Source organism: Trachypithecus francoisi, unplaced genomic scaffold (assembly GCF_009764315.1).
Source record: "Trachypithecus francoisi isolate TF-2019V2 unplaced genomic scaffold, Tfra_2.0 Lachesis_group1, whole genome shotgun sequence".
Classification (NCBI taxonomy): Eukaryota; Metazoa; Chordata; class Mammalia; order Primates; family Cercopithecidae; genus Trachypithecus; species Trachypithecus francoisi.
The window spans coordinates 38956300-39195745 of NW_022681454.1; the positions used below are offsets into that span (position 1 = coordinate 38956300).

The following is a 239446-nucleotide window of genomic DNA, read 5'->3' on the forward strand; positions in this document are numbered from 1 at the left end:
AAAGTGGATGCCACAGGGGAAAGATGAAATGGGATTTGGAGAAATATCCAGAAGATATTGTCGAATGAGAAAGGTAAGATCCAAAAAAAAAATGCGTATACATTACCATTTGTTCAACAGTGCCAGAAAACACATGTATATGTGTTTATATGTGTGTATTACATATATGGATACACACACATAAACACATATACATGTGTGTGCCACATTAATGATTTATGATCATGGAGGAAAAGTATGACAGAATTCATATTAAGTTGCTAACATGTATTGTCTTCTTGTGGGGAGGGGGAAAGAGTTTATGAGGAGGAAGAAAGGAGGGGAAGAAATGTTGGAAAAAAAGGAAGGAAAAAAGCTACACTAAAAATCATTACACTCTTTCTAGTAAATCTAACTGCTACCCCTATTTTCCCTTCTGCCGACCAAGGTGGTCCACCACATTTCATAAGAAACATGAAACAGGCCGGGCGTGGTGGCTCAAGCCTGTAATCCCAGCACTTTGGGAGGCCGAGACGGGCGGATCACGAGGTCAGGAGATCGAGACCATCCTGGCTAACACGGTGAAACCCCGTCTCTACTAAAAATACAAAAAAAAACTAGCCGGGCCAGGTGGCGGGCGCCTGTAGTCCCAGCTACTTGGGAGGCTGAGGCAGGAGAATGGCGTAAACCCGGGAGGCGGAGCTTGCAGTGAGCTGAGATCCGGCCACTGCACTCCAGCCTGGGCGACAGAGCGAGACTCTGTCTCAATAAAAAAAAAAAAAAAAAAAAAAAAGAAACATGAAACAAACTACACTAAAAATAAGTGCTGCAAAAGCACTAAGCAACTGGAAAAAAATATACAGGTTAAAGAATAGTTAATTCTTATATGAAAAGAGCAAAATTATATCAATTCTTTCCTTTTTTAGCTAGCTAAGAAGTTTCTTACATCAATAAGTATCTTATTGATGGCCAATTCCTAGGTAATAAATGCCATCAATTCATATTAAAACATAAACTGAGTGTTTATTCTGTGTAAGGCACTACTCAAGGTACTGTAGAAAACACAAATCAAGGTCCCCCACTTTCCTTTCTGTTTTAACATGTGGAAGACTGGAAGACTTCCATCCTCATATCTTCCAGTCTGCTCAAAGCACTACAGAAAATTCTAAATGCAAAAAATAGCATCCTCTTTTTCACAAGAATGGGAAATGTCATTCAGTGTAGAGCTCCCATTAGTTACGACTAGTTCTGAAGGTATTCAGCATCTTTCATATTGTAGCACTGCCTGTGTTCTTCCAGTCAAGATAAATTGTCCTCAGCTCCTTTGGTGTCTCTCCTTGAAAAGATTTTTCCTGTGTGCTCCTTGAAGCTACCCCATGAAACTTAACCACCCACCTTCCCCTGGCTAAGGGTCTTTTCTCATTCAAACACCTCCTATACTCTATCCGAGCTTCAGTGAATTCAGTTTCACTTCCTATTGCTATTCAGTTCTGTTACAAGCCTTCCATCAAACATTTAAGAAGAGGAAAAAATAAAGACAAAAACCAACCCCCAACCCCCAAATCAAACCAAGTAAAACACACTTTTCTTCTTTTTATTGCCCTCTGGGGAAAAACATTACTCACCCTCATGGCTTTAACTGCCAGTGACTATATGCCAATGACAACATGTCTAGCTGTGACCCCTTGTAAGGCCCACTTCCAAGTTAGATATCTCCAACTTGATAGCCCATGAGTCCCTCACGATTTAATATACTCCAAACCAAACTGATAGTCCCCAAATCTCATCTATCTGTATATCTTAGCTACTTATTTGGGTGCAGAAGTCAGAACCCTGAGTCCTGCTTGATTTATAGTTTTATTTTGTTTTATTGTTTATTATCTGTACAACTATGTAGCTTCTTGAAGACTGATTGAGTCTTTGATCTCTGTAACTGGCATGATACTGTATCTGGCGCATAAAAGTTGAACAGGTCAGGCATGGTGGCTCACACCTGCAATCTCAGCACAAGGGCAACAAACTGAGACCTCCACCTCTATAAATAAATACATAAGTCAGCCAGATGCAGTGGCATGTGCCTGTAGTCCTAGTTACTCAGGAGGCGGAGGTAGGAGGATTACTTGAACCCAGGAGTTTGAGACCAGCCTGGGCAACATAGCGAGACCTTGTCTCTGCTAAAAATCAAATAAACTAGCCAGGCATAGTGGTGCATATTTGTTGTCCCAGCTACTCAGGAGGCTGAAGCTGGAGGATTGCTTGAGCCCAGGAGATCAGGGCTGCAGGGAGCTATGATTGTACCAGTGTACTCCAGCCTGGGCAACAGAGCAGAGGCCCTGTTTCAAAAACAAAAAAAAAGTGCATTATGAAAAATGCATATATGGATTACAAGATTATTTTGCACCAAAATAAACTTGTACTAGCTTGTTATAACATGTCTGAACAAGATCTAGTTTGAGGCAGTAAAAAGAATAAGACATCAGTTTTAAAAAGATCCCTATCAGAGCAACATGCTACTGAAATTGAAGCAGAAACAAACATCAACTTTATGGTGAGGCATGGGTGATGGTGAAATCACTGATGCTTTACAGGAAGTTTATGAAGACAATGCCCCAAGGAAATCAGCAGTTTACAAATGGATCAATCCTTTTAGGAAGGAACAAGACAAGTTGAAGATGAAACCCACAGCAGCAGACCACTCACATCAATTTTTTAGAAAAAAATTATAAAAATTTTTGCAGTGGTTCACACCTATAATCCCGGCACTTTGGGAGGCCAAGGCAGGTAGATCACAAGGTCAGGAGATCAAGATCAGCCTGGACAACATGGTGAAACCCCATCTCTACTAAAAATACAAAAATCAGCCAGGCATGGTGGCGTATGCTTATAGTCCCAGCTACTCAGGAGGCTGAGGCAGGAGAATTGCTTGAACCTGGGAAGCGGAGGTTGCAGTGAGCCAAGATTGTGCTGCTGCACTTCAGTTTGGGCAACAGAGAAAAAAAAAAAAAGTGGATCAAGATCCTGAAGTATTGCTTTGAAGAACTATAATGGGAAGTAAAATATGACTTTACCAGTACAATCCAAAAGGCAAAGCACAATCAAAGCAATGGCTACTAAGAGATGGAAGTAGTCCAGCCAAAGCAAAAGCAGACCAGTCAAGAGCAAAGGTCATGGCAAAAATGTTCAGGGATGCTCAAGGCATATCGCTTGTTGACTGTCTGAAGGGCCAAAGAACAATTAGATCTGCTTATTACGAATGTTTTAAGAAAGTGAGTCAAAGCTTTAGTTTAAAAAGAAAATGCCTGGAAAAGCTTCACCAGAGTCCTTCTCTACCATGACAATGTTACTGCTCATTCCTCTCATCAAACAGGGGCAATTTTGCAGAAGTTTCAATGGGAAATCACTAGGTTTTTGCCTTACAGTCCTGATTTTGCCCCTTCTGACTTCCTTTTGTTTTCTAATCCTAAAAAATCTTGAAAAGGCACCTATTTTCCTTCAGTTAATTATGTAAAAAAGATTGCATTGACTTGGTCAAATTTACAGGATTCTCAGTTCTTCAGGGGTGGACTAAGTGGCTATCATGGCTTACAAAACTGTCTTGAGCATGATGGAGTTATTTTGAGAACTACATTTACATTTTTAATTTTTAATCTTTTAATTCCATCTTTCAAACACTTTTTGAAGTCCCCTTGCATAGTACACTGGATTCTTGACATTAGTGACCTCAGAGAACTTTTTCTTTTTTTCCTGAGACAGAGGCTTGCTCTGTCACCCAGGCTGGGGCGCAGTAGTGTGATCTCACCTCACTGCATCCACTACCTCCCAGATTCAAGCGATTCTCCTGCCTCAGCCTCCCAAGTAGCTGGGATAACAGGTGCATGCCACCACGCCCAACTAATTTTTGTATTTTTAGTAGAGACAGGGTTTCACCATGTTGAACCACTCATATTCATGAGTATGTCAACATTTGTACAGGCTTCTGGCTTTCTACTGTCAGAATTTGGCTCTGTATTTTTTTCCTCTTGAGAATTATTTACCACAAAGAAACAAATTTATTAATACTTATTAATAAAAATAACATGTAGAATAAAACAAATACCAAAAAGTTGCAAATGCCAGATAGAAAATTAAGCTCACCCACTAGATAAGTGATCTGATGGCACTACACATCAGCCTCAAAGCTTGTAATTCAAATACTCCATGATTTTCACAGCGATTTGCAAGCAGCTGGAACTGCAAATGTTAGATCTGTAATTGTTAATGGAGTCTGTTTTTACATGTTAAAAGAAAACAAATGTACTATGCACAATAATGTCATTGATTTTTTAAAATTCTTTGTTGAAAGAAAATCAATATTTTATACTGTTTATGTTTAAATATAATACTTCTCAGGTCTTTCCACATAGTAATTTCACTATTTGTTTTTAATGAAGCTTTCAAAGAAAAATTTTGGTCTCAAACTTTAAAATGGGTGAATTGCAGTTTTGAATCTTTGCAGTTTGAGAAAAATTACTGGTAATTATTTGTTTAAAATTAGAACTGGTTGCATTGTGCTTTCCTTCTGATTTCTGTTGGCGCTTGTGATAGTTTTTAAATGACCATAAATTCTTTGTGATTATTTGCATTGAGAGGTGGAATATTTTTCCCCTCCTCTTATCTCTGGGCTCAATCTGTGAATTGGTTAACCAAAAGAATGTGGCAGATGTGGGCATCATGCCAGTTGACAGCTTCCGATTTTACCTCTTCAAGTTTATTCTTAGGATGCTTTCTCTCAGAATCCAGCCACCATGTTCTGAGAAGCCCAAGCCACATAGAGAGGCCACATATTAAGTAGCCACATGTAAGTAAGCTTTGGCTAATAGCTCCAGGTGGGCTCCCAGCCAATAGCCAGCAGCCAGTAGCAAATATCAAATGTCAGCCATCTGAGTGAGCCATCTTGGACATTCCAAACTAATCAAGCCCACAAATGACAGGGGCCTATGCCAACATCACACAGAGGAGAAAAAAACCATTGTGAAGAGCCCAGTCAACCACAGAATTGTGAAATAATAAAGTGGTTATTAGACTATTAAATTTTGCTGTTGTGCAACAACAGATTGATTGATTGATTGATTGATTGATTTCATCTGAGACAGAGTCTCACACTGTCACCCGGGCTGGAGTGCAGTGATGCAATCTCAGCTCACTGCAACCTCTGCCTCCCAGGTTCAAGCGATCCTCCTGCCTCAGCCTCCCAAGTAGCAAGGATTACAGGCGCCCGCCACCATGCCCAGCTAATTTTTTGTATTTTTAGTAGAGACGGAGTTTCACTGTGTTGGCCAGGCTGGTCTCAATCTCCTGACCTCGTGATCTGCCCACCTCGGCCTTCCAAAGTGCTGGGATTACAAGTGTGAACCACCACGCCCGGCCAGATTTTTTAAAAATGCTATTGCATGCTTTCATATCAGTTGGCCCTATTGAACACTACCATTGGGGGATGACAGTTTGTTGTTCCTATGGTCCACAAATATAGGCTTAAAACTTGCTTCTTAAATGCGCTATTTTAATTCTTCTGATAGCACACACACCATCTCAGACTGTACTGCTACCGACTTCTTTCATAACAACTGATGTGGATACATTTGCATGACCTTGTGAAATGAAACCACATTCTTTCATACTTAAAAAAAAAAAAAAAAAAAAAACTTGCTTGTTACGTAAGCACTTAGTTTCCCTACTCTAGTACCTCTCTGATCGTAGGCACTTCTCACACCCTCTCCGATCCTACGCGCTTCTCTACCCTCTCTGATCGTAGGCGCTTCTCATACCCTCTCCGATCTTAGGCGCTTCTCTACCCTCTCCGATCATAGGCGCTTCTCATACCCTCTCTGATCATAGGTGTATCTCATACTCTGCCTGATCATATGTGCTTCTCATACCCTCTCTGTTCATACACTTTTCATACCCTTTGATCTTCCTTGGAGAAATGGCTATTCAAATCATTTTCCCGTTTTCAATGGGTTCTTTGTCTTTGTTTTAGGGTTGTAAGATTTCTTTATCTATTTTGGATATAAATAATTTATCAGGTATATGATTTGCAATTATTTTCTTTCAATTTATGGGTTATCTTTTTACTTTCACGATGTTGTCTTTTGAAGCATAAAACTTTTTAATTTTGATGAAGTACAAATTGTCTATTTTTTTCTTCTGTCACTTGCGATTTTGGTGTTAGATCCAACAAATAATTGTCTAAACCAAGGTCAGGAATTCTTTGGCTTTTTCTAAAAATTTTATAGTTTTAGCTCTTACATTTAGGACTTTGATCCATTTGAGTTAATTTTTGTATATTCTGGGAGATAGGGGTGCAATTTCATTTTTTGCATGTTCCAGCACCAATTGTTGAAAAAATCTATTCTTTCACCCACTGAATTGTCTTGACAATCATTGAAAATCAATTGGCCTCAGATGTATGGTTTTATTTCTGGACTCTCAATTCTGTTCCATTGATCTATATATAGTATCCTATGCCAATACCACACTATTTTAGTTGCTTCAGCTTTATAGTAAGTTTTGAAAATGTGAGTTCTCCAACTTTATTCTTTTGTTTTGGGTATTCTGGTCCCTTAAAATTCCATTTTAACCATAGTGATACATTGGTTGTACGGTTGATGAATTATTTTTGTCATCTGAAGTCCATAGTTTACATTGGGGTTCACTCTTGAGGTTGTGCAGTCTATGGGTTTTGACAAATGTATAATGATATGTATTCACCATAGTAATACAGTATTGTATAGAATAGTGACACTGCCCTAAAAATCCTCTGTGCTCTGCCTGTTTCTCCCGCCCTCCCTCCTGGCAACCACTGACAGTTATATCCATAGTTTTGCCTTTTCCAAAATGTCATATAGTTAGAATCATACGGTATGTGGCCTTTTCAGAATGGCTTCTTTCACTCAGCAATTTGCTGCTAAGGTTCCTACATATATTTTTATGGCTTTATAGTTCACTTCTTTTTAGTGTTGAATAATATTCCATAGTCTGGATATACCATAGCTTGTTTATCCATTCACTTACTAACAAACATCTTGATAATCTTGATTGCCTCCAACTTTTAGCAATTATGAATAAAGCTGCTATAAACATTTTTGTACAGATTTTTGTGTGGACATAGTTTTCAATTCATTTAAATAAATTCTAAGAAACATGACTGCTGGACTGTATGTTAACAGTATGTTTAGTTTTGTAAGAAACTGCCAAACAATCTTCCAAAGTAGCTGAACCATTTTGGATTCTCACCAGCAATGAGTGAGAGTTCCTGTTGTGCCACACCCTCACTTGCATTTATTGTTGTCAGTGTTCTAGATTTTGGTCATTCTAATGGGTGTGTAATAGTTGTGGTTTTAATTTACAATTCCCTAATGACACATGATTTTGAACATTTCTTTATCTTTACTTGCCATCGGTATACTGGTTTGATGAGGTGTTTGGGTCTTTTACATATTTTAAAATCATGTTGTTCATTTTCTATTGCTGGGTTTTAAGAATTCTTTGTATATTCTGGGTAACAATCCTTTATCAAATGTGTTTTTTGCAAATATTTTCTCCCAGTTTGTGGCTTGTCTTATTCTCTTTACAGTTGTCTTTTGCAAAGCAGAAATTTCAAATTTTAATGAAGTCCAGCTTATCAATTATTTCTTTCAGGGACCATGCTCTTAGGTGGTATCTAAAAAGTCATCATCATACCCAAGTTCGTCTTAGATTTTCTCCTATATTCTAGAAGCTTTATAGTTCCACATTTTCCATTTAGGTTTATGATCCACTTTGAGTTAATTTTCGAAAAGGCTCTGTGTCTACATTCATTTCTTGCTTGTGGATGTCCAGTTGTTCCACCACAACTTGTTGAAAAGACTACTTTTGCTCCATTGTATTGCCATTACTCATTTGTCAAAGATCAGGCACGGCACAGTGGCTCACGCCTGTAATTCCAGCACTTTGGGAGGCTGAGATGGGTGGATCACCTGAGGTCAGGAGTTTGAGACCAGCTGACCAACATGATGAAACTCCATCTCTACTAAAAATACAAAAATTGGCTGGCCGTGGTGGTGTGCGACTGTAGTCCCAGCTACTCAGGAGACTGAGACAGGAGAATCACTTGAACCCAGGAGGCAGAGGTTGCAGCGAGCCGAGATTGTGCCACTGTACTCCAGTCTGGGCGACAGAGTGAGACTCCATGTCAAAAAAACAAACAAAAAAAATCAGTTGACTAAATTTATGTGGGTCTTTTCTATGCTTTCTATTCTGTTTTATTGATCTATTCATCTATTCTTTCATCAGTATCATGTTCTCTGATTACTGTGGCATAAGTCTTTTTTTTTTTTTTTTTTGAGACGGAGTCTCACTCTGTGGCCCAGGCTGGAGTGCAGTGGCCGGATCTAAGCTCACTGCAAGCTCCGCCTCCTGGGTTTACGCCATTCTCCTGCCTCAGCCTCCCGAGTAGCTGGGATTACAGGCGCCCGCCACCTCGCCCGGCTAGTTTTTTGTATTTTCTTAGTAGAGACGGGGTTTCACCATGTTAGCCAGGATGGTCTCGATCTCCTGACCTCGTGATCCGCCCGTCTCGGCCTCCCAAAGTGCTGGGATTACAGGCTTGAGCCACCGCGCCCGGCCGGCATAAGTCTTAAAGTCAGGTAGTATCAGTCTTCCAATTTTGTTCTTCTTCAAAACTGAGTTGGGTCTTTTGCCTCTCCATATAAGCTTTAGAATCAGTTTGTCAACAGCCACAAAATAATTTGCTGGGATTCTGATTGCATTCAATCTGTAGATTAAGTTGGGAAAAACTGACATCTTAACAATTCTGAGTTTTCCCATCTATGAACATGAACTATCTCTCCAACAAAGTTTTGTAGTTTTCTTCACATAGATCTTGTATATATTTTGTTAGATTTATAGCTATGTATTTCATTTTGGGGATGCTGGTGTAAATGGTATTGTGTTTTTAAATTCATGTTCTACTTGTTTGTTGCTGGTATAGGGGAAAGCGATTGACTTTTATGTATCTTGCAAACTTACTATAATCACTTGTTAGTTCCAAGAGGGCTTTTTTGTCCATTCCTTCAGATTTTCTACATAGACAATCACATCATGTGCAAACAAAGACAGTTTTTTCCCCCTCCCTTCCCAATTAGTATACCCTTCATTTTCTTTCTGGTCTAATTGCATTAGCTACAACTCTCAGTATGATGCTCAAAAGGAGTGGTAAGAAGGGGACATCCTTGCCTTGTTCTTGATCTTAGTAGGAAAATCCTCAAGTTTCTCACCAGCAAGTATGATGCTAGCTGTAGGTTTTTTTGTAGACATTCTTTATCAAGTTGGGAAGTTTTCCTCTATTCCTAGTTTGTTGAGAGTTTTTATCATGAATCAATGTTAGAATTTGTCACATGCTTTTTTCTCATCTATTGGTCTACAAACATACCTTTTCTTCTTTAGCCTGATGATGTGATGGATTATATTAATTGTTTTTCCAGTGTGGAATCAGCATTGTATGCCTAGAATAAATCCCACTTGGTTATGGTGTATAATTCTTTCTATATGTTGCTGGATTTGATTTGCTAACATTTTGTTGAGAATTTTTGCATCTATGGTCATGAGAGATATTGGTCTGTAGTTTTCTTTTCTTGTAATGTATTTGTCTTGGTTTGGTATTGGTGTAATGCTGGCCTTATAGAATAAGTGATGAAGTATTCCCTCAGGTTTTATTTTCTGAAAGAGACTATAGATAATTGGTATAATTTCTTCCTTAAATGTTTGGCAGAATTCACCAGTGAACCCGTTAGAACCTGGTGCTTTCTCTTTCAGAAAGTTATTATTATTTTATTTACTTATTTATTCTGAGACCAAATCTCACTCTTGCCCCCCAGGCTAGAGTGCAGTGGCATGATCTTGGCTCACTGCAACCTCCACCTCACAAGTTCAAGCAATTCTCCTGTCTCAGCCTCCCGAATAGCTGTGATTACAGGCGCCTACCACCACGCACAGCTAATTTTTGTATTTTTAGTAGAGACAGGGTTTCACCATGTTAGCCAGATGGTCTCTAACTCCTGACCTCAGGTGATCCACCCGCCTCAGCCTCCCAAAGTGCTGGGATAACAAGCATTAGCCACTGCATCCGGCCTAGAAAATTATTAATTACTGGTCTGATGTTTTAAATAGATACAGGCTATTCATTAGTAATTCATTAGAACAGCTGACATTAGTAATTTTTGAGTCTTCTCTCTTTTCTTCTTAGTCTAGCTAGAGGCTAGTCAATTGTATTGCTCTTTTCAAATAACCAACTTTTGGTCTTCTTTCTCTATTGATTTCCTATTTTCAATTTTATTGATTTCTGCTCTAATTCTTACTATATCTTTTATTCTTTTCACTTTTAATTTAAATTTTCTTTTTCTAGCTTCCTAAAGTGGAAGCTTAGATTATTTATTTTTAGAGCTTTCTTCTTTTCTAAAATATGCATTCTATGCTATAAGTTTCTATCTTTGCTAGGCATGGTGGCTCATGCCTGTAATCCCAGCACGTTGGGAGACCAAGGTGGGAGCATAGCATGAAGCCAGCAGTCTGAGGCTGCAGTGAGGTATAATTATGCCACTGCATCCCCACTCCAGCCCGGGATTCAGAGCAAGACCACAACTCAAAAAAAAAAAAAAAAAAAAAAAAACTAAGCAAAAACAAACAAAACAATCACTGCTTTCACCGCATCCCACAAATTTTAACAAGTGTATTTTCACTTTATTAGTTCAAACTATTTTAAATTTCTCTTGAGATTTCTTCTTTGATCCGTGTGTTATCTAGAAGTGTGTTGTTTAATCTCCAAGTATTTGGGGATTTTCCAGCAATTTTTCTGTTATTGATTTCTAGTTTAAGTGCCTAAGGCTTGAGATCAGACATTGTATGGTTTCATTTCCATTTGTTCCTCGTTCTTATTTTTGTCTTCTACTTTTTTTTTACCTGACTTTTGTGGTTTTAACTGAGCATTTTATATTATTCCATTTTCTCTCCTTTCTTAGCATATCAATTACGCTTTTCTAAAACCTTTTTTTAGTAGTTGCCCTATATTTAGCAATATACATTTACCAAGTCCACTGTCAAATAACACTTTATCATCTCACAGGTAACGTAAGTACTCTATAATAAATTATTTCTATATCTTCCCTCCCATTCCTTAAATCATTGTTATCATTAATTCCCTTATATATAAGCATATATTTATATATAAGCATATGCCATTGAATACATTGTTGCTATTCTTATTCAGAACAAACTGTTACCTGTTAAATCAATTAAGTATTAGAAAAAATATTTAATTATACCTTCATTTATTCTTTTCCCAATGCTCTTTCTTTCTTTATGGATATTTGAGTTTCTGACATATCATTTTCTTTCTCTCTAAAAAAAAAAAACTTCTTTTAACATTTCTTGTTCAAGGCAGGTCTACTGGCAACAAATTCCCTCAATTTTTTTTTTTTTTTTTTTTTTGTCTAAGAAAGTCTTTACTTCTTCACTTCTTTAAATCTTTGATTTTAATTTAAAAATTAGCTTAATGATAAGTATATGTAATACCATGTGTACATTTACATGAACACTGTATGTTTACCTTGGTTTTATATCAAAGTTTTTACTTAAATCTTTCCCAAGAGAAGAATCACCATCTGTTAGTGACATACTGCAATTAAACTATGAAATGATTCTGAAATTTTTTTTCTATTTTGAAGATACTTTTATTTTTAAGGAGGAATTAGTTTCTCTTCAGATGTTCATTTTTGACTCTGAAAATTTTATTTATTTTTTTTTTTGGTCTAGACTGGTTTGAAACAGTGACATTATTTTGTGTACTAGGATGTCCTCTTGTTTAGACAGATTTATAGTACTAATTAGAAAGCTGCTAACACCCTTATTTCAACTCATCGAGATAATTTAGATTCTTAAAACATAAGGAGAGATAACTTGTTGGAAACATTTTTATAACTTCAGTTAAAAACGGTATAAAAAACATAAAACACTTTTTTTTTTTTTTTTTGAAACAGGGTTTCACTCTGTCGCCCAGGCTGGAGTGCAGTGGCGTGATCATAGTTCACTGCAGCCTTGAACTCATGCTCAAAGGATTCTCCTGCCTTAGCCTCCCAAGTAGTTGGCACTGTAGGCACATGCCACCATGCCTGGCTAATTTTTATTTTTTAATTTTTTTGTAGCAAAGGGGTCTTGTTTTGTTGCCCAGACTATTCTCAAATTCCTGGGCTCAAGTGAACCTCCCACCTCTGGCCTCCCAAAGTGCTGGGATTATGGGCTTGAGCTGCTACTCCTGGCCATGAAACACAATGAAAAAAATTTTAAGTCTACATGAAACAATTGTACCTCCTTCATAGTACAGAATCAACTTCCTCACACAAAAATATTTCTCAACTCCATTTACTGATATTCAGGGATTTGAATCCTCATATAGTGTTTCTGCACAAATGTGTGTGTGTGTTTTACATTAAAGCATAAATTAGCGGTATTGTTTGAGTAACCCCCAAATAATGTTTACATAAAATACTTTTTTTTTCCAAGTCTTGATCTGATTACTGACCACTACATCCTTGTAGTATCAAAACACTTAGAACTAAAGCAGCTTTACTGTTGAGTCAGGAGGAAAATGCATGGAAAGTAGTTCCAGTTTGAAAAAAGCAGGTCAAGATCCTTTCACCAAAGTTAGCCACTTTGTGTTTGGCATCTAATCAATGAGGAGTGGACTCCTTCACTGGTGAAGGATAATTTTACAGGATACAGAATTCTAGGTTTGTGGGTTTTTAAAAAATTCTCAACACTTTAAATATTTTATTCCACTCTCTTCTTCATGGTTTCTGAGAATTCAATGTAATTCTTATCTTAGCTCCCCTATATGTAAAATCCCCCCTCCCCTCAGCTTCTTTCATGATTTTTAAAAAATATTTTATTTTTCAGAGTTTAAATATGATATGCCTAGGTGTGATTTCTTGAGCATTTATCTTGTTTGGAGTTCTCTGAGCTTCTACGATGTGTGATTTGTTGTCAGACATGAACTTGGGGGAAATTAATCATGAGCATTCTTCATTTCTGTTAGTGTTTTTGATCTCTAGCATTTCTTTTTGAGTCTTTATTAGAATTTCTATCTCTGTGTTTATATTTTCCATGTGCTCTTGCATGTTGTCTACTTTTCCATTACCTCCAGTAGCACATTCATCTTAGTTTTTTTTGTTTGTTTGTTTTGTTTTTTGTTTTTTTTTTTTAGTAGAGACGGGGTTTCACTGTGTTAGCCAGGATGGTCTCGATCTCCTGACCTCGTGATCCGCCCATAAAGTCCTGGTCTCATAATTCCAACACTCCTGCTCTATATGACTCTAGTTCTCCTGCTTGTTTAGTCTCTTCAAACAGTGTTTTTTGCCTTTTAGTATGCCTTATAATTTTTTGGTGAAATCTGGAATGGTGTGAATGTCCCCTATAAAGCTCATGTTGAAACTTAATCACCAATGTGGCAATATTGAAAGGTGGGCCCTTTAAGAGGCAAACGGATCCTCTGTGCCCTACTTTCATGAATGGATTCATTCATTCACAGATCCACAGATTCATGGATTAATGGGTTAATGAAGTAGTGGCTCATGATGGGAGTGAAACTGGTGGCTTTATAAGGAGACCTTAGCTAGAAAGTTAGCACACTCAGCCTCCTACCATGTGATATCCTGTGCTGCCTCAGGACTCTTCAGAGAGTCCACACCAGCAAGAAGGATCTCACCAGATACACTCCCTTGACCTTGGACTTCTCAGCCTCCGTAACTATAAGAAATGAGTTCCTTTTCTTTATAAATTACCCAGTTTTATGTATTCTGTCATAAACAATAGAAAACAACACCAGACAGGATGTACTAGACAAAAGGAGTGCTGGTAAGTAGGCTTTTAGTAGTGTGTGGTAAGGTACAGGATAGGGCAAGTGTTCTGCAGTCCTATGATTAGGCCTCAGCCTTTAGTGAGCCTGTGTGGATGGTGAATCTGTGTGGATGGTGAATGTCACCAGTACTTCCTTTTTTTTATTTTTATTTTTATTTTTTGAGATGGAGTCTAGCCCTGTCACCAGGCTGGAGTGCACTGGCACAATCTCGGCTCATTGCAACCTTTGCCTCCTAGGTTCAAGCAATTCTCATGCCTCAGCCTTCTGAGCAGCTGGGATTATAGGCATGTGCCACCACACCAGGATAATTTTTTTTTTTTTTTTTGAGACGGAGTCTTGCTCTGTCGCCAGGCTGGAGGGCAGTGGTGCGATCTCAGCTCACTGCAATCTCCCCTTCCTGGGTTCAAGTGATTCCCCTGCCTCAGCCTCCCGAGCAGCTAGGACTACAGGCATGCACCACCGCGCGGGGCTAATTTTTTGTATTTTAGTAGAAACGGGTTTTCACCATGTTAGCCAAGGTTTCACCATGTTGGCCAAGCTGGTCTTGAACTCCTGACCTCAAGTGATCCCCCCACCTCGATCTCCCCAAGTGCTGGGATTACAGGCGTGAGCCACTGAGCCTAGCCACCAATACTTCTTAATCTCCCACACTTAAGTGGAACAGGATGGTTTATGGAGGCTGGAGTTGTGTATTTCCCTTCTCCCAAGTAGTTTAGGCTCTGATAAAACCCCAGCAGACTAGGCTTTGGTAAAATACTTTCTCCCGAGGGCAGGTCTTGTTAAGAACTGATTGCTCTGGTATATTTCTAAATGCTTACCTTTTCAGCAGAGGAATCTTTCAGAAAAAATTTAAGTAATTGACCTAACTGTCAAGAGGCATTTGAACCAGAGCGACTCCATTTTGAGTGAGGGCTAGGAAAATGAGGCTGAGACTTGGTGGGCTGCATTTTCAGAAGTTAGGCATCCCTTGCCTCTAGATGTTTACAATTAAGGGAACAAATTAATAATGTTTACTAAAACAGACCCAGACTTGGGAGTGTCCAGATATCCCAATATCTGGAGAACAAAGGCATTCCTAATTTTGCTTTAAAGATATCTATTCTTGCAAAATAATCAAGAAAATTAATCCTTGATCAAAACTCTTGTAGCAGAGCACGTCTCCCCATATATACAAGCATTGTAACGAGGGTGGATGCGTCCCTCCTCTTACTTTCAGGAATGTCCTGCTCTGTCTATGGAGTAGCTGTCCTTTCACCACTTTACTTTCTTAATAAACTTGCTTTTATTCTGCACTGAGAACTCGCCCTGCTTTCCTGCGCGCGATCCAAGAACCCTCTCTTGGGGTCTGGATCCGGACCCCTGTCTTGTAACATAATTGAAAACCCCAGTGCAAAGGCATAGCACCCTACTTAGGAATTTGCAAACATTCATCATTAATTATTTCAAATCACTGATTAACTTTCTCTAAGCCGATTCCTACCTGATGTCGAAAAGAAAAGCAAAAGGTAGACTGTTTCAACACTTTCAGACGCTTGGGCAAAAAATGCACTTTCATGCTATAAATAACGCAGCACAAATACTATACGACAGGGCTTTATACTTGGGGTAAGCTGCCAGGTCCAAACTATAAAGGAAAATGATTGGAGCTCATTTTTCCTGCCCACGTTACCTAGCACATTTTGTTGAAACTGAAAAAAAAAAAAAGATTTTGGTGAAACAAACAAAAAAAAGCACCAACAACCCTATCTTGAAACAAACTACTGTACCTCTTACGCCTCATCCCTTATACCCCAGAATCCTGGAAGAAAAAAAGATATACCCGAGCTCGTCCAACCCCTCTTTGCGTGGACTGTGTAGGGGTATTTGGCCCATCCTGCCTCCTTTAATCCAACATTCTGCGTCTTTTTTTCTTCAGCTTCCCGGCGCCCCCTTTGGCCACCACTGACATCTTAGTTATGGCGGTCCAAAATATACGCACGCGCCTTTGAGGGCTCGCAGAGCCCGTCTCTCCCGGACAAATCTCATCCAATCAGAGCCAGCCAGGAAGCCGAGGCCCAGCAAGGCCTTGCGACGCCCAACTTCCTGGGGTTAGCGACTGTCAGGTGATTCCATCCTCCGCCTCTCGCCCACCCTCGCAGAGGGCGGTGCACTTTACCCGGCCCCGCGAGGCACCGCCTTTCAGTTAGCTCTCGCTGATTGGTCGCTGCTCGCGCGGTCTCCTGGGTAACGGGAACGCGGTAGCCTGCTTGGTGGAGACCGGGTGCGCCTGCGTACTTCATAGTTCGCGTAGCAGCTCGAGCCTGGAGATGAAGGTAAATAACTCACAAATCCCCGGGCGGGGGGCGGGAAAACGCGACTACTGACCCTCGCTCGCTTTCAAAAGAGGATGTCTGTCCCTCTCCCTCCTTCCGAGTTCGTTGGAAATGAGGGAGAGAGGTGACCAGAGAGGGAGGGGGCAAAGTTGAACGGACGAGGGAAAGGAAAGAAAATATGAGAGGAGAGGGCGGAGAGAGAGGCCTCTCGTTTTGGGGACTGCAGACGCTGTAGAAGCAGTGCAGAAAGTAGGAACCCCTCCCTGGCGGAAATGAGCGGACTGAATCTAAAGATACCCCAGCTTCGCACGCGGAAAGAAGGGGTCGAGTAAACGCGTTTGGAGGGTCGCAGTAAAGTTGACTGGGTCCGATATCACGAGCTACCTCATTTCTTGGGGCTACACCTCTGGCGCAGCTGCCCAGCGCCTTAAAAAGAATGAAAAGACTCCTAAAGAATAACCTCAAATTGTATTACCTGTGACCAGTTCAATCACCTGCTAGCGAGTGTACATTATTGAGGTCTCACGTTCATGTGCCTCATCCTCTGCACGCACGGTTTCTAGGCTTGGGCTTCTTGCCCACCCCACTTTCTGATTTATCAGAGCAGTCTCCCCCTTGCTCTGCTCTGGCAAAGAAATGGAAGGCTCTTTTTTTTTTTCTTTTGAGATAGAGTCTCGCTCTGTTGCCCAGGCTGGAGTGCAGTGGCTCAATCTATGCTCCCTGCAACCTCCACCTCCAGGGTTCAAGTGATTCTCCTGCCTCAGCCTCCCGAGTAGCTGGGACTGCAGGCGCGTGCCACAACGCCCAGCTAATTTTTTGTATTTTTAGTAGAGTTGGGGTTTCACCGTGTTAGCCAGAATGGTGTCACTCTCCTGACCTCGTGATCCGCCGACCTCGGGCTCCCAAAGTGCTGGGATTACAGGCGTGAGCCACCGCACCCGGCCCGAAGGCTCAATTTTAAAATTATTTTAGATGTCCTCATGCTTCTTCGTGGCTATTAGTGTGGTAATTGGAATTGACGGACCAGTAACCATAACTCCCATTTTTATTTCTAAAGCTCTTTACAATTTATGAAATATTAGTAGTGAAAAGATATTATTCATGATTTACAGTTGAGAATTTTTTGCTGAAGGCAATTTAAGCGACTTACTTAAAGCCCTACAGCTAATAAGCGACCAACAAAATTTAAATCTTCGTTTTTTGGTTGTGAAACTAGCACTTTTTCCTCTGCACGGTATATGGAGCATCTATAGAGCTCCACTGAAGAAAAATAAATATGAGATCACAGAGGCAAGTCAGCCATAGAAGGTAATGAAATTCCAGTTTAAGGACTTGTCACTTGCATGAAGGAGTTCCAGGGTGAAATGGTCACAAAATTGCAAAAGTAAGATGCTTTTAGGTATTCTTTCTTCATGAGTTTCTTTATGCTCTACAAAACTTTTATGTCCCATGATCATAGCCCACTTCTACTTTCAATAGAGGTTAATTTCTTTAGCATGTAAAATGCTCGTTGGGACAGGGCGTGGTGGCTCACGCCTGTAATCCCAGCACTTTAGAATGCCGAGGCAGGGGGATCACTTGAGGTCAGGAGTTCTGCACCAGCCTGGCCAACGTGGGGAAACCCCGTCTTTACCAAAAATATTTTAAAAATTAGCCGGGCATGGTGGCATGTGCTTGTAATCCCAGCTATTCGGGAGGCTGAGGCAGCAGAATTGTTTGAACCCAGGAGGTGGAGGTTGCAGTGAGCCAAGATCGCCCCACTGCACTCCAGAGCCTCAACAGAGCAAGACGCCGTCTAAAAAAATAAAAAATAAAAAACCTCATTGCTTTGTGTTTGGTTGGTTATTTATTTATTTTGAGATGGAGTCTCGCCCTATCACCCAGGCTGGAGTACAGTGGCGCCATCTCGGCTCACTTCAACTTCTGCCTCCTGGGTTCAAGGGATTCTCGTGCCTCAGCCTCCCAGGTAGCTAGGATTACAGGCGCGCACCACTATGCCCAGCTAATTTTTTTATTTTTAGTAGAGACGAGGTTTCGCCATGTTGGCCAGGCTGTGTTTGGAATTTTGAGGATTGTAAGAGTTTTGTGTTGCTGCACAGACTAAGTCCCCTGTAATAATATCTAAACTTCATATGCCTAGATATGGGCATCATTGTTTAATATATAATTTAACCTAATATCGAAATCCAAATTTTTTCACCCAAACTCATATTCCTAAATGTTCTAGATCAACACTGTCTAATATAAATGTAATTTGAGCCAATGTAATTTCATATTTTTATTGACCATTAAAAATTTTTTAAGAAAACAGGTAAGATTTATTTTAATAATATATTTTATCTTACCTAGTATATCAAAAAATGTTATTTCAACGTGTAATCAATATAAAAATTAACAATGAGATAGTTTATATTCTTTTTTCAGTTGTTGAAATCTGATATACGTTTTATATTTACAGCACAGCTAGGTTGGGATTACTTATATTCCAGGTCCTCAATAGCTACATGTGGTTTGTAGCCTCCATCTTGGACATCATGTTTCTAGATTGTTTCAAGGAAAAGAAAGAGTTTTCAGTTGATAACACTATTCACCCAGTAGCCAAGTTAAACACTTAATGATGATGTAAATATAACCAATGAAACTAATAGAAGAAAATAATGTTGAAAGGAGTAAAGACATTCTGTATTTTTATGATGTTTAAGATAGCAATTTTTGTGTTTAATCACCAGGAATCCGTGCCACAGATAATTAACTGAATTCAGGCTTCACTTATTTTAATCTTTAACATCTATAAAACACTAAAATTACACATTTTTATAAAATTAACATTCAGAAGCATTAAAAAGCTAAAAAATTTTATAATAAAAGCTCTCCTATATCTTAAGATCTGTAATTTACCACGTAGTTGTGTATGTTTGGTTGGTTGATTTTGTTTTGTTTGTTTTGTTGTTAACTTGTAGATAAGCTCTAAAATAATCCTCACCATCCTGAATCCTATTGTTTTCATGACCATGTTTTGATATTTTTCTGATCAACACTTGATTGTATGTTTTGAAAATATTAAAAATTGTGTTTATTTTTTAGCGTATTTTCTCACTGCTAGAAAAGACTTGGCTTGGCGCACCAATACAGTTTGCCTGGCAAAAAACGTCCGGAAACTACCTTGCAGTAACAGGGTAAGAAACCAATGAATGTTTTAAGCAGTGGTTGTATGCCCATGTAGCCATACCATCTACTCAGTAGAAGTTTTTTTTGTTTTTGTTTTTTAGACGGAGTCTAGCTTTGTTGCCCAGGATGGAGTGCAGCAGCATGATCTCAGCTTGCTGCAACCTCCGCCTCCCAGGTTCAAGTGAACCTGGCCTCAGTAAAAGTTTTTGTGTAACAGTTGTATGGTAGGAAAAGGAATATATTTATCTCCATTAACATCAGAGTTCATAGAACCTTTTCCCTGGTAATAACTTTTTATATACAAATTATTAAACTATCGGGAGAAAACACTGAAATCACTTGGATGGCAGCTATATATATATATATATATATACACACACACACACACACATACATACACACATACACATACATAGATAAATAAAAGAAACATTTAGGCCGGGTGCAGTGGCTCATGCCTATAATCCCAACAATTTGGGAGGCCAAGGCAGGCGGATCACTTGACCAGGAGTTTGAGACCAGCCTGGCCAACACGGTGAAATGCCATCTCTACAAAAATACAAAAATTAGCCCAGTGTGGTGGCAGGCATCTGTAATCCCAGCTACTTGGCAGGCCGAGGCAGGAGAATTGCTTGAACCTGGAAGGTGGAGGTTGCAGTGAGCCGAGATCGCACAACTGCACTCCAGCCTGGGCAACAGAGGGAGACTCTGTCTCAAAAAAAAAAAAAAAAAAAAAAAAGTTTATCATATCTTTATGTTCTCATTGCTTTCAGAGCTGACTATATTGTGAAAATCTTTGATCGCCATGGTCAAAAAAGAAGTGAAATTAACTTACCTGGGTAAGTCCAGAAGTAGATTTAAAAAAACCTGTCAAGCTTTGTTACCTAAAACATTAAAAAAATACTGCCTTAAAATTATAATCAAATAGAATCTTTCTTTTCTTCTGTTTGCAAAGGGATTTGTTTTTTTAGCCGTAAGTAGTTATGAAATATGTAGAGATATATGAATTAGAGTTTCTATATATAAACACCCATATACTCACAGAGAAGCCTTAAGACAGGATCATAAATCAGACCATGTGAAAGAACTGAGTCCACACGAAAGAATTCTTTTAAATTACAAACAAGTCTTAGTGTATGTATAGGCAGATAAGATAAACCTATGTCTACTTTAGTTTTCCACTCTAATAAACTGTTGGAAAATACTTACTTTCCACATAACTTTGTAAAGGATAAAGGCTTTATCCATTTTCAGGAAATCATTCTACATTATACTAAGCATAATTGAAGCATTTTTAATGATTCAGTGTGATCACTACCTGTATTAGTCATTCTGCTGATAGTCTCAGTGGTTATTAAGATGTATAAAGGCTCTGTGCGGTGGCTTATGCCTGTAATCCCAGCACTTTGGGAGGCCGAGGCAGGTGGATCATGAGGTCAGGAAATCAAGACCATCCTAGCTAACACGGTGAAACCCCACCTCTACTAAAAATACAAAAAAGTAGTTGGGCGTAGTGGCATGCGCCTGTAGTCCCAGCTACTTTGGAGGCTAAGGCAGGAGAATTGCTTGAACCCGGGAGGTGGAGGTTGCAGTGAGCCAAGATTGCACTACTGCACTTCAGCCTGGGTGACAGAATGAGACTCTGTCTCAAAAAAAAAAAAAAATATGTATAGAGTCCCTCACCTAAACTGACTTATGGTGCTGTGCTTTTAAAATTCATGTTTCTTTCTGTAGTTTATTGACCATTTTTGAAAATCAGATTTTACTTTTCTCGGTCTCTAATAGCCTTTCCGGAACCTCTTGCCCTGCCCCACCCACCTAATGCCATCATTTTGGCATTTTCCGTTAACTCTCTTAATTGTAACTTCTGGTTTCTATATTCCTGGAAGCAGGTCAAAGAAGCTATAATTATATGTGAAATAAAAGAAGGCTCAGTAAAAGTTGTCTTTGAGTAAATTGTGTGAGCTTTATTGTGTGATCTCTGTGACATCTATTTCTGTTACATGATGGCCTCATTTCTTCTGGATTGTTTTGCTGTATTCATAATAGTGGAAATTGACTGACAGAGGATCCCCAGATAAGGAAAATGCTGTTAAATACATAATCTTTAATTAGTAGATGATTTTGTCAATAATTGGAATAATAGACCATTTCCTATTTATAACTATGTTGTTACCTTAATCAAATTACTCTGCTTATTTTCTATCAAGATATAAAATGAAAATAATGACCAGGCACAGGGGCTCATACCTGTAATCCCAGTATTTTGGGAGACTGAGGCAGAGGATCACTTAAGCTCTGGAATTTGAGGTTATCATGAACTATAATCACTTGAGCCCAGGAGTGTGAGGTTATAGCCAAGTATAATCGCACCACTGCACTCCAGCCTGGGCAACAGAGCCAGACCTTGTCTCAAAAAAAAAAAAAAGGAAAATAACATTTCTTATTCACCACTTTAGAATCAATCTTTCCCTTTTTTACAATCCTATATCTACCCAATCACTCAGTTTAGCTATAATTTTGCTGCTTTTCTTTTTTTGAAACAGGGTCTCACTGTATCTCCCAAGCTGGAGTGCAGTGGCACAAACATGGCTCACTGCAGCCTTGACCTCCCGGGCTCAAGTAATCCTCCCACTTCAGCCTCCTGAGTAGCTGAGTAGCATGTGCATGCCACCATGCCCAGCCCCCCTTTTTTTCTCTTTCTTTTGGTAGAGATAGGAACTTACCATGGTGCTCAGGCTGGAGTGCAGTGGCACCATCTTGGCCCACTGCAACCTCTGCCTCCCGGGTTCAAGCGATTCTCCTGCCTCAGCCTCCCAAGTAGCTGGTATTACAGGCATGCACCACCATGCCCAGCTAATTTTTGTATTTTTTAATAGAGATGGGGTTTCTCCATGTTGGTCAGGCTGGTCTCGAACTCCTGACCTCAGATGATCCGCCTGCCTCAGCCTCCCAAAGTGCTGGGATTACAAGCGTGAGCCACTGTGCCCAGCCACTTTGTTTCTTATCAATACCTTCTTTTCTTCTCTGTCAATCTAAAATGATCTTTTAAAAGTTGATCATACAAATTATGTCTCAATTCCAGATGTGATTCATTTGTAAAGGTGCTTGATGAGTTTGTTTTATCAAAAGGCAGGGTTCTTTATAGGATTTAAGAAAATCTGCTAACTTAAGTATGATTATATTTAATGTAGTGTATGAAAATGGTATTAAAAGTAAAATTTTGAATTTTACCATCCCCTCAACCACAGCAAAAAATTGAAGTTAATATCACCCATGCAGTGAATAGTGAGTTGTATTTCTCACTTTAGAGAGTTTATTATCTGTTCAAAATAGATTGAATAATCTTGTTATAGACAAAAATCACAGTGATTTTACTTTAAAAAAATGTATAGTGATATTTTGCTCTCTTTTTAAAAAGTAACTGTGTTGCCATGGATTGGGATAAAGATGGAGATGTCCTAGCAGTGATTGCTGAGAAATCTAGCTGCATTTATCTTTGGGATGCCAACACAAATAAGACTAGCCAGTTAGATAATGGCATGAGGTAAGATAACTTTTTTATTTTTTAAAGCTTCACTTAGAAACATGAATATTTGTAGCTTTGGTGCTAACAATTCTTTTCTACTTTCATTTTAAAGATTCCTCAATGAGTTATTTTCTTAGAAAATGATTATTTTATTATTGTTACCCAATTAGAATGAAATTGTTATAACTGTGAAATATAAATAGCTTCTTAAAAAGTTACTTTCAGTGGAACAGACTAAGAAGTGCAGAGATGAGACAAAATATATATGGGAAAATCCAGAGATGGGCTTGACCATAGGCATGGCTGGATCTAGGAGTTATAAAGGTGCAATCAAGACTTTTTCTCCATCTCTCAGCTCCTCTTTTCTCTGTATTGACTTCATTCTAAATCAGATTCTCACCCACGACTACTGGTAGCTATCAGTGTGTATCATTCTTCATAGCAAGCCATGCCAGAAAAAAGAGCATGTGCCTTGACATCACCAGAGCCCATTCAGTTCCTCAAAAGGTCTCTGAATGGAGTAGGCAGGGCCATGGATTGGTACTCCCACCAAGTGAAAGGAAGGGTGAAGGGCAGGGCAGTTCCCAAATGGAAAAACACCTTGGGCAGACAGAATAAATGACAGATATCTGCTAAAATAGAAATCAGTTTCCGATATGGAAAAGAAAAACTTGTATTTCCAGCTAAAACTTTGCCATTTTGACCTTGGACAAGTTGCTTAACCTCTCTCCAAGCCTCAGTTTCTTCATCTGTATGACGTGGGTAAAGCATGTTTCATGGCTTCATGTACCCCTCAGGTGGGGAGGAAGAGATCATATACATGCTATGAGACCAGACTATAAGTTTTCAAGTTATTTACTAAGGAATAACCGAACCCAGAGGAAGCAAGGCAGTCATGTAGAGCAGCATCAGCTATAACCTAGGGAGTGCAGTCCCATTGACCCTCCAGAGTGAGTGTTGAGGCAAGTAGCTGCAGAAGATACTGTCTACCAATGTCAAGTCTTTCTGAGTCTAAGAACCTTCAGTTCTTACTCTGTCCTCTTACACTTTGGGTTTAAATCACTTTTCAGAAAGATTTTATATACACTCTCTGTGCTTTCATTCAAGGGAATGTTTAATAAACTTCAAGTACTGGTTCTGAGCCAAATTCTCACTCAGAGAAAAGTGCATAATTAATCCCCTGATGTTTCTAACTGGTCTATCTCTGCCTTCAGCTCTCTATCTTCCCAGAGTGTCTTTCTCCACTTCATCTTAGGATTGTTGTGGTGTTTAAATGTATGTCATGGCAAGGCATAAAATTAAGACCCAAGTAAATGGTAGATGTTATCGTAATTATCATTAAAATAAAATTAAGGTTGCTTTACTGTTGATGCTTATAATTAAAGTCTAAAGGACTTTTGTATATACAAAAGCATACCCACTATTGTTTGTTCTCTATTCAAAGGCCAATCTGTTATACTAGCTAGTTATTAAACAAAACTTTGAATATCAATTTTTCTTAAGTATTTTTATTTAAGAAGGTCCTGTTGTACATGGCCACCTTGATTCCTCTAGGTTCAGTTATTCCTTAGTAAATAAATGCTTTTAATCAATTTAGGTTCCATTTACAAAATTTATCTGAAGTGAGTCTTTTGAGCACTTCAGACACCTTAAATAGTACCCAAAACCTATCCAAATGTAATTATCACAAAACTTAACCGTGGTGCCACTTAACTAAAAATATTACATTAATTCAATGAGCTGAATTCATTTATTTTTGCTATATATGCTTTTATACTCTTTTAGGATTATAGCAGTATTTACTCTGCTCCTGCCTAGACCTAACAGAAGTAGTCATTTAATTATATGACTGGGATATAGCCATTTCTTTCCACAGAAAACCGTGTATGTAACATCTGCTTCATCAACCCATTCATTCTTGGATGGATCACAGAACATGGTTGCTTCTCCCAAGGCAATTTGGACCTGAGTACTAGGTATCCTACTCAGTGTCTTTTTAAATTGACCTTCAGTTGTCATGTTAGTAAAATTCTTTTAAGCCCATGCCTTATACATAGGTTGCAATTTTTTGTAACCTGTACATTTCCCTAGGATGATATATTCTTTAAATTTTGCTTGGCCAGAGATACATGTGATTGTTATATGTTGTCCTGATCCAATGGCATTATTGGAAATTTACATATGCTTTAGTATCATATTGTAATTTGCAAGACTTTCTACAGGCCTTATCTCCTAAGAGGGATGGAGTCTGTTCAGTTAGCTCTTCTTTTGAGGACATTTGATTACTTGATCTTCTTAGAACACATTATTTAACACTTTCTTTCTAGTTGGTTGTTGTGTAACTGTCAGTGCTGATAAACTATTGAATAGACTAATGTTATATTTATCTTATTATATATGATCACTGTTGCTGATCAGATCTTGTTCTTATTATACAGTTCTTTTCTCTGATACTATTTTTAGCTCATGCAGAATTATTTTTATTCATATTTTCTTTGAAGGAGTCTCTCTAAGACAGGATTAAATGTGTAAGAGATTTCTTACAGGAAATGCCTGTGAGGGAACCTAGAGAGGTTAGGAGAAGAGATTGGAAGAGCTGTCAGACCTCAGTGTATGTCTGACCCTTATAAATGAGAGAGGGAAAGAAGTAAGGTTGGGAAGAAGCATCTTAAATTGTAGCACAGTTTTGGTTTTTTTGGGTTTTTTTTTTTTGTTTTGGATCAGAGTCTCCCTCTGTCACCCAGGCTGGAGTACAGTGGCACGATCTCGGCTCATTGCAACCTCCACCTCCTGGGTCAAAGCAGTTCTCCTGCCTCAGCCTGCAAAGTAGCTGGGACTACAGGTGCCCACGACCACACCCAGCTAATTTTTGTATTTTTAGTAGAGATGGGGTTTCACCATGCTGGCCAGGCTGGTCTCAAACTCCTGACTTCGGATGATCTGCCCACCTCAGCCTCCCAAAGTGCTGGGATTACATGCGTGAGCCGCCGTGCCCAGCCCATTAAATTGTAGTAGAGTTCTAATTAAGAAAGTTCAGCTAGGTCTGTGGGGAGTCTTTGGGCAAAAGTTACCTGTCAAAGGAGTTCTGCCCGGGAATGGGCCCAGCAGTTATCCCTCCCTCACTCAGTCATTGTCTGGGAGCAGCCCATGAGAAAGCACAGCCCAGTTCATTGAGGTGATGGATTCCAAAGCCTAGCAGTTGGGGCTTGTGGCCAGTTACACTTTCTGCAGACAAAGGGAAATCTGAGAGGCACATTATTGTAGCTATGGCACCTACTTAAAACAAGGAAAAAAAGATTAAAATGCATATTTATCTTTTGTAAAAAAGATACTTAATAGAAGAACCTAACAGCCTGGTATGTTACTACTCCCTTACTTGCTAAAATTAATTTTTTTTTCTTTTTTTTTGAGACAGAGTCTCACTCTGTTGCCCAGGCTAGAGTGCAGTGGCACAATCTTGGCTTACTGCAGCCTCTGCCTCCTGGGTTCAAGCGATTCTTCTGCCTAAGCCTACCTAGTAGCTGGAACTACAGGTGCATGCCACCACACCCAGCTAATTTTTGTATTTTTAGTAGAGACAGGTTTCACCACATTGGCCAGGCTGGTCTTGAACTCCTGACCTTGTGATCCGTCCACCTTGGCCTCCCAAAGTGCCGGGATTACAGGCGTAAGTCACCGTGCCCGGCCTAAAATTAATTTTTTAACTAAACATTTTATTATATGCTTCTATTATTACAACTAATTTTTCCACATACCTTAAATTATTTTTTTCTCTTCCAAGTAACATCATGATTTTACGATGTTTCACAAACTCAACTTGTATTAAACAAGTATGTAATGTTTAATCCTCAGGTTCTCCTAATTTTGCCAGAGGAAACCTCTTTAAACTTACTATTTTGTCCTTTTATCACTGCCCTCAACATTCTTGGAAGCAGTGCTGCTTTCTGAAAACCATACCATGGTCTGTCAGCGGTGCTCAAAATTTAGCTGCATCAGAATCCCCTGGAGGGCTTATGAAAACACAGGGAGCTGGGTGCCACTTTCAGAATTCCTCGGTTAGTATGTCTGGGCTGGGATCTGAGAACTGGCATTTCCCACAAGTTCCTAGATGATGCTGCTGGTTCTGATTTCAAATCTTGAGAACCACTGTTCTTGACCCATTGTAATTTCTTTTCTCAATATATGGAACGAGGTACACTCCAAGAAGTTCTGCATCCCCTTAGTAGGGAACTGTATAACACTTCAACCTCGTGAATCCTAGAATGCATGTCAGAACTGGTGGTGGGCAAAAGTGTTTTCTGCCTGCTTTTGAGCTACTCTTAATAGTTACGGAGCTAGAAAAGATATATCCTTTTTAAAGTTATGAACTCCCAATGATTTTTACCATTTAATATATTATGTTATTGGATGCCACTTTTTTTAAAGCATGAGGTTTCACCATCCATTAATATTTTTGTAATTACATTTAGAGCTAAAACTCTTTAATAGACAAATTAATAAATACCTCATCATAGGTCATCTCATGAATTTTGAGGTTTATCATAACAGAATTGAAGTCTACATTCATTATACTTTTGTATTTTGAGTCTAACTGACCCTAAGATCATCCTATAGCATCTCCAAAATGTCTTTAGCATTTAGTCTTTGTTCTGAAGCATTAAGTTGTATTTTGTACTTTGGCTTCTAAGTAGATGTTAAAGTTATCCATGGAGTACTTTTTTAAAGGACTGTTTAGAGGTTATGATCGTGAATTGTTTAGTAATTTATGTCTTAATGTTACAGGGATCAAATGTCTTTCCTTCTTTGGTCAAAAGTTGGAAGTTTCCTGGCTGTCGGAACTGTTAAAGGAAATTTGCTTATTTATAATCGTCAGACATCTCGAAAGATTCCTGTCCTTGGTAGGTGATAGCTGGAAACACTGCTAAATATTTGAGATGTTTTACCTAAATATAAATTCTGCTGCCTTGGGTTTCCCTGATCTTGCAAGGGAAATTTTGCAGTATGAACCCCCTCCCCATGTTCCCCCAAAGTCTTACATTTAGCTAAACATGAAGATCCCTGTTCACTGCTTACTGATAACTTCCCAGGGTACATAGAATAGATTGAGTTAAAGTCAGGCTGTGCCTTTGGCATCAGGACATTAATAACATGGCTTCCATTTGTAACATGGCTTCCATTTGTCCTTTCTCACCCAGACTCTACCTCTGGACAAGGAATAGCTCATATGCATATGAACACATATTGATAATATGTGCTATTTTTGTTAATTTTAGTTAATTTAGTTGCATTATAATATGTGGTAATTTTACTCCACACAGTAGGCAGATTAAAACATTTACTGCTTGGGTCTGGGCATAGTGGCTCACGCCTGTAATCCCAGCACTTTGGGAGGCCAAGGTGTGTGGATCACAAGGCCAGGAGTTCAAGACTAGCCTGGCCAAGGTGGTGAAACCCCGTCTCTACTAAAAATACAAAAAAATTAGCCAGGTGCAGTGGCAGGCACCTGTAGTCCCAGCTACTCAAGAGGCTGAGGCAGGAGAATCACTTGAACTTGGAGAGCGGAGATTGGAGTGAGTCAAGATCACGCCACTGCACTCCAGCCTAGGTGACAGAGTGAGACTTCATCTCAAAAAAAAAAAATTTACTGCTTGGATAGAATATATCAAGATTTCTAATTCTGACCCCTCACCCTCTCCAAATCCTAGTTAAATCTAGATGTGGACTATGAATTCCATTTGCCTCAGGATATGCAGCCGGAGGGTGTTTTTATGTGTTCCTTATTTGACCTTCTTGTTTCAGCTCTTTGATTCCCCCAACCTCTGGCCACTTGGCATCTGCCCTCTGAATACCCAAGAAGAATCATCTATTCTTGTCAATTATTGTAACATCATTGTGATGAATGGTAGAACCTAGTGGGCTTAATTGTATCCAGGTGGCCAGGAAAAGTATAACTTACTGCTAATAAAGGAATTACACTCTGGAGATAGTGGCACCCACAGATACTTGAGAAAGTGCTCTTCATTCAAGATAATCATTTCAAATTATTTTTACATATATGTATCTCTTTAATGTTAACATTAATTTTTGGTGCTACAGCTAAACATTAATGTCATTGAACTATTTGAAAAGTTAAACTAAAAATTTTTAAGTTACAAATATCAACTTTAAATTTGTTTGTCTATTAACTGTTATTATTGGTGTTAAGACTAACTTGATATCTGAGCACTGAAAGCAAAAGGGCTTTGAGGTATATAAGAAGGAGGAGGAAGAAGATACTTTCTTCTCCCTTTCTTGGGTACAGAAAGATATCTTTGGCATCTTCCTACTTGTCTTTGTACAGTCTTTTCCCCTTCCTAATGCCTATTTCTTTGGAGACCCAGTTCCTTTATAACACCCAAGTCCCTTAATCTATGATCTGCAAAATCTCTGTAGCCCCAGTTTCTTCTCTGAATATTTCTTTCACTTTTGTGCTCTGGTCTCCTGATACGAAATACTGTCTATATCCTGAAAACTCCCAAATTTTTATCTTTTCCACACTGTAGACTCATACCTCCAGCTGCTTACTCAACATTTTCAATGAGGTGTCTAAATATACACTTCAAATTTAGTATCTCCAAAACCTTCTTGACTCACAGCTTTTCCTTCCACTATTGTTGACATTTCATTCTTCCAAATCTTTAGGCCAAGATTTAGGGCCACCCTTGACTCTTTTCTTTCTCGTACTCTCCATATCTAATTTGTCAGAAAATCTTATAGACTCAACCTCCAAATATCTCCAGAATCCAGCCTGTCTCACCATCTCTACTGCTGCCACCATGGTGTGGTCTCAAACATTTTCTGCCTTAATTTCTGCAGTCTCCTCTTTACTGGCCTCTCCACTTCAACTCTTGCCCCACTCTAGAATCTTCTCAACCCAGAGGCCAGAATGAGCCCTCTGCTCAGAACTCTTCAATGGTTTCCGTCTCACCCAGAATCAAAGCGAAAGGCCTTAAAATGGCCAGAACAAATTTTCTATAATCTGGCCTTTGCAACCCCTCTGACCTCATCTCATGTTCTTCCTTCGTCATTTGTCTGCTCCAACCACACTGTCCTTCCTGAGCCTCTTTTTTTTTTTTTTTTTTTTTTTTTTTTTTTTTGAGGCGGAGTCTCGCTCTGTTGCCCGGACTGGAGTGCAGTGGCCGGATCTCAGCTCACTGCAAGCTCCGCCTCCCGGGTTTACGCCATTCTCCTGCCTCAGCCTCCTGAGTAGCTGGGACTACAGGCGCCCGCCATCTCGCCCGGCTAGTTTTTGTATTTTTAGTAGAGACGGGGTTTCACCGTGTTAGCCAGGATGGTCTCGATCTCCTGACCTCGTGATCCGCCCGTCTCGGCCTCCCAAAGTGCTGGGATTACAGGCTTGAGCCACCGCGCCCGGCCCTTCCTGAGCCTCTTAACACACCAGGCAAACTCCTGCCTCAGGGTCTACTCACTTAACCTTTCATTTAATACTTGCTTTCTGCATAGGTACTGTATTAGATTCTATGAGGGTATGAAGAATGAAATGAATGTGGTCTCTGCTTTCAGTAACAGCTAAAATAGCTGACACTTTGATAGCATTTCATTTCATATGTGCCTTGCACTTTGGTCAGTGCTTTAATGCAATTGAATCTCAACCCTATGAGAGGTCATATTATTATTCCCAATTTATGAATGAAGTGAGTAAGGAATAGAAAGGTTGGCTAGGCATGGTGGCTCATCCCTGTAATTCCAGCATTTTGGAAGGCCGAGGCAGGTGGGTCACTTGAGGTCAGGAGTTCGAAACCAGCCTGGCCAACATGGTGAAACCCCATCTCTACAAAAAATACAAAAAAAGTAACCAGTTGTGGTAGTGGGCTCCTATAATCCCAGCTACTTGGGAGGCTGAGGCAGGAGAATTGCTTGAACCCAGGAGGCAGAAGCTGCAGTGAGCTAAGAAGATTATACCACTGCACTCCAGCCTGGGAAACACAGCAAGACTCCATCTCAAAAAAAAAAAAAAAAAGGTTAAGTAACTTACCGAAGATTTTTCTAGTAGGTAGTAGAGCTAAGACTCAAAGCTAAGCAGTCTGGCTCCAGAATCTATACACTTAACTGTTCTTCTCATTAGTAGAATTACCTTTGGGACTCTTGAGGATTTATCTATCCCAAGACCTTCAGAAATGCCTATCGTGTCAAGTGTGTGATTTCCCCCCAAAAAAAAAAAATGTAATTTTTGCACTGACTGGAAAGCTCAATGAAAAACCATGATAGTTAGTGGCTATTTGATATTACTCATTAGCTTAGTTACACAGTTCTTAACAGGTACATCAGTGTTATCATATATTATTATATATCTTTTAGCTGTTGCTGTTTTTGTGTTTTTGAGAGGTAAGGTCTTGCTGTGTCACCCAGGCCAGAGGGCAGTGGTGGGATTACGGCTCACTGCAGCCTCAATCTCCTAGGCTCAAGTGATCCTCCCACCTCAGCTTCCCGAGTAGCTGGGACTACAGGCGTGTGCCAGCAGACCTGGCTAATTTTTTTTCTTTAATTTTTGTAGAGATGAAGTCTCACTCTGTTGCCTAGGCTGATCTTGAACTCCTGGGCTCATACAATCCTCCCACCTCAGCTTCCCAAAGCACTGGGATTATAGGCATGAGCCACTGTGCCTGGCCTCTTTTAGTTATATATGAACAGTTAAACTGTGAATATTAAATCTGCTTACGTCAAAGGTATACCACACCATGAAGCTGAGTATGAGTAAAGTTAACTTCACTGCTTTGGAGTTTACGTCTCTTAAGACATTAACTTTGGAGCCAGGCATGGTGGCTCACGCCTGTAATCCCAGCACTCTGGGAGGCCAAGACGGGTGGATCGCTTGAGCTCAGGAGTTGGAGACCAACTTGGGCAACAAAATGAAACCACGTCTTTACAAAAAATACAAAAATGGCCAAGTGTGGTGGCTCATGCCTGTAGTCCCAGCACTTTGGGAGGCCAAGGCAGGCAGATCACCTGAGGTCAGGAGTTCAAGACCAGCTTGGCCAACATGGTGAAACCGTGTCCCTACTGAAAATATAAAAATTAGTCAGGTTTGGTGGCACACCTGTAGTCCCAGCTACTTGACAGGCTGAGGCAGAAGAATTGCTTGAACCTGGGAGGCGAAGGTTTCAATGAGCCAAGATCGCACCACTGTACTCCAGCCTGGGCAAGACAGCAAGACTCCGTCTTAAAATAAAAAAAAAAAAAAGAATGAGCTGGGTGTGGTGGCATGTGCCTATAGTCCCAGCTACTTGGGAGGCTGACTTGGGAGGATGACTTGAACTGGGGAAGCAGAGGTTGCAGTGAGCTGAGATCACACCACTGCACTCTAGGGATGACAGAGCCAGAACCTGTCTCAAAAAAGAAAAAAAGACACTATCTTTGCAGGTTTGGTTATATGATGAGCAAATAAATCTTGTCAAGGAGCAAAATATCTTTTTACATTAGGGCCCCTATGCTTATATCCAGATAAAAATTTGGAAAACAGTAATGCCTTTATATACCATTATTTTGATTGATACCTTGGTAATAAACTATTTTAAATAAGGTTGCTTAGACACTAACTGCTTTGATGAAATTCTAAATTCTTGTCTGTTTAATCTCTTGGTATATTCAGATTGGCATCACAGATTTTTTTCTTTGAGAAATCCACATGTCTGTACAAAAATCATCTCTTTTTCAGGAAAACATACTAAGAGAATCACTTGTGGATGTTGGAATACAGAAAATCTGCTTGCTTTAGGTGGTGAAGATAAAATGATTACAGTCAGTAATCAGGAAGGTGACACAATAAGACAGGTAATACAGTAACATCTCTTTGGTCTGATATATTCAAGCTTTCCCCCCAAATAAATAGTTTGTCTATCAAACTAATCTATACAATTTTTAAAAATCTATATGTGAGGTATGTATATGTGTGTGTGTACACAATAACTTCAAAAACCTTTCTATTTATGTGTCAGAACATTTTTCTTTGATATGAATATGTTCTCCAAATATCCTCCTTTGTATATTTCCCTTTGTTATTAACGTGGATTATGAGCTCTGTAGTTCTAGTCAGTGTATTTGTGAAGTAACTCTTTTTTATATATGTATATTTATAATGCAAATGTTAATAACTGATAGATCTTGAACTCAGAGTCAAATCTGCCTGATTATAAAGCCCATACCCTTAACTGATAAATTGCTTCTAAACTAATGCTAATGAAATTTAATTTTAAGATTAAATTTTTCTACTGTTCACATTTCTCAAGATTGATTAGCTCTTTCAGAGGCTCCCTCCTTATGGGAATTTGTATCGCCAGTAGATACACAATGTAACCAATGGGAAATGTTCACTTTGGACTACTGCTTATGATTTACTATTGCTAGAGTAATATTGACTAACATATTCTTTGAATACCTGCTAGGCACATGGTACTGTGCTATATACTATAGAAAGAATATGAAATATGGCTCTGTATTGGCCAATCTATTGCTGCATAACAAATTAACCTCAAAATGTAGAAGCTTAAAACAACACTTACGATTTCATGGTTTTGTGGATGAGGAATTTAGATGCAGCTTATCTGGGTGTCTCTGCCTCAAAGTCTCTACAAGGCTGCAATCGTGTTGTCAGACAGGGCTGCAGTTTCATGTGAAGGCTCGATAGGGAGAAAATCTGCCTCCAAGCTCACTCACGTGGATGTTGACAGGGTTCAGTTCCTTATAGGTTGTTAGACTCAGTTTCTCTCTAGCTATTCACTGGAAGCCTCCCTCACTTCCTTGCCAGATGGATCTCTCCATAGAGTGCCTCACAACACAGCAGCTGGCGAGAGAGTGAGAGAAGCCATTCAAGACTGAAGCTGCATCTCTTTATAACCTAATCACAGAATCACTTTTGCGATATTTTGTTCTTTAGAAGTGAATTACAAGGTATAGCCCACACTCAGTAGGGCAGGGATGGGGATCACACAGGCATAAAACCAGAAAGTGGGGATCATTGTGGGCCACCTTACAGGTTGCCAATCATAGGGCCCCACTCTTAAGAAGACATTACTAATATAAAACACACATGCTCTTGCTGATTAATTGTCACATTTTGTGGTGCAGCTTACCTGTCCTACAACATTTGGGAGATAGAGAAGATTAATGAAAGTTTGATTGTGACTCTCTCAAAGATAGAAGGCTATCTGAATCAGTCAGGGTATAAACTAAACTGTTGGGACAGAGAGACCTAAAACTTCAGGGGGTGTAAGAATATGATAGTATGGGTTGGGGCAGGGGGTTTCCTCTCTTTCTTTCTCATGTAACAGAGAGACAAGTCACCTACGTACCTCTGCTTCACTAAATTGTACAGAGTCTCAGGTTCCTTCCATCTTATTGCTCTGCCATTTTCTAGAGTATTTTACCCTCATCTGCATGATTGAAGCTAGTGTACCAGGATCACATCTGCATTTTAGCTCCAGGGAAAGGACAAAGAGAAGAAATAGAATGTAAGAAATTTGTAAAGGACTTGATCTGGAAGATGCATTTATTATTTCCCTTCATATCATATGACTAGAACCTAGTCATGTGGCCAAATCTACCTGCTCCCAGGAAAGCTGCAATTTTAGTCCAGCTAGTTGACTATGTGCCTTGCTAAAACTTACTTTAGTAGATAGTGCAGAACATTTACTCATTCAGTACAAGCAGAACAGCAAGGAGAAACTTACTACAGCTTGTTCATGTGTTGTTCAAGCCTGGACTAACTGAAGATACAGGTTTTGATTGGGAATTATTAGAAAATAGGGCTGAAGAAAGTCGATTCCTGTGTCTGTTTTAATCATCCTATTTTCAATGCCCTTAAGAAATAGAATGTTAGGTATAGTACAAATGCTACAACTCCCCTCTCTTGTGTCCATATCAGATATCACCAATAGATAGTGGATTTTTTCCCTCCACTGAATCAAAATATGGCCTTAGAATATTTTTTCCATATAGCATTCCAGGAAGTCACTACAATTCAGCTGTTACTTACGTACAAGATAACTATTTTTCATTTCTAATCCTTAAGAAGTCTGCTTCCAAAATTAGACATCCTACTTAAGCTGTCATGTAGTAAGCAAAATATGCATTGTAAGTGTTGCCTTGTTTGGTGTTTTTTCTTAATTGTTTTAACTTTGGTGTTCTGAAGATCACTATGGTGTTACTTGTATGGATTTATTTTTATTTATCCTGCTCAGGATTTGTCTTGCTTCCTGAATCTGAAGATTGCTATCTTTTGTCAATTCAGGAAAATTCATAATCATTATCTCTTTGAATATTACTTCTTGCCCTTTCTATTCTGTTTTTCGGGAGCATCTGTTAGATAGCTGTTGGACCTTCTTATGTCTCTTAATCTCTCCTTTTCATAGTTTCTAACTTTTTATCACTCTGCAACCTTTTGGATGATTTCCTCATATTAGTTCACATATTCTTTCTTCAAATTTGTCTAATCATCTGTCTATACCATTGAGTTTTTTTATTTTAATGACTCCTTGTTTTTAGAAAGTACTTTGTAGTTCTTTTAAAAATCTGCTTGAAATACATGAATAGACAGTTCACACAAAAATATATAAAAAATGGCTCTCATACATATGAAAAAATTTCAAACTTACTCATAATTAAATAACTACAAATTAAAGCCACACTGAAATACCAGTTTTCATCTATCAGGGTGGCAAAATTATGTAAAATATGACAACATATTCTGTTGGTGAAACTATAGATAAAATAAGTATGTCCTGTCTGGAGGAAAATTTGGAAATAGCTAACAAAACTACATCTTTACTTACTTTTTGATCTAACAATACCATTTCTAGGACTCTACCCTTCAGATACACCTCCTATAATACAAAAGTACATATGCACCCAAAAAAAACTGCCTGAACTTAAAAAATTCTTTTCTGATATTTATGAGTCCTTTTACAGCTTTAGTCATTTTTAAAATATTTATTTTATATTTCTGTCTCTGATAATTCTATTATTTTTATATCTGCTAGCTCCTTCTCTTGATACATTGTTTCTTTATGAGTTTTGTAATTTTGAATTATGAGCTCATCTTTAGCAAGGTTTATGTGTGGAAATTTTTTAAAACCTTGGTAGAGGTTCTGGGTTGGTTTTTTCCGAAACTGCAGGGGTAGTATAAGCCTGGATGCTTCCATATTTTATGTTAATTTCTCATCTTGGGAGCTCCCAAACAACCCAACATATGAATTTGAACCTCAGACTATAGTGAGGATAGGAAGGGAGGAATGGAGATATTTAAATCCTTTTTCCTTCTTTTTTTTTTTTTTGAGACAGGGTCTTGCTCTGGAGTGCAGTGGCATGATCATAGCTCACTGCAGCCTCAAACTCCTGGGCTCAAGCTATCCTCCCACCCCAGCCTCCCAAAGCACTGGGATTACAGATATGAGCCACCGAGCCTATCCTTTAATTAAGTTATTGGAATGAACTTTGTTTTGTCTGACTCAACACTCAGGCCAAGATAAATGGGTTTCCTTATTGTCTCCCATAACTGGCTGCTCTGGATAGCTGCAGCATCAGTTTCTGCACACACTCTGGTTTTAGTTTGATCTTTGCTGATGGTCCCTGTAAATTTCCCTTTTCTTCTTTCAAGCTTATTTATCTATTTAATAAGATATATTTTCTGTTTCATCTAGAATTTCTAGATATTTGTGACAGTAGCATTTTCAGGTTCTTAGTCCAACATTAGTCAGGAATGAAAACAAGTTACCTGTTCTATTAATATTCAGAATGAATTTAAATATTGGGTTTTTCATAGTGATGATGTTTTTACTCCTTTAGACACAAGTGAGATCAGAGCCTAGTAACATACAGTTTTCCTTGATGAAGACAGATGACCGAACCTCTGCTGCTGAAAGCATGGTAAGAATTCTAATCAAATCCATGTGCAAATCATTTGGGTAATTTTGTGGAATATATAATTTCCTTTTCTTGGATGACTAAAATAGTGATAAATAAATTATGTCCATTGACTATATTTTAAGCCAAGGTAGAGCTAGGACTTTTAGTTCCTAAAAGTTGTTGTAGTTGCTACTGACTGCCTGGCATTATAGCAAATGAGGACAGCTTTCTGTTACAATTGGTATTGCTCTTTTCATTCTTGTGGTAGCAAAACATTAGGGGTACCTTGCAGAACAGAAGTATTAATTCGTATATTATTTTTAAAATTTTTACTCTATGAGATGTGGTTAGCAAAGCTCTTGAAGTTGTAGATTTGTGGTTTTTTTTTTTTTTTTTTTTTGAGACAGAGTTTTGCTCTTGTTGTCCAGGCTGGAGTTCAGTGATGTGATCTTGGCTCACCGCAACCTCCACCTCCTAGGTTCGAGCGATTCTCCTGCCTCAGCCTCCCAAATAGCTGGGATTACAAGGATGTGCCACCACACCCAGCTAATTTTGTATTTTTAGTAGAGATGGGGTTTCTCTGTGTTGGTCAGGCTGGTCTCAAACTCCCAACCTCAGGTGATCCGCCCACCTCTGCCTCCCGAAGTGCTGGAATTACAGGCATGAGCCACCGCGCCCGGCCAAAGTTATAGCTTTTGGTTAATACTTAGATGCATTTTCCCTGCCACATCTTAACATTCTGAAATCCAGATGATTTTCACAATCAATATGAATATATTTAATGAAGTAGTAGTTCTTTATTTCTTTTTTTTTTTTTTTTTTGAGACGGAGTCTCGCTCTGTCGCCCAGGCTGGAGTGCAGTGGCCGGATCTCAGCTCACTGCAAGCTCCGCCTCCCGGGTTTACGCCATTCTCCTGCCTCAGCCTCCCAAGTAGCTGGGACTACAGGCGCCCACCACCTCGCCCGGCTAGTTTTTTGTATTTTTTAGTAGAGACGGGGTTTCACCGTGTTAGTCAGGATGGTCTCGATCTCCTGACCTCGTGATCCGCCCGTCTCGGCCTCCCAAAGTGCTGGGATTACAGGCTTGAGCCACCGCACCCGGCCAGTTCTTTATTTCTTAAAACTCTATTATTAAATTGATAGTGACTTACAGTTGAGAGCATCTTATAATCAAGGAAATATATCAATAATAAGCCCAAATAAGTAATGTACTATTTTTTCTCCCAACATAATTACATCCTCCACTGGAATTACACTGAAGAATTTACTTGCATGAGTAGCAGAGAGACACGAGTTTAGCCAACACTGACCTGCAGGTGATGGAACCAGTGATGATATAAAAGCCAAGCTGGATTATCCACAGGAGTATGGACCTGTAATCCCAAATGGCTCAAAAACAGAACAGCCTCTTAGAGTGGAAGAGTCTTTATAATCAAAATATGAATTCATTTGCAGTGGAACTGTCAGATTTACAATCCTGTATTGTGCAGTACTCTAATGAAACGTATAGAAAGTTTAAATGGTTACTCCACAAGGAATTTTAGTATATTTCAAAGGGTATATTGAAGATGTGTAAAACCAAGGACCCTTACCAGACTATATATTAGTAAATGCATTTTTTAGTCAGTCATATTATTGTGCTAGTTACAGCACGTAGCACATCTAAATTGGGCTTATTATTTTCACAAATTAGGTTCAGCTTTTGGATTTGCTTATTGGTCTTTTCATGAAGTACTAAATAACTCATTTCACAATCTCCTAATCTTTTCTGGCAGATAAGTGTGGTGCTTGGCAAGAAAGCTTTGTTTCTTTTTAATCTGAATGAACCAGATAACCCAGCTGATCTTGAATTTCAGCAGGACTTTGGCAACATTGTCTGCTATAATTGGTATGTCTGCTATAACTGGTATGTACAAAAAGCTCATTACAGAAGGACATCTATAGGTTTTTCCTTACTAATTGTATTCAATTTTTGTTTGTAACATTCAATTCTATACATAACATTTTCTGATTCACGGTCTGTGATTTAGTATGCAGAACTATTTAGCATATTATCTGATACAAAGTAGGCCCTTGATAAATTATATTCTGTAATTCCTTAATTTTAAGGTACTTGCTAATTTACCATGTTGCCACTGATAGCTAATCTCCTTGTTTACCATATTGTTGCCTTCGTTGCTATAGGTATGGTGATGGCCGCATCATGATTGGTTTTTCACGTGGACATTTTGTGGTTGTTTCTACTCATACTGGAGAGCTTGGTCAAGAGATATTTCAGGCTCGTAACCATAAAGATAATCTAACTAGCATTGCAGTGTCACAGACTCTTAACAAAGTTGCTACATGTGGAGATAACTGGTAAGTTATTTTCACATATTTTTAGTAAAGTTTGTATAGTAAATACTCAAGTGAATCAGCCAAACTTTGGTAGCTAATATGAATCTGGCAATCATGTTTACAATTTAAGACATCTAAGACTACTTTACTCCTGATTTTAATATTCAGGGCAAAAATATAAAACAAAATATAGTTGAAAATCAGTCTTAAAAATAAAATAGGTAGTTCTGGGTAACATGGAGTAAGCACATTCCACCCCATGTCTCCCGCTGAATAACGTGAGCAGAATGCATGGAGCAGATATTTAAGGACTCTGAAAAGTAAATAGTAGCAGGCAGATTGGAAAAGAAGATGGAATTTGAAGTGCCAGCTAACCAGCAGTGAGTCTCCCATTTGTCCTCTGCTGTCTCACAGCCAGGACTCCAGGAAGTCTGAAACCTAGAACTAGGCACCAGAGCACAGAGAGAGCTTTAAGGAAGCTCTCTGGTTCTGGCTTAAGTTGTGGAAAAGAGAACTTGTAATGCTCAAAGGCAGTTGGGGAAATCCCCTGGTTTTCTTTTTTTCTTTTTTTGTTCTTTGTTCTCTAATGCTCCAGCCACCAAGCAATCTCCCCATGACAGTGGCAGCAGGAACAATGGCACCAAGGACCCACAGGCATCTAAAACTCTGATGGAGGATGATCTTCTCTCCAATTAGAGGCTGTGGTTTCAAGAAGATAGGGCAAACCACTGTTGCCTATTTTTCTCTTTGTCCTCTCTTGGTCACAAGTGCTCATACAGTTGTGGGAATTATGTGGTAGAACAGAGTAACCGGAGATCAAGCATTAATAGAGGACCAAAATTAGGAGCCCTAGGGAACTAGAAAGTACCAGATTGATCACAGAGAGGAAGGAACCCAGGAAAGCAACCCTGTAAACATATTTATGAACTCCTGGGTTCATCCTTAAGCTCATATGTATACACTTATCCTAAACATATACCAAAGACCTTGTGAACTGAACTAAGACATAGATCATAGCCAAGGTCTTATACTAGCCACTGAGTGGGCAGCCACAGAAGTCTCCTTGAAACTTGTGACCTGAACCCAGCGAGGTTGGTGGCCTACTGAAACAAAAATATTAACCTTCTCCGTGAGATTTAGATTAGACACAGTCTCATAATTTCACAATGTCCAGAATATAACCCCCAATTACTTGATATATGAAGAATTAGGAAAATTTTAACTTGCTCAGGAAATAACAGTAAAAAAACACCAATGCCAAGAAGATGCAGATAGCAGATATAGAAATGCTCCAAGAGGTAAGGGCTAATACTCTTGAAACAAATGGAAAGCTATAAAGTCTCAGAAAAGAAATAGAACCAATAAAGAAGAACCAAATGGAAATTTTAGAACTATAAAATGCAATAAATGTGGTGGACTTAATAGCAAATGGAGATAATAAGGAGTCAGTGAACTTGAAGAGAGATCATTAGAAAATATCCAATCTGAACATGGAAGAAAAAATGAAACAAAATTATTTGTCCCAGAGACCTGTTAGACAATAACAAAAGGTCTAGTATTTGTGTCTTCAGAATCCCAAAAATAATGACTGGAAACTTATGGCAAAAGACATAAACCTCCATATTATAGAAGCTCAGCAAGTCCCCAAACGGATAAACGAGAAGAAATCTAGAGCTATTCACATCATAATCAAACTGTTGAAAAATAAAGACAAAGAAAAAATCTTGAAAGCAGCCAGAGAGCAACATTTCGAATGACAGTGGATTTTCTCACCATAAAGCATTGAGGCTAGAAGGAAATGCCACAATATTCTTAAAGTGCTAAAATAAAAGCATTGTCATCCAGTGAAAATGTATGTCAGTAAATGAAAATGAAATAAAAGCATTTTTAGATGAAGGAAAATGAAGAGACCGTCTTGCTCTCTAAAAGTATTGCTGAAGGAAGTTCTTCAGATGGAATAGAACTGAGAACACAAGGAAATTTAGGACATTAAGAATGAAGGAAGAGCAATAGAAATGGTAAATATCCGGGTAAATATAATGGACATTTTTTTCTTTTGAGATCTTTAATGTATATGTGATGGTTTAAAACAAAAATTATAATATTGTTCAGTAGGGTGTTTAATGCATGAAAATGCAATATATAAGACAACTATACCATAAAGGGGAGAGAGGGTAAAAGGTTTTGTATGTGATAAGACTTCTACATTCCACTCGAAATGGTAAAATATTGATTCTAAGTAGACTATGAAAACTTAAATATGTATATTATAATCTAGAGCAACCTATGAGAAAACTATTCAAAGAAATATACAAAAGCAAAATAGAGAAATTAAAATGGGATACTAAAAAATGTTCAAATGGAAAAATGAGAAAATTTTAAAAATCAGCCTGACCAACATGGAGCAACCCTGTCTCTACTAAAAATACAAAACTAGCCGGGTATGGTGGTGCATGCCTATAATCCCAGCTACTCGGGAGGCTGAGGCAGGAGAATCACTTGAACCCAGGAGAGAGAGGTTGCGGTGAGCCGAGTTCACACCATTGCACTCCAGCCTGGGTGACAGGGTGAGACTCCGTCTCCAAAAAAAAAAAAAAAATCAATTAAACAAGAAGCTGGTTCTTTGAAGAAAATAAAATCGATAAGCCTCTAACAAGCCTGACAAAAATGAAAAGAGAATAGACACAACAAATCACCAGTATCAAGAATGAAACAGGAGTATCCCTACAGATCTGAAAGCCATTATGAGAATAATAAAGGAATACTACAAGCAATTTTACACTCAAAATTTGACAACCTAGAAGAAATGGGACAATTCTTTGAAAACCATAAACTACCAAAACTCAACCCAAATGAAACAGATCATCTGGATTAGCCCTATAACTACAATAAAATGGAATTAGTGATTTAAATGCTCCCAAAAAATAAATCTCCAGGCCTGTATGGTTTCATTGAAGAATTCTGCCAAACACTTGAGAAAGGATTAATACCAATTAATACCAAGTTGAAGAACTCTTCAACTTGTTTTATAAGGCTAGTAGTACCTTTATACCAAGACCAAACAAAGACAGTGTATTAAAAAAGAAAAATACAAGTCAGTATTTCTCATAAACTTGAGCATGAAAATTCTCAAGAAAATTTAGCAAACAATGTAGCAGTGTATAAAAGGAATTATACTTCATGACCAAGTGTGATTTATTTCAGATACTGAAAATATCAAATGGTTCAATATTCAAAAATCAGTGTAATCTAGGTCAGGTGCAGTGGTACATGGCTGTAATCCCAGCGCTTTGGGAGGCTGAGCCAGGAGGATCACCTGAGGCTAGGGGTTGGAGACCAGCCTGGGCAGCATAGCAAGACCCCATCTCTAAAACAAAATAGCGAGGCCTGGTGGCATGTGCCTGTATTCCTAGCTACTCAGGAAGCTGAGGTGGGAGGATTGCTGAGCCCAGGAGTTTGAGGTTGCAGTGAGCTGCATTTGCATCACTATACTCTAGCCTGAGCAACAGAGCAAGACCCTGTCTCAAAAAGAAAACAAAAAAAAAAAAAATTGTAATCACTATATCAGAAGCTAAAAAAGACAAGCCATATAATCACATCAATTGACACAGAAAAAACATTGCATAAAGTCCAGCACACCTTCATGATAAAAACTCTCAGCAAGTTAGGAATAGCAAGTAATTACCTCAGTTTGACAAAGAACAATATAGGCCAGGCACAGTGGCTCACTCCTATAATCCCAGCACCTTGGGAGGCCACGGCAGGAGAGTCACTTGAGCCCAAGAGTTCAAGACCAGACTGGGCGATATGGCGAGACCCCATCTCTACAAGTTGCCTGTAGTTCCAGCAACTTGGGAGGTTGAGGTGGGAGGATCACTTGAGCCTGGGAGGTTGAGGCTGCAGTGAGCTGTGGTCGTTGCCTGTAGTCCCAGCAACTTGGGAGTCTGAGGTGGGAGGATCACTTGAGCCTGGGAGGTTGAGGCTGCAGAGAGCTGTGATCATGCCACTGTACTCCAGCCTGGGCAAAAGAGTGAAACCCTGTCTCAAAAAAAAAGAGCTACAAAAAACCTACACTTAATATCATGCTTAATGGTGAAAGATGGAATGCTTGTCCCTTAAGATTAGGAACAAGACAAGAATATCTGTTCTCATTACTCTTATTCAGCCTAGCATTAGAAGTTCTGGCCACTGCAATAGGCAAGAAAAAGAAATACACAGCACTCAGATTAGAAAGGAAGAAGGAAAACTATCTCTATTTGCAGATGTCATGATCATCTTGGGATTTTCTGCATAAAAAATCTTGGAATTTTCTACATAAAAGCAACTCCTAGAACTAAAACTAATAAATGAGTTGAGCAAGATTGTAGGATATAAGATCAACACACAAAAATTAATCACATTTCTATATACTAACAATGAACATTAACAATGAAAACAAAAATGAAAACCAATACCATTTTCAGTCCACTCCAAAGAAACTGAACTGCTTAAGTATACCTCTAACAAAACCTGTACAGTGTCTGTGCTGAAAATTATAAAATTCTGATGAAAGAGATCAAATTAGACCCAAATAAATGGAGAGTTATACTGTGTTCATAGATTGAAAAGCTCAACAAAGTGAAGATGTCGGTTCCTCCAAGTTGATCTATTGTTTAATGAAATTTATATCAAAATCCCAGCACGCTTCTTTGTAGGCATAGACATGCTTATTCTAATATAGATAGATAGAGACAGAGAGATAGAGAGATAGACATAGATCCTAAAATAGCCAACAGCAATCTTAAAAAAGAACAATAAAATGGGAGAAATCATTATTCCCAATATAAAAACTTGTGTAGCTATAATCATCAAGACTATGCATCATTGGCAGAGGAAAAAACATATCAATCAATGGAATAGAATAGAGAAGACAGAAATAAACCCACACAAATATGCACAGTTGGTTTTTGACAAAGGCAAAAAATAATTCAATAAAAGCAAGATGCCCTTTTCAACAAATGGTACTGGAGTAATTAGATATCCAAAAGTGAAAAAAAAAAAAACAAAAAGAAACTTCAACACCAACTTTACACCTTAATAAAAAAATTCACTCATAGACTTAAATATAAAATGTAAAATATAGGAGGGATATCTTTTGGATCTAGGGTTAAGCAAAGAGTTCTTAGACTTGAAACCAAAACTATGATCTATAAAAGGAAAAATTGGTAAAGTAGATTTCATCAAAATTTTAAACTTTTGCTTTGTGAAATACTCTGTTAAAGATGAAAAGATGGCCGGATGCGGTGCCTCATATCTGTAATTCCAGCACTTTGGTAGGCCAAGGCAGGCACATCACCTGAGGTCAGGAGTTTGAGACCAGCCTGGCCAACATGGTGAAACCTTGACTCTGAAAATAAATAAACAAATACAATGAAAAGATAAGCTACAGAATGAGAAAATATTTGTAAACCACATATCCAACAAAGGACTAGTACCTAGTATCTAGAATATGTAAAGGACTCTCAAGACCCAACAGTATGTCATATGTTTGATATCTGTATATATTATCAACCCAACACTATGTTGATACTATTTTTGTTTAAATGTCAATCTATTTATGCAACACAAAAATAATAAACTTACTTATATAGTTACCATTCAACAAAAACCCAACAGTAAAAAACAAGCAAACAACCCTGTTAGAAAATAGGCAAAAGACATAGATTTCACCAAATAATAACAAATACATGAAAATTAGCCATTAGGGAAATGCAAATTAAAACCACAATTAACTCTTACTACCCATCTATTAGAATGGCTAAAATGAAAAATAGTGATAACACCAAATGTGGGTAAGGATGAGGAGAAACTGGATTACTCATACATTGCTGGTGGGAATGATATGGTACAGCTACTCTGGGAAGCAGTTTAGCAGTTTCTTAAAAAACTAAACATGCAATTACTGTATGATCTAGCAGTTTCACATCTGGCCATTTATTCCAGAGAAATGAACACCTACATTCAGATAAAAACCTGTATATGCAGCCAACAGACACATGAAAAAATGCTCATCATCACTCGCCATCAGAGAAATGCAAATCAAAACCACAATGAGATACTATCTCACACCAGTTAGAATGGCAATCATTAAAAAATCAGGAAACAACAGGTGCTGGAGAGGATGTGGAGAAATAGGAGCACTTTTACACTGTTGGTGGGACTGTAAACTAGTTCAACCATTGTGGAAAACAGTGTGGTGATTCCTCCATGATCTAGAACTATAAATACCATTTGACCCAGCCATCCCATTACTGGGAATATACCCAAAGGATTATAAATCATGCTGCTATAAAGACACATGCACACGTGTGTTTATTGCAGCACTATTCACAAAGCAAAGACTTGGATTCAACCCAGATGTCCATCAGTGACAGGCTGGATTAAGAAAATGTGGCACATATACACCATGGAATACTATGCAGCTGTAAAAAAGGATGAGTTTGTGTCCTTTTTAGGGACATGGATGCAGCTGGAAACCATCATTCTCAGCAAACTATCGCAAGAACAGAAAACCACATACTGCATGTCCTCACTCATAGGTGGGAATTGAACAATGAGATCACTTGGACACAGGAAGGGGAACATCACACATTGGGTCCTATTGTGGGGAAGGGGGAAGGGGGAAGGATAGCATTAGGAGATATACCTAATGTAAATGATGAGTTAATGGGTACAGTACACCAACATGGCACATGTATACATATGTAACAAACCTGCACGTTGTGCACATGTACCCTAGAACTTAAAGTATAAAAAAAAATAAGGGCCGGGCGCGGTGGCTCAAGCCTGTAATCCCAGCACTTTGGGAGGCCGAGGCGGGCGGATCACGAGGTCAGGAGATCGAGACCATCCTGGCTAACCCGGTGAAACCCTGTCTCTACTAAAAAATACAAAAAAACTAGCCGGGCGAGGTGGCGGGCGCCTGTAGTCCCAGCTACTGGGGAGGCTGAGGCAGGAGAATGGCGTTAACCCGGGAGTCAGAGCTTGCAATGAGCCAAGATCCGGCCACTGCACTCCAGCCTGGGCGACAGAGCGAGACTCCATCTCAAAAAAAAAAAGATAAAAACTAAATAAATAAATAATAAAATAAAAAAATAAAAAACCTGTATATGAATGTTTATAGCAACTTTATTTGTAATAACCAAAAACTGCAAACAATCCAGATGTCCTTCAGTGGGTGAATGGTTCATCCATGTCATAGAACACTACTCAACAATAAAAAGGACCAACCTATTGATACACCCAACAACTTGAATGAATTTCCAAAGGATTGCGCTGAATGGAAAAAAGCCAGTCTCAACAGGTTGCATACTGTATGATTTCATTTATATAATGTTTTTGAAAAGACAGAATTATAAAAACAAAGAACAGATTAGTGATTGCCAGAGGTTAGGATGGGGCTGGGGTCAGAAGGAAAGAGGTGAGTGTTTATAAAAAGGCAACATGAGAGATCCTCGTGGTCATGGAACTATCTGTATCCTGACTGTGGTTGTGGATCTCATGAATCTCTTGTGTGAGAAAGTTACTAAACACACACACTGAGTACAAGTAAACACACACACCAAGTACAAGTAAACACACACACTGAGTACAAGTAAAACTAGGGGCATCGGAATAAGATTTGTGGTTTCTATCAATGTCGGTATCCTTATTGTGATATTACACTATAGTGTTTCAAGATGTTATTGGGAGAAAAGGGGACATGGAGTCTATCTCTCTATATTGCCTCTTACAACTACCTGTGAATCTAAAATTATCTTAAAAGTTCAATTAAATGAAAATAATGAGGGAAAAAATGTAAGAGGAAAATACTGGAAGGGAAGAGAAAGGAGAAAAGGAGATTAGGAGGAAAGAAATGTTACAACTATTGGGTCTCAACATTGTACTACACAACTTTCATTTACATCAACTTACTTATTCTTGTTACAACACTATGAAATAATATTATGCCCGCATTTTTCAGAGCTTTCAACCTGATCCTTCTGATCCAAATTTAATGTTCTTTCTGTACTATAATTCACTTCCTTTTGTATGAAAGAACTCTGGGCATGGGAGAAAGGGAACACATTGTAAAGAGAAGCGTGTATCATCTTACAATAATTAATATTACTCAGGAGAATATTTTCATACTCAAATTTCTTCAGGACCATTTTAACCTCCTCATTCCTGAAGCCATGGATCAGAAACTAAGCCAGGTACAACCCAGCCCCCATCTCTTCACACAGTAAACAAACAAACAACAACAAATCCCAAAATTTAAAGATATAATGAAGTATAGAAATTCTAATATTTTCTTACTTTAACCGAGTAGATCGTTCTGTACATCACATTTTGGAGACCAATAACCTATTCCATGGTTTATAATTTTTGGTGAAATAAAAGAGTTTTATATAAAGATCATATATATATATTTTAAATACATTTTTGTTTTTCAGCATTAAAATCCAAGACTTGGTTGACTTAAAAGACATGTATGCTATACTCAGCCTGGATGAGGAAAATAAAGGTACTGATTTTTCTGAAGCAGATCAACATTTTATCATTCCAGTTACAGAGAATAAGGTTGTGTTCATTATTGTGTGATTTGCATTTGTTGTAGGAGGATTTTTTTTTTTTTTTTTTTGAGATGGAATCTCATTTTGTAGCCCAGGATGGAATGCAATGGCATGATCTCTGCTCGCTGCAACCTCGACCTCCAAGGCTCAAGCTATTCTCCTGCCTCATCCTCCCAAGTAGCTGGTATTACAGGCATGCACCACCACGCCCAGCTAATTTTTGTATTTTTAGTAGAGACGGGGTTTCACCATGTTGGCCAGGCTGGTCTTGAACTCCTGACCTCAGGTGATCCGCCCGCCTTGGCCTCCCAAAGTGCTGGGATTACAGGCGTGAACCACTGTGCCTCGCCAGAAATAAATTTTAATATTCTTCACTAGAGTTCCCTAAAATAGTCTCCTTATTTTAGTAATTATGTTGTCATACTTTGACTAGAAGGATATGTCTACTTTGATCCAGAGATTTATAGTGAATTTTATCCTAATTCTAATGTAAAGTATAAATTCTTATAGACAGTCATGACCCACATAATGACATTTCAGTCAACAGTGGTCCACATACATGGTCCATATTTACTACTTTTTCTTTTTCTTTTTCTTTTTTTTTTATTTTTTTGAGACAGGGTCTTGTTTTGTTGCTCAGGCTTACTGTACATTTTCTATGTTTAGATATGTTTCAGTGTGCGAATACTGCTGTGTTACAGTTGCACAGTGTTCAGTACAGTAGCATGCCATACAGGCTTATAGCCTAGGAGCAATAGGCTCTACAATATAGCCTAGGTATGTAGTACGCTGTTTCATCTAGGTTTGTGTAAGTACACTCTGATGTTCACACAACAACAAAGTCACCTAATGACAGATTTCTTAGAACATAGTCCTGTTGTTAAGTTACACATAACTGTACTTTCCCTTTGAGCCACAGGGAATGAGCCAATGCCCATATTCTTATGCCAATCCATGGCAAATTTCCTACTCTAAATAAAAACTACTTAAACTGGTAAGGAAAATATTTGAAAATTGTTATGTCTCTGGTAGCTTAAATGAAAATATTTGTTTGCTGCCTGCAACTATATATTGTTTTTGAATGATCATTTATTTTGTCGATTATTTCAGGATTGGGTACCTTGTCCTGGACTGATGATGGCCAGTTGCTAGCACTCTCTACCCAAAGGGGCTCACTTCATGTTTTCCTGACCAAGCTTCCTATACTTGGGAATGCCTGCAGCACAAGGATTGCCTATCTCACCTCCCTCCTTGAAGTCGCCATAGCCAACCCTATTGAAGGAGTATGAAAATGGTGTTATTTTTCTCTTATTTATTAATAAAATAAGTTTAGCAGTTGATTTATTACAATTTTTCTCTATATAGGAGCTACCAATCACAGTTTCTGTTGATGTGGAACCCAACTTTGTGGCAGTAGGTCTTTATCATCTGGCTGTAGGAATGAATAATCGAGCTTGGTTTTATGTCCTTGGAGAGAATGGCAAGTCTAAATCTAGTTGTTTATTCTTATCTAGCATATAATTTCTGTTCTTATTTGGTAAGCACTGGAAGTTTCTTTTAGGACAAAGTCTTTCACTCTTTTGTTCACATATCTCATTCTTAGCTTAAATGGTTTTGTAAGTCTTCTAAAAATTCACATAATTTTTAGAAAGCTTTTATTCTTTACCTGTGTAGTGAAGGCAGCATAGCAGAGTGGGTAGAGTATGAGTTTCAGAATTAGAGAGGCCCTGGATTTAATTTCCCTTTCTGCCTCGTTTAGTTAAGTGACTATAGACAAATCACTTTGCGCTTGTGAGCCTTACTCATCTAGAAAATGAGGATACTTCTACTTTAATGGATCATGAGGAAGATTAAATAAAATAAAACGCGTGATCTCACTTGGCACAGTGACTGTTTTAAGCACTCCTAAACCTAGTGGGTACTTAATAAATATTAGTTCTGTCTCCCCTTTTATGCTTTGAATAATAGCTACTAGCATGTGAGGAAAACCTTGTCTTGTCTTTTCTTCCCCTTCTTCCTCCCCATCAGCTTTCCCCAATTCTAGGTCAGGTAACCCTCAGGAATAGAACAAACCTGAAAATTAACTGGTTAAACAGGAAATACCATTAAGTTTACTGCCACTTAAAGTTTAATTCTTAATTGTTTTGCATGTGATTTTATTTTCTATTACTTTGTTTCATGTAAACCATAATGGAATGCCTGAAGGCAAATTTATATGGCAACTAAGACTAAAATGAAATTTAATCTTTAAGATTCAATTTAATCATTTAATCATTTAAGATTAAAATGAAATTTTAAGTTCAGAATATTTTTGCAAAAGCACACCTTTTAAAATTATTTGCAAGTATGTATGAGATAGTTTTACAAATAATGTGTTGGTTTTTAAAAATTGCTACAGCTGTGAAAAAATTGAAAGATATGGAGTATCTGGGAACAGTAGCCAGTATTTGCCTTCATTCTGACTATGCTGCTGCACTTTTTGAAGGCAAAGTCCAGTTACATTTGGTAAGTATAATTTTGATGTCCTGGAGACATGCTAAGTTAAGTTATGATGAACAGCCTAATGTCTGATTATCAAGAATATTGGTCAGGAAGCAAGGATGTACAGACTAACTAGAAAGCCAGATATGAGTAAAGGACTAACAAAACCCTTCCCCTTCTATATGAGAAGTTCTGTTGACTTTCTAACCCTATTCCCCAAAAACCTTATAAATATCAACAGTGCTACTCACAACATAGCCTTTAGCAAAAATAATAATAATTACCCTGTTGGTAAATTGCAACTAGAAGGAACGATACACGAACCATAAAAACCTGATGGGAATGCCGTATCTTCGGGCTTCCTGGAAGGTGCTAACTCATATTTGGGCAATTTGTGTGTGTGGGTCTTTGAAACCATGCCTGCTGAGTTGTTCAAGAGATGTTGGCACCTGTGAAGAGGGGGCTTCTAAGTCAGGGTATTTCTCACATGTTTCATGGCTCTTCATGGAAGACAAAGAGATTAGCAATTAGATAGCTGCAGAGCCTGCAGTAAAGACTGTTCACACTAAGAGGTACGTCTGCGCTACCTTGCTGGCAAGCTGTGGTTCCTGTCTGATAGCTTTCTGACTAAACTGACCTCTGGTAGTCTTGGGAGTCTAAATGTTCAGTTGAACTTGAGAAAAAGACACCCCTAGATGTTGTATAGCAGGTTTACTCAAATGAATCTGTGAGCCATTATTATTCTTTACATTTCAGATAGAAAGCGAAATCTTGGATGCTCAAGAAGAACGTGAGACTCGGCTTTTCCCAGCAGTGGATGATAAGTGCCGTATCTTATGCCATGCCTTAACTAGTGATTTCCTCATCTATGGTACAGATGTATGTATCACCTTCTTTATTAGAGAACATTGGGAATTTCTAATTTTTACTTTGTGATCTCGGTCATTTCCTTCTCCTACCAGCCTTTTTTCTATATTGAATCCAATACAATTACTGAAGTTATCTGTGATTAATTATATGCATTCATGTGTCTCTTAGCAATGGAGATACATTCTGAGAAACATGTCGTTGGACAAAGTTCGTCATTGTGTGTGTGCTTACAGGAACCTAGATGGTACAGCCCACTACACACCTAGCCTGTGTGCTAGAGCCTATTGCTTCTAGGCTACAAACCAGTACAGCATGTGACTATACTGAATGCTATAGGCAATTGTAACACAATTGTATCTAAACATAGAGAAGGTACTATAAACGTATGATATAAAATATTTAAAACAGCACGCCTGTATAGGGCACTTACCATGACAGGAGCTTGCAGGACTGGACATGGCTCTGGGTGAGTGAGTGAGTGAGTGAGTGGTGAGTGACTATGAAGGCCTGCGGCATTACTGTACACTACCATGGATTTTATCAACACTGTGTACTTAGGGACACTAAATTTATTTAAAATTTTTTTCTTCAATAATTAACCTTATCTTACTATAACTTTTTTACTTTATAAGCTTTTAAATTTTTAAAAACTTTTTGACTCTTTTGTAGTAACACTTAGCTTAAAACACAAACGCATTGTATAGTTACACAAAATATTTTCTTAAAAAATATTATATGCTATTCTATAAGCCTTTCTCTATTTTTCACTTTTTTTTAACTTTTAAACTTTTTATAAAAACTAAGACACAAACACACACATTAGTGCAGGCCACCATAGCATCAAGATCATCAGTATCACTGTCTCCCACCTCCACATCTTGTCCCACTAGAAGGTCTTCAGCGGGAATAACATGCATGGAACTCTCATCTCCTATGATAACAATGCCTTCAGGATACCTCCTGAAGAACCTGGTTGAGCCTGTTTTACAGTTAACTTTTTTTAAATAAATAGGAGTACACTCTAAAATAACAATAAAAAGTATAGTATAATAAATATATAAACCAGTAACAGTCATTTATTATCATTATCAAGTATTATGTGCTACACATAATTATATGCGCTATACTTTTATATAACTGGCAGCACACGAGGTTTGTTTACACCAGCATCACCACAAACTTATGAGTAATGGCTTATGCTTTGACATTATGACATTCACGATGTCACTAGGCAATAAGAATTTTTCACCTCCATCCTGATCTTATGGGACTATCATCATATACACAGTCCATCGCTGACCGAAACCTTATGTGGTGAATAACTGTACGTATATAGAACACGTAGGTGGCATGATTTGTTAATATCAGTGTTTTCGTGATTTTAAGCAATTTTGATGGCCTAGTGAAAAGCTCAGACTTTAGAGCCTAGCAAATCTGGGCTCAAACACCAGTTCTATTACTTGCTAGCTGGTGCTTAACCCCTCCAAGCACCATTTTCCCTATCTGGGTACCTTAAGGATTTAATTTGGTGATTAACATAGACAATTCAACTTCAAATCTCTAATGCCTGCATTTAGTAGGCATTCAGCAAATATTAAAATTAATTGAATATTGAGAATCTGACTTCAATTTCTTCATCCTTTGAACCATAGGCACCCTATATCTCCAAATATTACATTAGCCACATGCACCTAAAACAGTTATAGCATCTTATATTTGTAAACAGTTTTCACAGATTTTTCAAAGTATGTCATACCTGTTACCTTGATCAGTCTGTAAAAGAATTAAGCAAAGTTGGTAGAAAATGCATTATTTTCCACTTTAGCAAAATATTGGCCGGGTGCAGTGGCTCCCACCGAAAATCCCAGCATTTTGGGAGGCCGAGGTGGGTGGATCGCTTGAGCTCAGGAGTTCGAGACCAACCTGAGCAACATGGCGAGACCCCCATCTCTAATAAAAATACAAAAAAATAGCCAGACGTGGTGGTGTGTGTGCCTGTGCTCCCAGCTACTCAGGAGGCTGAGATGGGAAGATCACTTGAGCCCCGGGGGTGGAGGTTGCCAGTGAGCTGAGATCATGCCACTACACTCCGGCCCGGGTAACAGAGCAAGACCCCGTCAGAAAAACAAAAAACAACAACAACAAAGAAAAAGTTATTTACTATTTTAAAAGTTTCCACTTTTTCACATGAAATTATCATTACCATTATTATTTTTTAGAGACAGAGTCTCACTCTGTCACCCAGGCTGGAGTGCAGCAGCACAATCATAGCTTACTACAATTTCGACTTCCTGGGCTCAAGCAATCCTCCTGTCTCATCCTTCTGAGTAGCTGGGACTAAAAGGGCATGCCACCATGCCCTGTTCATTTTTAGTTTTTAATTTTTTTCTTTTTTCTTTTATTTTTTTTTTCAAGAAATGGACCTCCTTGAAAATTTTTTGTTTGTTTGAAGACGGAGTCTCACTCTGTCACCCAGGCTGGAGTGCAGTGGTGCGATCTTGACTCACTCCAACCTCCACCTCCTGGGTTCAAGCAGTACTGTGCCTCGGCCTCTCTAGTAGCTGGGATTATAGGCACCCACCACCATACTCAGCTAATTTTTGTATTTTTAGTAGATACGGTGTTTCACCATCTTGGCCAGGCTGGTCTTGAACTCCTGACCTCATGATCCACCTGCCTCAGCCTCCCAAAGTGCTGGGATTACAGGTGTGAGCCACCGTGCCCAGCCGAAACATTTTTTTATATTTTCTTTTTATTTATTTATTTATTTATTTATTTATTTTAGAAACCTGCTAATTAATTAATTTTTTTTTTTTTTTGGTAGAGACTGGATCTCACTATGTTGCTCAGGCTGGTCTTGAACTCCTAGCCTCAAATGATCCTCCTACCTTGGCCTCCCAAACTACGGGAATTACAGGCATGGGCCACAGGTGCCTGACCTAAATTATTTTTTTGAAAGAACATGTTTTAAACCATGCTTGTTGCCATATGAGAGACTTTTTAAAATTTAAGTTTGACCGAAACTAGTAAGTCTTTGAGATAATATACATCAGTAAGGTAGGTCTCATATATCAGGTAATTTGGTGATATGGAAAAATACACACAGGGAAATTTTCAGGAGGAAGATACTGAAGATTGAGAGGCTAGCAAGTCTATAGCAAACTGGAACTTAAACTAAGATTTCCTGATGGAAAATCTACTCTTTCCACTATGCCACAGTACTTTTGGAATAAGTGTAGTAGTCTGTTCATTAAGCAGCAACTATTCTAGTTTCATTCTTGAGTAATTCAGAAAATATCATGGTTTTTGGCAGCTTTATTGAAGTTTCACTGATATGCAAAAAAATGCACTATTAAAGTGTACAATTTGAACGGGCACGGTGGCTCACGCCTGTAATCCCAGCACTTTGGGAGGCCAAGACAGGCTGATTGCCTGAGCTCAGGAGTTTGAGGCCAGCTTGGACGACATGGTAAAATCCCGTTTGTACTAAAAATACAAAAATTAGCTGGGCTTAATGGCGCATGCCTGTAGTCCCAGCTACTCGGGAGGCTGAGGCAGGAGAATCATTGAGCCTGGGAAGTGGAGGTTGCAGTGAGCTGAGATCGCACCACTGCACACAGCCTAGGTGACAGAACAAGACTTTGTCTCCAAAAAAACAAATAAAATTAAAAAGTGTACAATTTGATAGGTTTTGACATATGTATATACCCATGAAACACCATCACTTCAGTGACAATAGTGAACATGACCAGGTGCTGTGGCTCATGGCTGTAATCCCAACACTTTGGGAGGCCGAGGTGGGCAGATCACTTGAGGTCAGGAGTTCGAGGCCAGGATCACTTGAGGTCAGGAGTTCGAGACCAGCCTGACCAACATGGTGAAACCCCATCTCTATTAAAAATACAAAAATTAACTGGGCATGGTGGCGCATGCCTGTAATCCCAGCTACTCTGGAGGCTGAGGCAGGAGAATCGCTTGAACCAGGGAGGCAGATCCGCCCATTAAAGAGTAGGCTGGGCCGGATGCAGTGGCTCACACCTGTAATCCCAGCACTTTGGGAGGCTGAGGCAGGCGGATCACGAGGTCAGCAGATTGAGACCATCCTGGCTAACACGGTGAAACCCCTCTCAAAGTGTTGGGATTACAGGCGAGAGCCACTGCGCCAACTTTTCCCATTTTATTTATTTTCTTGAGTCTGTACCTTTCACATATACTAAATATTATTCTTAGACGCTTCATCAAAAACATGACATTTTTCTCTTAAAATTAGGACGTATGTTTAATTTAAATGTTGAAAGTTAGTATTTCCTTGACTACCTTTTATATTTTCATGACTGAATTTTTTTTTTTAGACTGGTGTCGTTCAGTATTTCTACATTGAAGACTGGCAGTTCGTTAATGATTATCGACATCCTGTCAGTGTGAAAAAGATTTTTCCTGACCCAAATGGGACCAGATTAGTTTTCATTGATGAAAAAAGTGATGGATTTGTTTACTGTCCAGTAAGTCTAGAACATTTTTAAATGTTTATTTTTTCAAATGCAATATAGGGGGAAAAAAGTGTGTTTAAAATGTATCTCATGTAAAATTTTCTATTAATTAGTGCCAAGTATTGTAGTTCTTCGCTATCATCTTCATATCATGTTTATGATAGATTTCTTATGACTATATCAAGACAACTTTTTCCATTATTCTGTAATTTTTCTTTTTTCTTTTTTTTTTTTTTTTTTTTTTTGAGACAGAGTCTGGCTCTGTCGCCCAGGCTGGAGTGCAGTGGCCGGATCTCAGCTCACTGCAAGCTCTGCCTCCCAGGTTTACGCCATTCTCCTGCCTCAGCCTCCCGAGGAGCTGGGACTACAGGCGCCTGCCACCTCGCCCGGCTAGTTTTTTGTAGTTTTTAGTAGAGACGGGGTTTCACTGTGTTAGCCAGGATGGTCTCGATCTCCTGACCTCGTGATCCGCCCGTCTCGGCCTCCCAAAGTGCTGGGATTACAGGCTTGAGCCACCGCGCCCGGCCTATTCTGTAATTTTTCATAGTGGCCATCCCAGAAAGATTTTTAATGGGAAAAAATAGTTATTATATCCTATACCACTTTCAACCTTATCGTATACTTACTGCACAATACAATAATTACAGTGTATCTTCCTGTACGTGACTTTTCTCTCCCGATAGGCAGTGAGCTTATCTGTCCTTTCTGCCCACCTCAGTTGATTTTCCTTTTTCCTTAAAGATCCTGAGCACAAGGAACAGGTATTTCTGTATTAGATGAATAAAAATGGATGAGCCCATTTTAAAAATCAGCCACTCATATTTTTAAACGTCCTTAACTTTTTTGAAAATAGATTTAGAAAAAAGGAGATGTGCCTTTACATTAGTTACTATAATTGGATTTTTCATTTACTTTTTATATCCTGTTAATAGTTTACTATGTTCTTGGTCAAATTCACATAAACTACAGCTGCTTGTGGACCCATCCTTAATACTGTTTCCAGGTCCCTAGGTCTCACTGTGGTGTCCCCTCAATGTAAACAGCCTGCTCCTCACTGCTACACTTTGCTTGATACAAAGACTTACTTCCTCCCCATGCCCACCCCTTCTTCCTTTCCTTTCCCTTCCCTTCCTCTTCCCTTTCCCTTCCCTTCCTTTCCTTCTCTTCTCTTTCTCTTTTCTTTTCTTTCTTTATTTGACAAATATAATGAATTTCCACGGATGTACCTGGATTATCTATGCCAAATTCCTCATTTGCTAGTTCTTACTCAATGCACTCCTCCCCCAATTGCAAAGCAAATAAGGAAGGATGAATGACATAAATGAAGATAAACCTCGAGTTCCCTCTACTTAATATGGAAATTCCACCTTGTATAGGTTTCCTTTCTGTAACAGGGAACTAATTAGAGCTGCCTTGAATTTCCCCCGTGTGGGTTCACCACAGTTAGAAACTGTGGCTTAGACAGAATATACGAGAGTAGGAGGGTAAATCAGGTGTCTGTCAGGAGTTAAAAGTCAAAAATAGGGTGTGGCTGCTAGGAAAGGGTAAGGAGTAAGGTCAGTCTTAAACAAGGTGATTTCATTCATTTTTACTTTCTCCATTTACAGTTCTCTTTTTCTTGATAATTTCTGTTAACGAGCTCTCACTTTGATTGGATTTCCAGTTTTCCTGTCTGTCTAAGATGGAGACAGTTCTAGTACCTACTTTGTAGGGTTGTTAAATGAAAAGTTAATAGGATGATGCATGTAAGCTTTTAGTACAGTGTTAGCCACATAATAAACACTCAACAAATGGTTACCTTTTTAAAAAAAGTTCAACCACTAGTCCAGTGGCACTGATGTGCTCATCTATACAAAGTGAACATCACTATAACATAGACTAACATGGGTTAGAAGCAGAGACTCAGGAGTCCGACTGCCTGGGTTCAAATACTGGCTCATCAACCTACTAGCTGTGTGACTTTGGGCAGATATCCCTGTACTTCAGTTTCTTCATCTGTAAAATGGGAATAATAATAGTACCTGTCTTTTAGAGTATAAGGTTAGCATGAAATGAAGTAATTAGTACAATATCTTGTAAGTAGCACTGTCCAATGGAAATATAATGTGAACCACATATGTAATTATAAATTTTATATTAGCTACATTTTTTAAAAGATAAAAAACAAACAGGTGAAATTAATTTTAATATATTTAATTAAACCCTTGAGGAATTGCCATACTGTCTTCCACAATGGTTGAACGAATTTACATTCCCACTAACAGTGTAAAAGCATTCCTCTTTCTCCTCAGCCTTGCCAGCATCTATTGTTTCTTGACTTAATAATCGCCATTCTGACTGGTATTCAATGGTATCTCAATATTATCATTTCAATGTGTAATTGAATATAAAAAAAGTAATGAGATATTTTACAATCTTTTTTTCATGCGAATTCTCTGAGTGTGTAGTTTACACTTAAACATATCTCAATTCGGACTTGGCATATTTCAGTGCTTAATAGGTACATCTGGCTACATGTGGATGTTATAATAGCAACTACTATATTAAATAACAGCTTTGTAGTATTACTTATTATTTGCAGGGATTTTATATTTCATTTTTATTTTGAGAGTAGGAGGAGGCAGATATTTTTCAGTTCCCTACTCAGGATATATATAAGCCTATCTGCCTGCGTTCACAGGACTTATATGGACTGATTTTTATAAATAGCTTATTTAGTATAATAGTACAGTCAGCCCACCCTATCTATGGGTTCCTCACCCACGGATTCAACCAACTGTGGATCAAAAATATTCAGAGGAAAAATGGATGGCTTTGTCTACGCTAAACCTGTGCAGAAAATTTTTCTTGTCTATATTCCCAATACAGTATGACAACAATTTACATGAGATTTATGTTGTATTAGGTATTATAAGTAATCTAGAGATGATTTAAAGTATAAGGGAGGGTGTACACAGGTTATACACATATTACACCATTTTATGGGTCAGGGATTTGGGCATCTGTGGGTTTCGCTATCCGTAGGAGATCCTGGAACCAATCCCTCATGGATATTGAGGGATGGTTGTATATTTATATTTGTTGACATGGATTTTAGAGAAGTCTTTTGAAATAAAGCATCCCTAGTGTAATTTACTTCAATCATGTGAATTAATTTGTTTCTTAATACCCAGTATTATCAAATACTCAGTATTATGAAAAATTTCTAAACACAAGTACAAGTGTGTTCGTAGTTTAAATTTCTGTCATCTTGAGCAGCTTTAATTTTTTTTCCTTACGCTGAAGCTTTGTGTCTAGACTCGTGCAATCTCCTATAAATTTGCCAGATTTTAGATCAAACCTTGGATTTTCCAAATAACTATAGTTTTTTCAAGCCAGACCTAGGATAAGAATGGAAGAAGAAACTTTCTTTTCTGTTGTTGTTGGAGTGATGTTAGGTTGAATATGACTTAGTAAGCTAAGCCAGCTAGGGCTGCAAACAGGCTTCTACCACAGCAAATGATAATGATTTAAGTACAGACTTGGGGCAAATCTGTAAATCTTATTTTGTAGGTTAATGACACTACCTGTGAGATTCCAGATTTTTCACCAACCATTAAAGGTATTCTTTGGGAAAACTGGCCAATGGATAAAGGTGTATTTATTGCTTATGATGATGATAAGGTGTACACTTATGTCTTTCACAAGGACACTATACAAGGTACTAAACCCCTTTTGTGTATATTTGCTGACAAATGAATTTCCCCATTGCAGTAAAATTAAAACATGCCTTTCTGATTTTTGTGCTGAGTATTAGCTTTCAGCATTGAGATGTCTGTTTTATAATGTAGGAGCCAAGGTTATTTTGGCTGGTAGCACCAAAGTTCCTTTTGCTCATAAACCTTTACTACTATATAATGGAGAGTTGACCTGCCAAACACAGAGTGGAAAAGTAAACAACATCTACCTTAGCACCTATGGCTTTCTCAGCAACTTCAAAGATACGGGGCCTGATGAACTGAGACCAATGCTGGCACAGAATTTAATGCTAAAAAGGTAGGCTTTCAAAGAGAGAAGTCAAAGAGACTTCTTTTGGAACTTCTCATTTGCTTTTGTGATTTTAAAGGTCAAATCCTATAATTATTTTATCTTATTTTATTGCTTTATTCTTTCTCCTTGCAAGAATATTTTTTATTTTTTGTAAATGTAAAAATATAAGTGCAGTTGTGCTACATGGATATAGTGCGTATGGTGAAGTCTGGGCTTTTAATGTACCCATCACCAGAATAGTGAACACTGTACCCAGTAGATAGTATTTTATCCCTCAACCCCGTCTCACCATCCCACCTTTTGGGGTTTCCAGTGTCTCTTATTCCACCTGTATGTCCATGTGTAACCATTGTTTATCTCCCGCTTCTAAGTGAGAACGTGCAATTTTTGACTTTGGGGCATTTCACTTAGGATAATGACCTCAAATTCCATCCATATTGCTGCAAAAGACATGATTTCATTTTTAATGGCTGAATAGTATTCCATGGTGTGTATATCTATATATACACCCCACGTTTTAAAATCCAGTCATCTGTTGATGGACACTTAGTTGATTCCATGACTTTGCTATTGTGAATAGTGCTGCAGCAAACATATGAGTGCAGGTGTCTTTTTGATAAAATGTCAAATCCTATTCAATAGATGGAGATAACAGTACTTCCCTTGTTCATTTCACAGGGGTATTGTGAGGCTCAGATAAGATAGTAAGCTGTTTTTATTATGAGTACTTTATTATAAGAAAAGCCTGTAAGAACAAAACGGTTTCTAAGCTTCCAAAGAGCCCAGTTATTGTGAAATCCTAATAAACCTAATTATGTCAACAATATCTTGATTTCATCATAATGAAGTTTGACTTTTGCTTTGCTTATAATTTCCTTTTCCTGTTTTTTTCTCTTATCTCCTAGAGCCACCGTGAATTTCCTTTGACGTTCTAATTCTTCTGAGCCTCTCTTAAATGTGCTATTTATTGGGGTCTCATGAGTTTCCTTCTCTTCTTACTCTAATTATTCTTCCTGAGTGAATCTCCTTTGCTTAACATGGCTCAGCATACCACCCATATGAAGTTGACTTTAAAATCTGTGTCTTTATCTTAAACCTGTACTTACAACTACCTTCCAGTCATATGTACTTGGAAGTCCATGAGCTCTTCAAACTTGCCCTTTCTAAAACTGAACTCATCAATTTCCACAGACCCCTATTTTCCCTCACTCTAATCACACATGCACATGCCTTAACACACACATACACCAGCTCCTTTCCTCCTCCTGTGTTCCCTTGTCTTTACCCAGGCCCTCACTTGGAATAATGTGTAATGTAACTCTCCACTTCCTAACTGCTGTGTCTGCGGGTAGCCTTATAACGATCTCATCTGTTCTCCACACACTTTTGAAAATGTGATTTGATCCCCTCGTTTCCCTGTTCAAGATCCTTCAGCGACTTCCTATTGCTTTTACAAACAAATCCAAATTCCTGGGGGACCTCCATGACCTACTAGGTACTTCATGATTTAAGACCAGCTCAGCTGTTTCCACTCAACTCCCTCTCTGTTCCACTGGCTGCTGAAATTGCATATATTTCACGATTCTTCCTGGAACACCCTTTCCCTATCTCTGAATGTAGTAACCCCTCTTTCTTTACCCATCAGAAATTAGTGGAGCCATCTCCTGCTCCAGGAAGCCTTCCCCGACTTCCCCACCACCACAGGCAGTCCTGCTTGGGGTCTTTCTGATGTGTTGCCTCAGAGCCAGGATGCAGTATACACAGTGGTTAAGAGCATGACACCACTTATCTCTGTGTGCCTTGGGCTAATCTTTTAACATCTGTAAGCCTCACTTTCCTAATCTTTAAAGGAGAAATAATAATAATACTTAGTGGGTAGTGTTATTAGGGTAAGGGAATTTATGCAAAAGTCTTAGCACCAAGAGTTACCTATTGTAAGTACTCAGTTACCTCTGTCAAACTGTGTTATAGTCATTTGTTTCCTTATCTGTCTCTTCCACCTTCCCCAATTGTGACTGCCTTAAGGACAGCAACTGTGGTTGATTTTTGTGTCATGTTTCCAAGCACATAAGAGGAGCTCAGTAAATGTGTGTTGGATGGAAAAATGAATAGGTGAATAGATAAATGGATAAATGAAGAGATAGATGAATGTAATATATTCACTCATGTAGAGGTTCCACCAAAAGTTTAATTGGCATTTATGTTCATGTTTTAAACCAGAGGTCTGAAAACCTTTTCTGTTATGGTCCAAATGGTAAATATTTCAAGCTTTAAGGGCCATAGGGTCTCTATCACAGCTACTCAGGCTGGCTGTTGTAGCCGGAAAGTGGCCACAGACAATCCATTAAAGAGTGGGCTGGGCCGGGTGAGGTGGCACACACCTGTAATCCCAGCACTTTGGGAGGCTGAGGCGGGTGGATCACGAGGTCAGCAGATCGAGACCATCCTGCCTAACATGGTGAAACTCCATCTCTACTAAAAATACGAAAAATTAGCTGGCGTGGTGGTGCACGCCTGTAGTCCCAGGTACTCAGGAGGCTGAGGCAGGAGAATAACGAATCGGGGAGGCCGAGGTTGCAGTTAAGTGAGATTGCGCCACTGCACTCCACCCTGAGCAACAGAGCGAGACTCTGTCTTCAAAAAAAAGAAGAGTGGGCTGATGAGTGACTGTTCCACTCAAGCTGTATTTTCAAAATAGCAGCTGACTAGATTTGGCCCATGAGCCATAGTTTGCTGACCCCTGTTTTAAACTTCTAAATTTATAGGAATAGAATACTAATTTTATTAGACTTATGGAGAACAAAAATAATATTCATCTATGTGTGAAATAAAAAGAAATAAATGAACAGAATTAGTTTAGTTGTTAATTGAGTAGGCTGATTACAGAGTAGATTCAGATGAATAAAAGAAATTCAGGGAAAAACATTTATCTGCACAAAAAAGGAAGAAAGCTTAAGTGTCTTTTCATTACTTGCAAACGACAATTACAGGTTAAGAAATGTTTTAGACAGTTTATCTGGGGCACACTATTAGATAACATGTAGTCTGAAAATTGCCTAACGTGGCAAGTGGAGCATTCTGATTAAGCTTATGTACTTACATCCCAGGTTTTCTGATGCTTGGGAAATGTGCAGGATTCTGAATGATGAGGCTGCCTGGAATGAGTTGGCCAGAGCTTGTCTACATCACATGGAAGTAGAGTTTGCAATCCGTGTTTATCGGAGAATTGGAAATGTTGGCATGGTGATGTCCTTGGAACAAATAAAGGTAAACAGCATGTTACAGAATTATCAAGTAAGTTAAGATGTAAATGCTATTTTAAGTTAAATGCAGTCTAAACTTTTTCCATTTAATCTTACCTAACTCTTAAACAAGTGAATCGATAGAATATTACCACTTCCTACTGATCAAAGTCCTTAAAAAAAAAAAAAAAGTTAAACTCTTACATTTTTTTCTCATCAAAATTGCTTTTATTTGTAGGGACTAGAGGACTACAATCTTTTGGCAGGACACCTTGCCATGTTTACCAATGATTATAACCTGGCTCAGGACCTGTACCTTGCATCCAGCTGTCCTATTGCTGCCCTGGAGGTATGGCAGCAATTAAGAATGGAAATTGTGTAAGAGGTATCCAGTGGGGAAATGGGGAAAAAAAAAATGGGGCCTGGCGCAGTGGCTCACGCCTCTAATCCCAGCGTGAGAGGGATTGGGAGGCCAAGGTGGGTGGATCACCTGAGGTCAGAAGTTTGAGACCAGCTGACCAATATGATGAAACCTCATCTCAACTAAAAATACAAAAATTAGCTGGACGTGGTGGCATGTGCCTGTAATCCCAGCTACTCAGGAGAGTGAGACAGGAGAACAGCTTGAACCTGGGAGGTAGAGGTTGCAGTGAGCCTGTAATCCCAGCTACTTGGAGGCTGGGGAAGGAGAATTGCTTGAACCTATGAGGCAGAGGTTGCAGTGAGCCAAGATTGCACCACTGCACTCCAGCCTAGGTGACAGAGGGAGACTCCGTCTCAAAAAAAAAAAAAAAAGGCCGGGCGCGGTGGCTCAAGCCTGTAATCACAGCACTTTGGGAGGCCAAGACGGGTGGATCACGAGGTCAGGAGGAGATCGAGACCATCCTGGTCTACACGGTGAAACCCCGTCTCTACTAAAAAATACAAAAACTAGCTGCTGGAGGTGGCGGGCGCCTGTACTCCCAGCTACTCGGAGGCTGAGGCAGGAGAATGGCGTAAACCCGGGAGGCGGAGCTTGCAGTGAGCCGAGATCGCGCCACTGCACTCCAGCCTGGGCGACAGAGCGAGACTCCGTCTCAAAAAAAAAAAAAAAAAAAACATAAGAGCATGCAAAGGAGGATCACCCCTTCTATATAATTAAAATTTCTCAGCACAGACACTATATGCCTTCCCCCTCCTAAAATTCAAACATGTCAGTTTAAGAACCCCGAGTACTCATTAATTATAATATTTTTCATTAAAATCATAATTCAAAAATATGTTTATTCTGCATTTTGTGGAGGCATAAAATGCATGGTATTACAACATTACTAATTGAAATCTAAATGTGTCCAAAGAGAACAGATTGTGTAAATTACAAAAACATATACAAGGAAAAATATCATCATATATTGAGTGCTTATGTGGGCCAAGCACTTTTCTAAGCACTTGACATGTATTAACTCATTAAACCCTCACAACAATCCTATGAGATACGATTGGTTTTTTCTCTGTTTTCCAGATGGGAAAACCGAGGCACATTTATCCTTATTATGTGAAATTCTGTTGCGTATTAAGAGGTGAGCTAAGGACTAGTGTACCATCACTGGTTTCCCAGAGGTGAGCATTGCAGGAGAGGGCCTACAGCAGGATGAAGGGCCTAGTTAGTTCAAGGGCAGGGAAGAAGGGAACCGTGGCCATATAGACTTGCAGTGAGGAGTGTAGACTTCACGGTTAGACATGTCTGGGTTCAAATTCAGCTCTGTGTAAGCTTGGACATGTTATTTAACCTTTCTGAGCCCTAGATCCTATTTCTTTAAAGTAGGAAGAATAATATCTAGCTCACAGGATATTTGTAAAGATTTAAAAATGAGAACGAAATCTTTTAGCACAGTGCATGATCAATAGTAAAGACATATCATTAGCTTTTGTAATCATTAATATTATTTCACCTAAAACTGGCATTTCTACAACTATGTAAAAGAGGTTGTTTTGGAAGCATTTGTTACTAATTTTACAGCTTTCCTTTTACAAATCATTCTATAGCAAATTTTCATTTTTAAATTTTAAGTGAACTAAATTAACTTTAAGAAAAATGTGGATAATTTTACAGTATTATTTAAGATAATTGGGACACCCTGAGAAGTTTTCAAAACTTGAATTAGTACTCACTGAAATGGGAATATGGCTGCGATGACTGAGGGGAAAGATGTCATCTCAACTCTTCTGCATTTAACTGTGGGCACTTGTCATGTGCTGCTAGACTTGGAAAGAATTTGAGGTAATGGATTGATAATGGAGAAGGGTGATTACTCTTAAACCTCACTTTGAAAGCTGATGAGTTAACCAGGTGAAGAGTTCAGAGGCAGAGCCCTGCTGCCCAGCTCTGTCATGTACCAGCTGTGTAACCTTATGTACAGAGGAGCCTCTCTTTGCCTCAGTTTCTGGATCTCTAACATTGATACAAGAAAGTATTAATACATTGCAAAAGGGTAGTTGTGAAAGATAAATAAGCTAATCCCCTAGAACAGTATCTGGCAGATAATAACACTTGAAAAATGTTAGCTATTATTGTTTGGAAAGTATGAATAAAGTGAGGAATGAACTGTAAAAGATTCCTTAATGATTAGTTTATATTTAGAATTATGTACCAGGCAGAGATAAAAGACCACAGGAACTAGGAAGAAAGATATATTTACATTTTAGTTACATTTGCTATTACTCGTGTTGTGATATAGCTTCAGATTTTCTGAGAAAAACACACCAATTCCTATAGCAAAGTGTTCTCAACTTTTTAAAATCACTACCTTCTAAAAATAAAACTTAACTTTAATTGATTACATTAATTTAATTTGATTACTCCCTGCTGAGAAAAATTAAATACTAAGGACTAAGATTTTGTTAGATAAGATTGAGTTTTGGAGGGCCACAAACCATTGTAATAGCTAAGTTTTTTTGCCCCTCCAAGAATCAGTTTTTGCCTTCTTCAGGGCTCTGTCAACCCTATTGAGAATGCATGCTATAGTAATATATTATCATTGTAAAGATCAAGTTTCATTATTTAAACAAAAAGGTTTTGTAATTAGTTTTATTAAAACTAGCTCTTGGTGGTAACTTTGCAAAATAATTTTGCTCATTTAAAATTAAGGTCTTTCTCTTCTTAACAGATGAGAAGGGATTTACAGCATTGGGACAGTGCTCTACAACTGGCAAAGCATTTGGCCCCAGACCAGATTCCTTTTATATCAAAAGAATATGCTATTCAGCTTGAATTCGCGTAAGTCTTTGTTTTTATACATTTCAGTCAGTAGCCAATGACTGCAAATATCTTTAGTTTGAAACTTCCATTAATGATAAGGCCCTCCATTGATTTAATAATTTTTTTAGAGAAAAAATACTATATTAATTATATATCTGAAAAATGTTTTTTCTAATGATGTCTTATCCGTGAATTATCCACTTTAAGTTTTCAGCATCAAAATCTAAGTCTCAATCTAAGCTGTTTCTGCACTTAGAATCTAAATGTTATTATTATTATTTTATTATTATTTTTAATAGAGACAGGATCTCTCTGTGTTACCCAGGCTGGAGTGCTGTGGTGTGATCATAGTTCACTGCAGCCTCGAACTCCTGTGCTCAAGTGATCCTCCCATCTCAGCCTCCTGAATAGCTGGGACTATAGGCATGCACCACAATGCCTGGCTAATTTTTAAATTTTTTTTAATTTTTAGAGAGACAGGGTCTCACCATCTTGACCGGGCTGGTCTCCTGAGCTCAAGTGATCCTCCCAACTCAGCCTCCCAAAGTGCTAGGATTATAAGCGTGAGCCACTGCGCCCAGCCTAAATATTATTTTTAATCGCATGTGGTCATCAACAACTATGCATAGCATCACACTGCTTTTCCTAACTTACGTCATGGTTCTGACCTCCTTTAACAGTTTAAGGATTTGCTCTGTAATTTCAAACCATAGTGAAAAACACCAAGGTTTGGTCTACATTTTCTATTTGCTTAGAATTATAGTTTTTTCTTACAAAAGTAGACAAATGGGACTTAAACTAAAAAGCTTCTGCACAGTAAAAGAAACAATCAGCAGAGCAAACAGACAACCAACAGAATGGGAAAAAGTGTTTGCAAACTGTGCATCCAACAAGCAGCGAATATCCAGAATCTGCAAGGAACTCAAACAACTCAACAAGAAGAAAACAAATAACCTCATTAAAAAGTGGGCAAAGGACATAAATAGACATTTTTCAAAAGAAGACATATAAGCAACAAATAAAAATATGAAAAAATGGTCAATATCATTAATCATCAGAGAAATGCAAATTAAAACCACAATGAAATACCGTCTTACACCAGTCAGAATAGCTATTATTAAAAAATCTAAAAATAATAGATGTTGGTCAGGATGTGGAGAAAAGGGAATGCTTATATACTGTTCATAGGAATGTAAATTAGTAGAACCTTTATGGTAAACAGTATTGAGATTTCTCAAAGAACTAAAACTAGAACTACCATTCGACCCAGCAATCCCACTACTGAGTGTATACCTAAAGGAAAAGAAATCATTACATCTAAAAGATACCTGCACTCATATGTTTATTGCAACGCTATTCATAATAGCAAGGTAAGGAATCAACCTAAGTGTCCATCAGTAGAGCACTGAAGAAAGGAAATGTGGTGTACACACACACACAGACACACACACACACCACAGAATACTACTCAGCCATAAAAAAAGAATGAATTTTGTCTTTTGCAGCAACATGGATGGAACTGGAGGCCAAAGGGATGTAACTCAGAAAATCAAATACTGCATGTTTTCCCTCATAAGTGGGAGCTCAACCATGGGTACACAAGGACATACAGAGAGGAATAATAGACACTGAAGACTCCAAAAAGTGGGAGGGTGGATGAGGGTTGAAAAATTACCCGCTGGGTGCAGTTTCCCCTATTCAGGTATGGGTACACTAACAGTCCAGACTTCACCACTACCCAATATATGCACACAAAAACCTACACTTGGTATAAGAACCAGGGCCCTCAGCACTATAATCCCCAATGTATTCCTCCACTTCTACCCTTTAATAAATTGATGGCCTTCTAGATTCCCTCAATATATATTCTTGTAAATATTGGGCCTTTGGTTAAAAAAAAAAAAAAAAAAGTGTTCTATGGTCATGTGATTGTCATTTAGTGCCCCAAAGGAAATAATTAACCAAAAATAGCCAATAAAAGTAATGTAGCTTCTTATCAGAAAAAACAGCTAATACATGCTAGGCTTAATACTTAGGTGATGGGTTGATAGGTACAGCAAACCACCATGGCACATGTTTACCTATGTAACAAACCTGCACATCCTGCACATGTACCCTGGAATTTAAAAAGAAAATTAATGTAGCTCCTCAAAATGCCTAGCATACCACACAGTAAGTACCTTACAGTATAGCATAACCCAGCTTAATAATTACTTTTAAAGTAGTAAGATAATGACATACTGCACTTTGAAAGAATGCATCTGTAGTGTTCCACATCTTTTGTGAGCTTAAGCAACTCAATGACAAAGATTATCCTTTAAATCTTGTATTTGTAAATTGGTCTACTACTCCCCAGTGGTGGCTCATGCCTGTAATCCTAGCACTTTGGGAGGCCAAGGTGGTAGATCATTTGAGCCCAGGAGTTCAAGACCAGCCTTGGCAACATAGTGAGACTTTGTCCCTACAAATTTTTTTTTTTTTTTAATTTGCCAGGCATGGTGGCACATGCCTGTAGTCTCAACTACTCAGGAAGCTGAGGCTGGAAGATCACTTAAGCCAGTGAGGTGTCGGGGCTACAGTGAGCTGTGTTTGTGCCACTGCACTCCAGCCTGGGCAACAGTAAGACCCTGTCTCTAAAAAAAAGAAAAAAAAAAAAAGGAAAAAGTATATGTAAATAAAATTCTAAAATAAATATTAAAATTCACTCTTTTTTTTTTCAGGGGTGATTATGTAAATGCTTTGGCTCATTATGAGAAAGGAATAACAGGTGATAATAAGGTAATCTTGGATAAAGATAAGATATGCCTAATAATCTTTGGGTTCATTTTCAGTTTCATTTTTAAAAATCATGGTCTTAGGCCGGGCGCGGTGGCTCAAGCCTGTAATCCCAGCACTTTGGGAGGCCGAGACGGGCGGATCACGAGGTCAGGAGATCGAGACCATCCTGGCTAACACGGTGAAACCCTGTCTCTACTAAAAAATACAAAAAAATTAGCCGGGCGAGGTGGCGGACGCCTGTAGTCCCAGCTACTCGGGAGGCTGAGGCAGGAGAATGGCGTGAACCCGGGAGGCGGAGCTTGCAGTGAGCTGAGATCTGGCCACAGCACTCCAGCCTGGGCGGCAGAGCGAGACTCCGTCTCAAAAAAAAATAAAAAAATAAAAAAAATAAAATAAAAATAAAAATCATGGTCTTATTTGTATTGTATTTCCTATCTAGCAGGTGAGCCTTTTCTTTGGTTTACTAACAACCTTGCAAGGAAATAGTTAAATCATTTTAAAACACTTCAAGCTCTTAAAATCTGATGAAGACAATATTTTTACCAGTCTGATAAGTTTTACATTCTTAATATAAGTCTAAGTAAAGTTGGAAATAAGATTTTTATCCTTTCTTACCTACAGGCTATGATTTTCATAAGATTTTTCCTTTTGCTCTTTTTTAAAAGTTTCAGTAGGCTGGGCGCAGTGGCTCGCACCTGTAATCCCAGCACTTCGGGAGGCCAAGGCGGGCAGATCACGAGGTCAGGAGTTCAAGACCAGCCTGGCCAATATGGGGAAACCCCGTCTACTAAAAAAAAAATACAAAACTTAGCCAGGCATGGTGGCACACACGTGTAGTCCCAGCTACTCGGGAGGCTGAGGCAGAAGAATCGCTTGAACCCGGAAAGTGGAGGTTGCAGTGAGCCAAGATCGTGCCACTACACTACAGCCTGGGTGACAGAGTGAGACTCCATCTCAAAGGAAAAAAAAAAAAAAAAGTTTCAGTAACCATTTTGAAAGTGAATTCCCAATCCATAAAACTTTGTTCTGCTGTTACTGTCTCATACTGTATCTTTTAAGATGACCCTGGAAAGCATGACCCACTATGCTACCTCTTTTTCCCATCCCAGAATTCTAGCTTAAAAAGCTAAGCTTTATAATAATAATTACTGTTTTTAAGTTAGGTGATGTCTTGTGAAGGTTGAAAATCTTTTGACTTTCCGTTTTATATATAGCATTTTTATTACAAAAGTAATGGAACCTCATGATAGCTAATTTGAAAAATCACCAAACTATGTTAACATGAAAAGTGAGTCCAGGCCAGTCTGGCCAATGTGGCAAAACCCCATCTCTACTAAAAATACAAAAATTAGCAGCCATGGTGATGGGCGCCTGTAATCCCAGCTACTCAAGAGGCTGAGGCAGAGAGAATCGCTTGAACCCGGGAGGCGGAGGTTGCAGTGAGCCGAGATCGTGCCATTGCACCCCAACCTGGACAACACAGTGAGACTTTGTCTCAAAAAAAAAAAAAAAAAGTGGGTCCAGGGCCAGGCACAGTGGCTCATGCTGGTAATCCCAGCACTTTGGGAGGCCGAGGCCAGTGGATCACTTTAGATCAGGAGACCAGCCTGGCCAACATGGTTAAACCTTGTGTCTACTAAAAATACAAAATTAGTCAGGTGTGGTGGCACGCACCTGTAATCCCAACTACTCAGGTAACTGAGGCAGGAGAATCACTTGAATCGGGAAGCAGAGGTTGCAGTGAGCTGAGATCGCACCATTGCACTCCAGCCTGGGCAACAAGAGGGAAACTCCGTCTCAAAAAAAAAAGTAGAAAAGTGAGTCTAAGTAATGCTTGACACCAGGAGTTCAAGACCAGCCTAGACTACAAAACAAGACCCCCATATCTACAAATTCATTTGTTTATTTTTCTTTTGGAGACAGTCTTTCACTGGGTCAGCCAGGCTGGAGTGCAGTGGTGCGATCCTGGTTAACTGCAACCTTTACCTCCTGGGTTCAAGCAATTCTCGTACCTCAGCTTCCCGAATAGCTGGGATTACAGGCATGTGCCACCATGATTGACTAATTTTTGTATTTTTGGTAGAGACAGAGTTTTGCCATGTTAGCCAGGCTGGTCTTGAACTCCTGGCCTCAAGTGATCTGCCCACCTCAGCCTCCCAAAGTGCTGGGATAACAGGCTTGAGCCACCGCGCCCAGCCCATCTCTACAAATTTAAAAATAAAAAATTAGCTGGGTATGGTAGCATTGCATCACTGCACTCCAGCCTAGGCAGTAGAATGAGACCCAGTCTCTTTAAAAAAACAACTTTTTTAAATTAAAAAATAAAAATTAAAAAATTAAATTCATTTTTAAAAATCACTACAATGAATATTCTACCTAGTACATGTATCTTTAGCTACCTATGATAGTATTTCTGAAGAATATTTTCCTATAAGTTAGATTTCTAGGTTACAAAGTGTACTTTTCATTTTTGACATGGCTAAATTGCTGTTCAAAAGAAATTGTATGATAGTGAACAGCACTATGATAGTGAACACACACTCCATGTATGATAGTGCCCCCTTCATTCTCAGCAAAACTGAATGTTATCAGTTGTTTTATCTCTACCAATTCTATAAGCAAATAAAGATATTTTATTTTATGTGTATTTGATTATTGGTGAAGTTGAGCATGTTTTTATTTATTGGCCAATTGTATTTTGTTTCCACTTGTATTTTTTAATGAATTATCTGATCATGTCCTTTGCTCATTTATCTCTTAGGTTTTTGACATTTTCTTTGTCTGGCTACATCAATTTTAGTTCATTCTTTATCTACACCATCAAATACAGTAACCACTAGCCACATGTGTCTACTTAAATTATTTAAAGTTAAATAAAATTTAAAATTCAATTCCTCTGTTACACTAGCCGTATTTCAAATGCCCAGTAGCTACCATATTGGATGGGGCAGATATAGAACATTTCTGTCATCACAGAAAATTTTACTAGACATGCTGCTTTAGATAAAATATAATCTGACATTACATCTTACTAGTAGAGATTAGTTATTTGGTGAGTTCTTTAGCTGTCTTTGGTATCTTTAATGAATTTAACAATTACTAAAGAAATGAAGTTTTTATGTTTAATCATGCCTCATAGAGAAATCTGCAATTTGATAAATGGTTTTCTTCTTAATTTTATTCATAGCATTTATGCTATATAGCTAGTATATTACTTCTTATATAAAATTTTATACCAAAAAGACATATGAAGGTGGCCGGGCACGATGGCTCATGCCTGTAATCCCAGCATTTTGGAAGGCTGAGGCAGGCGGATCACGAGGTCAGGAGATCGAGACCATCCTGGCTAACACGGTGAAACCCCGTCTCTACTAAAAATACAAAAAATTAGCCGGGCGTGGTCGTGGGCACCTGTAGTCCCAGCTACTTGGGGGGCTGAGGCAGGAGAATGACTTGAACCCAGGAGGCAGAGCTTGCAGTGAGCAGAGATCACGCCACTGCACTCTAGCCTGGGCAACAGAGCGAGACCCCATCTCAAAAAAAAAGAAAAAGAAAAGAAGGTCAAGACATATGAGAGATAGTAAAAATTTGGTCTTAAGCATGAAGTTGATCTAGGCTTTCACAGAACAAAATATAATTTTGTAATAGCTGGTTTTTAAAAAAAAAAAGACCCAAGTGTTATTTTAAAATCATGAGACTTCCCTGAAAAGATAAAAGTAAACCATAACCTTTGTAATCATTTTAGAGTTAAATTCATTGTTCTTTCTTAAACACATGGTGTTAAGTTAGAATCTGATTTGTTAGTATTTGCCTTGTGATTGCAGGAACATGATGAAGCTTGTCTGGCTGGAGTGGCCCAGATGTCCATAAGAATGGGAGATATACGTCGAGGGGTTAACCAAGCACTCAAGCATCCCAGCAGGGTCCTTAAAAGAGACTGTGGAGCCATATTGGAGAATATGAAGGTCCTCTTTTATCTGCATCAATATTCATATGGTCTTTTATACATAATAACTTAGTATTTTAATAATCCTGTCTTATTTTAGCAATTTTCAGAAGCAGCCCAACTGTATGAAAAGGGTCTCTACTATGACAAAGCAGCATCTGTTTATATCCGCTCTAAGAATTGGTAAGAGCTGCCTGCGGTTTGTTTCTGAACAGGATTGGAAATGAATGTGCCTCTGGGGTCTCCCCACTTGCCTCCTTGCCATGCTTTCTCCCTGTCCATTCTGTTCCCCTATCTAGACCTGCCCTTCATCTCTTTTGTTCTCCTTAGATAAGTTCATGTTAATAGTTCTTTTTCCAAAGAATAGCACATTCTCCTGGTTTGGTGTGAAGAAATCCTTAATCAGATACATTAGTAGGAAAAAACAAAAACCCCCCTTGTCCTAACAGAGTTAATGGACTAACCATTTTCCTACCCTTGGGGGTGGGAGTGGAGTGGGTGTTAGGAGAAACAGCAATTAAATCAGCTTTTACCCATAGGAGCCAAGATTTTCTTTTCTTTTCTTTTCTTTTTTTTTGAGACAGAGTCTCGCTCTGTTGCTCAGGCTGGAGCATAGTGGCACGATCTCAGCTCACTGCAACCTCCACCTCCTGGGTTCTAGCAATTCTCTGCCTCAGCCTCCTGAGTAGCTGGGATCACAGACATGCCGCCACTATGCCTGGCTAATTTTGGTACTTTTTTTTCTAGTAGAGACAGGATTTCACCATGTTGTCCAGGCTGGTCTTGAACCCCTAAACTCAGCCCGCCTCACCCTTCCAAAGTGCTGGGATTACAGGCCACTGCACCCCACCAGGAACCAAGATTTTTGAAAGATAGTAATAACTGTTTTTTGCATCCTAAAACCTAACATTTGGTTATAGCAGGCTACTTTTAGAGTGAACATGGTACTCATATTGTTCTCCTGGACCTAATTTTCCAGGGCAAAAGTTGGTGATCTTCTGCCCCACGTTTCTTCTCCTAAGATCCATTTGCAGTATGCCAAAGCCAAGGAAGCAGATGGAAGGTTTGTACACTTTCTCAAATTTATACCAATTTAAAGTAATATAAGCTTTACAAATTAACCATTGATATTTGCAACCCTGTAAGAAAGGCAAAGTAGAGAAAGACAGAAAACACCTTTATTTAATCCTTTGTTGACCTGAAGTGCCAGACTATTAAAATCCTCCTGTACCTCATATATCTCAGTGTTTCCTTTATATACTCAAATATAGACTAGTATCTCTTTTTATTTGAGGGTTTTATAGTGGAAGTTGAAATTTTGATATAATATGGCATGAAAATAAAGTGATTGTTATTTTATTAAGGAGGATTACTATTTTATAAATCACAGATGCAGGGGGAAAGAAAAGTGAAGAAACATACAGCTGCTTGCTGAAGCCACATAGGGCTGCTTGTTTAAGCTTGTTTAAGCTGCTTAACTATCCATTGCTATATTTTAACTGTATTTAAAAATTTATAACTCTATTGTAATACAGTTAAAATATAGCAATGGATAGTTAATATCCTAAACATACAAAGATCTCCCACTACTTAATACAAGAAACTCAAAGACACTAATAGGAAAATGGGCTAAAGACAAGAACACAAGTGCCAGAGGAGGAAATACAATTATGAAATTGCATTTGATGTAAACATGAAAAGGTTCTACCTCACTAATAGTAATTAAATTAAGGCAACCTGCCATATTTGGAAATATTTATTTTAAACTAATAACCATGTTGTCAAAATGTGCTTATATGTACACAACCAATAGAAATGTAACTTTTGGGCTGGGCATGGTGGCTTACACCTGGAATCCCTGCACTTTGGGAGGCCAAGGCAGGAGGATCACTTGAGGCCAGGAGTTTGAGGACAGCCTGGGCAACAGAGAGAGAGCCCATCTCCACAAGTTTAAAAATAAAAAAAAATTTTTTAAAGAGCTGTAACTTTCTATAGCCTCTGGAAATTAACTTGGAAATATCTACGAAGAAACTTTTAAAGGAGATTTAATACCCTGCACTTTTAGAAAAGTAACCTTAGGAAATAGAGATATATACCGAATGTCTTGTTGAAATGGAGGGAGCTGAGAGCCGGTCAGGAACTGAAGAGGGATCCTGAGCTCTATCTGGAGGTCAACACAAAGGTATGAGCTTTGTGACTGAGGATATGTAAAGGTTTTATATATCACCATGAAGCTGTATCTATAATTGTGAAAAAAAATCGACATTTTCTATGTTTTCTATATTACTATTATAATCTTCCTACTTAAAAGGAAAAAAAAAGCAGTAAAATGTAAAAAAAATATGGCTTTGATTCAAATGGGAAAATACAGTTTAATATTGATATTTTACTGTTCATTTATCAAATTGCTAAAAAGAACATTTTAGTGGGGTGGTTTCTGGTATTTTTCTGTTAAAGGAAAAAGAAGTTCAGGAAAAATAAGCAGTCACCATCAATAACATGAAAAAGTGTCCTAAACACTTATCAACATTTTCTCTCCAGATTGACAGTGTTAAAAAAAGTTTATCTGAGCTATGTTTTTATAGATACAAAGAAGCTGTTGTGGCTTATGAGAATGCAAAACAATGGCAAAGTGTAATCCGCATCTATCTGGATCACCTCAATAATCCTGAAAAAGCTGTCAGTATTGTTAGAGAGACCCAGTCTCCGGATGGAGCCAAAATGGTAGCCAGGTAACATAATACATTAATATTTTTGGACTTTCAAAAACTAACCATAAAAGTAAGCCTCCACCTTCTATCATCAAATATATTAATTCAAAAGGAATATTTAGTCTTTATTTTTTTTATCAGGTCTAAGTATTTAAATTCAAAGGCTGTTGTGGTCAGCAGACAAGAGTATGTCTTTCAAGTGTAAGCATATAATATAGAACTGCATGCTGGGTGTGGTGGCTCACACTTGTAATCCCAGCACTTTGGGAGGCCGAGATGGATGGATCACCTGAGATCAGGAGTTCAAGACCAGCCTGGCCAACATGGTGAAACCCCATCTCTACTGAAAATACAAAAAATTAGCTGGGTGTCGTGGTGCATGCCTGTAGTTCCAGCTACTTGGGAGGCTGAGGCAGGAAAATCCCTTGAACCCAGGAGGCGGAGGCTGCATGAGCCGAGATTGCGCCACTGCACTCCAGCCTGGGTGACAGAGTGAGACTCCATTTCAAAAAAAAAAGAACTGCAATTTATCTAATAAATTTTGATTTTTAAATGGTTTCCCCTGGTTGAAAAATTTTGTAAATCACAAACTCATTTAAGAGTCTAGCTAATTAAAGAAAGTACTTTGCTTCAGGTTTTTTCTACAGCTTGGTGACTATGGGTCTGCCATCCAGTTTCTTGTCATGTCCAAATGTAACAATGAAGCTTTCACACTGGCTCAGCAACACAACAAAATGGAAATCTATGCAGATATTATCGGTAAATATCATTTTTTCCCTGGTTCTCTTCAAGATGTTTATCATAAAAACACTTTGTCGCTTATGATCTAATTATCAGATTGGTATACATACAAGAATGCGCTTGGTGTAAATGTTTATCATTTATACGTAGACACACATGTATCTATGTTATGTGTTGGATTTGAAGATCCCTGCTACTTCAAGGTAAGATGGTATTGTTAAAAAGGATTATTTTAAAAATTAAGGGTCTTTCTGTGTGAATTCCAAGAGAGGCTAGATTTCCCAAATCCTGCTATTTATCAGCCAGTAGTAAATCAAAGATTTCAAAATGAAGGTGATAGAAAATGCAGGATGATTTTTGAAAATGTAAATATTTTCATTAAAAAATCGAGTTACAAATGATGAAGAGTGATATACCCAAGATGTGTTTTTCAAAGATTTGGACAGTCCAAAGGAGAATTTGATATTCTGGGAATGCCTGCTTAGAGGTTTTCTTCTCATGTTTGCAATTATTTTTAGAAACTACTGAAATAATTTTCAAATTTTCATTTCATGGACCATACATAATGTTATGTGTGTTTTGTTTTGTTTTGTTGTGCTAAAATATATATAACATAAAATTTCCATTTAAAAGTGTACAATTTGGTACATTCATTCACGTTGTTATGTGGCCATCACTACTGTCCATCTCTAGAACTTTTTCATCATCCCAGACTTTCTCTGTACCCATTAAATAGTAATTCCCCATTGCCCTCTTTTCCCTAGACCCTGGTAAGCACGATTTTACTTTCTGTATCTATGAATTTGACTATTCATGGTACCTCATATAAGTGGAATCATAAAATATTTGTTATTTTGTGTTATTTTGTTTTTTATAATTCACAAAATGACCATAAGAATTGATGTTAGGATTCACAAGAAAATATTTATTTCAGTCTTCAAGGAAACAAATTAGGTAAAAGCTTCTTGGGATGCTTTGGCTTCCCAAATGACTTCTTGCGAAGTCATTAAGATAATTAGAGAAAATAGAGTTTAAAAAAAAAAAAAAAAAGGAAGTACAGATAAGCAACTTCAGAATTGCCAATGCTTAACTTGACTGATGACATTTCTGTCCTAACATTACCACCACCATTTCACTAAAGCAATTTTTCTAAGTTCTTAAGAACATGATTTGTCTTATATAAGGTGTGTATATTAAGGGTGTGTGTGTATGTGTGTGTGTGCCTCCTCCCACCTTCAAAACACACACATACTTTTCCCCACTTAGCTTTATGCCTTTCTCCTATAAACCCCCTTTTCCTCCAGCTGGAGGCACAGGGTGGTTGTCATACTTTAGTATTCTATTGGGCCTCAACTCCCATAGGTAAATGTAAATGATGAATTGGAATTCCAGCAGCTTTGGGGGTCCTTCTTCCTCTATGCTTAATGTATTTAAGCCCCAAGCCACAGGAAGAACAGTCATATCTTTAACCAGCATCTACTGGCTACTCGAATGTCATCTTCCCTACTTGTCTGACAAATACACAGACTATTGTTTAAACCAGGCATTGCTGAGAGGGATGGATTCCATTTGTATTACTAACAAAAACCTTATAATTTCCTCTCCTGGATCACATTTAGAGTTAAAAAAAAAGATGGAACAGAGTCAGTATTTGGGGTAATTGTGATAAGTATGTTTTGTGACGAAAACAGACATTAATAATTACATTGATGTTTGCTGTTAGGAGTTTTTAATCACCTATTTTTAGATCACTCGTTCTTAGATTTCTCATTAGATTTCTCTTAGATTTCACCTATTTTTAGATCACTCGTTCTTTATTTTCAGGTTAGCAGTAAAAGGTAAACAAATTTTGCTCAGATATTTTACTCAGTAAACTTCTGTTATAGGTTCTGAAGACACTACTAATGAAGACTATCAAAGCATTGCCTTATACTTTGAAGGAGAAAAGAGGTATCTTCAGGCTGGAAAATTCTTCTTGCTGTGTGGCCAATATTCACGAGTTAGTATTTGCCAAGAAAATATACACTGACTACGCAGGAATAATTGTAGGAAATATATGTAAATGCCAGTAACTCCCACTCAGATTTGAAATCTCAGAGCTAACTCTGAAATCTTCCTCTCCCTCCCACACCCAGTCACAACCTTCCTTTCACATCTGTCACTTTCATTCTAACTACCATCAACTCAGTCCAGGCCCACATGACCTTGCTTCTGATTATTGAAGTAGTTTCTTATTTTTCCTGTTTTTAGTTTGTCCGCCTTTAGAGTTTGTCATCCTTCACTTTGTTCCCCAAATAATAGTTGCTTTCATTGTTACAGAGTCCATTGGCCTAAGGCAGGGGTTACAGTGTCCAAAGAAGGGACACGATAAGTGAAGCTACGGAGTAAAGCTGCGCATTGTTCATGTGACAGGGTAGGGACTACTGAATGGCACATATCTTAAGAAGCCAGCTGTTGCTCACCTCCATAAAATTGTTTTTTAGGAATCCAGGCCCTGTAGTGCCAGATCATATGATTTTTTCAAGAGAAATGGAAGCTTGGGGCTGCCAGTTTTGAAATATGTGCCCTGATATTTATAGAATACCTCACTGGCCAAAAAAAACGTGTCTGTGTGTGAATTCAGCCTACAGGCCACCACCAATTTGTTGTTGCTGGCTCTTAGATAAAGTCCAAACTCCTTAGCTGGCACTTAAGAGAATTTCCATAATTTGACCAACCAGCCAGAACTCCCTAATCTGGCACCCAGCTGTTTCCATAGAAGAGTCCCACATTCCTCTAACAGCCAGGACTTCATCCATCCTGTTCTCCATCTGGGTTCCTCTCTGTTCCCTACGCCACCTACCACAAACCTATTCATCCTTCAAATGACACCTTCAGGATCATCTCCATGCCAAACCATCTTTTCTTCCTCAGAGCACCTATAAAAGAAAGAAAAAAAAAAAAACACTGACAATCCAGTCCCTTTGTCTTTTTATAGTTGTAAATTTCTTCCTAAGTGTGGTGTTATGGTGTGCAGGAATTAGACAATTATGACTTAAAATAATTGGTCTCTTATATTATCATCATATCACACAGATCTTCCTGGTAAGATTGTACATAACGCAGAAGAGAGGGGCCATGCCATACCATTCCTGGTATTCTCCACGGGGTCTAGCGAAGTCCCACATTCATAGTAGCAGGTTGTCAGTAACTATTTGTTGAAAGAATAAATGAATGAAAATAATTAAATCTTCCTACTGAAAAGGGCACATTTTGCCTTTTCATTTCATCAGGACTAGATTCTTCAGAGGGTTAACTGGGTCCTTCCATTTTTAAACTATACCCAGCTTTTAAGGATATATTTAAGATCCAACACTATGCGAGCCCCTGGTTGAGATGATGATACTTTCACAGACTGTAATTACTTTGTGTAAAAGCTGTGTGAAAGCTTTGTTTTCCCTAATGTGAAAATATTCTGAAAATTTTTAATTGCTATAATTCTCTTTTCAGGCACTTAAACACTTCCTGAAATGCCCAAGCTCAGAAGACAATGTGGCAATAGAAATGGCAATTGAAACTGTAAGTACACTTTGACTGAAACTTTCAAGAATGCCAATTTTTTAAAAAAATTCTTGAAGAAAATTTTAAATATATGCAGAAGTAGACCAAACGGTATACCAAACCCCTACATACCCATCATGTAGCTTCAACAGCTGTCAATGCATAGACAGCCTCATTTTATTCATGCCCTCACCCTCTTTCCTGGGAGTTTTTTTTTTTTTTTTTTTTTAAGTAAATCGTAGTCACCGTATCATTTCACTTGTAGATACAATATCAGTGTCTAAAAGATAAGAAACGTTGGATTTTCTTTTAGGTGTAACTTGAGTACAGTAAAGTTCACAAATCCTAAGTGTACAACTGGATTAGTTTTTTCCTCTGTGCATACCTGTGTAACCCCCACCCAGATCAAGATATAGAACATTTCCAGACCGAAAGTCTCCCTCATGTCACCGCCCAGTTAATATCCCCCACCAAAGGTAACCACAGTTCTGACTTATATTCTTTTTTTTTTTTTTTTTTTTTTGAGACAGAATTTCGCTCTTTTGCCCAGACAAGAGTGCTGTGGCGTGATCTCGGCTCACTGCAACCTCCACCTTCCAGTTTCAAGCGATTCTCCTGTCTCAGCCTCCCGAGTAGCTGGGATTACAGGTGCCTGCCACCGTGCCCTGCTAGTTTTTGTATTTTTAGTAGAGACAGGGTTTCACCATGTTGGCCAGGCTGGTCTCGAACTCCTGACCTCGTGATCTGCCCACCTCAGCCTCCCAAAGTGCTGGGATTACAGGCATGAGCTGCCGCATCCAGCTCAGCAATAGGTCATTCTTCTTCATTGCTGTGTAGTATTCTACTATATGACTGTACCACAGTTTATTTACCCCTTACTCTGTTAATGGACTTTTGAGTTGTCTCCAGTTTGGGCATATTATGAATAAAGCTGCCATAAAGCTGTTCATGTCTTTTGGTGAACAAAAGCCCTCAGTTTTATTGGGTATATATCCAGGAGTAGAATCATTAGGTCATAGTATTCTAAATACAGGTCTTTTTGCCAGATATATGTTGCAAAAATCTTCAAAGGCATGGCTTACCTTTTTATTCTCTTGATGAGCAGAAATTCTTAACTTTTAATAAAGTTCAACTCATGAATCTTTTATAGTTAGTGCTTTTTGGTCCAATTAAGAAATTTTAAGCTGGGTGCAGTGGATCAGTTGAAGTCAGGAGTTCAAGACCAGCCTGGCCAACACGGTGAAACCCCATCTCTACTAAAAATACAAAAATTAGCTGGGCATAGTGGCGGGCACCTGTAATCCCAGCTACTTTGGAGGCTGAAGCAGGAGAATCACTTGAACCTGGGAGGCAGAGGTTGTAGTGGGCCGAGACTGTGGCATTGCCCTCCAGCCTGGGCAACAAGAACGAAACTTCATCTCAAAAAAAAAAAAAAAGAAAAGAAATCTCTGCCTATCCCATGGTCATGAAAATATTTCCCTTATGTTTTCTTCTAGTAGTTTGTTCTATCTGTCTCATTTAGGCTTATGCCCATCCTGAATTAATTAGGTATATGGTATAAGGTAGGGGTCAAGGATATTTCTTTTCAATGTGGATATCCTGTTGACCAGCACCATTTATCAAAATACCATCCTTTCCACCACTGAATTGCCACAAAGCATTTGTCATAAATGAAATGACATGAAATTACCATGTAGTATGAATCTGGTTTGGGATCCTCTAGTCTTTTCCTTTAGTCTGTCCTTGTACCAATACTCCATTGTCCTGATTACTGTATGTATTGTATATTATAATCTTTCTGTTTCTGTGGATTTGCCTATTCTAGACATTTTATATAAATGGAACCATATAATATGTGGCCTTTTGTGCCTGCTTCTCTCATTTAGCACCATGTTTTCAAGGCTTGTCCATGTTGTAGCATGTGACAAGAATTCATGCCTTCTTATGGCTGGATAATATTCCATTGTATGAATATACCACACATTGTTTATTCATCAGTTATTGGGCATTTGTTGTTTCTTCTTTTTGGCTATTATGAGTAATACTGCTATTAACATTTGTGTGCAAGTTTTCATGTGGACATGTGTTTTCATTTCTCTTAAGTGTATTACTTAGGAGTGGAATTGCTAGGCCATATGTAAACCCTATGTTTAACATTTTGAGAAACTGTCCAACTCTTTCCTGAAGCAGCTGACCACTTATATTCCAACAGGCACTGTGTGAGGGTTCCAGTTTTTCTAATAGCAATTCCTTGATATTGTCAACTATCTAGTTAGGGTTCGAATTTCTTCAGCTCTTGCATAAATGCTTTCATACAGTTGGTTAGTTCACCTTAGTATCAAGACAAGGCTCATGTATTACATTTAGTTTATATGGGCCTTAAGTCTCTTTTAATCTCCCTTCCCCTCACTTCTCTCCTTCTCTCTCTCTCTCTCTCTTCAACTGTATTTATATCTCCTAAACACCGCCCGCACATGCATACTTGCTATTTATGTGTTAAGAAAATGGGTCATTTATCCTGAGGAATTTCTGACATTTTGATTTAGCTAATTATATCCTTGTGGTATAATTACCCTGTATTTCCCACTCACTAGTAGTTCAATCTAGATACTTGATCAGATATAGATGATATTTCTGTAAAAGCAACTTCATAGATGGTACCGTGTACTTCCTATTCTCATCACAGCAGTAGGGCCATATCTTTTTTTTTTTTTTTTCTGTTTTGTTTTTTTTTTTTTTTTTTTTTTGAGACAGAGTCTCACTTTGTCGCCCAAGCTGGAGTTCAGTGGTACATTCTTAGCTCACCGCAACCTCTGCCTCCTGGGTTCAAGTGATTCTCCTGCCTCAGCCTCCCCAATAGCTGAGATTACAGATGTGTGCTACCATACCCAGCTAATTTTTGTGTATTTTTAGTAGAGTCAGGATTTCATCATGTTGGGCAGGCTGGTATCAAAATCCTGACCTCAAATGATCTGCCCACCTTGGCCTCCCAAAGTGCTGGGATTAAAGGCATGAGCCACCACACCCAGCCTAGTAGGGCCATATCTTAAATCAACTTGGGCTGCCATAACAAAATACCATAGTCTGGGTGACTTCTGGAGTTTGAGAAGTCCAGATCAAGGTGCTGGTAATTTGGTTCCTGATGAGGGCTCTCTTCCTGACTTGCAGACAGCAGCCTTCTCACTGTGTCCTCACGTGGCCTTTCCTATACATGTATGCAAGGAGAGAGATTTCTCTCCCTTCCTCTTAAGGCTACAATCTAACCTTAATTACCTCCCAGGGGCTCCATTTCCAAATACCATTACATAAAGGTTGGGGCTTTAACAGATGAATTTGGGGTATGTGGGGGACACAAACACTCAGTTCATAGTAGCCCATATTTTTGTGGTCTTTTTGTTGTTGTTGTTGTTGTTGTTGTGTTGTTGTTGTTGCCCAGGCTGGAGTGCAGTGGCATGATCTTGGTTCACTGTAAACCCCACCTCCTGGGTTCAAGTGATTCTTCTGCCTCAACCTCCTGAGTAGCTGGGACTACAGGTGCCCACCTGGCTCCTATGGTTAAAAAAATTAACCACACCTGGCTAATTTTTTTTTTTTTTCTATTTTTTAGTAGAGATGGATGTTTTACCATGTTGGCCAGGCTGTTCTCAAACTCCTGACCTCCGGTGATCCACCCACCTTGGCCTCTGAAAGTGTTGGGATTACAGGGGAGAGCCACCGCGCCCGGCCTGGTCTCTCTTTTTATGGTGTTAAGATTGATTATTGGGTGTAGGTGTGGTCAACCTAATCAATCTATGATAAGCTTTCCCATCAACTTGTCACCCAATGATTTCAGCAACCGTTGATGATTATTACTTAGATCGGGGTATCCAATCTTTTGACTTCCCTGGGCCACATTGGAAGAAGAAGACTTGCCTTTAATTAATAAGTCCAGAAGGGCTCTGATTTGGGTAGTTCAAGTGTCCATCGCAGGATTAATCAACTGGTGGCCACAGGGATGGAATATCATGCCTGGGCAAATTGGGTAAAATTCCCACCACTAGACAAAGTTCAGTAGCCATGGAGATGGGGTCTCTTAAGACATGGAATTTCCACTGGAACTCCATGGTTGAAGTGAAGCAGAAGCATCTCTCAGAAGAGTTGAAGGAATGAATATTAGACAAAATTGTGGATGTCCCTTGCAGCTGTCAAATTTCTCTCCTTTCATTAGTATTCTGTAATCCCACAATACTTTCTCATTGTTGTATTTCTAATGGATTTTGTTACATTTTATTAAGGTCAAGGACATGTAGTCAGTAAAACCAACATATTTGTACTTATTGCTGGGATTACTTCATTCAGACAAGTCCATTCTGAATTTTACTACTGGATTTTTTTTTCAAGTGCAGCTGCAAATCATTTTATGCTTAAGCTGCAGAACCTCTCGTGGTTCCCCATTGCCTCCACAATTTATTCCCAAATTATCCTTCATGGATCATAAAATCTTAGAAATACCTGGAAGTGAACCAGTCTAACCTCCTTCATTTTACTGATGGGGAAACTGAGATACCAGAAGATGATATGACTAACCTACAGACACCCAAATAGAAAGTAATCGATCTGGGACTAAAACCAATGCTTTCTTTCCTTCCCACTTACCTCTTACACTCCTCTAGGTCAGCAGCCTGTGCTACAACTAAATTGGCCACTCTTTTTTTACCCCCTTTTGAGACAGGGTCTCTCTCTGTTGCCCGGGTGGCATGATCACAGCTCACTGCAGCCTTGACCTCCTGGGTTCAAGCAATTCTCCCACCTTAGCCACCCAAGTAGCTGGGACTACAGACATGCCACCACACCAGGCTAATTTTATATTTTTCGTAGAGATGGGTTTTTGCTGTGTTGTCCTGGCTGGTCTTGAACTCCTAGGCTCAAGTGATCCTCCCACCTTGGCCTCCCAAAGTGCTGTGATTACATGTGTGAGCACAGTGCTCAGTCTTAAACTGCCCTCTTTTCTTTGAATAGTTCAGGGTTCCCCTTCCTTCGTTCCTTCACTCTTGCGCCTTACACCTAAAACACCCCTACCCCTGCACCTCTGCATCTCATACTCCTACCCAGTAAGTCTTTCCTAAACTGTCCTTGAGATGAAATTTCACCCTCCCTAGAATGGTCTAAGTACTTTGAACGTCACTTACTGCTATAGTAACTCCCTTCAGATTTACAAGTTCCTCAAGGTCCAGAACCCATCTCTTTATAGAGTGTTCAGCACATGGCAGTCACTCAATTAATACTTGTTGAATCGAGCACATGTTGGTCCCTAGCTCAGTGAAAACAGGTGATAACAAGTTTCCTTCCCAGTCTTCCATTTCTTTCTTTCTTTCTTGGGGACCTTCCCCTGGGGGGAGAAATATCGCTTTTACTCGTGACTTGCATTTTCTCACAATCTGTGCGCTCTTTCACCTGCTGATTCGCAGCCAGAAGCCACACCCCTGAGTTACTGGGTTCACCGTCAAAATGCTTGTGCTTCACCCACCCCCACCCATCCCCATCCTCGACACCTCAAAGCTTTGAAACACCCCCTTGGTTTATGGAGCGGGAAGGGAAGTATGAGACCCCTCACTGGGAGATGATGGGGAAGGTGGGGCTCACTGGTGTCCCTCAGGTGAGTTGGGAGAGTCCTCCTTACCTCCTTGCACTCAGCTTCTGCCTTCCCCACTCCATGAAGTTGCTTGAAAAGGTCCCCACAGATCTCTCACTTGCTAAATATAGAAGTCTCGTGTCAGTCTTCACCCTACTCCATGTTACAGTAACATTTTACCCTATTATACTATATCTTTCTGGACGTTTTCCCCTCAGAACACTGCATCTTCTGTTCTCCACTTCCTTCTCAGATGGTCCCTTCTCAGCCTCCTTCCCTGGCCCCCCTGCCCCTTCAATGCAAGCGCCCCTCAGCATTCCATCCGCACCCTGCCATGAGTTGCCTTTGCCTGGCCACATCTATTCCCTGCTGGCTCTCCTGTCTGCGTGTCTGTCCTGACACTTCGAGTGTGCTCCACTCTCCCTGGGGACAGCTGCCATTGTTGCTGGTGACAAAAACAATAGGGACAGCCGGGCATGGTGGCTCACAGCTGTAATTCCAGCACTTTGGGAGGCCTAGGTGGGCGGATCACCTGAGGTCGGGAGTTCAAGACCAGCCTGACCAATGTGGAGAAACCCCATCTCTACTAAAAATATAAAATTAGCCGGGAGTAGTGGCATATGCCTGTAATCCCAGCTACTCAGGAGGCTGAGGCAGGAGAATCACTTAAACCCGGGATGCAGAGGTTGTGGTGAGCAGAGATCACACCATTGCACTCCAGCCTAGGCAACAAGAGTGAAACTCCCGTCTAAAAAAAAAAAAAAATAGGGACACCTATCGAGTACTGACCCTGCCAGTGGGGAGGCCACATTTTGCATACGTAATAGTGAAAATTACTCAGTGCTTCTCTGAAATTTAAATTTAACTGGGAATGCTGTATTTTTGTTGTCTGTATTTGACAATCCTGTCTACTTGGCACCTGTTCAAGCCATGTACGTGTATTCACTTATTTAATCCTCACAGCAGTTCTGTGAGTTAGGTGCTATTACTGCCCACGTTGAGGCCCCAAGAGTAACCTGCCCAAGATCACACGGGTCTCAAGTAGTGTCACTCAGTTGACCCCCAGCAGGCTGGCTCCATCCAGAGCCTTTGCTTTAACCATTTCTCTGTCCTGGCTTATTCACCCAAAGCCATCCACAGAAGCCATCAAGAGAACAAGCTCTATCATTTATGTCCCAACATCCCTGCTTTACCGAAGTGGCAAGAGCAGAGGTGACACAGATTGGTGAAAGCCTAGCTTTTTCCCCTGACGGTGACCACAGGTGGGGCAGTGTGCAGAAATCCTGCAGCCTGAGAGCCTCTGCACCTGCAGGTTCAGGGCCATTTCTCTATTACTCAAGTCTACTGATTGTATCCTTCCTCTACCAGACAGATAACTTGCAGACTTGTCCTCATACCTCCCCTGAGGTGTAGCAAGCAAGGCCATGTGTTGCTGAGTCCCTAGTGATCATTTCCTCCATTGTCCGGTGGTTTATCCCATTGTAATGTCGTTACCATGACAAGACTGTTCAGTGTTCCTTCCCCTAAGTTGAGCTCCAGCTATGTTTTTTGCTCACTCCTTTTTAATAGACACAGAATTCTGAAGCCTCCTAATTTTGTCAGTAATTCCCTAGTGCTCCCCCTAAATTCCTGACCTCACACATTCTGTTCGTATTAAACTCATACGTGCCCATCCTGCAATGTGGTACATTATTTTTCTGGTTCAACACCACCCAGTACTTCAATGATTTAACTCACTTTTATGGAGATGAATTTTTTTTCCTCTTTTTTTTTTGAGACAAAGTCTCACGCCGTCGCCCAGGCTAGAGTGCAGGGGCAGGATCTCAGCTCACTGCAACCTTCGCCTCCCAGGCTCAAGCCGATTCTCATGCCTCAGCCTCCCAAGTAGCTGAGATTACAAGCATGCACTACCACACCCAGCCAATTTTTGTATTTTTAGGAGGGACAGGGTCTCATCATGTTGGCCAGACTGGCCTTGAACTCCTGGCCTCAAGTGATCCACCTGCCTCAGCCTCCCACAGTGCTGGGATTACAGGCGTGAGCCACCATGCCAGGCCTGGAGATGACTTTTAAGTAAAGATTTCTAAGCCAGCCTTGTCTCCAGAGCCGTACCCACATTTCAGCTGCTTGCCTTTATCCAGGCTTCTCTGGCTGGGACCCTCACTTCTTTACACTTTCGATGACATGTAGTCGTGCGCAAGACCTTTTCCTCAGGGAGCCGCTGCAGAGGAGGGCACCTGGAATGATATCGTTGTGTCAGCGCTTGTGCTTAAGATGCTGTCCTCAAGGTGTCATAGTCATTTATCTTAAAGTTTTTATTAAAACATCCAAGGGCCGAGCACGGTGGCTCACGCCTGTAATCTCAGCACTTTGGGAGGCTGAGGTGAGCAGATCATGAGGTCAGAAGATCAAGACCATCCTGGCCAACATGGTGAAACCCCCGTCTCTACTAAAAATATAAAAATTAGCTGGGTGTGGTGGCGCACGCTTGTAGTCCCAGCTACACGAGAGGCTGAGGCAGGAGAATCGCTTGAACCCAGGAGGCGGAGATTGCAGTGAGCTGAGATCGTGCCACTGCACTCCATCCTGGCAACAGAGCAAGACTCCGTCTCAAAAAATAGTAATAATAATAATAAATAAATCCAGAAGTACATTCTCTGTGCATGTGAAAGAAAATATGGTATTTTGATACAGCAGCTAAGAAAAGCTATAGCATCTAAGGATGGATTTTTATTAATGGAGAGTCTAGCAACAAATGAAGAAAGATCCTGATCCTATGTCATCTTTCAGGCACTTTATTATAGATACTATTAATGCTTTTTATTCCATCTCCTTAAGCAGAAGATTGTCTTTTTCTCCAGTCTTGCTCGATTTAAGATGGTGAATTTGCTGGGTCTTTCTCTCTCATTAAACAGGTTGGTCAGGCCAAAGATGAACTGCTGACCAATCAGCTGATAGACCACCTCTTGGGGGAAAACGATGGCATGCCTAAGGTACTGAACACGTGGGCTTCGTGTGCGTCCTCAGATCTCAGTTACAGTTTGATTCTGCCTGTTTTACCCATCATGCTTTTACAACATAGACGTGAAAAATTTTCTCCCTGCCAGTAGTGTAGATAAGCTAGACCAGGAGTGTCCAATCTTTTTGCTTCCCTGGGTCACATTGGAAGAAGAAGAATTGTCTTGGGCCACACTTAAAATACACTAACAATAGCCGATGAACTAAAAAAAAAAAAAAATTGCAAAAAAAAACTCGTACTGTTTTTTAAAAGTTTACAAATTTGTGTTGGACTGCATTCAAAGCTGTCCAGGGCCACATGTGGCCTGCAGGCCATGGCTAGAGCAAGCTTGATCTAGATAGACCCTGCGTTTTGGGGGATAACGTATATTTACTCTTTAAAATTGGCTTTGCCAACTGTGAGATAGCCATGCCCCTCTAGATAACAATCCTCACCACATGCAGTTTTTCTCAAATGTTATAATTTTGTTTGTTCTAGGAACTATGAAAAAAGATCACTGACATTGAAACTATGACCTAGCACTCATCTCTAAAACTCAGAGTGTGCTTTGTTTACATTCCCAACATTATGGAAATTAACAAAAATCAGATTAAGCATAAAGGTAGTTCTCTGTAACATAAAATAGAAATAAATTGGCCAGGTGCGGTGGCTCATGCCTGTAATCCCAGCACTTTGGGAGGCAAAGGCGGGTGGATCACTTGAGGTCAGGAGTTGGAGACTAGCCTGGCCAACATGGCGAAACCCCGTCTCTACAAAAAATACAAAAATTAGCCGGGTGTGGTGGCGCGCGCCTGTAGTCCTAGCTACTCAGGAGGCTGAGGCAGGAGAATTGCTTGAACCCAGAAGGCAGAGGTTGCAGTGAGCTGAGAGATTGTGCCACTGCACTCCAGCCTAGGTGACAGAGTGAGACTCCATCTCAAAAAGAAAAAGTAAGAAATAAATCATTACAAGCATATTTTCAAAATATGTGACTCAGTGTGGCTTCCTACAGAATGTCCATCTTCTCCCAGTCCTGGTGAGGAGAGACTCACATACCTTTGAGAATGCCCCAGACCTCCTTCTTCCCCTTTGCTTTATGTTCAAGGACATTTGCTGGTGAAGAACTCAAGTCACTGATTGGAAGCAAGGGCAATAGCATGTCACCGCTGGAGAGGACTGTAGTGGTCCCTGAGTCCATTTTCTGCATCTTACAGATAAAGCCACAGAGATCCAGAGCAGCTCAGTTAACTCATCAAAGGATACAGGCCCTTCAGCTGCTTCAGCCACCTCCCATGGTGTCCACTGACTCTAATAATCTGAAAACCAGCATCAGATCTCGCAGCTGTCTAGAGTTGGAATAGGAATGGAAAATGGCCAAAGGCCAAAGAAAATTTTATAGGTCAGAGAAAACTGATATGCATATAAAAATTATTGAAAGTTTGCAAAATTCACGTGTCATGTAAGAATATAGTTTGTCTCCAAGCACATGAGAAATACTCTGTGGAGTAGGTCAGGAATACAGACTCAGATTCTATGGTTCAAATCCTGGCTGACTCCCTCCTGTTATTTCAGCTTCTCATCTGTGAAATCAGGATAACAATAGTGCCTTATTCTCAGGGTGGGTATGAGGTTTTAAATGCATTAGTATTTCTCAAGTACTTAGAATACCACCTGGCCATATTGAGCTCTGAATAAATGTTTAACAAATAAACTAATTCTGTATTCATTGAGTTTTTTTTTTTTTTTTTTTTTTTTGAGACGGAGTCTCGCTCTGCCGCCCAGGCTGGAGTGCAGTGGCCGGGTCTCAGCTCACTGCAAGCTCCGCCTCCTGGGTTTACGCCATTCTCCTGCCTCAGCCTCCCAAGCAGCTGGGACTACAGGCGCCCGCCATGTCGCCCGGCTAGTTTTTGTATTTTTTAGTAGAGACGGTTTCACCATGTTAGCCAGGATGGTCTCGATCTCCTGACCTCGTGATCCGCCCGTCTCGGCCTCCCAAAGTGCTGGGATTACAGGCTTGAGCCACCGCGCCCGGCCTCATTGAGTTTTTTAAAGCAGTATCAATTCTCAGTTACTGGCAGATGAATGTGATTCTAACTGAAATACAAAATTTAATCTCCCCTTAGCTAATGAAGAAACTAATGTTTCTATAATGGTTTATATGTCAGGATGCCAAGTACCTGTTCCGCTTGTACATGGCTCTGAAGCAATACCGAGAAGCTGCCCAGACTGCCATCATCATTGCCAGAGAAGAGCAGTCTGCAGGTGGGTCCGTGATACATACGTGTTACTCCCCAAACAGGCAGCAGAATCAAGCCCCAGCCCCTTTTCTGTGTAGGAAAGAGTAGCCCCTACATTTCTAACATAGGCTTGCTTTGAACCCAAAAGACTAAAGAGATGACCATTTCTAGGTTTCAGAGGGGTTAAACAATGTACTGTCCTAGGGGACTGTTTAAATGTAAGAGACTAAGACCGTCTCTTGTCAAGTGCTATTTCCTCTCCTCCCCCATAGCCTCAGAGTTTCTGCCTCATGAATGATGTCTCCTCTCACCCCTCCAGCCCACAACCCCCTTCCTACAGACTCATGACATTTTCTTCCATTCCCTGTGTTTGGCCTTAACAATATGAGACATTAGGCGATGGAGGGTAATGATGCGGTGCTGTTATGGACCTAGTTCTTTATAATATGCAGAGACTGTTGATAGACTCTTCAGGATGGTTCTGCTCACATGTGCTCTGTCAGTACTTATTGAGTGACAGAATTAGTCTGATATCTTCATTAATTTTTGTGAGCTGATCTTAAATCTTTATAAATGTGGACACAATTTTGGAAAATATGCAGTCAAATAAATCATTACTTTTTTGAGCTTACATTGATCTAACAACACCTTCTTCCTGTCAGATGCGTGCTAGGAGCTCAGGATACAGAGAGAAGTGAGCCACAGTTCAGCCCTCAAGGTCATAATTTGATGGGAGAGACAGAAAGTAAATTCAGAGTTGTTGGACAGGGTGACAAGTGCCAGACTAGAAAGAGAAATAGGCTGAAAAGGCACAATTAAAATAAGAGCGACTGCTGGGTTACCCACAGCATCCTGAAGGTTGGGGTAGGGAGAGTTGGAGGATGGAGACGAGAGAAGGCAATGAAAGCTTTAGCTGAGTTTTAAAAGGATGGGGGAGCAGGAGACGGGGAGTGGGAGGTGCTAGGAGATAAAGTGCTGGGATATGGGGAAATGGGGGTGTGGGGAAGTGCTGGGATGAGGAAAACTGCTGGCAAGGCTGAGCATTTACATGCCTGGAGAAGGAAGGGAGGGAAAATCAGGCCAGAAAGGAGCGCAGAGGCCAATACTGAAGGGCACGAGTCCTCTGCTCAGGAATTTGCACTTACAGGCGTGAGTGGCGCCATTGGAGGGTTTTATGCAGGGGTGTGACCTTGAGATATCTGAGAGTGGATGAAGGCTTGAGGGTTTTCAAAGCATACTCTGACATCAGATGTGGGCCCAGAGCGATCCTGATGAGCACTACTGCAGAAGGAAATGGTGAGAAGCTTTCACAGTGGGCATGGGAAGGGAGGCTGGAATTGGGAGACTGAGAGACTCAGAACTCCATGGCCTGGTAGACTTCAGGGCCAGGGGGGTGCCCTGAGGAAGAGTAAGACATCAAGGAGGACACCACCATTTTTCACCAGAGGGACTGGCTAGGTGTTCATAACATCAATTAAAATAGGAAATCTGGCTGGATGCATTGGCTCACGCCTGTAATCCTACCACTTTGGGAGGCTGAGGAGGGTGGATTTCTTGAGCCTAGGAATTTGAGACTAGCCTGGGCAACATGGTGAAAACCTTGTCTCTACAAAAAACACAAAAATTAGCCAGGCATGGGAGGATCACTTAAGCTCGGGAGGCAGAGGTTGCAGTGAACAGAGATTGTGCCCCTGCACTCCAGCCTTGGTGACAGAGCGAGACCCTGTGTCTGATAGACAGACAGACAGACAGATAGGAAATCTGCTGAGCTGCTTTGAATAAGACATTATTAAGCGATTACTAATAACAGGATTAACAAAATCCACTTGTAAGATGGGGGTCCATAGAACGTCCTCAGATTTCACCCTTTGCAGTAATGTAGTTTTACCACCTTTTTTTCAAGGCAACTACCGGAATGCACACGATGTTCTTTTCAGTATGTACGCAGAACTGAAATCCCAGAAGATCAGAATTCCCTCCGAGATGGCCACCAACCTCATGATTCTGCACAGCTATATACTAGTGAAGGTGAGGCCCATGGAGTGACTTGGGACATAACCTGCCAGGTGTTTGTCCCCCATTGAGATTTTCTCCAGGCATTCTCCATTGGATTAGAGCGATTGCCTAGATCTCTGTATTGTTAAGTAACAAAACAAGATACAGAACACTTCTACAATACGCTGCCTTGTGTGGAATGAGACACGGGGCAGGAGGCACAGCACCAACTCCAGTGTGGGGACAGGGAGACGAGGGGGACCAGGCTTCCCCATGTGCATCTTCTTATAGTGTGGTGTGTTGTTTTGTCTTGTTTTTGAGATGGAGTCTTGCTCTGTCGCCCAGGCAGTGGCACGGTCTCGGCTTACTGCAACCTCTGCCTCCCAGGTTCAAGCAATTCTCCTGCCTCAGCCTCCCGAGTAGCTGGGATTACAGGCACACACCACCACACCCAGCTAATTTTTTTGTATTTTTAGTAGAGATGGGGTTTCACCATGTTGGCCAAGCTGGTTTCAAACTCCTGACCTCCCAAAGTGCTGGGATTACAGATGTGAACCACCATACCCAGCTTTCTTATATTGTTTTGATTTTGAAACGTATAAATGTATTACCTATGCCAGAAAAATAGATTTATTTAAAACATCTTTGTTTATCCAAAACTTGTTAATTTATTTATTCTGTTAGTGGATTTCATAAAATTCCATTTTTTTAAATATTGTTTAGTCTTCATCCAAATATAAAAATAATACATATTCACTAAGGAAGTGTAAAGAACATCAAAAATAATTTTTTAAAAATTCATCCTTTAAGTCCATCGTCCAGATATAACAATTGTTAACACTGTGTTGTATATATTCTTTGTACTTCTATAAATGCATGTCTTTTACCAAATTGGGATTATGTTTAGTTGTGTATATTGTTTTGAAATCAGTAATTATCAATACAAACAAAAATAGATCCTGCAAACTTCAAGTACTTGTATGTATGATTTACATAAATGAGCCTGGGCATGGTGGCTCACACATGTGATCCCAGTACTTTGGGAGGACGAGGGAGGAGAATCATTTAAGCCCAGGAGTTTGAGGCTGCACTGAGCTACAGTCACACCATGGAACTCCAGCCTGGGCAACAGAGCGAGACCTCAACTCTAGAAAAAGACACAATACAACTTACATAAATGTCACATATATTCATGTGTACATTTATATATATATACATATCTCTGTAAAGATACACGCAGATCCAACTGACATATTTTTTCAAATGTTCATTTATGTCACAGTACATCTTTCCATATTAATGCTAAATTGGTTCTCTGACCTGTCTACAAGAGCAGTCATGTTATGAATGATTTATATCCTAATTATTGTCTATATCAGCACTGGCCAGTAGAACTTTCTACAGTGATAGAACTATTCTATATCTGTACTTCTCAATATGGTAGCCACTAACCTGGCTATGGAGCACTTAAAATACAGCTAGTACAGCTGATAAACTACATTTTTAATTGTATATGGTTTTAATTTTTAAATGTAAGTAGCCATACATGACTAATGACTACCACATGAGACTGTACAGGTCTATAATGCTGATTCTAAGGGAAATGCATCTGAAGTTATAACTTGCAACCTCCAAGAGTACTTTTCCCTTCAGAGAGTCAGGAGGACCCTTCTTCCATAAAGAAGGGGGTTGGAAGGAGGAGAGTCTTTCTCAGCTGCAGACATGAGTGGTGATATCAATGTCCTGGGAGCACAGAATCTGGCAAAATGGAGCCTTTAGGAGTGCAGTGGGGGAGGGGAAACACATTGGTGGGAGATGTGGGGCAAAAATAGGAATTCCTGTAAGAGGCCCTCCTGCAACAGAGCTTTCTAGCACCGTAAGCCACAGGGGTGCTTCTCTCGTCCTTTTCTTTTTCTCTGGCCCCAAGCGTTGGCATCATTTCACTCTCACCCTGCACATTCTCACCAAGTATCAGCAGCCCTGACCCCTTATCTGTCTGCTTCTCTCCTCCCCACTGCCCCACTTTTTGGCCTCCTTATCTCACCCTTGGATGACTGCAGTGGCTTCATGGCCTGGCCCCTGCTGACTCTTGAGGCTCACCCCATCCTAAATGCACCCCTCAATGTGTCACTGACCCTGCTGGTCCTTGCCTAGTCTCAGGCCTTCCGCCCATCATTGCCCTCTTAGCACAGACAGGGCCCCTTTCCTTTAGCAGATCATTCTCTTTCTTTCTGCCTGATTCCTGACTCACTCAGCTTTCAGGTCTTACCACAACTTGGTGAAGTTGGTCCCCCAAGAATGGCCAGTAAGAGATAGACTGGGGATTTGAACCCATATCAAGTGGTCTAGGGCAAAGTCAAAAGCAGAGCATAGAGTAGGTGAGGCCATGGAGCCAGGCAGCAGCTGTTGAAGAGAAAAAAGGGAGGGATCTCCAGTGGCATCAGCCAGGAAAGTCTACAAGGATCCCACAGTGACCCTGGGCCAGAATCAAGGAGTTATTTGGGGGAACAAAGCATGAATTGGGGATAATCAATGACTATGAGAAGAGTAAAATGCGTCATTTGTTTCAGATTCATGTTAAAAATGGAGATCACATGAAAGGGGCTCGCATGCTTATTCGGGTGGCCAACAACATCAGCAAATTTCCATCACGTAAGTACCACTGACCACGCTGCATGCCCCATGCCCCACGCTGGCACGGCACCCCTTGTGCAGGCTCCTCAGGCCGCATGCCCCATGCCCCACGCTGGCACGGCACCCCTTGTGCAGGCTCCCCTCGTCACTAACTCGTTTAATTCTCACAGCAGCTCCATGAAGTGTCATGTCAGGGCCCCAAGACCACTCCCAGGTTTGATGATTCTTCACTGGGAGGATTTACAAGAGTCAACACACGATAGTACCAAAGCTGAGATTTACCACAGCAAAAGGATCTGAGGCAAAATGAGCAGAAGGATTCGCCCAAAGGCGAGCAGGTGCAGGCACGGACCTCCAAGAGTCCCTTTCCAGTGGAACACACAGGACGCAAGTTCAGTAACTCCTCCAAGACTGACTTGTACAACATGGTGAAACGTAGAGTGCCAAGAAGCTCATTAGAGACTCAGCAGCCAGGAGTTTTGTTGGGGTGTGGTCATGTAGGCACCCCCTGCCTGGCATGTACCCAGTTTTCCAGGCTCCCAGAGAGCAGGTGTTCAGCATAAACCACATTGTTTGTACAAAGATTTTAGGCACAGTGAGCCACTCATCAGTTCTGGAAATGGTGGGAACCGTCTCCAAATCTGTGTTCCAGATGCGAGCCAAGGGTTAGCTGTTCAAGCCTTTCCAAGGATGACAGTCTCAGGCCTGCACACACAAGTACTTTTCTGCACAAACTGGGACAAAAGAAAAGAAACAACATTTGCCCAAGATCACGTTGTCAGCTAATAATAGTCTGACTCTGTGTTCATAAGCACAGTAGGATGTTGCCTCTGAAAAGGCCCCGCTATTCTAAAAGCCATGTCATGATAGCGTTCTGAAATAATTAAATCCTGTCACATTGTGACAGGGATCAGCAAACTTTTTCTGTAAAGGGCCAGATGTAAAATATTTTAGACTTCGTGAGACATACGGTCTCTGTCACAGCTGCTCAGCTCTGCCATCTTCTCATGAATAATACATAAACGAATGGGCATGACTATGTTTCAGTAGAGCTTTATTTTTGGACACAAATGTTAACCACATACACTTTTAACATGTCACAAAAATATTTTTCTTTTGATGTTTTTTCAACCATTTAAAAATGTGGCCGGGCGCGGTGGCTCAAGCCTGTAATCCCAGCACTTTGGGAGGCCGAGACGGGTGGATCACGAGGTCAGGAGATCAAGACCATCCTGGCTAACACGGTGAAACCCTGTCTCTACTAAAAATACAAAAACTAGCCGGGCGAGGTGGCGGGCGCCTGTAGTCCCAGCTACTCAGGAGGCTGAGGCAGGAGAATGGCGTAAACCCGGGAGGCGGAGCTTGCAGTGAGCTGAGATCCGGCCACTGCACTCCAGCCTGGGCGACAGAGCGAGACTCCGCCTCAAAAAATAAATAAATAAATATAAAAATGTAAAAATCATTCTTTGCTCATGGGCCATATAAAAAGTCAGAGGGCTAGATTTGGTCCATGGGTCATAATTGGCCAACCCATATTCTCTAAGTGTATTTTTGTTGTCGTCGTTACATGAAAGTCTACCATGCGGGCAAAGTGTTGGATAGGACAAGCACTCTCATGACTGCTGGAGGGAATGGAGATTGGTATGGCATTTCCAGAAAGCAGTTCGGCAATTTGTGGTAAGAGTATTTTTTAAAAGGTCCTGTTTTTGAGCCAGTAATTCTGGGTATCTGTCCTGAAGAAAGAATTTGATGCCTGCAGAGAGATTAGTGCCTAAAGTCATTAATCCCCCTAATGCTTTTATCAGCAGTCCTGTCAGATGCAAAAAAGTATATCTAAGAGGTGTGAAAGGAAACTCATGGAAGTGTTGCCTCAAAGGATGCAGGTCCCAGTGTTACAAGGCAGACATGGTGTAATCAAAGGAAAAGCAATTGATGGGCAGTTAGCCTGATCCCATGGCTACGTACTTTCCTCATTAAACAGATCATATCTGGTTCTTTGCAGAAAAAGCAAAGTTCAGAGGCTGTGACCCTGTTTTCCTACAGAACCAGGGTGGAGTCCCGCCTGTATCACTGAGGACAGGAGACACTGTGCCCTTACTGCTCTCCCATTTTCTCTTGCAGACATTGTACCAATCCTGACGTCAACTGTGATTGAGTGTCACAGGGCAGGCCTGAAGAACTCTGCTTTCAGCTTCGCAGCTATGTTGATGAGGCCTGAATACCGCAGCAAAATAGATGCCAAATACAAAAAGAAGATCGAGGGAATGGTCAGGTAGGCAGAGACAGCTATTTCTGCTATCTAATCACATTTCCCAAAGGTATTTCCCAAAATGTAGCTGCCAATGTGCAGGTTCGATAAGAAAACAGCGGGGGGCCAGGTGCAGTGGCTCATGCCTATAATCCCAACACTTTGGGAGGCTGAGGCGGACAAGTCATTTGAGGTCAGGAGTTCAAGACCAGCCTGGCCAATATGATGAAACCCCATCTCTACTAAAAATACAAAAGTTGGCTGGGCCTGGTAGCGCACACCTGTAGTCCCAGCTACTCAGGAGGCTGGGGCAGGAGAATCGCTTGAACCTTGGAGGCGGAGGTTGCAGTGAGCCGAGATTGTGCCATTGCACTCCAGCCTGGGCAACAGCGTGAGACTCCATGTCAAAAAAAAAAAAAAAAAAGGTGGGCATAGCAATTAGGATTGTATTCAGCTCCAAGCAGCAGAAAACCTAACAGCAGCTTGACCAAGTCAGTATTTATTTGACTCATACACAAGGCATCACAGTCCAGGGCTGGTGTCACTGTGCCTTGATGCCACCAGACCCAGATCCTCCTGTCTTCCAGCTTTGCCATCCATAGCATAGAGGTTTCCTCCTCATGGTGGCAAGACATCTGCCACACCCCCAGACACCATGTCTTCGTTCCAGGCAGGAAGAAGGAGGGAAATGAGAAGTCAAAGGGATCTTCTCCTTTTTGCTCAGGAAGGCACCATCCTCAGGACCTTCAGTTTTCACCTCCGTGGCCAGTACTCTGCCTCACAGCACTTAAGGCTGCTAAGTGGAAACAAAGTTCTGCTGGCAAGGAGATGGAGAGAAGCAGCGAACTCCGTCTGCCAAAGAGGGATAGAAAATCGTGGGCATTCTCTGTGGGAACTTCCTACTCACAGGGCCCACTGCCAGCAGAGACCCCATTTCCAAATCCTATGCAGCCCCAAAAGCCCTTAGGCATGTCCTCGCTTCAGAAAGCGTCAGTAGCCTGCTTTTTCTAAAGGAAAACTAGGAAAAAGTAGCCCTTGCATTTGGAAAAGAAAAAAGTCATTGCAGTCATGGAGTAATTCTAAACAACCACTTATTCAGAGGAGTGATGACATTTGGGGTTCCTGTTCATTACATTATGATGAGACCCAGGTCCCTGAGTCTTGACCCAGACCTTAGCCCAGGGAGATGACTAAGATTGGTAATGACAAATGGAAGCAAATGACACTTCACTGGTAGCTGGACTTGGGAGCCACCCTCATGGCAGAGAGCTCTAAGGTGGATAGGAGTACGTGGAATACTCCTTTTTTTAAGCCTACGTAGCTTCAGACCAAATCACTCTGACCCAGAATACCTGCTAGCATGGAGAATGGGGTGGGGAGAAGGTAACTAGAAAATGCAAGATCATATTTACCCCCGCAGCATAGAATCACGCTAGCTGAGGCTCTGGCTGGGAGGAGATGCTAGTCATTCTCTCCCCATGCACAAATGGTTTATAGCTATGTGGTCCAGTATGGTATCTGCTAGCCATATGTGGCTATTTAAATTTAATTAAAATGGAATAAAAGTTAAAACTTAGTTCTTCACACTACCCGTATTTCAAGTGTTCAAATGTGGCTCATGGCTACCATATTAGACAGCACAGAATCCGAACATTTCCATTGTCACAGACAGTTCTATTGGACAGTGCTGGTATAGCTTTTACCACTTCTGTTACACAAAAGAGAGAGACAGAGGATAAATACCAGGCTCACCACTCCAGTAGCACAGGAAGAGAGAAGACCACAAGACCTACCCATGCTTTCTGCCGTTGAATGTGCTATGAACTCCGGTTCCCAAAGGTGGCCCATGTAACACCCTAGAACCTAACCAATCCTAAGTACTCTTCCTCCTCCCTGGAGTGGATCAAGGGCTAGTGTGAGCTTGTAAGTATCTCTCTAAGCCCAGAGTCTGACTATGAAGTGGGTGTGTCACGTGCCCCTGGTTTTCCAAATATGCTTTCTCTTTGCCCTCCCCGGTACATGAATAAAACGGTATTTTTAATTGACATGATTCTTCCTCACAGGAGACCCGATACATCTGAGATAGAAGAGGCCATGACTCCATGTCCATTCTGCAAATTTCTTCTCCCAGAGTGTGAACTCCTCTGTCCTGGATGTAAAAACAGTATCCCATATTGCATTGCAACAGTGAGTTCCTTTATAGTAATTTCCCTTTCTTTGCATATATATTTGTAACCCATTTGAATATGTCAATATTTTCTTCACTTTTAAAATAATCTTATCCCTCAAATTTCCTGCAACATCTGGCATTTTATTTCGTGGTCAATACAGTTAAAGGTGATATTCAAAGCAAATAATAATAGTGGAGGCACTATCACTGCAGGGCTCAATAGCGCAGACTCGGGGATCAGACTGTCCCAGGCTCAATCCTCTGCAGCAACACCAACCACAGACTGATGAGCTAACATGTGAAGCCTTGGTGGCATCCTGGCAGGCTGCAGGACTTAATAAGCAGTAGTTTTCGCCGGGCGCAGTGGGTCAAGCCTGTAATCCCAGCACTTTGGGAGGCCGAGACGGGCGGATCACGAGGTCAGGAGATCGAGACCATCCTGGCTAACACGGCGAAACCCCGTCTCTACTAAAAAATACAAAAAACTAGCCGGGCGAGGTGGCAGGCGCCTGTAGTCCCAGCTACTCGGGAGGCTGAGGCAGGAGAATGGCGTAAACCCAGGAGGCGGGGCTTGCCGTAAGCTGAGATCCAGCCACTGCACTCCAGCCCGGGCGACACAGCGAGACTCCGTCTCAAAAAAAAAAAAAAAGCAGTAGTTTTCATTATTATAATATTGAGATCTAGTGTCAGAGAACTTTAACATATCAGTTTATTTGTAATTCACTGAACTAATTTAAGCTTTATTTTAAAGAAAACTAAATTCAGGTAATGATATCACAAAATTGAAGATGATTCTTCCTTTAAACATGAATCTGATAAGCAAAAACCTAGCTTTAGTCCTTTTAATGCCATCTGTTACCCACCTGTGTGAAATAGCAATGATTTTATAATTTAGAGGTCTGACTTATAACTGGAGTTCAATTATTATAATTGAATAACAGGCAGGGAGCAGTGGCTCACACCTGTAATCCTAACACTTTGGGAGGCCGAGGCGGGTGGATCACTTGAGGTCAAGAGTTCAAGACCAGCCTGGCCAACATGGTAAAACCCCGTCTCTACTAAAAACACGAAAATTAGCTGGGCGTGGTGGCATGCGCCTGTAGTCCCAGCTGCTTGGGAGTCTGAGGCAGAAGAATCGCTTGAATCCAGGAGGTGGAGGTTGCAGTGAGCTGAGATTGCACCACTGCACTCCAGCCTGGTCAACAAAGCAAGATTCCGTCTCAAAAAAAAAAAAAAAATTGAATAACAGTGGGAGTTTTTAAAACAAAGATGAATTTAACTCTTAAACATACCGTTTCCAGGGTCGACACATGTTGAAAGATGACTGGACAGTGTGTCCACATTGTGACTTCCCTGCTCTGTACTCCGAATTGAAGATGTAAGTGTGCATCATGTCACCCAGTCTGACAGATTTGTCCAGACACAGGCCTTTCATTCTACTTCTTTTGTTCTGAAGCATCCTTCTGTTTATTTGTGTTCCTAAGGATCTCTAAAGACTCAAATTGTCTTTAAGAATATTATCCTTAAAGAGGATCTCGCATGAGACTGAATAGTTCTGATTCTCAAATTGCATGGTGGACATGTATTAGGAGGTGTAGACAGAAAGTAGTTGTCTTTCTCATTAGAGTAACCCAAAGCTAAAGGAATGTTATATATTTAATTTACTCTGTCTTTCCCTCCCCTAATCAGCATGCTAAACACTGAAAGCACATGTCCTATGTGTTCAGAAAGATTAAACGCTGCTCAACTGAAAAAGATTTCAGACTGTACCCAGTACCTGCGAACGGAGGAGGAACTGTGAGCGGCATGTGCAGGTGAGTGGCAGAGCACCCATGTGCCTTCTGGGCGCAAGGGTCCACAGTGTGCATGCAGCTTTTTTTTTTTTTTTTTGAGACGGAGTCTCACTCTGTCGCCAAGGCTGGAGTGTATTGGCCAGATCTCGGCTCACTGCAAGCTCCACCTCCCGGGTTTACGCCATTCTCCTGCCTCAGCCTCCCAAGTAACTGGGACTACAGGCACCCGCCACCTCGCCTGGCTAGTTTTTTAATATTTTTTAGTAGAGATGGGGTTTCACCATGTTAGCCAGGATGGTCTCAATCTCCTGACCTCGTGATCCACCTGTCTCGGCCTCCCAAAGTGCTGGGATTACAGGCTTGAGCCACCGCGCCTGGTCGCATGCAGCTTTTCACTGTGTATCAGTATCAACTCCTTTTAGTGCATCATGGAACTTGCCAGATTTGAACAATCTGACAACCACCTTTTGATGTGTTTTTTTTTAATGCTAAAACGCAAGCATTATTGTCTCCATACAAAGGTTATTTGGCCAAGCAGCATCATTCCGACTAGACCAGATTGTTTCAAATCTCACAGGGGTCTTTTTAATCGCACCATTAAAACTAGAGTCAGCTAATAAAAGGTTTTTTTTTGTTTGTTTGTTTTTGTTTTTGTTTTTTAGGGTCTGTGATATAATTCAGGAGAATATATTGTAAAAATGTTGGCTTCCAGAGATTTGGAAATAATCTCCATTTCTTTTTCTTTCCAAGTCCCATTTTTGTCACATGGAAGCTGCACATATTCCTTCTACTTCATTCCATTGGAAGCACTTACTCATGGCCATATATACTGCAGAGGAAGACAGAGAAATGTAATCTTTAATTGAGAAGCCAAAAGCCCTGCCAAAACTCAGGATATTCTTTTACCAAAGGGAGAAGTGAAAGTAATTCATCTCTGACACGGCATCTCACACTTAGCCTGGTTAAACAGAAGTCGAGATTCCCCCCACAACCTCTCTGTTTTCCCTTCCTCAGGAAGCGGCAGCTCCATCCAACCAGTTGGACAGGACAGAAACCCTACATGTTATCTAGATTCCTCCCACCCTTAGCCCCCATGAGCAAGGGCTTTCAGGCTATCTCCAGTATATCTGGTTCATGGTTCTCTTGGCTTTTGATTGCACCTGCAGAAACAAAGAGCCTCCAAAGCTGCCCATGAACAGGCCCAACCTCCTCCTCCTGCCTCAGGTCTGATTACTCACCATGTTGCAGCCCCACCGGCCTTCTCGCCCTTCCCTGACCGCTCCAAAATGTTTTCCACAGCAATTGCACCCTCTTACATTCCTACCAGCTGCACACAAGCGTTCGTCTCTCCACTCCACATCCCTGCCAACAGCTGTTGTCTGCCTTTTTTTTTTTTTTAGACAGAGTCTTGCTCTGTTGCCCAGGCTAGAGTGCAGTGGCATGATCTCGGCTCACTGCAACCTCCGCCTCCCAGATTCTGGTGATTCTCATGCCTTAGCCCCTGAGTAGCTAGGACTACAGGCATGTGCCACCACGCTCGGCTAACTTTTGTATTTTTAGTAGAGACGGGTGGGTTTCACCATGTTGGCCAGGCTGGTCTCGAACTCCTGACTTCATGTGATTTGCCAGCCTCAACCTCCCAAAGTGCTGGGATTACAGGCATGAGCCACTGCACCCAGCTGGGTGTTTGTCTTTTTATTGTTCAGTTCTAAGAGTTCTTTATGTGTTCTAGATATAAGTTCTGTATCATATATATGATTTGGAAATATTTTCTTGTGGGTTTTTTTTTCCCCTTTCTTGATCCTTTTTGTTTTTTAATAGAGGCAGGGCCTTGCCACATTGCGCAGGTTGGTCTCGAACTCCTGGGCTCAAACAATCCTACCTCGGCCTCCCAAAGTGCTGGGACTACAGGCATGAGCCACCATGCTCGACCCTGATAGCATTGTTTCATGCACAAGGATTTTATTTTGATGAAGTCCAGTTCATCTGTTTGGTTCCCCCTGCCCTTTGGTTGCTTATGCTTTTGGTATTGTATCAAAAACCATTGCCAGGCTGGGCACAGTGGCTCATGCTTATAATCCCATGAGCCAGATGGGAGGCCAGAGTGGTAGGATCACTTGAGCTCAGAAGTTCGAGACCAGCCTGGGCAACACAGTGAGACAGTGTCCCTACAAAAATAAAATAAAATAATTAGCCAGGTATGGTGGCATACACCTGTAGTCCCCGTTGCTTGGGAGGTTGAGGCAGGAGATCACTTGAGCCCAGGAGGCTGAGGCTGAAGTGAGCTATGATCAAGCCACTGTACTCCAGCCTGGGCAACAGACTGAGCGAGCCCCTTTGTCTCAAAAAACTAACCAGCCAATCAACTATTGTGCAAACTGGACACAGTGGCATGCACCTGTTATCCCAGATACTCAGGAGGCTGAGTCAGGATTGCTTGAGTCCAGGAGTTCAAGACCAGCCTAGGCAACATAGCAAGACCCCATCTCCAAAGTCATGAAGATTTGCACCTGTTTCCTTCTAGGAGTTTTGTGGTTGTTACTCTTACATTTAGGTCTTTGATCCACTTAGTTTTTGTGTCTGGTGTGAGATAGGGATCCAGCTTCCTTCTTTTGCATGTAGATATCCAGCTGACCTGGCAGAATTTGCCAAAAAGACAAATTTTCCTCATTGACACTGGATTATTGTCTATTTGAGTTCTAAGTTTTTTATGTATGTATTCTTTGTCACATATATTTTGCAAATATCACACGCTGTGGCTTCCCATTTATTTTTCTGAATGGTGTCTTTTGATGAGCAGGTTTTGATTTTGATGAATTATAATTCATTAATTTTTAAATTTGAAATTTTATGGTTGTTGCCTTCTTTGTCCTAAATATATGTGTGTATTTATATATATATTGCCTACTAACAAGTCAGAAACATTTTCCTGTTTTCTTCTAGAAGCTCTAGATCTGCAATTTATCTTGAAATAATTTTTGTTTCCAGTGTGAGGAAGGGTTGGATTTTCTTCCCCTCAAATAGATATAAAATGTGGGCCTATTTCTGGACCGTCTCTTCTTTGGCATTGATGTGCTTCTCCCTTATTTTAATACTACACTATTTTGATTACTGTGGCTTTATAGAATCTCTTAAAGTCAGGTATTGTGGATCCTCCAATTTGTCATTTTTTTTTTTAAGATTGTTTTGGCCGTTATTCTTTTTATCTTTGTAGACAATTTTAAAATCAGTTTCTCAAATTCTGTTTAAGAAACCTGCTCAAATTATGATTGGGACTTGTATTAATTTTGTTGCTATATAACAAATTATCACAAATTTAGCATCTTAAAACAACACACATTTATTATCTCACAATTTCTATGGTTATGGGTCAGTAGTCTAGGTATGGCTTAGCTGAGTCTTCTCTTCAGGGTCTCACAAGGCTATAATCATAGTGTTGGTTGGAGCTGCAATCTTATCTGAAGTCTTTTTCTAGTCTGTTGGGTTTTGTTTTCTTTGGGGACGGTGGGGGAAGATTCTGATCTTTATGGTCAGAGGACTGAAGCCCTTAGCTCCTACAGGCAGTTTCCTGACATGTGACCCTCCCCACAACATGAAACTGCTTCAAGTCCAGTGTAAGGTCATCTCTCATATTTACAATCTCTCCCTTCAGGGAAAGTCTGGACCCTATTATAAAGGGTTCACCTGATTAGTGAAGCCCACGACAAACTCTCTTTTGATAATTCAGAGTCCATTGATTGGGACCTTAACTACATCTGCAAATTCCTTTATCTCTATCATATAATTGAACCTAATATGGTTATTATCACATCATATCACAAGCCCTGCCCACACTCAAGAGGAAGGTATTACACAGGATAAGTATCACTGGGTATGGGAAATTTAGGGACCATCCTAGAATCTGCCTATTACAACAGTTACATTGATTCTGTAGATCATTTTGAGAACTGACATCTTTAACAACAGTCTGCCAGTCTATGAATATGGTATATCTCTACATTTATTTAGATCTTTTTCAATTACTCATCACTATTTTGCAGGGTTTTTTGTTTGTTTTTGAGATGGAGTTTCAACTCTTGTCACCCAGGCCAGAGTGCAATGGTGCAATCTCGGCTCACTGCAACCTCTGCCTTCCAGGTTCAAGCCATTCTCCTGCCTCAGCCCCTCGAGTAGCTAGGATTACAGGCGCCCACCACCATGTCCAGCTAATTTTTGTATTTTTAGTAGAGACGGGGTTTCACCACGTTGGCCAGGCTGGTCTGGGACTCCTGACTTCAGGTGATCCACCTGCCTCAGCCTCCCAAAGTGCTGGGATTACAGGTGTGAGCCACCGTGCCCGGTCTATTTTGCAGTTTTGAATAAAGAAGTCTTTCGTTAAATTTATTTCTAAATAATTTGGGGAGATTTTAATACTAAATGAAATTTATTTTTTTTCATTTCCTAATTGTTTACATAGGAAAGTGCAGTTAATTTTTATATATTGACCTTGCATCCTGTAACCTTTCTAAATTGACTTATGTCTAGTAGTTGTACTGTAGAATCCTTCAGATTTTCTGTGTAGTCATTTACAAATAAAAAAAAATGTACTCATCTTTCCAATCTTTATAACTTTCATTTTTCTTCTTATATGCACTTGCTAGGACCTCCTCTACAATGTTGTATAATAGTACAGTCGCCGGGCGCGGTGGCTCAAGCCTGTAATCCCAGCACTTTGGGAGGCCGAGACGGGCGGATCACGAGGTCAGGAGATCGAGACCATCCTGGCTAACACGGTGAAACCCCGTCTCTACTAAAAAAATACAAAAAACTAGCCGGGCGAGGTGGCAGGCGCCTGTAGTCCCAGCTACTCGGGAGGCTGAGGCAGGAGAATGGCGTAAACCCGGGAGGCGGAGCTTGCAGTGAGCTGAGGTCCAGCCACTGCACTCCAGCCCAGGCGACAGAGCAAGACTCCGTCTCCAAAAAATAAATAAATAAATAAAATTAAAATAATAGTACAGTCAACATCCTTGTCTTGTTCTCAGTGTTGGAGGAAGGCATTTAGTATTTCACTATCGTGATGTAAGGTTTTTCAGAGTCTCCTAACAAATTGTGGAAGTTTCTTTCTAGTTTACTAGGTGACAGATTTTGTCAAATGCTTTTTTTCTATCAATTGAGATGATATGGCTTTTCCCCTTTAATCCATTTATATGGTAAGTTATATTGATTTTCAAGTGTGAAAGCCAACTTTTATTCTGGAGATAAACTCACTTGATCATGATGTATTATCCTAATGCTGGATTATTTTGCTAATATATTGAGAATATTGTGTCTGTGTTCATGAGGGATACTGGTTTGCAGTTTTCCTCTGTTGTGATTCTTTTTTTTCGAGTGTTATCATAAGGCTGAATTTAGGTCTACAATTTTGTTACTTGTTTTTTATTTGTCCTATCCACTTTTTGTTCAGTTCCTCTTGTCTTGCCTTCTATTTGACTAAATATTTTTTCGTATTTCATTTGATTCTTCTATTTTTTACCTATGTCTTTGCAAAATTTTGTACTTGATTAATATCCTATTATATATATATATACACACACACACAAATATACATATGTACACATTCTAAATCCTGTAATACAATGATATAATTTTTCTTTAGTTGTGTCTTTTTAAAGGAAATTATAAAGAAAAAAAATACAATGTAGCTTTACATTTACCCACATTTATAATTTCCATGTTATTCCTGCCTGAATCCAAGTTTCCATATGGTATTATTTCCTTTCAGCCTGAAGTACTTCCTTTGACATTTCTTACATGTACAGGTTTGCTGGTGACTTCTTCTCTGTCTTTATTTTCCTTCATTTTTGAGGATATTTTAGCTTGATATGCAATTCTGAGGTTTTCTTAAAGCACTTTCACAATTGTCTCCAATATCAAACTTCATTGTTCCCTTGAGTTTACTGGTTTCTTTGTGGCTACATTCAAGGCATTCTTTATTTTTGGCATTCAAATTTTCCAGAATTTTGACTATACTTGCCTGGATGTGGTTTTTAAATTTTTTTAACTTAGGATTTCCTAGAATTCTTGAATCTGTATATTTTTTCCTCAATTGGGACATTTTGAGCCATTATTTCTTCAAATACTTTCTCTATCCCTTTCTATCTTGTCATTCTGGAACTCCAGTAATATCTGTGACTACTTGATATCTAAAGTCACTAAAGTTCTTTCCTCTTTTTTCTCTGTTCATATTGGGTAGTTTTGATCTATATTCTAGCTCACTGACCTTCTAATTTTTTTTTTGAGACGGGGTCTCCCTCTGTTGCCTGGGCTGGGGTGCAGGGCCACAATAATTGTTCACTGCAGCCTCAAACTCCTGGGCTCAAATGACCTTCCTGCCTCAGCCTTCCAGGTAGCTAGGACTACAGGCACGTGCCACCTTTTTTTTTTTTAAGAGATGGAGTCTCACTATGTTGCCCAGGCTGGTCTTGAACTCCTGGACTCAAGTGATCCTCTCACCTCAGCCTCCCAAAGTGTTGGGATAACAGGTGTGAGCGACCATTCCTGGCCTTCTAAAGACAAAAAAAATTCAGATTTTGTCACAAGTTTCTAACTGTTATCTATGGGAAGATTAAACTGCAAGTGGAACTTTGTATTTTTAAAAAACGTCCACAGAACCTCTCCACACACTATCACGGCATTAGATACTGCTTTACAGAAAACTTCAAGGAACCAGACCATGGTACATCATAGCTCCTTGCAGTATGTCTTCACTGAGTTATGACTGTGCACTGTCCTATAGCCAGGCACAGAGCCTGTGCTCCTAGTCCCAGCTACTCAGGAGGCTGAGGCGTGAGGATCACTTGAGCCCAGGAGTTCAGGGCTCTAGGAGACTATGATCATGCCTATGAAGAGCCACAGTAATCCAGCCTGGGCAATGTAACAAGACCCCATCTCCTAGGAAAAAAAAAAAAAAAAAAAGACACACACACACACAGTCACTGTAAGCATCCTTATACAGTGAATACTGGTTGAAGCTGTTGTTCACTGGCTTTTAAACAAATATAACTGTTTAATTTCAGGAAAATTTTTCCTACAAATTAATTTCTGAGCACTTTACATTCGTTCTTCCCAGTGAGGTGGCTGTTATCAGCATGCTTACTTCATTACAAAGGCTCAAGAGCTTGCCCACACAATTTGAGTCAGTTGGCAAGGCTAGTACCGAAACTTGATGCAGATTACAGACTAGAGATTTCCAACTTGAATGTTTCCTGTTCCACATTCTAGAAACGGGCAAAAAAAATTCTTTGTAATATGTTTGGCTTTATTACTAAATGCTAGCCATTATTTGAAACGCTTCTAGAGGCATGTGTTCTGTTTGTCCTTTCTAGATACAATGCTCCTGAGAAGACAGCATTTTCCACAGGAGGCTGTTTCCTCCCCTGGTGGATTTAAGAGACGGTCCTTTCTGGATACAGAGAAATGAACCAACAGTGACCTCTCCAGGTCGGCACTTCCCACTTCCGTACAGTGGCAAAACGATGACGTGTAACCTTGCTGTTTATTGTACTTTGTATATTTCCTCTTCAAAGTCTTACACACTCTATCCTCTGCACACTTAATAGTAACCTATGACATAATTGTAAATATTCAGCTTTTTGATAACTTTTGTATTTTGAAATACTTTAAAATAAAATTGTTGACTAGATGTTTTATCTAGATAATAAAATATCTAATCATTTGTGACATTTTCCTGGATTTGGAGACAGAAAAAGAGATAAAGGTAGCTCTGAAGGACATTGTCAAGTTTGGGCAACACAGATGTGAACAGTGTAAAAAGCTTGAAATGAGAAGTTTATACAAATCACAGCAAGAAGCAATTAATTAGGAAATCAAAATATAGGAAATTAGGAAAACCAGTCTTGTAAAGAATGAATGAAACTATCAGCTTATATCTGCCAAATCATTCTACTGCATACTACAGAATTCCCATCACAAAATTAAGTCATTTGACTACCCCTGAAAACATACATTATTTGGAATCTTCTCTGAGACTGCGTGAAGATTCTTTCCCCATATCACCCATACAGCACACACCATCAGTACACACACACACTCTGTCTCTCCAAGGGAGTCCATACTTTTCCCACATCAGTACTTGCTTCCTAGGCCATCCAAGGCCAGTCACCAAAGTGAGCAGCTGATAGAAATGAGTCAGGGAGTCAACTGTGAATGAATCCGATGATATTTTACAGTATGGCCCCAGCAACCTGAGCATTACAGTGGTACCCACGGGCCTAAGCTAGGGCCCAAGGTGCCAGTAATGTTGTATAGCATCAAGTATCCCACCTGCATGATGCTTCCAGCTTTAGGACCTGTCCTTCCCTCCCAATGACCAGCCAGAGAACAGGCCAGAGGCCTTGGCTTTACTAAGTGGTACAAAGTTATTATCATAAAACCTACCCACAGTCCCCTGCTTCCTCTAATATGCCTGGAGGTATATTGTAAGGCTGTAGAAATAAGAACCACAGGCACCTAGGACTGTGAGGGTGGGTAGATTCTACGTTGGGAGTTACAGGCCTTAGACTTTCACCCATGAGCATACTCATACTGGAGCTTGTTTAGGAAGCCACTCATACTAGTACAAATAATCTACCCCATCAATAACTTTAAGAGATCAAACCATGGTGCTACATAACTGCCAACATTTAACAAGATGAAGGATAAAGCCGAATGATTTGTAAGTAACAAAATGGTTGTGCAGGTTTGTTACATATGTATACATGTGCCATGTTGGTGTGCTGCACCCATTAACTCGTCATTTACATTAGGTATATCTCCTAATGCTATCCCTCTCCCCTCCCCCCTCCCCACAATACGACCCGGTGTGTGATGTTCCCCTTCCTGTATCCAAGTGATCTCATTGTTCAATTCCCACCTATGAGTGAGAACATGCGGTATCTGGTTTTCTGTTCTTGCGATAGTTTGCTGAGAATGATGGTTTCCAGCTGCATCCATGTCCCTACAAAGGACACAAACTCATCCTTTTTTATGGCTGCATAGTATTCCATGGTGTGTATGTGCCACATTTTCTTAATCCACTCTGTCACTGATGGACATTTGGGTTGATTCCAAGTCTTTGCTATTGTGAACAGTGCCGCAATAAACATATGCATGCATGTGTCTTTATAGCAGCATGACTTATAATCCTTTGGGTATATCCCCAATAATGGGATGGCTGGGTCAAATGATATTTCTAGTTCTAGATCCTTGAGGAATCGCCACACTGTTTTCCACAATGGTTGAACTAGTTTACAGTCCCACCAACAGTGTAAAAGTGTTCCTATTTCTCCACACCTTCTCCAGCACCTGTTTCCTGATTTTTTAATGATTGCCATTCTAACTGGTGTGAGATGGTATCTCATTGTGGTTTTGATTTGCATTTCTCTGATGGCGAGTGATGATGAGCATTTTTTCATGTGTCTGTTGGCTCTATGAACGTCTTCTTTTGAGAAGTGTCTGTTCATATCCTTTGCCCACTTTTTGATGGAGTTGTTTTTTTCTTGTAAATTTGATTGAATTCTTTATAGGTTCTGGATATTAGCCCTTTGTCAGATGATTGCAAAAATTTTCTCCCATTCTGTAGGTTGCCTGTTCACTCTGATGGTAGTTTCTTTTGCTGTGCAGAAGCTCTTTAGTTTAATTAGATCCCATTTGTCAATTTTGGCTTTTGTTGCCGTTGCTTTTGGTGTTTTAGACATGAAGTCCTTGCCCATGCCTATGTCCTGAATGGTATTACCTAGGTTTTCTTCTAAGGTTTTTATGGTATTAGGTCTAACATTTAAGTCTCTAATCCATCTTGAATTAATTTTCCTACAAGGAGTAAGGAAAGGATCCAGTTTCAGCCTTCTACTTATGGCTAACCAATTTTCCCAGCACCATTTATTAAATAGGGAATCCTTTCCCCATTTCTTGTTTTTCTCAGGTGTATCAAAGATCAGATGGCTGTAGATGTGTGGTGTTACTTCTGAGGGCTCTGTTCTGTTCCATTGGTCTATATCTCTGTTTTGGTACCAGTACCATGCTGTTTTGGTTGCTGTAGCCTTGTAGTATAGTTTGAAGTCAGGTAGCGTGATGCTTCCAGCTTTGTTCTTTTGGCTTAGGATTGTCTTGGCAATGCGGGGTCTTTTTTGGTTCCATATGAACTTTAAAGCAGTTTTTTCCAATTCTGTGAAGAAAGTCATTGGTGGCTTAATGGGGATGGCATTGAATCTATAAATTACCTTGGGCAGTATGGCCATTTTCACAATATTGATTCTTCCTATCCATGAGCATGGTATGTTCTTACATTTGTATCCTCTTTTATGTCACTGAGCAGTGGTTTGCAGTTCTCCTTGAAGAGGTCCTTTACATCCCTTGTAAGTTGGATTCCTAGGTATTTTATTCTCTTTGAAGCAATTGTGAATGGGAGTTCATTCATGATTTGGCTCTCTGTTTGTCTGTTACTGGTGTATAAGAATGCTTGTGATTTTTGCACATTGATTTTGTGTCCTGAGACTTTGCTGAAGTTCCTTATCAGCTTAAGGAGATTTTGGGCTGAGACAATGGGGTTTTCTAAATATACAATCGTGCCATCTGCAAACAGGGACAATTTGACTTCTTCTTTTCCTAACTGAATACCCTTTATTTCTTTCTCTTGCCTGATTGCCCTAGCCAGAACTTCCAACACTATGTTGAATAGGAGTGGTGAGAGAGGGCATCCCTGTCTTGTGCCAGATTTCAAAGGGAATGCTTCCAGTTTCTGCCCATTCAGTATGATATTGGCTGTGGGTTTGTCATAAATAGCTCTTATGATTTTGAGATATGTTCCATCAATACTGAATTTATTTTTTGAGAGTTTTTAGAATGAAGGGCTGTTGAATTTTGTCAAAGGCCTTTTCTGCATCTATTGCGATAACCATATGGTTTTTGTCTTTGGTTCTGTTTATATGCTGGATTACATTTATTGATTTGCGTATGTTCAATCAGCCTTGCATCCCAGGGATGAAGACCACTTGATCATGGTGGATAAGCTTTTTGATGTGCTGCTGGATTTGGTTTGCCAGTATTTTATTGAGGATTTTTGCATCGATGTTCATCAGGGATATTGGTCTAAAATTCTTTTTTTGTTGTATCTCTGTCACGCTTTGGTATCAGGATGATGTTGGCCTCGTAAAATGAGTTAGAGAGGATTCCCTCTTTTTCTATTGATTGGAATAGTTTCAGAAGGAATGGTACCAACTCCTCCTTGTACCTCTGGTAGAATCCGGCTGTGAATCTGTCTGGTCCTGGACTTTTTTTGGTTGGTAGGCTATTAATTGTTGCCTCAATTTCAGAGCCTGCTATTGGTCTATTCAGGGATTCAACTTCTTCCTGGTTTAGTCTTGGGAGAGTGTAAGTGTCCAGGAAATTATCCATCTCTTCTAGGTTTTCTAGTTTATTTGCGTAGAGGTGTTTACAGTATTCTCTGATGGTAGTTTGTATTTCTGTGGGGTCAGTGGTGATATCCCCTTTATCATTTTTTATTGCGTCCATTTGATTCTTCTCTCTTTTCTTATTAATCTTGCTAGCGGTCTATCAATTTTGGTGATCTTTTCAAAAAACCAGCTCCTGGATTCATTGATTTTTTGGAGGGTTTTTTGTGTCTCTATCTCCTTCAGTTCTGCTCTGATCTTGGTTATTTCTTGCCTTCTGCTAGCTTCTGAATGTGTTTGCTCTTGCTTCTCTAGTTCCTTTAATTGATGTTAGGGTGTCAATTTTAGATCTTTCCTGCTTTCTCTTGTGGACATAAATTTCCCTCTACACACTGCTTTAAATGTGTCCCAGAGATTCTGGTATGTTGTATCTTTGTTCTCATTGGTTTCAAAGAACATCTTTATTTCTGCCTTCATTTCGTTATGTACCCAGTAGTCATTCAGGAGCAGGTTGTTCAGTTTCCATGCAGTTGAGCGGTTTTGATTGAGTTTCTTAGTCCTGAGTTCTAGTTTGATTGCACTGTGGTCTGAGAGACAGTTTGTTATAATTTCTGTTCTTTTACATTTGCTGAGGAGTGCTTTACTTCCAACTATGTGGTCAATTTTGGAATAAGTGCGATGTGGTGCTGAGAAGAATGTATATTCTGTTGACTTGGGGTGGAGAGTTCTGTAGATGTCTATTAGGTCCGCTTGGTGCAGAGTTGAGTTCAATACCTGGATATCCTTGTTAACTTTCTGTCTTGTTGATCTGTCTAATGTTGACAGTGGGGTGTTAAAGTCTCCCATTATTATTGTATGGAAGTCTAAATCTCTTTGTAAGTCTCTAAGGACTTGCTTTATGAATCTGGGTGCTCCTGTATTGAGTGCATATATATTTAGGTTAGCTCTTCCTGATGAATTGATCCCTTTACCATTATGTAATGGCCTTCTTTGTCTCTTTTGATCTTTGATGGTTTAAAGTCTGTTTTATCAGAGACTAGGATTGCAACCCCTGCTTTTTGTGTGTGTGTGTTTTCCATTTGCTTGGTAGATCTTCCTCCATCCCTTTATTTTGAGCCTATGAGTGTCTCTGCATGTGAGATGGGTCTCCTGAATACAGCAAACTGATGGGTCTTGACTCTTTATCCAATTTGCCAGTCTGTGTCTTTTAATTGGACCAGAGTCCATTTACATTTAAGGTTAATATTGTTATGTGTGAACTTGATCCTGTCATTAAGATATTAGCTGGTTATTTTGCTTGCTAGTTGATGCAGTTTCTTCCTAGCATTGATGGACTTTACATTTTGACATGTTTTTGCAATGGTTGGTACTGGTTGTTCCTTTCCATGTTTAGTGCTTCCTTCAGGATCTCTTGTACGGCAGGCCTGGTGGTGACAAAATCTCTAAGCATTTGCTTGTCTGTAAAGGATTTTATTTCTCCTTCACTTATGAAACTTAGTTTGGCTGGATATGAAATTCTGGGTTTAAAATTCTTTTAAGAATGTTGAATATCGGCCCCCACTCTCTTCTGGCTTGGAGAGTTTCTGCCGAGAGATCTGCTGTTAGTCTGATGGGCTTCCCTTTGTGTGTAACCCGACCTTTCTCTCTGGCTGCCCTTAACATTTTTTCCTTCATTTCAACTTTGGTCAATCTGACAATTATGTGTCTTGGAGTTGCTCTTCTCAAGGAGTATCTTTGTGGCATTCTCTGCATTTCCTGAATTTGAATGTTGGCCTGCCTTACCAGGTTGGGGAAGTTCTCCTGGATGATATCCTGCAGAGTGTTTTCCAACTTGGTTCCATTTTCCCCATCACTTTTTCAGGCACACCAATCAGACGTAGATTTGGTCTTTTCACATAATCCCATATTTCTTGAAGGCTTTGTTCATTTTGTTTTACTCCTTTTTCTCTACACTTCTCTTCTCGCTTCATTTCATTCATTTGATCTTCAATCGCTGATACTCTTTCTTTCTTCCAGTCGATTGAGTCGGTTACTGAAGCTTGTGCATTTGTCACATAGTTCTCATGTTATGGTTTTCATCTCTATCAGTTCTTTTAAGGTCTTCTTTGCATTGATAATTCTAGTTATCCATTCATCCATTCTTTTTTCAAGGTTTTTAGTTTCTTTGCACTGGTTATGTAGTTTCTCCTTTAGCTCTGAGACGTTTGATCAACTGAAGCCTTCTTCTCTCGTCAGTCATTCTCTGTCCAGCTTTGTTCCGTTGCTGGCGATGAGCTGCGTTCCTTTGGAGGGGGAGATGCGCTCTGATTTTTTGAATTTCCAGCTTTTCTGCATTGCTTTTTCCCCATCTTTGTGGTTTTATCTGCCTTTGGTCTTTGATGATGGTGACGTACTGATGGGGTTTTGGTGTGGGTGTCCTGTCTGTTTGTTAGTTTTCCTTCTGACAGTCAGGACCCTCAGCTGTAGATCTGTTGGAGTTTGCTTGAGGCCCACTCCAGACTGTTTGCCTGGGTATCAGCAACGGAGGCTGCAGAAAATAGAATATTGCTGAACAGCAAGTGTTGCTGTGTGATTCTTGCTCTGGAAGCTTCGTCTCAGGGGTGTACCCCGCCATGTGAGGTGTGAGGTGTCGGTCTGCACCTAGTGGGGGATGTCTCCCAGTCAGGCTACTCAGGGGTCAGGGACCCACTTGAGCAGGCAGTCTGTCCGTTCTCAGATCTCAACCTCTGTGCTGGGAGATCCACTGCTCTCTTCAAAGCTGTCAGGGGCATTTACCTCTGCTGAGGTTTTCTGCTGCTTTTTGTTTAGCTATGCCCTGTCCCCAGAGGAGGAGTCTACCGAGGCAGGCCGGCCTCCTTGAGCAGTGGTGGGCTCCACCCAATTCGAGCTTCCCAGCGGCTTTGTTTACCTACTTAAGCCTCAGCAATGGCAGGCGCCCCTCCCCCAGCCTCACTGCCGCCTTGCAGTTAGATCTCAGACTGCGGTGCTAGCAATGAGGGAGGCTCCGTGGGCATGGGACCCTCTGGGCCAGGTGTGGGATATAATCTCCTGGTGTGCCGTTTGCTAAGACCCTTGGTAAAGTACAGTATTAGGGTGGGAGTTACCCGATTTTCCAGGTGTTATGTGTCTCAATTTCCTTTGGCTAGGAAAAGGAATTCCCTTCCCCCTTGCACTTCCCAGGTGAGGCGATGCCTCGCTCTGCTTCAGCTCTCACTCATCGGGCTGCACCCGCAGACCAGCGCCAACTGTCTGACACACCCCGGTGAGATGAACCCGGTACCTCAGTTGAAAATGCAGAAATCACCCGTCTTCTGTGTCGCTCACACTAGGAGCTGGAGGCTGGAGCTGTTCCTATTCGGCCATCCAAGTATATAGTTTTATGCTGCAAAGATACCACGTGGCATCAAGTGGCTCCAAAAGACCACATCACTGGTGGCTCCAATGAAGACTCAACCCCAATGCAGACCATTCCGATTCACATCCAAACTGCTGCAGAACCACCAACTGCCTCCTTCCATGAATCTCAGTCATTCACCTCATGGTCACGAGGGCTTAAAAGAGGAATCAGACAGACCTATGCCATCCTCATAAAGGGCGTATTTACAATTTCTAATTCTAAAAGAAATGCTATTTATTTACACACATATTATCCCAATCTTGTGTTTAAAACATTTAAAATTATAAACAAAATCATAATGAACAAGTGAAGGACACTATGCCGCATCCTGGCTGCATAGAGATTCAAGTCCCTCCCCTGGGGGCTGCAGAAGAACTAGGGAGACAAGACTTGCATATCCAAAAGGCATAGAAATGGAACATGAATAGGAAAGCCAGCCTCACCCTACTGGTGAGAAAACCTTTCCCAAACCAGAAAAGTTTCAAGACAGACTTTAACAAAGACAGGGTCATGACTCAGCAGGCAAGGGCTTAGGCAATGTTTTATTTCCATAATGAATTAATCTCCAAAAAGGACATTTTTCACACTGGTAAATACAGTTTAAATGACTCAAGAACTTTGTCTCATCACCCAAACAAGACTACCAGTTCCGTAAAGCATGGAATACGATCCTTATTTTACATTCATTTTAGTATATACCTCACAGAGGTAGCACAGACCTCTGAGCATTTACCAACAAGATTAAAAAATAGCTAGACATCTAAATTCTAGGCTAGGTCCACAGCCTCAGGGCCACTCAATACATTCGGTTATAGGAATAACCCAAACTTCCAACAGGGTTTGTGGAAGCCATCACAGGACGGGACTAGATCTCCCAGGGGCAAAGTGAATGAAAGCCAATGTTCATTTTGTCCCCCACCCTAGTGAACTTAAGAGCCTGACCCAGCCTGGTTCCTACTGGTTTGAACCTGATGGGTTGAGACTCCTGAAGAATAAGAATGTCTGAGAATCTTCTGCAGCCCCCCACACTGCAAAGTCCCATAACAGACCTCTCCTTGAAATCCGATTCACAGCAGAGACGTGGTCAGCACACACAGAGGGAGTGAGGCTGGGAATCCCAAGTTCTGACTCCTCGACTGCCAATGTTATGTTTCACACAACAGGTGAGTAAGGAATACAGTGAGCTTTTTAATTCAATCATTTGCAAATTAATAAGGAAGTAATATACCAACATAATATTTTGCTGTACAAGATGACAATCTTAAAAAGAATTTGTACATGTATCATGTGGAACATTTTTATTCCTAATTTATATTTTGAAAGATATCTGACAATGTACAAAGAATACCCAGTTCTAGGTGATGACTGTTTTGTGTAATCATTTATTTACAAAATTTCACCACATAATAGGAACTACCTTTAAAAAAAAAATCAGCATTGGTCCTATAAAGGCCATTAGGATAAATTCTTAAGCCTACAAAAGACGCCTTAGTACTACTGCTCCCAGGCTCAATATCATTAACTAAAATCTGACTCCAAGGCCCAGGTGTAGTTTCTAGTTCCAATTCTACAGTCATTCAAAAGCACATCTAACTAGATTGACAAGGGACAGTAGAGGACCCAAGCAGTCCTATCAACCTCTATAAGAGGTGTACATAAGCCTACTGCTCATACCCTTCTAGCCATACCACCCTTTATTTATAATGGGACACCAGGTCATCCCATTATGCTAAAACATGGTTGCTCTGGGAAAAAACAAGGCTTTCTCTAGACCAGCTGGACTGGCCAGGAGGGAGAGTAAAAAGTGGCTGTCGCTAGTGAAAAATTGTTTCATTTCTTCGAATTTTTTCCTTTTCCTTTTCTGGGCTCCTTATCTTTTTCTGGTTTTGAAGGCTTTGAAGGTTTTGTCTTTTTCTGTTAGGGGGAGGGAGAAGATAACAAAATAGTTAATAGCTGTGTTTATGAGTAAATGAAATAAGTTCATCTCTACAACAAATCTAATCTTTACCTGCAACTTAATTAAAGAAGGGAGGCTGCAAACATCAAGATCTGGAACTACTGTGACCCATGAAGCGCTTACTTTCAAGCAACAACTGCGCTACTTACAGCCTTTAAAAGCTGGCAGTAAAAACTGAGAGAGTATTTAGAATTTAGAACTAAGATCTGTTCCCCATGTAAGGCAGTTTCTTGGATTTAGAACAGAGGTACACTTAGAAAACACAAAATAAGCAAGAGATAATTGACAAATAGGGTAATGTTTAGATGAAGAATTTCCTCTTCTTTCAGTTTCAGATTAGAGGTGTAAACACAGTCATTTTGTGAAAGCAGAAGAGAGGGAGAGAGGGAGGCCACCCCTTAGGGTCTACATGAGCCACAGTGAAGAAGGCCACTATTCCCACTCCTGCATATAGAAAACAGAAACGAAGGGCAAGCAGCACCACACCCAGCAAAGGACAGGGGAGGATCGGACGAGGTTCCTTGGCTCAACCAGCTGTAAAGAGCAGGCTGATACCACAGTTGGCTTTCATCTTTCCCATCAAAAGACAAGAATGTTTTGCTCTGAGAAGCTTCTACAAAGCAGTTTAGTGGCTATAGCAAAACATACACAACAGAAGAAACTGTTTTGTTAAAAACATTTTTCTTGAAAGCATATACCAATGGCCAGATAAATAAAAATGGTACTTCTTCTAACAGAACATATGGCCATCAAAATCATGGCCCATTTTCTTGCCGTTTGGTTCTTCGACTACTATAAGAAACTGTTTATAAAAATGAAATCTCTACCTTCTCCACCCTCAACCATGATGAACAAAAAAACTTAGAAGTATTTTCAATTTATTCTGCCATGTGCTGAAAAGGCCCTATTATTCACCAGGCAAGGAAAGATCATCTATTTTGAGGTTCTCCTGTCAGTGGCTTAAAATACTACCTTGATCATGGCATCAGTTTCTATAGCATCTTGGTCTTTGTCATCAGATTGAGAGTCATCTTCATTTAACTCTTCATTGTATTCCGAATCCAGGGATGGGCTTGTGCTGTGTCTAGATGCCTTTATAGCTTGAAGTGAATATGGAGTAAGGTGGGCTTCCTTATTGTAAGCTCTTGTGAAGGCTGCTTTCACCTACATGAAAGGAGTAGATGGAGTTTTTAAAAATCTAAGTCCCAAACAATTATTTTAAACTCTGGAAGCCTAAAGAGACCCTGAGGGCCCCTTGCAACTGTTTGCAAAGTATTTATGTATATACATGTAAATCTAAGTATGTGCATTTTTCTATGGATAAGTTCCGTATTTTTCATAACATTCTTAACAGAGCCCATGACAAAAAAGACTGAAGGCCGGCGGGCTCACACCTCTCCATGAGAATCTTGAACCCAGGAGGTAGAGGTTGCAGTGAGCTGAGATCGTGCCATTGCACTCCAAGTTGGGTGACAGAGTGAGATTCTGTCTAAAAAAAAAAAAGTATTTGGGAACTTTAGGCAAACAAACAAACAAAAGGTCACTTCAAGTCATCACGTTTACCTATTCAGCATTCTCCACATTTCTACAAAGTAGTAAGCAAAGTTAGTCAGTGAATCAGTAAATCAAAAAGGGGCTTGGCTGGGTGCTGTGGCTCATGCCTGTAATCCCAGCACTTCGCGAGGCCAAAGCAGGCAGATCACATAAGGCCAGGAGTTCGAGACCAGCCTGGCCAACACGGGGAAACCCTGTCTCTACTAAAAATACAAAACTTGACCAGGCGTGATGGAGCACACCTGTAATGCCAGCTACTTGGGAGGCTGAGGCAGGAGAATCGCTTGAACCTGAGAGGTGGAGGTTGCAGTAAGCCAAGATCATACCACTGCCGTTCAGCCTGAGCAAAGGAATGAGACTGTCTCCAAAAAAGAAAAGAAAAGAAAAAGAAAAAAAAAAGTGGGGGGAGCTCATCATAAGATATAAGTTGGCCTTTAATTTCCACAAAACACAAGATACCTTTTCCATAATAATAGTAGTAGTTACTTCAAAATACTACGAAACTTGAAAGTCTTACCTTCAAGCTTCTAATCATAATTCCTGAATTAGTCCATGAATTCTAACAACAGATGTCTGCTGTGAGAATTTACTGATAACCATAAAGTCGGGTCAAAATTCTGGAGAGGGGAAACTAGAGAGACTGAGTCTTCTAAACGCATTCATTATGCAGGTGCAAGAGTTGGGTACTGGATGTTACATATTCATGATGTCTCACTTTAGTTTTTTTGTGCTCATTATAAGAAAAGCAGGGATATATTATTACAGGGAAGATTATCCAACTGGAATAAATGCTGAATCCACAGATTAGGTAGGCTAAGAAAATTTATACAAATCCTCAGCCAATAAACACATTTTATTTTTACGACCCATTACCACCAGAGCTCACAGCTCAACTTTTAATTCCCTAGGCTCATCCTCTCACCCTTTATAAAGAATATATTTATATTTGCTCCTCAAATTTCACTTCTTGTTTTTCTACTGAGCATAAAGCAAATATAAAAATACAAATTGTAAAGTCAAGTCCAGAAGTCTACTCTTAATACTGCATTCAAATAGTATCTATGGAAAATATAGGTCATAAGAAGCAACAAGCATTTAAGGGGAAAAAGAAGTAAATCTTTTTATAAAGCATCTAAAACACCTCTGAAGGACTGTCAGTACAAACCTGGTATTAGAAAGTGATGGAGAACCAGTGAGTGACATGATTTACCTTGGGATCCAGCTTTGAAAAGGGACTAGGTTTGCCACCCCAGCTGCTAATTTCCATGATATTCTCAAAGTCTTCTTTCATCAAATAATATGTGTCCATAAGTGCAACAGCATCCTGTACCCCGTCAACTCCTTGTGAGGTCAAGGGCTGTACAAGTGCATCCCTTAGATGTGACAGATAATCCATGTTGACGGTCCTTTTGCTGGAGTAAGTTCTGAAACCACAACAAAAAAGACATAGTCAACAGCAGAGTATCAACTCAAGTCATACTGTGCATACCAGCACTGAGTTAATCAGGCAGAGTTCAATCCAATTTCAATAATGCTGAATGGAACGCCTACTACTTGACAGCCAGCTGGTGTAGTTTGGAAAGCCCAGCACCACAGCATGAGGGTAATGGGTACACATCACATGCCCAAAGGAAGTTTTCTACTTACCCACATCAGTGACTGAAAAACAAATGTGGATTCTACCCTACTCTTAAGGCCCAGGCAACAGGATGTTTCTTTATGTTCATAAATATGACTCGTTCCAAGTTCCAAAATATTAAAAGCATCAGTAGAAGGCAATGAAATTCCCTATCTCAAGTGTGTGAATGTGTGTAACACCTTTTGGTCTCTGATTATAACATACAAAATCATATATGAATGTTTCCCTCACCATTTCCTAACCGCTACTCTGAAATCTTCAGTTCTAGAACTGGTTTTTCCCCAAATCTAAGAAAATTGCAGAGTGTTCCCACAAAATCAAAAAGTGATCCACACTGGCCAGAGGAAAGTTTAGGGAAACAGTCTCTGGTCTGCTGAGAACTAGAATGTTATCATAAAATGACTTTCTTTCTCTCTTAAATGTTGTCACTTCTTAAAGACAGAAAGCTACTGAACAAAATAATATTTCAAATGCCACCATCCTAAATCTTTCCAACACAGCTGCCTCTATCTTCAAACCAGGCAATTATATGCATACATTTTTTTTTTTTAATTTATTTATTTTCAGACGAAGTCTTGCTCTTGTTGCCCAGACTGGAGTGCAGTGGCACAATTTCAGCTCACTGCAACCTCCACCTTCCAGGTTCAGGAGGCTCTCCTGCCTTTAGCCTCCCGAGTAGCTGGGATTACAGGCACCAGCCACCACACCCAGCTACTTTTTTTTATATTTTTAGTAGAGAAAGGGTTTCACCATGTTACCCAGGCTGGTCTCAAACTCCTGACAGGTGATCCGCCCGCCTTGGCCTCCCAAAGTGCTGGGATTACAGACGTAAGCCACCGCGCCCAGTCTGTATACGTATTTTAAACAAGCAACCTCAAAAGCTGTTGGTATCAGAACCAGCATCAGAAGCAGAAAGAAATGATTCTTTACAAATTATCTATGGGTCCTGCTCCTGCCTTCAAGGAACTGAATGTGTGAACCACAAGAAGCCACAGCTTTTCTCCTGATCAGAAATCTAGACTCACCCTCGCAACTATTACCTAGACAAAGAGTATTTAAAACTCTCCTATTTCAATTTCATCCATTTCCTCTACATTGTCTTCCATAATTAAGCACGCTAGAACTTAAAGGAAGTAGTGTGAGACCCTAAACCATACTACCCCCAAAAATCATGAAACCATTTCCAAAACTGTTCTCCTACAATGTTTACAGCATCATCATTTTCTAGTAGACTCACAGAAAAGTCAAAGATGCCATTTAGTGTACCTAAACCAAGCGTTCTTAACCTCAGGAATCTGTAATTCCCGTAAAAGTGTTTTCTTTGTGGATCTGTGCATTGTTGGGGGCATAAAAATCAAAGCATTCAGATTCTCAAAGGCACCTATGACCCCAAAAAGGTTACGAACCAATAATAAGATCACACTTGCATTTTTTAAAGAGAAACAGACCTACAAAAAAGTTCAGTGACTTGATCTGGGTTAAAAAGTAGGGAGGTCTTAATTTACTTTAAAAATTGTGAATTCACTATAATGCAGAGATCGCATTACTGCATTCCAGCCTGGGTGACAGAGTGTGACCCTGTCTCAAAAAAGAAGAAGAGGCCGGGCGCGGTGGCTCAAGCCTGTAATCCCAGCACTTTGGGAGGCCAAGACGGGCGGATCATGAGGTCAAGAGATCGAGACCATCCTGGCTAACACGGTGAAACCCCGTCTCTACTAAAAAATACAAAAAACTACCCGGGCGACGTGGCGGGCGCCTGTAGTCCCAGCTACTCGGGAGGCTGAGGCAGGAGAATGGCATAGACCCAGGAGGCGGAGCTTGCAGTGAGCTGAGATCCGGCCATTGCACTCCAGCCTGGGCGGCAGAGCGAGACTCCGTCTCAAAAAAAAAAAAAAGAAGAATCCATAATATTTATGTGTATGCACATTTTCCAAGTTTCTAAAGTTCAACAAAATTGTACCAAATGCAAGTATTTTTGAACTTCCTTAAACTTTTCCAAGCACATTCGTTTTCAGTGATGTGAGCAGCCTCCTCCTATTGCATGCTAAACTGTTATTTCCAATCCCACATGACTAGGTCAGTTTACTACTAGAGAAAATTGGTAAAAAACAGTTTGTTTCTTTAAATAGTTCAATTATTTTCCGATTAGTTATTCTGAAGCTGGGAAGCTATTCCCACTAGTAAGAGGCATAATAACAATAACAGTGCCATCTCAGACTTATGCAGTCTTTAAAATTTTAAATTATGACATCTACCATTTTTTTCTCCAAAGTATCCTTTTAAGTGGTAAAACAAGTGTTATACTGATTATAGATGATAACACTCAGGCCCGTAAAATATAAGGAACTTATCTAGGATCATTCATCTAGTTAGCAATAAAATAAAAACTAAAACACAAATCTTTTGACTCACATGATTGTTACTGGATAAAGGCCAAATACATCAAATCGATAAAATACCCGAAACAGAGTAATCCCACCTACCTGAGACTCATATGCAAGGCCAGGTCCTGAACAATACGATCGTGTTTGCCTGTAGACGAGTGCTTCCCCAGCCAGCTCGGGAAGGTGGGAAACTGGGTCATGAACCCTCTCATCAACTCTCCAGGAAGAACACTGGCATAAATGGCCTGCAAAAAATCAATTGCAGTCCCGAATTTATGTTCAGTACAAAGTTACTTCTTTAACAGTTATTGGCTTCCAAACAGTCTATGGAAGATAAAGCAACACTGTCCCAAATACCTACCTACAGGCCAGTCAGATGCTTTCTCTAACTCTGATCTGTTGGTACGGGAAACTTCTCCCAGAGAAAACAACAGACTGTGGTACACACCTTGATCTGACGTGTTATGGCTCACAGGGAGATCATCTCGCCAACTCAGCCTCCTCAAGCAACTAATCTCAACATACCAGTTACCTCACAACGTCACAGCAAATAATTACTTAAGAGGGATATGATGGTTTTTAACATAAATGATTGACAGCATAGGTAGATTAAAGCATAGAAAGACTAATGATTAGAGTCCATTAAACTGGCACTTGAGAAAATTTTTTAAAAAATGTATCCTTAGATGTCTTCTATGTCCAGCGTTTTCACTTTCTTAAAGACTGGAATTATAGTCTACATAAATTTTGTATACTGCTTATTCTAGTAATTCCCTCACAAGCACTTTTTCCTATTAGACAATCTTTGCAAATAGTTTTAAAGGCTATAATTATTTCCTTAAGAGGATTCATCATCATCATTCTCCCGCTGCTAGACCTGGAGATTTTCTCTAACTTTTTGTTATGAGAACACTTTTGGAAGTATTTTTGTACATTAACGTATTCCTGTGTTAACACATTATGCCTTTGAGGTACAATTATTAAGTAAACAAAACTAAACACACAAAATATAAAAGAAAAGATTCTGGGCCAGGTGCAGTGGCTCATGCCATAACCCCAGCACTTTGGGAGATGGGCAGACAACTTGCGCCCAGGAGTTCAAGACCAGCCCAGCCAACATGGTGAAACCCCGCCTCTACAAAAATACAAAAATTAGCTGGCATGGTGGCGCACACCTATAGTCCCAGCTACTTGCAGGGCTGAGGCGGGAGGATCGTCTGTGCCCAGGAGGTCAAGGCTGCAGTGAGCCATGATCACACCACTGCACTGCAGTCTGGGTGACAGAGTGAGACCTTGTCTCAAAAATAAAAATAAAAAGTTCTGTGTCTCCAGAATGAAATTTTGTTTCTTGTTTTCAAGCAATGTTTGGGTAGAATCAAGAGAAGCATTAGGCCTTCTGGAAGTGCCTTGCTTATTTTATTACTCAGGCCAATAATCCTGTATAACTATACAAAAGTCAAAAAGAACAAATAACTCTCTTAATTACAAATGTCTACCAAATTCTGTTTTGAGTTAAAGATCTCAACCTAAATATAGTACCCAATATAAAACTGCTTTTTTAGCAAGGAAGACGAAAATCTGAATGAATGCATCAGAGACATGGCTGCTGGCCTGCCCTAGCTGCACTGCTTCTAGGAGCCGCTACTCAGTGACCACCTGAGAGAGCCAAGAATGACCAAAAATAAAAAACAAGGATTCTTAAGTTAAAACACAGCAAATGAAACTTTTGATTCACATCTTACAACCAAAATCTAACATTCCTATTTCTATGTATCCATTTACATTAAAAAATTTTTGAAATATAGATAAATAAGGCCAGATTGGGCTGAGCACAGTGGCTCATGCCTGTAATCCCAGCACTTTGGGAGGCCGAGGCGGGCGGATCACGAGGTCAGGAGATCGAGACCATCCTGGCTAACACGGTGAAACCCCGTCGATACCAAAAATACAAAAAATTAGCTGGGCGTGGTGGCGGGCGCCTGTAGTCCCAGCTCCTCAGGAGGCTGACGCACGAGAATGGCATGAACCCGGGAGGTGGAGCTTGTAGTGAGCCGAGATCGCACGCCTGCACTCCAGCCTGGGCAACAGAGCGAGACTCTGTCTCAAAAAAAGAAAGAGAAAGAAAAAGAAAGAAAGAAAGAAAAAAGAAACATAAGGCCAGGTTAAGAAACAGACAAGAGTTACCACAGAGTATTATAATCTGTAACAGACTGTATTTTTGCCACAAGAGCCATAACATTTATCTAGTATTTAAAATAACTACAGGATTAGCTGGGTATGGTGGCAGGCACCTGTAGTCCCAGCTATTCAGGAGGCTGAGGAAGGAGAATCTCTTGAACCCAGGAGGCAGAGCTTGCAGTGAGCCAAGATCGCACCACTGCACTCCAGCCTGGGCGACAGAGCAAGACTCGATCTCAAAAATAAAGTAAACAAAATAAAATAAAATAAGTACAGGAGCTAAAAGCTATTTAGTTCTCTTTTCAGTAAAGCACAGTCTGCACTTTAGGGAGAGCTCTCTGCTCACCTGCGTAGGCAGAAGACTCCAGTTTTGCTTACTCCGGATCTGGCTGTCCACTAAGTCACCATCACATATGCTGTCTGCTGCTCTGCTTAAAAGCATCAAGTGCTTTTTCATGTCACCCCTGCAGGAAAGAATCAGTCTGGATTATCTCACTCTCCACACCCCAGGTCCCTCCTTCACGGTGCTGGGAGGATATTAACCATGCCTCTCACCAGCTCTGGACACTCACCCTGCTGCTACAGGCTTCACATGTATGTAATTTTCCTGGACAAAGAGGGGTGCTATTGAATAATCATGAAAAAAGAGATCTGACTTGTCCATAAGTGACATGTGAGCAGTCTCCTCTCCAGCTGCAAACACTTTCCGGGCAACATCAAATGGGCCCTGAAAAAAAAGAGGGACACACCTATTAGAATGGCCAAAATTCAAAACATTAACATCACCAAATGCTAACGAGGATACGGAACAAAAGGAACTCCATTCATTGCTGGTGGGAATGCAAAACTGTACCGTTTGGTAGTTTCTTACAAAATTAAACATACTCTTACCATACGATCCAGCAACCACGCTTCTTGGTATTCACTCAAGTGAATTAAAAACTACGTTCACACAAAAACCTGCACATGGATGTTTATGAGCAGTTTTATTTATAATTACCAAAAGCTGGGAGCAACCAAGATGTCCTTTTAGTAGGTGAATAAACAATTTAACTGTGGTACATTCACACAATGTAATATTATTCAACAATAAAAAGAAGTGAGCTATCAAGCCATGAGAAGACATGGCGGGGCTGGGCATGGTGGCTCACCCCTGTAATCCCAGCACTTTGGGAGGCTGAGGTGGGCAGATCACTTGAGGTCAGGAGTTCGAGACCAGCCTGGCCAACATAGTAAAACCTCGTCTCTACTAAAAATAAAAAATTGGCCAGGTGTGGTAGCAGGTGCCTGTACAAATCCCAGCTACTCAGGAGCCTGAGACAAGAGAATCACATGAACCCGGGAGGCGGAGGCTACAGTGAGCCAAGATCACACCATTGTACTCCAGCCTGGGTGACAAAGAAAGACTCTGACTCGAAAAAAAAAAAAAGAGTCATGGAAGAACCTTCTATGCTACTACTGAGTGGAAGAAGCCAATTGGAAAAGTCCACATACTACATGATTCCAACTATACCACATTCTGGAAAAGGCAAAACTATAAACACAGTAAAAGGATCAGTGGTTGCCAGGGGTTGTAGGGAGGAGAGAGGAAAGGAAGAATGAACAGGTAGAGCACAGAGGATTTTCAGAACAGTGAAACTATTCTGTATGATACTATAATGATGAATACATGTCATTATACATTTGTCAAAACCATACAATGTACACCACCAAGAGGGAATGCTAATGTAAACTATGGACTCTGGGTGATAATGAGGTATCACTGTAGGTTCATCGATTATAACAGATATACCACTGTGGTAGGGGATGCTGGCAGTGGGAGAGGCTGTGCGTGTGAGGGGGACATCAAGTATATGAGAACTCTGTACCTTCCACTCAATTTTGAATCCATAGGCCGGGTGTGGATCACCATGTTGTCCAGGCTGGTCTCAAACTCCTGAGCCTAAACTGCTCTAAAAAATAAAGCGTATAGGCCAGACGTGGTGGCTCACACCTGTAATCCCGGCACCTTGGGGACCACAGCAGGAGGATCGCTTGAGGCCAGGAATTCAAGACCAGTCGGGGAAACACAGCGAGACCTTGTCTCTACCAAAAGTTTTGAAAATTTAAATAAATAAAGTGTATTAACTTTTTTAGAACCTGCTTAATCATTGCTCTAACTATAAATTCTGATTAGCAACTAGGTAAAATACAACACAGAGGTAACTGACACATACCTCTAGTTTCAGAGAGGTCATTAAACTAAACCATTTGACATGGATTATTCTGAACAGTGCAAAACCACTCCAAACATGAAAGTCAAACATAAGGAACTCTGGAAAAGCCATTTTATAATTGTTGAAGCATGAGTATAATTTAAAATTTATCCCTTTCTCAAAATTTATAATAGACACTGACAATCTTCGAGAAAAAATTCATTTGAATTAGAAACACTTTTAGCAGCTGTCTGTACTTCTTACTATATATCCCTGGATTCCACAGGCATATCAAGGAACTATAATAACTATTTCTATCAAACTACCTACCGAACAAGAAGTGTTTTGACTTAAGAAAGTAACTAAGACATGGAAATTTATTTTACCATTTTGATATCCTTTTTGGCTCTGAGAGAATCAGCTTTGGCCTGGTCATAGGTTAATGCTTTACTTCGTGCACACCACATACTCAGATTATGTAAAACCTAAAACAATCACAAATAAGACAACGTCAAGACAGGAAAATCCTGTTGCTCCCCACCCTTACAAGATTGAAAGCATTACCTAAAACAATCAACTGTTACGTAATATATATTTAATTTACCTGTCTGATATCTTGATTGGCTCCCAAAATTATTTCATTCATTGCTGGAGGGGGAATCTTTAAACCTTCTTTAAATGCAATAGACATCATAGCACCCTGAAATTGACAAGGGAGGAGTCCTCAATGATTTTAACTCATATAATCAGATATTTTAAAAATATTTATCAGGTACTTTTAAAAATTGACCCTTAAATAAATAGGCTAGTGTGATGGGAAAAAAATTTTAATCATCATACCTTAATCTGTTCAACCCGAGGTCTTTGAAAACGAAGATCAAAACAATAATGAACCAGAGAGCGAATCTTGGGATGATTTCTATCATTGCACATACAAATAATGGGAATTTTAGTATGTTTTATCAGGCCAATTAATTCCTGAAAGGCAAGTTTGCAACACAAGAATAATTATTTTTAAAATGACAAATACCACACAAGGTAATTTAGGTTCTAAAAATCTCCTCAGCAACATGCCTTGACTGCCATGAGAGAATGACAATGTTTTAAAAATCTAAATTATCAATAGTGAAACTGCAAAAATACAGCACTTGAATTACCTGAATTCCTCCCCTATCCTCATTGCCTGCCATGCCATCTACTTCATCCATGATGAGAGCATGTTTCGTGCTTACTGAAGAGGCTGCTCCATCTGACCCAGGTTGAGGAGCAATGGGATGAGACAAAAACAAAATAACAATTGCTCAAAAACTGCTGCTCTGTAGAAAATTATGTAACAGATATTAAACTTCAAAAGCTACAAGAATATGCAGCACTGGGCTTCAGAGTGTTGCTAAAGAAAAAAAAAGAATATGCAGCAAAGAGAAACTCTCCCTGCCACCCCTTCCCCTGCAGACCCCAATTCCCTTCCCAGAGACAAACAATAGTCTCTTACACATCCTTTAAAAGATATTCTACACATATGTGCATAAAAATATGCAACTGAGTTTTTTGTTTTGTTTTGTTTTTTTTTTTTTTTTTTTGAGACGGAGTCTTGCTCTGTCGCCGGGGCTGGAGTGCAGTGGCCGGATCTCAGCTCACTGCAAGCTCCGACTCCCGGGTTCACGCCATTCTCCTGCCTCAGCCTCCCGAGTAGCTGGGACTACAGACGCCCGCCACCTCGCCCGGCTAGTTTTTTGTATTTTTTAGTAGAGACGGGGTTTCACAGTGTTCGCCAGGATGGTCTCGATCTCCTGACCTCGTGATCCGCCCGTCTCGGCCTCCCAAAGTGCTGGGATTACAGGCTTGAGCCACCGCGCCCAGCCTGTTTTGTTTTTTGAGATGGAGTTCCACTCGTTGCCAAAGCTGGAGTGCAATGGCGCGATATTGGCTCACTGCAACCTCCGCCTCCAGGGTTCAAGTGATTCTCTTGCCTCAGCCTCCCGAGTAGCTGAGATTACAGGCGCACACCAACACACCCGGCTAATTTCTGTATTTTTAGTAGAGACATGGTTTTCACCATGTTGACCAGGCTGATCTTGAACTCCTGACCTCAGGTGATCCGTCCGCCTCGGCCTCCCAAAGTGCTGGTATTACAGGTGTGAACCAACATGCCCGGCTAGTTTTGTCATTTTATGTATTTTGGTGATTCATTCTTTGAAGATATAGAACACTTCATTTGAATAAAGATATAGAACACTTCATTTTTTAAGGCAATTTAATATTCCATCCTACACTTGTATCACACTTTACTTAATCACCATTAATGAAATATATAGGATGCTTCCAAGCTTTTTTCTCTTATGTCGTACTAAATGACTATCCTTATCTATATGGCATATATATGCCAGTTTGCACATATATAAGTAAAATAATAGCTAAATTCCAGCAATTGGAATTTCTGGCCTAATGGGTATGTGTAATTTGAGAAATATTGCCGGACTGCTCTCCAGAGTAGTACCAATCCACCCTCCCAACAGCCATGTCTAAGAGTGACATTTCCTGAGCAAATTCTTTTGAACAACGTGAAGGCACCAAAAATTCAGGTGACAAAACAACACACCATAGATGACTCTAAACAGGCACTGTGCGGTCCTTAACCTGAGCATCTTATTTTCCATGAACTTTGGCATAGAGAACCACTAGCTACAACCTGAAACACAGTGGGCATTTGCACACTGTCTTCTCTTCTACTACCTTTGCCTGCAATGACCTCTTCCACCTCCAAATGGTTTTCTTTCTCATTCTTTGAGGTCTTTCAAAACAATTATCACCCCTTTACTCAATGCCCCAAGCATAATTACTTCTTCATCTGCTGGCCTTATTACCTCACTGTATATTACATACCTTATTACATACATACACAGAGTGAGGTTAATAAGGTAATGAAGTAATAAGTCACACTGTATTACATACAGTTTTTTTATTTTCTTTCTCTCTTTACAGGATTCACCTGTGAATCCTCTAAAATCATGTGAAAAATGCATAAATATGTGCATGTACACATTTTTATCACATTCGCAGAAACCTCCAAGACCTACGAAAGGTCTACCCCATAAGAATGATGTCAGAGGACTGTCTTATTCTCTCGTTAGCCCCAGAATTTAGTAGGGTGTTTGGCACACAACCTGTGTTCAACACTGGTTACTGAACATTGAAATGAACATATTTTTCTTATATAACAACAACAGCAGTTCAAAAAGCCACATACTTGAATAAAAGCCTTTGATGCTGGTATTGTTCAGTGACTCAGCAACAATCGCCTTCAAACTGCTCTTACTCCGGGTGTCACTTGCATTCAGTTCCACGTAGCTGTATCCCAATTCCTAATCAAAATATTGGAAACCACTGATGGCACAATACGAATTAACTCCACCACCCCCGCCAAGAAAGGCCAGTTAAGAAAGTCAGAAGGTACAAACATCACATAAAAAAACCATAGGTAAAAATATAAAGTATGATACTAACAGACAATGAGATTAACTATAGTATGCCTTACAATATTAGACATTTTTAGAATATCATATACATACATATAACATACACATATAAATACTAATAAATTTAGTCTCAAAACTTCAGCTGACAAATCACTAATCTGGAAGAGTATATTCAAACAAGCAATTTTACTAAATTTACTTCTTAAAGTCCTAAGAAAAGAATTAAATATAATAATCCCAACAATAATATCAGACACAGAATTAATCTATTATAAGATACCGGCCAGGTGTGTTGGCTCACACCTGCAATCCCAGCACTTTTGGGAGGCCAAAGCGGATGGATCACTTGTTGTCAGGAGTTTGAGACCAGCCTGGCCAACATGGTGAAACCCCATCTCGACTACAAATACAAAACATTTAGCTGGGTGTGGTGGCGCGTGCCTGTAGTCTCAGCTACTCGGGAGGCTGAGGCACGAGAATCAGTTGAACCTGGGAGGCAGAAGTTACACCGAACCGAGATCGTGCCACTGCACTCCAGCCTGGGCGGCAGAGTAAAACTGTGTCCCAAAACAAAAAAATAAAATAAGATACCAAAAAGTAATCCTAAGATAATTTATAAAGTTAAATCATTCTTTGTCATGACGCTATCCCAATAAACAATTTTCCTCTGAAATCAGGAAAATTCAAGTTATTCTGATTCATTTCCCAAAACTGATCAGCTTATGCCTTAATTTGTAAAAAATATAATGATAATAATAAAGGGAGAAAAAGAGTTGTGTTCATAACTGTAGGGACTAGGGAAAAAATATTGTTTTGCTTTTTCATTAATATTTATAAATACAGTGAAAACAGATAAATTTTTATTTAAATTTTATGCAGATGCATACAACAAATACCAAAAGAAACCACAAGCTTATGCAGCAGAGGATTGAGAAATCCAGCAATAAATTTCTAATCTGGTGTTTCATCATTCTGATACCAACACATGAACTCTGATTTGCTCTAGCACCTAAGCAAGTCAAGTTCTCCTGTTGTCTACAGGGATTCAGCAGCAATAGAGACAACAGGAACAAAGGCAGGACCACACAGTGCTGAAGAGAAGAACCCTGAGTCGCGCCACCTGGGTGAAAACTGGGCCTCCACCCTCCTCCCTAAGCCTATTTCATTTCACACGTGTGGATGATGACAGTACAGATTATTCAGTACATAGAATTATTCAAGGGCATTAAGATATTTGCATCTTTCAGAGTCTAGAATAAATGTTTTTGTTATCTATAATACACCCACGTGCTTAGCACGCTGCCTCGCTCATAGGTAAGTATTGCGTATTACTTTAATTACCAATATTTTAAAAGGATTAAAATTACAAACATCACCAGAACCAAAACAGGTTCTAAAGGTTTTATTTTAGAAAAATAAACACAGATTATATATAGACACCACACACACACGGGCACACATGTGGGTACACACTTTTATCTCCTAGCCATGACCACTCGAGGTTCTGTCCAACCACACTGCGACAAAGCACCCACCTGACACACCAGGGAAGCTGTGGTGGTTTTGCCAACACCAGGAGGGCCTGACAGCAACGCTGCTTTAAAACTAGAGCCATCATCTTTGCCGGAAAATTTACCAAACTTTGCTGCTAGGAAAAAAGAAGTTCCAGAGTGTTAACCTATATCACCTAACAGAAATTCAGGCATGGCAGGGATAGTTGTGCCTAAACTTCGCATAGACAGCCATCCTCCAGTTTAGTTCTAAATTTGCAGAATATTTTCGACAAAACATAAACAAGTTTCCAGAGTATTCAGTGAAATTCTACTTCCTAGCTCACTCCCACCCAAAATAAAAAACTAAAACTAACTCACTTTAAAACTCTTGATTTGAAAGAATAATTGTATGAGTTTCCTCTCCTGTGAACGCACAGGCCATGGAGCACGCTGCCGGGGCTCGATCCCGACTCCATCCATCCTCATGCCACCTCTCACCAGCCATGGGTACTTTAAAAGTGACTTAGCCCCTCTGTGACTGCCTCCTCCTTTGTTAGACAAGGAGAACAACAGTCAAGTTGCTACTAAGGATGTTGTGAAGACGGAATGGCTGAGCACAGAGCCATGCATGCTTCACTAAATGTTAACAAGCATAGTAGCTACATGGTCACAAGAAAAAAAATGACTTGAAGATGCTGTGTCTGCAACTATCTTGTGCCCCTCAACACTAGACTAGCACTCTTCCTCCCCTCACCACGTGAGCACCTGGCACATACATCAGGCTCAACTCATACTCAATAACTGACAGACACAATGGTTTTAAACCTACTGCCAGCAGGCATGGAGACAGGGACTACAGTTCACCTGAAGCTTTAAAACAGTCTTTTCGGCCAGGGGCGGTGGCTCATGCCTACAATCTCAGCATTTGGGGAGGCAGAGGCGGGTGGATCACAAGGTCAGGGGTTCGAGACCAGCGTGGCCAGCATGGTGAAACCCCATCTCTACTAAAAATACAAAAAATTAGCTGGACATGGTGGTGTGTACCTGTAGCCCCAGCTACTCAGCCTCCTGAACCCAAGAGGCAGAGGTTGCAGTGAGCCTAGATCACAGCACTGCACTCCAGCCTGGGCAATAGAGCGAGACTGCCTTCAAAAAAAAAAAAAAGTCTTCTCTGGGCACATGAAATGCCTGTCTCTCTTTTAAGGGAGATTTTATGAAGTTTCAGAATGAAAAAATGATTTAACTTAAATTGAGTCCTATATCATTACACTATATTATCTGTTTAAACAAACAGGCATCATCAGCAATGGTGATCGGCATGTAGTCATCACTGGTCTATGCTGAAAACACTACTAAAACATTTGTGATCTCAAACCTCCGTTTAAGAAATACTGTGGACATTAAATACATACTGGAGCTTTTCACTCTCCACAACAAATACATCACAAACAAGGACAGAAACTACAGAAGCACAGGCTTATCAGGCCTGCCAGAGCAAATTGTGCTTGCTACTGGGAGTTTAGGCTGACTGCCCTGCACGCATGCCTCCGTTATTTATTCACACCTTTCTTCCTAGTGCCCTTGCCACTCAGGGTCTTGCTGTCACATGGCTTCAGACCTTGGGACACATACTCTTTCCTACCCAACACTCACCCCTCCCTCCCTTCGCCTAGCTACCTCCTACTTTGTTTCCAAGTCTTAGCTTAGCCATCCCTTCCTCCAGGACAGGAGCACACACACCCAGGCCTTGACCACACATCTTCATCCTCACAGCACCCTGGACTTACCCCTCTAGCAGTACTTGGCACAATACATTTTAATTGCTAGTTCAGATATGCCTCCCCCACTGCCTGTGAGCTCCTGAGAGGGACTATTTTGTTCACAACACCACCAGCAGGGTCTAGTACTGCACCTGGGTTCAGATCAAGCTCTTAGTAAATACTTGCTGACAGACGGATGAACCGTTAGATTTTCTCATACATGTGCCACTGAGCAATCACATGTTGATATACACACACAAAAAAATGAGTGAGGTTGTAAAATCACCGTGTTTTTTATCTTCAGAAGAACTCTTATGCCAGTTTCGGAGCCAGCGTAGGAGTTTGTTGGCACAGCTCTGGTCACCTTGCTGTCCAATTACGGTCTTGAGAGAGGTTGGCTTATATTTATCCACCCAGAGCAAATTTTCCACTTTGTTTTCACTGCTGTCATCAGCCAAATTCCTAGCCTTGCTGTCACCACTTGTTTCCTCGGCCACCTGCTCCTTGAAATCCAGGCCTCTCCAAAACACATCTGTTTCCTTTTTTATTGTCTTTGCCAAACTGTCCCTTTTGGAAGTCGGCTTGCTCTTTTTAGATTCCGATTCCTTTTTAGATGGACTAATTTTTCTTTTGCCTTGGACCTTTTTTTGGGGTGTTCTCTCCAGTTTGGACTCTTTCTTCATCTTAAAAAGCAGAAAAGTGAGGAAAGAAGAAACCTGATGAAATACACAGAATTTCTATCCTGCTAAACATACTACAGAGAGCAATCAGAGATATCCAAGTGGGCTATTCAACCTGGGCTGGTCTTGTCACGACAGATTTTCCTGTTTGTGGAATCACCACCTTCTAAACTATAAAAATTAACAAACACACCAGAAACCACCAAACGCAATTTCTAAAAGTGAGAACATGTTGGTTTTTAAAAGTAATAAGTACTCCAATTTTAGTTTGAAAAAAACAAGGTATAGTGTTGAGACTTTTGTTTCAAAGTTTCCTAATTAAAAGTTAATACCTCTACAAAAACTTGTACACAAATGTTGTTCACAACCATATTATAGCTAAAAGATGGAAACAATCCAAATGTCCATCAACTGAAAAAGAAACAGAATAGGGTGTCTCCACACCATGAAATATTATTTACCCATAACAAGGAGTGAAGTACTGATACACGCTACAACCCAGGTCAACCTTTAAACCGCTATGCTAATTGAAAGAAGCCAGACACAAAATGCCATATTTTCTAATGTCTCCATTTACACATGAAATGTCCAGAATAGGAAAATCCATAGAGACAAAGCAGAGCCGTGATTGCCAGGGGGTAGGTAGAATGAGTGGCTGCTAATGGGTGCAGGGTTTCTTTTTGGTGTGATGAAAATGTTCTGGAATTACACAGTGCTGATGGTGGCATACTCTGTTAATATACTAAAAACCACTGATTTGTATGCTTTGTAAGGGTGGATTTTATAGTATGTAATATCTCAATTTAAAAAAAAAATATTGCCTCTGTAGCAGCGGATGCTAAAATTAGTGGATGAATGTTTAAGAACAAGCAGTATATAAGCATAGTTTTAAAGTACCTCCCTCTCCTGCCAAGATAGTTATCAATTACAAAGGAAAAAATAGTCAGTTTACTAGTGAAGAAACCCAGCACTAGTTTCAGTGGGATGCTGAATCATCTTAACCAAATAATCAAGGTTATCCTCACTAAAAATAAGACATATTGACATCCTGTACCTATGAAAGGATGCACTGAGGACACAAGATCACATCTATGGTGTTCTTAGAAAGAAAGGCATAACCTCAATCTAATCATGAGAAAACATCACAGATCCAAACTGAGACACATTCCACAAAACTGACCAGTACTCATTTTAAAAGTGTCAAGGTTGTAAGAAGACAAGGAAAGACTGAAGAAATGTCATCGACTGGAGAAGACTAAGAAGACACAACTAAATGCAGTGTGGGGCCCTGGAACAGAAGAAGAACTACAGGGGAAAATGTAAGGTTCGAATTAACAATATGTAGAGAGTAGTTAACAATATGGCATCGATGTTAATTTCCTGGTTTTTATAACTATGCTATGGTTATGTAATCGAAATCATTCCCTAGATTTCTCTAACCAGAATAACCTTAGTGGACTATCTTGCCATTTAGGTGACAGAGCTAGGGACATTAAAATCTTGGAATGCTGGCAATCCTGTGTCCTGTGTGTAAAAAAGGATGGTCTACAGTGGGAATGAATGAGGCTAACTAGGAGAAACTGAGAGACAGAAACTGAAGGAGTCCTCAAAGCTTTGTAGTCTGTGGATCCAGTAGTTCCTAGACCAGACCCTCCCTGCCCATAGTTTAGTTATGTGAGCCAACATTTTTCCTTTTGCAAAAGCTAATACAGGCTAGGTGTCTGCACAACTTAAAAAATCCTAATACAGTTCTAACTGAAAACAAATTTATCATGCTGATACCTATTAACATATCCTTTAAGGAACTCTTAAACAATAACCTTTGCATAAAGTCAACGTGAGAATACGGCTGGGCACAGTGGCTCACACCTATAATCCCAGCACTTTGGGAGGCTGAGGTGGGAAAATCACTTGAGGTCAGGAGTTCAAAACCAGCCTGGCCAATATGGTGAAACTCCGTCTCTATTAAAAATATAAAAATAAGTGGGCGTGGTAGCAGGTCCCAGCTACTCAGGAGACTGAGGCAGGAGAATCGCTTGAACCCAGGAGGCAGAAGTTGCAGTGAGCCGAGATCACACCACTGCACTCCAACCTGAGGGACAGAGCTAGACTCTGTCTCAAAAAATTAAAAACTAGTAATAATAATAATAATAGGAAAATAAGGAAAGTTTGATAATTAGATATGTTATATGCAATATACTGTCCTTTCTCTACTCATATTCCCTGACAAAGATAAGGAAAAACAACAAACTAGACATCTTAAAGCAGAGTCCTCCAGCTCAAAAGGAACTAAGGTGGTTCATTTGTGGTAGACAGGAATGTTAATCTTTCAGCCAACAAGCCTGTATCCACCCAAGACACATGTCTATGAAATTAAAAAGTGGCCGGGTGCGGTGGCTCAAGCCTGTAATCCCAGCACTTTGGGAGGCCGAGACGGGCGGATCATGAGGTCAGGAGATCGAGACCATCCTGGCTAACACGGTGAAACCCCGTCTCTACTAAAAAAATACAAAAAAAAACTAGCTGGGCGAGGTGGTGGGCACCTGTAGTCCCAGCTACTCGGGAGGCTGAGGCAGGAGAATGGCGTAAACTCGGGAGGCGGAGCTTGCAGTGAGCTGAGATCTGGCCACTGCACTCCAGTCCGGGTGACAGAGCGAGACTCCGTCTCAAAAACAAAAACAAAAACAAAAACAAAAACAAAAAAAAAAGAAATTAAAAAGTTACTATACACCAACTTAAATAAATCACATTCATTTTATACAAACCTCAGTTTCAACTGCTATTTCGTACTTGGATTTCTTGCCTGGCATAGTTCGAATCAGATTCAACAGGCCATCTTCATCAATAATTTTTGTCCCCAAGGCTGCGGCCTGTTGATTAAAAATGCAAATCATCAAAACTGCATCCTACCATTCCTTTCTGTTAAAAAAAAAAAAAAATTCTAGGTCCTATTAGTAGGTGAAAAACCACATTTGTAAATCAGATAACACTGGAATTAAAAAAGAAAAACAAAAAATAACACATTCATTGAAAAAGTAACATTGAAAAGAAAGAAAATAACAGATACATTCCCTAAGCGTGGCAGGTTGGCACAGGAAGTGGTCCATTACTACTTTTGTGGACTGCTTTACCTTTCCTCCCCTAGGAATGGGCAATGCCACTAGAACCTAAGACCAGCTCTTCATACCTTCTCCCATATTGAATACATATGGCAGACATTTCCCCCACCTTCTTCCCTGCTGATGGAACTCCAATGTGTCCTTCTCCAAGTGATGAATTATGACTGGTCTAAGGCAACCAGAAACATCTTGGTTCTTCCCAACCTCCCATATAGCTCTGAGTGGCCAGGTGACAGCTCTGGCCAATGAGACTTACGTGAAATTCTATAAGAGGTGTTTCTGGGAGAACTCTTGTCAGGCCAGTCACAGCTCTTATGACATCTTGCCACTGTTCCCTTTTCCTACCTTGAATAAGAACTTAAATGCCTAGAGCTGCAGCTACCTTGCAACCACAAGGCAACATTCATGAGGACAAAAGCTAACACAATAAGGACAAACGGAAGAACCACATCATTGAGATGCTGAACTATCCCAGCAATACCTCCAGAATTCTTGTGGGAAAAATAAGCAGATAATTGTTTAAGCCATGGTTAATCAGGTATTCTGTTGTTTGTAGCCAAACAAAATCCTACCCAAGAGGCCGCTGATTCTTTTTCTAAAAGCACCAATTTTAAAAACACCTAAGATGCTATATGCGGTGGCATACATAGGAATACTTCGGACTGGAAGAAAAAGAAAACTGCATTTGTTTCTATCTTCAAAGATAAAAAAAGACTTAAACTTAAATACACTAAAAAAAAAATCAACCAATGCCTTCCATTGGAAAACCAAGATCCTGGTGTCAGAGCCAATAACACTTCTGTGGAGAAGAAATAATGTAGGCAATAAATTATTTTTCTATTTCTTTCCTTCATTTAACTCTGAGTAAAGGGCAAATCACATCAAGAGTGTGCCACGGCAGGCAGGAGGTGTCATGGTGTTGAGAACACAGCAGTACCCACCTTATCACTCTTGGACTGTCCACTATCACGACCCATGACAAGGTAATTTGTTTTCTTGCTGACATTTCCTGTTACTTTTCCCCCATAACGTTCAATTAGGGACTTGGCCTCATCGCGTTCAATAGACTCCAGCACGCCTGTGATTACAAATATAAGGCCTTCCAAGCAATTTTCAGCTCCCTAAAAACCAAAATGTTCAAGCAGAGAGGAAATTACATGGTAGCTTTCCAAAGAAACATTTGTCATCAAAACTGCAGGAAGTTGATTTTTCTCATTTCACATCATAAATAACCTTGGCATGGAAAGTTTGCTAGAAATTTACAGCAAATAAGCACCACCTGAAATTAGATCCTAAGAAATTTTGATATGGCTAACATTTAATGAACTTACAAAACAAGCAGTGAAAAACATACATCCAACACTGTTAGCAAAGCTATTAAAATTACCCATTCATACTATTTTCCATTATGCCCTCTTCATATCTAAACCACTAGTTAAACTTGCATAACCATAAATAAACAACCAAATGCAATCCATCTATAGAAACTCTTGCTATTCAGGAAACTGCTTGTTCTTAAGAACTTTCCCAACAAGAATTAATAGAAGCAGGTATACTCCTATCATTTTGATGTTTCTGTTAATGTTTCCAAACAATGTACTTTAAAATCAGAATCACTTCTTATCATTTTCATACACTTCTGATGCTTTTCATCACATTAGTGATCAGAAATGAGGTATAATTTCCCAATCCCTGCATGCAAGAGCTAAGAAGGATCTTAACTGTCAGTTGAAGGGAGTTCTGCCCGAACTCATGGATTGTACAAGAACAAACTGCTGTTGGGTTTGATGGTCTGCCAATGGATTGTGGTGTGGCATATCTGAAGGCTACTGAATGCAACTTATAATGCTTAACAAAAATATTTACTGTTTCAGAGGAAAAAAGGAAGAAAAAAGGCAACTCTTGCTATTGTTAAAAAGGGAAAGTTTTGATTCTAAAAAGCTAAGCCAGTGTGAGCTCGTGCCCTCCTCTCTGCTCATTACTCTATGATAGTAAATCTAGCAACCTGCTAGTAACTTAAAGGCAAGATCATATTATCTCTGGATTGGAAAGATAACTCTCATAATGTGTAATATAAAATAAGAGATACTTGCCAAAGAGAGCTGGATGGAAAAGACATTAAATCTTAATTGGAACTATGTATAGTTATATATTTTTGCAATGGTTCAATAAAATTATACAACAAAACAAAATGAAATAAAAATTGTACATGACATTCCAAGTTACTTAGTACTCTTTTAACAGAGAATTGAGATTAACAAACTTAAAACAGGCTTGAAAAGCAGCAGCCAACCAAAATTCAAAGACTACCCCCATGTAAGTTCAATCCTTCACCATTCAGGTGAAGAATCTTTCTCGGAAGACAAAAAGAAACAGCTACGAATGTGTTTGGAAAGAAAAGGTTTGACTAACATCTCAGGGTCCCTTGAAGGGGTTCTTGGATTGAAATGATCTACTGTAAGACTACAGGAAGTTAACTACTTCTGAACAAACTCAAAACAACCCCGGAAAAATTGCACATGCAAGCCCCTATATCCCATATCCCATGTATCTATATCTCCCAAATTATCCCCACTATGGCTCTGATTATCTTTTTACTTATCCAGTCTTAGCACTCCTAGCCTCCCTACCAAAACTCTTCTATTCTAGAACTTATCTAAGCTCTTACTCCAGGAGCAGCCAACCACCCTCAATATCCCCAACCTCTTCTCCAACATTCCCTCCATAGCCTTGCCTTCACTGAAACCTGGTTGTCCCCTCAGGGCACCACTTTGCCTGAAGTCCTCTCAAGCAGAACTTGTTTGGTCTCTCATACCCATGTATAGGAGGCAAGACTGGCATCTTCCTGCAGGTTCCCATAAAACCCATTAGCTCGTTAAGACTGACCTTCCCACTCCCCACTCCAGTTCCAGCTACACCATCTCTCCCTCTCTTTATTAGGGGAACTATTAATCTCTATATGTACTCATACATACCAAGCAAACTGAAAACTAAATTTAGACATACATCGTATATGTTTCCACTCCCCTCCTGCCTTCTCAGAAATCTCATACTACAATTGATTCTCCTTCTCCTGCTGGTATAACTTCAATCTCTCCCTTTCTGGTAGGACCTATCCCATTAGCAAAATGCAAGCTTTAAATATCTTCTACCATAAAAATACTTACATCTCCCCCTAAATCCCACTTTCCATTCTAGCTAGAAGTCATTTCCCCTTCTAGTCCTTCTAGCTAGAAGTCCTCCCACTTCTTTCTCCTTCACAGCCAAACTTATCAAAAATATCTACTTCTGCCGTCTCCATTTTGTCTCCTCACACTCACTCTTCCACCCACTTCCATCAGGCTCTGCCTCCACCGTCCTTAGCTCTTGCTAAGGCCACTAAGGATCATTAATTCATGTAACTAAATGCAACAATTTCTGGTCTTCCCTTACCTGGAATCTTAACAGCATGACAGACTTAACCACTCAATCATTTTTAAAACACTCTCTCTTCCCTTTGCTTCTGTGATCCCATGCTTATCAAACTTCTCCCCCACATTTGTAGCTGCTGCTTCTCAGTTTCCTTTTGGTTTCCACCCTCTTCTACTTCACAAAGAAGCAGGGGCCAAGGCCCTCTTCTCTTCTTGGTCTGTACTAGTTTACCAGATGATATTCCTCACTTCATGCCAAGAATGCCCAAGTTTTTCCAGCAAGTTCTGACTTCTGTTCTAAGCTCCAGTCCCACAAATCTGCTTGTCTACTCAGCATCTCCATGTGGACATCTCACATAACTCTAATGCATAGTGTGGCCAACAACAAACTCATTAACATCTCCCCAAACCAGCCCTGCCACCAATCGCATCAGCATCCACCAAGCTGCTCATGCCAACAACAAGATCATTCCCAATACTCTTTCTTCTCACCTTCCACTTCCAATTATCACCAAGTCCCATAGATTTTGCCTCTTCCAGTGAAACCTCTCCACTTTTCGACATTTTCACTGCTCCCCCAGACAAGTCCCTATCACTTCTCACCATCTCTCCTGATGATCTCTGTTTATCTATTCCTGCCCCATCCACTGCACTTGGTACATCAGCAGCCAGAGCAATCTTTCAGAAATTCAAATCTGGTCATATTCCTCCACTTTAAAATTCCTTCTCAGCCGGGCCCAGTGGCTCATGCATGTAATCCCAGCACTTTGGAAGGCCAAGGTGGGCAGATCACCTAAGGTCGAGAGTTCAAGACCAACCTGACCAACACTGAGAAACCCCATCTCTACTAAAAATAAAAAATTAGCCAGGCATGGTGGTGCATGCCTGTAATCCCAGCAACTCCAGAGGCTGAGGCAGAAGAATCGCTTGAACCCGGGAGGCGGAGGCCGCAGTGAGCCAAGATTGTGCCACTGCACTACAGCCTGGGCAACAGGGGCGAAACTCCGTTTTCAAAAAAACAAAATAAAAATTAACCTTCTCTTAGACAAAAGTAAACATTAGGCCCTGTAAGATGTGACCCTATTAACTTCTTTGGCCGTTCTCATCCCTTGGTCACTATGCTCCAACTACCATAATTTTTCTTTCAGTTCCTCAAACATACCATGCAAGAACCTTCCCCCTGCGGGAACATCACACATTCTGGCCCCTCCGCCCAGACTACCACGCCATCACAACCCCTTCATACCTGTTGAATCCCTTTCATTCTTCAAGTCTCCATTTAAATGTCACATTCTACATGCCCCACCGAGGACCAGGTTCCTCTGCTACACTCCCTAAGGGCATCTTAGATTTTTCCCTCATAGCACATATCCCAATTATAATTAAATTATTTATTTAATGTCTCTTTCTTTAGGCTGTAAGTGCCACGCAAGCAAAAACATTAGTTTTGTCACTGGTATAGTCTCAAAGCCCAGCCTTTCTAGGGCTACTTGTTATTTAAAGGGAAATTTTTCTTAGTATCAAGCAGTGATTCATAACGTGAATAAACATCCCTAATTCTTGAAGATGGTAACTGAAGTTTTTCTGTTGATTATTTTTAATTATTAATCCTCTGCTGCTGTAATCATAGTGAATACATACATGGACCCACAAGGCAGAGGACCTCACAGAATGGCATGCCCTCTCAGTACTCTTACCTTTGGTATTTCCTTGGAGCCCAGAGCCTTGGGACCTTCTCGATTTAAGTAGCTTCGATAAGCTTGATAATTAGTGCGTTTCTTTTCAGAATCTTCAGGACTTATAGACTATGGGAAGAGGGAAAGGAAAATTAACAAAGTCATATAAAATTCATGCAAAATTAAAAATACATATCTAGAAATAAATGTTATTTTTATTATGTCACTTCTGTGTCTGGCCGTGAAATTAACAAGTTTTAGCTACACAAGTACTTCCTAACTTACAGATAATTCACTTACGAACATCCCTGCATCAGCGCTTCTCAAAACTTTCCACTCTCTAAAGCCACACACCTCAGGGCAGATTATGGGAGTAAGCCAAGTTGCCAGCTCCAAGCAAAGAAATGCAAAAAGTGTTTTACTTTAGAAATTCATCTGAATTTTAAATTCTATTCCATGATATATCCATATATCCATGTTTAACAGGAAAATACATTTTTCCCCAAGTAAACCTGATCACCCGAGAAGATATTCTGTGTTAACCCATGACCTTCCAGGCCCCTAAAGCACCAGCCTGCATCCCTAAGGATGTAAGCATTCCAGTTGGAGAATCTAAACAGTCAGTTCAAAGAAGGGACAAGCTTTACTCCAAAGAGAAGACACATTCTCTATGCTATTTCATCTCTCCCTTTCTACTTTTCTCAGGAGATTTACCACGGGTATATCTCAGAAAATCCTGGGGAACTTTTTCAAACTGTGCATCCCTAGATCCACCTCCAAGTTTCTCTTTCGGAGATATGGGGTACGGCTAGAATGTGTTTATGTGGGGGAAAAATATCCTAGATAGTTCTCATTTAAAAACCACTATCAGGCCGGGCACGGTGGCTCAAGCCTATAATCCCTGCACTTTGGGAGGCCGAGACGGGTGGATCACAAGGTCAGGAGATCGAGACCATCCTGGCTAACGCGGTGAAACCCCGTCTCTACTAAAAAAAAAATACAAAAAAAAACTAGCCAGGCGAGGTGGCGGGCGCCTGTAGTCCCAGCTACTCGGGAGGCTGAGGCAGGAGAATGGCGTAAACCCGGGAGGCGGAGCTTGCAGTGAGCTGAGATCCGGCCACTGCACTCCAGCCTGGGCAACAGAGCGAGACTCCGTCTCACAAAAAAAAAAAAAAAAAAAAAAAAAAAGAAAGAACCACTATCAGGTGTTTGTTATTTTCTACTTTCTATTTTACATTATTTTTAACTTGTAAGCAATCCCAAATCCTTTTGAGAGTAGACAAAATAATAACTTTTATATAAAGAAATGGCTTAACCAATAAAATAGTTTAGCTGGTTTGGCTAAAAGGTTGATAAGCCATTAACAGGCTGGTCCTAGAATCTAACCCTACTTTCTAACAATGGTTCTCCAATGTTGGTGTGTGTTCATATCACATGAGGAGCTTATTAAAACACAACTGCCCACACCACATTCCCTGGCAAACTCCGTATTTTTAACAAGTTTTGCAAGAGAGTCCAGTGCATACCAATATGGGAAAACGATTAATTTATGACACTCATTCTATGAAAAGAATTCTGAATGATAAACAGCTTATAAAATAACTTTGAAGGACACCCATTTTATGAAGTCAGAATTATTTGACCAAGACCAACTAAATGTATTAAATAGACTTTATTTGATGTTTCCAACCAAAACTGCTTAAGTAAAAGTTTTAAGTTATTTCTATTCAACTTCAAAAACTACAGTGAAGAGTATCATTTAAAGATTTCCTCTTTCTTCATAAAAACAGACCGCCTCTGTAAATGGAACATGTTTTAGTGTGCCTGAAGAAAACCATTCATCTACCAGATAAGCATTTAGTGAAGAAAAAAATCTGAGACCAAAAAGTTAATTGCTCCTTTAAGCGTATTTATAAGAATTGTCCACAAACAAAAGCATTCTGAAATCATCATCATTTCACTGTTCTGCACTAAAAAATAATGGTGATGACCAGTTAAAATAGGTGATATTCTACTTTTAATCCTAAGTGCCTAAGAGGCATGAATGAATAGTGGTTTCTCATTATGAATTTAAAGTAGTTCCAAATTGGAGATTCAGAGACTGTTCGCTTCTCAAATATATTTCCTAACAAAACTTTTCAAAGATACTCATTATCTCATCATTTTTTCCTTTAAAAATAATTTCAGTATCTCAACACTGTTATATAAGAATAAAAAAGAGCAAATTCAGAACTAATCCAAATAACAATCATTTTAATAATAATAGCTAAGATGGCACTTATTAGGTCCCAGGCACTGCTCTAAGTGCTTTTACATATGAAGTCATTAGGTACTATTAATATTATTCCTATTTTACAAACAGCACCAAAGCAGACAGGAGAAGTGACCAAACCTGCTCAGGGGCCCAGCTATAATTTGAAACTGGCTCCAGAGCCTGTGTGGAACCACTATGTTATACAGCTTCAGAGGACCTGAGTTCAAGGCTGGCCCTGCCACTTACCAGATGGATGATCTTGGAATAAACTCTTTCAGCCTATTTCCTCGTCTTTAAAAGTTGAATAATAAAAATAAATATCTCAGAGGGTGGCTGTGAAAATTATGAGCTACCATATGTAAAGTACTGGCACAGTATCTAATATACAATAATAAAAAATATGGGCTTATTTAGCTATATTAATACTCCATATCCTACAACAGCTTCTAAATAAGGTATCTTAAAAATACTATGATGACTTATGGTCGTTAGAAATAAAACTTGAAAACAAACCCAGACTAACACATAGCCCCAAAATACATACAGCAGTCCTCCTTTATCCGAGGAGGGTATGTTCCAAGACCCCCTAGTAGGTGCCTAAAACCACAAATAGTACCAAACTCTATATATACTTACATGTACTGTTTTTTCTATCTAATAACCAAGTCAGCTACCAAGTGACTAACCGGTGGGTAGTGTATCCAGCACGGATGTGCTGGACAAAGAGATGATTCACATCCTGGGTGAAATGAAGCAGGCTGGCCAGAGATTTCATCATGTTACTCAGAAGAGTACACAATTTAAACCTTATTGTTTATTCCTGGAATTTTCCATTTAATACTTTCAGACCATGATTAACCACAGGTAACTGAAACTTCAGAAGGCAAAACGATGGATAAGGGGAAATACCGTACTCCCTAGAAAGTTCCTACCAAGGCCGGGCGCGGTGGCTCACGCCTGTAATCCCAGCACTTTGGGAAGCCGAGGCGGGCGGATCGCTTGAGGTCGGGAATTCAAGACCAGCCTGACCAACATGGAAAAACCCTGTCGCTACTAAAATTACAAAATTAGCTGGGCATGGTGGCACATGCCTGTAATCCCAGCTACTTGGGAGGCTGAGGCAGGAAAGTCACTTGAACCTGGGAGGCAGAGGTTACAGTGAGCCGAGATTATGCCACTGCACTCCAACCTCAGCAACAAGAGCAAAACTCCATCTCAAAACAAACAAACAAACAAAAAAAGTTCTTACCTCTTTTTTAGTTGGAGAACTTTTGGTTTTCTTAGGAGTTTTTGTCTCTCCTTTCAATTCAATGGCATTTTCTTTTCTTTTTGAGGCCACGGGCTCTATTTCTTTATAAACACTCTCTTCTTTTCTTTTCATAATTGCCAGCTTAGAACTGGCCTTGGGAGAAGAGACTTCTCCTATTTTGTCAGCTGATGACTTGGAATGTTGCTGAGGTTCTTTTGAACTTTCATATTTAGTTTGCTTCCTGGGACTGTAGCTCTTTCTTTCATTTGAAAATTGTTCTGTTTTTACTAGGAAGAAAGAAAAGATTACGATTGTTGTTTTTGGAAAATGATAACCTATATCAACTTTTCTTTCATTTTTCAACTGAGTAATCTTAGCACAGAATATACCCTGAAGGCCCAAAGTCCTAAAGTGTCAAGACCATCTGTTTATAGTAAATCTATAAATACATTTACTTATAGGACTAAGATCATCTAGACTAGCAGATGATTTGCTATCAGGACCACCGAAGAATAAAACCTACAGGCAATAAGCAAGAGAGCTGAAGATGACCTGGCCAACTATGAGTCAACTCTGAGACTACCTCTGACATGAAAAGCTCAAAACATCTAGTTCTTCATCTTTATATGTTTAAGTCCACATATTGTACTATACTTGGAAATTAACAAGAAACCTGGAGTTGTAATACATTTCTCACAGTAATCATAGAGCAGATGAGCATTCTGTAACAGCTAGTATCCACAGAGCTTTCAAAGTATCTAAGCTGAATATGCTCTAATAGTCCTATGAAATAATGCCTACCTAACAATACATAATTATTGAATAGAATATTTAAACAAGATTATCATGAATTTACTTCTATGAAGACAAGTGCTCCATCTTACTTTTTTCTGCTAGTATTACCTTTATGAGGATATTTACGTTTTTCTGCTTTACTTAATTGGCTTGGACAGATGAAAACGTTTCTCCCTCTTCTGTGTCCTTTCGAGCCTAAACAAATTTTAAAAGTGTCAAATGTAACAAATAATAGAAAAACTATTACCATAAAATCTGTTGTTAAAATCCTTAAAATTTTAAGTTTAAGGGTCACCTTTCAACTAGCAGGACACTACAATAAACTGTCATTCATTCATCTACAAAATTTCCAAGGCAAATGAGGCATGTTTTATTACTTCATGTTACAAATGAGGAAACAGATGAAAGGGTATAAAAATCCATCTATAAAAAGTATCCCTCTTCATTCCAACCTGTAAATCTGGAAGTAGAAGCCTTATTTCTGCTTCCTTTATCTCAACTCTCAAATTGTTAGTATTAAGCAGTTAAAAACTAAAATCTAAACTTAAAAGACTAAAATAAAAATAAACAAAAGCTTGAAAGGAAAATGAGAGCACTTTCTGAAAGAGAAAAAAATATATCCATTCTTTCCACTGCTCCTTCAAAACTCCATTTTATAAAAAGTTCACAAATCAAGGTGTGTGATACAGTCTTTTAAAGTAATTACAATTTGACTGTCTTCAGACAAAGTAACACTTTTCAAATAAGAAACTCTCTACCACTCCCTACTGTCTTAACACCTGCCTGCTTAGTCTCAGCTCCTGATGTATCCAGATTTACAACTCCCTGCTTTAAAGAAAAGAAGTAAAATCTTTTGAAGTAGTCACATATTGACACTGACAATTATATTAACAGAATGTGATTCACCAGAAATAAAGTTAATTTACTGGAGATAAATAAAAAATAAAAATAAAATAAAGTCTTGATGTTTTAAAGATTCCCCAAAATAAGGCTGAGGCAGGCAGATAGATCACTTGAGCTCAGGAGTTCAAAACCAGCTTGGGCAACATGGCAAAACTCCATCTCTACAAAAAACAAAAATATTAGTTGGGTGTGGTGACACACGCCTGTAGTCTCAGCTACTTGGAGGGCTGTGGTGAGGGGATCAATTGAGCCCAAGAAGTAGGACAGTCAAGGTTGCAGTGAGCTGAGATAGCACCACTGCACTCCAGCGTGAGTGACAAAGTGAGACCTTGAAAAAGGAAAGAAAAAGATTCTCCAACCTCAAAATATACTCATTATTATAAGAGACTGTCATAATATAGATCTTAGAGTTAACTGATTAGAACTGACAAAACTGTGCTTCCTGAAAAGACAGTGATTAATATTAAAATTATTAAACTGGTGTTCCAAAGGAATTTTTATGAGCATTATTTTCTGAACAAGTACATAAGAACTCCTATAATAAAGAGTAAGGAAAAGGTAAACTGGGCGCAGAGGCTCATGCCTGTAATCCCAACACTTTGGGAGGCTGAGGTGGGAGGATTGCTTGAGCCCATGAGTTCAAGGCTTCAGTGTGCTATGAATGTGCCAGTGTAATCCAGCCTGGGCAACAGAGACCTTGTCTCTAAAAAAAAAAAAAAAAAAAAAAAGAACTAAAAGGCCAGGCATGGTAGCTCACATCTATAATCTTAGCACTTTGAGAGGCTGAGGCAGGAGAATCGCTTGAACTCTGGAGTTCAAGACCAGCCTGGCCAACATAACAAAACCCCATCTCTACAAAAACATACAAAAATTAGATGGGTGTGGTGGCACATGCCTGTAGTCTCAGCTACTCAAGAGGCTGAGGCAGGAGGATCACTTGAGCTCTGGAGGCAAAAGTTGCACTGAGCCCAGATCACATCTGGCTGCACTCCAGCAGAGACCCTGTCTCTAAAATAAATAAAATAAAATAAAATAAAGTAAAATATAAAAAAAGAAAAAGGAAAAGATATAATTCTTTGTTTTGAGATAAAAGGTTCTGGTTTGCTTTGATGCTGTCACCCTTCTTTTAGGAAGAATAAGTTTCTCAATGAGCTTCCCCAAAAACATTTTTATAAATCAAAATAATTTAACTTCTTTCTGGAAAAGTTATTCACGTTTTGGCTGGAGCCTAGGACACGCAAGTGTGAACACTGGTCTGTACGGTATATTCAGAATGCAAGCAGCCCAACATTATACCACCTTTTTGGTCTTGGGTTCTTCATCCAACATGGCTAATGTTCTGGCAAACTCTTCATCTTCATGCAACTGCCTCTCCAGCTGTAAAATGTGTCAGCAAAGTGAGTTGAGTTGCTCTTTTTCTTTTTGTAAATAAAAGTTTTCAATGTCAGATTCATATATTTAGAAGAAACTAGAAAAACATTTTTCAGAAAACAATTATGACATTTTCCCACTCAACATTAACAGTCAAGTATCACGGGTTTGTTTCACTAAAGCTGAATCAGATTTTGGAACACACAGTTCTGGTTTTGCAGGGATGACAGATAAAGTGAGCATATTTTTAAAGTCATATTTCTTACTTATAAAACATTAGGTCTGTACTTTTCTCTTAATGGTCCTTATGCAACACAGCTTTCTTATTTCTATTTATTGTCTAAAAAGACCTCTGAAAGGAATCTCAACCTAACAGGAAAACACAATCATCTGGGGAGCACAAAAATAGTGAATCTAAGAATTTAAGACAATTATACAGTTTTTTTTTTTGCACATAAGTAAGCTATATATAAATGTAAAATCACTTTTACTATCAAACTCCTATTTTCAATTACTAATTCAAATGCATCTGTTCTCTTTTGAAAATTTAAGTCATCATATCAAGAGTTCTAACATGCTAATATAACACTCCGACATTCTAGTTATCTCAGTTATTTCAAAATACTTTCACTTTCAGCAAAATGGAGCTCTTCCAAAAGAGACTATGTAGCAGTGGAATATCTTTCTCATTATAAACCAAATGGCTGTATACCCCCTGGTAAAATGGCCTTACGTGATATTCAATAAAAAACACCATACATTATTCAAATAAAGAAAAGGACTTCAAAATCCACTCAATCTTTTAAAAGAGAAAAAAAAGAAGGGAGGAAAAACTCTTAGAGGGATAATGAGGAAAGACATCTTCAGTCATTAACACCTAAAAGTCCTTAATCAGATTAATAAATTACCCAAACAAGATTCTGAAAGAATGTGATAAAAATGGAAAAATAGGGGATTATGATACAAAGTACCACACCTGGTTTGGAAAGGATTAGGTAACCTTCTAGTATTTGGATCAGATAAGGAGAAATCAGGTTCCTAAAAATTACTTCCTAGTTTGACCTAGGCTACTTGCGCTACCTTGAGTCATGTGGATACTTGTTTGTAGTTTATGTGATTCAGTGTGATCAAATAAGATAGAAAAATATTTTGAAAACACAAACTATAAACTGCCGAATAAAAAGTGAACAATCACAAACAATATTGTTCTCTCACAATAATACTTATCAAGAGCCCATTGTATGCCAGACACTAAGATAAGCACTGATGTAACAATGGTTGAGTGAGAGACATAAACAGTCCTGGTGAGGGGACCTCAGAGCCTATACTTTAATAGTAGCTATGACAGCGTGACAGAGTATATCGGAGGGGTTTCTAATATAGTTAAGGTAGTTTGGAAAGTGACACTTAAGCTAAACAAGAGGAAGGGAGTTCAAACAGCCGGCAGCTAAGCCCAGAACCTCTGAGAGAGATGGGCGCTCCTCCCTGAAATACTTTATTTGACTTCTGTAAGATATCAACCCCTCCTGTTGTTCCTACTTCACTAGCCACTCTCTTCTCTCCTTTGCTGGATCATCCTCCTTTTCCTGACCTCTAAATGTTAACAGTGGCCCAGGGCTCAATCCTGAGACTTTTTTTCTTTTCTATTTGCATTATCTCCCCAAGATCTCACCCAGTTACACAGGTTTAAATATTACTCAACTGGTAATGATTTCCAAATGTCCATCTTCAGTTTAGACTTCTTCCCTGAGTTCCTGACTCTTCTACCCAACCACCTACTCTGCATTTCCATGTTGAAGTCTATTAGATATCTCAAACTTAACTTGTCCAAAAGATTTCTCTGAACCAACCTGTTCTGCTTCCCGTGTTCCAGCCTTAGCAAATCATATCACCATTCACCCAGTTATTAAGGCCATAACTGAATATTTTTTTCCCAGAGACAAGGTATTGCTCTGTCACCCAGGCTGGAGTACACTGCTACAATCACAGCTCATTGCAGCCTGAACCTCCCAGGTTTAAGCAATCCTCCCACCTCTGCCTCCCAAGTATCTGGGACCACAGGTGTGCACCACCGTGCCCAGCTAATTTTTGTATTTTTGGTAGAGATGGGATTTCCCTATGTTACCCAGACTGGTCTTGAACTCCCAGGCTCAAGTGGTCCTCCCACCTCAGCCTCCCAAAGTGCTGGGATTACAGGCGTGAGCCACCATGCCCAGCCTCATCTGTGAATCTTCTTCCCTCACACCTTACATCCCATCTGTCAAAAACACTTGTACCTTTCAAGGTACATTCAGATGACGACCACTTCTCACTGCCTTTTCCTATTACAAGCTGGCATCTCTCGCCTACCATTCAGTCTGCAAACTGATCTGCTTTCGATCTTGCCCCCACCATGAACTATTAACATCATCGAAGCCAAAATAATTTTCTTTTAAGATCCATCATGTCATGTCACTTCTCATTCAAAACTCCAATGGGGCTGGGCATGGTGGCTCACACCTGTAATCCAACACTTTGGGAGACTGAGGAGGGCACATCACTTGAGGTTAGGAGTTTGAGACCAGCCTGGCCAACATGGTGAAACCCCATCTCTACTAAAACTACATAAATTAGCCAGGCGTAGTGGTGGGTACCTGTAGCCTCAGTTACTGGGGCAGGTGAGGCAGGAGAATCACTTGATTCCAGGAGGTGGAGGTTGCAATTAGCCAGATCGTGCCACTGCACTCCAGCCTGGGCAACAAAGTGAGACTCTGTCTTCAAAAAAAAAAAAAAACTCCAATGGGTTCCATTAACATCCTTTTTGTAGGTATCAAAGACCTATCATGACCTACAGGATTTGCTGCTAGCCATTTCTCCAAAATCATCTCACAGCATCTTATCAATCTTCTCTAAAAATAAATCTTTCCGTAGTAAATAATTCTCCCCTGGTCTCATTATTTATCTTGTATGGAAATTTAGATTTTCATTTATTAGATTTTAACTTATTTTACATGTAACTTCCAATGAGGTTCAATTCAAAGTCTGCTTGGACTAAATAGCTAGTCACAATATCAAGTTACTAATGATTCTAAGCAAAATGCCAATACCTCCGCATCTTCATCAAGCTGTAATTGCTTGGCGATGGCTTCATCATTTAATCCAGACTCATTTGTATTTTGTGAAAGCTATATTTCAAAGAAAATCAAGCAAAATCAGCATAAACCTTAAGTGAAAAATAAGGCACTTTTTCTTTACTGCTGCTGATTAAACACACCAATGAGAGATAAGTGTATCAGTAATAGCTGCAATGTACACCAGCCAGAAAGCCAAATCTATGGCTACTCCCTGACCATATCCAATTCCCTAATAAATAAATAGCCTATAGACAGACCTGTCTCACTTAGTTCTATTGATATATTCAAGAGAAGTACCAAAAATAAAAATTAAAAAAACCCAATCCTGTAGATTAATGTCTTGGCTTGACAAGTAGTCCAGAACATTGGCAAACCAATATGTGAGAATGATTACATTGTTCTATGGAGGAAGTGATCAAATCAACAAACACCCACTATGGGGCAGGCTTTCTTTAACTCAGGGGACTACTTTCACCATAATTTATCTGGTATGTCTGTTTCCTAAATGGCCAGAAACAGATGAATCCAATATCTGTCAAAGTAGCGAAGGTCAAAAGTGTAGCATAGGTATGCTCTATTTGTAAGGACTGTATTTATTATCTCATGTGGAAACAAATTTATTTCTAATATTGACTGGCTGAGGTCAACAGTAAAATGAGTTTGCATTCTGAGAACTCAATTTAAATTCGAATAATTACAATTTTTTCTTACGGCTTAAAAGATCTTTTCCCGCTTTCAAGAATTCAAAAACTAAATATGTAACATTCTAATTTCCTCATCCTTTAAAATGAGGGCAATACATTTTATCCATAATCATAGGAAAATTATTTTAATTATCAAAACATGTTGACCTGTTTACTACATCCTAGTTTCTCCTGTTATTAATATTAGTGAATGGGTATAAATCCTGAGCATACTTGCTTATATGTAGAACACTTACCTCTTTTCTTTTGCTTGCCACCATCTTCTTATTAGATCTTTGGACACTTCCAGTTCCAAAATAATCAAGCACTGATGTGGGTGTAAGTTTTATTGGTGATAAAGGCTTATTCTTGGTCTTAGTGTTTTCTTCATTCTTTTTCATGTTTGATGTCCCAAGATGACTATTTGTAGATCTTCCATTCTCTTTTGATTTAGAGGCTGCCGCCTTACACATAAAGTCATCTTCTTCATCTTAAATGAAATGTAACCAAATATTTTTTATAAAATATCAATTCAGTTATACAAGGCAAACACTTCTACCAGCTTTATAAAAAGTATACAAGAGGCTACACATGGTGGCTCATGCTTGTAATCCCAGCACTTTGGGAGACCAAGATAGGAGGATCATTTGCGCTCAGGAGTCCGAGACCAGCCTGGGCAACATCATGAAATTCCATCTCTACAAAAAAACTATCAAAAAATTAGCCAGACATGGTGGTGCACACCTCTAGTCCCAGCTACTAGGGAGGCTGAGGCAAGAGGATATAAACCCAGGAGGTTGAGGCTACAGTTAGCTGTGATTGCACCACTGCACTCCAGCCTAAACAACAAAGACCCTGTCTCAAAAACAAAATAAGTATACAAAAACTTTGAGATGCTAATAACTTTTTTTCCTTCTATCTCCTAAATTCAACCATCAGCCCCACATTTACCAGTGCCAGGCCTGTAATACACTGTCTCCCCCAATTACTACCGAGAATACACAAATATTTACTGAGCACCCATTATGTACCAGGCACTTAAGATACAGCAGTGAATAAAAAAGACAAAATTCCTGCCCTCGTGGAACTTGAAGTCTAGAAGAGGAAACAGATATACAAATAAACAAATATACATTGTCAAGTTAAATGTTCTATGAATAAAAAGTAAAACAGGGTGAAACAGGGTGAAAGAATTAAAGAGTGATGAAGGATACTCTTTGAGATAAGGTAGTCAGGGAATGCCTCTTTGATAAACAACACTTTGACAGAGGCCTGAAATGAAGATACCTCAGGCAAGAATATTCAGGCAGTTAAAACTACAAATGGAAAAGCCAAGATGGGAGTGTGCCTGGAGTTCAATGTGGCTGCAGCGCAATGCAGAGGCGTGCCAGTAGAGTTCGGGTGAAAGAGGTAGGGGCCAAATCCTGGAGGACTTTCTAGGCAGTAGGAATAATTTTAGTCTTTTATTATAGAATGGGAATCCACTGGAGAATTTTGAGCATAGTTTGTGACCCAACTTAAGGCCTGTCCTTTGGAGAACACACTGAAGAGGGGGGAAAGTAAATGCAGGGAGACCATTTAGAAAGCTACTGCAGTTCCAGATGAGATGCGGAAGGCTTGGACTATGGTGGTATTTGCAGGGTGGTAAGTTGTCAAGTTCTAGCTATATATTGCAGGTGAACCATCTACTGATATCTAACCATTCATTTAAGATCATAAACTCTTTGTTACATTTTATTTTTCTAAAAAGTTTCCACAAAACATCTGGCTTTAAACATCTTTTTAAGCATTCATGACAATGTTTAGATAATTAGAAGCTCCAAAAATGTACCTCAAAAGGGTCTCAATAAATTTGTTTGCTTCAGTGATTCACAAAAAAAAAAAAAAAAAAAAAGCTTTTCAATTTGGCCTATTAACAAAAGAAATCCAATAAAAATGAAAATCTAAGAGACAAACATGAGGTCGGGCATGGTAGCACAAACCTGTCATCCCAGTACTTTGGGAGGCTGAGGTGGAGGACTGCTTGAGCCCAGGAATTCAAGATCAGCCTGGGCAACATAATGAGACTATCTCTACCAAAAAAAATTAGCTGGGGAGGCAGGCAGATCACTTGAGGTCAGGAGTTTGACACCAGCCTGGTCAACATCGTGAAACCCCATCTCTACTAAAATTACAAAACTTAGCCGGGCATAGTGGTGCACACCTGTAGTCCCTGCTACTCCGGAAGCAGAGGCAGAGGGTGCAGTGAGCTGAAATCGTGCCTCTGCACTCCAGCCTGGGAGACAGAGCAAGACTCTATCTCAAAAAAAAAAAAAAAAAAAAAAAAATTTAGCTGGGCATGGTGGTGCATGTCTGTAGCCCCAGCTACTCAGAAGGCTAAGGTAGGATGAGGATCGCTTGAGCCCAAGAGATGGAGGCTGCAGTAAGCCTCAATTGTACCACTGCACTCCAACCTGTCTCTAAAAAATTTTTTTAATAAAATTGAAAACAGGCTAGGTGCTGTGGCTCACACCTATAATCCCAGCATTCTGAGAGTCCCAGATGGGCGGATCGTTTGAGGTCAGGAGTTCAAGACCAGCTTGGCCAACATGGTGAGACCCTGTCTCTACTAAAAACACAAAAATTAGCCAAGCATGGTAGAATGTGCCTGTAATCCCACTACTTGGGCAGTTGAGGCAGGAGAATCACTTGAACTGGGAGGCAGAGGTTACAGTGAACTGAGATTGCACCACTGCACTCCAGCCTGGGCGAGAGTGAGACTCCCTCTCAAAAAAGAAGAAAAAAAAAAATTTTTTTTTTTTAAATAAAAGACAACCATGAAGACTAGGTCATGGTGGGGATGGGGAACAGTTCACTTTATAAATTTGGTATGCAAAGCCACATATGAGTGGCTCTTATGTCCTCTCAACTGCTCCCTCATTCAACTATGAACATTTGCTCAAGGCCTTATGTCCCAGGCCCTGTGTTATCCTTAGGTGGCTGCCATTTCAAACATGAAAGTATCTAATGATACGTAAAAATTAAAAGGATTTAGCCTTACCTTCTTATTACTATATTTATATTAAAATGAAACTATAAATTTTGCAACACATAACTCTTACAGGTTTCTGATTACTAAATGTAAAAAATAACCCACTATTTAAAACAAGCATGTAGTAGACATCTCTGAGGATGCCAGTGCCCTTCACTACAAGCACATTTTCTCTAATAATTTACAGCTCACCCCACCCTCCAAAGGGCCTCCAAAAACACAGATATATTCCATCAGATGGCGCCACACTCTTGACCACAATCAACTAGACCAGGAGTGAGCAATTGAGCAAGGTGTGGCCAACTTTATCCTTGATTTGCTGAACCAGTATGTACAAACCAAGGTGCAAAATGTTTATTTCTACATTCAGTGAGATAAGTTAGCAGGCTCCGAATAAATTCCCCCATTTTGCTTACACTAAAGTGTTTGCAACTGAAAGACTTAAATTAAAACATATTTGTTTCACTTGTCTTCAACTATAGTCAATCTACCATAAAGTTTTAATTAAAAATTTATCCATAACTCTTTCTAAAGCACATCCAAGGTCTGATACAATTAACAGATTTCAGTTCAACCACACATTACAAAGAGTCAACAGACTAGGTTCAGTCATTCAAATATCTGTTCTCCCTACCTAACTACAGGTTCTTCTCTGCCTCTTTGTCAGACAGGAAAAAGGCTTTGCAAAAGGCTAGGTAACATCACCACTCCATTTATAACAGCCGTGTGGATCGCCCATAATAGTCCTAGTAACTAACCATTGAGAATATAATCTCAAAGTTCTTTCCTTTTCTCTAAAATAATAACACAATGATCATGGTATTACAGAAACTCAAAGTTTTTATACTTGACAGCTGGCCAGTTACACCTAAATATACCAAATTTCTTGTCTTATTAAATTTTATAATCTTTTTTTTTTTTTTTTTTTTTGAGGCGGAGTCTCGCTCTGTCGCCCGGACTGGAGTGCAGTGGCCAGATCTCAGCTCACTGCAAGCTCCGCCTCCCGGGTTTACGCCATTCTCCTGCCTCAGCCTCCCGAGTAGCTGGGACTACAGGCGCCCGCCACCTCGCCCGGCTAGTTTTTGTGTTTTTAGTAGAGATGGGGTTTCACCGTGTTAGCCAGGATGATCTCAATCTCCTGACCTCGTGATCCGCCCATCTCGGCCTCCCAAAGTGCTGGGATTACAGGCTTGAGCCACCGCGCCCGGCCAAATTTTATAATCTTTATTTGCTTTAAGTTCAACAATTGTACTTCTGGGCAAGAAGGAGTCCCTTAATGGAGAAAGAACAAACTTAAATTATCTCTGAAATGATGGTGCTCTACTAATCTCCCACCACCGTAAAAATGCCAAAAATACTAACACTCCATTTCCACTACACCTAGCCATGCTTATAAGCAGTATGACAGAAAACCCCATAGCTGAGGGGGTGAGATCAACTACTATGGAGAGCAGACTGCAGTAGGGCAAGAAAAGGGGAAGACAGAAAGTAAGTGACCATGTAGGCAAAGATGGCCTCAACTATAATAATGGCAGTATGAACAGAGAGATGTGAGTATTGTTTATAATATGGGAAAACAAATAACCTAAATATCTATTAATATGTATATTCAACCATGTAACAAAATCTCTACAGCAATAAAAATTATAACAAATATCCATATTTACTCAGAGAAATATATTCATGTTTATTAGGTGGCAAAAGCAGATGACGTAACAGTATGTTTAATGACACTGTTTATAGATATATACATAATTTTTAAATTCACATTCTAAAATCTGAAAAGAATCAATAAAACATTAACAATGTTTATCTCTGATTAGGGAAATATGGGTAATTTTCATGTTTTCTTCACAGCCTTTGATATGGTTTGGCTGTGTCCCTAACCCAAATCTCATCCTGAATTCCCACATGTTATAGGAGGGATCCTGAGAAAGGTGAATGAATCATGGGGACGGGTCTTTCCTGTGCTGTTCTCGTGATAGTGAATAAGTCTCATGAGATCTGATGTCTTGTCTGCTGACACTTGAGGCGTGTCTTTCCCCTTCCACCATGATTGTGAGGTCCCCAGCCACGTGGAACTATAAGTCCAATAAACCTTTCTTTCATAAATTGCCCAGTCTCGGGTATGTCTTCATTAGCAGCATGAAAACGGACTAATACACCCTTTTCTCCATCTAATGTTTTACAACAAATTGACTACATCCTAGAACTCTCTGACCCCTTAGCTTTCAGAGTCAGTGCTTTAGTTTCTACCTCCTCTCCACTCTTCTTTGCTTACTTCTGTTCATTATTTATCAGCATCTCTGCTATTCTGTTGCTGGCTTCACAGACTTCATAGTACCTTTTAATTTACTATTAATAAGTTTTTATTGAGCATTAAACTACATGCCAAGAACTGTAAAATAAATTATCTTTAGTCAACTAGTCCTACCTCCTTATTCAATACATAAACCCCATTTTCCACATTTCTAACAAAAAAAATAGACTAGACTTAAATACTTTCAAAATCTAGCAATGTTAATTCACCTTCTTTCTTTAGTGAATAGCAAAATACTATACTCCTTAAGAAAGTTTTTCCTTATATTAAGTCAAAATACTTCCCTGAGAATTCCACCTCTTTCCTTAACCTATCCGCTGAACAGGGAGAAAAAGTTTATCTACTTTTTCCACATTCAGCATCTGAAGACTGCCCTTATTTCTTCCTTACATCCCCTTCTCTACAAATAGTACAACAGTTTCAAGCCACTCAACATTTAGGTTACTGGGAAGATTAAATTTTTCTTAAAGGGCAGGACATGGTAGCCCATGCCTATAATCCCAGCACTTTGAGAAACCAAGACAGAAGGATCACTTGAGCCCAGGAGTTCAAGACCAGCCTGGGGAAAAGAGCGAGACCTCATCTCTACAAATAAACTAAACTAAACTAAAATAAAATAAAATAAGACAAAATTTTAAAGGCTAAGTGCCCAGTGTAGCACCTAGCCATGTTACAGCCATTCATTAAATAAAAGTAGTATTCTCTGGGAAAAACAATACTGAACCAGAAGTCTAGAAAACTGAAATTCTAACCTAAGTTTGACTTACTATTTTTATTTTAATTAATCATCAGGGTTTCACTGTGGTCTTCTGTAAACTGTTGGACCAAACAAACTCTTAAGATTTTCCCCTCTACAATTTTATGACTCTATGGGTAGCCATATAGATTTTTTTATATTATACACAATATTGATGAAAATATGAGTTTGTACTAATAAAAACACTAATTATAAAAGTGTAAATTAGTGTGACTTTTCTAGAAAGTAATTTGGTAGAACACACCCAGAACCTTAAAGAAGTTCATCTCCTTTAGCATAGTAACTCTTGGAGATAATCAGAGGTGATGACAAATATTTACATATAAATTTAGTCTAGTCATCACACTATTAGGAGCATGAAAAGTGTAAGCAACTGAAATGCTTGAAATCGGGAAATATTTATATAAATTATGGTCTAACTATACAATGGACTCATGAAGCCATGAAAAATTAAGCCCAAATTTCAAGACTCAAAAAAAAAAAAAAATTTCATGAAAATAGCAAAATTAAGCTGTCAAAAAAACAAAATGCATGACTCTGTTCTTTTATGTGCACCCTAATGTTATAGGTATAAACATCACCCCTAAAAAGGGAGGTTCTTGTCATAAGCCTCCTCTACCAGGGATCTCTGTACAATAGTGGAGGGTAACAGAGCCATTCTCTGAATACATGAATTTGAATTGAACAATGTCTTTAAGCTATAGATCAAAAAAATGTGCTATAGCTAAACACAGGCATAAGTTTATAAACATTTTTATAATTTCTGAAAAAATTTAATTATACATGGATCTCCAAAGAAAAAATATGGGTGTGTTCTACAAGATACTTTTAAGTATGTTTTCATTGGGATAAACAAAAATTGCAAATAAGGCTCCTTTTCTCTGTTAACTACAAAATAAATAGCTCTCTAAGCCCCTCAGAAGGTACGAGTAACTCTAGTAAAACACAGTTATGAAAAGACAAAGGGAGGGTAATTCTCAAGGACTGGCTCCCTTGCTTTAATACCTATTTAGTACCCCCTGATCTGTCCATTTCCCCATACTCCTTACAGTTATGAGAATAACTTTTTTTTAAAAAAAAAAAAAAAAGCAAATTCATGATCCTAAGCATTGAGATATTTCTCACAAATATAAAGGATTACATATTTATTTTATAAATAAATATGGTATCCTATAAGCCACAGGTATATCTGAAAACACTGTCATCTTGCCTTGATGAAACCAGAAAACTTGAAAAACAAGCAGTCCTACTGTTTCTCTACTATGACTTCTGAACTAGTTGTCTTAAAGTTCCTTTGCCTTTAACATTTTAAAGGCTACACCAATATATTATGGAAAGAAGACAAAACAGGCCAAGGGTACAACTAGCTGCTTCCCACAGTGACTTAACAGGTGTTGCTGTGAGGATCCTCATGTAAAATAAATATTTTACAATCCTACACAGTGTGTAGAGATGAAACATTCCAAATAAAGTTGTAGTTATTCTTTTTTAACATTTGTTCTTGTTTTCTAATAAGCTTAAATTGGATTCTGCCTCATCAGAAGCCAAAGGCAAACCATGTTCTCTTCTCCCCAGAAACTTACAATAATGATAAACAGATCTAAGTCAAATTGAGGAGAACTGGTTGAAAATCACGAACAATTGAACACTTAGATTTTCCCTCTAGGATATCTGTCTTCTTGTAAAAACACCATTTATTTGTATTTATGGCAACATAACCTCAAATGCGGTACCAACAACCAAGCAAACTAGCATTATCATATTATCCTACACACAGCAGAGGAACTGCGTGGGAGAGAAGATTGCTCTGACATTCTGAGTTAGATACATTCATTTATTTAGAAGAATAACAAAAGAGAAATAAAAAATGTGGGGGTCCATATAAAAATCTATTTATAAGGCAAGAAGGAAAAAAATCTAATTCTGGAATTCATACTGCTGAGAATCTGGCCTTTCCAAACAGATCTCTGAATTCTAATTATGTGATTTTCTTTTCTTTCGTCTAGAATACACAAAAAGCAAATTAATGAAGAGATCCAGTTACAGGGACTAAAAATAACTTATTTAGCAACAAGTCAAAAACTAAAAAACGAATCAAACTGTTCAAAGTCTTTTTCTATAAAGCTTCTTTTCAATATTTCCATGAGTCAAAAATCTAAACCATCATTTTGGTTTTAGAGACAGAAAAAGGTTCATGTATGAGCCAAGCCTTCAATAAATATTGGTTAAATTAAGTGGATGGAAGAGAAACTAAACATACCACTTTTGCCCATTTATATGGTATTTCAGACATTCTATACTTATCGGCATAAAATAAAACTTCTAAGACTGCTCATCTTCAATCAAGAAACCAGAGATCTCATGATTCACTACAAATGAATCCTCTTAGAATCAAATAGAGCCAGTTACATTTTAAAAATAAACCTTATTTTATAATTCATGGGGTCTAGTGAGGTAGCTGAGCAATAATAAATAAGAGAAAAAAGTACTGGCTTGCAATGTGATGTTATCCACCACATGGGTACCGAGTCCACTGGAATGCCTGAATAAGAAAAAGTGGGGGAAAGGCCTGGGTAGTTGCCACAGATAAATTACCCAAAGCTTCTTACAATTCTAAGGCATAAAACGGGCAATAGAAGGAAACCTGCCTGGCCACAGAGCTAAGGGAGTGATTCTGCAATGCAATTTCCCCACTGCCATTCACATACATCTTCCCCACACAAGAGGAGAGAACAGTGCTGGTCTTACTATCAAAGCCAAGTATAAGTCACTTTGTATATTATTTTATTATTATATATTGTGTTGTATATTATTAGTACTTAATGATATTTCATAACATAATTCTACTTCCTTGGCCTTCTGGAATACAGTCCTATGTCCCTCATAATTTTACAAGTGCCTGACAGCAAAGTATGTGTCACCAGAACAGTCTGTTCATTTTCAAAGATGCTTCAGGACCTCAATATTTTAATGTCTCATTATTTACTGTGCCCTTTTCAAATCTCCTTCCTCTCCATATGCCACTTGATTTTTTTCAGGTCTCGTAATATACACTAATAGAAGAGTTTGAAGAACAAATTAGCAAAAAAGATTATAAGAAAGCATCTAGCTCTCATAAATATGTGCATTTGCAGATAAAATTGCTAAAGCACTATCAGTGACCTTTGAATCATCACATAAAATAGAAATCCCTGAAGATTAAATAAATGAAGTCCTAATTGTCAAAAAAAAAAAAAAGAAAAGAAAGGCAGATCCGCAACCACAGAACTACAGAAGATTACAGATTTAGTGACAATGCTATGCAGTAACATCATGAACAGGTCAGGAGCAACATATGGCACTCAACTGAAGCAGACAAGGTCTCACTGAGCATAAACTAAGGCCTAAGCCTTTATTTCCTCTGTGAGTTATCAGACTAGTAGGTGAAATGAACACTATAAACGGTATCTGGACTTAAAGTACCTACCAAATTCTCTTCTGATAAGAGGCAGGGTTTCTAACCTCCACGTTATTGACATTTTAAGCCAAGTAACTCTCTGTCCTGTGCATTGTGGGATGCTTAGTGGCATACCTGGCCTCTGCCAATTACATGCCGTAGCATCCCCCAGTTGTGACAACCAAAACTGTCTCCAGATATTGCCAAAGGTCCCTCAGAAGGCAATATCAGCCTTGGTTGAGAAACACTGATTTATGGTAAGATAGAGAAATACAAAATAATAGTCATTACTAAGATTCATAAGTAATTAGCTATACATAAGAAACTAAACAGCTATGATTCAAAGCAAATTTTGAAAAAAATTTTGTCCCTTAATGCCAAACAATTTTAATAATGATTCTGGAAGAAACACAAAGATAAATATATCAAATTTGTAGAAGATATAAAACTAGATGACATTAAAAAATTAAGTGTACGAGAGACATCCAAAGATCTACTCAATTCTTCTACTGGGAGGGAAGGGAGAAGGGAGGGTTAGGCATTAAGTTATGAAAAAGCAAGCTGTAGACCAGGCGCAGTGGCTCACGCCTGTAATCCCAGCACTTTGGGAGGGTGAGGCAGGTGGATCACCTGAGGTCGGGAGTTCGAGACCAGCCTGACCAACATGGAGAAAGCTCGTCTCTACTAAAAATACAATATTAGCCAGGCATGGTGGTGCATGCCTGTAATCTCAGCTACTCAGGAGGTTGAGGCAGGAGATGCGCTTGAACCCGGGAGGCAGAGGTTGCGGTAAGCCAAGATCATAACGAGAGCAAAACTCCATCTCAAAAAAAAAAAAAAAAAGAAAAGAAAAGAAAAGAAAAAGCAAGCTGTAAGGCCGGGCGCGGTGGCTCAAGCCTGTAATCCCAGCACTTTGGGAGGCCGAGATGGGCGGATCACAAGGTCAGGAGATCGAGACCATCCTGGCTAACACGGCGAAACCCCCGTCTCTACTAAAAAATACAAAAAAAACTAGCCGGGCGAGGTGGCGGGCGCCTGTAGTCCCAGCTACTTGGGAGGCTGAGGCAGGAGGAGAATGGCGTGAATCCGGGAGGCCGAGCTTGCAGTGAGCTGAGATCCGGCCACTGCACTCCAGCCTGGGCGACAGAGCGAGACTCCGTCTCAAAAAAAAAAAAAAAGAAAGAAAAAGCAAGCTGTAGAAATTTTACAGTAAGATGCTACTCAAATGTGTGTGTGTGTGGTGTGTGTGTGTGTGTGTGAAACATTTACTTAGGTAATTTAAAATAATATTAATTTAAATACCTCATCTTCAAAAATTCTAAATTTAGTTTCCTTTATACAGAATTTTAGTGTACAAAGCAGTATTAATTTTTGAACAAGTATAACCTAAAAAATATAATACTCACTTGAAGGAAATTTTCTACCCTTATCACTCTAGGTTTCCCTGAAAACATCTAAGAGAAGCTCTCTATCATATACAGAATCTATACCCATTTGTCTCATGCACAAAACTATGTCTCTAAAAGTTAGCAAAGAGAATGTTACACACATCGCCAAGAATATTTTCTGCTACTATTTTCCAAAGTCATAAGTCACTGTTATTACATGGTAACCTGTAACCTAGAGAACACAACATCACCAATTTTTTTTCCATTTAACACTCCTCAAATAATTATAAATTCAGGAGTACTAACTGCCTCCGGAATTATGTGCACAATTAAAATTACCAGTCAAACAATTCAAGGCAGGAAAAACCCCCACCATTTTCGATCAAACAGCAGGCCCTGATGAAACCATAATAAAAGGTCAATCTTTGCCAAACAAGACTCAAGGTCTCTCACTTCATTAAACAGCTAAAAGTAAATATATTTACCCAGTACAACAAGTATTTGGGTTTTTACCAACCTTGAAGAACATTTTACTAGAGTCAATAGTTGGCTATAAAGATATTTATAAGCAGTTCTTTCCTTTTCCTGTAACTTGGGAAATTAATGTGGTTAAATTAGTTTTTAAAAATCAATAAATCCTAGTAGAAGACAGAGCTAATCAAAGTGATGATGAAAAATATTTCTCATTGAGCAAAATGGAAAGCCTAAAAATCTGTATAACAATAATCTAAAAAGCTAGCTGTATAATAATATAAGCAAAAATACTTGAAACCTACATTTTTCCTAAATCTGTTTTTCATTGCTTATAAAGCACTCTGCAACAGAAATAAAATGCAAGCCACATATAAAATTTCAAATTTTCTCATAGCCACATTTTTAAAAGTAGAAAGAAGTGAAATTAATTTTAACCATATATTTTATCTAACCCAATAGATCCAAATTATTAGCATTTCAAAATGGGATCAATAACAAAAAATTAATAAGGTAGTTTACCTTTTTTGTGTAGGAAGTCTTTGAAATCTGTGTTTTTAAAATAAATTTTATTGTATATATCTAAAGTATACAACATGATGTTAGGGGATATATAGATAATAAAATAAATACTATAGTGAAGCAAATTAACATATCCATCATCTCACATAGTTACTCATTTTATTTTTGTGGCAAGAGCAACTAAAATGTACTAATTTAGCAGGAATCCCAAATACAGTACAACCTTATTAACTATAGTCCTCATATTATACATTAGATCTCTGGACTTGTTCATCCCATGTATCTGCTACTTTGTAACCTCTAATCAATATCTCCCCATGTCCTTCTCAACCGCCCGCAACTACTGTTGCATTCTCTATTGACTTTTTTTTTTTTTTTTTTTTTTTTTTTTGAGGCGGAGTCTCGCTGTGTCGCCCAGGCTGGAGTGCAGTGGCGCAATCTCGGCTCACTGCAAGCTCCGCCTCCCGGGTTCACGCCATTCTCCTGCCTCAGCCTCCCAAGTAGCTGGGACTACAGGCGCCCGCTACCTCGCCCGGCTAGTTTTTTGTATTTTTAGTAGAGACGGGGTTTCACCATGTTAGCCAGGATGGTCTCGATCTCCTGACCTCGTGATCCGCCCGTCTCGGCCTCCCAAAGTGCTGGGATTACAGGCTTGAGCCACCGCGCCCGGCCTTTTTTAAGAGTTCGCATTGTAAGTGAGATCACGCAATATTCTTCTTTCTGTGCCTGACATTTCACTTAACATAATGTCCGCCGGGCTCATACATGCTGTAGCAAATGACAGAACCTCCTTCTTTTTTTAAGCCAAATAATATTCCATTATTACATATACCACAATTCCTTCATCCATCCACCGTCTGACACTTAGGTTGTTTCCATATCTTGGCTATTGTGCACAATGCTGCAATGAATATGGGAGTGCAGATAACTTTCTGAGGTGGTGATTTCATTTCCTTTAGGTATATGCCCAGAAGAGAGATTGCTGGGTCATATGGCGGTTTTATTTTTAATTTCATTGGGCTCCTCCATGCTGTTTTCCATAATGGCTGCACCAATCTACATTACCACCAATGGTGTACAGGTTCCCTTTTCTGCACACCCTGAATAATATTTGTTATCCCTTTACTCTTTAATGATAACCATCCTAACGAGTGAGGTGTTACTGCACACTGGTTTTGATTTGCATTTCCCTAAGGATTACTGATATTAAACACTTTTTCATATACCTGTTGGCCACTTTTATGCATTCTTTGGAGAATGTCTCTTCAGGTCCTTTACCCATTTTTAAGTTTGACTGTTTTTCTATTGAATTGTATGAATTATTCACACATTTTACATATCAACCCCTTATCAGATATATGATTTGCAAATTTTGTCCCAATCTATAGGCTGTCATTTCATTTTGTTGAGTGTTTCCTTTGCTGTGTGAAATCTGTGTGTATTTCACATTCACAGCATTCTCAATTCAGACTAAGCACATTTCAAGTGCTCCACAGCCACAAATAACTAGTAGTTCCCATACTGGACCACACAAATCCATAACATAAGTGGGCCAAATATCATTTCCAAATTTCTAAAGCTCAATTACAAAATCAATAGAAAGCCCTAAGTAAGTAAACAAATACAAAATGTCTTTAAAGGCAGATGTAGGCTTATAAGAGAGTCAAAACATAAGAATAACAGTTAATACTTATTGAGCATTTACTATTTTAGATCCTAAGTCAGACCCTATTTTAAATGCTTTTCAAGCATTATCTCATTTGACTATCACAAAAGGCTGCTGATGCAAGTACTAGTGATGTCTCCATTTTACATAGAAGTAAACTAAAACACAAGGAAAGTTAAGTAAAGATTTAACCAAGGCCATGCTCTTAAACAGTATACATGCTATGCCACAAGAAAAATGCCAATAGAACCAAAGGTTGTTTTTAAAATCAGAAAACAGAAGATAAGAAAAGATAAAGTATGCAATAATGAAAAAAATCCTATCTTTTGGAATTAACAGGTTTTTTAGAACTGAATCATGTCATATGATACTTTTCCACAAGAAGCTCCAATCTCCAGATAAACAATACAGTTTTAGATTAGAATTTTTACTTTTAAACTATTACACAAATATTGGGAATACTCATTCTATTTTATGGAACGAGGTAATGCCCAATTCTATTACACACACACACACATTTTATTTAACCTTATACTGCTAATATAAAACAAAAATATTTATGACCCAATATTGAAAAGTATGGTTTTAGCCTAAAGAGTAACGAAAGTATTACTTTAAGGTCAAGGATTTTCCAGTAGAATATTAATTTGAAAAAGCTGCACTTCTCTTTTATGAAACTCTTGTATTTGTGATTTTATTATGCCAATCTTATTATGGACTTTTTTTAATAGTCTCATTCTCTTGTATGAAGGAAAAGGCTTATCTTCTTCCCATTCACCTATCATTTCAAACAATAAAGTATGAAAAGATAAAGCAGGCAATAATAAAGCAAGCTTCTTCCCTACATCTCAATTCTAAGAAAAAAATAGAATGCATAATACTGAACACCACCTTAGATAGGTACATCATACCCCAAGATTTTTAGCTAAAACAAGAGGACAATGTTTACTTTCACATGTATATGCTACCAGCAAATGACACGAACACTGCCTAATGTTCATAAAAAGTTTTCAGATAAAAAGCTGGACATCTCTTCAGATAGTAACATTCAAATATTGCTCATCTTAATGGATGACTGGATACAGAAAGAAAAAAATTGCTTGTCTGAAATAAACAGTCCAAAGTGAAAGAAACTGTGATCAGAACTTAAATTGTCTGACCTTTTTATTTACTTAAAATCACCAGATAACAACAGCCTTGATCCACAGTTGAAGGCCATGGCTGGCTGCACACTAACTTTGACGTTTTTCAGGGTGTCACTGGAAAGCCTGATCACACCACCTTCAGTTACATAATAAACCTATCACCATACTGTTCTTACTCTCCCCTCCCACCTGTTCAAAACTTCACAAAGGTAGCCAGAGCTAAGAGGAGAGCCTCTCAATTTAAGGGTTCGTTTACACAATGTGCCTGAGCAGATATTTAGCAACAGCACGAAAAGGTTAAGAGTCAGTCACCTGCCTATAACAAAGAAACATCTCAGTTTAGGAAAAATTTCTCAAAAAAATATGTTCACATCACTTACATTTTGTCTGTAATATTTTGAACAATTTCATCAACAAATGTTTCACATAACTTACAAAGTTCACCTATGGACTTGGTTTTCCTTTTTATTTTTTCCTTTGGACTGCCTACTCAATGTGTCAGGCACTGGGTCTGGCCCTTTCATGTACATCATCCCGTATTATTTCGGTTATGGTCTCCTCCAAGGGTTAACAACGTTACAATCGAAATGACTTCACCACTAACTTATCTGAGCTTTTCTTCTAGGATGACAATATAACTCTGGGATCCTTACATAAAAGAACAGTATTCATGAAACAATTATTTACACAACAAAATATTTCAGATTAGCACATAATTATTTATAAATGTCCTTTGCACTTTGATTACTCTTAAAACAGATCTAACAGAACTAAATTTAAGTACAAAACAATCTTCTTTAAAAAACCCAATACTTTAATTTTCAGTGTCACCAGAGAATACAAGGAATTCAATATCAGTGCTAAATAATAAATCACAAAACGTGAGTAATCACTGTACACTTAGATTACTGACTTTGGCCTGCCAGATAAAAAGCTTACATTAAAAAAGTAGTTCTAAAACAACCCAATACTATTTTAATATACGATTCAGTACAAGCACTTAAAAAAAATTCCAAGAGCCAATTTCCCTGTAATTGGTCCTTAATCCACAGGAAATGCCAAAGATGATCCCAGCCTTCCCTGATAAATATAACTCAACAAAGCAAAAAGGCAGTAGAAATTCTATTCAAAGTGAAGGAGGTACATTTAGACACCAACAAAAAACTCAAGAACATAACACACAATGCAACCTTACCTGTTTCTGAAATGTATGTAACAGGATCCTGCCGTGAAATTTTACCAGGTTTAGAAGATACTGGCGATTTTTCTGGTTGCTTTTTGGCATTTTTTACCTGCAATGTCTCCTCTGACTCTGAATCTGTATGTGAGAGAAAAATAAAATGAAACTTGGAAAAGAACTATTATAATACAGTGCATTTTTAAAGTAGTCATGGTGAACCAATTCCTCAAGGTCTTTTTCAAGGCACATGTCTTCTGTGAATTCTCACAGGTTACTTTTACTCAGTGTTAAGACTATGTATTAGTTTCCTATTCCAGCTATAATAAATGACCACAAACTTAGTGGCTTAAAACAACTAAGCCACTAAATTTATTATCTTCCAGTTTTGGAGGTTAGATAGACGGTGAATATGGGTCTCATTGGCCCAGTCAAGGTACCAGCAGGGCTATGTTCCTTTCTAGACACTCTAAGAAAGAATTTTATTTGCCCTTTTCCAATCTCTAGCGGATGCCAGCATTTCCTGGCTCAAGGACCCTTCCTCCATCTTCAAAGCATCAAGCAGCATCAAGCGAAAGTCCTCATGTTGCCATCTCCTGGATCCTCTAACCTTCCTCCACAGTTAATCTCACTCTCTAAACCCTTTTTCTGCCTCCCTATTCCTTGTGACTACACTGAGCCCACCCAGATAATCCAGCATAATGTCCCTATTTTATTTTTCCTTTTTGAGACGGAGTCTCACCCTGTTGCCCAAGCTGGAGTGCAGTGGAGTGATCTCAGCTCACTGCAACCTCTGCCTTCTGGGTTCAAGCAATTCTCCTGCCTCAGACTCCTCAGTAGCTGGGACTACAGGCGCGTGCCACCACACCCGGTTAATTTTTGTATTTTTAGTAGAGACGGGGTTTTACTATGTTGGCCAGGCTGGTCTGGAACTCCTGACTGACCTCAAGTGATCCACCTGCCTCAGCCTCCAAAAGTGCTGGGACTACAGGCAAGAGCCACCACGCCTGACCTAATCTCCCTACTTTTAAGGTCATCTGATTAGCCATCTTAACACCATCTGTAACTTTTACTTCCCCTTCCCATATAACCTAATATAGTCACAGGTTCTAGGAATTAGGCTGTGGATATCTTTTGGGGCCATTATTCTGTTTACCACAGCCTAATCTCCCAGGGCACTTAAATAAAAGTCAGGAAAAAAGTGTGAGTACCTGGCATAGTGCCTGGTACAAAATAGATGTTTCATAAACTTTAGTGTCCTTCCTCTTCCCTTGCACCATGCATTTATAAATCCTGTCACACTGTAGTAAACTATATCAAACACATTTCCAGTTTCCCAACAAACAAAACTCCTGGGGAAGAGGAACACGTACTTCTTTCAAATTCTTTACAATACAGAGCAATAAAAGGCACACAGTAAACACTTAAGTACTTTCAGAATTCAGAACCTTTGATAGTACTGTGAAAATCTTGACAATCCATAAATGCTTCTTTAGGCACATTTTTTATTTTAAGAATTCACACCAGAAGGCCGGGTACAGTGGCTCACGCCTGTAATCCCAACACTTTGGAAGGCCAAGGCAGGCAAAATCACCTGAGGTCAGGAGTTCAAGACCAGCCTGGCCAACATAGTGAAATCCCTCTTCTACTAAAAGCTACAAAAATTAGCCAGGCATGGTGGTGGGCACCTGTAATCCCAGCTACTTGGGAGGCTGAGGCAGGAGAATCGCTTGAACCCAGGAGGCAGAGGTTGTAGTGAGCAGAGGTCGTGCCACTGCACTCCAGCCTTGGTGAGAGACCAAAACTCTGTCTCAAAAAAAAATAAAAATAAAACAGAAGAGACAGATCTTCTCCACAAAAGCAAAAACTGACACTTTCTGAATTCTATCATCATCTTACCATCATTTTGTGCATCATAAAAGGCATGCAAAAAAATATGTTCCCTATTTTAAAATTACATTCAAAGAAAAGCCTTTAAATTGTGTTTATTCCTTTTTAAATGCAACCCAAAAAAGCCAGATCTTTCAATAAGGCACAAAAATTAAATTTTAGATTTTTGCTTTAAAAACAGTATTCTGGCCGGGCGCGGTGGCTCAAGCCTGTAATCCCAGCACTTTGGGAGGCCGAGACGGGCGGATCACGAGGTCAGGAGATCGAGACCATCCTGGCTAACACGGTGAAACCCCGTCTCTACTAAAAATACAAAAAAAAAACTAGCCAGGCGAGGTGGCGGGCGCCTGTAGTCCCAGCTACTTGGGAGGCTGAGGCAGGAGAATGGCGTGAACCCGGGAGGCGGAGCTTGCAGTGAGCTGAGATCTGGCCACTGCACTCCAGTCCGGGCCACAGAGCGAGACTCCGCCTCAAAAAAAAAAAAAAAAAAAACAGTATTCTAAGGCACTATTTTTCAAATTTAACTTCCAACAACCTCAACTGGAAAAGAAATTAATACAAGTATTTTTAAAAATAACAGGGCCAGATGCAGAGGCTCGTGCCTGCAATCTCAACACTTTGAAAGGCCGAGGAAGGTGAATTGCTTGAGGCCAGGAGTTCGAGACCAGCCTGGGATACGTGGTAAAACCCCATCTCCACCAAAATTACAAAAATTAGCTAGACATGGTGCTGCACGCCTGTAGTTCCAGCTACTGCAGTGTCCGAAGCGCAAGAATCACTTGAACCTGGGAGGCAGAGGTTGCAGTGACCCAGGATCACACCACTGCATTCCAACTTGGGCAACAGGGCAAGACTGTCTCTAAATAAATCAATTAAATTAAATAAAAACACATATATCCAAATTAAGTTTGACAAATGCTGCATACTCTATCACTTTCTGAAGGAATCTTTAATACAAACAGATTTTGGTTCTGATAAGTTCTATAATAAACTTATTTGAAATTTCACTTGAGCATACAGCACCCTTCTCACAGCACTTATTAACACCTCAGAGAGCTATGTGTCTCAGATCATAGTTTACTTTTTTTTTTTTTTTTGCGACAAAGTCTCACTCTTGTCAGCCTGACTGGAGTACAGTGGCGATCTTGACTCACTGCCACTTCTGCCTCCGGGGTTCAATCAATTCTCATACCTCAGCCTCCCGAGTAGCTGGGATTGCAGGCGCATGCCACCACACCCAGCTAATTTTTGTATTTCTAATAGAGATGGGGTTTCACCATGTTGGCCAGGCTGGTCTCAAACTCCAGACCTCAAGTCATCTGCCTGCCTTGGCCTCCCAAAGTGCTGGGATTACAGGCGTGAGCCACCACACCCATCACTGTGCTAAGGGATATACAATAACTTTAAAACTTTAAAGCTCCTCAGAAGAAACATTACCTGAATCATAGATGATCCTCTTTTTCTTGCTTGGTTGCTTTTGTTTGAAGTCATCCTCTTTACGGGAGCTACTTACCTATAAACATCACAGTATAATCAGAACATAAATAAGCCTATATAACTATCCTTTTTTTCTCGTTAGATTTGGGCTCAGTCGTTTTAACCAGGAGGAATTTTGCACCCCCGCCCCCCACTAGAAGACATTTTTCAATGTCTAGAAACATTTTTACTTGTCATAAATAGGGGTAGGGAGGTTTACTGTCATCTAACAAGTAGATCAGGGATGCTACTAAACATCCTACAAAGCATAGGACAGTCCTCCACAACAAAGAATTCTCCAGCCTAAACTGTCAGTAATATACCCTTATTGGCTAAAACTAGGCCAGACAGTAACTGTACCACAATGGGAAAAAAAGAATTACAGAAAACACTATAATATTATTCAGCTCCACTTTCAACACTAACCTATGTATACAGCAAAGAATAAAAGGATATCAGATATTACAAGCCAAGTGCTTTCTGAAAATGAAAAGGCAGAAACAGGAATAAATGCTAATCTAGTGGCCTACCACTGCCAATGCCCCTTAGGAAACTAAATAAAACCGGCCATGCACAGTGGCTCATGCCTGTAATCCCAACACTTTGGGAGGCCAAGGCAGGCGGACCACCTGAGGTCAGGAGTTCAAGACCAGCCTGACCAACATGGAGAAACTCTGTCTCAACTAAAAATACAAAATTAGACAGGTGTGGTGGTGCATGCCTGTAATCCCAGCTACTCGGGAGGCTGAAGAAGGAGAATCGCTTGAACCTGGGGGGCAGAAGTTGCAGTGAGCCAAGATTGCACCATTGCACACCAGTCTGTGCAACAAGAGTGAAACTCCACCTCAAAAAAAAAAAACACTAAATAAAACCAATGCAAAAGGTATTATTTATATTTTGTAGTTAAACATCACATTTCTAACATATTCAAATTTTCTCAGAAAGCATCAAGAAGTCAGACAGTGAAAAAACTGATTATAATCAATTATAAGGTAGAAATAGAAACTATTCCTATCCATTACAATAAAACTTCAAAAACATAAGAACAATCAACTAGCTTGCAATAAAATGGATCAAATGAGCAATTATAATTTACATATACCACTGGATCAAGGACAGAGTCAGAATCAACTACAACTCAAAAGTAATAGAAGAAGGTATCAAGGAAAGGAGAAAGCCACAGAAAGAAATCCCAAATTCTGCCTGTAAACTTTACCCAAATCTCTGGCTATCTCCTGAATTATACATACGTGGAACAACTCCTAGTGCTTAGCTAAGGTTAAAAGAATTGAATAAAGATTTCAGCTGCTGCCCATTACAGGGTAGGCAAGAGTTTAGAACTTGAGTGCAGCCAAGATCAATGCCTGATAAACCAAAAGAATCAACACTCTTTGAAGGAATGTAACAGGATCCAAAGTTCCTACACTGTATCATTCACAATGTCCAAGATAATCCAAAATAACTAGAACATACAAATAAAAAGGAAATGTGACCTGTCGAGGTTAATTTTATGTGTGAACCTGACTGAACCACAAGATGTCCACATATTTGGTCAAACATCATATTGGGTGTTTCTGCAAGGATGTTTTTGAATGAGCTTAATATTTAAATCAATAGACTAAGTAAAGCATATTGCCCTCCCTGATGGCATTCAGTCTCATCCAATCAGCTGAAAGTCTGAAAAGAACAAAGGCTAACCCTCTCCTGAATGAGAGGGAATTCCTCCTGCCCGACTGCCTTAGAGCTGGGACATCTCTGGGATACTTTCTTCCTGCCTTTGGACTCCCAATTAAAACATCAAGGTACCAATTCTTGGTAATAAATCTCTCTATGTAGACACACATGCATCCTACTGCTTCTGTTTCTCTACAGAACTCTGACTGTATAATACAGATTTTGGTACCAAGAAATGGGGTACTACTGTAAAAAAAAAAAAAAAAAACCTAAAATACAGAAGTGACTTTGGAATTGGGTAGAGGCTAGACGTTTTCTAGCATGTAGAAAAAGCCTAGACAGCCATGAAGGGACTGCTGATAGAAATATGAACTTTAGATGTAATAACAATGAGAGCTGATGAAGAAAAGAGAAGAGCTAGAGAAGAAGCCTCTTTCATCTCAGAGCATATATCATCATGAACAGAATGTTGGTATAAATATGAATGTTAAAGGCCAACCTGGTGAGGTTTTACATGGAAATGAGAAAGAGATTATTGGAAATTGGAAGAAAGGCAATTCTTACTATAAAGTGGCACAGAACTTGGCCAAGTTGGGTCCTAGTGCTTTGTAAAAGATGGAACTTGTGAACGATGAAACCACATATTTAGCTGAGGAGATCTCAAAGCAAAATCTTGAAGATGTGGCCTGAGTCCTTCTGACTGCTTGTAGTCAAATGCAAAAGGGAAGAGATGAACTACAGAAGAAACTGTTCAGCAAAAAGGGACCAGAGCTTGAAGGTTTGTAAAATTCTCAGCCTGTCCATATTTCAAAAAATGATAAAGCATGTTCTAGGCCGGACGTGGTAGCTCACACCTGTAATCTCTGCACTTTGGGAGGTCGAGGCAGGCAGATCACTTGAGGTCAGGAGTTTGAGACCAGCCTGGCCAATATGGTGAAACCCCAACTCTAGCAAAAATACAAAAAATTAGCTGGACAGTGGCACGCGACTACAGTCCCAGCTACTCACCAGGGTGAGGCAGGAGATTAACTTCAATCTGGGAGACGGAGGTTGCAGTGAGCTGAGATCGCGCCACTGCACTCCAGTCTGGGCAACAGAGCAAGATTGTTTAAAAAAAAAAAAAAAAAGAAAAGAAAAGAAAAAGCATGTTCTAAAGAGAATAGCAAGGATGTAGCTGGAGTATCACTGGATAAAGAGATTATGGGATTATACAAGCAAAAACACTGTCAGTTTGAATTGAAGAGCATGGAGAAAGGACAAAAATGAAAGAAGGCTGTCAGGCTTCTGAGATTCCAGTGACAGGACAACAGGGCTATTTTTCAAGAAAAGGGAAGAATGGCCCCAAAAGCAATTCAGAGACCAACCATCAGAACTGCCTCTTCAAAAGATGGAGCTTGGGCCGGGCGCGGTGGCTCAAGCCTGTAATCCCAGCACTTTGGGAGGCCGAGGCGGGCGGATCACGAGGTCAGGAGATCGAGACCCTCCTGGCTAACACGGTGAAACCCCGTCTCTACTAAAAATACAAAAAACTAGCCGGGCGCGGTGGTGGGCGCCTGTAGTCCCAGCTACTCGGAGGCTGAGGCGGGAGAATGGCGTGAACCCGGGAGGCGGAGCTTGCAGTGAGCCGAGATCGCGCCACTGCACTCCAGCCTGGGCGACACAGTGAGACGCCGTCTCAAAAAAAAAAAAAAAAAAGATGGAGCTTGGTTTCAACAGATGAGACAGCCACCACCCAAAGCCTTGTGGGCAGGATGGCCCAGCAGAGCTGCAGAAGCAGGACAGCTGCCTATGGTTGTGGGGGTAGAGCCACTAACCCAGTGGGTCTAGAGGGCAGGGCATCAAGCCAAAGAGTATTATTTTCAAGGCTTAAGTTCTGATGGAATTTGCCGTGCTAGGTTTTGGACTTGTTTGGGATCCATCGCCCCTCCCTGCCTTCTGATTTTTCCTCTTTGGAACGGTAATGTCTACCCTATATGTCTGTTCTACTATCATATTTTAGAAGCACATTCCTCATCTGGTTTCACAGGTTCACAACTAGAGAGAAATTTTGCCTCAGGATGATTCATACCTCAAGTATCACCCATATCTGATTAGGATGATATTTATATGAGACTGTGAACTTCAGACTTGATGCTGAAATAAGACTTTGGGGGCTGCTATGATGGAATGAATGTATTTTGCATGCAAGAAGGACATAAATTTTGAGTGGCCATGGATGGAATGTTATGTCCCGAATGTCTGTGTCCCCAAAATTCACATGTTGAAGCCATAACCTTCAGGGTGGCTATATTTGGAGGTGGAATCTCTAAACAAGTAATTAAGGATAAATAAGGTCATAAGGGTGGGGCTCTGATCTGACAGGATTCGCATTCTGTAAGAACAGACACCAGAGTGCTCATTCAATTTCTCTCTCTCTCTCTTTCTCCACCAGAGTGCTCAATCTCTCTCTTCACCCAAATGCACTAAGAAGAGACTATGTGAGGACACAGCAAGAAGGGAGCCATGTACCAACCAGGAAAAAGGCCCTCACCAGACACCTAATCAGCCAGTACCATCTACTTTACAGTATTTTGTTATGGTGACCTGAACTAACACATGACCCAAAGAATCAGGACAAAAGGCACTTAATGAAGACCAATCTTGATATAACCCAGATGTCAGCATTAGCAGACAAGAATTTTCAAGCAGTGCACTACTAGGCCGGGCGCAGTGGCTCATGCCTATAATTCCAGCACTTTGGGAGGCCGGGGCAGGTAGATCACCTGAGGTCGGGAGTTTGAGACCAGCCTGGCCAATATGGAGAAACCTCAACTCTCCTAAAAATACAAAATTAGTCGGGCATGGGGGCGCATGCCTGAAATCCCAGCTACTAGGGAGGCTGAGGTAGGAGAATTGCTTGAACCCAGGAGGCAGAGGTTGCGGTGAGCCAAGATCATGCCATTGCACTCCAACCTGGGCAACAAGAGCAAAACTCCGTCTCAAAATAAAAAATAAAAAATAAAGCAGCTATTATAATTACACTCAAGGACCTAAAGGAGAGAAATTAAAGTTACGAAAAAGAAACAAATGAAAATTCTAGAATTGAAAAATACAATATATAAAATAAAAATTCACTAGATAGCCTTAACAGCAAATTGGTGAGAAAAGAAGAATCAATGAACTTAAAGACAGAAAAAGAGAGTACTCAATCTGAAAAAAAGACTGATAAAAATGAACAAGGCTCAATGATCCCTGAGATAATATCAAAACTTTTAATGTTTATGTAATTATAGTTCAAGAAGAGGAGAGAGAATGAGACAGAAAAAATATTTAAAGAAATTATAGCAAAAAGTTCCCAATTTTGATAAAAGATATAAATTTACAGATTAAAGAAGCTCAGAAACCCAAAACAGGATAAACACAAGAAAACCACACTCAGGTATGCCATAGTCAAACTGCTGAAAACCAAAAATTAAAAAATTCTTTAATGAACCATGAGAAAAACAACACACATGAGAAAACAATATGAATGACTGGAGGCATCTCATCAGACAAACTGGAAGCCAAAAAACAGTGGAACATCTTTAAAAGGCTTAAATTTTTAAAAAAACGGTCAACCCAAAATTCCATATCCAGCAAAAATAACCTTCAAGAATGAAGGCAAAATACAGGCATTTTCAGATTAACAAAAACTTAGCAGAGGTTTATCACCAACAGACCTACACTACAAAAAAATGCTAAAGAAAATTCTTCAAATTGAAAGAAAATGACGTTAGATGAAAACTCAGATCTTCAGTGAGAAATGAACAGCATCAGAAATAGCAAATACGTGTGTAAAATAAAAAGAGCAATTTTTGCCTTAATTTTTTTTAAAAAATGCACATCTTTTTAAAGCAAAATTACATTGAATTGTGCAGTATTAACATATGTAGGTGTAATATATATGACAACTAGGGCGTAAAGAATGGAGTGATGGTGGCAGATGGACTTGCAGAGTTGCAAAATGGTTACACTTTACATAAAGTAAAATAATATTAATTCAAATATGCTACTGCAGCCATGGCCTATTTTCCATGTTGACATTATATCTTAGTTTCTCTCAGGCCCATAGAGAACAGGGGAAAGAATAAAGCTTTCCTCCAAAGCCTTCCATCACCAGAAATCTCATACCATCCACCTGAGCATAGGAGTTCATGTCTCTGTGAGCAAACTTTGGTCTTAAAATGCAAAGTGTTAACAACTAAAAAGGGTTATATCTCTACATCAGGAAAACATGAAGCTATGAATGTAGTAAGTTACATTAATTAGAATTAGTGGCCAGGCATGGTGGCTCACACCTGTAATCACAACACCTTGGGAGACAAGGGCAGGAGGATCACTTGAGGCCAGGAGTTCAAGACCAGCCTGTCTAACATAATTGAGACCCCATCTCTATCAAAAAATAATTTTTTTTAATTAGCCAAGCACAATGGCAAGCACCTGTAGTTCTGGCTACATGGAAGGTAAAGCCAGGAGGATCATTTGAGGCCAGGAGTTCAAGGCTGCAGTGGGCTGTGATCATGATACTGCACTCCAGCCTGGGAAACAGGGCAAGATCCTGTCGAAAGAAGAGAAAAGAGAAGAGAAGAGGAAAAGAAAAAAGGAATGAGAAAAGAAAAAAGAAAAGAGAAAAGGAGAGAGAGAGAGAGAAAGAACAAACGAACAGCCTTATTACTCTTCTTCTTCCTCTGAGTTGAAACCTACTTCCTCTGAGTTGTTATCAAGCTTCCCAAGATATCAAGTATAAGAACTGAGGCTGGGCACAGTGGCTCACGCCTGTATTCCCAACACTTTGGGAGGCCGAGGGGGGAGGATCGCAAGGCCAGGAGATCCTACCATTGTAGCTAACACGGTGAAACCCCATCTCTACTAAATATGCAAAAAATTAGCCAGGCGTGGTGGCGGGTGTCTATAGTCCCAGCTACTCAGGAGGCTGAGGCAGGAGAATGGCGTGAACCTGAGAGGCAGAGCTTGCAATGAGCCGAGATCGTGTCACTGCACTCCAGCCCGGGCAACAGAGCAAGACTCCGTCTCAAAAAAAAAAAAAAAAGTATAAGAACTGAGCTTATTTTACATTTCATACAATGCAAAATTATATCCAGAAAACTAACCTTGATTTCCTTTATTCCTTTCTTTGCTTTTAAAGTTTCTTCATCAGACTTTGTTTTCTCATTCTTCTTTACTGTTTCAGTTACAAGTTTCTTTCCACTTGGTATTACTCCAAAGAATTTCCGAATGTCCTAAAAGAAAAAAAAAAACAGGAGATTCATGAATAAACATTAACTGCATAAAATTATAATTTCAATTGTAAGATGGGACAGCTTTATATACACACTGGGTTACCCTGAGTAATTTCTCCCTATCAAGATAGTTCCATGAATACAGTAGCTTTCTTTTCATGTGCACAAGTTAACTGATAACTTTACCTGAGTTAAGAATAATTTGTCAGCCAGGCACAGCGGCTCACGCCTGTAATCCCTCCACTTTGGGAGGCCAAGGCAAGTGGGTCACTTGAGGTCAGGAGTTTGAGACCAGCCTGGCCAACACGGTGAAACCCCATCTCTACTAAAAACACAAAAAATTAGCTGGGCATGATGGCAGGCGCCTGTAATTCCAGCTACTTGGGAGTCTGAGGGAGCAGAATTGCTTGAACCCAGGAGGCAGAGGTTGCAGTGAGCCCAGGTCACACCACTGCACTCCAGCCTGCCTGGGAGACATAGCGAGAGTCCGTCTCAAAAAAAAAAAAAAAACAACAACAACAACAAAAGAATAATTGGTCTAATGAAAAGTAATATAAATTCTCAGAATCAGGCCAAAAATAGACCAAAATAAGCAAGTGATATTTTTGCTAATGACAGCAGAGTTACTAAAGAGGCACGTAGCAGTTACTTATTATTGATCATGCATGCACATACACATCCACATCCACATCCCATCATCCCAGGAACAACTGGGGAGAAGACAAAGTTGGAGAATATGATCCTTGTCGGTGGAACGTATACTCCAGTCTGAAAGAAGAATAACTCTCACAACCCTAACCATTCCTGGCAACTAAAAACCTCCTAATTGTTTTCCTTTATATGATTGTTCAACATTCTGAAGAAAAAAAACCTTTGATGCTTATTACAATATCCTCTTTAATCACCCCCGTGTTAAACCACAGAATTCAAATTAATCATACTAAAACATTTACAATGTAATTGTATTTAATTACAATTAAAATCAATCACTTTTCCTAACCTTTGCATAGTCTTCCCCACCTCTCTAAAATTTAGTTTAAGAAATTGCGGTATAGAGGAAAGGGAACAGACCTTAGAATCGGAAGCCTTAATTCAAATCTGTGCTCTAGTGTTTTCTACCTGTGTGATTTTGGGCAAGCTACTGTGTGTTATCTGTTTTCTCCTCAGTAAAGTGGGACTAATACTGACCCTTTATGTGGATTAATTATGCATCTACCACAATTCTGGCTCAGTAAAAATCTTCCCCTCATCTCATTTCTGAACTATCATCCCTTCATATTACTGAAACACTCTGTTTATCATAATCTCTGCTTACAGAAAAGGGTATAAGGAAGAAAAAATAATGAGAACGTAGGATCTGAATTCCAAAGAACTGGGTTTAAGAACCACCTGTATCATTTTCCCTCTTCCTATCCTTGATGGTTGTAATCACCAGTTTTTATCACTTTTTATCCCTATAGCCTACCTCTCTTTATTGCATGAGAGAAATGCCTACAAAAGTACTTTGTAAAGTTTAAGGAAAGTTAGCAATTATTTCCTAGATCCTGACAATAATTGTTACACTCTTACAATGTCAAAAATCCCAAATAAGTGTGAAACACACACACACACAAATAACTTTGTGGCTAAGCCAATAAACAAAGCAGATAATTGAGGTACATAGCATGTTAAATAATTTTTTTAAAAGGTCAGGCAAGGTAGCTCATGCCTGTAATCCCAGCCACTTTGGGAGGTCGATGCGAAATAATCACTTGAGGCCAGTTCAAGACCAGCCTGGTCAACATGGTGAAAACCCATTTCTACTAAAAATCTGAAAATTAGCTAGGCATGGTGGCGCATGCCTATAATCCAACTACTCAGAAGACTGGAGCACAAGAATCGCTTGAACCTGGGAGGCAGAAGTTGCAGTGTGGTGAGATTACACCACTGCACTCCAGCCTAGGTGACAGAATGAGACTTTGTCTCAAAAATAAATAAATAAATAAATAAAAATAAATTTAAAAAAAGATTAAAGACTTCTCTGGCTTTATATATATCCTCTTTTGTAAATCTCCTAGTTACAAATCCATCCTAATTAAATCTAAGTTTAAAAGATACTGCTTACAGAATGGGTGTCTCAGCTATGAAACTGAGACATCTGTGTCAGATGCTAAAGAGGAGAAGAACAATAAAGAAAACCACCGTCTTTCTTATAATTACAGAGAATCAAGTCTGAGGCTGACAACTACTTTATTGCTTCTGGAGTAAATGAGTTTCACATCAGTTTCACTTATTTGAAATTACACAGTGATTCTTCAGTCAAACAATTGTGACTGTTCTAAGTGAGCTCATAGATGGAAACATTTTAAAAATAAAAATAAAAAGTAGTGATTGTTTAAACACACACAGAGAAAGACAGAGTGATAGTTCATGTGCGCCATGGAAATAACCAAACTGTAAATTAATAATCTGGTTAAAGCAAGTGGTGGTTTTCAACCTGTTTTCAGACCAAAAATGCTTAAAACTGAGAAGAGAAAGAAAACAAAATGTAATTCAGGACATCGAGCTACTGGTGACATTGAGTTGTCTGGGTTTTGTCTGCACAAAAATCTGCACTGCCACTCCTTAGCACTGTTACACCATTTCCTCCCTATGTAATTATTTCCACTCACATCCTCCTTTCTTTCCTTTTGCATTACTTTACCCTACTCCCCTAAACTACCCCATACTCTGATGGCAACCTAAGAGTTAAAGAAATTTCAGCATCCTAACTCAGTATACATCAAAAATCAAAGTTTTTAGAAAATAATTTTCATCAGAATGGAAGACATTTTACTCATACTTTTTTAGAACTATCTCCAGTGTGAGCAGTTGTCTGGGGTGTAAACATCTAAGAGGCAAAGGTCAGCAATTTGTCCTTAATTTAAAGCATGTGACTTCACCTGACTCTTCCAATTAACATTTGCTGTCCAGTGTTCTAGACCTTCAAAGAATTCATGAAATGCAGAAAAACAAGTCTAACTCCCAAATAATGGATCTAAACATTTCTCTTGCCTGCATAGAATAATTCTTGTTGAGCATATGAGTGGAGAAAAGAACAAGTGTTTATATTTATTTTTCAATCTTGGCAAGTGGAAGGCCCTCAAAGCAGAACATCAAGGCCAGAAACCATCCCTAAAGAAAGGTAGATTTTACTACACAAAAATAAAAGTGCCATAAACAAAGTTAAAATGCAAGCAACAGAGCTGGGCAGTGTGGTGCACACCTATAATCCCAGCTACCAGAGAGGCTGAGAAAAGAGGATTGCTTGAACCCAGGAGTTCAAATTCAGCCTGGACAACATAGTGAAACTATCTCAAAAAAAAAAAAAAAAAAGCAACTAACTTAAAAATATCTACAACAGGCTGGACGCAGTGGCTCACACCTGTAATTCCAGCACTTTCGAGGCCGAGGCAGGTGGACTGTTTGAGACTAGCAGTTTGAGACCAGCCTGGCCAACATAGCAAAACCCTGTCTCTACTGAAAATACAAAAATTGGTCAGGTGTGGTGGTGCACGCCTGTAATCCTAGCTACTCAGGGGGCTGAGGCACAAGAATCCCTGAACCTCGGAGGCAGAGGTTGCAGTGAGCCGAGAATGCCCCTTTGCACTCCAGTCTGGGCAACAGAGTGACACTCGTCTCAAAAAAAAAAAAAAAAATATATATATATATATATATCTACAAAAGGCCAGGTGTGGTGGCCCACACCTGTAATCCCAACACTTTGAGAGGCCAAGGCGGGAGGATCATTTGAGCCCAAGAGTTCAATACCAGCCAGGGCAACACAGGGAGACCCCCATCTCTACAAATTAAAAAAAAAAAAAAATCAGCTTGGTGTGGTGGCACATGCCTGCATGCCTGTAGTCCCAGCTACTCAGGAGGCTGAGGTGGGAGGATCACTTGTGCAGCAAGAGTTTGAGGCTGCAGTGAGCCATGACCATCACACCACTGTACTCTAATCCAGGCAACAGAGCAATACCCTATCTTAAAATACACACACACACATACACACACATACACACACACACACACAACATGTAAAAAAGGGTTCCTACAAATCAATAAAAGATAACCCAACCAATAGAAAAATAAATAAAAGCTCTAATAGGCAAAGTATAAAAGATATGCAAAAAGCCAACAAACATAAAAAATGCTAGATGTCACAAATAAGCAGATACATTAAAACTTGATCATTTTCCCCTAAGTTTTAAAAGACTGATAACGCCCATATCTGTCAAGGATGTGGGGAAACAGATGCTCACACACTCTACTGCTGATAGAAGTAAAAACTGGTATAACCTCTGTCGGATACGATGGCTCACGCCTGTAATCCCAGCATTTTGGGAGGCCAAGGCGGGTGGATCACGAGGTCAAGAGATCGAGACCATCCTGGCCAACATGGTGAAACCCCATCTCTACTAAAAATACAAAAATTAGCTGGGCATGGTGGCGCACACCTGTAGTCCCAGCTACTTGGGAAGCTGAGGCAGGAGAATCGCTTGAACCCAGGAGGTAGAGGTTGCAGTGAGCTGAGATCATGCCACTGCACTCCGGCCTGGTGACAGAGCGAGACTTCACCTAAAAAAAAAAAAACTGGTATAACCTTTATGGAAGGCAATCTAGCCACACTTATCAAAATTTTAAAGGTACATACCCTTTGCCCTGTAATTTCATTTCTAAAAGAAATGGTAGGCAGGGCGTGATGGCTCACGCCTGTAAACCCAGCACTTTGGGAGGCTGAGGCAGGTACATCACGAGGTCAGGAGTTCCAGACCGTCCTGACCAACATGGCAAAACCTCATCTCTACTAAAAATACAAAAATTAGCTGGGCGTGGTAGTGTGTGCCTGTAATGCCAGCTACTCAGGAGACTGAGGCAGGAGAATCGCTTGAACCCGGGAGGCAGAGGTTGCAGTAGGCCAAGATCATACCACTCACTGCACTCCAGCCTGGGGAAATAGTGCAAAACTCCATCTTAAAAAAAAAAAAAAATTCATTGAACACATGAACTGTTATTTCTCAGGCCACTGACCTTCACAACTGCACTCAGAAAGAGAGGTTCTTGATTATGTAAAACAAAATAAATGGTAGATTTGTTTTTAAAGATTATGTATTAAAAGAATCTTTAATTGGGATTAACTTTGTGCTATGACTTTACCTAAGAAATTTTAAGAAGGTATTAAATTAATGCTGATTATATAGTATTTCTGAGTTAATAAAATTGAGTTTCTATAACTGATTTTCTGTTACTCTCATATTACAATATTGTGGCTACAAAAAACAAAAATATACTTTCACTTTTATTAGGACATTTCCTCTTCTTCAAAATTTGTTTGAAGCCAAACAAATAAGTTTTTTTAAAGAAATCAGAAATATCTCTAGATTTATAATTGATGTTACTAATTTAACAGTCTAGCATGAGTCTCAAAAACTTCTCTGAGGAAAACACTGGTGAGTGAAATGTAAGTGTGGTCTGAAAAACCTTTGAACAGTAACAAGTTCTAGCTAGGAAGAATTTTAAGAGCCCGCATCAACTCTTTTCATTCAACCATTCATTTATCCATTCAAGAAATATTTACTCAGAGCCTTTTATGGCCCAGGAACTATTCTTGATGCTTGGGATAAACAAAAGACGCTAGGTACTCTGTTCTTGCGAAGCTTTCATTCTACTTTCTGTTCCTAATCTTTCTTTAATCCGTCTTTAGAAAACAAAGCAGAGCACAGAAAAGAGAACAGATGAAATAAAGCACACTGAGGGAACAGAAATAGAGAATAGAAATTACTTTCCCTACTCACCCCAGTATCTGTTAAGTCTACCTGAGAGGCCACTCCCATGAGAGCAAAAAGACCCATTTCTACTGCTGTTGTGACAAGGGGGAAGTATAAGATTCTGAAGTCAAAATATTTACTATCATTGAGCTTTAGACTACGCATTCAATGAAACACTCTTATCACAGAAGTTTCCAAGTACCTGATCCAAAAATACAAACCGACACAGGCATATTAAATAGCAAATTGAAACAATTACCTAAATTAGGTTTAAAAAAATAAGTTATGTTTTCATACCTGCATAACTAAAGCATTTGAGACTGTTTATGCCTGATCGAACGGTTTATTTCAGAATTTTGACATTTTCACCAGGGCTAATGTACTCTGATTATGGTTTTTATTCATCCAGGAGCTAACTTTTTTTTTTTCTTGATACAGAGTCTCCCACTGTCGCCTAGGCTGGAGTGCAGTGGGGCGATTTCAGCTCACTGCAAGCTCCACCTCCCAGGTTCATGTGGTTGTCCTGCCTCAGTCTCCCAAGTAGCTGGGATTACAGGCACCCACCACCATACCCAGCTAATTTTTCTGTATTTTCAGTAGAGACAGGGTTTGACTATGCTGGCCAGGCTGGTTTCGAACTCCTGACCTCACAATCCGCCTCCCAAAGTGCCAGGAATACAGGCATGAGCCACAACGCGGAGCCCAGAAGCTAGCTTTCTACAACTGACTTCTGAGCCAAAAAAAATCAAATTTAAACTACTTAAATGAACACAGAAATTAAGTCCAACCGGGCCGGGTGCGGCGGCTCACACCTGTAATCCCAGCACTTTGGAGGCCGAGACGTGTGGACCACCTGAGGTCAGGAGTTCGAGACCAGCCTGACCTACGTGGAGAAGCCCTGTCTCTACTAAAAATGCAAAATTAGCCGGGCATGGTGGTGCACACCTGTAATCCCAGCTACTCGGGAGGCTGAGACAGCAGAATCGCTTGCACCCAGGAGGCGGAGGTTACGGTGAGCTGAGATTACGCCATTGCACTCCAGCCTGGGCAAGAGCGAAATTCCATTTCAAAAAAAAAGAAATTAAGTCCAAACTGAAGAGACCTACAACATAATAAAATAACTGTATTTCTCTAGGCTATATTATTCGTCACTAAGTGTTTTAATAGCTTAGATATAAAGTCATGCAACAGTGCTAGAGATGTTTTTATACCAGGAAGTTTTACCTTCTAGTTTATTTACATTTTTAGTGGAAATATAAAGTTTACTTGTACTTATTCATTCCTCTAATATTTGTGAAAAACGCACCGTGAGCCACACATTATACAGCAGTTCCCTCTCCTTGTGGCCCCTGCCATTACAGAGCTTATATGCTAGTGAAGGAAGTTGTCAATACCTGCAACAAGTTGCTCATTTATTAAAATAAGCCAAAATGTGTGCCAAGGAAACAAAGCAGGTGCTCTCCCACTCATCATGCCAATTGTTTTTATGCTTTTGTGGATGAAAGTACATAATATTTTCCACAGATACATGAAAAAACAAACATTTACACAAAACTTTGTATCCAATGTTAGGGGTTTTCCCCTAAAGCCTATTGGGAATCCCAAGTCAAAACTCCGGAACCACACACTCACACTGTGCGAACTAACTCACGCCTACTTAACCCCAGTACCACTTATGTACATACTGATACTTCCTAAATCTTGTGTCTGTTTCTCCAGACCAGCTCTGAACTCCATATTTTTGCAGCCAACATGCAGCCAAATCCATCTCTGTGCAAATCCCCCAAAGGTACCTCCAACTAATAATGTCCTCAACTAAATTTATCTTCAGCTGGGACTTGCTTCTCTCCCTTTATCCCCCATCTCCATGCACAGCACCACCATTCACCCAAAACAGAAACATGGCCACTGCTTTTCCTTCTCACTCTGACCTTCCACCTAATCATCCAACCTAAACTATCTCCCAAATACTGCTGTCTTCTCCCCTCTCTTCCCTCTGCTACTGCCCTGATTCAGGACTTCATTTGTTTACTTAACACACCTTTCTAGAGGCCTCACTCTGTGCCATGCAAGGATTTGAGCTCTTTTAAAATATTAAGTCATTCAGCCCATCAATCAACAAGTAGATTAAAAAAACTGTGACATATATATATACACATACACACACACACACACACACACACACACACACAATGGAATACTACTGAACCATAAAAAGGAATAAATTAATGGCATTCGCAGCAACCCAGATGGAACTGGAGACTATTATTCTAAGTAACTCTGGAATGAAAAACCAAACACTGTATGTTCTCACTCACTTATAAGTGGGAGCTAAGCTATGAGGATGCAAAGGCATAAGAACAATACAATGGGCTGGGCGCAGCACTTTGGGAGGCTGAGGTGGATGGATCACAAGGTCAGGAGATCGAGACCATCCTGGCTAACACGGTGAAACCCCGTCTCTATCAAAAATACAAAAAATTGGCTGGGCATGGTGGCAGGAGCCTGTAGTCCCAGCTACTCGGGAGGCTGAGGCAGGAGAATGGGGTGAACCAGGGAGGCGGAGCTTGCAGTGAGCTGAGATCACCACCGCACTCCAGCCTGGGCGACAGAGCAAGACTCCCTCTCAAAAACAAAATAATAATAATAATAATACAATGGACTCTAGGGAGTCAGGGAACCGGTGGGAAGGAAGTGAGGGATAAAAGACTACAAACTGGATTCATACATACGACTCAGGTGATGGATGCACCAAACTCTCACCTGTTCCCCAAAAACCCATGGAAATAAAAAATTTAAAAATAATAGTTAATAAATAAAAATGAAGGCAACACAAAAATATTTTCTTTTTTTGGCCGGGTACGGTGGCTCACACCTTAATCCCAGCACTTTGGGAGGCCAAGGCGGGTGGATGGCTTGAGGTCAGGAGTTCGAGACCAGCCTGGCCAACATAGTGAAACCTCATCACTACTGAAAATACAGAAATTGGCCAGGTGCGGTGGCTCACCCCCATAATCCCAGCACTTTGGGAGGCCGAGGCAGGCAGATCGCCAGAGGTCAGGAGTTCAAGAATAGCCTGGCCAACATGGGGAAACCCCGTCTTTACTAAAAACACAAAAAAATTAGCCAGATGTGGTGGCACATGCCTGTAGTCCCAGTTATTGGGGAGGCTGAGGCAAGAGAATCACTTGAACCAGGGCAGCAGAGGTTGGCAGTGAGCCAAGATCACGCCACTGCACTGCAGCCTGGGTGACAGGGCGAGACTCCACCTCTATTAAAAAAAAAAAAAAAAATTCAAAAATCAGCTGGGCATAGTGGCAAGCACCTGCAGTCCCAGCTACTTGGGAGGCTGAGGCAAGAGAATTGCTTGAACCTGGGAAGCGGAGGTTGCAGTGAGCTGAGATTGTACCACTGTGCTCCAGCCTGGGCAACAGAGCGAGACTCCACCTCAAAAAAAAAAGAAGAGAAAGCAAATTATGTGTTCATTTTATCTCTGAAGAGTACACAGTTTTATGCAAAGTAAGTACCGCAGTACACTGCAGAGTGGTTGACAAAATACTGTATTTTGGTTTTACTTCTCTATTTTGAAAGTAATAAAGAAATACAAATATTTCTGGTTAATATTTTTTAAAAGTCCATCAAATCCATGAGCAGAAATTGATTATCATCAACATACTTCACAAGTCTATCTAGGTATAAAAATATTTTATCCTAAAAATCACTAAAATGCAAAATCATATATCTGAATAAATTATAAAATGATCTAACTAGTAGGAGGACAGAAAAAAAAAAATCATGAAATAATTTTAAAGTATTTAACCCAGGCACAGTGGCTCACGCCTGTAATCCCAGCACTTTGGGAGGCTGAGGCGGACAGATTACCTGAGGCCAGGAGCTTGAGACCAGCCTGGCCAACAGGACAAAACCCCGTCTGCTAAAAACAGAAAAATCAGTCAGGTGTGGTGGCACATGCCTGTAATCCCAGCTACTTGGGAGGCTGAGGCAGGAGAATCGCTTGAACCTGGGAGGTGGAGGTTGCACTGAGCTGGTATCATGCCACTGCACTCCAGCCTGGGTAACAGCGAGACTCTGTTTCAATCAATCAATCAATAAACAAATAAACAAAATATTTAAAATTATATTAAGGCCTTATACTTTGCAAGCAAAAAGTAAGCGGTTGGAGGGCTTTCCCCCTAAAAACAGGAAAAAGTATGTCTGCTCTTGCCACTTGTACTCAATGTTGTCGAGTTTCTAGCAAAAGAATTAGGCAATAAAATGAAATAAAAGCCACCTACATTGAACAAGAAGTAAACCCATGTGTTTTCAGATGAAACAATCTTACAGAAAAACATAAGAAATCCACTAAACACTTTGAATAATGAGTTCAGCAAGGATACAAGATCAATATACAAAAATCAATTGTATTTCTGTATACTTTTGCAATAAACAATCCAAAAATGAAATTAGGAAAGCAGTTCTGGCCCGGCACGATGGCTCATGTCTATACTTTGGAAGGCCGAGGCGGGTGGATCACGAGGTCAGGAGATCGAGACCATCCTGGCTAACACGGTGAAACCCTGTCTCTACTAAAAATACAAAAAATTAGCCAGGCATGGTGGTGGGTGCCTGTAGTCCCAGCTACTCAGGAGGCTGAGGCAGGAGAATGGCATGAACCCGGGAGGCAGAGCTTGTAGTAAGCCGAGATTGTGCCACTGCACTCCAGTGTGGGGGACAGAGTGAGACTTGGTCTCAAAAAAAAAAAAAAGAAAGCAGTTCCATTTAAAAAATCACGAAAAAGAATAAAATACTTAGGAATATATTTAACAAATGAAGTGTAAAACTCATACTATGAAAAACTACAAAATACTGTTTAAACAAACTGAAGACCTAACAAATGAAGGCATCCCACATTCATGGATAGGAAGATTTAATATTGTTAAGATGGCAATATTCCCTAAATTGACCTACAGATTCAATAAATTTCCTATCAAAATTCCATGTGGTATCTTTGCTGATTCTAAAACTCATATAGAAATTCAAGGAAATGGAATAGCCTAAACAATCTTGAAAAAGAACAAAGGTGGAGGACATACTTCCTGACTTCAAAAATTATTACAAAGCCACAGTAACGCAGTGTGTTGCTGGCATTCAGACAGATATACAGATCAATGGAATAGAACTGGGAGTTTAGAAAACAACTCTCACATTTACAGTCAACTGATTTTTGATGAGGATGCCAAGATAATTCATTGGAGAAAGAAGAGTCTTTTCAAAAAATGATGCTGGGACAACTAGATGTCCACATACAAAAGAATAAAGTTGGACCTCTATACTTCACACAATATATAAAAATTAACTCAAAAATGGATAAAAGTCCTAAATGTAAGAGCTAAAACTACAAAGCTCTTAAGCATAAATCTTCATGACCTGGGATCAGGCAAGAGAAACTTAAATGATGAAAAAAAGGCAGACACTCAAGGATGTGGAGGGAGAGTATTTCAAAGAGAGAAAACAGCAACAATAAAAGCTCCAAAAGAGAAACAGAACCAACCTAACACACTCAAAAGACAGAGAGAGGCCGGGCGCGGTGGCTCAAGCCTGTAATCCCAGCACTTTGGGAGGCTGAGACGGGCGGATCACGAGGTCAGGAGATCGAGACCATCCTGGCTAACACGGTGAAACCCCGTCTCTACTAAAAATACAAAAAACTAGCCGGGCGAGGTGGCAGGTGCCTGTAGTCCCAGCTACTCGGGAGGCTGAGGCAAGAGAATGACGTAAACCCGGGAGGCGGAGCTTGCAGTGAGCTGAGATCCGGCCACTGCACTCCAGCCTGGGCGACAGAGCGAGACTCCGTCTCAAAAAAAAAAAGAGAGAGAGAGAAAATCAGAGGTAGGTAGGGGCCTTAGAGGCCAAGTTCAGGTACATACGCATGGCAAAAGCATATCATTTGGCAAAAATGATATTATAACAAAGTCAAACACTGCTCCAGGGAGAGCATTCCACATAGTTAAACCATGATGTGAAAGCTGCCTCTAGGAGTGGAGCAATGAAACAGTTCAGACCACAACTTATTTAAACTGACCTCACAGCTCTTCAAAAGGCTGTTCATGTGTGTTTAGTTCAATCTTATGCATATTTTCAATAATTATACCAACCAATTAATTATATATGCTGACTTCTTAAAAATGGCATCTGTCAGGTTTTATTCAAGTTTTGTGCAAACAATTAAATCTCAGTGAAATTCAAATGTCCACATGGCTTCTTTATTTTTAATTTTCTTTCTATTCCTTTAGTAGATAATATATTCACATGGTTCAAATTTCAAAAGGGTAAAAAGTCTCCCTCTTATCCTGCCTCTCAGACACATACTTCCCCTCTCTGGAGGCAACAAATGTTATCAGTTGGTTCCTTCTGTATCTTTCCAGAGAGATTTTTATTTTGGCAATTGATTCGTATCAGAGTATAAAGTTTTCTCAATTTTATAAAGGTTGCACAGTATTCCATTGTGTGAATACATACACTTTATTTCTTTATTGATAACTTTTAATTAGAATTTTTGTTTTCACTGCAGCTTCCAAGGCAAGAGCTGTCTATGGATGGGCTTCAGAAGACAAGTGAATAGGCCAGGAACAGTGGCTCATACCTGTAATCCCAGCACTTTAAGAGGCCAAGGCAGGTGGATCAATTTGAAGCCAGGAGTTCCAGACCAGCGTGGCCAACATGGTGAAACTTCATCTCTAATAAATATAAAAAAATAAAATAGCTGGGCATGGTGGCACACACCTGTAATCCCAGCTACTGGGGAGGCTGAGGCATGAGAATCGCTTAAACCTGGGAGGCAGAGGATGCAGTAAGCCAAGACTACACCACTGCACTCCAGCCTGGGCAACACAGCAAGACTCTCAAAAAAAAAAAAAAAAAAAACAAAGAAAAAGAAGAAGAGAAGTGAATATGCCAGGCACAGTGGCTCACGCCTGTAATCCCAAAGCTTTGGGAGGCCAGGGTGGAAGGATCGCTTGTACCCAGGAATTAGAGGTGGCAGTGAGCTATCATCACACTACTGCACTCCAGCCTGGGCAACAGAGCAAGACCTTGTCTTAAAAAAAAAAAAAAAAGAAAAGAAAAAAAAAGAAGATAGGTCAGTGCCTTAAAATGGTGTGTATGTGCCTATATGTATTTCTCTGGGCAGAAAATTTGCATATCATTCACTATATTTATCAAAGGAAACTGTAACTAAAACAAAGATTGAGAACTACTGTCCTTCATACCCAATGACACAATTTGAGGGAAAGAAAAAAAAAACAACTACTGTCTTATAACTTTGCACAGGTGTTCAATAAACATTTGTTGAATCAATTTTAGTCTAGGGTTTTGCTAATTGTTGCACTAGAGACTGGAGGGCTAAATTAAATATCAATATAATACAAAATTCTTATCTACCTCATAGAACGTTTTCCCATTAACAACAAAACTGACTAATTTGCCCTATTTCTTTTCTGAGAAGAGGTCTATTTTTTATCTGCACCATGAACAGGAGTATTAAAGAAAAGAACCAAAAGTAAAAGGACCCGAATGATCAAAAGTTGACTACACAAGCTATGTTCACCATAAATGACAGAGGAATCTACCACGCCTCTTAAAATCTATGTAACTTTCCATAGAGTCCTTTCTGAGAAAATAGATCATGGGTAGCTGTGTAGTTGCCTAACATGCCAGGCACCAGAACGGAAGCTTTACCTATACATCTTGCTTAATTCCCAAAACAATCACTATAGCAGCTATTATTTTCCCCTCTTACAGATAAGGAAATAGAAGCTTAAAGAGATTAAACGTGGCTGGGCGCGGTGGCTCAAGCCTGTAATCCCAGCACTTTGGGAGGCCGAGACGGGTGGATCACGAGGTCAGGAGATCGAGACCATCCTGGCTAACACGGTGAAACCCCGTCTCTACTAAAAAAAAAAACAAAAAACTAGCCGGGCGAGGTGGCGGGCGCCTGTAGTCCCAGCTACTCGGGAGGCTGAGGAAGGAGAATGGCGTAAACCCGGAAGGCGGAGCTTGCAGTGAGCTGAGATCCGGCCACTGCACTCCAGCCTGGGCTACAGAGCGAGACTCCGTCTCAAAAAAAAAAAAAGAGATTAAACGTAAGCTATTTACTTGCCCAAGACCACGTAACTATTAAACTAGACCATACTAACATAGTAATATAACAATAAATTAATCTATAAACCATTAAACTGAAACATTACCACGTTCTTCATCTTCAAGACTCCAAATCTCATCAAGCTTCCAAAATACCACAGTGCCTTGACCTCCAAAATGTAATGATGATCATTATAGGGAGGTGGTATAGCATGGTGGCCAGAAACACCAAGATTCTAATTCTAGTTCAACCACCTGCTAGTTGCATGACACACTGCTTAAATTCCAGAAAGATGCTTGTACTGTCTGTAAAACTGCATCGATGTGGGTTGAAACGAAATTAAAAAAAAAAAAAAAACATGAAAAACCAACAGTTCACATACTGACCTAAAGAAGATGGTTGGTACAAGGCAGCTACTATCATTACTGTTGCCCTTTTTTGAGAAGAAACACAAAGGACTGCAACGTTTCCCAATGTGGCATAAAATTTTCACCCCCTAGAATGTTGTCTCTGTGACAAGTTGAAAAAAATTATATCGGATTGTTAAGTATCTTCTAGCTTAATGGAACATTTTAAATTGTCCTTTAAAAATATTTCAAACACAGAGCCATATCCATTGCCATACCATCAGGAATGTCTGCTTTGCTGGCTGCATAATTATTTCACTTTCAATTTGTCTGAACGTTTTATCCAGAATTATGCAGTGAGGTTTGGGTTTTTTTAAGATTATTTTTAACACCAGGTGGTAAGAGGATGACAGCTGTCAAATGTCTTGCATCTGTTTCTATTCGTTGCACTTCTTTTTCCTAGTAAGCCGTGTTATCCTTTTGACTCCTATGAACTCATCTAAACAAAATAAAATATCCTCTCCATGCCCTCGGTCTCAGCACCGCTCAGGTAATCGTTAATGACAAGTGGAGATGAGACGAGCTGAGCTGTTAATGATAAAAGTTTAAGGCCCTACACAATATATTCCCTAAGAAAAGTTTGTTACATTCTTCTCCCTCATGACCCAAAGCTTGAAATCCACGCCTTAGGCAGTACTCAAACTGTGGTTCGAGAAAGGCCGAACAAGAAAATAACTTTACCAATGCGTCCCAAAACCACCATCCATCCTTCTTCCTCTCTTCCTTTCTCCCTTCCCCCAGGAGTGGGGGGGGGGGGAAGTGCAAGTACACGTAGCAACAAAATCCCTGCGCGCTGGCTGCCGCCCAGAGCTTCAGCCGGCGGTGCAAGGAAAGTTTGCGTCCAGTACCCAGTGCGCGGCCCCTTCTCTGCCTTTGCTCGCCTCCGGAGCCACCCACCGCCATCCTCCCCCACCCTGCATACCAGGAGTGCCCCGTCCACACCAGGCCTGCAAAGCCTCCCCAGACCCCGAGCCGCACGGCCTGCCCCAGCGGCTCACCATCGCAGCCCCAGGATGAAGGCGCTGGCTGGCTGGCGGGCCGGCCGGTTGATGAATCCGTTATCGGGGTTCAGGATCCATTCGCGCCAACAACTTCTCCCGCGAAGTGGAAGAAGGCGAAGACAGCGGCGCGCGGTGATGACGTCAGGAGGCGCGAGCTTTCCTTCCGTCCCACCCAGAGGCGGGAGGTGCGACGCCTGCCCAGGTGCCGCCCGGAGGGCCGGCGGGGCGCTGCCATCGCGAGGAACCACGGTGCTGTGGTGTGAGCTCGGTTTTTGGCACGGGCACTAAAGTAGGTGGATCCTATATTGGTTTCTTTGGAAGGCGGGGGTACCCAAGTACCTCCCGATTACACGTCTGGATAGTGCACTTCCCTACAGTAACTTTCAAAAGTTTTTACTACTAACTGCAGTAAGATAAACGTTTTAGCTGCGCATTTTACATATTATGTATAAATATCTATTCTGTAATAGGTTTCATCAAGCGGCCGGACTCGGTGGCTCACCCCTGTAATCCCAGCACTTTGGGAGGCCGAAGCGGGTGGGTCACCTGAGGTCAGGAGTTCGAGACCAGCCTGACCAATAAGGCGAAACCCCGTCTCTACTAAAAATACAAAAATTAGCCAGGGGTGGTGACATGTGCCTGTAGTCCCAGCTACTCGGGAGACTGAGACAGGAGAATTGCTTGAACCCAGGATGCAGAGATTGCAGTGAGCCGAGATAGAGCTACTGCCCTCCAGCCTGGGCGACAGAGGGAAAGTCTGTCTCAAAAAAAAAAAAAGATACCGAAAGCTTTGGAGTAAACCAGTTTTATGTGAATAGATAAGCAATTGAATCGTGGAACAGAATGAAACATTTGCGTACGATTTCAAGAGAAAAATGAGACCATAAAGAGTTCAATGGAGAAAGCAATATCTCCAGCTTTGGCTCTAGCTACACTTTTGAAATTCTCACCCATCCACCCCCTGTTGGGTCTTGCACTTTATGATACCAACATCTCTAGGACGAAAGATATCAGAGCCTGGAATACAACAGAGGCTAAACATCGACAGCTTGTATTTATTAAACATTTATTGTTATATGTGCAGCTCTGGACTAGCCTAGCTCATTTTATCCCCATGATGACACTGAGTACTCTTATTCCCAATTTACAAACAGACTGTTACTTATTAACAGGACCTCACTGCACTGGTCCCTCTGAAGCCAGGATGCTAGGTCTCCAGCCCCACCACGTGCTATTTATCTGACCAAGGGCAAGTTACTGTGCCTCGGTTTTGTCTTAGCAGACACATCACACAAATTTTTGGCCATAATTTTAGAGGACCTACGCCAATTTATAATGTTCATTGTGTTATAAATCAATAAATGAGTAAATAAGACACGTAAAAAGTTGTACGTATCTTTTATATTACATTCCTCTTAATTTTTGCTTTTTTTTTTTTTTGGCATTTGAAGCCTTCCTTGAGTTTAAATGAGACTTAAGTCAGGAGCTTGTAACTTCTTTGTGAGAGTGTTTTCTTTAGGAATATTTATTTACTTGAAAATACTCTATCTCAGAAATATACCAGATTTAAAATGACTGCATGTGCTTTGAAACTCCTCCCTTGAACCTGGACTGACCTGTGACTGATTTGACCAAAGAATACAATGGAAGTGATACTATGCCAATTCCAGACCTAAGCTTTAAGAAGACTGGCAGTTCCTGTCTTGCTCTCTTGGAGCACTATGTAAAGCCAGGGAGGTGGCCTGAGACCAGCCTTATAGCCGTCTCCACCAGGCACCATGCATGTAAGTGAAGCTATCTCTGACCCAACATCCCAGCAACTGATGGATTTTCACTAGCTTTGTTGATTCCAGTCAACACCTGGGAGAGCAGAAAAATCACGTAGTCAAGGCCTGTCCAAATTTCCTGACCCACAGTAGTGTGAACATAATGAAATGTATTGGAATGGTTTCTTGTAAAGTAATAGATATCCAGAATGGAAATATTTTTGAAAACCCCAGAATAGGACTCTGAGCATGGTGGCACATGCCTATAATCCTAGCACTTTGAGAGGCCCTGTCTCAGAAAAAAAAAAAAAAAAAAGTGAAACCAATCAGAAAAGAAAAGATATTCCTGCTGATTCATGCCTTTTTGTTAGCACAATAATGGAATGGAAACAAATTCACTCCAAAAAAAAAAAAAAAGTGAAACCAATCAGAAAAGAAAAGATATTCCTGCTGATTCATGCCTTTTTGTTAGCACAATAATGGAATGGAAACAAATTCACTCCTTGAAAACAGTAAGGGTATGAGCTTTTGCCTATCACAGCAAGTTTACATTTATGGATGCCTGCTGCACTAGCACATGTCAGCACTGTTATTCCATCCTTCCCATCCTTAATTCCTTTATGGGCTAGCTCATCAGCTGTAGTTAGTATCTATCTGGGGCAATAACACCAAAACAGTGATGTTTCAGCAATATTATAGACTTGGTCTGGTGTCGGATTTTCATGAGTGATAATATTGGCAAATTCATCAACAGATTTCTCCACTGCTTTGTGATCAGCAGATGCTTTATTGCCGCAGATTTTTAAAAAATGTAACAGCCTGTCTTTTCTTAAATTTATGCAACCAGCCTGTTGAATATTCACAATTCCCTTCCATTTGTAGTTCATTGTAATAGATCTTTGTTTCATGATCAGCATACCATTACATGGCATGTGTTCGCTATGGTGCTTATGAATTTATGCTTTCAATACATGATTGAGATTTTTTTTTTAGTTTTATGTAGTTTTGGGGTTTTTGTTGTTGTTTTTCAGACAGAGTCTTACTCTGTCGCCCACACTGGAGTGCAGTGGCACGGTCTTAGCTCACTGCAACCTCCACCTCCCGGGTTCAAGCAATTCTTCTGCCTCAGCCTCCCGAGTAGCTGGGATTACAGGCATACACCACCACAGCTGGTAATTTTTGTATTTTTAATAGAGACGGGGTTTTACCATCTTGGCCAGGCTGGTCTTGAACTCCTCATCTCATGATCTACCCATCTCAGCCCCCCAAAGTGCTGGGAGGGTACTTTGTTTTTGTTTTTTTACTTTTCATTAACTTCTGTTCATCACTTTCAGCATAAACCTTCAACAGTTTTTCCTTCTGTTTCTTCAGGTCATATATGGTGGTTATTCCAATTCCATACTCTTTTTGTAAGACTTTGACACTTATACTGCTGTCCAACTTCTCTAATAGCTTGACTTTCTTTGCCACAGATTAACATAAATGCTTCCCCTTTTTTTATCACTATTAGCCAAAGGGGTATCTGCAGGCCTTTTCGACATTTTCAGCAGTATCTTTATACCACAAAGCAGAGAATAATCAAAAAACCACAGATGGCCAGGCACAGTGGCTCATGCCTGTAATCCCAACACTTTGGGAGGCCAAGGAAGGAGTATTGCTTGAGGCCAGGAGTTCGAGGCCAGGAGTTCAAGACCAGCCTGGATGACAGAGCAAGACCCTGTCTCAAAAACAGAACAAAACAAAAACCACTGTGAACAATCTGAATGTTAACTATAAAGAAAATTGATAAATTAAAATATATTCATACAACAATAAAAATCAATGAAATACAGATCATACATCATACAACACTACAGATCAGTCTTATATACCTTTTTTTTCTTTTTTTTTCTTTTTTTTTTTTTTGAAATGGAGCCTTGCTCTGTCACCCAGGCTGGGATGCAGTGGTGCAATCTTGGTTCACTGCAACCTCTGCCTCCCAGGTTCAAGCAATTCTCCTGCTTCAGCCTTCCAAGTAGCTGGGATTACAGGCACCCGACACGACGCCTGGCTAATTTTTGTATTTTTAGTAAAAACAGGGTTTCATCGTGTTGGTCAAGCTGGTCTCTAACTCCTGACCTCAAATGATCCAACCACCTTGGTCCCCCAAAGTGGTGGGATTATAGGTGTGAGCCACTGCACCTGGCCCAGTCTTATATACTGATATGGTTTAGCTCTGTGTCCCCACCCAAAACTCATCTTCTAGCTCCCATAAATCCCATGTGTTGTGGGAGGGACCCAGTGGGATGGCAGATGATTGAATTGTGAGGGCAAGTCTTTCCTATGCTGTTCTCATGATAGTGAATGGGTCTCATGAGATCTGATGGTTTTAAAAATGGGAGTTACGGCCGGGTGCGGTGGCTCAAGCCTGTAATCCCAGCACTTTGGGAGGCCGAGGCGGGCGGATCACGAGGTCAGGAGATCGAGACCATCCTGGCTAACACGGTGAAACCCCGTCTCTACTAAAAATACAAAAAACTAGCTGGGCGAGATGGCAGGCGCCTGTAGTCCCAGCTACTCGGGAGGCTGAGGCAGGAGAATGGTGTAAACCCAGGAGGCGGAGCTTGCAGTGAGCCAAGATCGCGCCACTGCACTCCAGCCTGGGTTACAGAGCAAGACTCCGTCTCAAAAAAAAAAAAGGGGGGGGGAGTTTCTCCACACAAGCTCTCTCTTTGCCTGCTACCATCCACGTAAGATGTGACTTGCTTCTCCTTGCCTTCTGCTATGATTGTGAGGCCTCCCCAGCCATGTGGAACTTTAAGTCCAATAAATGACTTTTTTTGGTAAATTGCCCACTCTCAGGTATGTCTTTATGAGCAGCATGAAAATGGACTAATACAGTAAATTAATAGAGTAGAGTAGGGTATTGCTAAAAAGATACCCGAAAATGTGGAAGCAATTTTGGAACTGGGTAACAGGCAGAGGTTGGAACAGTTTGGAGGGCTCAGAAGATAGGAAAATGTAGGAAAGTTTGGAACTTCCTAGAGACTTGTTGAATGGCTTTGACAAAAATGCTGATAGTGATATGAACAATAAGGTCCAGGCTGAAGTGGTCTCAGATGGAGATGAGGAACTTGTTAGGAACTGGAGCAAAGATGACACTTGCTATGTTTTAGCAAAGAGAACTGCAGTACTTTGCCCCTGCCCTAGAGATTTGTGGAACCTTGAACTTGAGAGAGATGATTTAGGGTATATGGTGGAAGAAATTTCTAAACAGCAAAGCATTCAAGAGTTGACTTTGGTGCTGTTAAAGGCATTCAGCTTCAAAAGGGAAGCAGAGCATAAAAGTTTGGAAAATTTGCAGCCTGACAATGCAATAGAAAACAAAATCCCATTTTTGAGGAGAAATTCAAGCCGGCTGCAGAAATTTGCATAAGCAACCAAGAGTCCAATGTTAATCACTAAGACAATGGAGAAAATGTCTCCAGGGCATGTCAGAGATCTTTGCAGCAACCCCTCCCATCACAGGCCCAGGGAGGAAAAAGTGGTTTCATGGGCCAGGCCCAGGGTCCCAGTGCTGTGTGCAGCCTAGGGACTTGGTGTCCTGTGTCCCAGCCACTCCAGCCGTGGCTGAAAGGGGCCAACGTAGAGCTTGGGCTGTGGCTTCAGAGGGTGCAAGCCTTAAGCCTTGGCAGCTTCCACGTGGTGTTGAGCCTGCAAGTGCACAGAAGTCAAGAACTGAGGTTTGGGAAACTCTGCCTAGATTTCTGAAGATATATGGAAATGCCTGGATGTCCAGGCAGAAGTTTGCTGTAGGGGTGGGGCCCTCATGGAGAACCTCTGCTAGGGCAGTGCAGAAGGGAAATGTGGGATGAGGGCCCCCACACAGAGTCCCCACTGGGGCACCACCTAGTGGAGCTGTGAGAAGAGGGCCACCGTCCTGGAGACCCCAGAATGGTAGATCCACTGACAGACTGCACTGTGAACCGGAAAAGCAGCAGACACTCAATGTCAGTCCATGAAAGCAACTGGGAGGGAATCTGTACCCTGCAAAGCCACAGGCAGAGCTGCCCAAGACCATGGGAACCCACCTCTTGCATCAGCATACCTGGATGTGAGACGTGGAGTCAAAGGAGATCTTTTGGAGCTTTAAGATTTGACTGCCCATGGCCGGGCGCGGTGGCTCAAGCCTGTAATCCCAGCACTTTGGGAGGCCAAGACGGGCGGATCACTAGGTCAGGAGATTGAGACCATCCTGGCTAACACGGTGAAACCCCGTATCTACTAAAAAAATACAAAAAAACTAGCCGGGCGAGGTGGCGGGCGCCTGTAGTCCCAGCTACTCGGGAGGCTGAGGCAGGAGAATGGCGTGAACCCGGGAGGCGGAGCTTGCAGTGAGCTGAGATCTGGCCACTGCACTCCCGCCTGGGCGACAGAGCGAGACTCCGTCTCAAAAAAAAAAAAAAAGATTTGACTGCCCTGCTGGATTTCAGACTTGCATGGGTTGTGTAGCCCCTTTGTTTTGGCCAATTTCTCCCATTTGTAATGGCTGTATCTACCCAATGACTGTACCCCCATTGTATCTAGGAAGTCACTAACTTGCTCTTGATTTTACAGGCTCATGGCAGAAAGGACTTGTCTTGTCTTGGATGAGACTTTAGATGGTGGACTTTTGAGTTAATTCTGAAATGAGTCAAGACTTTGGGGGACTATTGGAAAAGCAGGATTGGTTTAGAAATGTGAAGATTGATTTGTTTTTCTAAAGACCACCAGAGCGGACACAAAAGAACCAGCGAGTAGGCAAGGGTAGGAGCAAAACTGCAAATTTATTTTTGGTCACCTAGCTTCAAGGGAAGAAGGTGGGTAGGGAGAGGTCTGTCGGCCTCCGGCAAAGGAGGCTGACAGAGTCCCCCGGTGGGGCTCTCAGGCGGAGTTCCTGACACAGTCCCGACATCCCGACAGGAGTGGGGCTGGGAAGTCCGCGCGTGGCGCCCGTCCGGAGGGGCTTTTCTAGGAGTGGGAGGGCAATAGGCAGGGCATGGGCATGTCGGGGGGCGTTCCGCAGGTGCGACCAGGTAAATCTTAGTCTCCTCGGATTGACGTCACCTGGCGCATGCCAGGTTGGTCTGCACCTTCCCGGGCGCCGGCTGCATTTTCGCGCGCGCGGGAAAAGTTGGTGATGAAGAACCCGGAAGTGCGCCATCTTGCTCCCGTTCGTCCAAACGGTCCAACCTTTTATTGATAATAGTGATAAGGGGGCACTGTGGTCTATCTGGCTACTTCCTGCTGTTAAGGGGCGTCATTAAGGTCAGGGCCTATGGTTGATATTTGGACGTACGGATGAAGAATAAAATAAGGCACAGTATTAGTATAGGAATGAGGAATGGAAGCATTTGTTGGAATATGGACAAAATCCAGAAGGATAGTCCTGGCAAGGCTGGGGAGTATGAGATAGTTAAGAAAATGTAGTAAGTTTGAGGCGAGTGGGGGAAAGTTGAACTGATTTCTTGGCCTAGTAAGGGGGTAGGGCATGAGGATATAATGAGGAACAAATGCGCAAAGTAGTTGTTGGCCAGGCAGCAATTAAGGAGTGGAGTTTTTGTGGAGTGGATGGCTTTCCGTCTACTCCTACTACAGAGATATTGGATGGAAGGCTAGGTCCAGAGAAGGACGGCAAAACAGAATAGGTAGCCTCACTGTTGATTAAAAAATTAATTGTCTTACCCGCTACCAGGAGAGTTACCCGCGGCTCGGCGAGGGTGATGGGGGTCCCCGAGTCTCGGCACCTTCAGTTGTCATCGTCCAGATGTAGGAGCTGGAAGGAGTTCCCAGGATCCTGGGAAAGGGGGTCACGTGGAGACGCAGCACCTGTTCTCAGGGTGGGGCAATCAGACTTCCAGTGTCCTCCCTGCTAGCAAGCAGGGCAGGGGGTTGCTGGTGGACAAGGGTTAGGACATTCACTGGCCCAATGTCCTGACGCCTTGCACTTATAGCAAGGCTGCGTTGGGGCTCAGGGACCTTGCGGACACCTGTTGGCATAGTGTCCTGCCTTGCCGCACTTATAGCAGGCTCCTTTTGTAGCCTTGGAGTCTGCGGGGTGTGGGCAGAGATAGGGGACCCTAGGTGGCCGGCTGAGGACGTGGAAGGGGGCACGGGTGCGAGCGGGCTACTAGTCGATGAGGAGCAAGGAGGAGGAGTCTGGGCAGGAAGGGAGGGGGTGGAGAGAGCGGGGAGAGAAGGAGGAGTATAGGGCAGGTCGGGACGAGAGCTTAAGGCCCAAAAGCCTTGTATGTAATTAATTTCGGACCACTTGCCTAGCCGCTGGCAGAAATTGCTGAGGTTGATCACGCCACAGTGGAAAGGAAAATTAACCGCTTCCTCCTAAGGTCTTGTTCGAGCTGTAAGGTTTTTAAATTGGCTAGGAGGCACCCTAAGGGGGTGCTCTTTGGAAATTTGGACTGGGGGTTTCCCATTTGTTTCCTCTTTACTTACACAATGGACACAATGGAAATGGAAGTGGATCTCTGCCTGGCTTCAAAGTGTCCTTTGGAACCACCAGAGACAGACTGGAGGCTCATGGAGCCAAAGTGGAGATTACCTTCAGGCGGACGTCTCTGTCCTGAATGGGTCTCCCGAGCCACTTGGTGGCTCAAAAGTGGGCCTCGGATCTGCGCAGGATTTTTGGCCGAGGGAGGTAAAGAGGAGACAAGGGCATTTACCCCAGAGAGGCCATGAGAGTGAGGGAAGTGGGTCTCAGATCCTGGTCCGTCTGCAGCGTGGGAGCAGGAGGAGGTTCCTCAACCCTTAGAGGCCTGAGTAGGGGTCTCCTCCCGGGTCTTCGGCACCAACTGATTTGTTTTTCTAAAGACCACCAGAGTGGGCACAAAAGAACCAGTGAGTAGGCAAGGGTAGGAGCAAAACTGCAAATTTATTTTTGGTCACCTAGCTTCAGGGGAAGAAGGTGGGTAGGGAGAGGTCTGTTGGCCTCCGGCAAAGGAGGCGGACAGTGTCCCCCGGTGGGGCTCTCGGGCGGAGTTCCTGACACAGTCCCGACATCCCGACAGGAGTGGGGCTGGGAAGTCCGCGCGTGGCGCCCGTCCAGAGCGGCTTTTCTAGGAGTGGGAGGGCAATAGGCGGGGCATGGGCGTGTCAGGGGGGCGTTCCGCAGGTGCGACCAGGTAAATCTTAGTCTCCTCGGATTGACGTCACCTGGCGCATGCCCGGTTGGTCTGCACCTTCCCTGGCACCGGCTGCATTTTCGCGCGCGCGGGAAAAGTTGGTGATGAAGAACCGGGAAGTGCGCCATCTTGCCTCTGTTTGTCCAAACGAAGATATGAGATTTGGGAGGGGCCAGGGTTGGAATGATATGGTTTGGCTCTGCGTTCCTACCCAAATCTCATCTTGTAGCTCCCATAATTCCCACATGTTGTGGGAGGGACCCAGTGGGAGATGACTGAATCATGGGGGTGGGTCTTTCCCATACTGTTCACATAATAATGAATGGGTCTCATGACATCTGATGAGTTTTAAAATGGGAGTTTCTCTACACATACTCTCTCTCTTTGCCTGCTGCCATCCATGTTAGTTGTGACTTACTCCTCTTTGCCTTCCACCATGATTGTGAGGCTTCCCCAATCATGTGGAACTGTAAGTCCAACAAATTTCTTTCTTTTGTAAATTGCCCAAGTTTTGGATATGTCTTTATGAACAGCGTGCAAACTGACTAATCCATAAACCATTGAGCAAAAGAAGCATCTATTCCACATGCAATATATTTTGCTGACTGTTCAGGCTGAATGAAAAGATCAGTAAAAATTTTCCCCACCTCAGTGAACTTTATGAATGAAATGAGGATAAAATATTTACACAGCACACACACACAAAATAACATCTGTATCTCTGTGAAGTAGGTAACAGTGGCATAGGTTGCATTTAGCAGATAGAGAAATAATTTTAGTATGTCATAAAGTTATCAGTAGTTGCTAATAATACAAAATTTATTTTAGTTTAAGTCTATTACTTATTCAATTATTTTTAATTACCTATTCACCTATAATTTTCAGAACTTTTGACTCCAGTGGAATTTTATTTTATTTTTTCTTTATTTTATTTCAGTTTTGTAGAGACAGGATCTTGCTTTGCTGCCTAGGCTGGGCTCAAACTCCTGGCCTCAAGCAGTTCTCCCACCTTGGCCTCCCAAAGTGCTGGGATTACAGGCAGGAGCCACTGTGCTCGGCCTCCAGTGGAAATATTAATAGCAGTATTTAAATGCTACACAAACCTTTAATGCAAGGCGTGCGAATGAGGAAACTATGACAACTTCTAAATAGGAGATATCCTATTATACATCTGTATATATCTATTTCTTAGAGAAATCTCTAAGAAAAATATTTCTTGAATGTGTAGAGATTTGCTGACAACTGAACTATTCTTTGTCTTCATTTTATGCAATTTTAATAATCATTCTTGGTACTTAAAGTCAATCAGTGGGAGAAGGGAAAAGAGGTGAAATTCAACATTAGTAGTGAGTTTCAATTTATAGTTTTGCAAATAACACTTTTTGTTTGTTTGTTTGTTTGTTTGTTTTAAGACAGAGTCTCACTCTGTCGCCCAGGGTGGAGTGCAGTGGCCGGATCTCAGCTCACTGCAAGCTCCGCCTCATGGGTTTACGCCATTCTCCTGCCTCAGCCTCCCGAGTAGCTGGGACTAGAGGCACTGGCCACCTTGCCCTGCTAGTTTTTTGTATTTTTTGGTAGAGACGGGGTTTCACCGGGTTAGCCAGGATGGTCTCGTTCTCCTGACCTCGTGATCCGCCAGTCTCAGCCTCCCAAAGTGCTGGGATTACAGGCCTGAGTCACCGCACCCGGCCCTAAAACATTTTCTTACAAATGTCTAGAGAATCGGCCGGTGCGGAGGCTCACAGCTGTAATCCCAGCACTTTGGGACGCCAAGGCAGGCGGATCACCTGAGGTTGGGAGTTCAAGACCAGCATGACTGGCATGGAGAAATCCTGTCCCTACTAAAAATATAAAATTAGCAGGGCGTGGTGGCACATGCCTGTAATCCCAGCTACTCGGGAGGCTGAGGCAGGAGAATTGCTTGAACCCGGGAGGTGGAGTTTGCAGTAAGCCAAGATCGCACCACTGCACTGCAACCTGGACAACAAAAGTGAAACTGTCTAAAAAAAAACGTCTAGAGAATCTCAGGTATTAGTGATAAACTGTATTTACTTTATCAAGTGCTTACCACCATCCAGAGCTAATGATAATATTTATATGAAGTCATCAAACCAGGTGTAATATTTTAAAATGTAGAGTCCAAAGCACTTACCTTATTTGTACTAAAACAAATTAGCTCTCTTCATAGCAACTAGCAATTTAAATGGATATGTTAAAAGTATTGCTTATATCCTCTTGTGATCATGAACCAGATTTTATCTCAGTAAGATTTTTGCCATATACTTTATAGAAGATGTGAATGTATTGGGATTCTTTTTCATGCCTTTCCTACTTTAATCTGTGTTTATTTGTAATATTTTATTTATTTATTCATTTATTTATTTATTTATTGAGACAGTCTCTCTCTGTCGCCCAGGCTGGAGTGCAATAGTGTGGTCTTGGCTCACTGCAATCTCCACCTCTCAGGTTCAAGTGATTCAAGTGATTCTTGTGCCTTAGCCTCCCAAATAGCCCGGACTACAGGTGTGCACCCCCACTCCCGGTTAACTTTTGTAAGTTTTGAAGAGATGGGGTTTCACCATGTTGGCCAGGCTAGTCTGGAACTCCTGACCTCAAACAATCCGCCCACCTCAGCCCTCCAAAGTGCTGGGATTACAGGCATAGGCCACCATACCGCATGTATTTGTAAAATTTTAAAACGTCTAATATACACTACTCTGTATAAACTGATGATCATATTTAATTCTATTTAAACTTCATGTCAAGAAAGACAACATGTGAGATTTCCACGAAAGTTCAATTTTTTTTCTTTTTTTTTTTTTTTTTTTTTTGAGACGGAGTCTCGCTCTCTGTCACCCAGGCTGGAGTGCGGTGGCATGATCAGCTCACTGCAAGCTCCGCCTCCCGAGTTCCCGCCATTGTCCTGCCTCAGCCTCCCGAGTAGCTGGAACTACAGGCTCCCGCCATCACACCCAGCTAATTTTTTGTATTTTCCGTAGAGACGGGGCAGAATGTATTTTATCACAAACATTGCTGAAATATGAATGAGAATTCCGGGCATACGTTCTCACAGCATTTCAGGTTTTCAAAGGTCCTAAGGGTCTGGAACATCCAGGTATGTGATCATCCTTAATATAGCAGCAGTTCTCAAGTAACTGAGGGTGGTTTTTTATTTGCTATGCCTCACATTATTTCTACAAAACAACAACAAAAACAACAACAAAAATCCTGGAATTACTTTGACTTGTAGGACTAAAAAAAGATTAATCATAAAATCTACTATCACTACAAAGTGCTGATGGAATTCCTGTCACTCTGTTCATACATACCCATAATAAAATTGCCAATGAATATTTTAGGAATTAATCCATGACTTGAGATACATTATATATGTAATCAAATATATGTCAACAGTAAAGTTATATGGTTTTTGTTAAATTTACTATTTTAAATGTAAATGCTGCCTCTCACCTAAGTGAAGATACTGATTTACTTGGCAAAAACTTTCTGTTCTTTCGGGCTATAAAAATTGTTAGGCAAGTTTACATAAACTTAGCTTAGTCAAGCATAATCATATTAAGAAGGTTAAAGGGATATCACCCAAGAATTAAGATAAATGACATAGTGCCCAGTTTCCTAAATTATAATATGTGCACTTTAATAGTGACAAATTATGATTTAATGATTATGTTCATAAATGGATTATAAGGTCAACATTACCGGCCAAGACCTGCAGTCATCACGAACACAGAAAACAGTAAGCTGCTTAACAGACAGTTGTCTATAAGGAAAATGTTCCAATAAACTCTGACAAAGCAGGACATGCTAATATTTATCCAGAGGGCAGAAAGTCACATTTGTTGTTGCACAGTGAAAATTCTATTGATTTCTGTTGACTTTCAAAAGTCTAGTGAAAGACAATGTGATTATTGTGCTTCTGAAAAAGATTTCAAAAGTGACTTTAAGAGTTACGTCTATCACACAAGTAACAGTTTGCTTATCAGGCACATCAACTAAGGCACCTTCCCCCATGCTAAGTTTCTCCTGGATATATGGAAGTTGGTTGTTTCCCAGTTTTAAAACTTAAACTAATATTACCTAAGAAAACCTGAGCCCATATTGTTTTTGTTTTACTTAGCTAGAATCTCATAGCATGGGTCATATCCTTATCCTCACTAAAAATAACTGTGTCTATGTGAGAGGAATATTGTATGTAGGAGCTATATTAAATATTATTATAGGTGTTACAGAATCTTTAAATAAATGGACATGGACCAACCTTCCATCTAGTAGTGTAGTATCTATATAGTGCATGTCAGTAGCACAAAATGCAGTCTTAGTTAGCATTAGCCTGTCTAACCTGAATAGTTTACTCAAAAGTACTTCTTTGTGTTAATTATTCAGCCATTGTTTTTAAATCTAGTTAATAGGTTCTATTTAATTTGCTGCAACATTTACTGAATGGTGGAGTGAAAGAACTGACTCATATTGGGAAGTATCTTACCATTTTTTAAAGACAGTGTTACATTCGGAAAAGAACACTTTTAAGGAATTTATAGCAGTGATGAAATGAATTCAGTCTATATCAGATACACCAAACTGTTGATGGTATTTAAATGTGACTTCAAGTTAGTATTTCTGTATATATTATTGATTACTGGTTTGTTTTTAGATATGTAAGTCTGTTCTAATCTACAGTTCGCATATCAGTTGTTCGCAATCTACAGTTGCTCTGGTAATAATAGAATGTTTGTGATGATCACTTGGTGGTGGTGCCTGTGTTTTGTTTTGTTTCCTACTCTGGATACCAAATAGGTGTATGCTACTTTTTTGGTGAAGTTATTTCTTGGAAGATTTGGCTATGCTATTCAGGGTTTTCATTCTTATGTTTTTCTTCTAAATTTAAGTAGCATCCTGCTGCTACCATATTAAAGCTAAAATTTGACTGTTGTTGGAGAATCAGCCAATTCAGGTAATCCAAATATTTGTGGAAAAACATCTGGATAATTTATTGAACACATTAGTATTGTGTAGACAGCTTTGATCATTCCCATTGCATAGGTTTTTATTGTGGAATAGTCAACTTAATATAGATTCACTTTTAATTTGCATGAATAAAGTGATATGCAATAAAAATTTTTTCATTTATTTTTCAAAAAAAAAGAGTTATGTCTATCACATAGATAAGTTAACTAAGCCACATATATTAACACTGAGCATTTACTTTGACCATTTCAGTTGTTTTTCACTTACATATAGTAGGAGTTAGACTGTAAGGAAGGACCAAAATTCAGATCTTGCACTTTCTGAATAATACACAACTTTTAGTCATTTCAGGAAGGCTATGATTTATCTCTCCATATATGCTATGGAAAGAGCCAATTACTATAAGCATAATTTAATTATTCTCATGTTTAGAAACATACTAATAAAGATGTGAATGTAAATACTCTAAACTTGGGGGTAGAGTTTTCATGGAATGTAAACTATTCTTCCACCAGTGGTATATTTTTAAGGGTGGAGGGGCATGAAATAGATCCTACTTTCACAAAATTGGCTTTGTTGATAAAGTTTTCCCTGACAACCTCTCTCTTTTTTTGCCCATTTTTTTGCATGTCCTCAAGCATTTGACCTTTGTATTACAAACAGTCTAATTACACTATTTTAGTTATTTTAAATGTACAGTTATTATTGACTATAGTCACCCTGTTGTGCTATCAAATACTAGGTCTTATTCATTCTATTTTTTTGTATCAATTAACCAACCTCACCTCTCCACCACCACCCACTACCCTTCCCAGCCTCTGCTAACCAGTTTTCTACTCTCTATATTCAGGAGTTCAATTGTTTTGATTTTTAGATCCCACAAATAAGTGAGAACATGTGATGTTTGTTTTTTGTTTTTGTTTTTTTTTTTTTTTTTTTTTTTGAGACGGAGTCTTGCTCTGTCGCCCGGTCTGGAGTGCAGTGGCTGGATCTCAGCTCACTGCAAGCTCCGCCTCCCGGGTTCACGCCATTCTCCTGCCTCAGCCTCCCGAGTAGCTGGGACCACAGGCGCCCGCCACCTCGCCCAGCTAGTTTTTTGTATTTTTAGTAGAGACGGGGTTTCACCGTGTTAGCCAGGATGGTCTCGATCTCCTGACCTCGTGATCCGCCCGTCTCGGCCTCCCAAAGTGCTGGGATTACAGGCTTGAGCCACCGCGCCCGGCTGTTTTTGTTTTTTTTGAGACAGAGTCTCACACTGTTGCCCTGGCTGGCATGCAATGGCATGATCTCGGCTCACTGCAACCTCTGCCTTCTGGGTTCAAGTGATTCTCCTGCCTCAGTCTCCCGAGTAGCTGAAATTACAGATGCCTGCCACCATGCCCGGCTGATTTTTGTATTTTTAGTAGAGACGGGGTTTCACCATGTTGGTCAGGCTGGTCTCGAAATCCTGACCTCGTGATCCGCCTGCCTCAGCCTCCCAAAGTGCTGGGATTACAGGCGTGAGCCACCACACTGGACCATTATGTTTGTATTTCTGTGCCTGGCTTATTTCACTTAGCATAGTGACTTCCATTTCCAACCATGTTGTTGCAAATGACAGAATCTCATTCTTTATCATGGCTAAATAGTACTCCATTGTGTATAAGTACCACATTTTTTTTTATCCATTCATCTGTTGATGGATACTTAGGTTGTTTCCAAATCTTAGCTATTGTAAACAGTGCTACAACAAACTTGGGAGTGTGGCTATCTCTTCGATATACTGATTTCCTTTCTTTTGGATATACACTCAGCAGTAGGATTGCTGGATCATATAGTAGTTCTATTTTTACTTTTTTGAGGAACCTCCAAATGGTTCTCTATAGTGGCTGTATTAATTTACATTCCCATCAACAGTGTTTGAGGGTTCCCTTTTCTCCACATCCTCACCAGCAATGGTTATTGCCTGTCTTTTGGATATAAGCCATTTTAACTGGGGTGAGATAGTATCTCATTGTAGTTTTGATTTGCATTTCTCTGATGATCAGTGATGTTGAGTACCTTTTCATATGCCTGTTTGCCATTCGTATGTCTTTTTTTTGAGAAATGTCTATTCAAATCTTTGGCCCATTTTTAAATCAGATTATTAGATTATTTTCCTACAGAGTTATTTAAGCTTCTTATATATTATGGTTATTAATCCCTTGTCAGATGGATAGTTTGCAAATATTTTCTCCCATTCTGTGGATTTTCTCTTCACTTTGTTGTTTCCTTTGCTGTGCAGAAGGTTTTTAACTTGATGTGATCCCATTGGTCCATTTTGACTTTGGTTGCCTGTGCTAGTGGGGTATTACTCAAGAAATGTTGGCCAATGTCTTGGAAAGTGTCCCTAATGTTTTCCAGTGGTAGTTCCATATTATGAAGTCTTAGATTTAAGTCTTTAATCCATTTTGATTTGATTTTTGTGTATGGCGAGGGATAGGAGTCTAGTTTCATTCTTCTGCATATGGATATCCAGTTTTCCCAGCACCATTAATTGAAGAGACTGTCTTTTCCCCAGTGTATGTTCTTGGGACCTTTGTCAACAATGAGTTTATTATAGGTGTGTGGATTTGTTTCTGGTTCTCTTTTCTGTTCCATTCATCTATGTGTCAGTTTTTATGCCAGTAACATGGTGTTTTGGTTACTATAGCTCTGTAGCATAATTTGAAGTCAGGTAATGTGATTACTCCAGGTTTTATCTTTTTTGCTTAGGATAGCTTTGGCTATTCTGGGTCTTTGTGGCTCCATATAAATTTTAGGATTGTGTTTATTTCTGTTAAGAATGTCGTTGGTATTTTGATAGGGATTGCATTGCATCTGTAGATTGCTTTGGGTAGTATGGACACTTTAACGGTATTAATTATTCCAATCTATGAACCTGGACTATCTTTCCATTTTTTTGTGTCCTCTTCAATTTCTTTCATCAGTGTTTTATGTTTTTCATTGTAGATGTTTCTTTTTTTTTTTTTTTTTTTTGAGACGGAGTCTCGCTCTGTCGCCCAGGCTGGAGTGCAGTGGCCGGATCTCAGCTCACTGCAAGCTCCGCCTCCCGGGTTTACGCCATTCTCTCGCCTCAGCCTCCCGAGTAGCTGGGACTACAGGCGCCCGCCACCTCGCCCGGCTAGTTTTTTGTATTTTTTTAGTAGAGACGGGGTTTCACCGTGTTAGCCAGGATGGTCTCGATCTCCTGACCTCGTGATCCGCCCATCTCGGCCTCCCAAAGTGCTGGGATTACAGGCTTGAGCCACCGCGCCCGGCCAGATGTTTCTTACTTCTTTGGTTAAGTTAATTTCTAGGTACTTAATTTTATTTGTGGCTATTGTAAATAGGATTCCTTTTTTGTTTTTTTGTTTTGAGACAGAGTCTCACTCTGTCACCCGGGCTGGAGTGCAGTGGTGCAATCTCGGCTCACAGAAACCTCCACCTCCTGGGCTCAAGTGATTCTCCTGCCCCAGCCTCCAGAGTAGCTGGGATTACAGGCACCTGCCACCATGCCCAGCTAATTTTTTGTAATTTTAGTAGAGACAGGGTTTCACCATGTTGGCCAGATTGGTCTCAGACTCCTGACCTCAGGTGATCTGCCCACCTTGGCCTTCCAATGTGCCAGTGAGCCACTATACCTGGCCTGTAAATAGGGTTACTTTTTTATTTTTCAGATTGTTCACTGTGGTATATAGAAATGCTACTGATTTTTGTATGTTGATCTGTATTCTGCAACTTTACTGAGTTTGTTTTATCAGTTCTAACAATTTTTTGGTCGAGTCTTTAGGTTTTTCTGAATATAAGACTACATTGTCTGCAAATAAGGATAATTTGACTTCTTCATTTCCAAATTGTATGCCCTTTATTTGTTTCTCTTATCTGATTCCTCTAACCAGGACTTCCAGTATTATGTTGAATAATAGTGGTGAAAGTGGGTATCCTTGTTGTGTTCCAGAACTTAAAAGAAAAGGCTTTCAGCTTTTCCCCATTCAATATGATACTAGTTGTGAGTCTGTCATATATGGCTTTTATTATGTTGAAGTATATTCCTTATATACTGAGTTTCTTGAGGGTTTTTAACATGAAGGGATGTTGAATTTTATCAAATGCTTTTTCAGGACTGAGATGATCAAATGGTTTTATCCTACATTCTGTTGATATGATGTATCACATTGATTGATTTGCATATGTTGAACCATCCTTGCATTCCAGTAATAAATCCAACTTGGTCATGATGATCTTTTAATGTATTGTTAAATTTCATTTGCTCGTATTTTGTTGAGGATTTTTGCATCAATATTCATCAGAGATATTGGCCTGTCATTTACTTTTTTTTTTTTTTTAATGTGGCTTTGGCTTTTAGTATCAGGGTAATACTAGCCTTGTAGAATGAGTTTGGAAGTATTCCCTCCTCTATTTTTTGGAATACTATGAGCAGGATTAGTAATAGATCTTCTTTAAATTTTTGGTAGAATTCAGCAGTGAAGCCATTAGGTCTCAGGTTTTTCTTTACTGAGAGACTTTTTATTATGGCTTCGATCTTGTTGCTTGTTATTGATCTGTTTGGGATTTGGATTTCTTCCTAGTTGAATCTTGGTTGGTTGTATGTGTCTAGACATTTGTCCATCTCTTCCAGAGGTCCAATTTATTGGCATATAGTTGCTCATAACAGCCACTAATCCTTTGCATTTCTGTGGTATCAGTTACAATATCTTCTTTTTCATCTCTGATTTTATTTATTTGAGTCTTCTCTTTTTTTTTTTTTTCTTCACTAGTCTGGTTAATTTGTAAATTTTGTTTAACAAAAAAAATTTTTGTTTTATTGATCTTTTGTATTGTTTTCTTCATTTCAATTTCATTTATTTCTGCTCTAACCTTTGTTATTTCTTTTCTTCTATTAATGAGTTTGGTTTGCTCTTGTTCTTCTAGGTTTTTTTTTTTTTTTTTTTTTTTTTTTTTTTTTTTTTTGAGACGGAGTCTCGCTCTGTCACCCAGGCTGGAGTGCAGTGGCCAGATCTCAGCTCACTGCAAGCTCCGCCTCCCGGGTTCACGCCATTCTCCTGCCTCAGCCTCCCAAGTAGCTGGGACTACAGGCGCCCGCCTCATCGCCCGGCTAGTTTTTTGTATTCTTTAGTAGAGACGGGGTTTCACCGTATTAGCCAGGATGGTCTCGATCTCCTGACCTTGTGATCCGCCCGTCTCGGCCTCCCAAAGTGCTGGGATTACAAGCTTGAGCCACCGCGCCCGGCCTCTTCTAGGTCTTTAAGATGCATCATTAGCTTGTTTATTTGAAATTTTTCTTCTTTTTTGATGTAGGCACTTACAGCTATAATCTTTCCTGATAGTACTGCTTTTTCTGTATCCCATGTATTTTGGTATGTTGTGTTTCCATTATCATTTGTTCCAAGAATTTTTTTCAGTTTTCTTTTTAATTTCTTCATTTACCCATTCAGGAACATACCATTTAATTTCCATGTATTTGTATAGTTTCCAAAATTCCTCTTGTTATTGTTTTCTATTTTTATTTCATTGGGATCAGAGAAGATGCTTGGTATTATTTCCATTTTTGAATGTTTAAGACTTGTTTTGTGACCTAATATATGGTCTGTCCTTGAGAATGATCCATGTGCTGAGGAAAAGAATGTATATTCTATAACCATTAGATGAAATGTTCTGTAAATATCTATTAGGTCCATTTGGTCTGTAGTGCAGATAAGTGTGATTTTTTTTTGTTGTTGATTTTCTGTCTGGAAGATCTATCCATTGCTGCAAGTGGGGTGTTGAAGTCTCCAGCTGTTATTGAATTGGGGCCTGTCTTTCTCTTTAGCTCTCATAATATTTGTTTTATATATCTGGGTGCTCCAGTAGTGGGTGCATATATATTTTATTTTTTTAATAAAAAAATTGTATTTACTTAGAAGCATTCAGAATGTCAACAAAACAGCTGCAACTTTTTCTTTTTTTTGCAATTACAGAGTGGTATTCAGTTAACAGAACAACAATTATTTCGTATAAGCAGCATCAGAGACAACTGAAGATGAAAAAACTACCATCCCCATATATAACTAATTTGTGCTGTGCACCAACAAGAACCTGCTTTAAATTTCCGTGCCAATTTACAACCCCCATACTGTACCAGGCAAGGTTAGTGGCTATTGAAAATACCACCAGGACAGGGCTATCTAAAGACACATTCGGTAGTGTGTTAACTATACCAAAAAAAGACACAGTACAGTTTAAAAACAAATCTTACACAGCCTTACATTTCAATTTTTTTCTTTAAAAGGAGTGAGTTGTGTACAGGGGAGTTAAATGCTTTATAGACAAGAAAAAAAAACTGCGCTAGAACCAACTTATTCATCATCATCATCTTCTTCTTCATCTTCATCTTCTTCATCTTCCTCCTCCTCCTCATCCTCTTCATCTTCCTCATCTTCCTCCTCTTCCTTCTTTTTCTTGCTTTTTTCAGCCTTGACAACTCCCTTTTTTGCTGCATCAGGCTTTCCTTTAGCTCGATATGCAGCAATATCCTTTTCGTATTTTTCCTTCAGCTTCGCAGCCTTCTTTTCATAAGGCTGCTTGTCATCTGCAGCAGTGTTATTCCACATCTCTCCCAGTTTCTTCGCAACATCACCAATGGACAGGCCAGGATGTTCTCCTTTGATTTTTGGGCGATACTCAGAGCAGAACAGGAAGAAGGCCAAATGAGGCCTCTTGGGTGCATTGGGATCCTTGAACTTCTTTTTTGTCTCCCCTTTGGGAGGGATATAGGTTTTCATTTCTCTTTCATAACGGGCCTTGTCCACCTTAGCCATATCTTCAAATTTTCCTTTCTCTTTAGCAGACATGGTCTTCCACCTCTCTGAGCACTTCTTAGAAAACTCTGAGAAGTTGACTGAAGCATCTGGGTGCTTCTTCTTATGCTCCTCCCGACAAGTTTGCACAAAAAATGCATATGATGACATTTTGCCTCTCGGCTTCTTAGGATCTCCTTTGCCCATGTTTAGTTATTTTTCCTCAGCGAGGCACAGAGTCGCCCAGTGCCCGTCCGGCTCTCACTTGCCCCGGCGCTGTCTCTATGGAGCTCAATGTACTGCAATGGCTGTGAGAGAGCATATATATTTTAAATTGTTATATCCTTTTGCTGAATTGACCCTTTATCGTTATATGATGACCTTCTCTGTCTCTTCTTATAGTTTTTGTCTTGAAATCTATTTTATCTGATATAAGTATAGCTACTCCTGCTATATTCCTGTCATCTAGGTTTTAAGCCCTGCATGCATTAGGTATTTGTCCTAATGCTGTCCCTCCTCTTGCCTCCCAACCCCCAACAAGCCCCAATGTGTGATGCTCCCCTCCCTGTGTCCATGTGTTCTCATTGTTCAACTTCCACTTATGTGTTTCTCTTTAATCTTATGTATTGTCTATGTCTTGAAAAGCTGTTGTAGTTATTTTTGATTGGTTCATAATTAAGTCTTTCTACTTAAGATAAAAGTTTATACGCCACAGTTACAGTGTTATAGTATTTTGTTTTTCTGCATACTTACTCGTGAGTTTTGAACCTTTAGATGATTTTTTATTGCTCATTAACATCCTTGTCTTTCTAAATGAAGTATTCCCAGTATTCCCTTTAGCACTTTTTTTTTTTGAGATGGTGTCTCACTCTGTCACCTAGGCTGGAGTGCAATGGCATGATCTCAGCTTACTGCAACTTCCGGCTCCTGGGTTCAAGCGATTCTCCTGACTTAGCCTCCTGAGTTGCTGGGATAACAGGCATTCACCACCGTGCCAGCTAATTTTTTATATTTTTAGTAGAGACGGGGTTTCACCATGTTTGGCCAGGCTGGTCTCAAACTCCTCACCTCAAGAGATCCACCTGCCTCAGCCTCCCAAAGTGCTGGGATCACAGGCATGAGCCACCACCCCTAGCCTCCCTTTAGCATTTCTTATAGAGCAGGTCTGATGAAAGCTGAGGGTGAAATCCTTCAGTTTTTGTTGTCTGGGGAAAGCCTTTATTTCTCCTTCATGTTTGAAGAATATTTTCTTTCTACATACTATTTTAGGGTAAAAGTTTTTTCCTTTAGCACTTAAAATATGTCATGAAACTCTCTCCTAGCCTGTAAGGTTCCCACTGCAAAGTCTGCTGCCAGACATACTGGAGCTCCATTTTATGTTATTTGTTTCTTTTCCCTTGCTGCTTTTAGGATCCCTTCTTTATCCTTGACCTTTGGGAGTCTGAGTATTAATTGCCTTGAGGTAGTCTTCTTTGAATTAAATCTGCTTGGTGTTCTAGAACCTTCTTGTACTTAGATATTGATATCTTTCTCTAGGTTTGGGAAGTTCTCTGTTATTGTCCCTTTGAATAAACTTTCTACCCCTATCTCTTTCTTTCTCTACCTCCTCTTTAAGGCCAATAACTCTTAGATTTGCCATTTGGAGGCTGTTTTCTAGATTCCGTAAGCATGCTTCATTGTTTTATATTCTTTTTTTCTTTTGTCTTCTATAATTGTGTATTTTCAAATAGCCTGTCTTCAAGCTCACTAATTCCCTCTTCTGCTTGATCAATTCTGCTATTAAAAGACTGATGCAGCCAGACACAGTGGCTCACCCATGTAATCCCAGCACTTTGGGAGGCCGAGGCAGGCGGATCACCTGAGGTCAGGAATAGGAGACCAGCCTGACCAACATGGTGAAACCCCGTCTCTACTAAAAAAATACAAAATTAGCCAGTGTGGTGGCACATGCCTGTAATCCCAGCTACTTGGAAGGCTGAGGCAGGAGAATTAGTTGAACCCGGGCGGCGAGGGTGCAGTGAGCCAAGATCATGCCGTTGCACTCCAGCCTGGGCAACAAGAGTGAAACTCCATCTCAAAAAAAAAAAAAGAAAAGAAAAGAAAAAGACTGATCCATTCTTCAGCATACCAATTGCATTTTTCAACTCCAGAATTTCTGCTTGGCAACCTCAGCCTCCTGGGTTCAAGCAATTCTCCTGCCTCAGCCTTCCTGAGTAGCTGGGATTACAGGCATGTGCCACCGCGCCCAGCTAATTTTGTATTTTTAGTAGAGACAGGGTTTCTCCTTGTTGGTCAGGCTGGTCTTGAACTCCCGACCTCAGATGATCCACCCGCCTCAGCCTCCCAAAGTGCCAGGAGTACTGTGTGAGCCATCACGCCCAGCCCCTATTCTTTTTAATTATTTCAATCTTTTTGTTAAATTTATCCAATAGAATTCTGAATTCCTTCTGTGTTCTACTGAATTTTGTTGCGTTTCCTCAAAACAGCTATTTTGTTTTTTTTTTTGTTGTTGTTTGTTTTTTTTTGATGGTCATAATTTTATTTTATTTATTTATTTTTTTTATTATACTTTAAGTTCTAGGGTACATGTGCATGACGTTTATATCATGTATAACTCCCCAATGCAATCCCTCCCTCCTCCCCCCTCCCCATGATAGGCCCCAGTGTGTGATGTTCCCCTTCCCGAGTCCAAGTGATCTCATTGTTCAGTTCCCACCTATGAGTGAGAACATGCGGTGTTTGGTTTTCTCTTCTTGTGATAGTTTGCTAAGAATGATGGTTTCCAGCTGCATCCATGTCCCTACAAAGGATGCAAACTCATCCTTTTTTATGGCTGCATAGTATTCCATGGTGTATATGTGCCACATTTTCTTAATCCAGTCTGTCACAGATGGACATTTGGGTTGATTCCAAGTCTTTGCTATTGTGAATAGTGCCGCAATAAACATACGTGTGCATGTGTCTTTGTAGTAGAGTAATTTATAATCCTTTGGGTATAGACCCAGTAGTGGAATGGCTGGGTCATATGGTACATCTAGTTCTAGATCCTTGAGGAATCGCCATACTGTTTTCCATAATGGTTGAACTAGTTTACAATCCCACCAACAGTGTAAAAGTGTTCCTATTTCTCCACATCCTCTCCAACACCTGTTGTTTCCTGACTTCTTAATGATTGCCATTCTAACTGGTGTGAGATGGTATCTCATTGTAGTTTTGATTTGCATTTCTCTGATGGCGAGTGATGATGAGCATTTTTTCATGTGTCCAAAACAGCTATTTTGGATTCTCTGTCTGAAAAGTCACATCTCTCTATTTCTCCAGGATTGGTCCTTGTGTCTTATTTAGTTCATTTGGTGAGGTCATGTTCTCCTGGATAGTCTTGATGCTTGCAGATATTCATCTGTGTTTGGGCATTGAAAAGTTAGGTATTTATTTGTAGTGTTCTCAGTCTGGGCTTGTTTGTACCCATCTTCTTGGGAAGGCTTCCCAGACATTCAAAAAGACTTCAGTGTTGTGATCTAAACTGTATCTGCTTTAGGGGGCACCTCAAGCTCAGTAACGCTGTTGTTCTTGTAGACCCACACAGGTACTGCCTTAGATGGTCTTGGACAAGATCCAGAAGAATTCTCTGAATCGCCACACAGAAACTGTTGTTCTCTTCCCTTACTTTATTCCAAACAAATGGAGTCTCTCTCTCTCTCTCTCTCTCTCTCTCTCTCTCTCTCTCTCTCTCTCTCTGTTCTGAGACACCTGGAGCTGGGGGTGGAGTGACAAGCATCCCTGTGGCCACCATCACTAAGACTGTGCTGGGTCAGATCTGAAGCCAGCACAGCACTGGGTCTCACTCAAGGCTCCCTGTAGTCACCCCTTGGTTACAGCCTATGTTCACCCAAGGCCCTGTGGCTCTACAATCAGCAGGTTGCAAAGCCAGTTGGGCCTGTGTCTTTCCTTTCAGGGTGGTGAGTTCCCCCAGGCAGGTCCAGAAGTGCCATCTAGGAGCCAGGGGCTAGACCTAAAACCCTTAGAAGTCTACCTGGTGTTCTATTATACTGTGGCTGAACTGACACTCAAGCCACAGGACACAGTCCTTCCCTCTCTTCTCTCCCTTCTTCAAAGGTAGAGGAGCCTCATCCCATGGCCACCACCACCACAGGCCCACAGGGAGTACTGCCAGACTACCACCCTTAAGGCTCAAGCGTTCTTCAGTCAGCTCGTGGTGAATGTTGCCTGGCCTAGGACTCACCCTTCAGGATAGTGAACTCCCCCTCTTGCCCAGAGCAGGTCCAGAAATGCTATCCAAGAGCTAAGTCCTAGAATCAGGGACCCCGAGAGTCTGGTTGGTGTTCTCCCCCACTGTGGCTGAGCTGGTACCTAAGGTACAAGATAAAGTCCCCTTTACTTTTACCTCTGCTTTTCCCAAGTGGAAGAAGTCTCACCCAGTAGCCACCACAGCTTGGAATGTGCTGGGTCTCACCTAAAGCCAGCATGTCTCAGAGTCTCACCAGTGGCCCTTGACCTAGTACCTGGGTATCACTGCTGGTTTTTGAGGGCCCAAGGGCTCTTCAGTTAGCAGGTAATGAATACTGCCAGAACTGGGTCCTTCCCCTCAAGGCAGTGGGTTCTCTTCTGGCACAGAGTATGTCAAGAAATGTCCAGAAACTAGGGCCTGGAAAGGAGATCCCATGACTCTGACCAGTGCCCTATGCTGCTGTGGCTGAGCTAGTATCTAAGATGCAAGACAAAGTCCTCCCAACTCTTCCCTTTCCTCTCCTCAAGTAGAGAGAGGGGGTCTCTTTCCGGGCCACGAGCTGTGCAGCCCGGGGCTAGGGGAGGGGCAATGTCAACACTTTCATAGCCGGGTACCCTGCCTGGTATCTCAGTAGGTTGCATGCCCCCCAGTCCGCTGCCTCTGGGCCCAGTTCAGCACTAGGACTCACCCAGCAGCTGTAGTCTTGTGGTCTAGCCGATCTTTCAAGTTTATTCAAGGCTGCAGAGTACTTCAGCTCCAGATGGCGGGGCTTGCGGGAACTCACATTTAGACTGTTGAGATCGGCGATTCCCCTCTGGCTAGGGCTGGTTTAAATGCTCCCTCAGTGGTCAGGCATCAGCTGAGTTTGGTCTGGTTTTGTCTCTGTTATAATAGGGCAGTACTGAGTTCAATGCCTCACAATTGCTGAACTCTCACTCTTCTCCACACACGGAAATGCTCTCTGCACCACATTACCGCTGCTGGGGGGTGGGGGAGGGGTGATGTTAGTAATTCAAGACTGTTTTTCTTAGCTTTGACCTGTTTGGTGCCTCTTTCAGGGATATGAAAAGCTGGTAGTGTGAATGCTCACCTGAGTTTTCATTCTTTAAAAGGTGCTTTTTGATGTGTGTATAGTTGTTAAACTGGTGTCCCTGCTGGGAAAATGATTGGTAGGGCATTCTATTCTGCCATCTTGCTTTGTCCGCTCTTCCCCGCCCCCCTGTAAGAGATAGGGATTTTGCTCAGCTCTGTCACCCAGGCTGAAGTGCAGTGGCATGATTATAGCTCAATGTGACCTCAAGCACCTAGGCTCAAGTGATCCTCCCATCTCAGCCCAAGTAGCTGGGACTGCAGGCGTGTGCCACGATGCCAGCCAATTTTTTTTTTTTTTGAAACAGAATCTTACTCTATTGCCCAGGCTGGAGTGCAGTGGCATGATCTTGGCCCACTGCAACCTCCACCTCCTGGGTTCAAGCGATTCTTGTGCCTCAGCCTCCTGAGTAACTGGGATTACAGATGCATGCCATGACACCCAGCTAATTTTTTGTATTTTTAGTAAAGACAGGGCTTCGATCTCCTGACCTTGTAATCTGCCCATCCCAGCCTCCCAAAGTGCTGGGATTACAGGCATGAGCCACTCTGCCAGCCCAGCCAAATTTTTAATTGCATTTTTGTAGAGATCAGGTCTCGTTGTGTTACCCAGGCTGGTCTTCAACTCCTGGGCTCAAGCAGTTCTCCTTCCTGGGCTTCCCAAAGTGCAGCATTACAGGTGTGAGCCACCGTGCCCAGCCCTGTTTTTTAACTTTTTGTTTGATTGTTTGTTTGTTTGTTTGTTTGTTTTTAGAGATAGGACCTCACTCCATCACCCAGGCTGGAGAGCAGTGGCACTAGCATAGTCACTGTAGCCTCACACTTTTGGGCTCAAGTGATCCTCCTGCCTCAGCCTCTCTGGTAGCTGCACATGCCACCATGCCAGACTTGCTTATTTATTTATTTATTTTTGTACAGGCAGGGTCTTGCCCAGGTTGGTTTTAAAACTCCTGGCTTCAACGGATCCTCCTGCCTCAGCCTTCCAAAGTACTGGGGTTACAGGCATGAGCCATCATGTAGGGCCTGTTGTGTTTTGTTTTAACTTTTATTGAAGTGTAATACATATGCAGAATAATAGTTAAGTCTTAAGTGATTTCCATTCTTATTTACCTCTGTGGGTTTTCATATTCACTTAAGTTTTGGACTTATAATTCCCTTCTGTGTCATATTTTTATTACTTTCAATAAAATTTTAAATAGTTTATGAAAAATTAACTCCAATGTTGAATTGAAATTGGAGGATATGAATTTTTTTTTTTTTTTTTTTTTTGAGATGGAGTCTCGCTCTGTCTCCCAGACTGGAGTGCAGTGGCGCCATCTCAGCTCACTGCAAGCCCCACCTCTGGGGTTCACGCCATTCTCTTGCCTCAGCCTCCTGAGTAACTGGGATTACAGGCATGCACCACCACACCTAGCTAATTTTTGTATTTTTAGTAGAAACAGTGCTTCACCATGTTGCTCAGGCTGGTCTCTAACTCTTGACCTCAGGTGTTCCGTCCACCTCAGCCTCCCAAAGTGCTGGGATCACAGACGTGAGCCACCGCGCCCAGCCGAGGATATGATTTTTAATAGATATACAGATCAATTGATTGATAGACATAGAAATAAATATGAATGTGTGTGTATGTGTGGGTTAATATACATACTTATATTCCTTAGCTCTTAGCTCTGTCCACTACAAGGTCCTAGGAGCAATGACATCCCAGTAGCAGCAATGAGCATATCTAAAACCCAGATTTTTTTTCTAAGTACTGTTCTCCAATAAAAGGAACTTGGAGAAGCAGTTGATTTCATAACTGGGAAAGAAAAAATACAGAAGAGGCTGAAACACCTTATGGTGCCAAAAAACGAGAAAGTGATCAAGGATGGGAGTATGTGAAAAAGACATAGTATCCAAACTAAAGGAGCTCCTGATGACCAAAATTAGAACAATTTGAACAACAAAATAGCTAATAATACTTATTATATGAACAGGTGTGTATATATATAAAGATAATACACATATTTGTTCTAAACCCATATAATAAAATATCTATAAATTCATAGTGAAATAAGTAATTAAATAAATAAACAAAGGACAGCTCTTTCTTACAGAAAAATTTTAACTAATATATATAGAAAGAAGGAGGGAAATACAAACCACCACTAGGAAAACACCACAATAATAATTATTGCAGGCAAGAGCTACCAATTGACGTTAAAATCAATGGATGAAAGTTTGAGGAGAGGCCGGGCACGGTGGCTCATACCTGTAATCCCAGCAATTTGAGAGGCCGAGGTGGGTGGATCACGAGGTCAAGAGATTGAGACTATCCTGGCCAACATGGTGAAATTCCACCTCTACTAAAAATACAAAAATTAGCTGGGCATGGTGGTGTGCGCGTGTAGTCCCAGGTACTCAGGAGGCTGAGGCAAGAGAATCACTTTGACCCCAGGAGGCGGAGGTTGCAGTGAGCTGAGATCGCACCACTACAATACAGCAGCCTGGGGAGAGAGTGAGACTCCGTCTCAAAAAAAAAAAAAAGAAGAAAGTTTGAGGAGAAAGAGAATTATTAGCATGGTCTAAAAGTATTGCCTCCAAGGGCCGGGCGAGGTGGCTCACGCCTGAAATCCCAGCACTTTGGGAAGGTGAGGGGGCGGATCACGAGGTCAGGAGTTTGAGACCAGCCTGGCCAACATAGTGAAATCCCGTCTCTACTAAAAACACAAAATATTTGCTGGGCATGGTGGTGAGTACCTATAATCCCAGCTACTTGGGAGGCTGAGGCAGGAGAATCTCTTGAACCTAGGAGGTGGAGGTTGCAGTGAGTGGAGATCGCGCCGCTGCACTCCAGCCCAGGCGACAGTGCAAGACTTTGTCTCAAAAGACAAAAAAAAAGTATTGCCTACAAGATATTTATCTATTACAAAGGGGAAAACAGTCATTTTCTGTCACTTTAACAGTGACTATTATGAAGAAAGCAGGCAGATATCATCAAGGTTGACGTCACCAGTAATTACACATGTTACCATCATGTATCCCCTGGTATAATGTATAAAGAGGTACACAACATCACTTCTATGGTATTCTTGCCAAAAAAATGCATAATCTAAATCTAATAATGAGAAAACAACAGATAAACCAAAACTGAAAGCCATGCTACTAAATAACTGACCAGGATTCATCAATGTCAAGATTATGAAAGACAAAGAAAGATTGTCTTTCCCTGACTTTCATTGTCTTTGCTTGTCCAATCTGTCACAGATTCAAAGCATGACAATTAAATGCAATGTGTGATCCCGGAACAGAAAAAAGACACAGGTGGGAAGATGGTAAAATTTGAATAAGGCCCATACTCTAGTAAATAGTATCATATTGATGTTTATTTTCTGTCTTTCATAATTGTATATGATTATGGAAATTGTTAACATGAAGCAAAACTATATAAAAGATATAATATTAACTCTCTGCACTGTTTTTGCAACTTTTCTATGACTTTTTTAAAATACAAACAATAGATAATCCAAAGATGGATGATGTACTTTTGACCAAATAGGATTAGGATTGGAGGTAAGAGATAAGAGTTTATGTTTTGGAGCCAGATGTGGTGGCTCAGCCTGTGATCCCAGTACTTTGGGAGGCCACAGCGGGAGGATCACTTGAGGCTAGGAGTTTGAGACCAACCTGGGCAACATAACGAGACTCCATCTCTACTTACACATATACAAAGGAAAAAGAGGCCAGGTGTGGGGTCTTAAGCCTGTAATCCCAGCACTTTGGGAGGCCAAGGCAGGCGGATCATGAGGTCAGGAGTTCAAGACCAGCCTGGCCAATATGGTGAAACCCCATCTCTACTAAAAATACAAAAATTAGCTGGGTGTGGTGGCGTGTGCCTGCAGTCCCAGCTACTTGGGAGGCTGAGGCAGAAGAATCGCTTGAACCTGGGAGGCGGAGCTTGCAGTGAGCTGAGATTGCGCTACTGTGCTCCACCCTGAGCAACAGAGTGAGACTGCGTCTCAAAAAAAAAAAAAAAGAAAAGAAAAAATAGTCATGAGAAGAAGATCAGAAAATTTGTATTATTTTCTGTCTAATGTATAGTATGCTTGTGAAGTTTCACTAAATATTTAAGAAAGATCCTTTGCAAAACAAAAAGTGTAACTACCAAATTGTTAGGCCAGGTGCCATGGCTCACGCCCATAATCCCAGCACTTTGGGAGGCCAAGGTGAGAGGATCGCTTAAGTCCAGAAGTTTGAGACCAGTCTGACCAACATGGTGAAACCCCATCTCTACCAAAAATACAAAACAATTAGCCGGGCGTGGTAGTGCATGCCTGTAGTCCCAGCTACTAGGGAGGCTGAGGCAGGAGGATCGCTTGAGCCTGAGAGGTCGAAGCTGCAGTGAGCCATGATCATCTTGACACTGCATTCCAGCCTGGGCAAGAGAGTGAGACCCTCTCTCAAAAAAAGAGAAAATTGCTAATAATCTGGAATTTAAGTCTCTATGATTTCTTTTTTTTTTTTTTTTTTGAGACGGAGTCTCGCTCTGCCGCCCAGGCTGGAGTGCAGTGGCCGGGTCTCAGCTCACTGCAAGCTCCGCCTCCTGGGTTTACGCCATTCTCCTGCCTCAGCCTCCCAAGCAGCTGGGACTACAGGCGCCCGCCATGTCGCCCGGCTAGTTTTTTGTATTTTTTAGTAGAGACGGGGTTTCACCATGTTAGCCAGGATGGTCTCGATCTCCTGACCTCGTGATCTGCCCGTCTCGGCCTCCCAAAGTGCTGGGATTACAGGCTTGAGCCACCGCGCCCAGCCAAGTCTCTATGATTTCAACAAAACACTTCTCCATGTGAACTGAAGATTTTCTTTTCTTTTTTCAGAGATAGGGTCTCGCTCTGCCACCCAGGCTGGAGTGGTGCAGTGGCATGATCCTAGCTCACTGCAGCCTCTAACTCCTGGCCTCAAGCGATCCTTCCATCTCAGCCTCCCAAAGTGCTAGTATTATAAGCATGGGCCACCACACCCGGCCTGAGAAATATCTCTTGATGAAATACTTTTTCACTAAGTTTCGAGGACATCAATGGGTTGGTTTTCTTCTTTGATAACCACTCCTTCTCAGATGGTCATGTTCATTGTTCCTGATTTTCCTGTCTTCTTAATACTTAATTGCCCTAGAACTCGTTTCTACACTCACTACCTAGTGATCTCATCCAATCTGATAGCATTATATACCATCTGAATACTGACATTTCCAAATTCCTATCAACTGCTGATTTTTTCCACGAAATTCAGACTTACGTATCCATTTTCCAACTTCACATTTCCATTTGGCTGCCTAATAGATATATCAAAGTTATATGCCCAAAACTAAACTCCTGATCTTCTTTCACAAGCCTGCATCTCAGCTCAACTGATAACACCTCCATCCATTTTCTCAGGCTGAAAACTTTGAAGTAATCCTCTTCTCCTCTCCTCTCCTCTCCTCTCCTCTCCTCTCTCTCTCTCTGTCTCTCTCTCTCTCACACACACACACACAAATATATGCACACATTCATATTTAAACCATCAGCAAATTCTATTGGCTGAATCTCCAAGACATAGCCAGAATCCAACAATTTTCACTGCCTCCAATATTACCTATAGGTCCAAGCTACCATCCCCTGCATCTCGTTTTCATTTCTTTACTAATCTCCCTGATTCTCCTTTTGTTCCCCTTACAGTACACTCTGAACATGGCATCCAGAGTGATTTTTATAAAACGTAAGTTAGTGGCCAGGCACGGTGGCTCATGCCTGTAATCCCAGCACTTTGGGAGGCCGAGGCGGGTGGATCACAAGGTCAGGGGATTGAGACCATCCTGGCTAACATGATGAAACCTGTCTCCACTGAAAAAATATTTTAAAAAATTAGCTGGGCCTGGTCGTGGGCACCTGTAGTCCCAGCTACTTAGGAGGCTGAGGCAGGAGAATGGCGTGAACCCGGGAGGTGGAGCTTGCAGTGAGCTGAGATCGCGCCACTGCACTCCAGCCTGGGTGACAGAGCGAGACTCCATCTCAAAAAATATGTATAAATAAATAAAATATAAGTTAGATCATATCACTCTTTCGGCTGAAAACTCTCCAGTGCTCTTCTTCTCACTAAGAGTCTAAGTCAAATTCCTTCCCTTATCCCTGTACCATCCAGCCCGTTACCTCTCCGAACTTACTGCCTGCCATCCGCTCATGCCACTGCAGCCACACTGACCTCTTACTTCCTGAAGGTACCCGACGTGCTTCTACTTCAAGGCTTTTCGCTCACTCCTCATTATTTCTCTACTGTGATCTGTACATATCACCACCACCTCCACCACTGCAAAATCTACTCACAATAAATACGACCAAGCACCAGCACCATGAGACTCAGCAGAAACAAACAGACAAAACAGATTTAGAGTCCAAATGATTAACAATTCAGAATATGGAATAGCCACATGTGACATATTTAAGGACGTAATCACAAACGGAACATTATCTGTTGGCCTTCAGCACAGGAAACAGAAATCACGCCAGGTATTTCATTCAACAAAGTGTTTTGTTTTTGTTTTGTTTTGTTTTTGGGAAATTTGGTACTTAATATGGTGGGGTGGGGGGCAGGAACAGAAGGAACAATGCCAGACACTATCACTAGACTTCTGGCTTTAAGGTCACACTTAGAAGGTACAACTGCTGTTGCTACTGTCACTGCCACTGCCATAGCTTCTGCGCACTCATGAATCTGGAGACATTCCATGGGATGTGGAACTGGCTCCTGAAAACTCTCAGGCATACAGAGAGAACCCTTCAGCCTCCACCACCCAGGAAGCATCTCTGTTTCCCTCAAAAGTTTATATGAAAATGATCCACAATCTAGAACCCTAAACCCAGCCAAACAAACAAACACACGTGTGGGAAGAAAAATACATGTTTTTGTTTTTTTTGAGACAGAGTCTGACTCTGTTGCCCAGGCTGCAATGCAGTGGCGTGATCTCGGCTCACTGCAACCTCCACCTCCCGGGTTCAAGCGATTCTTCTGCCTCAGCCTCCTGAGTAGCTGGGATTACAGTGCGCACCACCACACCCAGCTAATTTTTGTATTTTTAGTAGAGACGGGGTTTCACCATGTTGGTCAGGCTGGTCTTGAACTCCTGACCTCGTGATTCGCCCACCTTGGCCTCCCAAAGTGGTGGGATTACAGGCATGAGCCACCGCACCTGGCCAAAAAATACATTTTTTTAAATGTGTTTCCTCTGCAATTTTTCTCAGGAAGCTACTGGAAAATATGCTTTATCAAAATATGGGGTAAACAAAGAAGAGGCAGATATGGAAAACAGAAAACAGGCAAGCCAGCACAGGAGAAAAAGGAAGGGAATCCCCAAATCACAGCTGTGCATTAAGGGGAGAGGGCAAACTGTCTGGACTACAACAGTGTCACTCAAGGGACAGGCACAGTAATACTTGTTGCCACTATACCCTCTGGACAAAGCTACTGGGACATACGCTCCATGAAAATGACACACTAAACCAAGAAAAATGAAATTCAAAGAACAGAATTCAGATTACGAGGATGGTAAAAGGAATTCCTAACATGCCAGCAAAGGGAAGTCTCAAGAGGACGAATAGGCAACTGAGAGCAGGCATAGGACATTACTAGATAGAGGGGAACAAAGATCTCCAGGAGATAATTAAAACCAATATTGTATTGAGGAGATGGACCTTGTGGGAAATTGTCCCAAGAGCTATTGGCAGGTATGGGAAGATTTAGCAATAGATGCAAATATGACTAAGCAAATCAAAAAACAAGGTAATTGGCCGTGTGCAGTGGCTCACACCTGTAATCCCAGCACTTTGGGAGCCTGAGGCAAGTGGATCACTTGAGATGAGGAGTTCGAGACCAGCCTGGCCAACATGGCAAAACCCCGTCTCTACTAAAAATACAAAAGTTAGCCAGGCATGGTCGTGCACACCTGTAATCCTAGCTACTCAGGAAGCTGAAGCAGGAGAATCACTTGAACCCGGGAGGTGAAGGTTACAGTGAGCCGAGATCGCACCACTGCATTCTAGCCTGGAAGACACAGTGAGACTCTGTCTCAATTAAAAAACAAAAACAAGGCCGGGCGCGGTGGCTCAAGCCTGTAATCCCAGCACTTTGGGAGGCCGAGATGGGCGGATCATGAGGTCAGGAGGTTGAGACCATCCTGGCTAACACGGTGAAACCCCGTCTCTACTAAAAAAATACAAAAATCTAGCCGGGCGAGGTGGCGGGCGCCTGTAGTCCCAGCTACTCGGGAGGCTGAGGCAGGAGAATGGCGTGAACCCGGGAGGCGGAGCTTGCAGTGAGCTGAGATCCGGCCACTGCACTCCAGCCCGGGCGACAGAGCGAGACTCCGTCTCAAAAAAAAAAAAAAAAAAGGACAATTATTAAACTATAGGACAAACAAAAAGTAAAAAATGAGACAAAGTACATTATAATACTTAGCATTGAATAATGCTTATATAAACATAATTTAGAGTCTAAATATTGATTTAACTACAAAGGTAGATTTTTTTTTTTTTACCAATATGAAATGGTTGTATAAGAAAGCCAAATCTTTATCTACAATAATAGGAAATCAATTGACAAAATGTAAAATTGATGAGTTGAGGCCAAGCGTGGTGGGTCATGCCTACAATCCCAGCACTGTGGGAGGCCAAGGCAGGTGGATAACTTGAGGTCAAGAGTTCAAGACCATCCTGGCCAACATGGTGAAACCCTTTCTCTACTAAAAATGCAAAACTAACCTGGCATGGTAGCACATGCCAGTAATCCCAGATACTCGGGAGGCTGAGGCACAAGAATCGCTTGAACCCAGGAGGTGGAGGTTGCAGTGAGCTGAGATGGCGCCACTGCACTCCGGCCTGGGTGACAGAGCAAGACTTCATCTCAAAAAAAAATTTTTAAAATAAAAATAAAATCGATGAGATGAAAGATGATATCTGCATATTACATAAAGTATAAATATGGAGATATTTGATTGCACAAAACTGAAAAAAACTTTTGCACATGTAAAATATTAAAACAGTTAAATAATGTTCTAAAATTGATTGGTGATGGTAGTGCAACTCTGTGAATATAGTAAAAAACATTCAATTTAACACTGTCAGTGGATGAACTGTTTGGTTTGGGGATTATAACTCAATAAAGCTGTTAAAAAACAAATTATTGGGAGAAAATATTTGCAACATGTACATCAAACAACAGATTTAATCATCTATATCTATCTATCTATCTATCTATCTATCTATATATATGTATAAAACTCCTTCTAAGATACAGAATCAACCTAGGTGTCCATCAGAAGATGAGTAGATAAAGAAAATGTGGTACATGTAACATGAAATACTATGCAACCATAAAAAGAATTAAATCCTGTCATTCTCAGCAATATGGATGAGTCTGAAGGTCATTATGTTAAGTGAAATAAGTCAGGCACCAAAAGACAAATGCCACATGTTCTCACTCATATGTGGGAGCTAAAAATTTTTTTTTTCGTCTCATAGTAGCAGAAAGTAGAATAGTGGTTACCAGAGACTGAGAAGGGTAGTGGGCAGAGGAGATAGGGAGAGATTGGTTAAAGTATACAGAACTATAGCTAGGTAGGAGGAATAAGTTCTAGTGTTCTATAGAAATGGAGGGTGACTATAGCTAAAATAATTTATTGTCTATTTTCTTTTTTTTTTTTTTTTTTTTTTTTTTTTTTTTTTTTTGAGACGGAGTCTTGCTCTGCCACCCAGGCTGGAGTGCAGTGGCCGGATCTCAGCTCACTGCAAGCTCCGCCTCCTGGGTTTACGCCATTCTCCTGCCTCAGCCTCCCGAGTAGCTGGGACTACAGGCGCCCGCCTCGTCGCCCGGCTAGTTTTTTGTATTTTTAAGTAGAGACAGGGTTTCACCGTATTAGCCAGGATGGTCTCGATCTCCTGACCTCGTGATCCGCCCGTCTCGGCCTCCCAAAGTGCTGGGATTACAGGCTTGAGCCACCGCGCCCGGCCTATTGTCTATTTTCAAATAGCTAGAAAGGAGGATTTTGGAGGTTCCCAGCATAAAGAAATGATAAATGTTTGAGGTGATGGGTATGCTAATTACCCTGATTTGATTATAACACATTATATACATATATTGAACTATTATTCTGTACTCCATAAGTATGTACAACTATTGTGTATCAACTGAAATTTTTAAAAAAGAAAATCAAGCCAGCACAGTGGCATGTGCCTGTAGTCCAAGATATTCAGGGGGCTGAAGCAGGAGGATCACTTGAGCTCAGGAGTTCAAGTCCAGCATGGGCAACATAGCAATACCTCATTTCTGAAGATAAAATAATTTTTAATTAAAAACAGTTAAGAGAAATAAAAAAAAAAAGAACTAGATGATCTCCAAGATCCCTTCCAGCTGCAAAATTCTGTCATTGTACAAAGCACTATGAAGTAGTGCTTTGAATATAGAATTCCTAGAGTATGTAGGTCTGCCCCACTCATTTAATACTTGGGAGATACTATTTTGTATTCTTAGACTTTTATAATTTTTATCATGTTTTCTTCTTAAAATGTAAATTCTGGCTGGGTGTGGTGGCTCACGCCTGTAATCCCAGCACTTTGGCAGGACAACGCGGGTGGATCACTTGAGGTCAGGAGTTTGAGACCAGCCTGGCCAACAGAAATTAGCCTGGCGTGATGGCTGGCACATATAATCCCAGCTACTCCAGTGGCTAAGGCAGGAGAATCACTTGAACCCAGGAGGTGGAGTTTGCCCTGAGCCAAGATCATGCCACTGCACTCCAGCCTGAGTGACAGAGTGAGACCCTGTCTCAAAAAAAAAAAAAAAAGAGCAAAGAAAAAGAAGTGAGAGAACCCTCTCTGGAGTCCTTTTTTTTTTTTTTTTTTTTTTTTGAGATGGAATCTTGCTCTGTAGCCCAGGCTGGAATACAGTGGCATGATCTCAGCTCACTGCAACCTCTGCCTCCTGGGTTCAACCTCCTGCCTCAGCCTCCCAAGTAGCTGGGATTACAGGTGCCCACCAGTTAATTTTTGTATTTTTAGTAGAGACGGGGTTTCACCATGTTGGCCAGGCTGGTCTTGAACTCCTGACCTTGTGATCCACCTGCCTCGGCCTTCCAAAGTGCTAGGATTACAGGTGTGAGCCACCTCGCCCGGCCTGGGTCCCTTTTATAAGGGCACTAATCCATTCATGAAGGCTCCATGCTGATGACCTAATTACCCGCCCAAAGACCCATCTCCTAATACTATCACATTGAGGGTTAGGATTTCAGTATATGAGTTTGCCAGGAACACAAGCACTCAGTCCACTGTAGCCCTCAATATAGTAAAATATTCAATAAATATTTAATAATCATTTAGAAAAGATGAAGTCCCTGTCCTGATTCACTAAATTGTAGTAAATATTTCATAAATTCATCATCTGTTTTCATAAATATTTGAGAGTTCTGTAAGCCAGAGTAATTTTTTCTTTTTCCTTCTTTATTTCTTTTTTTTTTTTTTTTTTTTGAGAGACAGTCTCAGAAACAGTTACTTTGTCACCCAGGCTGGAGTTCAGTGGTGTGATCATGGCTCATTGCAGCCTTGACCTCCGGGGCTCCAGCGATCCTCCTACCTCAGCCTCTCAAGTAGCTGGGATTACAGGTATGTGCCACCACACCCAATAATTTTTGTATTTTCGGTAGAGACAGGGTTTCACCATGTTGGCCAGGCTGGTCTTGAGCTCCTGGACTCAAGTGATCCACACGCCTTGGCCTCACAAAATGCTGCGATTACAGGCATGAGCCAACATACCTGGCCTCCAGGTAATTTTTGTATTTTTTGTAGATTTCACCATGTTGCCCAGGCTGGTCTCAAACTCCTGAGCTCAAGTGATCCACCCACATGGCCTCCCAAAGTGCTGGAATTACAGGTGTGAGCCACCACGCCCAGACTAAGCCACAGTATTAAGTCATCACCATCATAAACAGTTCTTCATATGCAGGTTTTTCTTATTGGTTGATTGATTGATTGAGGCAGGGTCTCACTCTGTCAACCCAGGCTGGAGTGCAATGGTGCAATCTCGGCTCACTGCAACCTCCACTTCCTGGGTTCAAGCAATTCTCCTGCCTCAGCCTCCTGAGTAGTTGGGATTACAGGCATGAGCCACTGCCTCCCAAAGTGCTGGGATTACAGGCATGAGCCACCCCACCTGGCCTCATTTATTTCCTGGCTAACACGGTGAAACCCCGTCTCTACTAAAAATACAAAAACTAGCCGGGCGAGGTGGCGGGCGCCTGTAGTCCCAGCTACTCGGGAGGCTGAGGCAGGAGAATGGCGTAAACCCGGGAGGCGGAGCTTGCAGTGAGCTGAGATCTGGCACTGCACTCCAGTCCGGGCGACAGAGCGAGACTCCGCCTCAAAAAAAAAAAAAAAAAAAAAAAGAAATGTTTTATTATGGTAAAATATTCATAACACAGGCCGGGTGTGGTGGCTCACACCACTAATTCCAGCACTTTGGGAGGCCAAGGTGGGTGGATAATGAGATCAGGAGTTCAAGACCAGCCTGGCTAACACAGTGAAACCTTGTCTCAACTAAAAATACAAAAAATTAACTGGGCTTGGTGGCACACGCCTGTAATCCCAGCTACTTAGGAGGCTGAGGTATGATAATCAGATGAACCTGGGAGGCAGAGATTGCAGTGAGCCGAGATCGCGCCACTGCACTCCGGCCTGGGCGGCAGAGCAAGACTCCGTCTCAGGAAAAAAAAAAAAAAAAAAAAAAATCAATCTTCCAAAGAAAAGCCACTAAAACAGGCCGGGCGCGGTGGCTCAAGCCTGTAATCCCAGCACTTTGGGAGGCCGAGACGGGCGGATCACGAGGTCAGGAGATCGAGACCATCCTGGCTAACACGGTGAAACCCCGTCTCTACTAAAAATACAAAAAACTAGCCGGGCGAGGTGGCGGGCGCCTGTAGTCCCAGCTACTCCGGAGGCTGAGGCAGGAGAATGGCGTAAAACCCGGGAGGCGGAGCTTGCAGTGAGCTGAGATCCGGCCACTGCACTCCAGCCCAGGCGAAAGAGCAAGACTCCGTCTCAAAAAAAAAAAAAAAAAAAGAAAGTTAGCTGGGCGTGGTGGCAGGCGCCTGTAGTTCCAGCTACTCGGGAGGCTGAGGCAGGAGAATGGCATGAACCCGGAAGGCGGAGCTTGCAGTGAGCCAAGGTCGCGTCACTGAACTCCAGCCTGGGCTGGGCGACAAAGCAAGACTACGTCTCCTAAATAAATAAATAAATAAATAAATAATATATATACACTCTTTTCATGAGTATTGTACAGACTTACATTGCAATCAACAATCTACATTGGTTTTCATCACTTATTTTTATTTTTGCTAATTTTATAAAATAAAATATTGGCCAGGCATGGTGGTTCACGCCTCTAAGCCGAGCACTTTGGGAGGCCAAGGCAGGCGGATCACCTGAGGTCAGGAGTTCGAGACCAGCCTGGCCAACATGGTGAAATCCCGTCTCTACTAAAGGTACAAAAATTAGCCAGGCGTGGTGGTGCATGCCTGTAATCCCAGCGACTCGGAAGGCTGAGGCAGGAGAATCACTTGAACCCAGGTGGTAGAGGTTGCAGTGAGCCGAGATCACGCCACTGCACTCCAGCCTGGGCAACAGATCGAGACTCTGTCTCAAAAAAAAAAAAAGATTAAATATTATATGCCTCTTTTTATGTATATTTCTAATTACTTATGGTTTAATTTTTTATTAGCCGTATTTTTCATTAGTTGCATTTCCTCTTTTGTGTATTTTTTTATTCATGCCTTTTGGCCATTTATCTGTTAGAGATTTAGTGGCTTTCTCATTGATTTGCATGAATTACGGCCATTTGCTTTACTTTGGCCATTTGCCTTCTAGATTTGCTCTGACATTTTCTAAGTTTGTTATTTGCATTTCAATTTTTTTTTTTATATTTTAATTATAAATTATTTCTATATCATATGTAAATAGAATAACATATATAGTCTACACATTTACATAATTTAATATTTACTTTTGTTTTCTTTTAGGTTTCTGTGGCTATATTTTTCAAATTGTGGTAAAATCAAGTAATATGAAATTTACCATCTTAACCATTTCTGTAGTTATACATTTTTGAATTAAATATATTTGTGAGTGTCTAAGTTATTACATTTAAAATTTTATTTTCATAAATAGTATTGTGCCAACTCCATTCATTCAATAGATAATTATTAATCATTTACTCTGATAAGCAATGATAAAAATTTAGATAAGAGATATTCTTACAGTGTGGTGGAGGAGACAAACAACTCCAGGATTATGTGATAAATGCAGTAATAGAGGTATACATAGTCTACTACAGGTACTTTTTTTCCTTAGTAGAGATGAGTTCTCACTGTGTTGCCCAGGCTAGTCTTGAACACCTGAACTCAAGCGATCCTCCTGCCTCAGCCTCCCAAAGTGCGGGGATTACAGGTGTGGGCCCTCATGCCCAGCCTACTATAGATACTCTCATTCATTCAATATATACTTCAGTAACTACTATATGTCAAGTACCGTACTGGGCCATGATCAACAGGGAACCAGTCATGGTCCCTGTTTTGGTTTTCAAAAAAGAGAAAGAGAGAGAAAGAAAACTTACACTCAAACAGAGGATACAGATACATTTATTATGTGATTTGCTGATTTATTATGTGTCATAATAGAGAAAACATGGGCTGCCATGGGAAAATAGAGAAGATCCATCTAAATCCAATCAGACTAGGGAGTCACAGGGAGTCAGAAAGGCCTTACTAGCGCAGGAACAGAAAACCAAATCCCGCAGGTTTTTACTTATAAGTGGGAGCTAAATGATGAGAACACCTGGACACATAGAGGGGAACAACACACTGGGGCCTCTCAGAGAGTGGAGAGTCGGAAGAAGGAGAGGATCTTGAAAAATAACTAATGAATACTAGGCTTAATACCTGCCTGATAAAATAATCCGTACAGCAAACACCCATAACACAAGTTTACCTATGTAACAAACTTGCACATGAACTTAAAAGTTAAAAAAAAAAAAAAAAAAAAGACTTCCGGGCGTGGTGGCTCACGCCTCTAATCCCAGCGCTTTGGGAGGCCAAGACGGGCGGATCATGAGGTTAGGAGATCGAAACCATCCTGGCTAATATGATGAAACCCCGTCTCTACTAAAAATACATTAGCCGGGTGTGGTGGCGGACGCCTGTAGTCCCAGCTACTCAGGAGGCTGAAGCAGGAGAATGGTGTGAACCTGGGAGGCGGCGCTTGCATTGCAGGCTGTGGAGATTGGGCCACTGCACTCCAGCCTGGGTGACAGAGCAAGACTCAGTCTCAAAAAAAAAAAAAAAAAGACGAGCTAGATGAAGGGAGAAACATACTCTGTGTAGAGAGCACACATACCACATACCAAGGTACAGTGGTGCAAGTGAGCAGGCTGTGTACCACTTAGTCAATTGAGAGAAATGAAGCTAAAAATGTGGGCAGGAGCCAGAACAAATTGTCTTTTATGCTAAATCCTAGCATCACTTCCTGAATAATCTTTCCCTTTCACATAAAAATAATGTTTATTGAGCATTTACTACGTGTCAGTCTCTGTTCCAAGTGTCTTACATGTACTGGTTCATTTGTTTCTTTATTCCAGAGAAAACCATTTGGTTCAGCGTATTAACTCATTTAATTCTTACAATAATCCATGAAGTGCATATTATTATTATGCTTTTTCTTAGTTAAGAGGAAACTGAGGGCAAGTCACACAGCTATATTTAAACTCAGGCAGTCTGCCTCTAGAGGCTCAATCTTTTTTTTTTTTGAGACAGAGTTTTGCTCTTGTTGCCCAGTCTTGAGTGCAATGGCGCAATCTCAGCTCACTGCAACCTCCACCTCCCGGGTTCAGGCAATTCATCTGCCTCAGCCTCCCGAGTAACTGGGATTACAGGCATGCACCACCATGCACAGCTAATTTTGTATTTTTAGTAGAGACAGGGTTTCACATATTGGTCAGGCTGGTCTCGAACTCCTGACCTCAGGTGATCCTCCTGCCTCGGTCTCCCAAAGTGCTGGGATTACAGGTGCAAACCGCTGTGTCTGGCCCCAGTCATTTTTTTTAAGAGATGAGGATAGTCTCACTATATTGCCCAGGCTGGTCTCGAACTCCTGGCCTCAAGCAGCCCTCCCCACTTAGCCTCCTGAGTAGCTGGGATTATAGGTGTGAGCCACCTCATCTGGCACAGAGACCAGTCTATTAACCACTCTGCCTCTCATTCATATGTGATACTTCAAATATTTAAAACGTTAATTTATTTTTTCTTTTTTTTTTTTTTGAAACAGAGTCTCATTCTGTCACCCAGGCTGGAGTGCAGTGGTGCAATCATGGCTCACTGCAGCCTCGACCTCCTGGGCTCAAAGCAATCCTCCCACCTTGGCCTTCTAAAGTGCTGGGAATACAGCATGCACGACCACACCCAGTTGGTTTTTAATTTTTTTTGTAGAGATTGGGCCTCACTATGTTCCCCAGGCTGTAAAACATTAAATTTTTTACAGGTTATTTGGAGGCTATCGATTCGGCACAATATTTCTTTCTGGAGGTGCATGTATTTCTTTCGGTATGTTTATCTTTATTCCAAATCATGCTGAAGGTAGTCTATGCCTTTGCTATTTTCTTTTTCAGGATTTTTTTCTTTCCTTTTTAAAAACAAATATTGCCTATTCTTCAAGTGAACTTTCATAACAATTTTCTTTTTTTTTTTTATTTTGAGATCGAGTCTTGGTCTGTTGCCCAGGCTGGAGTGCAGTGGTGCGATCTCAGCTCACTACAACCTCCACCTCCCAGGTTCAAGAGATTCTCCTGCCTCAGCCTCCCAAGTAGCTGGGATTACAGGCACCTGCCACCTTGCCCAGATAACTGTATTTTTAGTAGAGACAGGGTTTCAACATGTTGGCTAGGCTGGTCTCGAACTCCTGACTTCAAGTGATCTTCCTGCATTGGCCTCCCAAAGTGATGGGATTATAGCCATGAACCACTGTGCCTGGCCTCTCATAATAATTTTCTTGAACTAAAATTTGGGATTAGACCAGGCATGGTGGCTCACACCTATAATCTCAAGCACTTTAGGAGGCCAAGGCAGAAGGGCTGTTTGAACCCAGGAGTTCAAGACCAGCCCGGAGGACGTAGCTAGACCCCACCTCTACCAAAAAATCAAAAATCAGCTGGGCATGGTGACATGTGCCTGTTGTCCCAGCTACTCAGGAGGCTGAGGTGGGAGGATTGCTTAAGCCTGGGAAGTTGAGGCTGCAGTGAGCTGTGATGACACCACTGCACTCCAGCCTGGGCTACAAAGCGAGACTCTTGTTAAAAATGAATGAATTATTAAAAAATTAGAGATTGGAGAATTTTAGTTAAATAAATAAAATTAAAAAATAAAGTTAGAGATTAGAGGACTTTAGTTAAGCGTATTAAATTGAAAAGTATTCCATTTTTCCATCCACAAAGTGCTATATTTTCTCACTGAAGTCTTCTTTCAAGTCTACCGATACAATTTTCTTAAAATAGGTAACATTTATTAAGATTGTTCTTAGGTGTGTTAGAATTCTGTGGAGAAGTGTCAT

At 40.4% G+C, this 239446-nt stretch overlaps 3 protein-coding genes and 1 long non-coding RNA gene across 8 annotated transcripts; 1 reads left to right on the top strand and 3 right to left on the bottom strand.

The window, feature by feature from the left end:
• Positions 1 to 15483: 15483 nt before the first annotated feature.
• LOC117085283 lies at positions 15484 to 15860 on the bottom strand. The gene is made up of 2 exons (XR_004437909.1): positions 15726 to 15860; positions 15484 to 15594 (listed from the first exon to the last, which is right to left on the bottom strand). It is a non-coding gene; the product is annotated as an uncharacterized LOC117085283 (long non-coding RNA).
• A 205-nt stretch (positions 15861 to 16065) lies between these two features.
• WDR19 (WD repeat domain 19) lies at positions 16066 to 109178 on the top strand. 5 transcript variants are annotated; one of them, XM_033214006.1, is made up of 37 exons: positions 16066 to 16218; positions 19303 to 19394; positions 20160 to 20225; positions 22808 to 22933; positions 27698 to 27813; positions 32631 to 32746; positions 36755 to 36835; positions 38590 to 38702; positions 38999 to 39172; positions 47626 to 47696; positions 48856 to 49028; positions 49111 to 49225; positions 50144 to 50250; positions 50983 to 51105; positions 55449 to 55598; positions 59139 to 59286; positions 59417 to 59621; positions 62723 to 62882; positions 63096 to 63206; positions 66004 to 66113; positions 68816 to 68873; positions 72698 to 72838; positions 72920 to 73002; positions 73799 to 73882; positions 75405 to 75551; positions 76165 to 76289; positions 78158 to 78270; positions 79761 to 79829; positions 88338 to 88415; positions 90586 to 90682; positions 92561 to 92685; positions 95223 to 95304; positions 97408 to 97558; positions 99598 to 99721; positions 101006 to 101082; positions 101394 to 101518; positions 108862 to 109178. In XM_033214006.1, the coding sequence occupies exons 1-36, from the start codon at positions 16213 to 16215 to the stop codon at positions 101503 to 101505; spliced, it is 4029 nt and encodes a 1342-aa protein (XP_033069897.1). In that variant the 5' UTR covers positions 16066 to 16212; the 3' UTR covers positions 101506 to 101518; positions 108862 to 109178. The 5 variants fall into 5 exon arrangements, 3 of the variants coding, with proteins under 3 accessions (XP_033069897.1, XP_033069899.1, XP_033069898.1); XM_033214007.1 differs by lacking the exon at positions 16066 to 16218 and adding an exon at positions 16388 to 16583 and having other exon boundaries at positions 108862 to 109175; XR_004437907.1 differs by lacking the exons at positions 92561 to 92685; positions 99598 to 99721; positions 101006 to 101082; positions 101394 to 101518; positions 108862 to 109178 and having other exon boundaries at positions 16107 to 16218; positions 97408 to 97474.
• A 7664-nt stretch (positions 109179 to 116842) lies between these two features.
• On the bottom strand, positions 116843 to 195915 carry RFC1 (replication factor C subunit 1). Its single transcript, XM_033214009.1, is given in 26 exon segments — positions 116843 to 118234; positions 119250 to 119441; positions 121042 to 121255; positions 123954 to 124099; positions 126379 to 126496; positions 126605 to 126759; positions 128614 to 128712; positions 128832 to 128927; positions 129068 to 129205; positions 129385 to 129476; positions 131475 to 131589; positions 133239 to 133351; positions 135243 to 135639; positions 138402 to 138506; positions 139697 to 139876; positions 143863 to 143970; positions 147345 to 147631; positions 148248 to 148283; positions 148286 to 148334; positions 150342 to 150419; positions 153500 to 153577; positions 154467 to 154699; positions 170141 to 170263; positions 173450 to 173525; positions 180292 to 180420; positions 195752 to 195915. Coding segments are annotated over 26 exon segments (3444 nt in total). The 5' UTR covers positions 195755 to 195915; the 3' UTR covers positions 116843 to 118150.
• A 19646-nt stretch (positions 195916 to 215561) lies between these two features.
• LOC117085285 (high mobility group protein B1-like) lies at positions 215562 to 216773 on the bottom strand. The gene has a single exon (XM_033214010.1). It carries the CDS (start codon positions 216665 to 216667, stop codon positions 216020 to 216022), a length of 648 nt encoding a protein of 215 aa, XP_033069901.1. The 5' UTR covers positions 216668 to 216773; the 3' UTR covers positions 215562 to 216019.
• Between the last annotated feature and the right edge of the window lie 22673 nt (positions 216774 to 239446).

Coding starts and splice junctions, on each gene's coding strand:
- WDR19 (XM_033214006.1), top strand. Junction 78,271..79,760: donor TGTGTGGCCAATATTCACGA/GTTAGTATTTGC, acceptor TTCTCTTTTCAG/GCACTTAAACACTTCCTGAA. Junction 97,559..99,597: donor AAGATCGAGGGAATGGTCAG/GTAGGCAGAGAC, acceptor TCTTCCTCACAG/GAGACCCGATACATCTGAGA.
- LOC117085285 (XM_033214010.1), bottom strand. CDS start 216,667: ATGGGCAAAGGAGATCCTAAGAAGCCGAGAGGCAAAATGTCATCATAT.